Here is a 232,324-nt window from a genome sequence, read left to right as displayed (position 1 = left end):
ATCATTATGTTAACTAATTACATCATTATTTAATACTAAACTTGTGATGAGAGGGCGACCTGGTGCCTGAGAGAGCTTAATATTTCCTCTTCTCAGACTCTGTCCTACAATCCTGCATAACTATGGCTGTGACCCTAAAACACAGCAGTTGCTGCAGGAAAAAAATGGACAGCTAATGAAAGCTGTTGCCTGTCCACATGCGACTTCATTAGCAGAATCACTAAATGAAATCCGGGCCTCAGATCAGCCATTGTCTTTCACCTGTCACATACCAGAGGTCAAACCTTGCTGAAGAATCACAGGAAAGTGTCTCCCTGGCAGCTGGCACGGCTGATGAGTGAGACTTAAGATCTCCTGCCCCTGAGCTGAGCAAAAGCAGTCCATCATATAGCAGCAGCCTAGGTGGACTAAGTGATCACTGTAGGTCCCTTCAAACTGAAGTATTCTATTCTATCGCAATATGCACACACCTGCAACAGTGGTAGTTCATGTCCAAAGCAGGAATAACGTTGAGCAGCTCAAAAGGACTTTTAAAATAAATAGGGGAGACGACTTATTTATCTGGTACAGAAAAATGAAAGAGGAATGAAAACAGTGACCATTTATACAGCCCTTTTTCTTTTTTTAATTCTTAGTGAAAGTTAAATGCAGGACTCTTGTTCTCTTGTTTTTAAGTCACTGACTATGCTTAATCACCAATAAGAAGGGTGGTTTCCCTGTAACTGGGATGGGCAAAAGAAAGCTGAAGTATCTGTGAAAATGAGGGAGAAAAGGAAAATAGAGCAGGATGAGAAGAGAGTCTGTGTTACCTGAGGTGTCAGGGTGAGAGTTACACTGAAGCTTGCTTTGCAAAATAGGATCTGAAAAAGAAATTTTAAAGGATAGGTGAGCCTGAGGTGCTGGCAGAAGGAGATCCCATCTCCCTCATCCTCACTGCTCTGGCTGTGTCTGCAGCCAGGTTTGGGGAAAAAGACCCTCACCTGCAACTGGGGACTAATGGGAAAGTTTCCAGTTTGGGTTTCTTTATTTTACTTCTTCTGAAGGTACTACTTTCAGGCAGGTTATCGTTTCCCTGCAGCCTTGGCAATGCAGTGGTCATAATACTACTATTGCTGTAGGAGAATACGAAATCAGCCATGAATACGATGAGGTCGTTATCAGTGTCCAAGCTGATGGTGTTACAACAATGGCACAGATAGGGAAAACTTACTTGGCTTTTTTCAAAGTGGTTCATTTGGTATAATTTAAATTCTCTTTTTTTTGTAGCCTTAAAAGAAGGGGATGATTTTTATAGATACAATATTTTTGTGTTTAGAAGTGCACAAAATAATCCCTAATACATTTCTCATTCTTTACAAAACCCCTATACTGCTAATTGGGTGATCAGATAAAATTCTTACTCACACTGAAACAATTACAGAAACAATTTATTTACAACTGCAATGGTACTAAAATTAAACTCAAGTGTGAGATCTGCTTCTTGATGAAGGTCTCTGAATGTCCTTCGAGTTTATAATAAGTTCTCATGGGACACATGAATTCATGCCCTTAATCCATTCTGACTTTAAAAGTCCAGCTTCTTTTATGGAATATCTCATTATACAAGCTCTTGCTTCAGCAAATGCACTTCCATCACTTTTCTCTGAAGTCTGTTTAATATAACATCTTCTGAATTATTTAAAGGGCAAATATATGGATTAAATAAAGCAAACACATCTACCACAGCTTCTATATGCCTGACAAACTTTTGACCAAATCTTTCGGACTTTCTACATCTGTCATATAAAATCTCTAAACCTCAGACCTGGTCAGCGTTATGGTCTCTGTGCCACAGCACAGCCATTCCTAAAGCTGTGGCAATAGGTCCTTAAAGATGTCTTCCCACTCTGAAAAAATGACAAATCCCAAAAAGTAGCAAGTGAGGGATCCGACCATGGGAAACCATCCTGAGGCTAGCAATACTATCAATCAGAGCAGCTTTCCCCCTGCCCCAGTGTGTGATAGGCAGACTCAGGGGTCATGTGCCCCCAGTTCCCTGCTCTGTTGCTCCCCAGTCTCTGCTGTGTGATTTTCACCTTCAGCCACAGCTTTTTTCCTATGGCTTACATTTTGTTCAGTGCTCTGAAATTCAATTCTAGATTACATTTCCATGTTTTGGAATGATATATAGACCATGGTGAATGTTTACCCATGTAAGTGTAAGCCAGTCTGGAATCTGCCTCTGATTAATTCGAATTTAAATCTGCATTTCATTTCTCCTGACCTTTGAAATCTCCCTCATGGCAACTCATCAGGAAACCTTGGTATGATAAATTAGAAATTCTTTTAGGTCTTGGATCAGACTGGAATAATAATCACACCACTTCCCCAATACCAATTTCAGGATTTGTTAGTCTATTTCCAGAAACTGTGGATAGTTTAAGTGAAAAGAGATGTAGAAATTAAACTGGAAACATTTCTACATGTGAATTTAAGAGCAGAAAAAAGTTGCCTTCCCCTCCCATGGCTCTTTCAGACTTTAAAATCCAGACACTCTGACCACAGTTTTAGATTATTAGTGACCCTGCTCTGAGCTGTTCTGACCCCGTGGCTTCTTCACGTGCCTTGATTAGTTTTATTCATAGCTAAAACTCTGAAGCAAAAGCAGAAGTCAGATGTATCTGTTAAAGCTGAGAAATTTAACTGCTCTTTTATTATTTAAATAATTATAATAATATATAATATAATAATATATATATAATATATATTATAATATATATATAACTATATAATTTAGGTGCAAATAAAGAAGGTGTAGAAGTCTGAAAAAGATGGATACAGAGCAGCCAGGAGGTTTGGGACCCTGTGGCAGCAGAACACTTGAGACTGAGGGAAGTGGACAGGTACCCAGGAGGCACACGGGTGGTACATGCCTTTTAAACTATCTCTTTTCCTTAGCAAAGGGATACACTGCCTCGGAATAAGTCTTAGAGCCTGTAGCTGACCTCCACCAGCCATAATGCTAGTGGCTAAATGGGCAGAGATGGTGGGAAAAAAACTTACACAAGTTTAATGTCTCACTAATTCCATTCACTGGAGTAATTTGGGTTCCCATCTGTAAGTAGTCCATCAATGATAGAAGCATCTCAGTGCCCCGAAAAAGGAAGCCAAAAATTGCTTTCGGTCCCAAGGAGCACACCATCCAAACAACTGTGCTGTGTTTTAGAGCTCCGGCTTACGAGCTGTCTGTAAACTCCATTTGAGTGATGCACCCTGGCTGCATTATCCATGATCTTTTCTTTTCTTAGTGGGTTATTTTAAAACTTCTCACATGCAAGCTTGGATGACAAAGCATCCCGGCTAAAACCCTGAAGAAAGTGAACTCAGAGCCTGTGCTGCTATTGACTTACATGGCTGAAGATTGTGATCTGCAGAAAACAGGTCTGATTTCTCACAGCTGTATTTATTTTGGACTTTTGTTCCTTGTTCGGTGTCAAAATAATGGAATTATACCTGTGTTAAACAAGATGTTGGCAGTCCTTCAAGTGAGTATACAGGAGACAGAAAATAATTTTCCCTCTAAAAGCCAGGAAACAAATTTTCATAAACATACTCCACAAAGGCACTCAGTTTAGTTTCAGCAAGAGTTCGTGGACCTCTTCCGTAATGAGCCATATGATGCAATTAAATCTTATCACGTAGCAGATGAGGTCAGTTCCAAAATTTAACTTGATAATACCAAGTACATGCAATGAGCTTCTTAGAAATTCAGCATTCTTGGTCTGATCTGCCAGTTAATTTTGCATCTTTACAAAGATATCTCGAGTCCAACATCCTAGAATAATGCAAATAATAAGAATGGTTTAATTTGGGAGTTTTATAAAAGTAGCTTCAATTGATATTCATCTGGGTTTGCAGCAAAGTACTTTCCAACTGCTTTTGCAGTAGAAGGTTGATCCTTCTGACACTTAATGTAATATTTTTCTTTAAGGTTTTAACAGTCAGTTACTTGGCCTGGGCAATTCCAGTCCCACCAAATACAGCAAAAAGGCGGGCTTGAAATCCAGGTTTGCATCTTAGAGCTCAGTAGGAGTTTTGCAATAAATGTCATGGGTTGGCAGTGTTCCTTTAAGTTGGTACTTAAAGGAAAGATAGTGTAAGAATATATTGTGTTTACACTGCAATATTAGCTAGATATAAAAATCATTATTTCAAGCATTTTTATAAATTTTTAATCCATTCTAGTATCTTTATATTTTATTTCTATTTCTATTCTAATATATTTAATTTTCATTCTATTCTATTCTATTCTATTCCATTCCAAGCTTTCTTAATCTTTTCAATGATGTACTGGGTTCCCATGCCTTGCTGATGTCCAGGACATGACATATTTGTGACAAGGTGGCGCTAGATTTGGAGCCTGACTTGTGTTTTATGCCAAAGTCCTGGTTCTGGAGATTTCTGGTCAGCAATTAAAAATGGCATAGAAATATCCCAGAACTGCTGAGTGCATCAAAACTGTATATGTTGCATGGTTTAGATTCAATTCATGGGGCTATGAAGTCTTTGAAATGGCCCCAGGTGATATGAAAGCTTAACCCTGGTGAGGTGGCAGAGCTCGTGTGACCCAGTTTCAAAGGCTTGGTGCTGCCACAGGGTGGGAGGAGACTGGCAGACCCTCCTTTTGCCCAAGCCAAGAAGAATTCCCGTTGCATGGGAGGAGTTTCTCGCATATAAAGGACAGCTCAGATGTATAATCCAGAAGGATGTGAAATCAACAGGGGGAAATAGGATGTCAGGGACGGAGCATGCGTTCATGTGCGAGTGCCCGCGCGCAGGAGGGAGCGCGCTGGCTTCTTCTGCAATTTTGAAGCATTTCTCTAATAGCAACAGACAAACAGCCCAAGCATATATTACTGCTCCTCTGCTTTGGTGCTCATTGCCCAGACAATGTGGTGATAAGCATGGAAAAATGCCCAGGGAGAGAAATGCAGCAAAAACCTCAGTGCTCTTTCCTACATTCACATCTCTTCTGCAATATTAGCCAAAGCAGACAGATGCCCAGACATCATCCTGTGTCAGCCCACGCAGTGATCTCAAAGCAACAAAAACATAGGAGTAATTGTAAGGCACGAGCACGTTTTGTTTTGCATGGAGCGTATCTCCATTTGATAGTAACCGTTTTAAAGTCTGGAAGAATTTTGCACTCACTAAGCTGATTTTACAAGCAAAGAGAAGTGCTTGTCAGCAAAGGTTAATGTAGCTGTCACTGCAGGAGAGCCCTGTGGGTAGAAAGAGTCTCATCTGGCTGTTTTTTAAAGGGCAAGAGTCATCACTGCGAAGGAGGAATTTTTCCATTTCTAGGAACCTTTCACATCGTTGTAGTGAACTGCCGCATAAGTTACCACTTCTCTACAGTTCTTCTATTTTTATGATTATCAATATTTGTTTCTATTACATATTTTTTAAAAGTCTTATAAGATGCTCTTGTCCAAAATGAATAAAATCTTTATTTGAGAAGATGGAAAGAGAACTTCTGTGTGTTTTTATGTCTTGCACTGGTACAATATTAGAGTACTGTGAAGCAGAAAAGAACTGTCTCCCCTTTTTATTGATGGAAACAGGGGCAAGAAGAGACTAAGCAGTGGAATTAGGCTATGTACTCTAACCTCCTGCTTCGGGTATCATGAACACCTTTAGGTCATGGTGGCCTCATCATAAGGGAATTGAATCCCAATCTACAGCATCCAGGCCACCTGCTTACTGCTGGGTGGGGTCAACCCTCCCTAAAGCATCAAACGTGAGATCTGCACGGTTACAGGCTAAATACTCCTGATTCATGTACAGCAGTTGCAACAAAGAGAATGGCCACATCAGGTTCACCTGACCATGGAGGGTCTCACACTGGAGGAATCCAGACCCTGTGGTGAGCTTCCGTTTACACCTCCAGGATGTCTCTGGCACAGCCAGGGGACACACATACTCCATGTAACAGCAAAGAGCCAAGAATGATCCTGGAACTCCCAAACAGCAGATGGCTTTATTTCCCCCTGGTTACCAGGAGATGGAGTCGTGCCACATGAAGCATCAGTGCAGGCAAAGCTGTGCCTCAGAGAGGATCTTTAGTTGAGATATTCAGGAAATCTTCTCTTGGAGCTTACAGATAGGAAAGCTGGGAATGCTGAATGCTTGGATGAAAAGGCATGGGGGGAAGAAGGCTAACTGTGGGCGTTCCCTTGTGAGGACAGTGCTGTGAACAAGCCAGTTTCCCACCTGCAGCAAGCTCATAGAGGCTAATAAAGATGCCATTGGATACAGGTCACATGGCATCTATTTGTATGTATTTGTAAGTGTTACTGAACTAGATCTGAAACAAAGACTCTGAGGTGAAAACCTGGGTTTAGATTCAGCAGAGACCAAACCACCAGACACATGTTGCATAAGGAATAGAAAAAAGCACTAATACTTTCCCCAAATCCGTCCATTATCTCTGCCATGTCAGATACAGGAAATATCCATATGGTAGCAGGCTATGCATTGGACACCACAATTTAACTGAGAATCTGCTGACAGAAAAGGTTGTACCCTGGCAGAACTTCATGCATGAAAGCTCAGAGCAGCTATAAGATTTGCAGTATCCCAACAGCTTCTCCGGTGGAGTCCAGAAGCAATCCATCCTGGGGCACCTCAATGCCTTCCTTGAGCTTGGAGTGATCCTGAAAGGCCACCATCTCTGCTCCTCAATCCACAGCATTTAGGAGCAGTAAAGAACTGAGAGGCCCTGAGAAGCTACTCTCAGTCAAGGGATAAATGGTGGTTATTTCATGGAGCACTGCCTGGGTTGCATAAAACAGAGTCAGTGTTTAGAAATAGCACTGGGTCCTCCTTAGCTGATGAATAGCCAAAGCACCAGGAGCAGAGGTGCATTTCTCACTGCTGATGCTTGCTCACAGGGGATTTCCTTCTGCTCCTGACCCAGATGTTGGTACAGTGAGCAGGACTCTGCTCAGTGTAGCTTGGATGACTGCAGCATGCCCCAAGGGCATCCAGAAATAGCAATGCTGTGTGATCTCCAGTGACCTCCCAGTTATCTCTGTGTGAAAATCAGGCTGTTAATTTTGACATATATTGGATGTAGTTAGTTCAAGACCTCCTTACCTGACCTTCCCCTTGCTCGACTGTTGGGGCTGTGGGAGGTGATCAGACCATCATTTCCCAGATATGACCTGTTCAGTGCTTGTGGCAGGTCACTGCCAGGGAAATCCCCTTTGCTCCTGAGCTTTGCTCCTTCCTGCCTGCAACAGCCAAATCTGACAACTCCTGACACCCATCAGGTCCCCACTGAAAATGTTGCAGCCAATGCTGAGGCCAGGGAAGAGCTGAGAGTAGAAACTCCTTTCAACCCATGTACTCTTACAGCAACAGATACTATTGCTCATAAATTAAACATGAAATAAATATAGCTCTCAATTTGCAGTTATTTCTAGCAGATCTTAGAAAACTCTGCAAAAATAAGAATTCTGCACAATACCTAATGTTTGTGCCTGTTGATGCGGTTGTGCATTTTTGGCTTTCACAGCTATGTTTCTGCAATGCTTTTTAAGTGCCACATCTGCTTTTGAGCATTTTGAACTATGTCAGGTTGACTCATAAATCATAACTGATGTACAGACTATGAGACATTTTGCTTATGGCAAAATAACTCTAAGTGTCTGAAAATGCCATACTTTCAAAACTTAGGATCTAATTCCATGATTTAGGTCAATAAGAGTTTAGAGTTGGATTTGCAAAGTCTAGAGGCACATACAGACTGTGGAAATGCCAAAGATGTTGAAGCATGTCAGATACCGAGCCTGTGTGGACAGCAGTGGCAGGCAGGCACCTAACCCACTTGGACTTGTAAAAGGCCATTATGAACTTCCACCAGAATTAGGCTGTGAGAGAATTTCATAGTTCGCAGTACTGTTGCTCCATCACAGCCTTTTCTGTGGGGTAGAACAGCAACAGAAAGGGAAGCAATCAGAACCTGCTCAGAATTTCCCCCAAGTTTCCAGGTACTGCACCTAGAGCAGGTTTTAGTTGCAATGTTCCCAGACCACTGGGTTGGGAACCGTTTGCTGTTACCAAGAAAGGTGCTTGAAGAGACCCCACAGTGGCAGATACCCCATAGAAGTTCTGGGGTCAAAGCCTCCTCAGCTTTGGGGAGGGAAATGATCACATGTGTTTCTTCTCGACCTTGCCCAGAGAACATGAAAGAAAAGGCACCAAATCAATGATGGAGGAGCATGGTTGCCTTGGCCCTTAAATGCAATACTACTCTAAACAAACTGAAAATTTGCATATTCCCTTATCAGAGGAAGTTGTTCCTTGTGTATTTCATGAAGAGTCTGGATTTGATTGGAAACCAGTGGTGGTGTGGTTACCAGATGCCTGCTGGTACTGGGGCAGATATGCAAGGGGTGTAACTACCACAGGGTTGCCAGATTGGTTCAGGATTCTCCAGGTATCCTGCACTATGCATGCTCTGCACAGCCACAGTCCCTGTTCCCCCAGAAAAGAGCCCACTGCATTATCTTCATAGACTTTTGCAACTTCTTTTTTTCCTTCCTATTTTGTCCTTTCTGAAATTTGTTTGGCCTCTAGGTATGTTTTTTATGAAATACATGTCTGAGAGCTTGGTTGAGCTGTCAATGCTACACACCTAATTTCTCAGAAAGATTTCAGAAATACTGAATTTGTAATATCTCTGGTTTTAGACCAGCATCCATTATTTGCTGCATGACCTGATTACTTTGGGGAAGAATTTTTCAAGTTACAGCTGGCTTTTATTGGCTATGACTTGTATTTTCAACTATTAGAAAATATCTGAACAACCTGTTTATTAGCTTTTTGTCCTTCAACAGGGGTAGTGTAATAGCAGCATAGGCTGCTGCTAGCTTTCTTCCAACAAAGTAACATTTTTGTGGTTCTTAATCAAAAAAACCTTATTCTCTCCAAACTAGAGATGGAACTGAATGATCCTGGGACAAAGGCCTGGATCCAAATGGGATTTTTCCTTTTGAGTATGAGCTCAAGCTATGATTAATCACCTTTTCTTTCAGTGGAATATACTTGCTTCTGTAAGTGAGCTTTTTCACCTCACAGAGGGAAATGAAAAAGCGGGGTATTTCATTATGCCTTGGATCACTGATGAGGAAAGGCTCATTTGTACAATTCACTGAGCAAGCCTTTTGGTCTATTTCTTGTTACAGACAAATTATATGGTTATATGTTAAGTTACAACACAAAGTATTCAGATGTTACATAAAATCAATACAATGCTTTCTGAAAAGAAACATACATTTTAATGTCTTTATTTCTCTTGTGACCAAAAAGGGAAAAAGATCCATGTACTGTAAAAGAGAGAGAACCCATTCAAGGGTTGTTACTTACTGTTCTATTGCTGTTACTGCAGGGAAAATAGTAGTAGTTTTAAAAAATCATTTCTGCATGATCTGCTTTTGTGTGAACTGATAAGAAAATATGTTCTTTCTGCACATGCAACACATAAGGAATGTTTACTGCCCATATGGTTTCTTGAGGGCTCTGACATTAGAATTTCTATGGTAGCAAGTTGAGAAGCAAGAAAGCAATTATCTGAGTGCTGTAAAACGGTGACATTTTCATCCTGCCTGTGTATAAAATGAGCATAAAAAGGACAGGAAAAGCATTTAGCAATGTGTCACCTGTATGGGAATCCTGGATATTATACACTGTGGTTGAGCTCTGCTGATTTACATCCTCTGCAGGGTTGCCCCAGTGCTTTGTACAAAAATCTGCCATGACAGAGAGCCCAGAAATGTGCACCAGAGGCTGCTGCTGAAGGTGCTTCATCACAGCACGATTAAAGGATGTGATGGACTCGCGTGGATCCATTAGAAGGAGAAATTAGGACTTTGATGCTGCAGCAGTTTGTTTCATTCCACATCTGAGTCATCCCAGCATGTCAAGACGCAGCGGGATTTCCGCTTATCGAATCCTCTGACAGTATTCCCGATATAGCACACAATGCTGCCTGCACTGGGCTGGCTCCCCAGGTTCCTCGCGTTAAACACTTCCTCCATATCAAAATGTGTTGGTAGGCCTGTCACAGCCAGTGTGACTTCAGCTACTTGTGTTCCCTGGAAAATGACCTTGAATAGAAGATGCCCATTTGCTTTTGACTGGGCTGTAAAACTGTTCATCTTTCCAAAGGCTTAATATATTTTTTCAATTGTTTGTGTAGAATAGTAAGAGCTGTGTGAGTGAGCAGTCTCCATGCCGGTGGATCACAGACTGCCTAGCACGGGTCCTGTTCTGTTCAAGCATTACCTCATTCGCGTTGTGGGTTTGTGTGTACAGGCACACACACATTTTCCTTTATTTTATTCTCATAATAATAATAATAATAATCTGTCCTCAGTATCTCTACCAGTAAGGAAAATAAAACACCGAGAAGACAAATGAGGAGCAGAAGGGTTTTGTGATCAGAAGAGTGTTGACAAAGCAAAGCCTCATTTCCTTTGTGAAGAGCTGTAACCCTCTATTTAATTCCTGACTGTTAAGTTTTTAGGGACGGTGTTCTCAGCTGACTTGGGTATGAGCAGTGTGTCCTTTGGCTATTAAAGCTCAGAGCCTCAAACTCCCCTTAAGGATGGACTTCCAGACACAGGGTCTAATGCTGGTCTTTTGATCAAATGCAATTTGTTTGCATTTTTAATCAATGTGCCCACATTCACTCTGTCCCATGAACACTAACAAATTCTGATGTATGCAGAAAGAGTGAAAAAATCTGGATGTTGTACATTCAAGGAGCTCATTTGAGGGACGTAAGGAAGTCTTTTTGAGCTGCAGGGTATCTACAACTCTCAGTTGCTTCAATGGTCAGTAAAGATTTCAGGTTTCATACCTCAAAATGATCAATATTTTTCAAATTTAGTGGGTTTGTGCCTTGATGTTGGGTGGTTTGCAAGCAAATACTGCATTTTCACACCGGATTTCTTCAATTCATCCATCAATAAAAATGCTGATTTTGAGATTTAATTGAAGTCAAGAACTTCTATGGGTTTCGGTGGGAAAAGGAGAAATCCAGTATATTAACAAAACAAAATCAATTAAAAAGCCACCAAAATAAACTAAAAAAGACCAAAAAGGACGTGTTTCCAATAGCTGATACACAGCACAAAATATTCAATTGATTGATTCAGGGCATTGGGCACAAGAACGATTGTTCAAATTATCCAAATTAAAAATGAGTCATTTTAACACAAAAATTTTGGAATGCCAAATTCTCAAACTACCATATGCCATGTGATCTTGGAGAATACTGCTTAAATCCAGCTTCATCCCCATTCTGTAACTGCTGCACAGATGCATGGTACTGCCCTCGGGTGGGAACGAGGGCAACATCAAATTTAGCATGTCAGGTCAAGGGTAACAGTTCCCCTCCTGAGTTTAGTCTCTAGAGATGGCTCAGCAGAGAACTCATAAAAAAAGAAAAAAAGGTGGTTAAAAATGTGAATAAAGTAAGCCTTGAGAGATTGCCATGGGGTGGATGAGCATTGACTGCCCTCATTTATGAATGGGAGAATCCAGGCAGAAACAGAGTATCTTGGGAATAGTAAGTTAAGTCTCCAGGCAGAGCTGGAAAGAAAAGCCAGAGCTGTGTGCTCTATCCACTACACCACAGATCCCTCAAATGCAGCCCATGAGCTCCTACCTGTGGCCTAGGAAGTCTCAAAACTCAGCTCACAACAAGCTGTAAAATAAGCCATCTTTAACAGAGTGATCTCGTTATTGAGCCAAGGCAGCTCCAGTCTCTGCTTCAGCAGTGCCTTGCCCATGAATTGCTGTGCAGTCCACAGCCTGAGGGGTAACCAAAAAATTGCCCTGCCTGAGAGAGTAAAACAGTGGTAGCTCTGGCATGGGAGTGTATTGTAAATGAACACAGAGGACTTCCCAAAGGTATTCTATGCTGTTTCACAGTGAAGAGCAGATCAAATCTATAGTTCTTGCTCTACAACTCACTGCTAAATATGCACAGCACTTAATTTTCCTTTCATTTCTGAAACATTTCATGGGTGCCGAACTAATCAAGAGCTGCAATAGCAAATCAAGAGGTTATAGGATAAATCTCATTATCCGGAATATGTTTGGCTATTGCAATCCATTCTTTATATATTAAGCATTGTTTCAGTGTTAATTAACAGTGTCTAATAATCATTATAAACACTGAAATGACAGCCACTGTTAACCACAGGAATAAAATATTAGCTGGGATGAAGAGGGAGATGTCTTTACATCATGTGTTTTATGCAATATGGAGTTGCATAACTGCATAATCATTTTTTGCACGGCACGCAAACTTTTCAGGGGCAGCGACTTGATCATGTGCTTTCCAAAGCGCTTGAGAAGGGTGTCTGTGAAAAAAGTGGTTTTAAGTGACCAATAATAAAAGGGCAGAGAATTCTCAAGTGAAATTACCAGGTGTTCTGGTTGCCTGCACATTTGCAGAATTTTGAGTGACCTTAACAGCAGTTACATAAGCATATGGAGAGAAAATAAACTCGTATTAAATGTGTAACACATATGGTTGCCTGACAGGATGTTCCAAGCCACGCAGTGATTTTATAGTCCGTACGCACTGTACAGTAGTTCTTTGCTCTCAAAGTAGGAGTCAGAAACAGTATATCAGCACGAACTCCATTCTTTGTTTCTGGGGGGCAATCAGTGTATTAATATTAAAATATACACTACACTTTGGCTAGCTGTGTTTAACAGCAAAAAAGTGCCCTCTATGTGGGACTAGATCTTACTAGCTGATAACATCACATGTGATATGGCTATGTGATGTGCATGTGGAGTAACTATTTTCCTGGGGTGTGGGGTAGGGAAAGTGTCATCAGCAGTTTTATTTTATTTGGGCAAGGGAGCACTTCTGAGTGCTTCACAGAGCAGAGTATGTCACCTGAGCTGGCTAGGGCCCCACGGTGTAAAGACTACACCAGACCTATTCTTTCCAGCCTCAAAGCTATATCTAATCAGTCTCAGCTCAGGATGAGGTTGGCAAAGGACACAGAAGCACTAGCTGTACTGAAGTTACTTTTTCTTGTTATTAGATATATCCATCAGCCGTATAAACTCCGAATGCTGTATTCTGTTGTGTTCGGGTCGTACAAAAGCCCCAGCGCAGGAGACGTCACTTGAGGAGTCGGTCTAAGGAATTAGCTCCCAGTACGATCCATTCTGCTGCTGCATGCTCCACTCCGGTGCTGTGTGGCACCCTGTGCCGGCTGTCCAGCCAAGTACCTGCCCGCCTGCGGTCTGGGCGGAATCGATAGAAAATCGCCGGTCCAACGCCACCACCGAAACACGCGCGGCGAGCGCGCGGTGCCGCCGTCCGGGCGCGGACAGCCCTCGGGGCGGCCGCTCCCCGCGCTCCCGGTGCCGCGGGCGGAGCGGGGCGGCGGGGCCGGCCGAGCCCGGGCGCAGCCGGGCGGGGCAGCGCCCACCTCTCCGGCGGTGCCCCAGCAGCGCCATGCGGGGCCCGCGGGCGGCCCTGGCGCTGCTGCTGGCGGCGGCGTTGGCCCCGCGCTCGGCGCGGCCGCACCCGCAGTGCCTGGACTTCAAGCCGCCGTTCCGGCCGCCGCGGGGCCTCGCCTTCTGCCGCCGCTACGCCGAGTTCGGCTGCTGCGACCCGCGCCGCGACCGCGCCCTGCTCCAGCGCTTCTACCGCCTCAGCGCCGGCCTCGACGAGCGCACCTACGCCGCCTGCGCCGGGCACCTGCAGGACCTGCTCTGCCAGGTGAGACCCTCGGGACTCCCGGAGCTCCTACTGCACAGGGGGCATCCCGCCGCGCGGGGTTCAGCCACGTGGGGGCCTGCCAATGCGCAGGGGGCATCAGGGGTATTCAGCCCCTGCACGGAGCTCTGGTGTAGGCATGGATGCTTCTGCCCCATCGAGGTGCTTTTGGCCCATCGTGTGTGTGCGTGTGTACTCATGCGGGGCTACATCAAGCCCAGGTATGGATGGCTCGGCCCAGACATGGGTGCACTGATCCCATGGGTGCATTGACTCTCTGTGCACTTGTCCAGGCACAGGGACTTTGGACACTCAAGGGGAGTGTAAGCCATGACGCTTAATGCTCCCAAGCCCAGACTGGAGTACCCACCCACATCAGGTGGCATCAGCCGTGGCATTAGTGCCTGGGCACATCAGCCCACACATGGGTGCATCAGGAATAGCGCAGCAGCCTAGGCATGTGTTCCCAGGCACTGGAAGGAGTGACTGTCCATCATCAAGTATCCCAGTGGACTTTTGTCCATTTGCAGTTGTCTAAAGAGGAACAAGGATGTTGCTCTTCATTAGTTTAGGAGCAGCAGTCTCTGAGATAGGTATGTGGACAGTTACAGCTTGCAGACTTTCCTCACCCTCCTGGGGTTAGGACACCAGACCTGGTGAAGACATCCACAGGGGACCTGTCTGCACAAATCATGCTGCTTGTTATGACAAATGATGGGGTCAGGTGGGGTTTTTTTGTATTGGATTACAGCACTTTGAGATACTTTTAGCATGTGCCAGGTGCTAACAGTCCTGGTGATGGATGCAGAGTAATGCCTGTGGATGTGGCATAGGAACCTCTGTGGTGGCCATCCTGCACAGGGGGGAATTTCTACTCAGGGTTGATATTCTGTGGCCAGATATGATAACAGGATGATCACAGTCTGCACAGAACAAAGTGTCTGACCCTATCATCAGTGGAGGCCTCGCATGTCTGAGAATGCCCCTGAGACACAGCAGTGGCAGCTCAGCACTGTGCAAGTGTAAACCTTAAATTAATTCAGACAATGGAGTCTTGTCTGCTGTGCTCAGATGGCTTTTCAGAAATGCTACTCCTAACATTTTGCCGGTACCTCTTGGGTTCCCTAAAGTGTGAAGAGAAAGAAAACACTTTACCACACCAGGTTCTAGAGAATTGACTTCTATTTCATCTCACGTTGCACTGGAAGCAAAAACCATTTGAATATATTTCTGAAACAAGCAGTGTCTAAGAGTCCATTTGCTGATAGGAAACCAGTTAGCAGTGTGTGCTAAGCACTCCTGCTTCTGGAAGAGATAAATAAGTCTCCTGTGTTTGTCAGAAAGCCAACCATTGAAAATGTCTTCAGAAACAGAGAAATATTTCAATGTGGGAGTCAATGATTCACTGAAATGTTCTGATGAGCTCAGTGCATCATCAGCCCAGATGTGGCTACAAACCACCACCTCTGGCTGCACAAGCATGTAAGGGATGTTCAGTCATTGCAAACACTCTAGACCTGAATTAATAAGTGTGTTTCTGTGACTTATTCAGCGTGCTTCTGTCTCTTTCTGCTCACAATTCATGGTTTCTCTCAAATGTGATCAAATTATTTTGACAAGTGTCTCAGCTTGTACTTGTGGATTCCTGCATTTTCTTGAGTTCTTAGAATAGTAGAGTAGTTTGATTTGGAAAGGACCTAGTCAGACCTCCCCTGCAATGAGCAGGGACAGCTTCAACCAGATCAGGTTGCTCAGAACCCTGTCCAACCTGTCCTTGAATGTTTCCAGGGATGGGGCATCTATCACCTCTCTTGGCAACCTGTTACTGTATTTCACCACCCTCATTGTAATTATACCTAATCTATATTGACCCTCCTTCAGATTAAAGCCATTACCTCTTGTTCTATTGCTACACTGCCTTGTAAAAAGTCCTTCTCCAGTTCTCTTGTAGCTCCTTTAGATACTGGAAGGTGCCATAAGGTTACCTTGGAGCCTTCTCTTCTCCACCAAACTGCAAGTGAACAGATGCCTCACTCTGCTTCTTGGGAAACAGCTTGCTTAAAGGCTTGAGTTTCCAGATGGAGGTGGACATGGAACGTTAGGGATAATATGGAAGTTAAACACTTTTTGGAGGAGTCCTGTTGCTTCCTCCAGGCTGATAGCAGCAGTAAATAAGACATTGTTTGATATGGGTGTTCCATCAGATTCAGACTGTTGTAATTCCTCAGATAAGGAGCTGCCACTGAATTCCTGGAACAAATAGGATGCATTTGGCTAGCCTGTCTTAATGTAACTTGTTTTGTTTTCTGATGAGTTATTTTCGTAGTACAAACTAGTTCCAGCCCTACTGAAGTAACTGATCGTCTGCCCATTAGTTTCCTCGGTCTTCGGATCACAACATAGTTTAAAATTAATGAACAGACAGCATCATTTGGAAATGAGAATTTAGATCTAATATTGATCCTGGGCTCTGACTAAGGGTAGAGCTTCTTGGTATTTTGAGTTACGTGAACAGGACAGGAAGATGTGAAGGCTAAAGGACCACAACATTTGCTTCAAAAGCAGAGAAATTCAGCATAAGGCATGAGGCTCCATCTCTTATGGAATAAAATTTGGAAAATATTTCACATGTGTCTTGAAAATACCCTAGGACACGCTTGGGTACTTTCAGGCTAGTGACAGATCTCTGAATATCACTGCCAGTGTAATGCTGCTGTAATTAGCAGTATGCCACCAGGAATGTGGCAGGGAGGGAGGAAGTTGCCCACAGCTTCTATTCAGACACACCCGAGGCTGTGGTGAACAGCCTGCAAAGACAAAGAGACAGGGAAACCATATCTCCGGGCTATTTTTAATTCTGATGCTGAAGCCAGGGCATTGCTTTATACTGCATAAGATCACTGCTTGCTTTGAAAGAGGCTTTCAGAGAATGAGATACACCTGAGTACTCAAGTGAGGGGCCTCCTCTCTCTGAATGGGAAACCTCCATAGGCAACAACAGATTCAGCTCCCACTCAGCCTTCCCATCAAATTCCCGTTCTGTCTCATTTCAGTTTGTTTTCTAAGGCAAATTTTTCAATCATTACAAGTGAATTGACAAATGCTCTGTCTCTTTCTGTCCCTGGCACACCTCATGTAAGCAAGCGAGTGTGTTACCCAATCTGCCTGTGTAATTTCAGTGTTTTGTGTCACAAGCAATCTTCTTTTTACCACATTAATTGCTGCTCATTTGAAGGCATAATAACCTTCATTTTGCAATGAATGGCTTGACATTCCAGGAGGAAGGCTTATTGTGCACTAATGATCTGTTATATGGCCTCTCAGTTCATTATGGTATGTAATAGAAAATAAAATAAAAATTAAATATTGTGTGTGCTTATCAGCCAATTTAAACAGTTCGGAATCTCAGATGTTATATCTTTTCAGCTATTGACTAGTGTTGTAATCTGCATTAAGAAATAGCTCCCTATAGATCTAGAAACAGCTCCCTATTTTTTTCTTTTTTTTTTAATTAAGCTGGTTTTGCTTAGTAAAAAAATGAAGAAATGCCAGCTAGGAATTTTAAAATACAGAATTTATTTAAGTAGTGGTTTCTTTTCTGACCTTTCTTGCATTAGTTATTTATCAAAATACAACTTTGAAAATAACTGAGCCTCCACAGAGACATGTTGTGTTATTTGAGGAGTACTTTTGAGGTGCTCATTGAGAAGATGCATTATAACTGGAAAATATTGTGTTTGTTACAAGGAAAAACCCTTGCAAAGCAGAACTGAGTCACTGTGGTCAGTTTGTAACTTAGAGTTTTACTGGATTTCAGCTTTTTCATAAGGAAAATGTGTCTGTAGGCGTTCTCATAGTGAAGAATTCAATGAGATGTGTGAACTTGATCCAGTCCTTAGGCAGATTTCAAGGCTGCACTTTCCATAAACAAGGGTTGAGCTGCAGCTGCTGCCAGTGGGCCTTGCCTGGATTATGGCCATTTTGTGCTTACTGTCTGAAATCCTGCAACCTCAGCATCCCTCAGCATCCCTTGCAGAACTTGGTGACTCCTGTCAGGATTATGAGATGTCTTTCCCCACTCCTGGCTGGGGGTATAAATGTCTGTAGGCAAAGGTCCACCAGCAAAGGCAACTGGACACAAGCAAGGATGGTGTCCTCTCCTCCTCCATTTTCTCATCCCACTCCTTCCAAGCTGTAAATCACACCCATGTTTGAGGTGCATGTTTGGATTATCAAATGATGAGGTATGAATGCCCCAGGCTTTGGCCCTGATGGCCTTCCCCATTCTCTTGTCAGTGTGGAGATGCAGGGCCTGAATCTTCTCAGCTAACTCTTTGATTTCACTTCTGTTCTGTGATGGATCTTACTATTTCATAGATAAAGTCAGAGCATCCAAGGAAGAAAAGTCTCTTTTTTCTCAGTACAGTCTACTAGGGTGATGTAGCAACATAGGCATCATTGCAGGTTTTTTTGAAAAGTTCTGTTGTTAGAATAAATGAGTAACAGCTTGAGGAAGTCAGCTTTCACCAGGAATATTGAAGATAATTTCCATGAGTGCTGAGACAAGCCCCCTTTCTCAGATCTTTCCCTCTGTTAATATAACTTCAGAATAAACCGCAACATATCTTTTAATTAAGATGGAGTATCTCCAATTAGTATCACTGCTCAGCTGTTTCAAATCTGGTCCAAGAAATGACTTGAAGCTTTTTCTCCCTCCCTCTAGGAATGCTCTCCATATGCAGCTCACTTGTATGATGCTGAAGATCCCTCCACCCCCGTGCGGACGATACCAGGACTATGCCAAGACTATTGCATGCAAGTGTGGCAAAACTGCCGCTCCATTTTTCGCTCTCTCTCTGCAGACCCGGAGTTAATTGCACTGGAAAACAACATGGCAAAGTTCTGCCGCTACCTGTCCCTGGAGGACACCGACTACTGCTTCCCACACCTGCTGGCCAACCAGAACCTGAACCAGAACCTGGGGCTGGTCACCGCTGACGCCGAGGGCTGTCTCCAGCTCTGCCTCATGGAGGTCGCCAACGGGCTGCGCAATCCCGTTGCGATGGTGCACGCCAACGATGGCACCCACAGGTTCTTCATCGCAGAGCAGGTTGGCCTGGTGTGGACCTACCTCCCCGATGGAACCAGGCTCGAAAAGCCTTTTCTGAACATCAGCGAGGCCGTGCTTACCTCACCCTGGGAAGGAGATGAGAGAGGGTTTCTGTGTATTGTCTTCCATCCTAAATTCAAATTTAATGGTAAAGTGTACGTCTACTATTCAGTTGAAGTTCGTTATGAAGAGAGAATCCGAATCAGTGAGTTCAGAATTTCTCCTAGTGACATGAATGCCTTGGACCATGGTTCTGAAAGGTATTGTACACGTTTCTCTGACAAACGAATTTAAGATCTTAGAGGGCAACTTGTGCATTTTTAAGGATTATTAATGAATGAGACTTATTTAGCTTAATGTTTTTGCATGCTGGATTGGTAGCATGTTAGTCCAAGTCCACGTCTAGGGCGTTGAGGTACAGAATGTGTGTGTCCTCCATGGATGGAGTGCAAGTGTTCAGGGATAAAACACCTATAGCTCTCAGTTCTGGCATGTCAGAGGATTTAACTAAACATGGATTAAACATTATTTATACTTAGTATTTTGGGGGGTTTTTTGGGTGGGGCTTGAAGGTTTGTTTGTTTGCTTTGTATTTTTACGATTACCCTTTAAAATAGACTTCTGCAAAGCATGAGTGAAAATCATTTCAAAGCCAAAGGTTTCCAAAATTAGTATAAACAAACTAAGTGATACCAGACCAAAGATGGATTTGGTCCCATATTTTCTCATCTGAACAACAACTCAGCCCTGTGATATTACAAATTTAATATCAAATTAAATAAAAAGCAAGTCACTGTGTTATTACTGAGTGCATTTTAATTGGAAGTGTCACTTGTTTGAGTCTGGCCTTGCAGTTGTTCCACACTAATGCACAGATGATGAGGGACTTGTTTGTGGGGTCAGTTTATAGATTTACAGCCTGTTGCAGAACTATGTTATAGAACCATCGTTTTGAGAGACCCTTGAATATTACTAATGCTAAGATTTTTGCTTCCTTATTTGGATTTTATTAGGGGCTTTCCAAATACCCAGCTGTGGATGATTCTAGCTCAAAAATGCATGTAGCCTAATGATAGATAGGGGATACTGGTTTGTAAAGCAATTACAGCAATCCAGTGTAAGCAGCACTGTAGATGACAGGTAAGGGGAGTTACAACCTGGCACTCAGGAAAGTGAATCAGAAACCTGCAGATATCGGCAGCCCATGAGTTGTCTTGTTTAAGAATCCTCAGGCTCTATGTTTGTAACAATTTCTTTGCTTATTTAGCTTATGGTTAGTACAGCAAAAGCTTAAGAAAACAAAATTGTGGTCCTATTGTGCTTGTGTAGGCACAGGTCCCACTGACTTCATCCTGAGCTGCTGCCCAAGAGGGAGCTCAGGCTGACATGTGGTGTGCACTGTCTCAGCACAAAGGCGTGTGTCTGTTTATCCTCAGATGTTTGCTCAGTGCATTTTGGTTTTTTCCATCTTCATTGGGAGGCTGAGGAAGATTCACCTTTGTGTCCACACAGAATCGTCTCTCACTCCTTCTGCCAGATGGAGCCTGTGCACCCTTGCACAGTTACCTTATCACAGAGGTGCTGACATTTAACAGGCGGTGACAATCACTCCATAGTCAGGTTCCTTCCCACAACTCACAATAGCTATCAACATTTCAGAAGGGAAAAAAAACTGTCTAAAAATGAGGTGATGTAAGTAAATATTATAATTTGCTTTCATAGCTATTAAGATGCACTGCCAGCATGAAATCCGGACTTTTTTAGAAGCTGGAGTAAAATGAACAATCTTCAGTTGTTATACCTGGGAACCTCCCCTGCATATATTTGTGGCTTTACCATTCTATAAAATTATACTTTATATATTTCACACTTTCTTGCTATGAAAGGGATTCCAGGTGCATAAAGTAAAAAACTAAAATAGAGATCTTGGGGTTTAAATTAAGGTAAATTTTGTTGGTACTGCTTTGAATAACCTTTGTCAAAATGTCAGTTTGTTGGTGGGGCTGCTTTTAACTGCTCTTTAAACTCATAAGGTCCTGGGTGTGTAATTATATTTTAAGGATTCTTCTCTCTTTAAGAATTTAACTATTCCTTAATGTTTGAAAAGTTTTATGTTCTCCTTGAAAGCTCCTGTCAGGATTGTGCCAAAAGCTGTACAGATGCACAGATGGACTGGAGTCTTTTCTCTTACGGTTTCCAATTGGTTATAAGCTCAGATACCTTTTCTTTAATAAAATATAAATAAAAATAAAAAAGGAGTTTAACAAGGAGGAAGAAAGGATCAGAGGAAAAGTTGAGGTAATTGAAAATATATTTTGTCATGTAATTTCCCAGACTTTCCATATTACACAATTTGGTGTTTCTGTAATCTGGAAAATATGTTGAAACTATTTAAGGTTAGAAAATCAGCAAAGCCCAAGAAAAATTCAGTAACATGGATATGGAGGAATTTGTGTCAAAACCAATCTGTAGCTGCTTCCATCTGTCAAGAACAGCACTGGCATGACATTGCTCTGCCCTTTGCTTAGTGCTTGTGCAGTAGGTAATTGCTTTCCTCCCTGTTTTCTCATAGGATAATCCTTGAAATAGAAGAACCTGCTTCCAACCATAATGGAGGGGAGCTGCTCTTTGGAGAGGATGAGTATCTCTATATCTTTACTGGAGATGGAGGCATGGCTGGGGATCCTTTTGGCACCTTTGGAAATGCTCAGAACAAGTAAGAGCGGATCCATCCCTATGGCAGCTCCAGGCTCCCAGCATGTGTCTGCAGGGCAGCAGGGTGTGGGAAATCAATGCCAGCCACATGAAGGCTGGCATTGTTCGGGGGCAAATGCAATTATCTTGAAATGATTGTTTTTTCAGAGGTATTCAAAGACTTCTCTTTTCTGAAACATAAAGAATGAAACCCTAGACTTTCCAAACCCCCCATCTCTGATTTTTTACCAAGGTCTAGTCTTATTTCGTTCTCTTTTTCTCTTTCATTTCTTCTCCCAATACAGATCAGCCCTGCTGGGCAAAGTGCTGCGGATCAATGTGAACAACAACGACCGCGGGCCCCTGTACCGAATCCCTCCTGACAACCCTTTCATCAGCGACCCTACGGCTCGCCCCGAAGTCTACGCCTATGGAGTGAGGAACATGTGGCGCTGCTCTTTTGATAGGGGGGACCCTCAAACCAAGGAAGGGAAAGGGCGGCTCTTCTGTGGAGATGTGGGGCAGAATAAATACGAAGAAGTCGACATCGTCGAGAAAGGGAAAAATTACGGCTGGAGGGCGAGGGAAGGGTTCAGCTGTTACGATAAAAAACTTTGCACCAATTCTTCATTGGGTAAAGAGATGGGCTCTCATTTTTAATTCCTGCCTTCAAAGCCTAGCTGCTGGGTGGGAAACACACCTTTTTGGGATGTAAACCTCTACTGTCTCGGTCTAGAAGGGAACTGGCTTGGCATAAGTACTGAAAGTACAAATGTTACCGTTTCTGAGTTAGGAGGAAAGTGAAACATGCTAGCTGTTGTTTTTCTAGGTGATCGGTGTTGTTAGTGAAATTATTTGGTGATTCTGGGGTTTAGAGGGACAATTTAATCTCTGCCACATAAAATAAGCTTTCGTGCAGGAGCAAGAAAAATTTGGAGGAATTGTAGTTTTCTCTGTAACTCACAAGTTTTGTCCTTATTTTAAAAAAAGAGAGAAAAACATCAACTGATCAACCCTTCTGCACGCTGCCTGCTTTGAGGCAACTGAATGTCCAGCGTATTTTTGTTTGTTTTAACTATGCCAAAAAGGAAAACCTCATTTTATTTTCATGTCTTTGAACTGTTCAAAATGGGATTGAGAATATTTGCTGGCTGGCTAAATTCCAGTGCACAGGTGAAGTCAGAACATATTGAATTGCAAGGGCTGATGTGGACCATGTCTTGTGCTGGAACCTCTTCCCAGAGATCAAGGGGGGCAGTGGAGTGGGCTGGCACTGATTTGCATTAGCTGAGATTCTGATTCTTTTCTCTGTGCTGTGTGGTGTTGTTTAATTTTCTTCCTATTATTAACTCAGTTTAAATTCCTTCCTTTTATTAACTTAGCTATAAGTACAATGAGAGTGATTAAGTATTTTTTTATAAAAATGTCAAGAGCAGGGAACAGATTTTTTGCACTCCCTTTGCTGAAGCAGTTGTTCAGAGAGCTCATTTAGTGCTCTCCTGTGTGACAGTACCCGCATGAACATTCATGGCAGACACTTTACTGAGGTCTCCAGGGATTCAGAGCAATTTTTGATGACTTTAGAGACCCTTTTGTTAGAACAGTGAAATGTCACAGCCCCTTTATAATGATAAGCACAGCTGAAGTGTAGAAAACACCTGCTTTAGATGAAATTCCCCTGGTGCAAATTCCTCACTGGCAGAGCTGCTGGGTTTGCTACTTGCAGCATCTGCTACATGGGCAGGGAGAAAGGCTGCGAAGATGAGGAGGAGAGGGTACCACGAGGTACCTGTAAGCCAGGAGTTTCAAAAGAAAGGGGAGGAAGCACCTAATGGAGGCCCTCAAAATCAGGACAGCTCTTTCCGATTTACATCTGTCTTACGTTTTAACTTATATTTCATAATGAATATGCCAGTACTACATCATTCATGCCTGTGCCATCCCATAAATATTTGATGGCCCTTTCAAGTTGCTTCTCCATCTCAGAGGAACAGAAGCTATTTGTGCTGACATCTGACATATCTTTTCATCAGTGCCTGTAGTCTGGAGTTACCCATCTCTTTTTTTCCTTTTACTACCTAAACAAAGCTGCATTTCCTGCATGGGTGCAGTGGCTCTGGGGGTAACTGTGAATTCATAGCTAAACCAGATAAGCTCTGTAGAAATGTGCCAGAAGTGGCACTAACAGAGATGGACTATAGTGGGAGGAGAAGGGCTCAGGAGAGTGCTGAGGTGTCTTGGTGGGGGGCAGGGCGATCAAATGTGGTTCAAGGTGAAAATCAAAATAAATACAACTCCATCTGCACTTCATTTAAGTAGAAGATGCTCCAGTGAACCTGGTTGTACTCTGCCAGTCTCAGAACAATCTAGATAAAGAGCTACTCTGCAGCATGTGCAAAACAAGTCACAGATCTTTTCTGCCCTACAGATGATGTGCTTCCAATTTATGCATATCCACACAAAATGGGGAAATCTGTTACAGGAGGCTATGTCTATCGAGGTTGTGAGTCTCCAAACCTGAATGGCCTGTACATATTTGGTGATTTTATGAGTGGGTAAGTAAACACTTAGGACACTCACTAAGTTGTACCCCCAGCCAAAATCCCCCCAAAAATAGCCTGATAGCCCTTCAGCCCTCCCCTCTAGCTTTTTCATGTGCTTGTGTTGCCCTTGAAAGACAAGGGGTTGCAGGGTGTATAGTACATTTGGGTTAATATTAACAATCCTTCACTTTTCAGAGAAGCTGCAGTTCCTATTGCAGCTAGGATGGGTAGGAAGCATTAACTGTCCTTTCAGATGTCCGTGCTAATATTCATAAATCTTCTTGGTGGGGTTGTGGAAGTGCTCTTTTGCCTTGCAGACGGCTGATGTCTTTGAAGGAGGATCATGCTACTGGAGAGTGGCAGTACAGTGAAATCTGCATGGGAACAGGACAAACGTGCATGTTCCCTGGGCTTATCAATAACTATTACCAATACATCATCTCCTTCGCTGAGGATGAAGCAGGTAATCTTCTAACTTTATGTCACACTGAATGACATGTTTGTGGTATCTCTTCAGATGAAAACACCAGAGAAGAGATCAGAGAGGTCTCCTGGGAGGCAGCGGGTAGTGGGGAGGCAGAGCATGAGTCTGTCAGTCTTTAAAATGCCAGTGAGTGAGATTCCCAGCATCTCCCAAATATCAACCCAAAGTTACAATGCTAATTTTGAGGTCTGTGTGCCATGCAGTGCCTGCAGTGGGAATTGGAGTCAGTTCCCTTGGGACTGAGTCTGGTGTGCTGGACGTGCTGCTGCCCTCACACCTCTCTGGAGAACAGGGAGAAGAGGGGGCCAAGTAGAACAAAACAAAGCTTAGAAAAGAAACCTCATTCTTCACAGTGCTGTGCCGTGGAGAATGCAGGCCCTGAGAGCCTGAGAAGCTGATGCCCAAGGGAGAGCAAGTCTATATTCTTGTCTAGTCAAGAAGGCCGCGGGCATTATTAATGGGTACAGGGAAGCAGATGTCATGAACAGCAATTATGTATCTGCTCACCCTGGGCTGGGATATTTGTACCTGTCAAGGTGAAGCAGAACGAAAGCCTATGTTATGTCTTGAGTGAGGCGTCAGCAAAAGGCTGCTTAAGTCCATACTTTATTAGTGCCAGCTGGGATTTTGCCTTGTAGAGGACTGAAGGATACAGTCTCAGTGGGGCTTTGCTGTGTTTTCATGACTGGAGACGTTTTGCTTTCTAGAAGGTAGCTGCTGTGATCTGAAGAGGAGGAAATCAAGAGTCCTGGGGTGAAAGCTGGTGGTATTTCCTGTTATTTGTACATGGGTGTTGCAGAACGTGCAGCCCGTGCAGCCCCTGGCTGGGGGCGGGGAGAGGATGAGCTCCACAATGTTCAGCACCATCACTAAGGAGCTTCATGTGCAACCCAGCAATGCAGGAGTTGTGCTCTGTCCTGTTCCAGGGACTTCCTGGCCCGTGGTCACAAGCACCTGCTTCCAGAATGCCCCAGCTTTTAAACATCTGTTTTTTCCTGCAGATTATGTCAAGTTTGGATGTTGCGCAAATCATATAAATGCAAATTTTATCACATAAATGCAAATCCTCCAAGTTAAGTATTAGCTTGAAAGGTTGACTTTTTTTTTGGAGTTAAATTCCATTTTCTTTAATGGCTAATATTCATGGAATTTAGAGCTATTTCACAGTGCTGTAGTGAGAAGGATATCTTACCCTAAAATCAAATAACTTAGTTCAAATCAGCTTTATACTAAGTGCAATATCAAGCTGTGGATTGCAACCCTTGCTCATGCTCATGAGGATGATCTCCCTCATCCTGTGCTTGTCAACAGTCTGGCGGTGGTGAAAGCAGGGCTGAAACACTGCCACTTTTTTTCCCTGCACTGTGCTTTGCATGAGTATGAGAGCTGAGTGGAGATTTGGGCTGGAGTTTCTTTCCAGAGGTAGTTAATTGCCTTGTGTTTGCTTTTTAGTAATGGAAAGAAATCTTTTGATAACATTGTAGTGAGGTTGCTTTATCTGCAGTGAACAGTCTTCTCTTGCACCTTTTTCTGTGCTGGGAATCTCATTTTTTACAAGTTTGCCATGCAGTTTATTTTAACAAGGTTTTGTTCACAGAAGAATTTAAGTTTTGGCATTGTTTCTCTCATGAATGTTAATCTACCTGGTGCAGTGGATGTGTGTATGTGGTGGGGAGAGCTCTATTTCTGGTTCATTGCACAGCCATTATAAAGCCATCAGCCCCATCCCTGGCCAGCAGAACATGTCAGAGACACCCCAGGCACTGTATCTGTGCGTCACATGTGTGTAGCCTGTGTGCTTCATGGCCTGAGCACCCACACTCCTGCCTGATAACTTCCAGGAGAGAGGGGCAGGTTGTAAAGCACACATCACCACAAAACGCAGTGCCAGGTGTTTCCCATTCCCATTTGGACCAAGGCTGTCTCTGGCCTGTTGTTAATGAAGCTCACCAGAAGAGGGAAGAAACCAACCAGGGGTAGCCAAAGGTTTCTGCCCTGAGATTATCCGGAGGAGCTCAGCCCAGGGCAGCACAGGAGAGCAAGTAGGAGGAGAGAAGGTCAGCCCCAACTGCCATGAGCTGCCCATTCCTTCCGCTCTTCCCCTTGGATTACCCATAGGACACCCAAAAATATCTGCCTTACTAAGCAAGTCCATATTGCCTTTTTTTCTATTTTCTTTTTTTTTTTAATATTGCAAACTTTTTTTTCTCTCTGATCCTTTTTGTTGCACCACACAAGCACTTGAGCTGTCAAAAGAGAAGAGTGCCAGGACTATTTATCCCAGTCTCCCCTGCACAACAGGAGAAGGATAGAAATTCAGTTAAAAGAAAAGAAGTCAAATAAATGGTGATGGACATTGTGTGTCTGAAGGTCAAGCCCTGTACTTGTGACCTCATAGAGCTGTGACGAATCAATGCCTTTTGTGTGAGATATGTCTCATTTTGTAGGTGTGCTAGAGAAAGCAAAAGCAAAATCTTGTTCTCCTGTAATTCACCCCAAAGGAGTGCTTCATCCAAATGAGCAGAAGACAGTGAACTTTCTTAATTTCCTTTCATTTCATTTCATTTCATTTCAGTAATTCAGGGTTTGACTGTCTTACATTAGAGAAGTCAAAGAGCACAGATTATAATGAGATGACAAGTAAAGTCTGGGCAGGTGAACCTGCAGTGGAAGTTTGTCCAAATAGTACTTCATGATGATTTGTAAAAGCTCCCACTCACTAAGAGAATTATATGCCAATGGACTGCCGATGAGCTCTCAGACCTGTGATGCAGAGTTAGCACCTTTGTGCTGCACAGGACAGGAGCTCCATGGACAGTTTTCATGGCTGTGCCTGGTTTTTTTCCCAGGGGAATTGTACTTCCTGTCTACTGGTGTACCAAGTGCCACAGCTTCCCATGGAGTGGTGTACAAAGTGGTGGACACGTCCAGGTATGAGATGTCCTTGCTGCAAATACCTGGTGATGGTGCAGTGAGTCCTGGCATGGATGGTGTGGATGTGATGGTGTGGATGTGATGAGTGATCTTGGCTGACTAATTAACTCTTCTCCCATGCTGGGCCCTTCCGGGGAGGTTGGTTGAGGAACATCTGGAGCATCTAATTGTAGGTCTGCTTTGCTCTTGCAGTCATGGGGACCTACACTGCCTGGTGCCAAATTTTTATGGGGCCTGTTGGTGTTATGTGGGTTGGGAGATTTCCTGATTGCTAAAGGTGTATTTTATGGGTGGAATGTCTTTCTTGGGCAAAGTTTCTCTAGATTCCTGTCCAAAAGGAGGCAGTTTTTCTCAAGCTGTTTATTCTCAGTTCCTCTCCACCCCTTTTTTAATCTCCCAGAAGAGCCCTGTACCCAGCCCACTGCTGCCAAAGCCGGACCAGTGTGACCTGCAATGCTTTCTAGGGCAAACCAGACATGAATATCAAAAAGTACATGCTTTTTAGTGCTTCAAAGAGGCATATGGATTGGACAAGAAAATTGGACCATCGTTACACCTCCTGGATTCCGTGTGCCTGTATTTGAGACTAGGCAAGGCAGGGAATAGCTGAGTTTTATGGGAAGACTTACAGCTGTTTTTTCCATCTTCGTGTTTTTTAAGTGTTACTATTATTGGCTAAACACCAAGCTACTTTCAGCCAGAAATTGAGGGTGAGATTTTTGTAGCTTTTTTTTTTTTTTTTTAATGGATTAAATTTACAGCTTTATCTATCTGGGCATTTTGAACCAAACCACTTGTCTAGTTTTATGTTGAAACCAGCCCCCAAAGTTAAAGAGCCCCCGGATCTATCATGTGTTTCCTCCAACTCTCCTCTGTCAGGAGCATTTTCCATTATCTAATGCAATGGAAGAGTTCCTGTAAACTATGTATTAAGAAGCTGGTATTACATAACGTTTTCAAAAATAAAGAAAGCAGAAGTCAAACACAAGTCGTAAGTTTAAGTTTAAAAAGAAGTTTTGTTCATGTTCAGAGTACAAAAAATTCATTGGAAAATTCATAAAAGTAGGGAACATAATTTTTGTAGATAGTTGACAGAGAAGCTGTCTGCCTTCCACAGAAATGCAAACAATCCCATTACACAGGAGTTATACCCTCCAAATGCAAACATCATGCATTTTGAACCAATTTGAAAACCTCTGAAGAAGTCTGAGTATTAACAGGACAGCCGTCATAGGAAAAAGTGGTGATGAACCAGATGTGGCTTGCCAGAAGTGAGGTACACCTCCATGGCAAACAAATGCGTGTCAAAATAATGCTCCATACCAGGAGAGAGCCTCTGGAGGAGACACTTGGAGTTCTTTTCTGAAACTAATGCTTTTTTGGCATGACATTTGTTTGGGCTTTCTGTATGAATAATAGTGTGTTATTTTGCTTCCGTGAAAACAGTCTGAAATCTTGCATACACATGACCTTTGCGTCAGATGTTCAACGTATACTGTCTAGTTTTGTAATTTTTATTTTCAGTTTGATTAATCTCTTTCTGTAGTGCTTGAACCTGCCAATGTTTTATTTCCTTAATGGCTTCAATAGTGGCAACTGAAAACACAGCCAGAGTACTCCACTGCCTTGCAAATTTTTGGACTTTCATCAATGGCGATCTGTGATTGTTTAGTTATGTTTTCTACTGTAAGAGATTAGTTGCATCGTTTAAACAGACTTTTTTTTTTTTCCCCAATAAGCATTATGTTCTTAGAAAAGCAATGGGAAGCAAAGTGTTGCAATGCCAGAGGAAAGGAATTAATTGTGCAGCATATGTGTCCCTTTTTTTTCAAGGAGAGCACCACCAGGAAAATGCCGAGTTGAGCCATCACCAGTGAAAGTCAAAAGCAAGCGCATCCCATTTGTGCCAAAGGAGAGTGAGTGTAACTCTTGCTGTTGATTATTGGTTCATGTTAGCTGGCAGTAGATACAAACTCCAGACTTGCACTATGTGTCCACATGTGTGGAGACCACCCACAACTTCACTCTTCAGGGTATCTTCAAAATTAAATCTTACCAGCTGTTTCGGATCTGAAGATCCAAATAAGTTCAAATAAGTCATAAAGAATTTCCCCTTTCCTGGCCATGTGAAATTTGCTTTGTAGTTTCTGACCTTGTTCATTTTCCCTTTTTCATGCTACATTTGTACACATTTCATTACCACCAACTTGGCTTCCCTGTACCTGTTCCTGCCCAGAGACCTTGTGCTCAATGGTGCTTTTCAGTGACAAGTGATTTTTTGCAGTAGCTTCAGGTAGTGGGGAGGATATGATGGGTAAAGGGTTGGGAGGTAGCTCATTGAGCAAGATGAGGGCTGAGTCATTGTGAGTTGAAAGTAAGAAAATATGGGAAGAGAAAATGTTCCCAAAAGAATCAGTGATCACGCACTGAGGTGAACTTCTGGCTTACTCAAACCCTCCAGGGCTTTTTGATTGCTTCATGCTGCATGAAGTATTGGACTGCTAAAGCTGGAGTAGTCAGTGGTGGAGCTGAATCTGCAGCAAGCCAAGTACTACTTATGTGAGGTGCAAAAACCTAAACACGATATTAGGATCTCAAAAGTAGACTGGGCACTCTCACCATTCTTTTCTCCGGTGCATTTAATTTACTCATGTAAGTACCTGGGCAGTACTCTAACAAATTCCCTTCCAACTCAGCATAGTCCCTGAACTTTGTCACAAAGCTAATGGTACTGCAGGAACCCTAAAGTCAGGATACTTTTATTTAATTTTTAATTACATTAATCACGTTACACTGCATTTGAGTCACTAACAGTTCCTACAGCCTTGGCTTCAGGGAATAATGAGGGCACTCTGCACCTTGCAACATTGAGTCTTTAAGGTGGAACAAACTCAAAGGCTAATTATTGACTGCTGACATGCCTGAGCACTCAGCATATCTTCAGAGATGTTCTCCTTTTCTAGCTGCACAGGCTGTTTCCAAATATTAGTAACTTGGTTCATGTTCAACCATTTTTGTGTTTCTGCTTATGCATTATTCTCCATGCAAGTCCAAAGTTCAGATTTTTAATCTATACTTATAATTAAATCTTTCGGGCTTGTTTACAGGGTAGTTTTCATCATAAATTAAAACTTAGAAATGGTGAGAGAGATTCTACCAAGTGTCTCAAGAACTACATTCACTTTTTGGTGAAAAATAAACAGGACCATTTTGATTCAGAAGCACACAAACATGGAAGTGTAGCTGTAAATATTTATTGGTTTAGTTAGTATTTAGTCTGAATGGAGCAGAATCACCAGGGCATGTGCCTTGTATTAACTATGAGTACATTTTTTGGAAGTGTATTTAATAAATAATTTAACAAAGAGTATTATATAATGACAACTTGATCCAGTGAGGTGAAAAGCACTCCCAGGTGACCATTAGCTTTCAAACAGTCCTACACAGTATTCTATGAGTTCCGGGGATTTTAAGTACTTTGCCAGATCAGGCTCCATCAAATGAGCTGTGCACAGGTAAGGCCTTCAAATCTGTTTCTTGCCGTGAGAACCTCAGCTTCCAAAGAGAGGAAGTATTTTCATGTCATGAATACAATTCCTATTCAAAGAGTGTTATTTGGAAAAACGTGGAGCGCTGCAAGGGTTTGTCTTTTTGGGGGCAATAGATACTAAGCACAAATAAGACAGTGATATTTTTCCTCCTCTCTGTACTACAAAGCAAATGATGAATGAGAGTAGATAAATCTGGGATATAATTCAAAAAGTCATGATGTCTTTACAAATGTCTGTGACACTGTCCCAGCTCTGTTGAATGTTATTCCATGAAATTCTGAATTGCTTCCTTCTGGCAAACTAAAACTTATTTTTAGGCTAAAAATAAAGCACATGTGAATAAGCAAGTCCAGTAAGGCCTGGAAACTGTGACAGCAAAGAATTTTCATCTCTTCAGAGTTCAAGGCTCTTTTATTTTTTTCTTTTTTTTTCATAAGGAAGAACAAACCCAACCTCAAATCCTGTTTTATGTGTTGTCCTGGCAACTCCGTTCCTCTTGCGCATTCCAGTTGCCAGAGAGAATTGATTTTGAATGTTCCTGATTTCAGCTCCTCTGAATAAAGCATCTGGCCCAGTGGGGAGGCCACGCTCTCCTCTGGTAATGATCCATTTCTTAGTAATGAAGAGAAGAGCAGAAATAGTGCCTGTCTGTAAAACGCTTCCGGCAGCTCTTCACCATATCCTGGTGAAGAGCTCCTCTCCTGACTTTGAAACTCCAGCACCTACCCTTTAAGGGCCAGGCTGATGTTTGCCAGTGAACCACTTGGAGCTTCCTTTTTGGGAGAGGCTCACGAGTTGGCATTCAGCCCTGCAGTCCTCTCTACTGACTAACAGCAGCCCACATTTTTCACTGAGGAAATACTGGGTCACTAAGTGCTGTTGCTTCTCAACAGGGTCAAGTAGGCAAATTCCACGAAGTTAGTTAAATAAGTCAAAAATCAGCACTGGTTTTGTACAGTTGTCTTCAAGCATTGCCCAGAGAGTGACAGACTCATGGTTTTCTGGCTTTTCCCCCAACAGAGTTTATTATGAAAACACCAACACCAAATCCCCGGCTGACGACCACGACCGAGGCCCCGTGGGGAGGCGTCCCAGACCCCAAAACCCCCCGCACGCCGGCAGGGGACCGAGTCAGGACGCCCAGGCCCGGGAAGGGCGGAGAGCAGAGGGGGCAGCGCAGGAGGAAGAAGCCGCCCGTCGATGGCTCCGTGCGGCTGATGCGGCAGGGCCGGCGGGGCCGCGGCCGGGGCAGGGTGGAGATTTTCATCGACGGCGAGTGGGGCACGGTGTGCGACGATGGCTGGAGCTTGCCCGCCGCCGCCGTGGTGTGCCGCCAGCTCGGCTTCCCCTACGCGGTGCGGGCCACCAAGAAGGCAGAATTTGGGGCAGGGACCTCGCTCCGCATTCTCCTGGATGATGTGCAGTGCTCCGGGCAGGAGAGGACGCTGCTGGAGTGCTCCCATGCCGATGTCGGCACGCACAACTGCTCGCACGAGGAGGATGCTGGTGTGGAGTGCAGCCGGGAGGAGGTGACAGACTGGTGACAGAAGAGCTGGGGAAGGCAGCTGAGGGACTCGGAGTACATCCCTTTCTTGTCCAACCCTCTAAACCAGCTGCAGTATTGAGGGGGGTGTGTCCTGCCTTGAGGATGCTGCATCTGTTTAAAGTAATCTTATGTTTTCTTCATGTCGTCCTCATGCATCTGCCTCAGAGGGGAAAAAAAAAAAAAAGTAAAATGAAGCACTGAAATGAGGATGTTGTGGACAGGGACTGCATTTCTAAGTGGTTTTTTGTAGGAACATCAGCCAAACATCAGCCTTTATAGATCAGAAAAGAGATGCATCCTGTTGCCCTTTCCCATTTCAAAATACAGCATTCCTCAGCTGTGTTTCACAATGTTTTGCAAAAAAAAAAAAAAAAAAAAATCCCAAATGACCATGTTTCCCTCTTATGGAAGCATTTGCATTGTTTGCCTTGCTTTGCCACCTGCAGCTGTGAGCTGAGGTTTCTAAGAATGTGCCTTTCTAAATCTGTGCCTTTCTTTGAAAATTACAAAAGTATAAACTTTTTAAACTTTCCACCCGCCAGTTTAAAGGAAAATTATTTTTCTGTAATGTTTTTTATTGGTATAAACCTATTGGTCATCAAGGATAAGCAAAATCAGATAATTTAGAAGAAATCACAGCGTACTGCATGGAAAGTATTTCTGCAATTTACATTAGCCTAAGTGGAAAGAAAATCTGACCCTTTTTACATGAAAAGAATTGAAAATCTGTCCCTTTTTAAGTGAACAGGATCATTATCCAGTTTAACTCTGAACATACTTTGTGCGTCCACTTTCCCAAACTTTATGAAGGCACATGTTTTTTCATTCAGTTTTCACAGGTGTGAATGACTAGATAAGAGGTAATGCACTGGGGCAATAATCCTGTAATATTTACCCCTTTTTAGAGGATATTAAAAAAAAAAAAGCAAACAAAAGCAACCCTATTTTGTCTGAAATGTGTTTTTCACCTGAGTGGTGATTAGAGACGTGTTCTCTTATGGAAGCATTTTGCCTGGTTATTTGTTTTGCCTGGTGTAATCAGGATAGGTTTTGTCTTGCTGCTCACACAAGAGCATGAGAAAGACAAAAAAACTCCCAAAAAACTCAAATGTAAAATGACCAGTGTGTCCAGAAAAGTTCACAAACAAAACCTTGTATCTAAAACTCTTACTGTGGATATTTATTTTAATTCCCCAATTTCCTGTAGACAATATCTTATTAAGCCTAAAACATGTATAGGGTAAATAATTTGTTTTAAATATTTTTCCTGAACTTTCTGATAAATTCTCATTAAATTCTTTTTGATGATGAAGAACACCTTCAATATACAAAAGCAGATGATCCAAAAAAAGTATTTCCCCCTACTTCTTATGAAGTATAAAGGGGGAACAGATGTATAAAGTGCCTTCTGAGAAGTACTACTCTCATTTCATTTGAAAACCTACAAATGCCATCAGGCACCAGACTATTATTAGGCCTTTCCCACTGCAGTGAAATTGCAAACTCCTTTGTTTCAAGTGCAGAGATTCACTTCAGGCACATCAAAACGTTCAGGGAACAGGAGAGTCCTTTGTAAATTCTTCTGTTAAAAGAGTTGGAACCTATTGAGCTGGTGGGACTAGAGGACTGGAAGGAAAAGGAAGGTGGAGACACGAACTTTCTTTCTCCAAATTCCTCTTCCGCTTCTTTTGGCTCCTTAGCCAAATTTCAGCTAACTCTGTCTGGGAGATTTTAAGGGTAATCTTGGTCATAGTTATACTTCAAAACTTCTGAGTAGAAAAAAAGACCTGCACAATAAAAGTTATCCTAAAGGAATTGAGGTGATCCCGGGATGTCTGCCATAGGAATTTCACCATCATTTTCCTAAGTATTAAGTACTCTTTTTCTAATTTAACTATAAGTTACCTGCTTTAGTCCATTTGAACCTCCTGAGAACAAGCAGAGGCCACATACACCTTGGATATTGCTGGTGGCGATTGCCACCATCCCTGGCTGGCAGGCAGGGTGACACACAGGCTCTGGTGGCAGCCGGAGCACAGGGAAACCAGCCCCCAGGGAGCAGCTGCGGGTGAGAGAGCTGTGCCTGGCTGTGCTGGCAGCGAGCACAGAGCCCTGCACCCCCCGGGTTTGCTGGTGAGGAGTTTGCTGATGCTGGTACGTGGGTGCTGCCAGCTCCACAGGGAAATATTTATCAGCAGAGGAAGAGACAAGGCTTGTAAGTAAGGGGTTGTTTTCCTCTTATCCTTTCTCCTAGCCTACACTGAGTGGGGAAGGCATTCAAATAGGATCGAGCCAGCTCAGCACAAGTCGCTGTGTGTGCCTGTCTGTGCCTGCCAGCTCAGTGCTCTGCTATGATGCTGGAAAGGTATTTCTGACCATTGTGGTCCTGCCAAGCTTAAAAAATGTCTGTTCTAAATCCTGGTATCTGTCAGTCTCGTTCACTGGTATTTAAATTATGAGCCTGTACTATTTAAAGCACACAAGTACACATGCATTTAAATACCTTCTATCTCATCTGTTGTTTAATAGGATTCTTATTGATATCATTTTTATATAGCAGGATGTGACACCAATCAAGCATTAGATAAACTAATAAACCTTGCTGCTACACTTGAACAAGACAGTATACTTCCTGGATGCTAATTCAGGATAAATCTTAAAATAGCCCACAGTGCAACCAGTCTTCTGCATGTATTATGTGGCAGTCCCAAATTTTTGTCTAGTAGCAGTATGGTTTATTGCCTTCTCTCCTGATTCAACTCTGTGACTGAGACTGGAGCACCTGCATTTTTCCTTACATATCTTTCCTTTCCTTAAGTTAGCACAGCTGCATCACATAGAGGACCCAGCATATCTCTAAGGGAACAGTGTAAACTCAGCCTTTCCATGTCTTTTTCTCTACCTCCAAGGCAGAGTAGCTCTGCCCAGAGCTCAGGATTTTTTGCTTACGTCCTTGTGGTGCCCAGCAGCCAGACTGAGCACTGCCATACTGTGTTGCAGTCTGTGGTATAGACATTATCTTCATTTGGACTTACCATGCTCTTTCTAAGAAATCTAATAGATAAATCTTCCCAACATTTCTAGGAATAATCTTTAGAGCTTGCTGCCCAAGCAGTGGAGGGATAGTGAAATAGGTGGGGTGTTGTATCAGGGGTTCTCACTCAAATGCTGGCAAAACCCTCCTGGGTGCTGAGCCCTGGATGGAGCACACCATGAGGATGTCCTCCATGTCAGGGCAATTTGGGCTGTGTCAGACTGCAGGGTATGAACAGCATGAAGTTTGTGTTATCACATCAGTAAGCACAGAGGTCTGTAACCAAATTGTACTGAAGGCATGACTCAAGCTCAGAAAGCTCAGCAGTGTCACTGTGGGGGGCACTGGCACTGGGAGCAAAGATGAGCCTGGGGCCCCAGCCTCACATGCCATCATCGTGTTTCTCCGGCCTCTATCTCCTTTATTAGCCTCTCCCCCACCTCTCACCAGATAGATCTTTGTGTTGGGCTTTATGATGGCCAAGGGAGAACAGCAGCTCAGGTACTCCTGCCCTGCCCCAGGGCCCAAAGCCACCAAAACCCTCCCAGGGATGTCCCGAGCTCAGCCTGCCTCTTCTTCCATGTGTTAGCATTGATATGGCTGTGGGGGGGACAGTCCCCAGAACTAATCAGTCCCTCTGTAGGAGAGCTGAACCTGTCGCTGTTTAGGTGTGGTCAACATAGAAATTCAGAAGCTCAGAGGAGAAAAACAGTCACAACATATCAAAATCCAAGTCTGCCTTCCTCTCGGAAACATGCCAATAGTCGTCTCTAAAAGGTCAGCATGGCCCCCTTAGATACTTTCAGACAGAAACACACATTTTTCTATATGAAAAGAGATGTAAGCATCTTCTGATAACTACTAACTGCATTCCAAATTTACGCTTTAAGAAATCATAGTTTTTTCCTCTGTAAACAAACAAGACATGGAACCCATTTGATGTGTTCAGATCATACCTTGCTGCCTCGTATGCGACTTTCCCAAGGTTCTCATGTCTGGGGCACAGGTGTAGCTATAGAACTGCCTCGAGCAATGTTTCAACGTTGTCAGAAAAGCAGCTATGATGGAAATGTCAATCATTCCTGTACAATAATGTGGTAAATAGGGATGCTGTTTTTAACAACAGCAAAAAAAAAAAAAAAAAAAAAGAAAGAAAAAAAGAAAAAAAAAGTCTGTAGTGTTCAGTCAGTTGTACAAGTATTACACCAAGTAGTTTGTTCCTCAGGGGCATTAGCTGTTGGCAATCACTAAACCCTTAGACTGTTTTTGTTATTTTTAACAGGTTGTCAATTGCCTGTCCACTCCACGCTGGAAAATTTTATTGACTGAGAATGATCAGGACCTCAGTATATACGGGCTGGGGGACAACTGACTCAGGGTGAAAATCACTGCAAAGGTCTGTACTTGGCAATGTTGGGTAAGTAACATCTAACCCCCTACAGATTTTGTTTTGCAGAGTTTGACTCCTGTATTCAGTGTAATCTGTGGCAAAACAACTGGGTTTAGATCAGCTCTTTTATTATTATTAACTTTTAATGAGCGTTTTCCTGTGCACATCTGCCGTGGTAAATTCTGGGTGATCAGGACGCCCAGCCCTCTGGCTATTCGTGTGCTGCTGAAGGCATTTCTCAGCACAAGAGCTGCCTATGCTGTTTCTTCTCCTTGCTGTCCTCACTTACAGCTTAAACAATGCTGCACCTTCAGAGAGAAAACAGAGTATGTTTTCAAACCTAAATAGCCACGAAAAGCCAAGCATAAGAGAGCGGGACTTTCAGACCAACCCTGTGTCTCACCAACTTTTCAAATTCACCTTGGGACTTCACTTGTTAACAGTTCCCAGTTCTCTGCTCTTCTGATCGGCTCCCAAATCTCTCTTGCTCCTCGTATTTGCGGGAATGTGCAGGTTGGCAGAGTGTCCACGCGGTGGCAGTTCGGTCCCCGGCAGCACGGCGACACACGGGGAAGCTCAGCCCAGCCTTGCTCCTTCCTCCCGGAGCAGCGCGCAGCTGCCGGGCAGATCATAAACACGAGAGTTCCTTGGGGTCATGTCCTTCACTGAAGGGTATAGAAACACGTTAGAATACAAACAAAGGGCTGTATTAAAGTTTGTTGGATCACAAACAAAAGTTTTTATAAGAGCTCATATTTAAAGCATGAAAAATAAGATAATTTCTGCAGTGTACCCAGGCTGAATACTTGGGGGAGTTATCAGCTGATAATTATAATTGCCTGAGAAGGTTAATTTTGAGAGCTTACCTGATCTACTCGGGGTTCAGAACTGTATCACATAGCCTGTCTTTCCCATCAAAATGTATAAAATACCAAATATTATATCACCTCCCGGTGAGCTGCTCACAAACAAAATACAAGCAGGAATTTTTCACAGGAATTATTCTGAGACTGATTCCAAAAGAAAGAACAACTTACAGATAGTTACAATCTATTCTTGAAGTATGCTGAAAAAACATTGATGAAACTCAGAAAATCAATGTTTCATCAGGAAGGTCATTGAATGTCTTTAAAGACGTGGCTTCATCAGCCAGCTTTAGTTTTTAAACATCAGCTAGCTTTAGTTTTTAAACTTTGTCTGAGTGATGCTATTCTTGCTATCAGCTGTATCTTTCCTAGTGATGGATATTCATACCATGGTAGCATTATATGTACTGCCTGACCAGTGGGAAGGGATGGTGGCTTTTTTCTGAAAACAAGCAATTTTAAAACCACAGCCATAACAGGGAAAAAAAAAAAAAAAAGTAGTTTCAATTAAGATAAACAAAAACAATAGTTAGATAATAATGATGGTCTTCTAGAATATGTACTCAAAACAGAGGGGGAAATAATTAAAGGTTGTTAGGCAATTATTTTAAACCAAAGGAGGAACTACCAGGTCGAGAAAAATCAATGTAACATTGAATGAAAATTCACATTGAATGTAACAGAACAGCAAATAATATTTTAAAAAATACCACCAGCTTTTGCTCCATTGTGTTCCATTGTAACAGCTGGAGACTCTGGTTTCCAGTATTTTGTACCATTTAACTGTTATTAAGAGACACTATTTCTCTGAGGTCGTTGTGTGGTGTCACTACCAAACCCTTCTGCTATGTGATGTGAAGCCAGAAGAGCTATGCTGGCCTCCAGGCGTGTTCCCTGGAGCTCTGCAGCAGCTCTGCCCACCTGCAGGCTGGAGATGAAGTGGTCAGGTGTATTTGTTCCCAAAGGACAATTCAAGTGGTTTTTCCCTCCCCTCTGCTGAGCATGGTGGCCAGCCAAAAGAAAAAGCTCAGGAACTCCTGATGGGTTTTGAGAGCTTCCACGGTTTTCTGATGAGTTTCTGGTCCTTCTGCCTCTCCAGGGCCTCCTGGGCTGTTGTGACCCAGACATGGGCAGGCTTCAGCCATGCCTACCGGGAGAGGTGCTGGTTCCTGGGGACTTCAAGAGAAGATTCCTGTCACCCTCTACGGTCTGTGATACCAAATCTTTCTTCAGCCTAGATCACACTATACAGCCAGTGCAATTCCTTTAATCTGCTCTGGTTTTCCAGCATTTTGTGATCTGTGTTTCCATGACAGGTTTAGTTGAAGGTGACCAGTAGATGTTAGCCACTAAGTTGCTCTGAGGGATACATGGGCACACAACCACACAGGAAAACAGCATAAATAACACATAAAATTTAAGTGCTCCTTAAATTCCCCATCACCATTGACTCCCCTCTTCCTCTGTCACTAACAGTCCATTGAAAATTACTTAAGTTTTGAAACAAAAATTAAATCTCTTACCTTACATCAGCATGTGCTGTGGTTGCTTTGATAGTCTTTCCCTGCTCTCTCTGATCTGCTAGTCTCAAACACCAGCATAAATGACCTAAGAAAACCAAGGAAAACCTGCAGATTGTGGCCTTCTAGCACAGTCAGTTTCCACCTGGAAACTGTAGCAAGCTGACTCTTGGAGGTGCCTGGCAGATGATTGATCCATCAGACGGACAAAAACAGGGGGTTCCACGACTTACATCTACTCCCTCCTTCTGCAGAGAGGCGTGGCCAAATGGGAGCTGCTGTGAGAGAGGTGCAGGGAAAATACACCCCATTGGAAATGGGATGAAAACTCCTGCAGTGTCTTCTATGGTGCTGCCAAACAAGGTAGAGACCCAGAAGTGGAAAATACACATGATAAAATTCCAGGTAGCTTGGTATGCTACCTCCAGATGGTTGAGCAAAGCTTGTGCAGAGAAGGAGTGTGTGATGGGGTTGTCCTGTGAAAGTCTGATTGGCAGTGCTTGCTGTCCCTTGGGCATAGTGGGGCTGCAGAGATCCTGCTTCTGCTTCTCCTGCTGCACTCAGAGCTGTGGGAATGGTGGAGAGGAGCGTCAGCCACCCTGCATGAAAGATAGGCGACCTTCAAAGGGACGGTGTGGGCACAACCTGCTGCAGCATTGGTAGAGGGAGCTAGCAAATCTCTGAGGAGGAAGGAAGAAGGAGAGGGTTTATAGAAGGCCATGGAGGTTGTTGCAGTGATTGAAAGACTGCTGGACTAAGGTGCAGCATCCTTCCTGACCTCCTCATGTACTTGTGCAGAGCATCATCTCCACCCAGGAAAGCATATACCCATACATACACACACACATACCTGTATCATAGAATTATAGAATAGTTTGGATTGAAAGGGACCCGGTTTCTCAAAGCCACATTCAACCTGGTTTTGAACACTTCCAGGGATGGGGCATCCACAACTTCTCTGGGCAACCAGTTCCAGTGCCTCACTAGCCTCACAGTAAAGAATTTATTCCTAATACCTAGTTTTTAAGTTAATCTACATTCTTTAAGTCCAAAGCCATTCTTCCTTGTCCTCTCACTACACATGCCCTTCCTTATAACAAGTCCCTCTCCAGCTCTCTTGCAGCCCCTCCAATAAGGTCTCCCTGGAGCCCTCTATTCTCTGGGCTGAACAGCCCCGACTGTCTCAGCCTGGCTTCACAGGAGCGGTGCTCCAGCCCTCTGAGCATTTTCGTGTCCTCCTCTGGACCTTTTGCATACACGTTCTCATCGGCACACGCCGTGGGGGTGTGTTTGAACGGCGCCGGGCTCTCAGCTCAGGCCGCCGCCGCCGCCGGGCTCTTTAAGCGGGGCCGTCCCCGCCCGCAGCCGGGGATTCTCCGGCCCGCCCCGGCCGCCCTTTGCTCGGTGCGGGAGGAGGCGCTGCGGGCGGCGGGGATGGAGGCGCTGTGGGCGGCGGGAGGGCTCCTGCTGGCCCTCTCCCTCTTGGCCTTCGTCCTGTACTGCTGCTACGTGCAGTACATCCACGCCAAGTACGACTACATCCCCGGCGCCCCGCGGGAGAGGTAAGGGGCTGGCCGGGCAGGCGAGGCGGCGGCGGGCCGGCTCGGTGTCTCCGCAGAGCGCTCGCTGCCCGGCTGGAGCCGAGACAAGGTCAGAGCAGAAAATAAACCCTCCAGCCGGTGTCCATGGGCCGGGCCGGGCCTGGCGGGTGCGGGCAAGGGCAGCGGCGAGGGGTCACGCAGGCTGGGCACAGCGCTCACGTGTGCCCGCTTCCCGGGAAGCGCCGGCACCGCCCGGCATCGCTGAGGATCCTGCTCAGCAGCACGGCCTGGCTGGCCGGGGCTGCGTGTCCTGACCTACATCTCCCGGCTGGCCACAGCGGCGTGAAGGGGCGCTTTGGAGTCGCCCACCCGAGCTGTGCGTTTGCTCATGACCCTGAACAGGGACTTGACAGCAGCACCAGCCATGCAGGAGGGACCAGCAGCACCAGCCGTCCCACACTGCTCCAGGGGGCACATTGACACTAACTCCACCAGGCATCTTCCGTGCTCTCCTTCATAAGCCAGGTGTTTGGTTTCTGCCAAAAATAAATAAAAATGTCATAAGTGATAAAGAGTAGTGAGAAAGCTGCCAGCAAGGCAGTGGCAGCACTGTCACAAAGAGTCGTGGTTCCTGCAGCAGCGTGTGGGCTTCCCATTTAACCTCACCTGTGGGTGCACATGCCCTCCATAACATGCCACAGGAAGAGACAGCAGCACTCATACACAGCCTCACAGGGACACCACACCTGCCCACCTCCAGGCTTCAGCCTACTTGTGTCATCGGGGTTGGATACCAAGACTAGAGAGAGGATGATCCTGTCATACCTGAACCTCATTGTCCTTAGGTTCATTTTGTGGTGTGAAGTAACACTGTAGAGTGACGGCATGCAAGAGGAGCTGTGAGTGGACCTTGTTTCCTGTGCTGCAGATAGAGCAGTTTCCAGAGCTAACAAAGGACTTGTGTTCTGTTTGGGGCTTTCACATCATTTTGGAATCCAGTTACAGTGGAAGAATCAAACAAGTAGAGGATTAAAAGTTTCTGTAGATATTGACTAACTTTGTTGAGTTCTTCTTATTTTAAGCACCTCCCAGTTCCAACAGTAATAAAATAAGAGCCTGTTTTCCCCCTATAGCTTATTTATACTGAAAAGGATGATAGCATGGCTCTCTGTCTCTCAAATGGAAAACAGATCTTGAGTGCAGCTTGATTCATTTAGCAAGGAGCTTGGCCAAATCTTCCCTCAGATTTATGCAAAGCTGGTGGGAATTTGCCACTCACAGCTGAAGGAAGGAATTGATCTACAGGTTTTTAATGCAGCTGTTGCAGAGTTAACATTTTTTATTAATCTCTTCAGTTTTCGTATTAACCAGTGATTATCCTCCTCAGTATTTTAAATGACATGGCTTTGGACAGAAGGAGATGGTTCCTAATTTCCCTTAACAGAAATCCATTGACAGAAATGAAGTTACACTTACCAGGGAGGAGCATGTATTAAAGAGTATTTAATGCAAATGTCAGTTTCATGTACAGCAGCGTAACAGCTGCAGTGGAGATTCGGTCAGCCAGGCAAAGAGCAAAGCAACTTGTGGGGGGCTCCCACCCAGACCCAAACATCTCCTATAATACAGCATAAAAAAAAGACCTCATCCTTCGTCTCTGTACTGGTCTTCCTGGCTTCATGCAAGCACCAGCCTATCTTTGATACCCAGTTTACCAGCTTGGTGAGGGCTGGGCATTGGCACAGCTCAGAGTTATTTGCATCTTCCCTTATGAGGAAAACATGAGCAACACTCACTGAGCAACAAGGATTGCAATCCATACAAAACCCCATGCTGGCATCCTCATGACGCTCTTAACCTTCATAATTCTGCAGCTTTTTATTTGGACACCTGCCAATCATATGGAGAATGCTGAGGAAAAAGGAGTTTACACCAGATCTCTTCCTGCAGTGGTAAGTTGAGGCACATCAATAACATTGAACGGGGTAGTCCTGTAGCACAAATGGAGAAATCAAGGCACAGAGACCCTGAATTACATAATTAGCATCATTCGGAAGGTTGGTAGAGGAGCTAGAGAAAGAGCATTGATCTTTCAGATCAGATTAGATATTAGAAAAAACTTTTTCACTGAAAGAATGGATAGCCACTGGAATAAGCTGCCCAGGATGGTGGTGGAGTAAGTTTGTGGAAATGTACAAGAGGCGTCTGGATGTGACACTTGGTTTATGGGGTGATTATGGTGGTGATGGGTTGACAGTTGGACCAGATGATCTTGAAGGTTTCTTCCAGCCTTGATGATTCTGTCCTTCTGTGGTTCTCTTAATGGCTTTGTTCACTGGGGACTGTGGTAGTTCCCACTGCATGTGCTCTGGTCCTTCGAGGTTATTAGGTCTGAACTGTTACATGTTGGTAGTTTGTACCATAATTCTCTTTCTTTTAATTTTCTCTTCTTACAGGGCAGAGAAATATGGACCTGTTGTACGAATTAATGCCTTTCACAGAATCTCACTATTGATTGTGAGTCCTGAAGGAGTGAAGGTACTGAAAAATAAAGCCAGATCAATAGTGGGGATCAGCCCATTCCTCCATAAGGGGAGAGCTGGTGCCTGACGATCAGAGCAGCACAGAGCAGCCAATCTGTGCTTGGCTCTGGCTGGGTTAGGAGGATGAGGTGCTTTGCTCTCTGGGCTGCCCCGATTTATCTTTTTCTTGGTCAGTTAATTTATTTTGTTACTTTTATTTGAACAGCACATATAGCAAACATTTACCACTTGTGAAAAGCAGGCTCTCTGCAAGAGCTTAATATCTTAAATGAATGAGGTACAAGAGACCAAATTTCTTTCTCTTAATCTTTGCAATTACAACACAGTAAGATTTCAGGTCATTGGGCAAAAAAGCACTAGAGGCATGCAAAGCAAGCTAGCAGCACAGGAACTGGGGAATCAGGGCACACAAAGTAATGTATCTACTCTTCAAACTATTGCTGCAGAAGGAAGAGAGCTAAAATGTGTGTAAGTGACATTTTGTGTTTTGTCCGGGAAAAGGATTGCACTCAGTATTCACTGACCTGAGGTTTGATTTTAGGAGTTCTTGATGTCACCACAGCACCCAAAGGATCCAATCGTGTATGGTAGTCTCTTCAGCCTGTTTGGTGAGAGGTAGGCAAAACCCATCTGAAGCCACTGTGACCTGAAAATAAGTGCAAGATTAATAATATCACAGGCATGACATTTTGACTCAGACCATTTACCTTAGTGTGGGGATTAATTTCTAATTCCAGACATATGTAACCAGCATGTACCTATTAAAATACATGCCAAGTCAAATGTCTTGCCAGTCAGGGAGGAGGATATGTTGGATTTTGTTTTACCTTGATCATGTATCTTTTTTCCCCCTGGGGATATTCAGTTAGTCTCAGAGCAGTCTGCTCAAGACCATCATCAAACTTCTCAGATTTTAGAGCACTGACTTTAGGGCATTCGATAAGTTATGGCAGTTTGCAGCTTCTAAATTCAATTCCAAAAAAAAGGGAATTTTTCTTTGTTTGTCTGAAGCTTTTAAAAATATAATAATCCAATTATTATATTAATTATTTGCATAACAGCTGTAATGAAACAGCATCTTATTGGACTCAGCAGTTCACATCTACCTGGCAAAAATACCTGTGGTTCAGTTGTTGTCCACAGTGATGCAATGGTTTCATACTCAATGGTGCTCCCTACACATGGGAAAAATAAAAGAAAGTAGATGTGAAATACTTGTATTTGTGACTACACAGGGTTCAGCTGGCTCCCTTGCATAAAACTGTTCCTTTCCTTGTTTTCCTATGTGCTAGGTTTCTAGGGAATGGCTTGGTAACTGTTTGCAACCATGAGCATTGGCGCAAGCAGCGGAGGATAATGGATCCAGCTTTCAGCCGAAGGTAAGGTAAATATTTCCAGGATGATCTAGCTGTTATTTTTACTGTATTGTCATGCTTCTCCCTGCCACTATTTGTTACTTAGAGGGGAAAAAAAAAAGTTTCGTGCCAAAATCACATTTAATTTAGAATCCAGCACACTATTCCCATGCCGAGTATAATTTGACCAGAATTCCCATGGAACAGTGACACCCCTATGAACTCAGCAATGGTAGAAAGGTCCCAGGGTTGTGTATCCTGGAGCATGGTTATGGCTGCCTTATCCTGCTGGAAAAGATAAGGCAGAGGGTTGGTCTGGTTTCCTAGTGTGCCTTGATGTATTGTATGTAGGGTTCAAAGATAAAGTCCATGTGCCTTGACAGGCACAGGCCACAGCCCTTTGCAATGACAGATGTTAATTACATGGCAGGGCAGAGCTGGGCTGCTGTAAGAAGAATGTAGCTCATTTTTTCTGTTTGCTTTTTAATGTATTAAGAAAAATAAATTATAAATTTAAAAAAATTTTACAATTTTCTATGGAAGATAACAAAAGTTATTTTGCCTAAGCAAAGATGTCCTCTCCAGAGCCCCCATTACTCATCTTTATTGATTGTTCAGCTACCTGATTGGTCTGATGGAAACTTTTAATGAAAAAGCAGAGGAGCTGATGGAGAAGCTAGAGGAGAAAGCAGATGGAAAAACAGAGTTTAGCATGCTGTCGATGATGAGCCGGGTGACTATGGATATCATTGGCAAGGTACCAGCTGTCCCTCTCATTTCCTCTGCAACTGGCAGGAAGGAATGGAAGTAATGCCTACCAGCAGCAGGATGGGATCAGGAGCTGGAGGCAGGGAGAAAGACCTTTACCCAGCAGTGCCAGAAGACCTGCAGGACTAATTGTGCCACTTCCATTCGGGCTGAGCCTTGGGAAGGGGCAGTTAGGGAAGGGTCTGCATGGTCTAGGTGTGGCTCACAGGATGGGGACCCTTTGCAAAAGTCCTTTCAGCCTCGTACCTCCCACCCCTCCATGCCAAAAGGGACACACCAGGGCTCTTTTCGTGGGTGGAGGTTGTGTTACTGCCATTACACGCCAGCATGAAGTCTGCCTTACGCTGCCTTTTCCCTTTCTATGCAAACCAGTTTGGTATGAATGGAGAGCAGTAGTAAATTATTAATCCACCCAAATAAGGGTGGATTAATAACATAATGTAGATATTGCTGTCCCCTTGCAGCCTTCTGCAAGGTAGGATCTAGCCTGAGATATTTTTAGGGGAAAAGGCAGCGGTGTGAAGCTATCCTGCTCTTTCACCCCCGCCCCAGCAAGTTGCCTTTTTCTCTCCTGCTCCTCAGGTAGCCTTTGGCTTGGAATTAAATGCACTGAGCGATGACCAGACACCTTTACCAAACGCTGTGACTAAGATTATGGAGGGGCTGAACAAGGCACGCATCCCCCTCATACGGGTCTGTACTCTCCTCACTTCAGTCCTCTCTCCTCATATCCAGCTGCTCCTGCTTGAGTTTGTGGGCTGAAGATGGGCAAGGTCATGTTGGGGAAACAGTCGTCTGTAGATTTTTCCCTCCAATGTGCCTCAAGATAAAATTCATTAGTCCTTTAAAACACTTGCAAAATTAACATTAATATTTAATGCTTCTTTTTTGTCTTTTCTTCCCCCCTGCATGTGTCTCCTTCTGATATGGTTTTACACTCTCATACCCATAAAAACCTGAGATTTTTGCCATTTGTACAAGAAGGACAAATTTGTTCACTCAGAGTGGAAGAAATTTGAGCATTCTTGCCATTAAAAAATTACATTTTCAACCCAAATTCATCTACTAGGAAATTATGGATGTAATATGAAATATTTAAGTAAAGAATTATTTCAGTGTCTCATGAAAGCTGTAGTTCAGGCTTTTAGAGCTCCTGTTTTCCTTTTTGAGACTGGGGTGAGATTCGGCATTGCATGCTGCAGTTTCTTTCCATGGAGAGGTGGGGAAATTTGCTCACAGTGCCCAAAAAATCAACAAGACATAACATCAGCATGCACAGATTGAAATATTTCAGCCCAAACCCTTCATCCTGTAGGCATTCAGTTTATTCCATGGAGAGCAAGTGTTTTTGTGACAATTGTCATTTTGCAGAAAACAAGGCGCTCACTTGTAAAGTAACACTGACATTATTTTTTACCGACAAAAGGAATAAAATGACTCAGGAAATTCTGTATCAGTTCATGCCAGGGCAACGGAAACTGGTAAAGGAGGCCAAGGAGAGTGTGAGGCTGTTGAGACGTGTGGGGAAGGAGTGCATTGACCGGAGGAGAGAAGCCATCCAGAATGGGAAAGAAGCCGCACTGGATATTCTTACACAGATTCTGAAAGGAGATGGTAAGGGACACGTTGCTGTTTGGGTGAATTTCTCTGTGGCATGTTTTGCCATGAAGTTCAGGGAGGATTGTTTTGGGGATCTGAACTTGAATCCTCCTTTAAAGTTGTTTTCACACTGAAGATAGTGAGAGTTGCTTTGAAAATTCCCTGTTTCTTTGTGTTGGATCAAATATTGGTCACAAGTTATCCCTGAAATGCGCACTCTCTCAGTGTCCTCTCTCGATGCCACCTCAGCCAATATGTGCCAAACAGGGCAGAGCATTGTGAGTGGTCCAGCTGGGGCACAGGGGCATTTTCTAATCCCATTTGTTTTTCTATCTTGACAGCTCTGGAGGAAAGTAGAGATGATGAAAACATTCTGGATAACTTTATCACTTTCTTTGTTGCAGGTTGGTAGCTATTTTAGTGCTTGTATATGTCATGTGGGAAGCTGTACTCATTCTTGAGCTGTCTACAGGGTCATGATTAACATCCTTGTTAATCATAGTTAACACCGTGATTAACATCATCACTCCACATGATGCTGCTGCAGCTAGGAGTTTCTTGGTTGGAAGACAGCAGTATTACACTGGCACAGTTCCAGCAGGGTGAGGTCTGAAAAGAACTCTTAATTTCTCATACACAAATGATATATTGTCCTCTTTCAGTGATATCAACACAGCAAATCTTGCCAGGCTGGTGTTTTCCAACCACTGGCTTCCCACTCTGTTTTCCAGCCTCTGTCTTTCCCCTGCCCACTGGGGTGCAAGGCTATTCCTTATGGGGTTCTGGCCCTCCCACCCAGATCCCACTAAACCCCACCAAAAGCATCTTTTACTTATTCCATGTGTCTTTGCATTACCTCGCCCACATGATTAAATGCCATTCTTGCTTAAGTAGGAGAAGGCACTGTCAAGCCAATCAGAAAATGTATGGGGCAAGTAATTATGTGAGAGAAACAACATTTTGCAGATCAATAGGATTTAGGTTCATAAGAAGGAGAGGTCAAAATGCTGTTCTTTGGCAAGAAAGATATTATTGCAGCAGACATCTTTGCAGAAGTATTTTTTCTGTAATGCATTAAAATAGTACATATGCCTATCCATGAAAAAAAGGGAAAACTGTCCACATCACAGAGTCAGAAATGGGTAAGGTTGGAAGGGTCTTCTGGTCCAACCTTCCTGCTCAAGCAGGGTCATCCAAACACGTAAAGCAGACTTTTCAAAGGAAGATGGTAAGGAGCTCTGCTTTCCCTCAAAACCAGTAAATCCTTGTGCTTTGGCAGAACTGGGTGTCCCATAATATGACAAAACAAATACTGGACCTCACGAGCCCTCCTGTTAGGGAGCTCATAACTAATGGGTGCTGCATGCAACCACTGCAGCTTTGACGTGGGCAAGATGGGTCATATCTTTACCAGCTATATCCTTTTCTTGTCATTCCTGAAAGCTCTTTATGTAGACTTTACATCCCTTTTATTATTTCTTTTAATTTCTAGCGTACTTGAAATAAAACATTTGGGGTTTGATGTTTAAAGTTTCCTATTCACAGTCACCCTAGTAGACCATCTTTGTGTCATGTTATTATACTAACCTTTAAACTGAGTTTTGTTATCATCAGGTCATGAAACCAGCTCAAATCAGATGACATTTACAGTAATGGCACTGGGCCAGCATCCTGAAATACTGGAAAGGTATGTGTGCTCCAATTTGCAGACCCAGCTTGATGTTAATTTCAAGGTGAACTTAATTGTAAGGATTATTAAAAAGATAGGATCAGTTCCCAATGAATTCTAGTCTCCCTTCCAAAATAAACAGTTTCATAGTACCAATATATCCAAAATTTATAAAAAGAAAAACATTAAGATGGATTATTTCAGTTTCACCTAGGTGACTTTTTTCAAAGCCTTTATACATGCAGGTCCCAAATCCCACCTGATTCAGCTGCCCTGTATGCACATTGCCTCATCCTGATATGAGGTACAAGTTCAGGAAGCCTGGTTGGGAACTGGTAGGCATTTTGCCTGAGGATGGGTGTGCAAGTCCAGTGTCAGTGTCTGGAAAGTAAAAGAATGTAATTTGTCACCTTGCCTAGCAAGAAACAGGCATCTGCAGCTAACGAGCTTTAATTGAACTGCAGGGCTCAGGCTGAAGTGGATGAGGTTCTTGGTGCCAAGAGAGACGTTGACTATGAGGATCTTGGCAAACTCACCTACTTATCACAGGTACTGTGGGAGTGAGGTAAGATACCAGGCAGAGCTCTTTGGTAGCACCTCTGACATGTCGTGGAGGAGCCCCCACACTTTTAAAATTTTAAAAACAATGTTAATATTTTATCCTGATAGTGTTTGTTTCCAGAGAGTCAGCAAGCAGGTAGCCCGAGACGTTTGCAGCAGCCCAGCCTTATTGTGAAGGATGCTCCTCAAATTTACAGGATTCCTTCACTGCTTTCCTTAATTATTACCAATTTGGGAGCTAGAGTAGAGTTGCATAATCCCTACATGTTTAAGGTGAAACAATAGCTGTAATTTTAAGAAGGGTGTGCAAATTTGAGCCCAACCTGTGTGTGAATCCCACACACTTTCGTAATTCACAGGTCTGGTTTTGTTTGATTATTGTTAAAGCATTTCCAGCTAGGATCTCACCATATGCCATAAAGTGGGATTTGAGGATAGACAAAAATTATGGCTGGGTTTTCTAATGTCAATTTTTCATTATTTAGTCTAGAAACCCTCTTCAGTCACTCGGGGGTGGGGGGTGGTAGGGGAAAGAGTTTGGTCCTAAAAGAGGTCTTGTGTATAGAAATGCTGGTTGGTAATGAACTGCAAAGCCAGGGCTGGCTATTAGCCAGTGTTTGTGTTGCATTTCCTTTTTTACAAGATGGGGGACACCAGTAGCCCTCAGGAGAGGCTGAATCACAGTCCTGGCAGCTGTTCTGCATAAATTGCCCAGACTTTAGTAGTCTGCCATGATCCTTTTTCTTTTAAATTGCCCTGCTGAGGTGAGCAACAGTGTTTTACCATTTGGCACATCCCATCCCACAGATTACTGTGCTTTGATAGCAGATAGATTTCATAGGTCTATTTCTCATAAGGAAAAGGCAACTCTAGGTGATTACAGAAATCAGCAGGCTTCCTTAGGCTTCTCCAAACACCATCACAATTATACCACTCCAATTAAGATGAGGTATCTAAGCCTTTCAGTTTTAAGACAGATCACATGAGAGCTTCTCAAAGCAGACCATTTATTTAACACCAGGTTGGATCTGTACAACTGAAATCAGTAACCCTTGGTCAGAGCCAGTCCATCACTGGAGTATCAGAGACTGTGGGACTCCTCTCCTGTTGTTCAGGCAATTCTGAGTCCTTTTGTCCAGGTTTCTTTTTCATTAGTCCACTCGTGCATGCACGCAGTTAATTGCATTTTCAGTGTGATGCTCATGTGCACTGTTAATTAGGTTTCACTTTGATGAAATAAGCCATTCTTACAGCTCACTGACACCAAAAGAAATAGTCTTGTTCCATTTTTTTCCTCAACATTCCCTATTCATTTTCCTTTACCAGGTTGTTTTTTGTCATTTTGGAGCTCTGGCCTGGCTCCTCAAGCAGCAGAACCAGGACAAAGGCAGGAGCTGAGAGTGGGAAGGAGGTGGGAGAAATCACCCACCCTCATGGCAGCCAGTGCCCAGAACAGCTCATTGGGGCAGGAGACTTCACTCTTAGATATTCCCTTTGAGTTTGCCTTTTCACTTAGTTGTTGATCTGACTTGAGGTGTTAGATCTCTTCCAGGATTTCTTCTGGGTTTTGTGTCTTTTTCTCTGTATTTTACCAGCTGTAAGAAAGAACTAGGCCTGGAGGAGCTGACCTAGCCATGTATTTTGCCCACAGGAGTCCAAGGCAGATACACCAGCATCTGTTTCAGAAGTCAAAACCTCCCATTTAGCTAAACTGAAAGGCCACAGGGAGGTAATTAATTATATTTCTGCTTCCTACAGTCTATGAACTAACTGACCTCCTGTGCTTTTTGCTGATGAAGGTTTTGAAGGAGTCACTGCGGCTGTACCCACCCGTCTCGGGGACACTCCGCAGGCTGGAGAAGGAGCACGTTGTCAATGGCATCAGAATTCCTGCAAACACCACAGTCTTTGTGAGTCCCATCCACCACCAGCAGCTTTTAGCTGCCCCAGTTAATCCAGATGTAATGGACCTGTGGTTGAGAGGGCCAAAATCTTCCCTGGGCATATTTGTACTGGCTTCTCTAAAATTTTGACCAAAACTGGGGTATGAATTAAGACTCTCAGTTGGGACTGGAGAGTGGAAAGCATTTATGGTTTTATACCTCTGACAGCAAAGAAGCATTTTCAGTGTGATGCTGCTGACTAACAAAAATAAACTCTTTCTTGCCAGCTCAACACTTATATAATGGGAAGGATGGAAAAGTTTTTCAAGGATCCACTTACTTTTGATCCAGATCGATTCAGCAAAGATGCACCTAAGTGAGCTTCTTTTTACTCCCATGTTATTAAATATGTATTAAGAAACCATTACAGGAAGAGATTTCAAGGGAAAGAAAAGTAGAATAAAACTATTTTTCCATTCCAGTATGAGTAACACTAAATCATCTGAATGTAAATAGAGAGCAATAATGCACAGCTTTTGTTCAAAAATTCTTTAGACCACATTACCTTACAAAAAAAGACGAACATTATTGTTATTAAATGTTTATATTGAGGTCAAAGCTTTGGGCCCAAACCAGGTTGAATATTTACCTTAGAACTGTACAAGCATTTAATGTGTGACAGCCCTGGTCCCAGAGTGCTTGAGATGTCTCCATATTAGAGAGGGGAGGAGGGACTGAGGGAGAGAAGATGCTGTTCAGCCACATGGGCAAGCAGCCTAAGTCTAGTCGGTGGTCAGGAGTGCAATAGAAGGGACCAGTGACTAAACAGATGCAGAGATCAGCACCAACTACTTCACGAGTCAGGAGTTTTCCTTCAGCTTTAACTTCAGAGTTAGTCTGAAGTTAGTCTGGTCTCCTGAACCAAATGCCTTCTCACTCACATGGTTAAGAGCTGCCCAAAAGACCAATAATTGAGTGGATTTTGACATCCTCATGACAGGCTGGAGAGCATTTAGAGTGTGCTTGACATTCAGCTTTGAAATAAGGCTGGCAGCTGAGCCATACAGTAAGGAGAGATGATGAGGAAACGTGCTGCGGAGAGGTATTGCTTCTCTGAAGCAAAAAAAAGAGTTAATTTGGAGACTGCTTTAACAAGTCAGATAGGCAAGGGGATATTTAGACCATTTCCTTGCTGCTGTGATGAAATATTTGCTTGTTTCTTTACAAACAAGTTGTAATTGTAATTTTGAACATTTTTCTTTGCAGGCCATATTACTGCTATTTTCCGTTCTCTCTGGGACCCCGATCCTGCATCGGGCAGGTGTTTGCACAGGTGAGTAGAGGCCTGGAAGAACACTTTGTTAGCAAGCACTGTGCCAGCTCAGGGTGTGCTGACCATGGCTGGTGGTGGGCACCAGATGCCACACTGATGTCCTGTGCACTGACCCTCTTCTCTTTAGAGGGAAGATCTCCCCCCATGCCCATGAGAGGCATGTCTCTCAAATGCAGGAGCAGACATCCATGCAGCCAAGGTCTCTGCAGGGAGGAGCAGCAGGCTGCACTCCCTCCAAACTGTCCTGGGTCAGCCTGCTTGAATCCAAACCCCTTAATGGGAATCACAGTCAACATCCCTTTGCCAGCCAAAGTCGAGCACACAGGGGGATGTGCAGAGGGCCTTGGGGATCATCCCATGGCTGCCACTGACAGAATCAAAGCAGGGAAAACATCAGCTGGAGGAGGACACAAGCCAGAACTGGAACAGAGAAGGTGAGGAGGGGGCTACATGGACAGAAGGAACAATTTAATGTGTATGAGCATGGCAGAGAGTGTTTCAGGACAGCCAGAGGCCAGCGCTTCAGGTCTGTGCTGTGAGCTCATCTAAGCACCAAAGCTCAGAGTGCTTTAGTTTTACAGTGTGACTTCCAAAATGGATTTAACACATAAACACAAGGACTTAGGGCCTGTCAGTTGTCTTCAAATCCGGGAAGTCCCAGGGTTCCTGCCCAAACTCAGCTGGCTGCATTAACATAGTAACATTTAACTTTTAAATCTCTATATTGACAAAGCAGTGTAAGATAGTAGACTGACTTTAAGCAGCTGCAGTCCAAGCTGTATTTGCTGTCACTGACCATGAGTTTTTCTTCTTAACAGATGGAGGTAAAAGTGGTGATGGCAAAGTTGCTGCAGAGGTTTGAAATCCAGCTGGTGCCAGGACAGAGTTTTCAACTAGTGGAGGCTGGAACCTTAAAGCCACTAGATGGAGTAATATGTAAATTAAAGCCAAGGAGCTCTGCAAGAGGCTGCCAGGCGTGACTACTCAGGGAGCAGAGTGTGTCATGATAGTGCTAGTGTTTCTTCTGATTTTGAAGATTGTGACACTAATCAAAGTTTTGATTTTTCAGACCCCTTTAGACGATTACTAGAATGAAGTTATTTCTAACCTTCCTCGTAATTTACTGAAGAAAACCTTAGGAGAGTCACTCTACTGAGCATCTTCAATCTGGAAGCGTACCTGGAATTGCCAAGCTTTTTCTTTTCCTGGGGAACCGTTTCATTCTGACCAGACTTGGAAAAGAACATCCTTTCACTGGAGTGTCCCTGGAGCGCCACAGAATCCCACACTCCAATCCCAGCTCATAGTTTCCACTAAGCTTATATACAACACAACATGGTCTAAGTAAACCCTTGTTTGGGGAGTTTCCTACTTACACAATGAAATCAGAAAAGAGTAGAGCATAGATTTGGGCTGAATTTAGGAAGAGATATTTAGAGATAGTCTCTTGGTCAAAGCAATTTTTCTAGCCCTGCTCCAAATGTGAAGAACAATTGGTAGGAGCAATCTGGAAAAAAAACCCAAAAAATTTAGAGTCTGAGGCCACCTACTTTCTCCTGCTGCTACTGCCTGGTTTTATTCAGTCTCTTCTACTTTTCATCTGATATTATGCAAAGTGTAGATTCCCAGTCCACACTGTATAAAGGGACTCTCCTGCTTCCTCCTACCCCTCCACACAGCCTGTGCTCATTCTTCTGAGACACTTTTTTGTTGGGAAAGTTTTGCTGCCTTTATTTTAACCTGGATCATTTTCCCCATCTTGTTTGCCACAAAGCTACAGTAACACTCAGACCAGATGGTCTAGTAGGTACAGGAGGGCTGGAAATAAGTGGCTGAACTAAATGCTGCTTAAAATAGTGTTGCCACTGAAAAAATGTGTCTGTAACTTGAGACAGAGACAGGAGAGGGAAGGTCCCGCACCCCCTTCTTCTGCAGATGTGCCCAAATTGCCACTGCAGCCAGGCTCTGCCAGGGAGAAAAACTATCATTTGTAAATGCTGCCTTCCAGAAATATGTGGATACTTAATAGGAGTTTGGGCATCCTCTATAATGAAATAGAGAGAATTAAAGACATTTGATGCTGCCACTTTTGTTTCTTATCTTTCTGAATTAAAAGGGCAAGAACACAGTCCATACACTGTCAGGTTCCTGTGGTGGTTTCCATACCAGTAAGATGCCAGAGCTTTCCCTGACTTTGCTCCTGTTGTGCACCATCTCGTTCAGTGCAGCAGTGGGATAGCAGCCTCAGACGGTTTATGCTGCTCTTAATAATACAATCAACACCTTACAGTGTAATAACATGACTTGCACCTGGGGTACCAATACCTGTATTGCAAGGGAAGGTTTAGTCCATCTATCAGTAGACCAGCTCTTCAAGACCTTGTGCTGGAAATCTGATTATATCCTCCTAGACATTAATAAAACCTGATTGGGGAGACTGAGGGCTCTTCAGCTGGACGTGTGTTCCAGGAGCTGACACAATAGGGAGCGGGATGTTCCATGCTGGTCAGGCTGGATGTGCTGGTGGCATAACAAATGGCTGAATCCTGAGAATATGTCAAAGGCAGGGCAGTATCTCGGTGCTGTGGGGAGTGGGGGGGCAGGCTGTGACAGGAGTGGCATATGCTGTGACCAGCACATAGACAGCTTGACAGACATTGGCAAATTGTGCTGTGGAAATGTGAGATGCCACCACACCAGGGCTCTGCTCAGTGCTACCAACGAATGTGTTGAGATTCATTAGTTACACAAACTCCTACTGCCTTCTGCCACATCTGCAGTGGGGTCAGGCACCTCCAAGGAGGGCTCAAGGGGGGTGTTAGCACGTTAAAATTCTGCAGTGGGTTCTGTCAGCCCTCACGTACCCAAGACCAGAGCCTTCTGACTGCTTTGGGCTTACCCTTCGCAGAGAATACTCTTCCTGCTCTCTCTGCAAGCCCAAATGCCATCCAGCTCTTCAAGGACCAGTGGCACATTTTGTCCTTTCCCTACATGCAAGAGAGTCTCCTATCAGGCTGATTGCCTCCCAGCAGATGGCAAGCATTCATTGCTGATGCACCCAACAGCAGCAGCACTCCTCAGCCTTCACAGCTCCTAAGTCAGGCTGCCCTCATACCACTGGAGGAGATGATGGCCTGTGGGGCCATGCAAATGCCCTGCAGTGTTCTTGTGGTTTTATCCTGCACCTCTAGCCAGGAGGTCATCTGATCCATCATCTGACCCCCCCAAAAAAAAATAAATAAAAGGAGCAGGTTCAGGAAAGCTGCTTCCTGGTGCCCTATATGCCAACTGGGTGCTGGCATCAGCTTTGCCAAACCCCGTTGAGAAACCTCAGGCCAGAAGTGCCTAGGGAGACACAGCTGTGCCTGCCATGGGCTATAAAAACACCTGAGAGCTGCAGCTGTCTTGGACACCACAGAAAAAGGCAGTCTTTCTTCATGCTGGGGAAGAGAAACACATTATTCAGTTCCAGGGCAATCATTTTTGCACCAAGCCCTTGGCTAGGGTTCCTAGCTGGTAAGGCAAAAAAGCAGAGCAAGGTCTGTCTCCCTAGTTCACTTGCTTGTCTCCCTAGTTCACTTGCAGGTGCCCTACCTGTAGCTAACTTTCTTCTTATCCTTTTCCTTGCTCTTGGGCAATACAAAGAGAAATCTGGAAATGGCTGGTGGGGTGATTTTTCCCTGGGTGCCACCCAGGCATGGCCACACACGGGCCGGTGTTGCGTGCCTGGAGCTTGGATGCAAGGTTTCTCAGTTGACATGGAAGTGCAAAGCCAGGCTGCTCAGGAGAGCTCCTGCCCCTGCACTCTGCAGGTAAGTGCTTGCCCTCCAGCAGCTGCTCTGGTTTTCACCCTGCCCCAGATGTGTATACTTTCAGATGGACAGGAACTGTCTGGAGACAGCCAGAAGCTCAGCTGGCAGGAGACAAGGTAACTGCTGCCCTCCAAGGCAAGGGCACCAGTGATGACACGTATTCCCAGGAGTCTTTCTTTATTAGAGGTGTCTAGGTCTTCCTCCTGTTCTGAAGTGGCTGCTGCAGGTTTCTTTGATCCCTCTCCCAGACCTATAAACTCCTGTTCTGGACTGATGCCCAGGACTTTCATGTATGTGCTCAGAGTGAAAACTTTCCCCCCAGGATTTTTCCCCAGGTTTTTTTAATGCTAACCCAAGAGCTTGATCTTATCCCTTCTAGATCAGTGTCATAAACAAGAAACAGGGAAATGCTGCTGCCTAGATCTCTTGGGCTAGGAGCGAACCAGCTAGGGAAATTGCGCCCAGAGGTGTCTCTCTTTCAGAAGGCAAACACTTTCAGTGCTGGCATGGGAAAATGGGATGCTTTCTCACCCCAACTAGTCCGGAGCACAGGAGACTCTCAATTTTTCATCTACATTTCATGTACAGACTCATACATTTCAAGGAAGGAGCCCAGCTAGCATTAGTGCCAGGATAATTTTTCATGAGAGGAATCTCATTCTAGCCCTTGCAGGAAGCCAGGAGAAGCTAAGAATCATGGGATTCAATCACACTCATTGAAATTACAGCACACCCTGATACTTTCTGAACAGTGGACAGCCTTCTACTCCATCTATAGCCTATAAAGGAATGAATGTAGATAAGAAAGTGTAAGATACTGGTGGGCCTAGTGCAAGCACACAGGTTAACCATACATGCATTTGCACTTGGTGTAGTTGTGTGATGAGAGCTGCAACAGGAGGCCTTCCCTGGATTTATGCAGCCTCTGCTATCAAGACAAGACAATCACAAAGCAGATACCTACAACACATACCCATCTGCTCCACACTGTGCTCACATGCCATCAAAGGCAATAAAGTCAGGCAGAACCCTCCAAGGAACTAGAAGATGCTCAAGTGACCACATACTCCACTGCTACATCCTTGCTGCAGCACTTTGCTGTGTTTCCCATTTCAGGTGTCAGCTATGTCAGGCAAGGCCACCTCTTGTGCCACAGTCTGCAAAAAGCCTTGCTCAGCAGAGCCATGATCTTGGCAGGAATCCTTAAGTGCTACTGTAAAGCACGTAAATAAGCATTCATTGTTATTTTTATGTATCTGTGGGTCTTCTCTAATAGGTCTTGATACTATTACAGTGCTGAGGACAGGCTGAAATTAGATAAGAGTACACACAGCTGGCATCTATTCCCTTGGAAACACAGGTAAAAATGCATTTAATACCTCTCCAGTGACAATGAATATTCATTAATATGACAGAGATGTATATTTGATTTGAAAATAAGAACAGTAATTAAAGAGCTATTAAGGTTAAAATGCAACAAAGGAAATTCAACTACTGAAAGACCTGTTCTGGGATTAGCTTCTAACCTGTGCATGGGTAAGTACTGACAGCCTGAGATTTTCCACTTGATTATTTTACATATAGGCAGACTGTCAGTTTTGCCTTCCCTCCCCAAACTCTGCCATCTGGAAATTACCTGAATTCAGAGTTCATTTTTCCTGTTCTTTTACCGAGCAACTGTGCTCTGCTGAGGCACTTTACCCTGTCTCATTGGCTGTTCCAGTGGTATTGAACCAACAAGAATTGAAAGAGAAACTTTCTGCAGGCTTTTGGGAAGGAACCTATTTTAAAGTGATAATTTATATTCATTATTTTTATTAAAATAGCCTTGGGGATCACCAGTCATGATAGCTGACCTGCTGTAATCTCTGAAAATCTCCATCCCACTGGCTGTGACAATAAAGTTGAATTTCTTAGGGATGTTTCACAAAAGTTCCTTTCAGGGGTGACTTGTGAGTGTGACCTGAGCAGTGAACACACAGAGTGTGTTATGAGTGAGTCAGAAGAGAGGCACTGGCACTGTGGTGCATGGAGGGGAGAAGATGGGGCAGATGTGTCCAAGGGCAGCGGCAGCACGGCAGGACAGAGCAGTCCCACTGCTTGATCACAGCCAGGACAAACCCTGTGCAATCTCACCCACTGTATGCTGGTGGGTGACCTGCCACCCTCCTCCTGGTGCAGGCAGAAGCTGCAGGCTCTCAGCAGGGCCGTGTCCCTCAGGAGCAGGGCAGCAGCATCCTCCAACCCCAACTACACCATGCATCACCCACTCCCTTTCTGGGGAGGGTCTAGTGGCTAGTTATGCCACCGAAAACATTAGGGCAGAAGATGAAGTAGACCAGGTGGAGAGGCAGATGATTATTTTCATTTCTAATTCCAGTAGCATAAACATAAATAAAAAAGTGAATCAACCCATTTGTCTGGTGTTCCAGGCTGCTCAGTGAGGAGAGTTAACTGCATATTGCCTAAATTAGAAGCAGACGAACTGCATCTGCCTTTGCCCTAAGCTAACCTGACTGACTTCTCTGCACAGCAGAGCCTGGTGCAGACACATGTCTAAAACCAGTGACAGAGCCGCGGCAGGCACCTGTCCTGCTTCTCGCACCCGCGTCGGAAACGCTTTCCTCTCCCGCGCAGGTACACGTGTGTCACAGGAGGCAGCCCTGAGCTGTGTCACCACACCGATCGATCTGATCGCCTCCCAAACAAACGATAAATGTGTGTTTTCTGCCATCATTGGCTGGTTCTGCTGGACGACGGGTTTGGTTTGATTATTTTCCCCCTGGAAAAAAATTCCAATTCCGTGCTTAGGCAGTGTATTGCTGATTCAATCTAATAGGGTTTATCCTTCTAATAAGAGAAACTGGCAGTGCTTCCTCTTCTTAGAAACCTAACCTGAGCGTTTTAAGCGGCAGGGAAACGTGATATCCCAGTTCTCACTGATTTTAACCCGGTATATATCCCTCGGCTATACTCTGCGGCACCCTCTAGCACGGCTGACGAAATCCACGCCCGTGAAATCGGCGTGTTCTGCTATAAACAGCCGCCCTTGGAGGGTGGGCGGGTGTCTGCGGGGATGTGCCGCTCGCACCCGGCAGCTCCGGATCCCACCCCGGGCCACCTCCTCCAGAACCGCTTGCGCCGCGCCGCCACCGCCTCCCCTCCCTGGGCGGTCCGTGCCGCCGCTGCCCCGTGCGCCCGCGGGGCCGGGCCGGGCCAGGTCGGGCCGGGCCGGCGGGGTGGGGGCGACGGGAGCCCGACACGCCCCCTCGACGGCGCTCGGCTTCCCCGGCGCGGCGGAGCGCGGGCGGCAGAGCGGCGGCACCGGGCGGCAGAGCGGCGGCACCGGGCGGCCCCGCTCCCCATGGCGGCGGCGGCGGCGGCGGCGGGGCGGGCGCGGCGCGGAGCTCGGCTGAGCGCGGCCGCGCTGCTGGCGCTGCCGGCCCTGGCGCTGCTGGCGCTGCCGGCGCTGCCGCCCGGCCGTGGCGGTGGCGATGAGGCGCAGCCGGGCTCCTCGCCGCCGCTCCTGCTGCCGCCGGGCTTGCGGGAGGAGCTGCGGCAGAGGCGGCGCGACCTGCGGCGGCTGGAGGCGGCGGCGGGCGGCGGGGAAGCGGCGGCCACGGGCGGGCTGGGCTGCGGCGACCTGAGCCGGGCGACCGCCGTCAGCGTGCTGGGCTGGGGCTTCACCAAGGTGGTGGCGCGGGCGGCGCTGGCGAGCGGAGGCACCGTGGCCCTCAAGTCGGTGCACGGGGCGGGCCGGGAGGTGCGGCGGTGCGTGCAGCGGTACGGGGTGCCGGCCGGCTGCCGCCGCCTGGCCGCCTACAAGCTGCTCAAAGAGGTGACGCTGCTGCAGCGCCTGCAGCACCCCGGCATCGTCAAGGTACGGCGGGCGCGCCGGGGCGAGGGGCTGCGGGAGGTGCTGCCACGGCGGGGCGGGGGTATCAGTGCCGGGGCTGAGCCCGTGGTGCCCACGCTGTCCCCGGGCGGCCGCCATCAGCTGGCACTGGCAGCGACATCGCCCCGACCGTGGCTTCTACTCTGCCGCAGCTGCACGGTCAATGCTATGACAACAGCGGAGATGCTGAGCTACGGGTCACAGCCATGCTGGAGCTAGGATCCCCGCTGGAGATGATTCAGCTCCTGCAGACCCCCTGGGAGGAAAGATTTAAAGTAAGAAAACAAAGCAAAAGGGTTTTATCAGTCGGTTTTAGACCACAAACTGGGTAAACCGGCGAAGAACCGGTGGTGACCGCTGGGGCAAACGGGATTCTCCTGCCGACACTCTGTTTGATCACACAAATTGTTTGTAAATCGTTTCCTTTTCATTCCTTTTAAATCACATTACACAGCCCTAGTTTGGTGTCTCACAGTTAGTTTCTTTCTCTACAGAGCGGTGTTAAAAGAACTTCATCTGGGAGGAAATAGACGCAAAATCGTACTCGATGCTGGGGCAGTGGTTAATGCCTTTCTATTACACTGTAACGTTAGTTTTGCCTCTATATTGCTTATATATATATATTTATGCAGAAGGGCTTTGGTCAGGAGGCCCCTCAGCAACCCGAGTCTGACTTGGAAAAGCCACCTCACCATGCTCCAAGTCTGTGGTACCCTATGTGTTACCTGTTCTAGGCAACAAGCTGAGCAAGCTGTCCCCACCATGTGTTTGTGTGGTGTTTCTGATCTTGGCCCTCTAGGAATTACTGTAGTAAAATCACTACTAAACTACTTTCCTCCTGCTGTAGGTGCTAGGATTCCAGCCCTGCTGGTGAGATCTGCCTCGTCTCCCAGGCATCCTGCGTAGGGACCCATATGCTCCCCAGGAATATAAATGACTTGTGACGTGGTGACTTTGGTTATAGCTTGTTTTACTGTTTCCCTCAAAGGCTCAGTTGGGGGTTCAATCCTACTTGTTTGGGTGCCAGGAGGAAAAAAAGCATCCTGGAGAAGCAAGGGTATCTTAGTGTCAGCAAGAAATGCTTTGGGCAAAATAAAACAAAACTCTTAAAATAAAATCCCTGTCTGCATGTGGTCCTTAATGTTGAAGGGGAACCTTGCCATCTGAGCCAGAGGGGGAGTGTGGCAAGCACGCTCGCTCAGCTGTGGGATGCAAAGCTAGGATTCTTATGATTGCTTCACTAAGCAAGTTAAAATAGCATCAGAGCTTCTAGAGTAATTTCTCTTGGCTTGTGGAGTTTTCCTTTCTTCAATTCCGTGCTGGCTTCTACATAGCTTTCCTAGCACCTCATCTTAAATGTGCCAAAGTCTCCTGTAGAGCTAGAAACCCATGATGCTGGATCAGCTCCTGGTAGAGTTTGGTATTGTGGCATTAGAGATTTTAATAATCCCTTGACTGCAGAAGACACTAATTCAGAATTTACACTGGCACTGTCTGGTCCTGTTTCCTAATTAGGGTGTCTAAACATATGGGATTCCCCTGTGATGAGCCACATCAGATACCAGGGATTGTGTGAGATGTTCCAAGGGAAAAAACCCTCATGCCTGCACAGATCGCTATCGGCAGCAGCGAAGGGTGACGTGGGGCTGCCTGGCACACCTAGCTGAGGATGCAGCTTTTCTGATGCCAGGGCTCCTGATACTGAATGAAAACTGCTGCAAAAAGCTACTTGAGCAAAGTGCTGGTGCAGTATAAATGCAGTCCTCTAGCTCTAGATTGTTAAAAATAATTTACCGAGCTTTCTGCTGGGTCAGGTATTGTCTGGCCTTTCCATGCTGCCAGAAAGTTGTCATAAAAGCAAAAAAGCTCGCAATAAATACATTGCAAGCTTTGACTAATTCTTCAGAATCATGATTGTGTGCCCAAATTCATACTGCTGAGTGATGCAGCAAGGCATGAATCTGGTATTAATGACCGTGGAGCCTCAGTCTGTATTGAGCAGCATGGGGGAAGGGAGGGGAATCTATTAGTTTTATGCCAGACTGGGAAAAACCCTTCTGATTTCAGCTAGCAAATCAATATAGCTCCTGAAACATGAAGGCTGCTATTGTTTTCCTCACAGCTTTCTCCTCTAGTTCTTCTAACTGCAAATGTCTCTTTTTGTGTACACACATTTTTAAAAAATGTTGCTAAACTACTTACCAGTCAAATCCTGTGACAATGTTGATAATAAATTTTGTAGCATACATATAATTACCTTTTAAGTTCTATATGCTTTTTTCCCTTTTAATTTAATTGAATGCCCTCCCCTTTGTTCTACTTCCAATTTAATAGCTGTTTTTCGTTTGGTTTTTTTTCCATGCATATTCATCTTGTCTTCCTCAGATTTGCCTGAGTCTTGTGAAGCTGCTGTTTTACTTGGCACATTCCCCCCTGGGTTCAATAGTCCTCTTGGATTTCCAGCCAAGGCAGTTTGTTATGGTGGATGGAAACCTAAAAGTGACAGACATGGATGATGCCAGCACCGAGGAGCTGTCTTGCAAGGAAGATAATGACTGCACACTCGACTTTCCTACCAAAAGCTTCCCTCTCAAATGCTCTGTGGTTGGGAGATGCGAAGGAATAAATGAAAAGAAGAATCTGTTCAATGCGTATCGGTATGTCCAGCTACCTGGGGGAAGATCTGGAGTGTTTGAGCTCATGCTCTGCCATGCAGCCTCTAGCACCTAGTGCTTCTTCAGTTCGGTGATTCCCCTCACCTCTGTCAAAGGGTAGTTAAGGATCACTTTGAAGCAAGTTATTTTCCTTATAAGGCACGAAAATAGTGTAGTTTTTGTCTGATAAGAATGAAGGCATCTTTCTTCTGTTGCTCCCTTTCCCCAACACCCTCTAAAAACTTGCCCCAGAGCTTGCACCTGTGAATTTGCTGTTTGTCAAACAAGCCCTGGTGCCTGACATCCATGGACTGTGCTTGCTGAAAGCAGTGGCAGTGCAGGCTACCTGCAAAAGCCCACCAGCTTTGAGTCCCCATTGTTGGGAACAGGCTGTCCAATTCTTCCCTTCAATTCCAAATCTCCTTATGGGCTCCTATGGGAGAGCAATGGAGCAGGTAACAGGCAAGGGGCTGAGGCTGCTGCAGCACTTCGTGGCCATCAGCTGAAAACGCCGGGACTTTTGCTCACCACTGATGCTTGGCAGGTCAGGTCCTGGAAGGAAGCCTTGGCAGCTGGATATTTACACAGAAGGACTTAGTAAGGGAGCCTGGATTTCCAGGATTCAGTTCTAAAGGGCACTGAATAGATTACTACATAGATTATTGCAGCCTTGCAGTTGCACTTGTCTCTTGTGCACTTGTCTTCCTAGAACAGGAATTTTGTGGAAGGGTCAGGAAATGAGTCATTCTGACTTTTGAGGGGCAATAAGAAGGGCAAACTTTTCAGGGCAAGAGAAAGGTCTTGTATCAGTCTTCTTTTATACAGGTCCTTTTTTTTTTTTGGTAGGAAATACATTGCTTAGTATACAAAAATGGCCCAGGGGAATGAGGGGAATCTTTATTGCATGAACCTTTGCAAGGTAGATTTCATGCAGCAAGGACCAGGCTTCCAGCCCAACTTACAGGAACCATCTGAGGCACCAAGGTGTGCTCAAACATAACTTTATAACCAAAGCAGACCTACTAATTGCATGTGGATAATCAAGTCACGGGAAAATGTAGACAACTTAATCACCAGGGAAATGAAGGCACTGTATTCTAATCAGCCTGTGGGATTTTTTGCAGGTATTTTTTCACCTATCTTTTGCCACACTCTGCACCACCAACTCTGCGGCCCCTTTTGAGTGATATTCTGAATGCAACAGGTACCAGCTAATATTCATAAACTTCTTTATTAGAAGACTCTAAGTGGTATTTCGAGGAATTGCTTATCTTTGTCATCTTTTTCCTTAAATATAGGTGATTTACGATATGGAATAAATGAAACCTTGAGAGCTTTTGAAAAGGTTTTACATCTGTACAAGTCTGGCCTCTATCTGCAGAAAAGACCTCTTCTTTTAAAAGGTAGTTGATTTTGAATGCTCTAAGTAAAGTAACTGCTGAGGGAGCAAGGCACTTGGTAACTGGTCAAATTCTGATCTCCCATACATTCAGGCAGTCACTAGAAAAAGCACCAGAAGCGCCTTTTTTGGAGCAGGTTTTTGTTGTTTTTTTCCATGGGAGCTATGCATGATTGTATTGCTTTGCAAAGTAAAAGCACTGCAGACAATCTGGCTTACAAATGGACACGTGTTTGCACTGCTTCTAAATACTCAGAATGAGCATCAGTGTTTCAAGTGAATGTATTTGGGATAACAACGTGAGTGGCTCTTGTCTCAGGATATCCTTATCCTTTGGACCAACAGGTCAGTTTTCTGGGCTGATATTCAAACTTCCCATTTCACTGTGTGGTTTCTGTCTGCTGAGCACAGGTTATTATGAAAACATAGAGTGGGGAGATGACAGCATCGAGATGAGTGTGGTGGGATGACTGGGGCCTTGGTGCCCTCTCAGTTCCTTTTCTCTGAAGATCATTTTATTGGACCTGCGGATGGATAAATGTGCCTTTATGAGGTGCATTCCTCTGAAAAGGACCCATTCAGTGGTAGAGATGAGGCTGATCAAAAGGAAGGCTTCAAAAATCCAGTGGTTACTGTGGCTTGAGTTTTCCTGGGTGTTCACATGAGGTGGGGGGTGATGGTGGCTTGCAGGAGGAAATCTCTTTACATGTGAAAGAACTATAATTTGCACCGTTATGAACAAAGATATCTGGTCATTTGCATGGAAGGCCTATCAGCTTTAACAGGAATTACTGGTATTTTCCAACAACACCTGTCTGTTGACTTCACACTGTGCCAAAATGATCACCATCCTAGAGGTGTGGGAAGGTGGGGAGAGACTTAGCAGTCAGTGAACAATAGCCTGAGCAGCACCTGCTCAGGCTTGTCAGGTCTTTTGTCAGGTCTCCTCGTCAGGAGCAGGATCTGGCCTCCCTTTCCCCACTGGAGTTCCTCAGTCTCCTGTTTCTGTGGGTGGCACCATGATGGGTGGGTCAGTCTGTGCCCCATGTAGCTTTGTGCTGGATCTGTGACGAGCTCCTGCTGTTGAGGCTGGGGTGTAGGAGAGGCTATTGTGAGGTTGGCTTCTCCAGGGAAAAGGTGAAGGGCCTGTGGGTTTGCATATCAGCCTTCTCCTCTTATGCACCCCTGTGGTGGCAGCCTTGTCACTTCACCCTTGAGAGCTCTGACCCCTGTCCCCCAATTCCTGGGGGAATTGCTGTCCTGTGCTCCATAGCAGAACCAAAGGCCAAGATTTGGGTTTCTTTTAACTTCGCAGCTGCCCCCACCCCATCTTGGCAGGTCAATTCAGTCTGTCACTGCTGCAATTCTTTTAAGAGTTTCACTCATTAGGTGTGCAGCCTAACTAGTCCCTGAAAGTGCACCTAGAGTGTTTCCCTAGACCCCCTCTTTCTGTCCCCAGACTACATCTCCCTGAAGGGTTTCCGAATGGTGGAAGGAGAAGACTACAAGTGCTGGCCCTCCTACAGCCACCTGGGCTGCCTGCTGTCCATCCACAGTGCCGAGGAAGCTGCTGCCATTTGTAACTCCCAGTCACAGTGTCAAAGCTTTATCGTCACCCAGCAGAGGACGTGGACAGGTGAGCTTGGGCCAATGTGACAGGGTGCTGCCATGTGGTGCTGCTGCCTTCCTCCATAGTACCTTGAGTCTACAGGCACATATAAAAGTTTCCTTCCTTATTCTCAAGATCAGATGGCTGCCACTGTGGGCATCCAGAATTCCCCTGAGTGTTTGTAAGGAGACACAAGAGGAATTATCTCCCTCTGCACCTTTTTTCCTTACAAATTTTGCCCGGGACTGCCAGGTATTGTTAAACACTTACTCATTTCTTGCAGAGATGGCTTCACTTTGGTGTTAGGCTAAACAATCCCTGTGGTATGTATAGATTGCAAAGCTATGGGGTTTTTAGAGATGAAAGAAGCCGTGTAAAAGAAGGTGGTTACTATTGTTGTAATTAAAAGAATCATAGCTTACAAGTTGTTATCCCCTTTATCAAAACTAAAGCCCCAAGCCAAGGGATTTCCAGAATGTCCCTGTAATTAGCTCTGATTATAGCCTCTTACAGTTAGCATGTTTTCAGAATTATTTTAAATTATCTCATTTAGCTGACATTTCAAGTGTGGGCTGAATTGTTTCTTGAAGTGAAACACTAAATGAGGTAAATGAGTGTTTTCACTCACAGTGGTGCTGAAGAATTGTGTTTTGTTGGCTCAATGACATTTAAAAAAACAAACCCAAGCTACCAAAAAAGCAGCTTTTCTGTGGGCATGTGTGCAATTGACGTGTGGTGATCTAATGACATAAGAGCTCTTACACGGATGCAACATAAATCTCTTTGAGGCACCAGGTTTCACACCAGCAGTGGATTGTGTGAGCTGTGCCTAGCACAGCACATCTGGCTTCCTCCCGGGGCAGCTGTTAGTGCTGTGTGCAGTGCCTGCCTGGAGGGAACCCTGCCTGAAACCGCGGTGAGGATGCAGGAGAAGCACTTGGGACAGAGACCCTCTCTGCAGTGCCTTGCTTAGGTGCTGATCCCTGACATCCTGCACCACGCCTGAGGTCTTTATTGTTTCCCCTTCCTGACATTTTTCTTCCTCACAGTTTCGTAGCTCATCTTTGCGGCCAAAGATGACAAAAATGTGTGACTGAAATGCCGAGTGCCTAAATTTGCCAGCTGGATTAATGAGAGCTGTGGGAACGTGCTGGTCTCTCTTAGGGCTGCTTGGTAAAACAAAGCAAGACATAAAAGCCTCTGGGGTTAGTGGGATGATGCATTCCTTGTGCACACTCTGAGCATCTGGAGTTTACTGGGAGTGTAAAACACATCTATGGCAGGGCAGAGTGACCCTCCATTGTGCAAGCAGTGTGTTCCTGTGTCTTTTACAGTAAATAGCATGGGTCAAGGTGAACCTATCTCCTCTATTAAACTTGTGTTTTTATTTCCTTTCCAGGACGCCCACTCGCCTCATTTCAGAGTAGCTGGACTGATTTAATACCGGATACTAATGCTGTAGTCTATATTAAACGTTCAGCTTCCTCAGGGGAAAGACTTTAAAGACAATGAGATCACATAAAATGATCCTGGGAGGAACAAACCACTGGGGAGAATTTCATCTGCTGGAAAGAATGACATATTTTATTTTGCTTTGGGATGGGATCTCCCTGCCAGCTCAGATAGAGTCAAATGCTGCTGTCTCCTTGATCAAAGCTCAAATTTCTCATTGCTGCTCTGCTAGCTTCTTTTCTGTTCCCACACTGCTGTTCCACATAAATGGTCTCAGTTTAGCCAAATGTTGCTAGACTGTGCAATACTTAGCTTTGCTGCTTTGGCCAGCTTGTCAGCCAAGAAATAGAAATAGCTGCAAGGGGTCCAGCTTGGGTAGGCTTAGTTATTTCAGTCACCTCCAAAACCTACAGATAATGCACTTTGGGGAAGGCAATGGTTCTTTCTGCAGCTACAAACTGGGATTTCTTACTACTGCAAACGTAAAGGACTGGATTTCAGTGATGAGGCCAAGGTTGCAGGGTTGGGATCCATAACCAGAGGCTGATGATGGGGGTGGTCCTCCAAGGAGGGTCTTCATTCAGTTCCTTCCAGTGCAGGGGAGTGAAGTGGTGTATAGGTCAACCCTGGATCCAAAGATGTGTGTGTTTGGATGCAGGATTTGGGGTTGATTCTATGTGATTTCTAATACCAGCTCCCATGTATCAACCTTGAAGGTTTTTCTCTGTTACTTTCCGTGAAAGAGCGAAACATTCAAATTATTTATATGTAAGGTGTGACTTCTTATGATAAAGAATGACTGTTTATTCTAAACATGCTGTGAAAAGTTTGTTTTTAATTGCCTAAGTCTTTACTGTAACCAAATGAAGAAATGCCAGTGTTTCCCACCTTCAGCTCCCCCAGCATCACTGTCCACTCCTGAGGCTAATCTGTGAGTGCCCCAAGCAGTGAATGGGTATTCCTGAGCCCCCTCGAACACTTAGGTCTTGAAGGACATTCTGCGGCTGTACTTGCAGGCTCCTAATTGTAGACAGTGTGGTCCCAAGATCTTCCTGCAATCGCCCTTTGCTAAAATTGTAAATGAGGCCTCTGAAAAATAGCCGGGGTTAGCATAATTTCAGACAGTAAGAGACGACAGTGTAATGTGCCGCTCTTGGGAGTCCCTGGAAGCAGTGAGCATACAGTACCTATTCTGTAGCACGGTCGGGAAAGCCCAAATCATCACTGACCTCATGCCTCCTCCTAGGGGAAGTCGCTGGCTTTGTGCAGGAGAGCCGCACTACAGCCTCTGTGTTGATGCCACATTGTTTTCTGCTTAGCCCACACAGGAAATTACAGCTTTTGAGACACAGCCGACACGGTGTGGCCATTTCTATGTGGGACCTTGTAGCAGCTGGGGCACCCCTGGACTGAAGATGCTTGATCTCTTGCCTGGGGTCGTGCTGTGTTTTTGATGGTCTCTCCCCGTGTTTCGTAGTGTAGGACCACGCCTTTCAGCTCGTTAGTACTCAATTAACCCGCAGCAATGCCTTTGCATGGTGTCTTTCTCATGCACTGTAACCCCTGCTGCTTACTCTGGGGCAGGAGGACTCTGATAGTGATATCAATTAGTGAGAGTTCCTAGTTAGCACTACAAGAAGACTTTTAGTGATGGCCACATTGCTGCAGGCTTTGTGACAGCAAGGCTTTTTAAATGGACAGCCACAGACCCTTCTCTCCATTGCAGTGGGTCCTGTGGAAGTTGAAGGGAAGGTCCTGCCAGGGACCTGCTATTGTTTTACATCGACCCCGCTGAACAGGGCTTCAGACATCTGCTGTGCTCTACATTAGCAAGGGGTAATGGAAGTTTATTCCATGTCTCATCCTCCTGAGATACACGTCAGAAGTACTTCGCCCAAAGCAAGGCCTTGCAAGGGCCAACCTGAGGTCATTTCAGACGAAGAAACAGAATGCAAAAGCTGAAGTGGTTCCAGTTTGTGTTAGAAAGATCTTCCCATCTTAAAAATTTCTCCTGGTAAAAGGAACATTGTGTATTTTAGTCGTGTGATGCTTCTTTCATGTGGCAGATTTTTCTGAAGAGTTCTCATTGTAGGGTTTCTGCCAGTTAGGTCCAGCCCCTCAGCAGATGGCGAAGTTGCAGGGAATGCCAGCGTCACTTGTATAAATGCAGCTTCCAGCATCAGACCTGCAGTTAGACCTGGGACCAGAGACCACGTGATCCTGCCTTGAAAGTTTAGAGCACAGAGTGCTTAACAAGTAGTAATAATAATAATAAAGTAAAGAAAAAAGGAAAGCTTTAAAGAATGACAATGCTTGGTCTGCTGTTGCCACAGCCAGTGGCTTTTGTAGGGCATTTAGGCTACCCTGTGTAAAGGAGTAAGCACATACTTAGAGTCTGAACCCTCGAGAGCACATTCATCTGGCTGGCACAGAGAAGTAGCCAGGGCACAAGCATATCTTTATGACCAATGGTGTTCATGTGCTAGAGACTTAGAAGCTGCCACAAATATGCTGGTGCATGCACTGGTTCTCCTCTTACCTCTATGCAGCTCCCCATGCCACTGGTGGGCACGCCAGCTTCAGTCTGATTTGGGGTGACATCCACTGCAGCCCAATGGTGCCCAGTGAATCCTGGGTGATGGAAAATGTTTTCTCACCCTGCCACATGTAGAGCTGTAGTTTGACATGCATTTGAGGAAACACAGTCACTGGGCAAAGCAGTTCCCACCCTGCTTTTTCCCAGCTTCTTGCTGTTATTGTCTGCTAAGAGACTTTTACCAATGGCTGTGCCAGTTTAAAAGCGTGTAGGATTATTTCTCTGATAGACTGCAGTGAGCAGCTTGTGACCCCCAAGTTTCAGGCAGCTCACAAGTGGCTCAGGTGCAGCTTCTGTGCCAGGTCTGTGTGAAGCGCCCAAGCTGTTCCCAGCCCTAAGGGGAGGCTACAGGAGGAAGCATCTTCTCTACCGCTTTTGGGCCCATGTGGCTGTTTTGTAGTGCACTATCTTTATGTCCCATCTCACTCACTTAGCCTTTATCTGTTCTATCCTTTTACTAAGTTATAACTAGCTCAAGCAACTTTAGACTTTCAATGCCACTGAAAATTTCAGTGCATGCCTAAAAACTGTATTTCAGTAATTACGGTACATACAAACTCGGATATAAACATTTGCTGCCCTTAAAACTCCCCGTTGCTGGAGTCAATTTGCCTCTGCTGTCGCTGATCAGTATTTCAGCCACCATTGTGGAGTATGTAACAGAGGAAAGTGCTTGGAAGGAAACAGCAGGGGATCAATTGCAATGGAAACCATGTGTGCTGGAGGAATAATATTTACCTAAATGTGTCTATCACATCTTCCCAAAGGATGCTGCCTTTAGGAGAGACTGGATATGAAAACGTTGCCTCCATAGATAAAAGTTAGGAATATCCTTTTTTTAGACACAAACTTTAATACTCTTAATTAATTCCGTATTGTTGTAATAACAGAGATAAAGCCACATCTATGAAGGATAATACCATGTACTCCAAAGATATAAACCACGGTTTAATAAATAGCAACAGATGCTGCATTACTCATGTTCAGTATGTTTGCAGACGTTTACATGACCAGTGACTGCGTGACAGATTGAAAAGCAGAGTGGGGGAGACAGAGCCCAGTAATGAAAAAGCACATCCTAGTGCATCAGGCAGGGTTTAAGTACCAGTGAGTGTCATACCTCTACTTTGACATGGCATATTCTGCAAACTTTGATGCTCTAAACAACATTCAGAAGAAATTTCAAATTAGTTTGGGGAAAGAAAAGAGGAATTTGTCACAGTCAGCTGGAGGCCCAAACCACACATCTGGATTAACACTGATTTCTGTAAGGGCACCTATAAATTAGTGTACCAAGCACTGAACTTCATGGAACTTTGGTCCTACTGGGTTGAAAGAGCTGGTTTTGAGCTCCAGTTTGAGGAATCAGTGAAGTGTAACTCCAGTATCCAGAATGGCCCCTCATGATGGATTGGTAGGACTTCAGAGTGTCTTTGTGTCAGACTTCATTTCTGCTAACTGTAGTACTTAGAGAAATCTTTCCCCTTGGTTCCATTGCCCCAGTGTACCAATGTGCCACCACTGGCAACACGGAGGCAGGAAAATTCAGAGAAAATAATTTTATGAGAGGTAACCCTGAGCCCCTCTGCCTCCTCTGCAGCATCTACTTACTTCAGGATGGTGGATTTTCCCTGAATTATAGTTCTTGGCTCATGGGAAAGTGTATCAGATTACCTCAAACAGGTCTGGGTGTACCAAGGATGGGTGATGGGAGCAGCTGTCAGACTCCTCTGCTTGGAATTCAGCTCCTGGCTCTTTGTGAGAGCTCCAGGCAAGGGCTTGTGCTTTAGGGCCTTCAGACCCTCAGCCTGCCCAGCTGGCCAACCCAGATGGCAAAAGTGCTGGCTTTACTGGTAGAGAAGATTTCTTGGCATAGTTGTGGAGAAGATGGAGCTGCTGATAGTATTTTAAGAAATATATGTGCTTGGACTTTCTCAGCATGATTTCATGTCCCTTCAGTTCACCTGCTGCCACAACTGCCTTATCCTCACCCACTCCCAAGGACCACAACCACTATTCTCCCCCAAGCTCCAATCTATTCCTGGTGCCTGCGCACTCAGGTCTCTCCCTCCTGTCATTCACTCACACCCCAGCTCCCCATGTACCATCCCAGCACACCCACTTTTTAACCCCTTGTAGACCCACACCTTCCACATCCACACATAGCCCCACTCCCTCCTACCCTTGCAGCGAACACATAGAATCACAGGGAATCACTGAGCTTGGAAAAGACCTCTAAGTCATTGAGTCCAACCATTAACCCAGCACTGCCAGGTCCAACACTAAACCATGTCCCTAAGTGTCACATCTACATGTTTTTTGAACACTTCCAGGGACGGTGATTCCACCGCTTCCCTGGGGAAGTAGAAACACACAGGACTGGGGAGCCCTTTTTTCTATACTGTCAGAGGTGAAATAGCCCCGTGTGTAGCAGGAGGCCACATCTGAAAGGTGTAACCACAGGATCAGCCTGCCTTTGATTTGTAACCTCTCTCTTCATTTACCATCCATGGTTTCTAGATTAGCAAGTGCTAAATATAATGTAGTAATAGCTTCCTGAAAAACAACCAGGTATAAAGCCATGCATTAAAACCACATTGCCTTAACTACATTGTATTAGTCACATGGTGTATCACACCTTCCAAATCCAGGTCTAGACAAGGCTTAGGAAAATGCAAATTCCTACATTATGTTACGTTTATCAGTATTTATCCTCAAACCACATAAAAATCAATAGGAGTCTCAAGTGGACTTTTTGGCTAAAATCTGTTGCCCTAGTTACAGTACTGGAAATGCAAGACATAGCCTCAAAATGAAGTTAAACACCAGTAACACCCAAAATTACAAAATAAACACCCAAATTTTCGAATTCTTGTATCTGTAAGTTATATTTCCCACATAATGTCTTTAGCAAGTGAATTGTTTTTCTTTGCTGGGAAAAACCCAGCTGCAAATTCCCTCACTACTTCAGATGACAGATCAGAGAGTTCAGGTTTAGATCAAAAGCTTGATAATGAAACCTAGGGACAAAAGTTTATCATCACAATGGGAAGCCAGAGAGGTGGTTTATGAATGTCTTGGGAACACTGGAGTGCAAAGGAAGATCTCTTGGACCTCCAATGGATAATGTCAAGAAATATTTTGGCACTGCTGCTGTGTCCTGTCCAGTGCTGTTCCTCATTTGCCTGGGGAGGGAGTCATGTACTCCCACTCCTAATTAATCTTGCCCTTGTTTGTTTGTTCTGATTCTTTAAATACATAAGAAACAAACCATGGTCCCTCCCAGTGGAGTTAATGCCATGGTTTGCATTTTTCTGCTCTTGACTCTTTCACTTTATCTAGCAAAACTATTGTTACTTAACTATATCAATTAACATTACCTCTGAAACAAAGCAGTGGCACCAGCCTAAATTCACTTGTAGCCCAAAGTTGTGTCAAACCCCAAACTTTCACTGGCACAGCTAAAGAGCAGTTCAAAGCGTACTCTGGAAACCACCTACTCATTGAAATGGATTTGTTTGCTTGCTTGCTATATGGAAACAACAATTAAAACCTCTATCAAGACCCTTATAAATCAGCAACATATTGTTGATTCACCCAGAGAAGCTTCAGTAGAAGCTGCTTTCAGCACAGAATAATTAACTTTTCCGTAAAAAAAAAGTAGAGTATTTAAGAACTGCATCTCATTAAATGGTTTTCAATTTTGTTTTAACCGAGGGCTTCATTTTTGAAAGAAATCTGTGAATCGCTGTTATTTTAACAGTGCTTCCTCCATCTTACCAAGACAACACAGCAGCATAAGGATTAGTCTCTCATCCTCACCTCCTGTTTTCCTGCTGATAGTGGCTGTCATTCCATGCTAATGGAAAAGCCCACGTGCACATGCCAGTGATGCCTCCAGGCAGAGGGAGGATGGTCTGCAAAGCCTCACTGTGAAGGACCCTGCAGGATGTCACCAAGGCTGTCAAGGGAGCTGCCACCCTTAGGCAGAAGAGATGGACACAGCATCTCCCTTGTCACAGCACCTCGAAGCATTGCCCTGACACTGCCCCACCAAGAGATAAGGCACTGGCTGCAGACAGTGGTCAGGCACTGCTGGGATGCATCTGTCCATGGGAGGAGGGTGGAGGCACCTCATGTAGGGAGACAGCCCACCCATCACTGTCTCTGGCAGCATGCATGGAAACAGAGCTCCTGCACCCACAGAGCCCGACTGGGACCAGCTCCCTGTGTTTTGACATCTTTTCAGCTCATGGTCTGAAGGATCACTGTCCTAGGGCTGAATCTGGTGGTGATGTGCTAAGAAATGCAACAGCCAACATGCACTGTAGCTGCTGTTTGAGATATAGATATCAGGCATTCTTTGTTCAGGGCCATTGTTTAGCAAAGGAGCTTCATTCCTGCCAGTCTGTAGATGAGCTATCTTGGGAAAGGGGAACTGTTCCCACACCAGGAATCAAATCAAAGTTATACCTTCATCCTTAGAAGTGCAGTTTTACCTTGCCTGACCCTCCCATCCTCCAGAGGACCCCACTGTGGAGAGGATGGGCTTTGCATGTTCATGCACAGGAAAAGAATAGGGAGAACAAACAAAACACCCCACCCTCTTCCACTTATGTAAGATCAGAAGGAGAGTGTAGGCTAAGCCCAGAGGACTGGATTTATGGTTTCAGAAAAACCTAGTTATTAAAATGTTATGAAAATTTTCCTCCCCTTTAAATGCATAAATACGCAGATGAAAGGAGCCATGTGATCTGGCCACTGGCCATGCTGCTGCAGGCTCAGTCTAATTATCAGCTGCCAGCTCTGCTGCATTTTAAGTGGTGAACATGATTAAAGATACACAGACAATTGAAGAAAGTTAGATCAGTTCTTCAGGCCTGCTTCTATTTTATAACCACATGGCAGCTTGGCCTTGAGACTAAATCTGCCCTTAGAGGCTGAGGGAGAAAAGTTCTGCTGATGAGATGGGTTTTTTCAACCGCAAGCTCCATGTGCTCTTGAATTCATCATTTTCACAGCAAGCTATTTGCCAAGTCAGACTGTTTCCCCTCCCCTCTCCGAGAAAAAGGGGGCTCTGAAGGGGAGAAAGATGCAGGTAGGACCAGGTGTGTGGTGGGGTCAGGCACTGCAAAAGCATGACCAAAATATAAGCCGGAGAGGTGCAAACTTGTTTCAAATGAGTTTCAAAACCAGAATTTCCTGGGGCTTCTTCTTTCTCTTGGGACAGGAAATATCATCAAGAAACCCAGATGGTCTCGTGCTTTTGTGGGAGAGCCACAGTCCTGTGGGCAGGACAAGGAACTAGGACTTCTCTTCCAGAGCTGCCAAGTTCTTGAGTCGAGTGTCATTGCAGCGACAGCGAGGCCAAACAGTCTGCCAGCATCTGTCCCTTTGTCATCCGTGTTCGCCGGGGGACTGAGCCTGGCTCTGCAAAGTGACAGACCCGTCAAATCTCACTCACTGGGTGTGAATCTCACGCTGTGGGTTTTTGCCTCAATGCTTCCCACAGCTATGGCTGGGTCTTGTGCTGTCCCCAAGCTTCACCCCCACCCCAGGGCTCAGCATGGTGGATGCATCTGCTTGGCTTCCCAAGCAGCTGCTGTCAAGCTGCACCATGCCTGGGGACTTGAAAAGTGGCAGGCTTCTGAGTAACTTGTTTTAGTGTTGTTTCATGGCTTTCCAGAAAGACGTCTTTTCAAAAGACAAAGATTTGGCTGGTTTTTAGCACCATTGCAAGCGTGGCACAGCTACCCATACAGTCCTGGGAGTGAGCTGGTGTCTGCACAGCTGCCATGGCCCAACCCAAGAGTGGCTGGAGCCGCTGCCTGCCTGCACATCCCTTGGATAGCACAGCAGCTCTGCCTTGCCTCGGTCTGCTGGGTCAGTGCAGAGCAGATTGGTGCCCGTGCACTCAGCATCTCCAGACGAGGCTGTTTCTTAAGTCAGGCAGCAATTTGTGCTGGAAGGGTGCACCTTGCTTCAGCCTAGCCAAGATATCCTATTTCATGCATATTCTACTGTTGCTTCAGCAGAGCCCCAGTTTCAGCTGGGATTTGAAGCTGCCTCAGATATGCATTGACTACCCATGAAGGTTCCCTGAAGGGACACCCTTCTCCAAGGCACCATGTGCATCCCAGCTCCTGAGCAGCCACTGTGGCCTTCCCATGAGCCACCTTGGCCAGGGGCAGTTGCCTGGGTGCCACCAAGCTGTGCCCCAGGGCGCTGCTCTCTCTGTGAGGAAGCTGTGGTTCTCTATAGCCATGTGGCCGTGGCCTCATGTGGCAACACCAAGCTGTGGGTGCTGTGCCCAGACACCTCTGCCACAGCAGGGACACCTCACCAGTGTTTTGGGGGCAGCTACAGCAGAGGCAGCAGGCTTGGCACACCCTGTAATCAATAGAAACGGCTCTTTCTGGGGCAATGTGTTTGACCCCTATTAGGTATCAATTACATCCTCAGAGCACCTATCGATTAGAGAAGCAGTCCAGGGTGACTACTTCAGACACAGACTTGTGAAATGAACCCTACTCGAGCAGCCTGGTGCCAATACTGGTCTGTATAAGCTGAGACATATGGCTGGTGCACTCCCTGTGCTGCTGGAAATGTGACTCTACTCTTCGGCGGAGCCAAGGTCTTCACATGTCAGAGGCTGGGGAGAGGGGAGCCAGACTGTCTCCTTGCTCCCTGATTTACGAGCTAGATGTTAACAAAGTCAATCTATCCTTTGAAAAGGAGCAGCACATGAATGCATGTAGCTCTCTCTTTCCGAGACTCCGGCCTCCTCCAGTTTCTTGCTGATTTAACCATCACACATCCAACCAATAAATCGAAGGGGGACAAAGCTGGAAGATAAAACTGATTATTATGTCTCATACCTGGGCAGCCCCAGTGACCCCCTGCCCTACTGCACAAGTTTTAGCCTCCTTGTGTTATATTTGTCAAGACATAAACCGGTCAACAAAATGCATCTCCTCTGTGCCAAAGTTATGCCTTAGGAAGCCCCACTGTAATTTTGTGTTCCCCTCAAAAGTTTTCTGTTTCACTGGTGGGACTGGAGCACCACTGTTCTCAGACAACCAAGGATCCCCAAAGGCACAGTTTGTGATTACAGATTTGCTAAAGTGGAAATTTGCATTTTCCCTATTCTGCTCACCCTGCCTTAATTCCCAGACCACATTCTCTCTTTTAGGAATAAAGTAGTGTTGTGCTCTAACTGCTCAGTAAAGGCTATTTCAAAACATAATCTCTTTCACTGTTTGACAAAATAAACATGCCTCTTCCTGGAGATTATTCCATTGCAAAAGATAAGCAAAATGGACCAGTTATCAGTGCTAACTCTCCTATAAAGGCCATTCCACACTGATCCAATACATACAGTCAGGCCACAGAAGTCTGTTTTTTCTAACACATTAATAATGCATAAACATGCTACTCTTTCTAGTCTCAGCCAGATGTCTCTGCATTATTAGCCTACTCTCACTAATATATTCACTGGTAGCGGAAAAGAGGATTAATAACATGCAGAGAATGGCAGGAATATATATATATTAATAATCCTCTGTTTTCTGTTCTCAGTACTTGTTTGCATTTAAACATGAGGATGGGGTGGGAAGGGGCTGCCTGTCAGCCTGCTGGCTCTTCCCTCTGCTCCTCCAGGCTGTCCCTGAGGTACAGTGCAGCCAGGACTTCTGAGATCCTCTGCCCTTGAAGTCAAATGTTATCTGTAGATTTGCATCTCAACCGTGCTATCAACTTACTGTTTATCCACACTGCAGTCATATAATAGCATTCATTTTGGGTTAGTGAGCTGTTAAATGGATTGGTTCAGAGACTGGGGGGAAAAAAATAGTGACTACATTTACAAGCCCAATTCACATTTCAAAAACTCCATTTTTATCAGTACAGGGGAGGAAAGAACAGAAATAATTAAATTGGAGAGTGAGATCAAACAGGAGCATCAGACTTTGGTCTGTCAAGCCAAAGTAGCACCTCATCACTGCCAAAAGGGTCCCACAAACTCCTTGTCTGCCCTTGCCTCTGTGCATCTGCCAGGTACCTTGAGCTCCTGCTCCCTGAAAATCAATTTCACCGACTAAAATGGCAGAAAATTTTCTGAGCAAAGAAATTAAAATAAGTATGTGAGGTTAGTGAGAAAAAACTGGCTGGATAAGGGCCAGAGGAAGGGGGAGGTTGCTGAAGAGTTAGAATTTATTGATAAATAAAGGCTAGAGAATGGGCAGGGGGACACGGAAAGAACAGGAGAATGGGCAGAGCTGTGGCCGGTGTGGCTGGAAGCACCATGGCGCAGGAACATTGCCCATGTGGCTTTGTGTTCCACTAAAACCAATACGAATCTGTGTTTCTGGAAAAGCTTCACCACCACTTCCCTTGCCTCATCCCCTGCAGCAGGGCTGCTTCACAGCCAGACAGAATCAACAGACATTAGAGACAGAAATGAACCCGAAGCAGGTGTTAGTGTTAAGTCAGGGAACTCCCTGCTGTGAACTTGTGGTGGCATGAGTGTGGTCTGGAGGCCAGGGAGGCACTGAGAACGTGGGTGCCAGAACCAGAAAGCTGCATGAAACCCACTTTTCCATCCATTGTCAGGGCAGACTGATTCACCTTAATTAAGAAACTGCCCTCTGGCTCTCCTCCCTTGGGCTCGGCCTTCCACCCTGAGGCTCATGTGCATACAGCTGCTTCTGAACTGTATTTAATGGGACACAGAATCATCACAGAGTGGTTGAGGTTGGAAGGGAGCTCTGGAGGTCATCTTGTCCAACCTCCCTGCTGAAGCACGACCACCTACAGCTAATAGCACAGGTTGGTACCTGGGGATTTTTTAAAATTATCTGCCAAGAGTGAGATTCCACAACCTCCCCGGACAGCCTACTTGCAAACACAATGTGAACAACACAAGTGCACATATCAGCTCTCTACTACAAGAGATTTCAGGGAAGATCTCAAATTTGAATATGTGAGATACTGCATTTCATCACCATGCCTGGACTCCTGTGTCTAGTTGTCCCTTTGTGTGATAGGGCAACTGAATAAGCTCCGACACATTGCTTCAAAATTACTTTGGTTAGCACTGGCATGGTCCCTCTCTTGCCAAATGGAAATACCTCCCCAAATGGAGATACACCCTTAGAGGCACTCCCATCTCCCAGACACTGCAATGAGCCAGTGCAGGAGCTTACCTAGCAGAAAGCAATTTTTTTTTTGCCAGGTCAGTTTTCTGCTGGTTTAGTTTCCTGAGCTGAATTACCCCATGGTCAGATAAGCATCATGCCAGCAACCAGGTATACAGGAGGGACTGGGACAGCACCAGATGAAACACCTGGTTAGTGATGCTTAACTATTGTGCAACTACAGCTTGCACAGTTCAAGTGAGTAGTAGTAAAGGTCTTGGCCTCAGAAACCCCAAATCTCTAGATAAAATACTGCACACAAAGGGATTCTGCAGACCCATTAACTTGGATTTTGAAAGCACAGTGAGAAAGGCCAGGATGGCAGAAGTGCTAAGCATTTTTCATGACCCCAGCTGTAAGAGGCTGCATGCATCTCCTTGGTGTTGACTCTTGGCCTGATTACTGATGGCAGCAATCTGCTCTCTCATAACAGCAGCAAAGACAGTCATGCCCTTCCTCAACTTCCCCAGCTGTGGGGGCTCTGCCAGGCTGAGGTGATGCCTGTTGGGGAAGGGGCTGTCATGCACTGTCCTTGGTGAAGCCCCAGAGAAGGTCTCATGTGCCCTTGGGTGCTTCATAGACTGGTTATTGCACTGCTCCGTGTTGCTGAGAGCTTTCTTCTAAGGAGGGCTGTGTTCTCCACGGGCCCTTGTGCTGGGTGTGAGAGCCAGGCATAGAGCTTCCATGATGTCATGGGCTCACCCCAGCCAGCAGCCAAACCCCAGACAGCCACTTGCTTGCTTCCCCACCAGTGGTACATTGGAGAGAATCAGAAAGGTAAAAGGTAGAAACTCGTGAGTTGAAATAAAGACAGTTCAGTTGGGGAAGCAAAAGCCATGTGCACAAGCAAACCACAACAAGGCATTAATTCCCTGCTTCCCATGGGCAGGCAGGTGCTCACCCACCTCCAGGAGAGCAGGGCCCCGTCACACATGACAATGACTTGGGAAGACAAACACCCTCACTCCAAATGTCCCCTCTTCCTCCTTCTTCCCTCTGCTTTATATACTGCACATGATGTCATATGGCCTGGAATTTCCCTTTGGTCACCTGGGGTCACCTGTCCTGGCTGTGTCTCCTCCCAACCTCCCATGCACCTCCAACTTCCCCACATTGCAGTACAGAAAGGAGAAAAGGCCTTGGCTCTGTGTAAGCCCTGCTCAGTAATAACAAAGACATCTCTGTATTACCAACCCTGTGTTCAGCACAAATCCAAAATACAGCCCCACGCCAGTGACTGGGAAGAAAATTAACTCTACCCCAGCCAAAACCAGCACATATTATCATAAGTATGCTTTTGCCTTGTTTCACCCCGTAGTCACCTTTGCTGGTGGCAGCTGGTGGGCAGCTTTGTCACTGTGGTGCATCTTCTGACAGGTGCTCCCAGGACTGAGGGCAGCTGAGGCTCCATGAGAACTGGCAGGCTCAAAATCACTCTTAATGGGTTTCATTTCCTCACAAGACATTTAGAATTTGGGTCTGTGTGATACACGGTAAATTCGAAAGGAATAAAAGCATGATGGGTATAAATCATTTTGATCACTCAGCCTTCTAATGGAGATGAATTCTTCCCCTTGTATGAGTCAGTAGAAGAGAATCTACAGCCATGACTCAAGCCCACAGCTAAAAATTGTGCAGGAAGTATTCAGCAGCTAAAACAGTCAGAACTCCAGGCCCCTCTACTAATTTCTGAAAAACATAAGAGGAAAAAAAAGGGGAGGACTAGATCAGCAGGTGGTGCCAGGACAGCTGTGGATTAACACTGGTGTACCACATAAGGCCTGGCTGGTAAGGGAAAAGCGCCCGAAAAAAGTTGGAGAACTGAAAATAGCGCTCTGCACAAATGAAAGCAATGGATGTTGTGGTGCATAAATAGCAAAAAAGCGCTGGGATTTAGGAGAAACATGCCTTCTGTGCCCTATTTTATAGCCTGCCTTGCAGTGATGGCACCAGGCTTCCTTTTAAGGTTTCCTGCATGTTTACAAAGGACACCTTTCCAGGAAGAGTTGCTGGAATTTCCAAGTTCTCCTTCTGGCAGTGCTGCTGGAGGCAATGACCCCAAGCTGCATTGCTGCAGGCACTCCTCCTTGCCCAGCTGGCTCAGCCCCACCGCAGCAGAGCTGGATGGAGCTACACTGGCTCCGTGCTCTGCTGCTGTCTGCACAAGGAAAACAGTGCCTGCTACGAAATTATTTTGAGATGATTTAATTAAACTGATACCGATCTCTCTAATGTAAACACAAAACAAGAAAAAATGTATCCTTGCTTTAAATCCTGTGTAATGTAGCAAATGGATGGTAAACAGAAGGTCGAGGGGAGGGTGAGCCGGCTTGTGCAGGCTTAAATTTGCAGGCTGCACTTAGTGTTTGATGTAAAGGCAGGTAAGATGCTGGTAGCGTTGACAGAAGGTAGGACAGCAAAAAGGCAAATTTGCAACAGTGAAAGCAGTCTTATTATTCCTGTTGAAACTGCCAAAATTTCAGTTGTCTATGGATTTTAGTGTGAAATTAGAAAGTTTCCCAGAAAAGGCGAGTGGAGAAAAGAAGATGATGCCTGTGTTGGTTTAACTGCATTTACCCTCAATCTGAGGAGTGCAGGTAGGGCAGCAAAGGAGAAAGCCTGTGGAGGAAGAGCTGCTGTGGAGAAAGAGACGGGGTTGAAAGGAGGCAGGATAGGAAAGGGCAGGGCTGCACTGGCGATGCTTTGAGGAGAGGCTGAGCTGCCTGAGCTCAGAGGGTGGCAGATTGCTGCCTGGAAGGATGGTGTGGGAATTGTTGTAGGTCCTACCCTGGGAATGATTACACTCTGGGAAATGCTTCTCACCTTGGTCTCAGGTGCTGGGCTAGGTATTTCAGCTATTCCCTCTCTGCCACTGCCCTGAGACCATGGAGACTCCTGTAAAAAGTACATAATATAGAACTGGAAAGTAGATGCTCACTGTCTTTCTGCTGCACTCTCTGCAATGAGGCATTGTGGGGAGCAACCACAATCTTGTTCCTTAAAGACCATCTGCTGTGCTCTCCAGACAGGCACCTCTTGCCAAATGCACCATATGGAAGTTTGATTTGTCTACCAGACATGCCAGGGAGTGGGAGAAGCCACAGGACAGGCTTCCCTGAGATTGAGGGAAGGACAGATTACATGGGCTGTGCCACTGGTGTGGAGGTCAGAGGAGCACACAGGATGGGCTGAGAATGTTTGGTCAACAGGTTTCCTTGCCGTTCATCCAAAGTGAACTATTTCACAGTGCTCATTACTTCTCCAGGTACTGACACAATGCTGGTGATGGGTTTGGTAGATCCTGTATGCCATCTCTGGTGCAGCTTCAGAGGAGGAAGAGGATGCTCCAAGGGGTCTGCAGTGCAGGCACCAGCACTCAACGTCTCCTTCCTGCTGCTGCTGCGTGTTATGCCAACTTGGTCCATTTCCTGGACATATTATTAAGGCTTGAGGTGGAGCTACAATGTGTTATCCCTCAATTCAGTGGACAATGTGGTGCTTCCTGTCTTCATTTTCAAGCCAGATTTGGCAGATACAGCTGCCACAGTGCTATCAGCCCATGGCATACCCACATGAAAATCCAGAATCAGAAATGAGTTTCTGCATAGTCCAACCAATGAGAAACAGGGGTTGTTCGGGGCAATTTCTTTATTTGCTCTAGTGAGTGAACTGAAAATTTACTAGTTCAGATAATCCTAACTTGTCCATACAGGCAGTCACCTACCATTACCCTACGAGTTTGTAGCAGAGCTAGATATAAAACACCAAATGCCTCAAGGTATCTTTGCTGGTGTTTCCCAGACTGACTATGAAAAGTGTTTATTAACTTCAGCACAGAGCAGTGCTAGTGGTGGCTGCTCAGCTCCTGACTCAGAGCCACCTTGTATCCTTGCACCATGTGGCATGGAGAAAACAGATCTGTCTACAAAAGATTGGGCGGCTATGACAAATTTCTGATCTTAAACCTTATTTGTGAGTTTAGGTTTTATCCCCATTGCAGGTGGGGTATTCAAAAGACCCTGATCTTGTTGGTGAACTTAACACTTGAACATCTACTGTAGTAACTGGTTATGACAGAGAAGAATCATACCTTGTCCTGCGATAAAATGTGGAGAGGCCATCTTTGCTGGGAAAGTCATATGCTTACTTAAAGTCTACAATGCAACACATCAGAGGAGTCATACAATTAAATGATTTCACTCTTTCCACTTTCCATTTAGCAATCAATGAAAGTTCTCCCTTCAGGGAAAAGCTTGATGGGGAGGAGCTCTCGGCTCATTGTTTTGCCTGGGGTGCCAAAAGGAAACACATCATGATTTATATGTTAATGAGGAATTTTTGTTAGGCAGTGCATTCTGCAAGGTGTTGCAATGAGGGACTGGGAGGCTGATCCATTAGAGGAAACTAATTCATCATCAAAGTGAGACAGGGAGCTCCCTGCTGAGAGCTGTAAATAGGGCATTGGGTGAGTGACAGAGCACTGGGTGGCATGTGTCCCCCACCCCGTTAGCACTCCCACTGACAGCCCTGCCACTGCCAGCTTCCAGGCTCCAGCTCATGCACATTATTTATAGGGCATTTCACATTCCTGGTTGGTATCCAGTCGATGTTGGTTTCAATTAGAATAAATGCTTATTGATTGAGGGGAGATGGGCCAGCTGATTAGCTCCTTGGGAAGCAGAGCATGGTTGGCTGAGGTCATGCTGGGCTCTGCGCAGAAGCAGGAGTGCATGGGGCTCTGAAAATCTGTCAAGGAGTAGAAGTCTTCTAGATTAAATCAATTTATTGAAGAGTCCATCTAATAAAGATAAGCGGCTAACTTCATTAGGGAATTAATGATAGGCTTGATTAAAAACTGCTGTGGGAGCCCTGTTGACTTCAACAAGCTTCGGATCCAGCCTAATATTTGCCTTGAAATCACAGCTCCCCACCTCTGATTAAGCTACTGAACGCTGTATTCCTGCAGCCAGGCAGTCATCAGAGCAGGCACACCGCGCCCTGCTTGAGGTACGAAGCATCCAGAAACGTCCACCCAAACCAGACAAACAACTGTATGTACATTAAGGAGGGATTTTTGTTTGTTTGTTTTAGATACTATAGAGAAGAATCTTAGCTGGTGGATAAAAGCTCCAGGAGCATGAAATCACAGCGCATCATCCCTTCCCCCGTCCGGCGTGCGCTGCCGGGAGCGCAGCGAGATCTGGACGCGTGGTTGGCTCTGCCGCGCGTTCGGGGACCCGGCACGTTTGACCGGCCGAGAGCCCCACGCCACGAGTGACGCACCCCGCGAGTGTCATCACACACACGGCTCTCGCTCGGGGTCACGGCGTCGGGCTGCCCGCATTTACCGCAGCCCTTCGCGCACGATGAGCTGAGCACGGCCCCGGTGTGCTGCGGCGAGCCGGGGGCTCCCGGCCGCTCTCTCCTTCCTGCAGCGCCCTGCCCGGGGGCTCCTGCCGGTCCCCCGTCCCGCAGCGAGGGGCTGGGGCGTGCTGGGGCACAGCCCTGCTTCCCATCAGGAGAGAGCGGGAGCGGCCGGGTGCGTGCGGCAGCGCTCCCCTCCTGCGGCCGGGAGCGGCCGGTGCAGCCGGAGCGTGGCATCTCCTGCCCCGGGACAGCGGGCACGGCAGGGCGGCTCTGGGCGGGACAGGGCGGGCCGGCAGGGGAACTGGGGACAGCTACGGAGCACAGATGGATGGGGGGAACAGTTACATTTTTAAACAGTTTTAGACTTTACATTTTAAATATTTTTTCCACTTCCTTCCACGTTTTCTTGTTATTTGTAGAGACCACTTCCCTTTAGGTTCACGGCCGACTCAGACCAGTGTTGCGTTTTGTGAGATTGGGCAGGGATCTCGAAGTGGCTGAGCTATGGGCTGCAAAACCCTCTCCTGGTGTGGCTTTTCCCATGCTAGGGACAGCATGACCTTTCCAAGCACAAAATGCTCAGCGGGATTAAAAGAGAAAGACTTCAACATGAGTCTCTCATGCTGATGAATCCACAGGAACAGCTATTCTGTAAATGATTAATGAGTCTCTCCATTATTCATGCCTGTGTCAGATGCTGCCAGGGAAAGTCCCGTTGCAGTCTGCCATTGCCTGCCTGCTGCTTCACCAGCGCTGCTGCTGCCACAGGTGCAGGTGCTCCAGGGATGCAATTTCTGGGCAGTTTCACTTTGCAAATACCAGATGAAGCATCAGTGGCACAGAAGTGCTGCTCAGATACCCCTGCCTTTTTATGGGTCTCTTTTGCCATTAGTGGATATGTTTCAATGTTTAACAGAGTCAGGATATTCATTAGCAGCTTCTGTGGTACATCATGCAGCACACAGACTGAAGGATGATAATGGTGTTTCCAGTGGTTAAAATCCAACAAAAATCAAATCTAACAAAAACCTCATCTACCATTTTGGTACAACAAACAACATATTTGGTACAACATTAAGGAAGGAAGTTCTTTTGGAGCCCACACATGTAGGAGGAGTCAAATCATTTGAGCAGGACTTCCCCTCAGCTGCAGGGTTTTCTCCTCTAGCCTAAGCATTGGGAGGTGAGGCAAGAATGCTCTGCCCAGGAGGGCCATTCACAGCTCACCACCGTAGCTCTCCTACCCTGAAGCCAGAGCTCTAATTACCCACATCATTATCTCAGCCTGCCCTGCTGGAAATGTTATCACAGAGTATGGGGATTCGCTGGGAACATTCCTTCCAATGCAGGACAGTGTAATTATTATTGCCATCAGAGAAGGGAATGGCTAATAAGGACCTTCAGAAAGCATTTCGTTCATCCTTTGCTTCATGGCTTCAAAGACAACTTTAAAAGGCATAATTAAGCAGCTCAAGTGTTAAAACTGCCTTGGCTCTTTTAGTTAATTTCTTTCCAATATCAAGATATAAAGTGGACAATAATTTCCCAGCAGGCCAACAGCTCCACCCTTAATGAGCTAATGGATCTTACATCTGCCCACTCTCATGTTTTGTTCTTGCTGTGCATTTTTACCTGGTGTTCAATTTTTTCCCCCTGCTGATTCCAGTGATATTGCCCAGAAGAGGCGATTGGCCCATTTTCATCTCACTCCAGCCCCTCTTTGTAGAGTAGCTCTTCACAGCTACAGCAGAATGCTGGGTTTTGATGACTATCTGTTTGACAAGGCAAGAGATTTGAATGAGCTGGCATGTTTATCACTCAGCACAGGTTTATTCAGCTGTTTCATAGAACATGGGATGTTCTTCAAGTCATTCTGGGCCTGCAGGGGGAAAAGCTGCACATAGCATTGGTGACTATGGTGATTTCTCCTGTGTTACCTTGACCAACCATTCCTGATGTGATGCTACAACCTGACACTGTTCCATTACACAGCGTTCTTTGTTTAAAATATTCTACTTGCAACATTTCCACATAGCGTAGACTTGGGGTTTTTGGGTTTTTTTGGTTTGGTTGGTTTCATTGGTTTTTTTTCCTGTAAGGGTGACTAAACCATGGAGAAATCCTATGTAACACATCCATTAGGCTCTCAGAGCATGACCATGGTGTCCTGTCCCTTCCCAGCTCACCAGTGCTCACACCATCAGTTGACACCAAGGAGCTTTCCCAGCACAGCTATGGTATAGGAGGTAGCAGGGAAAGGGCCACATCTGCTCTCCCATCCCATGGGTTGCAGCATCCCTGCCTCTATTAATAGGAAATAATGATTGCAACTCATCCCTGCTTCTTTTAGTGAATTTGTCTTTGTCGTAGTCCCTGTAGTATCAATACCAATTTTTAAAAAACATGCATAAACCTAAGACACAGCCAGACCCCTAATTCTCATTGAATTGTTTCCCAGCATTAATTTTAAAATATGATGCTCTTTTCTGTTAAAGCAAATATATCTGCTTTAGGTTCTTTCTTCAGTAAAATGCCTTAAAATGAGTTATTGTAAATAAAACAAAATGGAAGGTTAAGAAAAAAAAAGTTTAAATAAACCCACGCATGTTTTTCTGACCTTCCTGTATTGAAGTCAGCTTCCAAAAATAGCAAAGCAGGCGTCTGGTATTCCTTTATACCTCTGTGTGTCAAGGGAGGCTGTTAAAATTAATGGAGTAGTAGCAACATAAAGGAGGGACCATGAATTTGATTGGTTTTATTGCTTCACCCCGTGCTACTGAGAGGTGCCAATCTGTTTGCAGAAGAGATTGCAAGACATTTCCAGATGCCTAAAGACCTCAGCCAATGTAATACTGAATATGGGGCAAACCTAATGAGTCTCCTAAATGATTAATTACATATCCTCTTTCCCACACTGGAGACAAATTAAATATTTTAATACAGCAGTCAAAACTAGGCCAGATATTTTGATGTGACATGATGAAACCTGACTTTTCTGCTCCACAGGTGTTTGGATGGGGATTTGAGCAACCTGGTCTAGTGGAAGGTGTCCCTGTCCTTTGTAGGAAGGGTGGAACTAGATTATTTTTAAGATCCCTCTGAACCCAGGCCATTCTATGATTCTAAGATTCTGAGATGCCCAGAAGAAAAGCTCATATCTGCGCAGAACAATGGTGCTGGGTAACAACAATATGAAACTTTGTTGCTCTTGGTGATCTCTTATCGCCTGGTTATAAGGAACTCCTTAAAAGCAGATTTAGACAGAAACTAGCACAATCTTCTCCAAACAATTAACATTTATAAAAACATGAAATTAGTTTTTTGTTAAAACCCCTTGTATTAATTACTTAATTCTTTACAGAGAGTCAGATTCTATGTATGCTTTTTGCTGAAACTGATAAAAAAATAGGTGGCAATCTAAAAAAGCACAATAAATCTATGTGTATCCTTGATTTATACTCGGTCATTGCTATGATTGAGTATATTATTAATGTAATATATAGGTGAGAGAGGGAACGTAGCTTAGCGATGGGTGTACCTGCACCAGTTACTAAAACGTTTTTCAGTAAATCTAGTAGGATGATAATATTGGTAGCTGTGAAAAGAACAGGTATAGTTATGAACTGCTGCATGGAGAAGTAAATCAGTTTTAACCATGCTCTTAGAATTGCAGAAAATTAATGTATTTATGCCTTACACATATAGCATATAGTTTATATTTATATGCTATATACACAGTATATTTATGTATGTGTTATGTATGTGTTGTATATATGATATAACTCTAAAATAGCAAAACAAAAGTAATTTCCATAGGTCTAATGTTTAGCTGGTTGGAGGAATGCAATAGCAACTCCGTCATGTTCCAGGAGAGGGCAGTCAGATATGTCCACAGGGTTTACAAGCCATTTGTAAACCCAGAGCATACGTCTGGTCACCTAACAAACGTGAACATTTATTTCAGCTTTCACGGCCTTACTGATTGCAGTTCAGACTAAAACATGGCCCTGAACTGCCCAAACCATCAGTATGGGATCAAAAATACTCTCCCTAATGTTACAGCCAAAGTTTTCACTGACCTCCTGAACAATGCTTCTTCAAGCAGCTGATACTAAAGCGTTGTATAAAGCCAAATTTGAATACTGTGGAGCAGGTGGTCCATGGACATTTCTCTTTAGCATGGTTTCTTCAGGAAGAAGGACTGTGTTGCACTTTCCCTGCAGCTCAAGCATTCCCACAGCAAGTGGGTAATAGCCCAAAGAGTAGCTAAATCACTGGGAATCATCTGAAAGGTGCTATTAGTCTCTTTTGTTATGCTAATGGAAGGTGCAAGTCAACACAAACATTAATTGCAAACCTGTTCAGTCAAAGTGCTTTGCGTCAAGCAGGCAGGGTAATACAGCTCAGAGTCTTTGTGTTTTATATTAATTAACTCAAGAAGAAAGGCAATTGAAATGAAATGTTTTCACTTGTGTTTTCCAGTGTTAATCAGCAGCTCGTTAACTTTAATCACACCGGTGTTGCTGTTCTTTTCCAGCAGGTGATAGAGGGACTGAGCAGCAGTGTATGGTGGTGTATGACATGGGTGGGGTGAATGCAGCAAGGAGAGGATGAGTGGGGAAAGAAACTCCCTGCCCGCATGGAGAAAGCTGAGCCCTGTAACCAGACACACACGTACCATCACTGGCACCCACCAGACGAGCAGATCCAGCTGTTGCCTGCCATTTCAGCAGCCTGTGCTGCAGCATTTTTGAGTGAATGTGCTCTAGGAGGTCATATGAGGCCGTGCTACCACCAGGCAGGTTGGTCCCAGCCCTCCCTCTCCCTCCTCATCCTCACAAGGCATTGGTGACTCTACGGGTGACACTGCACTCTCAGAGATGCTCAAATCCTCATGCATGGTTGCAAAATGATGCCTCGCCCTCTAAGGGCCAGTCAAGGCAATAGGATCTGGTTTGGAGGGGTACCCTTTCCAGCTCCCTGCAGGCCTGCAGTGCGCAGCTTGCTTCAGGGTATGAGCACCTCTGGTCCCCTCAGAAGCAGACACAGTGCCTGAATCATGCAACGGTGCCAAGTCTGTGAAGGCAATGACAGTGACGGGGCTCTCACAAGGCTCTACCCCGGTCCTAGGGGCCTCTCCCTCTGTGCACCATGCAAGGGACCTCCATGACTGTCCAGCTGTTAGTCCAGCATCCCCAGGGTGACCAGAGCCAGCATCCACTTATCTACAAAAATGTGACACTTTGAACTCTTAAGGAAGTTTTTATAGCTTGTCACTGCCTTCAGTTCATTATTTCCCTGCATCTTCATTTCTCCCCAGTATGAGGGGGTTGACTGGGAGAATGACATCTCTGTTAATTCCTGTAGCTTTTGGATACCAGATCCAAATGGCCTTTTCTATCTCATGTTTCTGTTGACTTACTTCTCTGCCCTCTAAGCCCCCCATGTCCAATATCAATGTGTCTGTCTCCTTTACGTGTTCGTCATTGCTGACTTAATGACCTGTGTCACCTCACCATGGAGCTGTGGTAGTGCCCATGCTTTGAGAGTCATTTTGGAAACATCAAGTATCTATATGAGTCTCCAGATTTCAAAGTTTGATAGTTTCTCTCATTCTTCTGTGGTTTATATCTTGCAACATTTAGTACTGACAAAATCAATGATGCTACTCAAAATAACTGTTTCGAGGGCTATAGATATGAGCTTGAAGCAGTATTTTGCTGTATTAAATCATACAGTAAGAGGTATGTAGGTAGTGGATAACAAGGTGTGGATGAATCACCCAAAATAATGAAATCCTTCTTTGGAAGATCCAAAAAACAAATTAAACCCAGATGCAATCTAGGAAGAGAGGAGATAAAAAGCCAAGGTTTGACCATGGAGTCATAAAATCTCATCCAATAGTTTGAGCTTGCAGAGCCACCCCACATCTGAGATTTTATAGAACCATAGAATGGCTAGAGTTGGAAGAGACCTTAAAAATCATCTAGTTCCAACCCCTCTGCCATGGGCAAGGACACTTTTCACTAAGCCAGATTGCTCAGGGCCCCATCCAACCTGGCAATGTATGTATGTATCTGAATCACTGGTAAGAAGAGATAGCAGTGTCAACTACTGCCAGATTCTAGATTAAACAGCTCAACACAATGCAAATGATCAGCAGGATAAACCCTAGAGCCAGAACACCAAACATGCAATTCTGCTTTTGGGTATTAAAAAAGCTCAGGGGAATGTACTGGGTCTCTAACCAGGCTGTCAGAATTACCCACTATTGGGTATTGGCCCAGTACCCTGAGAGCTGGTGGCAAATCTCCCACTGAGCTCAGCTCTTCCTTGTCCAGATGCTGGGTGCCTGCCCAGGCCCTGGACAGGCAGGAGAAGAGCCTGTGCAAACAGGCTGGGCAGAGCCTGGAAGTGGTCCCTGCCACGATGGCACATATTCCTGCAGAGAGCTGCTGAGTAACACTGCAGCACAACACGGCCCCTCAAACAGAGAAACCAGGCTCAGCAGCCCCAGCTTTTGCATGCCACAAAAACTACGGGAAAAGAAAACCTAAATTCTTTCCTGCTCACAGCCTAAGAACCGTAAATCAGTGTCTGAGAGCCCTTGGGATCCTATGGTTCAGACCACCTCAGTTCTTCCTGGAGTTAATGTCAGTGCATCTCCATCCTGCTGCAGGCTGACTTGCTTTGTGATGGATTCAGTACACATTACATGAGCATGGGTTACACCAGGCAGATCTTCCAGAAAGGTTACCACTTTCGGTTCCCTTTTTTTTTCCCCATTTGAATTGGTTAGAAAAAACACAGCTCGTCCAATATTTGGTAAGCACATAAACCTAACTGCAAATTTGTTCCTCACATTTTTGGACAACCTCTGCAACCTTTTCATAAAGAAAAAGGTAAGACCATCGTTGCTTTGAAAAGCATGAGGTAAATGATCACCAGAAATAGTTGTCAGGGATGACAGTGCTCAAGAACTGAAAACTCAATACATGCACTGGAGCACCAGCCACAGGCAGAACCCCCTCGTTTGGATGCCTGTGATGTATTTCAGGTCTCTTGGCTGTACTGTTGGATGCCACGTAACACTGGGGGTCAAGTTCATTCCTGGCATAAGTTCAGTGAAATCAAATCATCTGCCTTTGGGTTACTGGTGCTGCACCGGGGACTAATTTGGCCCTTGGTGTTTCGTTTCGATCGTATTCAGTTTGAATTAGCATTGATCATTTCACACAGCAGGCAGGCTTTACAAACAGGAGTTTTCTCTTCACCTCCTGCTGCGTCTGTCCCCATGTGTCTTCTTCCATCTTTGAAAAATTATTCTCTTTAGTCCTATTGTATCTGAGGGCAGTATTCATCAATGGAGAGAGAAACGTGGATTAGCCTCACATCTGCTCGCCTCCCCGCTATGGAGTGGGGTGAAGCTGAGGAGTTTTGCCAAGGGAAACAGTACCAGAGAGCACTGTTGATGTAGATAGAAGTAAAAAGTCTGCCCTGAGGACAGCTTGTCGAATGAAGCCTCCTGTGCCATTAATTACAGTTCCAAGGTGCAGATGAAATATGTATGTGATAGAAGAGGTTTGCTTTTTAATGTATTATTTGAGCAATTTTTTAAAGAGACAGCATCAAGCTGAGCCTTCAGCACATACACAGAGGGTTTTCTTTTCTTATTGCTCATAGACTCTTGTAATTTCATTCCTACAACACAGAGAGTAGTTCTGGTTATACCTCCGAAGACTGACTTCTTCCTGGGAAACCTACAGGAAGGCCTCTAACACTGACAGACAGCCTGTGGCCACATCGGCTCTCACATCAATATCCAGAATTGTGAGAGTAATCCCAAAGTAATTTTATTTGTTAGAGAATTACAACTAATTAAAAGAATTGCATACAAAATAAAAGAGCATAATGTGAACTATAATTAGGCTCTATTTAGTATTTTTGTGTTTCATATTAAAAGTGCAACAAGGCCTTTAATGAAAACATACCATGACTGTACTGATTGTAGAAATATCCCGAGATCTCGGCCAGAGCAGGAGCTCCAGAGACAGGAGCAGTGTGAACAAGTTTTATAAGCTAGCTCCCACCCCAGGCAGGTTATAAGAGGGAACTTTGCTGTCTACAGAGGGAAACCGAGGCAGGGAGAAATCTAATCTTTGACTAGTGTTGGAGAGGCGATCCCTGGCAGAGCCAGGAACTAAACTTAGCCTGCTGAGTCCTGGCGGCAGCAGCCCTTTCCCTGGGACAGGCTGCATTCCTCCTGCGAATAGTGCAGAGCAATAAATAGCAGCAAGCAGGGAAAATGGAAAGGAGGACAGGGAGAGCTCAGGGGTCTCCTCTGAGATTGGTGATGACCTGGCAAAGGAGTGAAATTGCCAGGGAGGAGGATTCACAGCTGGGAAAGCTGTGGTCCCTCCTCTGAGAAGTGCAGGAGGGGGACAGCGGAGGCAGGAAGGTCAGGGAGGAAGGTGAAGATGATAAAGGTGGCTTTGAGAATCAAAGAGATGTGTTTCCAGCTTCATCCTGAAAGGGCTGAGCCCTACAGAGCTTGAGGCCAAGCACAGCCCCGTGGGTGCAGGGTGTCTGTGGGCAGTGGGCCCTGGGCAGGCTGGCTGCGGGATGGGAACAGACCCCGAACCCCTGCAGGGCTAATGAACACTGCCTTGCTTCTTCCTGGTTTTTTATAGCTGCAATGACTCCCTTTTTACACCCAGGCTCTCTCTAGCATCCCCAGCACACTACAGCAGTCCCCCATGGCCCCTCCAGAGGCCCCCACTGTAGTACTGCCTGACACTCCATCCTCCCATTTTGGATCCCCACCTTCCTCCTGTGCCCGTGTAACCCTGCCTGTGCCACTGGTAGGGATAAAGGTGGCACATGGAGAGCAGCTCTGGGGCTCTGCTTGTGTTGCATGGCCACCCTGGCCACACACACTGACTATGGGCCACACTGCCCCCTGCCTCTTCTCAGGCACCCTTAACTACTCCAATTTCTTCCATTTAGGGAGTCCCACAGGCTTTCTGGAAGCTGTAGGAACTTTGATGCCCTGTGAACCTCATTTTTACTTGGAACTAGGCTGTGGAGTGAGGATTTACTACCAAAGGGACTATGCAAATCTTGTTTCTTGAGGAAACAGCAATGAAAAGGAATATTTAAATGGCAAGAAAGAACTGGGACAAACTCTGCTTCTAGATGAGTGGATGGGAGTCTCGGTTATTTCAGTGCTGAGCACCGTGTGCCTTTCCAGGGGCTTAACTTTCATCTGGCAAAGGTGTGGCTGGCCTGGCTGTGCCACAGGAGGAGTGGGGAAAGGAGCCATGACCTTTTAAAAATGAGCAGCCAGATTTCTGAATGCACGTGTGCTGAAAGGAAAAGCTCACTTTGCTTTCTCTCCCTCCCCTTCTCCCACTGAAAAACTCAGCTCAAAGAAAAGAACTTCTCTGCAAATGGAAATACGATTGCCACATTGCTCTTTGCAAGAGAAACAACTTGACATTTGACCGTACATGGAATTTCCTTGGATGTGGGCTCTGTTGCAAGACAATTTTCTGTTAGGTTTTTGCTGCTTTCTAAATTAAAGGAAAAGAATATCAACAGCAGTTTAATTTTCAGCTCTGAAGCCTTTGACTTCTCTGGTCTATTCCATGCAAGTTTAACACCTTGTCATTAGCAAGACTTTGTAGCTGTTAAGTACAATATTGCAATAAATTGTAACTAACTATACACTCACACTGTACTTCAAGAAGGCCAGGATCCCTGATTAGGGCACATTGGCTGCTGCAGTGACGGCCTGGGGATGGCCCTTCAGCACATCTGGGTCTGCTCTTCACAACATAATGATGATTTTATGTGCCAGCCCTGTTGGTTGGCTGTAAACCACGTTTGCAGAGACAAGCGTTCACCTGCTACTTCTAATTCCTGTTATTTCTGTGATTAACAAAGTGATTGATGAGGAATGGATCTGGGATAAAGCAGAAGTATTGGCTTGGGTTTGTGCTGAAGGGGAGTAAAGGCACAGTGTGGGTAAGGCATCTCTGAGAACAGCAAGAGGCAGCCCTGGGGAATGTCGAGAGGCAGAAACAACCCTGGCTCCACCCCGAGATGAGAGTTCTTAGGTTTGTTTAACTGCACATGAAAATGCTGGAGTTGGCCTCACTGCTCCACTCCAGTGAGGGTACAGCACCTGTGTGCAGGAAAGGCAGAGGGGGAATCAGTCCCCACATTCTCCCTGGATGAGACTTGGTGAGGAAGAAGGAAAAAGCAGCCCCATGCATCAAATTAGAAAATTGCAAGGAAGCTTTTCCCTACAATTTTAAAGCATAAAATGTTTGATCTGGACTCCCTGAATGCCTCCAGCTTTCTGAGCAGGCTGGAATGTTTGCTCATATATTGAAAGAAGCCCTTGCTGCTGGATTGTTGAGTATCTCAAGAATGGTTGTAAGATATTTCAGTCACAGAAGTGATTGCAGCTTACCAGAGAGCAGCCAGGTGGACACCAGGCAAATCACAAAGCTGCCATAGCTCATAGTGGTGATGCAGCAGCTGCAGCCAGGCTGGCGAGTGTCCAAAGGGCACTCCTGGACCAGCTGCAGCACTTTAGTACACTGAGGCAGAGGTTTTGGGTAAGTGGAAGGATGTCACATACTTAAAGCCTCATTTCCAGCAGTCCTGCAGCAACTGTACCTGTCCAAACCCCAAGACATCAGTGCCAGATCAGCCCATCCCACAAAAATATTTTTCCATACATTCAGACTTTTAGTAAAAAAGAAGACTAGAAGTTCTTACACCTTTCATGAGCATTGAATGGAAACAGATTTTTTTTCCTCTTTTCTTGTTTTATAACAATAAAAAAATTAGACTTTCATGTTCTCAGGCAGCACTCCAAACTGACTGATTTAGTGAGTTCTTTCCTTTGCCCCTTGCCTCCTGTGGAACAGGGGCCAGGCTCCCCTGCCACCATGCCACAGATTCACAGGGTGACCCCAGGCAAGTCACTTAACCCCCTCCCAGGATTTTGCCATCTCCATGCTGGCAGGGGGATTCTGATTCCCTTCAGGAGCCTGAGTGCCTGTCTCCCTGCCCTGCCTGGCTCAGCTCTGAGGCAGTCCCTGCTCTGCATCTTAGCCCAGGCTTCCCACCCCCAAACCCAAGAGTCTGACCGCATCAGGGCAGTCTCAGATTTCTTCATGAGACAGCTGGAGATGCCTGTAGTGAAAAACATCAATATCAGAAAACCTAAACCAGATCCAATCCTGTTTTCAATGAAAACTGTTTGAAAAAACTACTTATGTGCTATTTGAGTAGTCACAAGCAAGCCTTCCTTTTGCCCCAGCAACATGCCTCACCCACAACGAGACTTAGAGGTTACTTAAGTGGTAATAATCTGCTTAATTCACTGTTCCCAAGGAGTCTTGTCCTCTTTTCAGAAATTGCCAACAAGGTCACCACTTCCGTTAATTGTGACTGTGTTTATTATAAGAGGAGGTGGCTCCAAGTGACTAAGGATGGAAACTCCTCCCAGATCATTCCTGCTGTCAAACACCAGTGATGAATGTTGCAGAAAGGCAAATGAAAGTGGGCTGTAAAGTGCACCATGTTACAAACTTCATAGACACCCTAATGAAAGATTTTCCCTGCTGTTCGCCTCTGATTCCATTATCAATTTCTTAATCAATTCTGTCTCCTAGCAGTGCAGACCTTCACTCAGTGTTCTGAGGGCAGTGGTTGCTTTGGTAGAGAAAAACAGCTGGACAGATTATCACCTGGACAATTATCAGATCAGATCTCTCTGGTGCTCTGTTTCTGTTGCTGGTCATTCCCAAAAGCATAGTTTGCTCTTGTTCCAAGTTTGGGATGAAAGCCTGATCTCTTGGTTACCTGTTGTGGCTAACCTTGGCCAGTGGCAATTCTAGCATCTCATTTTCAGCTTGATGAAAGCATCTTTTTATGCTTGACATAGTGCTGAGCAGGGAGAAAGTCTTGGAGATGAGAACGAAACTGAGATGTCATTTGTCTGAAGGTAGGACTGTGCTTGGCTGTTGCAAATATTCTGCCTTGGTTTTGTGCTGTCTGGGGCTGCTTCTAGTAAAGGTAAGTGAAGGTATGGTCTCTCTCTGACCTGCAGTGGACAGAGGATGCTTTCACTCCCTCAAAACAAATTTCAGAGTTCCCAGGATGAGCCAATAGTTCAGCGTGGCTGACACCTCACCTTCCTTTATCACCAAACTGATATCCTTGATCACAGACAGCTGCAATTAGTCCCCAGAGCACTGATAGTACATGACGAACACTGTGGCTTTCGCCTTCCTAAAGGATGACACTCTGCCTCTGTAATTGCTCTCGAGACTTTCCAGCTCTGAAGCCTTTGTCAGCTAACCTTGGATATACAAGCTGTCTAGGAAAGTTATTGATTCCTCTTGTCTCCACCTCCTCCCTGCCCAGTTAGACTGATTTATAGGAATTTTGGTAGGAACCACAAAAATCCTGGCGGAGTTCATTAATCTGTGAATCTTTTAAAGACTTCCCTCCTTGCAGAGACCATCTGTTTGCCTGAGTGCTATTTTTTCAGCTGCCAAATCAGGTTTGCAAGACTCTCACCTTCTCCTCAAACCCACCACATGATACTGTAATATTTACATTCAGGGCTTGACACTTTTTCCTACCAGATCTGTGCAGAGCAAATGCAGCTTTGCTCATCTGTGCAAGACTCAAACCCAGTAAAATAAACAGCAATAATGCCCTTAAAACCGAAAGCAGCAAGATCAGACTGAATTATATAATTTCTCTTGGCTTTTTATATTCACTGGTGTTTCAGTAACACCTGAAACCTCTGCAGAGGGAACTGCCAATAACTGTAGTCACAGCATGAAAATCTACTATGTATTGGTGGGAAAAGAGCTTTGGCCTATGTCCCCTGTGCTGGGTGACTCATGCAGAGCTGGCCAGCAAAGAACCACCCATGTTTGTCAGCAGATGCCAAAAGCTGGGCTCATGCTGTCATGCTCACCTTTTCTTCATCCTTGTGCAAATGCATCTCACTTGAGTGCCATGGCACGCTCATTTTGGCTCAGTGTGTCATAAGACACTGTCAACAACAACTGTGGCAGCTCAGAAACCAGTTTTGTCTTTCAAATGTAGTTTTTTTGTTTCTTCACATCATTGCAGTGGCCTTTCATAGCTCCCCCCCAGAGAATGCAATCTTTTATAAATTAGATGGGATGAAAATGCCACTGAGATTCAGACTATCAGTTAATTTCTTCTTTAAGATAAATCATCTTCTGAATCTTTGATCTTATAATTTTATTTACTGTATATTTGCACTTTTGCATGAAATGTTCTCTCTGTGAGCCAGCAACTATCACCGGTAAGGTTCATATTTCTTGGAGATAGCTTCTTCCCCATTTTCTTCCCTATTTCTTCCCCATTTTCTTTTTGAATGTGCAAAATTATTTTCCCTGCTGCTGGATTGGTGTCACCTGACATAGTTAATCTTCTAATCTTCTCTCTGGGCTGACATCAGAGGAGATGATGGAGACATTTCCTTTCTTGAATACAAAGCTCAGATTCAATTCTTACTAGTGAAAACCTTGCTAATAGCATAAAAAAAAATAGAGATAAATGCAAAATGATGACATACCTAGTTATTTTGTGGGGCTGCTATTACTTTTGTATTTGTTGCTTCCTAGATGGCTGTTCTAGCTGTCAGCTGTGTCTTGCCTATTTTTACTCACTCTTCCTTCTCTGGATGAGCCCACAGGAGATCTTGTCAGAACATCAGCTCCTCTTGAAGTTGCATTATTACGCTCCCCATCCATCAAGTTGAAATGTGAAGAGAATGTGTCAGAAAACACTAATGAAATAAAATTCCAATTATTGGGACTTCCAGGCTCTGCTTCTCACTGAGCCTGGCTGCTTTTCCTTCTGCTGATTGCTGTACAGAGGTTCAGGCCCATCTGACCAGCAGCTCGTTTCTCTGCTGCAGGTGCTCATGGCACAGCATCCCACTGGCCCTGGATTTGGCCCGCTGATCCCGCGGGTACATCTGGGACCTCACCATGGCCCCATCAGCAACTCAGGAGATGTGGGGCTGACAGTGGGACTGGTGGTGGCCAGCCAGCATGCTCCCCTCTTGCTTCTCTGCACTTTAACTGGGTGCAATTCAAAAGCTGTGGTTAATTTTACCCCTTACATTAGAAGAAAGGTGCATTCTATCCCCACAACTACAGGGCTTTTCAAGGGGAAAAAACATGTCTTAGCTAACAAATTCCTAACATTTTGGGCTCTTCAGCACTCTGAGAGAAGGTCATCCACATCCTGATGCCAAGCTGCTTATATCAGCCTGCAGTTTCTCTTCTAGCCCTGTCCTTCCCCTCCCCCTCCCCAGGCTGTGAATCCTCCATACCCAACAGTCAGAAATCTCTTCACACGGCAGGAGAAAACCCAAGGGAATTTGCATAAATTAGAAGGGAGAAGCACATTTCAGCCATTCTCTCTTTAAACTGCGTGGAAATCACACTGATGGGAGATAAAAATGCCTGCCGAAGCGGGCAGTAAGGCGCTTGCTTCAATCTCATGGAAAATTGCAGATTTAATAATCAGATCTGACTTGGTTAGCTAAAGAAATAATTCTCATTTCTCATGATTTCCCTCTGTCAGGAGAGAGAAAGGCAGAGGGAAGCAGAGCAACTCGCCCATGTCCCTACAGTGGTGCTGGGCTTAGCAAAGCCCTCCCACCAGTAATGTCAGCAGGCAGCCAGAGTCTGGCAGGGCCTGAGATCCCACAGTGGGAAGCACAGCTCCCTGCATTTCCTATGAGGTTTGGATGAGGCTGGCTGCATCCGTGGCTGAGCAAGAGGCAAGTCAGCAACAGCAAAAGCCCTGGTCCAGCTGGGAGCTTTCAGGTGGATCAGGCTCTTCTCACAGTCAGATGGCTGAGTCGGTCAGGTGGTGGCGAAAAATTATGATCTCCCCATGGCATTTAAAATCTTAAAGCCCAGATTTTCCAGGATATTTAGGTACTTAGATGAGGCACGGATCAGATGGGATGTGTAGATGAGAAATAAAGTTCCATGACATGTCTTACTTGTGTAGGTGACAGTATTTGGGCAGTAAGGTGACTGCGTACTTGTGCCATGGTAGGTGCCCCGCACCCAGGTTTCCCCAAATACGCCCTCTTTCCCTAGGCATATCAGCTCAGCTCCAGGGGTTTTGCATTGTCAGGACTGGCCTTGAACCTGTCCAGGGATGGGACATCCACAACATTCCTGGGCAGATATTTCTTCCTGGAAATCTCCAGAGAGGGGTATGGACACCATAGCAACTGCTTAAGTATTTCAAGATGCATGAGGAAAATGCAACTGTCTTCCGCAGGAGACTAAATGGTCCAGAATTATCTTTTTTAGGAAATTCTCCAGTGACTTTCTTCCATACGTTGCATTTACTACCCCACTCATGGTACTTGTCATGGATTTATGCAGATGGCTCTCTGTCAGGGAGTAAAATGATGCAGAGGGATTTATAACAGGTTCTCTCTGCTTGTTGAGGGGTAAGCATCCTTCAAGTTCCTTGGAAAGCCCAAGTGAGAGCAGTTATTGGCAAATATTTAGCCAATTTCTCACATTAGTTTAATACCTGCTGAAATAATATGTGCTTTACTTCCCACCTTTTATTGTTTAGTTCAATTTTTGGCTTTTGCATTTTTTGCCATGACAGACACTAGGCTTATTCATAAATTCCCAAAACTTTCTCTATCAGACTTAAATTTTCCAGGCTTGGCCTTTAAACAGGAGCAAACATGGCTCTTCTCTTTTCAGGCTCAGAAACAGGGGAATTTAAAAGAAATATTATGTTTTAAGCAAAGAAAAAAAAAAATCTTATAATTTATCAAAACCCAGCATTGTAACTAAAGTATCCAGGGATCAAAGCTAATTTTTTGATTGAAGTATCCACATCAAAAGGAGGGGTTTGTTTGTGCGTATCATTGTAGGAATTAGGTCTGATCTGTTCAACTTTTGACCTGCTTTAGTATTTCACTGAAGAGCTCTCCCAAGGCCAAATCCTAGTAAGGGCTCTGGCAGATGAGCTCTTGCCAACTTTGCCGTAATAATTTAAGATGTATTTGTCCTTCCCCCTCAGTCTGCTCTGCTGGCTTCTCTGGCCCTCTTCCAGAAGATGCTGACCACCTGCAGCAGATGTGGCCACGGACAATGTAATGGGGGTTACTGAGGCAGAAGTTTCTTAAATCACTCTCAAGGATGAGATAGAGCTGGGACACCAGTCTGTGATTTGGCGTGCCTTCCCTGCAGGCACTTGTCCAGCTCTGCTGGAGGGCTCTAATCTTTGGTGGAGGAGCACCAGTACACAGCTGTGAGAGGTAACTTCAAAACCAGCTGCAGCTGTTTGCTCCGAATACAAGGAGGAATAGGGAGCCCTTAATCCTGCAAATACTTATGCATGTGTTTATAACTGTGAGCAGTTCCAGGAACTTCAGTGGGGCTTGAAGTTAAATTGGCACGTAAATGCTTGCAGAACCAGGAGCCTGCCTTTTCACAGAGTTGAGCTAAGAAAGCTTTGATTCTCACACATTGGAGAAATATGTTTCTGCAGTCAAATGACACTGCAAGAAAAGTCCCCCAGTCCGGTTTAGGCCTTCTTCCTTTCCCCGAGGCATACCAAGATCAAGACCAGACACCTCCCTGACTGCCAGAATAGCTAATGGCCACTCCTTGGGTCTGTGGGCAGCAGCAGGCTGGAGAGGTTAAGCATGATACCCTGCACTTCTCCTCCTCGCACAGCCTCTTTGGCAGAGAGCACAGCCTGAGGCTCTGTTTCCCTCAGAGCTGCCCTCCAGGTGAGCCTTACACCAGTGAATATCTCCATGTGTGTTGCATGAGCAGATCAAGAAGCAGGCACTGACAAGGGCTGCCCAGGCAGAACTGTGCCAACAGATCCTCATGCTGGCCAGCCCCAGTGGCCACCAGACACTTCTGGCTCTGGTTGCCCAACCCTATGTAGGCAACATGAGGAATGGTTTGAGGAACATGTCACAATCTACTTTTGCAGCTATTTTAGCTTCTTAGTCAGTGGCCTGACATCCTGAATTGAATCCATGGTTAGCTGTGCTGCTGAGTAACCAGCAGAGTATTAAAAGGCTTCTCATCAGAGAGAGATCAGGCAGACCCAGCAGTGTCAGCCTTTGGGTGCTTAGACTGAAGCATCTGAGCAAAAGCAGCCCAGGTCGTTCCCCTGAGGGGCTGGCTCTGGCTGCTTGCTCTGGAAGTTCTTCCCAGAGAATCCCCCATGGAGCCCCCCTTGCCTCCTCCCAGCCCTCCCTCCGGCTCTGGGTCCAAAACCCGGATATTTGTGAAGGGCTCAGACACCAAAGATCTGAGTCGGGCAAAGCCCTGACTGTTCCCAGGAGGAAAAGTGGCAGCAAATCACATCCCCCACCGGGTGCTGAGGCTCCCACCAGGTCCTGCACATGTCTCTGCCAAGCCCAGCCTGGCTCTAACACTGCCAGAGCCTTTGCTTGAACTTCATTAAGGTGCCTAATGAGCACACCAGTGTGCAGGGGTATTCTTCACTGACTTTGCAAGTCTGGGAATCTCATACCAAGCAAATATCACATAAACATTTTCAAAGATTAAAAAATAAGTCTTAGGAGCAGCCACTAAACTGGCATTAAAATGGCATGTTTTAAGCAAGAAAAGTCATGAAGTTACAGAGAAATCTGCACTCACAATATTATTATAAACCACGAAACAGCCTTTAGTAACAGTGTCACAAAACAATTTCTCAGATATTACAATATAAACAAAGACCTTTTTTTTTCCTTCCCCCTTAAAGAGATACACCCTGGCTTCTGCCGCCTTTCCAGCAGTGAGTGTTTGTATTCGGACCCTGCAGAACAAGAAGGTGCAGAGCAAGATGTCAGAGCCTATCCCCCAGCCCACCAGCTCCCCCCGCAGCTCCCCGGGAAGCAGGAGAGCCCTGCGGGGTGGCTCCCACTGCCAACCCCACCGCACAGCAATTAGCTCTGTTCTCCCGCGCAGATTTGCGGCTTAGCCCTTAAAAGCCGTTTCATAAATATTCGATGGCCTTTCCGACAGGGTAATGTGCCTCTGTGACATTAAAGAGGAAACTCTGCGAAGGGGAGGGATGACAACAAATTTATCCACCAATAGCACACTCTTTTGGCACAAAAGCACATTCTTATCTTTACATCCCATAATGAGAAGGCAGGGACGGGACTGTTGCTACAGCTCTCTGGGTGGGTAGATGTAGAGTGCAAGAGAAGGGTGGCTGTAAACTGTTAGATATTTTTTCCCCCTCGCCTTTGCAAACAGAAGGACCCGCGCTTGCGGTCCTGCAGTGGTTTTCCTAAGCCCCCGGTGAGGAGGACTTCTCACACGATGTCAGACTGCGAGGGACTGCCTGTGGGTAAGCGCCAGATTTATATTTACCCCAGTGTCCTGCCGACTGGTTCACATTCTCAGATTGCAAAGTCACACGCGAAGCCGCTTGCTTTTGAAGGGAGCCGGAGCCGTAGCAGGGAGAGGAGAAACTCCCTGAAAACACTGCAGATCCTGGTGCGGTGCCTTACGAGTCCGTGGTGGAGGGCTGGTGAGGGTGGTAATGCCTGGATTTTCTTTGAAGGCACAGGGGCTGGGTAGGAGGAAGGGTTGTGGAATTCAGACAGATGGTCTGAAATGTTGGTGTCCAGAGAGATGATGGTATTGATGTGTGCAGTCTTGAGCTCACTAAGGAGAGTTTGTGGGGATGTGTGCTGCAGGACCGGGCGCTGTGTGTGGGTCCTGTTTGCTCCTTGATAAACCTTCCCGGACGGTAACGGACACAGCAAGGGCAGATAAATGGGTTTATTTGCTGAAAGGAAATAGAAATGTACCTTATTTTTAAAATAAGTTTGTGACGCACTTTGCCTGTATCTGGGAAAGGGTACTTTACTAGCACTTAGGGCTGTATCTGTCAAACTTCACTGAGCAGAAGAGCACATCAGCAAGAAGCATGTTCCTCAGCTGTTTCTTTTAAAACTTCTGTAGGAACTGTAAATATTCTCTAGGCCGCCTCTACCAAAGGAAACTCTTGTCAAAATGATAGCCTAATTCTCTGCCAAGGCATTTTACTAATAAAGAGATGGACTACTGGAAACATCTTTTATTTTATTTTTTCTTTTGCCATGGCAAGCATTTATCTTTTCATATATGTATATATACACACACGTACTGTGTAGCGTTCAGGTTCCATTGGCCTGTGAAAGCTGTGCATCAAAGATGAGGTTCTGAGCTAAAAAGTGGGGCTGGAGAAGGTGAAGGCTGCCGCAGTGGGTTTTTTTCCTCCTCTCTCTCCTTCCATTTTGCAAAGCAAATCCCAAGTCCAAAACCGCACACTCATAACCAGAGTGGAAAAATATAAATTATGTATATGGTGCAGAGTGAGCTGCACCATGCACAATTCCCTGTGCTGTTGCTGTCAGCTAAAGACAAGAGAGATGAAAACGAGTATTTCCTGCTTACCTGCTCAAAGGGCTGATCTTTAACCAGCAAAGTTTTGCTTCTCCAGGCTTTGATTTTAAAGGCCTGGCCCCAATTTGCTTATTAAGCGCTCTGAGCTGGGGGTGGGATATTTCAGGGTGACAGTAGCAGTATCAGCTGGCATCTGATATTAATGATGAAACTGATATCGAGTGTGCATGGCATCTTGTGTGCAGAAGTTACTGATATCTCAATTACCTTTGCTGCTGAAAGGACCTAGGAGTTTTCTTCCAGAAAAATATTCATGGATGCATTGAGGGAAGGAATGTTTTCTATGGGCAGGAATAAAAAATAAAGATAAAATGATGTTTAGATGTGGATCAGAAATGTGCCAGCATACACAGAGGGAAAGGTTTATTTCTCTTTGTTCCCCTAAACATGTCCCCCTGCCCTGCTTCCAGACCCTGTCCCAAGGGACATCTGCTTCACAGACCTTGCATAATATTCTGGTACCTGTACTTATAGATGTGTGGATGCATATATGCATATAAAAATAATCACAAAACCATCAGTGGAGAGAGAAATGGTGGTACTGCTTCAGAGTTATTAAGTAATGTTAGCGAGCCTGTTGCTGACAGCTTGCTTTTCATGTCAAGGAATTTTGAAATAATTCTCTTCGTGCTATTGCTCTTTGACCAGTTAGGTCAAAGTTTAAAACTTTAGCAGTTTAAAACTTAACACTCCATAAAAAAAGTTGCAAAAAATCATCATCAAACTTCCTAATACACTAATTAGTGACCACTAGTGCAGAAATGCCCTTTTGCTGAATCCAATGAGCATAGCAAGGCTGGAATTGTACTTCTGAAATCCTTGGTTTTGAATGCAGCCAGATAATACAGCTACAGAAAGTTGGTGCAGTGACAGATATCATTAGCACTGCAATGTGGCTGCAATCCAGAGCCCTGCTTCTAACACAAACCGTACAGCCCCGTGCATGCGCCCGTGTATACACATGCACATGGCTATAAATAAGTTTAGCCAAAGCACAATATCAGTGTCAAGTGTATGTACTGCTTCAGGAACCTCTTTGCAAAGGGTATGCCTCACGAACAACCTGGAGAGCTGCACTTTGTAGTTACAGGAAATTAATGCCAGAGTTTTTAGACTGCTTTCAGCCTCCACAAGAATGTAGCAGGAACAGCTGCGTAATTGTTCCCTCAGAAAAGCAGCTCGGGGGAAATGGCTGAACACAATCTTTTACTTAAAGTTGGCTATAGCTGGATATGAACGGGTTGATACACCAATCATTTTTCAAGAGACTTTATTCAGTAAGAGTATCCTACTTCAGTGCTGGAAATGGTTATGCAATTTTTTCATGATGAAAGCATTGGATGTTTTTAAATTTCTGGTTTCTGTTCAATTCCAGCGTGGCTGCACCCTTTCACTGTTGTGGAATGGAAAATTAAACATGTAATGCAAACAAAGTTTTATTTTGTTGTTTGAATGTAGCACAGAAGACATAAAAAAAGAATCTTAAATGCCAGAATGCAGATTACATGTAAGCAAGTGTACAGTAACTTTGGATTGAATTCATACCAAAAAAAGGCATGTGAAAGCCTTTTGAGATTTGAAAGTGAACAGAATTCTAAAATTTACACTAATAATTTCCTATTGTAACACAGGGAGATAAAGAAGAAAGAAAGATCAGTCACTTCAGGACAAACGCACTCCTATTTCTTCCTCATTAGCAATTATTGACATACTGATGCTATCCATTAGTGCCAGCTACATAGATTTCTTGTCACTCCTACATGCAGATAAAAGAAAAGCACATCAATTATTTAAGTGCTTCCCCTTGTGTGTAATATTTTCCTCTTGTAAGGAGTCGTAGTTCAGTCCCTGAACTACTGAACAGCTTTTCACGCACCCACCATTTTGATTAGGAATATATGAGTCATGATGGTTCTGGTTCTCAACACAAACCTTTGACTTCAGAAAAATCTCTGAAGTCATGCAAAGGTTCTTAAAGTGTCTCTTTTCTTATTTTCCCCTTTCAGTCACAGACTGACTTTGAATAGCATGTGTAATTTCTTGTGGATAACACCACTGCTGAAATAACACAGGGTATTGAGCTATAACAGATGAAGATTATAATGCTGAAGAAGAACCCCAGGAGTCCCATATATGCATACTTTCTCTGTTATTTACTGCAACAGGGCTAAGAAGGGAAGAAACAGAATTGATGCAGCTTGTTCTGGAGCAGGTGGCATGCGAATCTAACTGAATTTCCTTAAAATTCCTCACAAACTTTTATTGGCTTTGTTTCAGTAGAGGACTTTTCATCTGAAGTATGTTCCTGACTCTTTAGCTAAATACTTCCTTTCAAAGCTAAAATTACATATTTCAAACATGTCTTTAAGACAGACTGGAGCCAGTTCATAAAATTGGTGTTTTCAGAATTAGGATATCCCAGAAACCTGTGGGAATTTAGATTTCCTGAAATTCAACACATTCTGCACTGTCATGGGGAGTCCATTTATCTCAGCCAGAGAGGCTGTCAGTGAGCAAGACCTCCAGCTCCCATGCTGGACTGTCTCTAAACAGCTACTGGAAATTAAATATGGCCCACGTACATTTCTGTAAGAAAAAATAATGACCCAGCACAGGCATGAGCACTACTCCTGTCAAATTAAATTCCCCCACTTTCACATACTCATATTAGCATAGGACTACGCTTGAAATTAACATTTCATTAGATTTGGTAAAAAATGTCTATCTTTTTGCAGATAAGTCTATGTCTCCCTTAGGACTAGAGCACCACTTCTGCATTACAGTTTGCAGGGTGAGACCCTGAGCAGAAGGCAACAGCCTGAAATCACCTTGCAGAATGGCTGTGCAGACTGCAGTTAGCACTCTGGGGTAAGCAGAGAAGTGGGAAGGTTTTTCCAGCATATCAAGCCAGTTACTTGCTGCAATTCAGGAATGAAATGGCATGACTTGAGCATCTCAAGAGAGAGGTCTGCAGGATGAACCATAGCTCCTGACTGCACTAAACCCACCAGCACTGACTTGCATGCTCAGAGCTCCCCAGAAGCATCCCCCTGCCAGGGGAGGGTGAGCCCAGGGTGCCGAGGTGATGAGAGCCTGGCAAGCAGCTCTGTTACTTATCAGGGTTTGTAACTGATAAACACTTCACAGAAACTCTGATCTTGGTATATGGACCCCCCGGCAAGCTCATTTCCTTTTGTGTTTGGGAAGTCAGCTTAGGAGATGAATGCTAGCTATTAGAAGCAGTCACACATTTTCCAACAGAGTGTTCTTTCATCACAAAACACAGACGTTTACAAATCAAAATGCAATATTTTGTTGACTGTGTCAATATATTAATACATTTCTAAAGACTGTATTTTTGAAAATTGAAATGGAGTGGGAGCAAGACAGAAAGCCTTTGGATGATCAGGTAAAATCAAATCAAATATAATATCTGGGTGTATTGCCCCAGTTTGACGAAAATGGAATTGAAATACCAGAATTATCTTGGCATCTGGGAGTTCTCCTTCTGACCAGCTCAGTTGCTCCCCCAGAAATTCTGTGCCTTCTCAGTCTGTCCAAGCATTGCCTTGAGCAGCAGAGGCTGTGCATTCAGGGGGCAAACACTGATGATGATGATGAAGCAGTCATCATGGTTTAAAGCTTCAGAGAGGTTTTGGAACATGAAGATCAGGCAACCACGCAAGGAAAAATGAACAACTCTGGTGCCCCAGGAATCCATGTTTTGCAAGAAAAACCCCAGAAGCAGATTTATGGTGACAAGCAAGCCCCATGGAGACACCAGGTTGGGAGCCTGTCAGAGGTATGCCTGGGAAGCCCTCTCTGTTCATACAGCATTTTAAGACAGCCCCATGAGCCAAAATATTCAGCCTACAGTCCACGCAGTGTTAAAATCACCAGGGTGCAGCCTTCACCTGCTTCACAGGTGAGGGCTGAGCCTGGGTTAGAGGGCTCCCTGCTGAGTAAGGGTTCTCACCTTCAGACAGGGCTTTCAAAGCCTTGGGGCTGCATGGCTGAACTGTGGTCTCTTTCCATGCACCTCCTTAGATGTTTTGTTGAGGGGAAAAGGGGCTTTTCCATTTGGGAGAAATCTGAGGCCTCCCCAGACCACAAAACATTGCTTCAGTGCTGAGAAAGGGAGAGAGCCGGGAGAGAGACACAGAGCAAGGAGCAACTCCACATTTGCACTTGGGCAAAATGCCACACATGGCAAAGCTGGTTCCTTGTCAATTCAACAGCAAAGATGAAAGAAGGTGGCCTCTGTTGCAGCCAGGTGTGTTTTCAACTGGAGTTCAGCCTAGCTTAGGCAGACTTAGGGTACCTGTACATAGCTGTGTAGTACAAGCCCCCTCTGTTACTCATAAAGTTATTTCTGACAACTAGCTTAAAAGTTTGCAACCTCTGGAATTAGGAAAATGGTAAACTCTGCTGTCAGCTCTGTTTTTCTCCTCCAGTGTGGTGTCCTGTCCCTTAGGTTTGGTGGTGGTTTGGTGGGAGCTGACTATGTTCCAGGAGTGTCCTGAGCACAGGCACTGGGTTAGTCTTCATCTTCAGCCTCTGCCTTTAAAGTAGCAGGTGAGGTTTCTTTCTGTGCACTACTCTAACTGTTCAGATGGCAGGCAGGGGCTGTGCCAGTTCACTGCTTTTCTGAAGCAGAATGTGAGTATATGTGCTATGTGCTACAGAGGCTTCAAGTGGGGCTATTTGACCTAGAAGAGACATTAACACCCATTTTCAGAAAAGAACTGGTTTTGTTTGTCTGTCTGTTTGCTTTTCTTTCTTTCTTTGAGGAGGGGTGCTGAAGGAGGAGAGCTCTTTGAGGCAGTCAATAGAGGCAGTAGAAGTTAGCACAAATGCTTGCTGCTGGGGTGCTGGTTAAGGATCTAGTAAGGAATAACAGAAGATGCTACATATTTCCCAAGAGCTCCTCCCCTCCTCCCCCATCCCCATCCCCTGATGGGAGGATTTTCCATATCTGCAGAAATACTTGGAAGCTGTAGTTTGACCCAGGGTCTGTGAGCAAGAGTACTTGCACAGTACAGCACATTTCTGAACAGTCTTATTCCATGGTATTTACAGTAACTTAAGGCATGCAAAAAATGACCAGTGTGTTCTTTCTTCTCCTCTCCTCCATCCCTCATAACATCTGCAATATTTCCAACGTATTCTGTGTTAAGCCATCAGCATTTAGAAGCCATAATTGCATTTAACAATGTCTGGAGCCTTCTCTTGCTACGGACTTTTTATACAGGCAGTAATTTAGAGGGTGGGGCCCCTTCCCTTTCTTTGCCATTCAGGCTGCAAACTGAATGCCCAGTGTGCCCTCCCCAAAACCTGGTGAGTGCCCAGTCTCTCATCATCATATCCAGTTGCTCTTCTCTCCCTGTTATTGCTTTCCTTAAAGACTGTGATCAGCTCCCTCACCCCACACTAGTGGTTTCCACAATTAAATGTATAACATTAGAGATTACCTTACATCTCAGACCTCCTCTAAAACTCACATAGAAGACTGGCAAGATCCTCCAAATGCTTTCTTCTTTGTGGGAAAGAAACTCTGGGGCAGAGGAATGGGCCTCCTGACAAATGCCAAGTGCTGGGCATGGAGATGTTGATAGTGCCCAGGATCAGCTCCCCGAAGGAGTCCTGAGTTTCACGGAGCAGCTGAAGTCACCGTTGAGTCAGCAGGGCACACGGGGACTGGTCATAGCTGCTCTTTGGTTCTGCACACGGTCTGTCAATCACACGAGTTGCTTTTGGAAGAAAAGCAAGCCCTGGCTCAGATGACTCCAAACTGGGCTCAGTAAAATATCTGTGGCCCTTGAAGAATCACAACAAGTTCCAAGAAGACTTTGGGAAGCACAATGCTGTCTCCATCACAAAAAACAAAGAGCATTTCAGAGAGGTGCCAATGGCTGATTTATCTCGGGCAGCTTTTCCACACTGCCCAGGAGGGAACCCCCCCAGCACCACATCACTGCTCTCAGCACTGTTTGGATGGCTCAAGTTTCCACCACTTCAGTGCTCCTCGGGAGAACACAGACTCATCCCCACCACGTATTATGAAGGCATGAAATTAAGAGTTTGGAGAGAAGTTTGAAAGGTTACGGCCCAAAATCCCCTCATAAATCCATAGACACTACTTGCAAACTGGCATTTCATGTGGTTCTCACCTATCTTGAAGATAAATATACACTTGCACACTTATCCTTTGTGGTGTGTTCTTTGTGGAGCTGCAGGACATGCTCTGACTTTGCCAGTACCCCTCAATCACACAGTGCACCCAGAACACTTCCCAGTGACTAATATAGTTGCTGTGAAAATGGTAAAATCCTTGCTTCTGAACCAGAAGGTGAAAACTCCTGTAGCCAACTTCTGCCTGAAGAGGTCTGCTGAGGAAATAAAGAAATAAAGCACACACACATGAAAAAAGACATGTGTGTAACATCTGAACACCTAAAGAGACTCTAAAACCTAAAGAGGTGACAGCAAGCTGAGTGTCTCAGGTTGTGCTTGATCATGTGATTATGAAGGACTTGACTTCAGGTTAAACTTATAATTTGCACATCTCCCACTCATGCTTTGGGAGCATGATCCAGACTTTTTGGAGTCAAGAGGAGCCTTTCCAGGCCAATGAATTAGGACTCTCAAAAATCCTAAAATTATCGTTATCGCCCTGACACAAATTGTACAAATTTTGGCTGGGTCAGTTCAGTTCTATTCCTCAGACCAGCAGCCTGAGCCCTGTGCTGTGTGGCTGGTGACATTTGCTGGGTGAGGCCCCTCCACCAAGCATGGGGCATGGGAAGCACCAGGCATTAGTCATACTTTGTCCCAGCACAATTGCTCAGAGAAATGTATTTATATATGCACTAATTAAAGCTTAGTGAATGTTTTGTGTTTCCCCTACTGAAACATTGCTAGATATGACTCAGCAGTAAGTCACACAAATAGCCATGTGTGCAGAATTATTCAGAGTTTATATGTGACAGATTGGGGCACATCAAGATTAAGCCAAAAACAGTTGCCAGTGCTGTGGGTGTGTAATCGGAGATGCCAGGGAGCTCTTCTTTCAGAGCACGCAGCACACCACTGTATTTCACATATTCAAACTTCACTGGCAGCTGTGAGCACTGGGCATGTCCATAAATAAGACCTGTGGTCTCTGGTCCAGTACGAGGAGATGAGGACCATGCCATTAGTGACTATTTGGGAAAACCTGGGTTCCCACAGTTTCTCCATGGACCAACACTTCTCCCTTTAAGAGCTGCTCTGCAGCTGAAGCACAGATGAAATCCAATTCCCAGCAGAACTTTTCAAGTAACTTAACCTGAAATTGTTCTTGATCTTCCTGGAATGGTATACTTTACCATGTTCAATATCTTTGACAGGTGAATTGGGATATTATGATAAACAACATATTGGAAACACATATGTCATAAAATACAAAACACTCCGGGACCTCATAACTAGATCTCTAGCAATAAGAATACTTGCAATAATAATAATAATAATAATATTAACTTGATATTTCACCAATTGCTTGGAGATGCTCTGCAATGTCAATAGCCTCACACACAAACACCTCTGATACAGGCAGCTTGTCTCTGGGACACTAAATCTGTCATCTACACCTCTTTATCCCAAATCAGAGGCTCCCAGGTTCATCTTGTTGCTGTGACAGTCAGCTGGTCTTCTGACATCCATCTGACTTAGGCATGATATCACAATCTCTTTGTGCTGAAGGCATATGGACCACACGTGGAAAGGATTTTGAGAAGGAAACCATTATTTCCTGCATCTGTCATAAATTCCAAATGGTATATTCAGGCATAACTGTTCAAAACCAGACAGTGCATTGATGAAATGGAAGCAATTTCTCTGGGAAATCTCATCTAAACTGTTTAATTATTCTTAGTGCTGCCAACTCTTTGATGTTTATCATGAGCCTCATACAACTTGTTTTAAATTTTTTTCCCTAAAGCCAGGTTTCTTGGGTCATGAGTTTTTGGTGGCTGTCAAAATGTCTATGCACTGTCCCTTTTCACCCAGTCAGCAACACATAGGGCTTGTTATGACACTGGAGAGTTTTGGCCAGGTATTTGAACACAAAAGGCTTAGGGAGAAGCATCGTGTGGGAAAGTGAGAGAGAATATGCAATGTCTGGAACAGATATGGCAGGCTGAGGCATACAGTGCTCACATATGTAGGCTGGAGAATAATATTTCTCTAACAAAAGCTGTCTTTTTAAACACCAACCACATTTTCTGCATGTTTTCATTTTGAGTCATTTAATGAAAAAATTGGAGAACTCCAGGGAAAGCATTCAATCTGCTCACAGGTTTTCACAGGACGAGTGTTTGCTTTCTCAGCAAACTCCTCTCCTACAATTGTTTGGTTTCTCCAGATCTTTGGGGAGTGTAGCGGGTTGAGTTCGAAACCAGGCAGAAACACCAATTAAATGTAGTGGTTTTGATTCAAAATATCCATTATTTACTTATTTTCCTTCTGTGAGATAAGAATTAGGAGAAAAGCAAAGCAGGCACAAACCTTAAACAGTTGCAGTACAATGAAAGAGCTTTATTACTAACAGAATTAAAAGTAAAGAGAAAACAACAAAACAAAATTAAAGTAAATTCCCCCCCCCCCCCCCCCACCCCCCTTTCCAGCACTTCTCTCTTTTTATCCAGCTCACACAAGGGATAACAGAACATGGGATGTTAGTCAGTGTTGCAGTTCTTGAAAAGTCTTTCTCTTATGCTTAAGGAAGAAAAGGTTTTCCTTCAGTTGCACGTGGTTCCCAAACTGCCACCAACAGCACACCCGCCCGGAAACAAACAGTCTGCTGTGTGTAGAACATCTCTCCCATGAAGAATTTCACAGTTCTTTCATACTACAAAACATGGGCCATCACATGGGGTTATTCATCTTTTTAAGGATAAGTTATTTTGGCCTGCACACAGAGGCTTTTCTTCGCTACAAGTCTCTAACAGCCTCTCACTACTTCTATATAGCCTGGCATAGGCATTCTTCACAATCTTCACAGGCACACGAGGATACTCCATCCCCCCATGTTCTTTCATTGGATTAAAGAGACAAACAGTTTGTGGTATTACGGTTTCTTACCACGGCATGCAAGAAGGTTTCTTTTAAGCTGCGCGCCAGAATTGCGGCACCGCCCTCTTCTCTCCTGTCGCCATTTCCAGCTCCGTCCCACGTGACTCACTTCTCTTTCTCTGACTCTGAAACCGCCATGTTGAAGGGTGTTCTTGTTCGGGCTTGACGATGGGGAAAGCCTCGCTCCCTCTGTGCTGCTGGCTGCACGGTGTCCTCTTCAGTTCAGCACAAAGTGTGCTGGCTGCAGACAGGAGGCTCTGCCGGCTCCCGCTGGCTCCGCCGGCTCCGCATGGAGAGGAGAGGGACCCGCCTGTCCCCAGAAGCTGCGCTGGATGGGTTTAGCTGTGAGCAGTCCATGGCTGGTTTTAGCTGCCTGCGGCTCTGGGACAGTCCCCCCCAGCGACCCAGGGTCCGTGCCGTGGTGCTGAGAAAGGGGGAAAGGGGCAGTGGCCCCGGCCCGGCCCAGCGGGGCCGGGAGGCTCGGAGCCCCCCCACCTTCCAGCAGGCGAGCTCCGACCAAAAAGGGGAAGTCCCGCCTTTCTGTGTGGTTTAAATATGTAAATTGTGAGAAGCGTAATTGGTCTTAAAGACTGTCCATCAACTCAGGGTCAACCCAACACAGGGAGCATCCTGGCACACAAAGGAGCTGGAGAGCCTTTTTGCTGTCCTTTACTACTCTCTGCCTACTCTGATGTCCTATAAAGTGGGAGGAGCAACAAGATAACTCTTCACTCTTCTCCCACTACACTGGCAGGAGAAAATCACTGAAAATCGACCAGATGACACATTTTTGTTGAGGCATGGTGAGTCTCATTCCCTACCGTAGGAGTTTCCCTGCTCAGGCCAATCAAAACATCACCAACAGCAGCAAGGACTCTGCACCATTTTGGGCTTTGGTGATGCAGAGAGATCATCAGACCCTGAGCAAGAGCATCTCCCTCCTTCGTTCTGCCATTGGAATTTCAGCAGGACAAAGCCAGTTCCTGAGGCAGCACATGTGCTCCAGGGCCATGTCCCTCATTTCCAAGGTCAGGTGTCCCTGCAGAGGAAAGGAGGCAGAGGAGCACCCCAAGATGCATGAGAAAACTCACTACTCTCTGGCTATGAGACACCCCAAGACAGGTAGCCAGGAGCTGAACATCTCCATTTTGTCCAAGGGGATGATACAGGATTAGAAAATACTTGTTTGTACTAAACTGATTTTACTTTCTCCCACAGAAATGCGCCTCAGAGTTGAGTATGTGCATTTGCTTCCTTTTCCTAATGAAGTTCAGCAGCTGGGTTATCCTAGATAATGGTGCCAAATCTTTAAAGATTTCCTTGTTCTGAGATGATTGCTCAGTTGACAATATGCCTTGTTAATTAAGCTGCCTTGAGGGACAGTGGAGAATTGGAGGCAGCTGGATGTTTTAATAAGGCACACAAAGAGTGAAACAAGGCTGTAGCAGGAGTCCGTCCCAGCACGGCCCCAAGCCCAGCTAAAGAGCTGATCTTTGCCACCTGCAGTGCCTGCGTTCTCAGAACAATCCCAAATGGAGTTGTTCGTAGTGAAGAGCCAGCACAGGGAGAACAAATTTATTTCCCACTACTTGACACAGCGCCTTGCCACAGGCCAACCTGCTCACATGTCGGGGTCCTGGAGAATGCCAAGGAGTGAACGCAGCTGGGCAGGCACCCTCCAGTACAGCTACTCCAGGCTTGGTCTTTTTCTCCTGTGCGAAATCACTTGTTACTTGAAATGAGTCCCAGACCTGCCCTCTCAGCAGTTCATGGCATCTGATGAGCCCATGCATTCGAATTTCTCTGTTGATCCAATATCAAATATCTATAAAAGTTATGAAAAATCAGCAGGAATGCTAATTACTCACTGAGCTCAGACTATGGTCAGAGATAGCTCTAGGCTCCTGCCCAGAGATGGAGGTTAACTTTAGTTCAGTCAGAGGTTATTAGATCCCTGTTTCTCCTTCCATTATTTCCCAAAAGCCACTTAGCAGAACTGAGATATCTTCCTTGTCTAAATTCTCCGGCTACTGATGATGTTCGGCTGCCTTGTCTGTACTTGCAAGGCCTTATGCTAAATTTAGACAAGGAGGAGAGGCTTCTCCTCTGGACCTTAATTTTGTGGGTTACTCATTGAATGCTGTGGGCACAGTGTGAGCTAAAAATCCCATTTGCTGCACAGCCAGGTGGGTTGGGGCTTGAAAAATGGAACTCTTCTTGCTACCTACTAGACCTCCATCTGCCCTTCATGTGAAGGGCACATGCCCTGTGCCTTGAGGGATACTGCTGTGATTTTCCAAAAACTCAGGATCACCTCTTTCTTTTTTATATGTTACCTAAGGCAAGCACTTCTTAAAAATTGTCTCTCTTCAACTGCGTATGGGGCTCTCAAGAGATCCTAAATAAGTGATGTCTCTGCCACAGTGTGGTGTTCCCTGGAGACACTTCCTCTGAGACCTCTTTGGCCTTTCTTTGGTTCTTTGAGTCCTGCCCATGTGCTGCTGCCTTCCTTGTTCTGCCTGCCATCAAGTCTTGTAAAAATACTTTGATTTTATCTAGAGAGGAAATAGGAGGCATCAAAAAACCAATTGTATGAATTTATGAGAGTGAAGTTTTTGCATCTGAATACTTATGAAGTAGAAATGCAAAGTAATTTTCTGTTTGCAGTGAAGATTGTGAGGAAATTCTTTGTATTTATTAAAGGAAAGCATCTCTTACTGCTTTCACATCTTTAATAAGAGTGTGTTTCTTCAATTCTTATGTGATAAGCATGGAATTCTACCAAGTATTTGATGATGACACAAACAACAATAGTGAAATATGATCCAGTTGCTCACGTCACTGAAATCTCAGAAGGGAATTACCGCCTTTAGCAGGGTTCATTTGAGGCATACTACTTAAGGTAATAGGGCTGGACAATCTCATTAAGATTTATTTCCACCCCACTTAAACACGGGTTCAAAAGTACAGCTGGAGCTGTACCGGCTTTATCTTTGGCTTACAGAGGAGATTGGAAAAAGAAGTAAACAGAAAACGCGCTCAGTCGCTCAATCGGCCAGGCCGGGGGACTGCAGTTTAGAGCAGACACAGGCTTATGCCCAGGCCTGGAGGCTGAGGAAAGCAGAACAAACTTTCATCCTTATTACATTTTCTTCTTTTTTCTTCTTTTTTCCGCTCCCGTGGAATTTAGGAGATATTGCATCATTCCATGAGGGAGAGAGAGGCACAAAACAATTGCTTCTGTTCTTCTTTAATGGTAGTTTACCATGTTCACTGGATTTCTTCCAGACCTGAATTTCTCCGTACTCATTTGGGAAATGTATGGGTTAGGAAAAAAACACTTTCAAACATTGCAGCTTGTGTTGCAGATTCCCTAAGTAGTCTGAGATGTTTACAAAGCTCCCAGCACATCAGGCTTGTCCTGCAGACCATGATACGTGATGACAGTAATCCTTCTATAACATTCCAAGTGCTTGTTCTTGCTTCTGTTGAAGCCATCCAGACTGTGAGTTATTTGGAAGCATTTCTTTTCTCTTCTTTTTCGGTGTAAGAGAAGCAGAGGATGTTACCACCTGGGAGAGGAGAATTTGCTAGATAGCAAATGCAGAAGCCCACTATATTTGCTGCAGTGACTTCCTGGTAAGGGTGAATAGATGCACCCAGATGCATCAAATGCTCAAGGCCGGCTGCTCCTACCAAAACAGACTCATGGTGATCATGCCCTGAAGCCCAGGAGCTTTTGGAATCAGACACCCTGTAATCCAGAGGCAAAGCTCAAGCTGCCAGCACAGTCCAGCTCTTCCTACTGCAGGCAGCATCTTCAGGCTCATCCTGGTGAGAGGATGGACTGCAGGACTGCAGAGCCAGCACCAAGGGGAGCCTTCAGCAGGCAGATGATGGAAACAGCAGAGGACATGACCTCAAGCATGTCCTTGGTGTTGCTTCCACATGCAACCTAGCCAAGCCCTTTGGTCTGGGAGTGGATTTTCTCGTTTGGACATTGCACTCTCACCCTTCTCAGATTTGGACCATCCTTTGTGGTTTACCCAAATCCAGAGTAAATGACTAAATCCAGAGGCCCCTGGAGAACAGTAAGGCAGGGAAAGGCATTTGGCCCTCCCCAACACTTTCTGTGACAGAGTCAGCTGAGAAGTAGATCCAACGTTGCTATTCCCTAAGTTTGATTTCCTTGGCACTTGTTAGATGCATAGAAATGTACAGTCAACACTGCCATGTAGACTAGACTAAAATCTGAATGTTTGGAAAAAAATGAGGGATTGAATAGAAAGAAAAATGAAGTCGACAGTTCTAAGGACCCATCACCATAGTATCAAGACACTATTTACAAAACTTCTTTGTTAAGAAGTTTCCACATGCTCTTTCTTTCAATTTCGGTTAAACTCAACATAGTCACTTAAACTGTGCCCTGAAAGGCCTGTAATCCAAACATGGAAACATTTAAGTCATGTGCTAAAAGAAGAAAATGAAGCTGCATCCAGTGCAATGTGAGGACAACTGGGCTGATCCTGGTGGACCCTCAACAGCCCTATTAACACTCAGGGAAAAAACTCTTGCAAGCCCCAGAGCTGCCATGCTGGGAGGAAAACCCAGACATGCCATTCTTCCGTGGGGAAACTCTCCTGCAAGCCCCAAAGCTGTTGTCCCTAGGTAAAAACTCCCCTGCAAGCCCCAGAGTTGGCCTCCTGGGGTGGAAATCCTCATGCAATCCCCAGAGTTGTTGTCTTGGAAGTCCAAGGCTAGGCCAAAGGTAACAAGAGCTGCCCAGGCAGCCTGGTGAGCTTGGACATAACATGGCCCCTCTGGATCACTGCAGCTGCACCTCCAGCACTGCCTGGTACATCCATCCCTGCACTGTCCTCTCCTGTGTGATCAAAGTGTGCTCTGGCCTGAGAGCAGCAGAATAAGCCCTGTCTATTTTCAGTGGCTGATTTGTGTGAAATACAGTTCAGACTCTGGCATGAAGAGGGAAAAATTATTTGGGTAGTCAAACTTCATTTTGTTTAATTTGGAATTATTAAGAACATTTATATTTTTAAACGCAATGTTTAACCTGACAGCATTCCATTAAAATGCTTTATATAACCTCATTAGGAGCTTCTGTGCAGTACTATATTTATTGCAATTAGCAAATATAAGTGGCTCAGACAAACTGCAAGATACTTTTCCTGCCCTGCTCCTATTTTGTTCCTCCATCTCCTTGCCTGCCATAACCTAAGCCTAGCCTAGATTAGATCCTTTCACATCTCAGCCTTTCTGTCTGACAAGTCTTAAAGAAGGAGAAATAAAAAAAAGGAAAATTAATAGAAAATTAACCATTGGGAGCCTCTGGGAAATCAAAAGAGCCTTTTAGATTAAGTCTCTCACTAGTGTCAAGGCTAGTAGCAGTACCAATGGCATTAGTGGCACTAAGTTACTTAGTTCCAGTATGATTCAAAATTATCTGTAGCTATGCTCTTATCCAGAGTAAATCCTCATTCTCCCAGGTCTTTTGTTTGCCATCTCTTGACAAGCTAGGTTGCATATAAATGAGCTCATAAAACCTGTGAAGGAGGAATATATTTTCATTTGTATTGAAGTTTCATGCACGCAAATGCTACTGTACCAATACTAGTAACGAATAGTATTAGCAGTTAATGAAGCCAACCCTTATTTGGGCTTTGTTTTGGGGGTTTTGTGCCCTTACTCAGTTATGAAATATGTGAAATGAAAGGAAGGTTTCCCTGAATAAGGACAGAGGCCAATTTTAAGAGATACTTAGACCTCGCTCCAGTCAGTGGCAAAGGGTGGCCAAAATGGCCTGTGTTCCAACCAGGAAGGATCTCACAGGATGGCTGGAATTTAGCCTCTGAGGTCTTGCATGGTTTGTGAGCAAATCACAGGCTGCTAAGCCACTTTAAGCCCACAGACTGTTCAAGATCCCAAGAAGGAGCAAAGGTTTGGGTACCTGAGTCTCAAATCCTACCACACATGCCAGAACTCTGATATGAGTGCTAGTTCAGACCTTTCAGCCCAACCTGACACTTCTGTGTGTGCACACAAATGCCTGAGTCTTGACATTGATGAGCAGATAAGCACTGGTGCTTGTCCTGCAGCCTCCGGAGAGGTTTCAGTCCTCTGGCAGAGGGCATCCTGGCTGACTGGGCTGGGATGTTGTGCACAGACAGTGTGGAGGAGCACTTAGGAAGCAGTGTAGAAACCACTTCTAGACCCTCCACAACTGACCTTGAGCTTTTCCCTGGCAATGCCGTGTGGCTGTGCTGGGAAGGGCGGCTGCACCCCTGTCAAGCTCCAGCCCTACCTGGCTGGTCTGCAACACAAGATGTTAATGCTCCTTCTGCCCTTTGTGCTGGACTGCACTTTCCGTGAGTGATGATAGCTGGAAAAAAGCCCAACTTTTCTGAGGCTGTTTGAGGTTTTTTACTTTTTCTGGAAAACAATAAAATAAAGGTGTCCATGAAGTTCACTTACTCACTTAACAGTTAGATAAAAATGCATCCAATCATTACCTTCTTGACTTGAATAGAACTTACTTCAAAGGTGCCAGATACGTGGAGCAGCAATCAGTAAAATTATTTTTCAATTACTGCAAACATCAAAACTATTGCACAGGGTTCAGAGATCAGTTTAGAGGGTTCATTTTGTGGGCTTGGGCAATGAAGGCCCGGGTTTAAAGGACCATTCTTCAGCTATTAATACCTGTATTTGAGGACCCAATTCACAGACATTTTCTAATTCTGTTCGTTTCTATTGGAGTTGCTTGGGTCACTGCTTCTACTCCCAGCTGCTGCTGCCCTTTCCTCCTAATGCCCTCCAGTGGGACAGCCTGCTACTTCACCTCTTGGGAATCAATCTCAGAGTGTCTCTTGCAGGAGATATACTCCAAGTGCTCATCACTGGATAAGCACTACCCCCAAAGGCCATTGAACTGTGCTATGTGTCACTGCCACAAGTAGAAACTATCAGTTGCAAGATGTGTGGAGGTAGTTTGCATTCCCATCTGGAAATATTCATGCTGAGTCTCTCTCATTCCTCATATTTTCACTGATTTCAGGGAGCTCTGTTTGGGCTCAACTCATGCTCCTAAATTCTCAAGATCTCATCTATTATTTTTCTTGGAAATCTTTTGATCCAAAAATGCATCAGCTGACAGGTGTATCTTTGTCTTGTGCCTTGTACAAACGTAATCCTTATGGCAGGTACAGGTTGAACTGAAAAATATCACTGATACCTACTTCCATTGCCTTTCCAGGAACTGATTGAGGACACATTCTCAAGATTAATGCCTTGGCTGATGGTGAGGAGCATTAAGAGTGGGACCAAGATAGGGTCAGATTACATAAAAGGAGAAACACTTGCTGCAAAATCCACTACTATGCAGAAGAGAGCATAATAGCTCATGGATTAATTTATCAGCATTTCAAAGCTGCTCTGTTGGAGATGGAGCACTACAGCTAGAGTCTGTATTCCAGTTGTTTACTGTGATTTTGTACTGGTTGGTTTACAGAAAATTTTAAAAGAAGGACAAATATTGCCTATAAACCCTGTTGCCAAAGAAAATGTGAGAGGTATTATTTTCAGCTTCTTATTCATTAAGAGGGAGCTGCAGCACTTGAGTCTTGCTTTGCTTTTTGGCTGCTGGGAGCCAATAGTTTTCCTCTTTGAGTGTGGAACAGTGCATGCCCAGCTCTTGAAGGAAAACAGGGAATAAATCACAAGATTTCCAAAGTTACCTTGTTAAAATAATATGTATAGTCTAAGCATGTGCAATCATAAACATGCTGTTGGAAGGGAAAATGTTTGGGGAAACTTTTACAAATTGGAAGACAAGTATGCTGGTATCTCTAATTGTGCTCCAGTAGGGACATGTAGTATTATGTGCAGACTGCCTGAAGTCATCACTGCCTCTGCCAGTGGTGTTAGGAAACAGTGTTTCCTAACAAAGACAGATTGTGCCTACAGGGAAACATAAGAGGTGACTGCCAAACAATATCAGTGAATGTATAAAGAAAATACTATTTAGTTACAAAAAAAAAAAAAAAAAGAGACACAAAATATGGTTACGTGGCTTATCTAAACTGAAGAGACTAAACTGTTGGTAAATAAGATTCCTTCCAACCCAAAAAATTCTATGGTTCTATGAACTAAGTATAACTGCCCAAAGGATTCATTTATTATTCCCCAGTTTTCCTACTGCAAATTAAATACCTCACAAAATGGTCCTTAGCAGCAAATATTAAACCAGCTGTATTTTATTAGTTACCAGTGAATCTGCACATCACAAGATAAAAAATGTCAAAGAGAGAAAGAGAGAGAGAAAAAGAAAGAAAAGAGGAAGGAAGGAAGGAAGGAAGGAAGGAAGGAAGGAAGGAAGGAAGGAAGGAAGGAAGGAAGGAAGAAGGAAGGAATTCGGAAGGAATTCGGAAGGAAGGAAGGAATTCGGAAGGAATTTGGAAGGAAGGAAGGAATTCAGAAGGAATTTGGAAGGAAGGAATTCGGAAGGAAGGAATTCGGAAGGAAGGAATTCGGAAGGAAGGAAGGACCATTAATCCTAGCATCCCAGATTCATTCCCTCTGAAGATGGTGTTCATGGGCACACTAATTAGTGAGTGGTGGTTTCAGTCCCAGGAAAGGCCTGACTCAGCCATGTGCAGCTGCAGGGGTGCTCTGGAGAAAAAGCAGGCTTTGGCTCCTCTGTGTTTGGGGCTTACATGAGTAACAGCAACATACACTCATTTCCCTGCCCTCTCAGCTAAACACCTCTGATTTACCTGCCCTTCACACTGGAGCAGACATAAAGAAGATCGCTGGGCAACTAAAGAAGCAATCTTGTTCCATTATTCTTCCTAGGGTTGCTAGTCGTGGGTAGAGTTTGCATACAAAAAATAAAGGATAATTCCAGGAATACAGTGATATTGGAACAGACAGTAAAAAATCTAACAGCTCTGAACACAGCCCATTTCAGGTTTAAAATGCCTATCAATAAGCTCAGTTACACATTCATAAATCATCACTTGAACTACAAGGATGTCACCAAAGAGCCCAATTTAATTTCCTCCCAGTCCATGACAATTTACAGGACTCTGATTTAAAACCTCGTCATCACCCTAAGTGCATATGTTTGGGGGCTGGGTAGTCAAATCACATGAAGCCTTCCTCAGCTGTACTTCTAGAAGTCATTCTGTGCAATTATTTATGACTTGCATAAATCAGAGCAATGCAAAGAGGTCTGCCACTGAAGTTTAGCAGCATATTCCTGTTTCTGTTATTATTCTAACATATCTAACCCAAGAAAGGGGAAATTCCTTCCTTGGTTTTGTTTGTTGGGGCTTATTTTATTATTATGTTTACGGGGGGGGGGAGGGGGGGGGCTGGTGTTTTGGTTCTTGTTTTTTTGGGAGGTTTTTTTGACAATGTTATATGCTCCCAGGGAAACAGTAGACAGTGATTTATCGATGAAATTCCTACAGCAGGAGGAAGTCATTCTTGAGTCTTGCTGCCATGGAGGGAGATAAATAAACTAACATATTTAGCTAAAGACTATATAACCCATAGGAAAACAGACTGGAGAGATACACAAGCTGGCACGGAAGATAGTGAGACAGAGAACAGAATGTTTAGATAGAGGCACTTATGGGTACTCCCCACCAACAAATGAATCATCAAGGGCATAACAGGCTATTTTTAGCAGCAGTGTCTATGTTACTTCTGCCTTTTACCTTGAGAAAACTGTGAAGCACTAGATAGGAGATGCTAAAAATCCACACAGAGCAATGCTGGGCTTCCTTGTACAGATGGGCAGGACTTGGAGCGCCTTTGGCTTGGCTGTGCAGTAGACCTACAGAGGTGACAGATTAGATAGATAGATAGATAGATAGATAGATAGCTATTGGGGGAAGTAGTACGCTTTCCCAACACACACCATCACATGGCAGGTATAATGGGAGACCTCAGGCACCCTTTGTGCTGACAGCCTCTACTTCTGTGCTTCCCCTCAGCTCCTCTGAAGGGATCAGGGAGATTGCGTCTTCTGATATCCTAATCATTGCTCTGGGCAAAATCCTTTGGCTTCAGCTGTAAAGATCATGATTTAATCCAACAATTTAGCCCAGTAATGGAAACCAGCTGGTAACACAATATTTGGTTTTGTCACGATATTCACCATTTGGAAGTAACGGGCTGCAAAGCCCCTTTGATTTGTGGCAGGACATTCCATTAACACGTCTATAAAAACAGCCAAGATGATTCCATTGACAGCACTTAACGATTTTCTCTATTACTTTGGTGACTATTCACTTCGAATGGAAAGTGCTTTTCCGCACCAGTGAAGCACAGCTAGTACATAACCTTGGAGCACTCTGAAGTGCTGGGATGCTACAAGAAGTAACGCTTAGGAGAGCACATCCTCTCTTCGGCACGAACTGCCTGGCGCCAGGCCCCTCACAGCTCCCTGCCTGCAGCACAGCTGTGTCACCCACAAACCGGGATGGAATGTGCCCTGTGGCATCGAGGGGGAGCAGAGCTATTTCATCTGCCTTCCCCTTTTGCGTGATTACCAAGTCGATTTTGCATTCAATCCCTTGTATGCAATTGGTGGTAAAATCTATGCAGGTCTAAGCGTGCTTCCCAAGCTTTTATTGGATATCAGAAACAGTGTGTACTTGTCTGGCAGTGGGGGATATAAAGGCTGTAAGTTGAGAGGCTGATGTTCAAATCCAGCGGATCAGCATAAAGCCCTCAGGATATTATTCTTGCTGCAATTACAAGTAACAGCTAAAGAAAGGGTAGGAGACTCTCACATAGTGAATGTTTCTCTTCAGTTGCTTGTAAGAATACTGCAGACAAGGCTAAATAGTTGTAACTATTGTAAAAATTGATCCCCACTTGTGTCTCTAGCTGCCTCCAGCTTTTCCTTATGGGAGGCAGCAGTGGGTCATCAGTGTGGTCACTGTAAGCTTGGTACAAAATAAATCCTGATTCAAGAGTCTCCTTGAGTGACCTTTGCTTATATGCACAAGTGCTTCTCATGCAAAGAGCCCCAGTGATGTCGATGCTTATAGGTAGATGGTAGAGACAATTTCACTGTGACTGTTGGAGACTGGAGATGAGGAACAAAAGCTCCTTTCTAAGAGCTGCTCATCCATCTCGAATGCTCTGACTCACTTCACCTCGTGTGGGACTGACTGCTTAGAAAAACCAACACTGCCATCTTTTTACCGCGTGTACAGGATCACAGCCTTAGCATACACAAAGCATTACTCATTTCAGCTGATCCCATTAACGCTGAAGACACAGGCTTGCACTTACTCTGGATGAACCGTAGAAAAGGCTTCTGTATGAGAGGATTACGGCTACTGTTCAGATGCTCAACATTTCCTAGTTAAAATATATCACAGTGAAGCAATAGCATCATTAAGAGTTTGCAATGCATCAGCATCTGCTTTATTTCTTCTGTTAAAGCCTTCCTAAAGTTTTTGGGGTTTTGTAAAGCTGTGATGAAATAAAACCTAACTGTTGCTGTTCTTGATTTTCACAAAACTACTTACTTAAGAAATAGACGAAAAAATCTCAGGCTCAGTTGTATAATACAATCAGAATATCAATGCAAAATGGCAATGCAGTGCCATGCTAATGGAAGCAATAAGATGGGCAGATTTCTGGTCACCCAACATGTACCTCTCTGAGCCTGCTTGTATGCGAACACAAACTAAGTCTGGCATAAATTAGATGAACTATGTTATCTCACATCAAAATATTTTCCCAGTTCTACATGTTTCCAAATATATCTAATTTATGCATTTCTGAGCGTGTAGTGTGTATTGCTCACAGCTGAAGCAGGTGTAGCAGCTCTTCTCCTATTTAAATCAGAGATGTTGTTACATATTTCAGTGGATAGAAAAGTACTTCTCCAGGTGGTGCCAGATTTGAGAAAGAAAAAGGGGGTTGACAAATTCACGGAAGGCATCCAACACAAGCCCTCCAAACCACAGTCTTTTGCTGCAGGACATGCACTCTCCCTTTCCAGTGACCTTGCTATCCTAAGCATGTTCTTATGACATCACCTTAATGCTGTGGCTTAAATACAGCTTAATTAATTTAGTGTCTATGCATTGCTGTCTGCTGCCATTGTAACATCCACATAAATAAAAAGAAGAGAAGGCGCTCAGCTGCCTCTCATGCAGAGCCCTTTGAGTCCTGGGCATAACCCACCAGCTGCTCCAGGGGCATCGGTGAGGGACATGAAGTCCATCCCTGAGGAACCAGCCCAGGCAGATCACAGTGGAGCACCAGAGTTCTGTGCAGGTCATTTGTTTCTTCCATTACTTAATTCCACATTGCCTTTGAAAAGAGGATTGCCTTATATTTTATAACAGCTGTGATTTTAACTTAATTTACAAAGTAATTAGTTGTCTTCAATTGTGATGGGGGTTTGCTGTTAAGTAGTAAGTAGACAGGGATAGCACAATGATGATTTCTGTGGTCTGGATGCACTACTGTAAGATAGCATCATTTCTGTATAGTCTGTTTAAATACTGTACTACAGAAATAAAAAATGTTCTGATCCTTTGTTTTTATACGTGTTACCTGTTCAGGGTGACTAGTTTAGTCTGAGTTTAGAACAGAAAATATCTTTCCTTTTCTTCCAGTACAGACTGGAAAGTAGACAGGTGGCAGTAAAAAAAAAAAAAAAGCACTACAAATCTAAAGCAAGCTATAATGCCATTAATGGTTTAAGTTACTTTAATAAGAAAGGATTTGTTGCTTACTAGCTTGACATTATATGTAACTACTTTCAGACAGTAAGGAAAAAAAACCAAGATAAGCTATCAATACAATTAATTTTAAATATATTTCATTTTCCTAAGTAGTGGACTTACAGATCTTTTTATTTACCCATTAACAAAAGTAATCTGCATCCTGAGATCTAGGCAAGAAAATCCAATGTTGGAGCTCATGCAGAGACTAATCTGTGAAGATTACATTTGGCAGCATACCCCCCAAACCAGATTTAAAACAGAAGAATGTGTTGCATTTCTACCCCACCCCAGAAATACCAGCTCTCCTGTACCAGGGCACAGTGACCTGTTAGGAAACGGCAGTGGCTTGGTGGTCTGCAGGTGTGACCCTGGGAGGTGCTGTGTACTGCTGGTGCCCTCAGCAGTCCTTCCCTCCACAGCACTGGGTGCCACAAAGCTTCCCGAGCCTGGCAGTGGCCACTCCAGCAGCAAGGGGTGTTACCTGTGTTACAGATCAAACCTGGGCCCTGCACGGCGAGAACAGGTTCAAACCTGTCCTTTGACAGCCCCACTGCTGTATTTCATAGCATGTGACTCGTTAACTGTGAGCACCTGAGACAGCCCAGCTGGAAGGAAAGATGCTTTTGGAGCTGGCTGCTTTGCTCAGAGAGACTTTCACAAAAATGTTATGCCTGATCTTGAGGAATAGGCACACTGAGGATGGGGTAGATCCATTAAGGAGCCAATACATTTTATCCTGGCACAAGCTAAGCATAGTGCTCAGTCAGACACCCAGGAGCTATTGAAAGACAGAAGTACACTGAGATCTCTGCACCTATCTGAAGCTATCCAGCTGGGAGGTTGAATGCCAGGGTTTGTGAAAGAGCAGACTTTTTTCCCTTTCAACAAAAGTAGTTTATAATAGATGGTGTGACGAATTCACCCTCATGGGTTCTTCTGTGCTCAAAATAAAGAGATAAGATAGCTAGAGGCGGATAAATTATACTACTTATGTCACACTGCTAGAGTTCACATTGCCCAGCATGTGTGGGGGGACCCATGGGAGGTGGGGACAGTGGCTTTTGGAGGTACCACAAAGCTGTGCAGGGAATGGTCATGCTGGGTTTTCTCCCGTATATCTTCTGGTGTTGGCACTGAGCCATGCGTGCACCCAGGTACTTATCTGGCTTTTATTGCATACTGATGTTCTCCTCCTGGCCATGTCATCCTCAAGATGTTTTTCCATCTCCTCTAATCAGATTAACCAGCTGCTCATGCTTTAAGGACACTAACTCTGTGGGATGTACTTCAGACCACGGTCTGTCTCATCTTCTGATTTGCTCCTTTGACAGCTGTGTGCCTGAAACAAGGGGAGTGTATCTGTCTTGAGTTGCTGGGGCACCAAAATTCCATCTTCTGTTTTCTGAGCACTGTGCTCCCTCCAAAACAGGGCTCAAGGTGGTACCTTCCCTAGAGACATGGCAGGGACAGACCTGTGCTTTCAGCTTCAGATTGGTATTATCTTCCAAGATATTTTAAGGGATGATTTTTTACATCCTGCAGGGTGACACTGGGCACTCTGGGATGGTAGCAAGTGATCGAGATGGTACCTCTGAAGGGAGCAAACTGCCACCACAGCTGAAGTTCCTTGCTTCTTTGCAAGGACATAGTGAGGAGTTAATTTGTTGTTAATTTACTGTAAAGAGGAAGTAAAATGGGTATGTGAAAATGACATGCCTCTGGTGATGTAAGCCAGATTTTTCATTTGTGTCTCCACAATCCATATACATAGTAGTAAATGTCTATGCAAGCCAAGGAATAAATGTTTCCATTGTTGTGCTTACAATCTGAAACAAAGACCCCAGCAATCCTCTGAATAGTATCAAATATATCCGAAGTAGAACATAAACTACTTTTCCATAAATATATTCCTTTCAGGGTGCCTGTAACTCTGTTCTTAAAACACACTCAGAGTTAATTTGCCAGTGAAATCAGCAGTGGCTGTGCCTATTGGTTGACCAGCAAAGAGCTAACACAATGTTCACAGGACAAAGTCTGGGCTCTGCTCTGCTTCACAGTGCTTAGGAGCAGTGGCCATCACTACTTTTTTTCTGATATTCTCCAAGATCTTTCAGATTTACAACTGGACTTGTGAAGCAGTAGTTACTGTGAATATGCATATATCTTCCCTCATAAATTATTTCTGGAACACATGTTTTAAGTAGGGCAACACATATATATGAACTAGATGGGCTGTAATTGTTTATCTGCAGTTATTTTTTATGAAGTAGCTTGGGTTTGAATCACAGGTATTTTTATTGTGGTGTTCATTACAGCATTAAAGTATTGATTTTGTTCCTCTGATCAATAGATACTGTTTTTAATATAAGGTTTTTTTTGCATAAAGCTAATACCTGTGATGCTGTGTTTGTTGCTATATTGTTCCTACAACAAACATTAGCTGCAGAAGATGAGATAAGGTACCTGTACCCAGCTCCTACCTCTGCCATACCAGAGCTGAAGACATGACCAGGTTTACATTTCCTGCACCTTTTTGCACTGCTTTTGCACAGTTCTACATTTACTGTCTGGCTTTACATGGTCTTCTGTGGGTGTATTTGCACTTTATAAAGCTTGGATAAATGGTCATGTGATCATTACTCATTTGCCCTAATCACTAATAATAGACCTGGCCTAAAATAAAAGGAAAACTAGCATTATGCTAGTTAGTCTACCAAAACACAACGTACATGGTTTTCTTTCTGTCTAGAAATTAAAATGTTAAATATAATGGCTACTTATGAAAAGAATATTTTTAGCATTTCTTCCTCCAATAACCACTGAATACAATTATCAGAAACAAACAGTGAGATGGAAATATTTTCATTTTATAGCCTGAAAAGTCCTCTGAAAACATTGGCTTGTGTTGAAGCATTTCTTAGAATAGTTCTTTAGATCCATCTGTCAAAGGAAGATATTTAAACAGGCATTGTTTATGTATTTATATATTATGGGCCTAAGTTGACAGCTTCCTCTGAAGTACATTTCCTGTGGTTTTCATTGCCCTTCTGAAACATAGATGATACCATGTAGGAACATTGCCTGGTACATTTATTTACTCTTTTTGGTTGATTAAATTCTCCACATCATACTTTCTAGGCTTATGTGCACCAGTATCTAGCAGTACCAACTCCTAAGTGTAATCACATTATCATCACTGGCTCAGAAACCTTGTCATCCCCCTCCATCTTCTGTACTCGCATTTCCCTGCCAAAATTCTGTTTTCCTTCATATTCTCATCAAGTGCTGGTACCGTGTATCTTTCCAGCATTTTTTTGTTCATAGATGGATGCAGCAGCGTGTCGTTACTTTCCTAAAAAGTGCTTGGGCTGGGCAGGATGGGGAGGAAGCTGGAAATTGCTGCCCATCAAAGACCTGCTTCTGTACCGTGGTGCAAGGGAGCATCATGACAGCATCCCTCTGGAGTGGAGCTGCACTATCAGCCCAAGCACATCACCTCACTTGAACTCCTACAGTATATAAAATGGGGAAAGAGGTTTTATTTTATTCAAGAACATCTCCATGAAAGGAGTTTAAAGTCATTTCACTGATTATGAAATCTCTGCCATTAAACACTTACTCAGGCAGAACTGTTAATGGGAAGATCCCCATTACAGCTTGAATATCCTTTCTCATAATAATAATGAAAAACCTGATACATATTATTACATTTTGAATGAAGGCTTCTATGCAGTAGGGTTTTAATGATCTCACTGTTGCCAAGTTTTTCTTTCAACATTCCAGTGGAACATTTTTACCAGACCTATTAGGTAATGCACACAACTTTCAGGCACAAATTCACTATCTCCAATTCAATGCCCTCATGCTGGACCTTGCCAATGTCACAGATGTTATTTTTCCATAAATTCCATCAACCATGGTCTGGAAGCTGTGGGCTTTGTTGTTCTGTTCATCACTGCTTCGTGTGCATTTGTTATAGCTGGTCATTACCCTTTAACAAAAATATTTCTGTTTCTCTTCTTTTTAAATAAAATTTCTGAAACAAATTGTAGAAAGATCCTACTCTGCTGTGGGCCAGTTCTGACCCTTTTGTAAGCATCAGAAACATCTTCAGATTTTAAGATGAGATAATGTGCATTGTCACAACCAGTGAACGAGAAGAATTTTTTTCCCCAAATCTCAGAACAAATCAGTTATACAGACTTTGCATTGCTTACTTCGTGCTGGCTTCTTTCTTACAGGATAGTTCATATTTTGTTAGCTCAAAAGTGGAAGCTTTAAAATTTATGAATCTTTCAAGTGCTACGTTCCATAGGACATTAAGCACTTGATATTTTCCAAAGATTTGAGGCTTCCAGGGCCATAGTAAATATATTTGACTCCAAATCAGTTGCATGGAGGTCTTGCCCTAAGAAAAGACACAAACCTAATCAGTGACTGAAGTCTGGGCTGACACTCCAAACCTCAAATAAATGATTGCCCCAGAGCAATCTCAGTTGGGATGGGAGCCTGAGGGCACATAGAGGCTGCTGTCACTGTTTAAGTCTCCTGCTGCGAATCCTCTGCCAAGGAGCAACCAATTCATCTGTTATAGTGGATCCCTTGGTCATTCCTGTTTTATTGCCTTTCTTTCAGTATTGCTTAAGAAACAGTCCTTTACAAACCAGAAGATTAATGACATCACCTAATTGGTTTTGCTATCCTTAGAGATGATGGGCCAAATTAATCCCTGTTAGAGCTCCATTAATCTTTATGGATTTACACCCAAGATTAATTCATCCCCATGATACTAATCACTTGCTGTGTGGTCTGTGGAAAATCACTTAACTTTGCATGTGGGTTTTCCACCCCAGATGGAAAATGTGGGCAATAATTCTGAGTTCAGTGAAGAGAAATGCTCCAAACACTCCTAGGATTGGTTAAAATGTAAGACAGTTTATAATAAAATGCACATTTTATTTCTGAATGTTAGTTTCAGTTTGCACTTGTATTCTCACTTCTTAGTGAACCTTAGATAGAAACATTTCCCTGTGGGGTTATGAATGTGCCTCATATTTATAACCAAGAAAAGTCTTGGTACTGTAGAGCTTGGTGAGAATTTATGTGCTGATTATCCCAGACCTAGGGTGTCACCGCAGGTTTTACGGAAGTCACACGCTCATACCCAGAGGCAGAATTTGGCCTTTCTCATTTCTGCTCCATTTAGGCCAATTTCTACAGCTGTTCCCCAGTGAGAATCTCACTGAAGATAGCAGGAATTTTGCTTAAGTAAGGATTACAGGATTAATCCCCCTATCTCCAGTCATGTTTACTTTGGCAGTCATTTAGCTTGGAGATTTCCAAAGCTCCCTAGCTTAGGTTCTCTCCATTCTGCTCACAGATACACATCTAACTGCACCTCTCATGGCTTAAAGTAGCAATTGCATTTACCAGGAGGTTTCTATATTTGCAGAACAGTGTTCCGATAATGCCACCAATTAGATAAAATTGGAACTTCTCACATATAATAGAAAAGAAACTACTGATAAGGGTTGCAGCAATTTATTTTAGCTGGGATCCATGCTAGAGGTGAGTAACAAGCAATCCATCAGTCAGATGACAGAAAATACACTTGAGTTTTACAACTCATTCTCTTTGAATAACCCCAGGCAGTATTACTCAACCAGAAAATATCGGTGTTGAAATCTGTTCTTCTCTATTTATGCATATTTAATGTGTTCAATTGTCTGTATTAGCAAACATGGGCATACTATAGCAAAGAATAGTATAATAAAGTAGTTAAAAGGTCAGTTGTTGCTGTCTTTTCTAAAGAGGAAGTATAGAGTAAGATTTAATAATCTTTGTAAAAAAATAAGGTGCAATGTCCAGTAAAGAAATAATTATAGGGTTTGGACATTTATTTGATACAGAAGCTTTGAGCAATATATAAATTGCTTTGTAAGTGCAAGTATTTTTCAGCCATGCATTTTATTTTACAGCCAGTATTAGTCATTTCTTCTTAATTCTATATATATGAAACTGTTTTACCTCCTTACTGGAATTTGAATGGACATGCTAAATATACAGTGAAATCATCGTCAATTATTTATTTGAGTTGGCAAGGAAAAATATTTTTAAAGTTTAATGAAGCCAGCAGTATACACAGTTTCATGTTGCTGAGCAACAATACTGGTGGCCAGCATTTTTAAAGTAAGGGAATACAGTATAATCATGTTGATGCCTCAGGACTCCATTGTACCTCCCACAGTAAAACTCAGGGGAGCAGGATCAAAGGGTGCCTGGGACTGCTTCAGCTCACTGCATTTCTCATGAAGAAGCAGCAGCTTGCAGGTCAGGAGGGGAAGCTTAGGAATAGTCCCCAAATTCCACAGGTCCCAGAAGGAAGGAAGCTCTCACCTCCTTCAGGGCAGAAATGATTGAAGGAGTTGAGTTAAATTGAAAGGGAAGCTTAAGAGGGATGCAGGAAAAAATTGAATGCTCGAGAGTAGTTGATCTGATGATTCTTGGAGTTCAAGGATAAAGAGTCATTAAACTAAGTAAAAGGCAGAACATAAATTTGATTAAAACAAAGGCTTTTGCACAATGCATAACTGACCCATGGGACTATGTCAGAGTGCTACTGAGGCCAAAACCATAAAGGATTCAGAAAATGGCTAGTGCTAATACAAGCCATGAAATCAGCACTAGCTGAAAGATGTAGAAGGTTTTTTTAAAAAGGGAAAAAAATTATTTATATAAATATATCTTCTTGAGTTTGTCTCATATATATATATGTGTGTGTGTATATATATGTGTGAGTACATATATATACACATACATATATATATATGTGTGTGTGTGTAGATATATATATATTTGCTTCCTGGGACTAAATAACTAAAGAGGAAAACTGGGGAGGAAATTCTCCTGAGGACAAGATATTTAATAAATGCCTGTTATGTGGCAAGCTGAAGCCCATCAGGTACTGGGCCAGTCAGAGCAGAGGACTGGGTTAGCCTGGGAATTCTTGCTCATGCAGTGCTCTGTAGGGATGTCTCCCTGCAGGATGGCTCTTGCCTTGGGCTACTGCCTTTTTATTTGGGCCAAATCCCAATTTGGTGGGACGCGGGTCAGTGAGACAGGAGATTTCACACAGGGGCTTCCTGTGGCCTCTGTGGTTTCACAACTGAAAGGAGAAGGCTTTGCACTTGGAAAGGCCATGGAAGTAGCACGCTGACTTGACTGAGTCTGTCCAAACATGACCCTTACTGATAAACGCAGTTCCAGCCACATAGCAGCCCTGTGGAGAACAGAGCAGGATGAAAGGAGCAGAGAAGAGTGCTGCTGTTTCCTTCACCACCAGCTTCTGTTTCCCTCTGATAACAGAGGGGCTGAAAATATGCAGCAACATGGCTCCTTATTTATTAATTGCATTCCCCAATAAAAAAACTGGTGCAAAGCAGCAGCAGATTCTCTTTGATTTGTGTGTATTTTTGAGAAGCGTACTCTGTGCCTACTGGGAATTATGTTTCTGAATGTTTCTTTTTCTGTGCTCTCTGAGTCATATTCCCATCATTCCTATACCTCACAATATTTTCCCATTGCCATAGAGACAGCCTGTGAGGAAAGCACAGCTGAGTAACTTCAGGTTTTTACTGAACCCGAAGTGCCTGCCAGACTGGACCTCTGCTTGAATTTATCTTACATCAAGAAGGTGATATGAAATAAGTAGTGCCTTTTCTTTTTGAGAGCTTCATAGTTCCTTTCAAAACAGAGATGATATTGTCACCTGTCTGATCTAAAACCCCTCTGATCTTAAATCTTCTGAGCAGGCCTGAGTCTGTAAGCAGCAGTGACTCCACACCTGAATTCTCAGAGAGCAGCTAAACAAATTGAATTGCAATAGTAAAGCCTGTACTGCTTGCTTGCATTTGTGCGTGTCCTCCTCTCCCCTTCCATTGAATTCCTTAATCTTAGAAAGAGTTTGGACTAAATCCGTGTTTCTGAACACCTCCCTCTGTTGGACACAGATCCAAATGCCACAGCTTTCTCAAATGTCACACTGTGATACCCAGGCAGAATGGCTAACCTGAGTTTTGTAAGTGAGAAGATATTATTTTAAACGTTGTGGTTTAGATTCAGAAATATATAAAAGATTAATATATTTTATTGTTTTAAAGGTGCGTCTTAGATAATGTAAAAGCCAAATTTCTCTTGTAGAAGCTACTTCTGTTAGCACTGTGAAGGGCAAGTACAGGAAATAGGTTGTCTAGCCTTCGAGGTTAATGATCATTTTGAGTGCCTTCACAGGAGATTGTGCCACTAAGAAATAAATCATATTAGATCTTCACTCTTTATAAGGGAAAGGGAGGACAGAATGACTTTATGTGTAGGTGTGTGTGAATGCAGACAAAAGAGATGCATAAATGCCTTTCATCTCATACAAGGGAATAATATAAACACATCCAACATTCAATTCTGTCCATAGCAGTACTTTGTGATATGAAGACATATATAGGCTGAACTCACTTTAAAATATTTTCAGATCTGCAGATTACAGATGCTCAGGAGCATCAAAAGCCATGACAGCTCTCCTTTCCATAGGTGTACGTTTGTCTGCTGAATAGCAAATAGTGGTTTTCAACTGAAAACAAATACTTCAGTCAGTGTGAATTGCCTTTCGACTTCATCAGCTTGTCCATACAAGCATTATAGGAGTGGATACAAAAAAGTGAACAGAGTAGAAAAATGAAATCCCAGGCATCCCACACACTGTCTAGGAAGCAGACAGTGAGGACACCTCAGTCCTAATGCCTGGTCAGGCTTTTGGCATTTCACTGTTACAACTGTGATAGTGATTTTTTGCCAAGTTTTGACTTTGCTTTGTACCCACAAGAGTGAAAGAGGCATTAGCTCATTTTATAACAAGCACTTAGTGCACTGTGATTGCTTCATGTGGACCTGACCTGACACACACCAGTGGCTGTGAGAAGAAAGGCTGATTCTCCATCACTAGCCCCCAGAATAGTAGCATCATACATGAGTACTCAGTAAAGTGACTTGTTTTTTGGTATATCAACTTTATTTTCTGGTGTGATGTTAACTAAACTGTTTTCTTCATCACCTGCTCTTGGAGGTGGTAGGAATATATTACTAATGACTTAAATGGGGAAAAACTGATCTCCTCAGAACACACACACACACAAAATGGGACAATATTGTAATTTATATTCCAGCTTCCTAGCAACTGAAAGAGAATTTTCAAAGTGAATTGGAGTTATTTGAGGCACATCAGTCAATTACTTGTGAACCCATGTGAGGAGAGCAACAGCAAAGTGCCCACAGAAATTGGCCTGGAGCTACTTTTCCCCAGAAAGCTTAAGGGGTTAGGCAGTAACTCTCAGGAAACCTAGGCTGGAAAAGACCTTGAGAGTTCATGTAGTCAGTCTGACCCAAAGCAGGACCAGCTATGTCACATCAAACAGGACATACAGCTCCCTGGAATGATTTCACAGGAGCTGTTACTTTCCTAGGCAACTTACCCCAGTGCTTTATTGCTCTTACAAATAGGAAAAGTTTTTTATTCTAATATCTAACCTGAATGAGAATCTTTGTTGATATTATTTTAACTGGACCTAATGTTCCAGCTGAAGCATTACTAGTGCTGAGTAGGGTGGGCGGATTTCTTCATACATTTTCAGGATTATTTATCCACTGTATTGTATTGCTTGCCTTTTCCACTCTGCATAGCACAGCTGCATGTTTGGTTTGTGGTCTACCCCCAGTCAAGCTATTTCCTAACTGGTTATTACCCACCTTCCAGCAGATAATTCCTGTCTAAATGTAGCCCCTGGTACTGGTCCTTAGTACATTTTATCTTGCTTTTACAGATAATTCCTTCAAGCTGACAAGGTCTTTTAAAAAATTTGATCTGCCTGTTGATGAGTATACTTGCAGAGCTCTCAAACTGTGACCAGCACATTTATTGAGTATGTCTTCCGCTTCCTTTTTCGGCCACTAATGAAAATGTGGACTGTGGTGGGGTGGAAGATGTGCAGACTCATATTTCATACCTTTTTCCATTTTTTGTCACTGTTTAGGTATGGTTATCTCAACAGTCCTACACCTGTCTGAATGGGTGTAGCAGGGTCAGCAAGGCTGTGTTTCCTCATTTGCTTCTAGGAGTGTCATGAGCGTGCAGAAAGCCTTATGGAAGCTGAGCTACATGACACAAATTCCCTTTCCCCCATCCACAGCACAATACAGGCATGGGAAGAACTAAGCTGGTTTGACAGACTTTGTTCTTACAATGAAAGCTGAATGCTACCCACTTCCCTTTTATTACCTAGGCACTCATGACATGTATGTCTAAAAAATCCTAAGTTTTGGAGCAGAAATTTAATTTAATTTAATCAACTGAACAATAATCTCCTACTCTTTTTTTCTCCAATTTAAAATACAGGTCCCATGCTTTCCTACTTCTGATCCTCTGAAACATTAAACATCCAGTCACTCAGAGACTGAATCAGTCTGCCCTTTAAGCATCATAGGATGGTTAGCTAATTTAAAATAAAACATTGATTGCAGTACAGCTAAGAGATGGATCAAACTGCATAACTAATTGATCTTAGTAACTACCACCTATTTGCTAGATTAATTTTCAGCTGGAGCAGTTCCCCATCCAGATCTCTGCACGCCCTTACAAATCACTGTGACTGAGGGATGAAGGAAGGCAGTGAGGAGGTGGGAATGGAGGTGTAACTACATTTTTCAGCAACAGCATTGTCTTAACACGTTTGTTGAAATACAGCTTTAATGAAGACAGAAACAAAAAAGTCATCAATCACTTGTGCTTTCCTCATGTCATCTGTCTTTAGTTGCCTTGCACCCCTGAGTACTGGACCAGCACTCTCGTGGCCTCCTTCCTATGCACTTGTAGCATGACATCTTGTAACCTCACTGTCCCTGCTCAGATCTTATTTTGTGGATTTTTCTTCCTGATTTTACATGAACATACTTCTGCCATTCATCTATACTTATCCTGGATTGTTCAATCCCTTTCCACACACTTTCCTCTGGTCAGGTCAGAAAGGGGCTTGTGATGAAGCCAGGAGCTTTATTACTACATTTCCTCTCCTTCCCCTGCACTGGCAGAACTTGAGTTTCTGAGTTCCATGGAAAAACATGCAGAGATGGAAAAACTCTGGGTTTCAGTCTTCATATACCATAATTCCTAATTTCACATGGAAGGAAATGGAGAATGAATGACAGAGCACACACTCTTCATCAGACAAAAGAAAAAACTAAAAAATGCTAAATCATATCAAGACTTTCCCTTAATTGTACTGCTTGAATATGAGGTAACTCCAAGCAGGACGTAGCTGACAGAGGACATGAGCAAAGAGAAAATTACGTTTTTTTCTCCGGCCCTTCAGCAGTTCTGATCTGCTCAGCAGAGCTGAATGTAAACAGATATTTTGTGCTGCTTCTGTCCTCTAATTGCATCATTTTCCACAAGTTCACATCTACAACAGCTGAAAATCATGAGTCACATGTATTCTTTTCCAGCATAAAGTATTATTTACTCCTTACTCTTGGATGGTCATCAAAAGATATTTAATGTCATTTATGAAGCTGGAAAAATGTCCCTTACCAGAGTCTCATGTGGGTTTTCCTCTAAAATATCTTACTTATCTGAAATGAATGCCATCAACTTCTTTGAAATGTCTTTATTTTCTTAATTTGTCATAAAATACTAAATTGCATCAGTATTGCAAAACTTTTTCCCCCGCTGAAATGACTGCTGAATACAAAAAATATCCACTGATGTCTTGAAATAAAAGATATTATGCACGTTTAAATCTGACAAATCTGGATCCAGAGTTTTGACTTTGCCAAAGGACTATTTAGTTGAATGGAGTCTCTGATGAACATTAAGCAGCTAGGTTATTTGTAATTATTTCTGTGTGTAGTGCCACAAAGCTATATAACACTTTTTCTAATAAATAAAAAGGAATGAAACCAAGAATTCAGCTGAAGCTGATGGTGCTCTGTGAGGTTACACATGAAGAGTTGGCCCTCGACCTATTCTACCCATCCCTTAATTTAGGGAAACTCATTCACCTTAACATGGGAATCTTTGTCTGAAAGGATAGTTTGGGCAAAAGATGAAAAATTCTTCAGTGCAAGATTTCATGGCCAACACATTCATTAAACAGCTACTGATATGCAAAAGAGCTGTTTAAGAGGAAGAATGCAAAGGAAAAGGAAGCAGACCCCTGCATAACAGGATTGCAGGCTGATGTTTAGAGCAAGATCTTAGTTTGGACTGCATGGTGGTCACAGAGTGTCCCTTGGCAACTCCCAGCCCTTCATCAGCCAGCGCACACTGCAGGGATTTTATGTTCCTAATGGTCTCGTTCATGGCTGCATTTGCTTGTATAATTTTTGGCACAAAATACATTTTTTTCTTTTGAGATTGATTCTATTCTTTATTCCAGCATTTATGCTGTCAGAAAGTGGAGGGACAGTGAGGGGTTATCTGGCATCAAAAAGTTGAAAAGTCTTCTTGCTCTTTTTTTCTTGAATTATGACTGCTAATGACAAAATCCGTTTAGTTTTTCTTCTTTCACTTATCTGAAGCTCTGGTTTTCTCTTGCCTCTTTGAAAGCTTGAGAGAGAAATGTCAGGTGGTGAAATACTTAAGAATTAAAGGGCTGCATCAGGAAACATTTTTCAAATTAGGTAACTTGGTATCTGAAACAAACGTACGATTGTTCTTCATGCTTAGATGGCTGGCAGCCAGGCGGCAGGGCCTCGGCTGTCTCTCAGGGCTTCATTCAGACACTGTCATTATTGCCCCTATTACTTTTTCCTCCATCCAGGACTCTCTTGAATGCCACCACCAAAGAGAAGAATGCCACGCATGGCTTACCCTGAGGAGGATTAGTAATTCTACACCTTGCACTGGCTGGCAGAGGTGTTTTAAGAACAACCAGAATTCTTTCTCCAAAAGCCAAATATTTCATTACTGTATGGACCTGATCCTGCCATGTAAACCCTAATGCCTATTCAATGAAGGCTTCTTTGGTTCAACCACTTCCTTTTTTGCATTTTATTTCCTACATTTTATATGTTCCAAGGAATTCAAAAGTGAAATTTATCTAAATTTCTGGATGTACTTGCTATAAACCTGCAGACAGAAATTACTTCAAAAAAACACATTTAACACAAAATTGCTTTGATCACATTGTGGGCCTTGGGTGATTGCACAGACTAGAACAAAAAAAAAATCCTTCCAAGGCAAATTCTGTTCCAAAGTAAATAAAAAAGTTTAATTCAGAACTATAGTTACCCACAAAAATAAAAGCTACAGCCCATGCTGGAAATCAGTGTAAAGAAATGTCTAAAATTGTAGGAAAGGATTATTTCCTATTGCTTTTTTCTCCAGCCAGCCAAGTTTAGATTAGCTGATGGTTTAACTCTTTCCTTCCATCCCCAGGCTGTGTCTTGAGATCTTGAACTGGGAAAGCAGAAATAAGCTGAGGCAGCAAAAGCAGTGGAGGGATGAAGATCACGATGTAGGTGGTCTTGGGCTCTGTAAGATATCAAAGGAACCTGCAAGTATAGTGGACTGAAATTCCTGCCTAGCCCTTGTAGGTCACACTGCAATCCACTCTCCTGTTCCTCCACCCACTCAAGGAAAGCTCATGGAAATTCAATGAGTTTGAACCAGTCGAGCTGGTATTGACCCCTGCAGAAATAACCCACACCACACAAACGAAATACTGTCTTCTTCCTTCCCCTACTTATTTTGGCATAATTAATATTGTATTTGGTAAAAGATACAGGGGGATGGATAAGCAAAACTTGAAGTTAAGTTAGTTGAAGTGGCAAACAGGCTTATGTGATGACAGGAGTTAAGATTACAGGTAAACTCTTTGCAGCTACTTCCTATGGCTTGTTTAATAGCACAAATTAGTTTTTCCAATAAATCACTCACTAAAAGCAAGCATAACATATGAAATCACTAGAAGAAATACAGTATTTTTTCCAGCTATCTCTCAGAAGATATTTGCCATCCTTAATTTTCTGTATCTGGGCAAATTTCCAGTAACATAACTGCAAATGTAGAAAGGGCCATAAATGAGATTGTCTAGCCCCTTCTAACATTAATATATTGAACCAACATGGTGTTTTGCCTTACTGATACATTTTTATGTGTGCTTTGTAGTTTATGTGGCTGACAGTAAATTCTCCTGGTACGCATCAGTTCCTGTGAGATGCCCTTGATTGTGCTGGATCCCAAAAGCAATGAAACAGTGACATGGGAATGTGGGAAATTTGGGATATCAGGCCTGGTAAAGCACAAGTTTAAACCACCATCCTGCTGATCAGGGAATATAAAAAAGAGTGCTGAGATCCTTCGCTCCATCACAGGCACTGTGGGTACCTGCGGAGGAGAGCAACTTCTTCCTCACAGTGCAGCTGATGTACCCTTTGGACATATATCCTGTTTGGTACTTCCAGGTTTTACATGTTCCTGTGAATTGTTACAGTCCAGTTAAAATTCTCATTCTAAAAAAGTGAACAGAATGGGTACTGCAGAACCACTTTGTTAAAAAATAGCAATTTTTGTGTACACCTTGAATTATCAACTTGCTATGCTGTTATTTAAATATAATTTAAAAGGAATATATCTACATTATAGCTTGCTCTAGTCTCATTCTTCTCTAATATAATTCAGAAGGCATAGATTTATGTAGCTGTGGCTTTGTAGAACCAAGATATTAAATTTTAACAAACTATTATTTGAATATATGCATAAAATAGATCTCTGGAACATATACTGTCACAGTAACATCTTTATAATCATAGCATAGAAATTAAAACAAAACAAATCACTTTTTTATACTGGCTGAAAGTATTTCCAAATACCTCCATTCCTGGGGCTGCCTGAGGTTCCAGTGGATGCAGGAAAGGTCCTTCTGCTGGGAGGGAATTCCCCCTGGGGAATGACACAAACCTGTAGGGATGATCCTGTGCCCTGAACGGTGAACTGGTGAACCTGTGCCAAAGCTATTGCACCTGAAACCAGAGATGCCCCTCTCACAGGAGGGCACATAGATATCAAAGAGCTCTGCTAGTAGAAGCTTTCAGCCTCTATTGAGGGCTGAAATAACCAAAAATAGGGTTGCAGAACTGAGTTAGAATTGAAAACTTCTAAGGAGTAATTTTGAAGAGTGGATGGATCATTTTGTGTCATGCCATCCATCATTGCGCCTCTTCACATCAATCTCACAAGTATTAATATCTCAGAAATGCTGTTCCCATCTGCAGATTGCAATGGAATATGGAACAGGAGTTTCATTCCTGTGTACCTGTAGTATATTTTGCTTCTCATCAGTTTCAAATCACAATGTCACAGCTGTGGATGTAGTAAGTCTGCACTCGGCCATTACATGCATTGATGTGCATTGAACTCAGAGTGTTAGGGGGCCTTGCAAAAATAAGAGTATTTCTACTGCAGTCACTGTGCTTGAAAGCATTTCATAACAAACCATATGAGTAGTATCTTCAGTGTTTACAGGCAGGGTGTTCTCAGTAGACTCATATTGCAGTTAGTGCAATAACTGATAGTTATTCTGGTTTGATTCTGTCACAGACTTCCCAGCATGACTTCGGCTGTGTCATGTTTTTCTTCCCATTTTCCAAATAAGCAAATAAAGCCAACATTTATTTCGAAAAGGTGATGCAAGTCTGAAAGCATCAGTGTTTGCTGAGCAGCCTCCCATCTTTGAATAGGAAGAGTCAGAGATGTGGAAAGCATTATTCTTTTCATCTTCAAAGTCTTCTCTTTGTATTTACAAATTAACCAATCTGCAAAGCAATATTTCTTTTTTCCTGGGCAGTATGATTAAGACTATTGTTATTAATTATAGAGAAACTTCCGTAATTCAAATATATGTAGTTCAAAACAACATGATATATACAGACATATTGCAACATATTTTCATTTGGATTGTTAAACCTGCACAGATTTGATGGTTTCATCCTACATTTGTTATACTGTATTTTTAATGCGCTCAGACTGTGCTGGTATAATGGTGATACTCCTCTTATACCCCATCTTTCCCACATGCATGAAGTCTGCTTTGTAGTGACATTCATGAAGCTCCCTGCTGTGGCTGAAACACTGGAGTCCTGCTACTTAGAATGAATGATTATTCCAGTGGTTGAAGGTTTCTCACAAAAGAGACTGGGCAGCAAGGCACTTCTTCCTTTTCTACACCACACTAGGAAAGGAAATCCTTATTTGAGCCTATGGTGGTATCCTGACAGCCAATACCTGGAGATAGTCTTAGCAATGAGAAAAAGGCACTTCTGAAGAATGAAGACAATTTATTCACTGCATGAAATTCTCTTTAAAAACCCAAACATTCCTGCTGCTTTCTGAATAGAAAGGGTAAACAAATAAACAAATAAAAAAAAAATCAGTATAAATCAGGATTTCATCAGATTTTAGGAAGCCAAATCCAAAATTTAACCCCAGAGCCTCTCTCTGCTAAGTGCTGATCTCATCCTGCTAGTGCCTAAACCAGGCATCGGCTCTTCCTTCCCCAGGGCTCCTGCTGTGTGCAGCTTGCTCCTGCTGCTCCTGCTGCTGCTGCTGCTGCTGCTGCTGCTGCTGGGCATTGTGCTGCTCAGCCCAGGCGCCCAGCTTCTGTCAAAGCACTGTGTCCTCCAACACTGAGGCAGGGCACTGTGCCTGTGCTCTGATGCCAGCTTTCTGACCATCTAACTCTCAGTGCTGGTGATGAACAGCTGGAAAAGATGCCCATTCCTTCTGTTTTGAATGAGATGATTCAGGGAGAAACACACTTGTGTTTTGGATTGCAGTCTGGGCCCAGGCACCAAATGTTGCAGTGCTTCAGCTTTTTAATGGCTGAAACTTCTGATTCACAGAGGAAAAGCAAATCTTGAACAAACAAAAGCTTCCAGGCTCAAGCAGAGACCAACTGCTGCATTAAGTAAGATTGTGTATGGTGAAACGGACTCTTACATGTTAAATGGAAACACAGTGAGCTACAGAAATGAGCTCAGCTCCCTTTGATCATGCTGCAGTAGATGTGACCTATCAAATGATTGCTAAAGAGCTTGAGGGGATCTTCAAAAGTTAGTCATGGTAAAATAGATACTATAATTATATCCACTGATAAATTTTAGCAAAACCAGCACATTTGCTGATGGTGTTAGATGCTTTGCCTGATGAAGATTTTTCCAGTTACAATGTATGTTCAATGTGCCCAGCAGCCATCCAAGCTTCCCTGATCTGTTCAGCAGACAGGCTTTGCACTGACCTGGAAGAAGAGCCCTCCAGCCTCTGTGGTGAACTGAGCCTTCACCTCCTGTAAACTCTGCACAGGAGGGCTCACTGCACCTGATAGCATCAGCAGCTCTGCACAGCGGGCTTTGCCACTGACAGCCAAATCACAGCGTCCTTCCCTTAGCAAGTGCCATCACCTCATCCCCCACACAAGCCCGCTGGAAGCAGTGGCATCCAGCACAGACCCAGGGGGCGGCTATGAAGGGCAGACTGTCCAAGCTACCACACATGGTGAAAGCAGCTTGATCCTATTTTCAGGAAGGGATATGTGAAACATCAAAATTATCAGGAGTTGGACACTGATGATCCTAGTGAACCGCTCCCAACTCAGAATATTCTATGATTCTGTGATATTTGGACTACAGCCTGTAACAGGGAGTGAAAGCAAGTCTTTCTTGTCCTAAAATTGGAGTATATTTATTCCTGAAAATTCAGCACGGGATGGGTGAAAGCTTTTTTGTTCTCACTTAGCTAATAATCATTTGCATTACACTACTCAAGACAAACAAAACTTAAATAATTAGTTATAAAATACAACTTTCAAAAATGTAACATCATACCGTTTCTGACTGCCAGCAGTCAGTGTGCACAAATGTACAGCAACAAATCCTCTCCAGATATACCAGCCCCACTGTACTGCTAAGGATGCCACATTCCCATCTATATGGTTTCACACTTACCAAAGAACTGGCTTTGAACTGTACAAACGATGAAGGTTACAGTATACTGAAAAATGGTCAATTAAAAGTGTTTTTGTTGTTTCACCATACCAGAAGAATTCCCAGAGGCACATCAGTGCATCCTTCTAATCCATTGTCCCATTGTTCCCACAGCCAGACAGAATTTCTTTTTCATTTTGCACCTTGTGGTGCAGTTTAGTGTAATGAGATTGTAACATGTCTCAAAATCATTAAGTTATGAAAGTGTTTCCCTTTTCTAACCCTTGCCCTTAGAGTATAATGGCACCGTAACAGCATCTGGAGACTGGAGCTGAGGACCATTTTCTGTCACTTCTCTGAGGCTGATTTGCAGCACGCTGAGCTGAAAGGCCTCACAGACACCTTCACACTAATTTCAGTGGGTAATCTATAGTAAGGTTTTATATGTTGTATCTCTCTTTAAGGATGGATTAGATTTGAGTTTCTAAGAGACTTTTAATTTCTACTCTCTGAAATGGAGCTGCATTGCCTATTTCTGGCCTTTATCCTACTTTGGCAAATCTCATAAAAGTTACTGGGCATTTACTTCTCTTATCTTTGTAGCACTCTCACTGACAACACAGTTTTTACTACAAACATAATACTTTTAGATAGCATAGGTTTCATATATTTATTTTTCAAAACCTGCACATCTGAAGGAGGTATAGGTTATTGACACCTTATGGCGAGCACACCTTTTGCCTCAAGATGGTGGAAAATGAGCATATTAAAACACTTCTCAACCTCAAAAATAATAACCAAATTATAGCAATAATGTTTTAACATGAAAGAAATTCTTAGTCAAAATTTTTACTGAAAATGAGCTTCATTTTTCTATTGTTGCAACTCATCTGCCAAAAATTCCATACATGTCTTTCTGTGTGTGTACAATGTTTTAGAATAATATAGGACGTCTGAAATGTTCGATGGCTTATGAATGAAAAGGTCATGAGAAAACCTAAGGGCTCTGTGTTAATTTTAAGGATGAGAAAGAATCATGACTCATTTAAAACACTGAGAAAACCTATATGCTTTTGTATTTTTGAAGTAATTTTCTATTATTTTTTGATCTCTGGGTTTGGGGTTTTTTAAATATTTAATTAAAGTACCACAATTTTTCTGTTATTTATAGCCCACAGCTATAAAGTGCAGTCGTTTTTGTCTGATACAAGTTAAGCACATCAGGCTGAGTAAGTACTTGTGCTGGAGATGACTTCAACTCTACCAATATTGGCACTGGCAATTCAGGAGGGAGCACTTTTCACTCCACTTTAACATGGAACTGATATCTCTGCCTAATTTTATAGCATACTTTTGTGTTAGCACTGCCATGTTTTAGTGGTTGGTGAAAAGACTCACATATACCAAACTCACACCCATAAATGGATCCACATGATGGAACTGCCCTGCAAAAAGCTCCTGAAAGGACTGAGGCCTGAAGACATGATGTGTTAAGTGCCTCGGCATTTTTCAAGATGAAAGGTGCTATAGATATGCAATGTGCTATTTCCCTTGTACCCCTCGAGGAGCTTGAAATAAAAATATATTTCAGTCACTGGATACTTCAACATCCCTTAGCACAGAAATTGAAGCCCAAAATGTATCAAATAACTTTTCAATATTACTAGCCACCAGTTTTGGACCATTACCTTTGTCTCACCACGAATGGACATTATGAACATACCTAGATAAAATATGTAAAACAGTTAAAGCTATTTTAGTATCCTATATTGGGAAAGCGTATCACTCTTCAAACTACATAGTTTAAACTATATAAAACAGCATAAGGAATAAAAGTGTGTATAATTCTTTTTGGTTTTGTAAGAGAGTATCAATTACAATGTTATCGTGACAGCTCCACACTGTAGCCAGGAGAATCGCCATTGAAATCAGTGGAGGGCAGAAGGTGCAATTACAGGCATGCTGTTGCTTCAGTGGAAGAAACGAGAGGAGCCTCAGATAAGGCAGCCGAGGGATGCTGAGGCTGTGTGCGCGGGGCTCCCCGGCTGCACAGCTGCCACCGCAAAACCCCTGCCCCGCATTCAGGGACGCTCCGGCCCTAACTGTGTCCGTGGCCGTACTCCGGGTTAACTCCGGGGTCACCGGCGGGCACATCCCGCCGCAGGGCAGGGCGGTGTCTCTGCTCCACCTCGGCCCGATCGGGACACCCGGTGGTGCCGGGACACCCGGTGGTGCCGGGCCCCGCGGTCAGGCGGCCGCAGAGCCCCGGGCGCGGCAGCGGGACCGGGGCTCGCCCTTCTCTCAGCCGCGGCCCGCTGCCGGCGGGGCTGCTGAGGAGAGATGGCCGCGCCGCCGAAAGACGCGGCTCCTCGCTCGCCCTGCCGCCCCGGGGTCCCCCCCGGGCCCCGCCGTGACGGCGGCCGCCCCGCCCCGGCCCGCCCCGGCCCGCCCCGCGGGTCTCCCCCCCGCGCCTCGGCGGCGGAGCGGAGCGGAGCGGCCGCCGCCCCAGCCGCGGCGGAGTGAATGGGTTGCCATGGCAACTGAGTGAGGCAGGCAGCGAGGCCGCCGCGGCCCCAGCCGCCTCCGCTCCGCAGCGTGTGGGCGAGCAGGCAGCGGGCGGCCGCCGGGACAGCCGAGGGGACGCCGGGAGCGCAGCGGCAGGATGGAGGACGGCTTCTCCAGCTACAGCAGCCTCTACGACACCTCCTCGCTGCTCCAGTTCTGCAACGGTAAGGGCGGGGGCGGCCCCCGGCGAGCAGCGGGGTCCCGGCGCTCCGGCGGGGCGGAGGCGGAGGCCGGCGCGGGGAAGGCAGCGCCGGGAGCGGGCCTGGTCCAGGCTGCCGGCGGCGTCTTTGCCGCCCAGGGCCGCCCGGCTCCGCAGCGCAACTCGGGGAGAGCAGGAGGGAGGAAACTTCACCCCCTTCAGCCTCCCCCGTTATACGGCGGGAAACCTGCCAGTCCTCGGGGCGCCTCTGCGAGTAACTTCTGAACCTCCTTCATGGGAATATGCTGAGATACGTGTGCGTATGTGGATGGTGTAGATGTCTGTGTGCATCTTTCCCTAAGGCAGATCTGGTAGCTCAAGCGGTCACCCACCGCTGCTTGTCTCCGTTACGCGTATGCCAACGTACACACACACATACACATATATATATAAAAATATATATATGTATAAGACCTGTATTTATATACATGTGTAGGGCCGAGCTGCCCGTGACCCCGGGGGGCGCAGTGGGACACCGCCGGCGAGGACAGGTGTCCTTCAGCCCCTGCCCGTCCCCCGCTCCCAGAGCCCACCCGGCGCCTCTCTGCACCAGCGAAGGGTGGTGTTGAGGTGTGAGATGCCTGTGTGGAGTTACGGGAGTTGGCCTTCAGTTACCGATTTTTCTTTCTGCTGTGTTTTAAGGTAGGGGTTATTGGGGCGGTGGCGTCATCACCAGGGTGGCAGCATGGCAGGGCAGCTGCCAGGTTGCAGTGATGCGTAGTAAAAAAGGAAGGAAGTGAGGAACTGCAAGTATCCTCACAGGCAGTATTGGAGATTGGCCTGCGTAGTACTTGGGATTATTCAACTAGCTGATGTTTCCCTTGGGGGGAAATAAATCAGCTATTCTAAATGTTACAGAGAGTTCTTCATGGTAAACTATAATCTCAAAATACCTTATTTTGATTGGAGTTACTGCTTTCTAGCAGCAAAATTGTGAGCATTCATAATCCCATATTTCATATTTGTGGATCTCTTCCTCCACATTTTAGTAGTGGTCTTGCTTTCTACTGCTGTCTGAACAGCTGGAGTCAGGTTTATATGAAATTGCTTCATGACAGCAACTGCATCAGACATAGCTGCCTCTCTCTTTGAAAGATACGAAGATGATAAATTTCACATTATTTTCTTTGTGGTGTGGTGCAAGAAATGGACAGGGTTGCAGAAAAGTCTTATGTGTGTGGACCTGGAGACTGAGGGAGCAGTTTTTTCAGGGCAGCAGGAGTTCTGTGTGTGGGCTGTGCATTGTGCGGTGACGCCGTATTTTTGAGCTCTTCAGGAGAGAAAACTATGAGTATGTACGGGGGTTGTACGCTAATAGCAGATGCCTGTTTTGCCTAAACTTAATAAATATTTCATTGTAAGTGTTTTTAATAAGGAAACACACAGCAATGTATTTCAAAGTTTATAGTCTAATCCATTTATAAGCAAGCTGTCTTCCTATCAAAATCCCTGGGCTTTGCTTTTACAGTGATCATGATAGTAGCCTGCGCGTGGGAGCAGAAGGAGTAGCATCATTTTCTGAATAGTTTGAAAAAGCAGAGTAGCTTACTCCAGAGCACTGTCCCTTGTGTTGATTTAGTAATTCTGAGCACCTATTACACTTGATGGAAATAAGCCATATGTACTTATACTGTACAAAGGTTTTAAAATCTTAGTTAATCCTTAAGTATTATGTTCTAGAATGTGTTTCTGATGAAATCACTTGCTTAGCTGTTGTCTCATTGTAAATAGTGAGCTCAAGGGCTGTTGTAAGTTTGTATTATTCTGTGCTTATAAAAGAAAGTGGTTGAATTCAGAAGCCCTTCCTTTTACGAGTTAGCATTTAGTGAGACTATATTAAATGAGATGAGGAATAGATAGTCAGGCCTTTGAGTACAGCCTTGAGGTGATCAGGTATTTCACACATGACCCATGAGGAAGAACATATAAATAGAGGATGCTAGTGAGGGCTTTGAGGTTGAAAAGTGGTAAAGAAAAGTGGAAAGCTCTTGCAAGTATAATGAGCAGTATGAAAAATGATGTGAAGTTGGGAGTGGGGCAGACATATAGAAGAAACCAAACGAAGCAAGCAAGTGGTAGAGATATGAAAGACAATATGATTTTAGTGTATGGTAAAGTGAAGTATAGAAATGGCTGGTAAGCACTCAAAGTGATCATTGCTGAATGCTGTAAAGGTTTCAGTTCTGAACAGGATTAATTTTAGTTGTAGAAGGAAAGACACGATGGAATTTTCTGGTGCTCTCAAAGAGAAGAAATTATAAAGAGACTGCCCGTATGTATCATTTTGAAAGATCAGGATGCAAAGGTTGTGCTCCTGAAACAGTATCTTGGATCACCTGTAGGGTAGCAACTAAGGTCTAGCCTGAGCCAAGAATGGCTGCAGCTTCTCCCACTACTCAGTACATTCTAGTTTTTGGAATATAGTGGGAGCCCAAGAGGGGATTGGGAGGGAGGGAGCAGTAGTGAACAGGAGGCTGTGATGGGAATGAGAGAGCAGGATCTCGGCTGGTGGAGGACCTGGTCAGGGAGAGAAAAGTTAATATGAGAGCAGATTTGCCCCAAACTTGCCCCCGGCAACAAGGGCCCTGGGTTCAGGAGAAGAATTTGGGTCTTCACTCATATGCAGATTTAGTTTGCATGATTATTTAGTAATGTGTTTTTATGGCTTGCGATGTGTAAAAAATAAGGTAAATGGAGAAGGAAGAGAGAGAAGAAAGAGGTGAGGAAAATATGTTAGTTTTGAGCTGCATGTCTAAAATCTAGGGCGGATATTTAGCACAGCTAGTTCAAAGACACCTACTTTCTTCAAACTCTGTTTTACAGAACAGTAAAGGTACAGTTGGCATTTGAGAAACACTGTGTTAATGAACACAAGTGTCAGTCTGAGATAACATCAAAGCAAGAAATACAAACTTCCGATGTGATATTAGGCAAGTTATTTCATTCTTGATGCCTGAGTTTCCTTAGTTGTAAACTCAGCAGAAAGTACATGCCTGCTTTTGAGGAGTTGATCACATTTATTGATTTGTTTGGTATCTCCCTCTTCAGTTTCAGAGGACAGTCCTCAGATGCACAAAGTGTTTTGCTAGTTGCTCTGCCTGTTCTGTTTGTTTGTTTATTTTTAAGAAAGACACTAAAATAACTCCTCTTAATGCCCAAGGACAATTCTTGACTTACATCTCACTTTCTAGGTAATGAAGGACTCTGTTGGTTTATTTTGTAGGTTGTAAAGTAAAGCTTAGATAATATTAACTGTGCCTGGTTATAGATACCTTCCTTGGTATTGAAGTTACTTTTAGGTAGAAAGCCAGTGTGTTTATCCACAGTCAATCAGGTTGTTAGTCATGTGTTATTTAAGCTGAAGGTAAAAGTGGAAGGATACTGATAAGGCAAGATAGTGTTGAGGTTTTTAGCATCTGCTTAAAAACTGATGGAAAGAACCATGCTGGACATGAAACGCTACCAAACCAGACACATACTGGAATTAGAGATAGCACTCATCTTGCCTCCAGCTGATTTGCTAAACTGCAGGTGTGATCAGTACTGATTATAGCCAGGTTGGAAAGACCCGTAGGGTGTGGGCAGAGTTTTGTGGGTCCTCTGACCACAAATCCCTATCTATCTATTCTCTCTTTATTTATGCAGCCTTCACCACAGTAATTGCTGTGTGCAGGATTATTAGGTATGTGGAATGTAAAAGGTGAAATCTGGGTTTCCTGCAAAATGCCTCTTTAGACTTAAAGATGGAAGTGAGACTTTATGATTTCCTTGGAACTTGTAGCATCTTTTAAATGTCCTTCATGTGGCTCCTGGGAAAATCGTAGCTGTCAAGTGGCCATTCCTGCAACCACAGTTCCCTTTTTTTGACAGAAACTTCAGCTTTAGTATATCTGGGTAAAGCAGTAAAAAAAAGTGTGAAACATTATTTCTTAATGAAATTGATATATTTGGCAAGGGATTCCATAATAATAATTATGGTTCTATTTATTAGATTACCTGAAGTGTAATTGTTAGAAAAATTGTAACTGTAAAAAAAATTTAGATAAAAATTCAAATTGATACAAACTATACTATAAGTTATTTTTTAAAAAGAGCAGAATCACAGAATATTCTGAGTTAGAAGGGACCCACAAGGATTATTGATCATCCAACTCTTAGCCCTGCACAGCACCATCCCCAAGAGTCACACCATGTGCCTGTGAGCATTGTTCAGATGCTTCTTGAACTCTGTCAGGCTCGGGGCTGTGACCACTTCCTGGGGAGGCTGTTCCAGTGCCCAACCACCCTCTGGGTGAAGAACTTTTTCCTGATATCCAACCTAAACTTCCCTTGACACAACTTCTGGCTATGCCCTCTGGTTCTGACACTGGTCACTGCAGTGGCTGCCCTTTCTCTTCCCCTCACGAGGAAGTCATAGACTGTGATGAGGTCTCCTCTTAATCTCCGTACCTCTTAAAAAAGTAATGGTTCCTTTTGGCTCCCTCCCCCCAAAATAACTAAATCATAATATTAAGATTTTTGACAGATAATAGCTTTGATAGCTGTCAGTTACTCTTAAGTCACAAAAAATAAATTGTGTGACTCAGTTTTTGACAGTCTACTTACAGTTTGAATCATCTGCTTCTGTCTCCATTCCTGAAAATAAATTGAACATATGTACCTCTTCTCTCCGCCTCCTGTATCCACAAGTGGAGCAATGCCCTGTCGGTGAGGAAGTGAGCACCACAAACAGGAAATCTGTATGGACAGTATTATTCTGGTGGTTGTCTCTTCTTTCCCATTTGACTCTCACGCTTCCCCTCCTTAACCTTCCTAAATGCAGCCTGTTACCCTCTTCCTACAGCTGGACCAAAATCACACAATATGGACTCGGTCAGGGAAGGAACAATGGTAAGTTGAGCTTTGTAGCTTTCAGGGCACTAGTTCAAAGCTGTCAAGGGCTGGAAGAGACTGTAATTTGTTTTACTGTGATCACTTCCTAGCAATAATGCAAAACAAAACTGGATTTAATTTGGTTCTTGCTGGGCAGAGTCATGCACCGTGTGTAGGAAAAGGTGTTGCAAGCATGTTCAAAAAGATGTTGCAAACATGTTAATGACATTACTCATGTTGTTTTTCTCAGAAGTCCATAATGACACAGTCAGAGAGACAAATCAGGCTTTCTCATGTTTCATCTCTAGACCTCTTCTCTCCAAAACAGCAGCATGTTTTGAACTCAGGAATGGAGGAGATACCCCTCCTTGAAGCTTCCACCAGTTTTGTAGGACAGAAGATTTTATTACCTTAGGCAGCATTGCTTAGACAGTGTTTTCTTAATTTTTCTTTCAGAGAGATTTGTTCTGGCTCTTACAGTCAAACTCTTAAATAAAATACTGAATTGGACTCTAAATTAAGTGTCATTTTTATGCATTTGGAGATATATGGAGTATAAGTTGATTCTAGACTATTTTTCTTCTCTACTGGAGTAAAGGGGAGGGGTGGCATACAGAAACATTTTTTTTTACGTTGGTATGTGCAGTAATTGAATGCAGAATAAATCAGTATGCTATGAATTAAAAATAACTTGCTGCAATGGACACTTGCACAATATATATTGTTAGCCTATTAGTGCTCAAGCTATTATTACTAATAAGAACTATATAAGTAAACTGAATTTGTTGCCCTTTAATTAGCTATTTATTTCCAAAACATGAATTATTAACACTTGGTTTAGTTGTGAATAGTGTTAATTATAGTTACTGGAATTTAGTTTTTTTTCCTTTTTTTCTTTTTTTAACTAAGCTTCTAAAAACAAATGAAAATGTAGACCAGTCATGAGAGAATCCTCTAGTGATAGTTAAACCTCAACAGAGAATCTGTGTCAGTTAGCAATATGGAGAGAAACTACAAGTATCAAGTATTTTATCATGAATAAAACAACATACAGAATTGCAAATTAAAGCATTGGGCTCTCAGCAGAAAAACATGCTTTATCTGATCTTCAAGGAGTTTTTAAAAAATTTAATAGTACTTTACAGAGCGGATAAAATATATGTTTTAAGTTCTAATTAAGAATAGCAAATCTGAAATTCTTTTATTGAACCTTAAACCACATGCAAACAATTCAAATAAGGATTGAAATTATATTAAAAGTGCATTATTAAAAAGTGAATATACGTGTGGAGACAGTGAGGGAGTACATCAGTCAGTGACACACATTTTAATAGGTTTTATTCTGACTTCTCTCGTTTCTCCTTTCCTTAGAAATTTAAGATGAAGATTTTAAAGTTGATGCTGCAGTTCTTTTGTTAAGAGAAGTTTTGTGAAGCTGTAATAAAGAACCTGTCTTTTGATCTCTGAAATCTTGGAGATGATGACAGAGAATAAGTAGGAAGGTTTCATGAAACAGTGTAACAACTACATTTCTTGTTGGGTGCTTGATGTTTGCAAATGACACTAATTGGGCAACCATAAGGAATTGTGAAAGCTTAGAGGGAGTGCAAAAGGAGCTGTGGATGATGCTCTTCTTCCATGAAACAATTTAAAATGTTCATCCATTACGTAATTAAAATGTGGAAGTAGGTCCCTGAGGTTTTTTAGGAAGATGGGGTGGGGATAATGATATGTTAACATGATTTCACTAAATTAATTCTTTGGAAAGTAATTAAGTGAGATTGTCCACACTCCATTACTTCCAAAGGGTAAAATCTGACATGGTCCATCATATTCTCGTCTTGCTTTGAAATGACTGATTATCGAATAAATATAATATATTCACTTGAAAATTAGCATTGGAGATCTCTTACACTGTTTCTAGGTATTGTAGAATGTAGAAACTAATCGCCTTTTTGGATTTAAAATCTGAAATAATCACTTCATTGTGATAAAAGCAGTTTGCATTTCTTAACTGCATAGACCCTGAATTTGATTGGAAACTTACGTCAGGTTCCTGCAAACAAGGAGAGAAGAAGTGTTTTCTGGTTTTAAGTATAACTTCTATAATCTGTTTCAGGCCAATGCATGAAGCATTGCTACTGGCTTGTAGTCATTGGAGAATTGAGTGTGGACAGGAGCTTAAGCTAAGGTTTGAAATGTGAGGTTCCTGAGATACAGAATAGATGAACACATTTCAATATGTAAAAAGAGAAACAATCTTTGTTTCCAGCTAGTAAAGGCAAATATTTTCAAATGAAAACTTTTAAAGACCATTGCATTTTATGAAAACTAGATCTTTCTTTTTCTTACAACTGTGTTGAAAAACATAGCAGACTGAAACAGCCTTTGACATTTTCCAGTGCAGCTCCTGTACACCCAAGTGGGGTTGACTGGGCACTGGTGTCTAGAATTTTCTTGAGGCTGTTGAAGTCAGCAGCATTAGGAGCAGCTCTTTTTTTTTTTTTTTTTTTTTCCTCTTTGTTGAAAAAAAAAAATCCCTCTGAAACCTGAGAAAGATCCTGACAGACACTTTCATATTTATGTTATGTTTACTAAAACCAATTATGATTTTGTTGCTTCCTTTTCCCCCTTCCCTATCCAGCATCTCACAAGCTGTTTTACACAGACCTGTTGCTGCCTAGAAAGCACCATTCCATCTCCCACATGGACATGCTGCTTTAAAGAGCTTGCAGGATGTGGCAGGTGGGTCCTTTTGCTGCCCCTGAAGTAGGTGTGTCAGGGCTCATGTGTTACCCGCATTGTCCCACCGCTCAACACCCAATAAACGGCACGGTGCCCGAGGGTGGCTTCTTGGAGCTGACCGAGGTCTGTGGCTACATGGGTGGTCCAGCAGGCTGGCTGGGCCACAGCGGGGAAAGAGGTCTTTATCTAAACTGATAAAAACCTTACAGGCATTAGCATATCCTGAGGCTCAGGCCAGTCTTTATTCAAACCAGTGTCTGCATTGCTGCCTTTGCATCTTCCAAATGTAGGCCAAAATTACAGGGCAGTGACAGCCAGGACTATGCTTAAATGATCTGAAAAATCAGGACATTGTTTTTAGTTTCCTAACTGTGAAGCTAAACATTGAGTCTTGAATTAAATTTAAAAAATTAATTTAAGGAGTTTCTGTCCATGTATTATATGAAGCACTGTTATAAGGCACATGTACAATACCTCAGTGTAACACAGTAAATAATTACTGATGTGATTTGGTGTAAGAAGCAAAATCCAGACAATGTGCAGGTGATAGAAATTTAATTGTGGACTTCAGTAGGACTGCAGTTTGAAATGCTGGAAATGCTCACAGCAAAGTCCAGTTAAATCTGAAAAAGTGAGGATTCTTAGAAATTTTGGCTCTCATAATAAAATACATATACTACTGTAATTTAGTCAACCCTGTATAATGCCACACAGGGAAGGAGGTGTGAGGGTAGGTTCTTTCCTTTTCTCCCTTTTATACTAGACACTGTGAGAAGTCCTTGTGGTAGCTGTATTTTAGTTTGGAAATAAGAGATTTCCTCTGTGTTCAGAAGTTTTAATGAACTAATGAGAGGTCCTTTGGGACCATATATTTTATACATACAATTTTTAAGTTAAGCATTTGTATGTTTTGCAAGGCTTGAGGCCTTTCTCTACTGAGAAGTGAGAAAAGATCCATTTTTAAAATCTGTTGTTTTGGTGTGTGGTCCGGCAGATGTGTAGGCTGGGGTCAGCTACTGGTGGCATACAGATAAGCCTTTTCTTGACCAGTGTACTGCAGGATCTTGCAGCTGAAGGGCTGAATACTTTAAAGAGGTATATATAAGATGCACTAGCTCTGTTATGCTGCCCTTTAACACTGTGTCCACATTAACAGGAACTGTGGGACAAGAGGAAGAAATCTGTAAAGCAAAATAGTTTGCGGTGAGGGCTGGGGTTTCCATGTGTCTCTGCATTTATGGTGGGCTAGCTCTAACCTGATGCCATGTGCCAAACACACTTCAGCACTGGAGCACTCCTGCTGTGCTACTGGAGTGCACTTCCAAGACTTGGCCTCTCTATGAACCAAAAAAGGCTGATGGGTGATGATCACTGCATAGGCATCCTTTGGGTCCAAACTGAAATATGTATAGGGAGCTGTGGCAGTTTTCGTAGTCTTTGAGAGATGTTTTCTCCCACTCTCTAGTCTTTAACTGTCATTCATTCTGACTTGGGAAGTAACATGGCCAGTACAGCAACAGAGAAGTTGCTTACACGATGTTCTGTTCTGGTTTTCTTGAGAAGAGATTCTTAATATAATGAACAAGGGATCAGAGGACTTGTGTTGGGCTTGAGTACTTCTGTAGGCCTGAAGATTTTTGTAACAGTTTCTTTATCAGAAAGATCATTATGAGTGTTGATCATGTTCAGAACAAAAAATTCAAACTCTGGACTTCTTTCTTTTGAGCAAGTTTTAATGGATCAGACAAAACTAAAATCAAGGCTTTACATTTACAACTGTTCTGCTTTACTGAAAGATCTAAGCCTAGTCATTTTTAAGGCAGAGGGAAGGAAGGGAATATGAGTGTAGCAGTCTACCTGTGCTTTTTATTATTTAATAGCTTGGTGTTTCCACCTCTGTTTTTAAAGCTGAAAAACAGGATACAGATAGTAAGGGCTTTGGTTATGGGATTCCCTCTCCCCATTGTTATTGGTTATTGTATGGTGGATTTTGCCTAGATTGTTTTTGCTGCATTGGACAATCTGTTATTTGAAAGACTTAGGATAAGCATATTATCTGTGCAAGCCTGAAAAAAACTGGTTCTGACTATCATACCAGTAGTCTTTCAGAACAAATTTATAGCTGAATTACATCACTAGTTATTTGAATGGTATTTCAGCTTTCTTTTATGGCCTGGATGCTTTGTTTTGGTTTTAGGAAAGAGTTAAATAACTGAGTTGTGGGATTAAATGTTCAACTATGGAATTGAAAAATGGTTGCTGTTGTGTTAAGGGAACGCTTTATAACTAAAATCCATGGAAGCTGGAAAACACATTTGTTGGTATGGTCTCCCGAGAGCAATATATTTGTATCTACTCACTCATTTTTTATGGAGCACAGGGTTTTAGGCATTAAGGTGAAACTTTACAGCAGTGAACAAAGAAGTGTGGTTTATTCCAGCATTGCCTCATGTGTAAGTTATTTGAGAGATTCTGTTCTGCAGCTGTCAGTTCTTGGTAAGATACTCTTGCTGGGATTGTAGCTTCTTTTGTGAAGACGTACCCCTGGGTGATTGATATGCTTATTTCTAAATTTTGTTTAAATTGGGGGAGTCTATACCTGGTCAACCTACCACTTCCCACCCTCCCACAGGGCCAAGATGAATCAAAACCACTCTTTCTCCTTTCATCTGCCCTTTTAAAATAAAATTTACCTTGTTTCTGATTCATACTGATGCAATACATTTTTCTAACTTTGAAGATGAGTAACACTATGTGATAATGTTTCAACTGTTTCCTTGAAATGAAAGGATACAAAGTAACATAGATGGGGAGACAAAGGGATGTTAAAGATGACAGGCTCAGTCCTTCAGATGTTATGTGATAAGAGGGTGTATAGTGTTCCTTAGGAGTAGAGGTTAATAAACCAGAGAGCTGTGGGAGCTGGAAGATAGTAGTGTAAAATTCAGAAGACTGAGGTTAAGTGGATTCTGGTCTTGAGGGCAAACCTGATGTCCCTGCCCCACTATCTGTTTCTGTTTTCAGCTTGGGCTGATAAACCACCCCACACTGTGCGGCTGCCCAGGAGGAAGGTCTTGTTTCCCTTTCCCTCACTTGCTGTCTGTGGTTTTACCTACTTGACAGACTAAATTGTCTGGAGTTAGTTTAACATGCTAACCTAATAGTAAAAAAAATAGGCAGTATCTCTGTGTCATATTTTGGGTTTGCTTTTGCTGGGTTAGTTTTCTGCCGAGCTGGAGAATTAAATCAGCTTCCAGGGGCAGCAGAAGATAAATTGTAGGAGAAGCGGGTGCTATGGGCAGACTGGGGGCTTCTAGAATGGCCATTGTGTCTTGTGGAACTGGACCCTTGCTTTTGTCATTGCAGCTGCTTGTGGCACAATGTGTTGCACAGCATCAATAAATTAATCCAAGTTAGAAGTGTTGCCCATCTGTTATGTATTGTAGCAGGTAGAAGTGATCCCCTCTTTTCTCTCTTGTGCCAGGGGTAGTGGTGGTAGGCAAACTTTTAAAACAATGTATAAGGCAGTACAAGGGAGAGACATGCAGCTGCTGGAAGACTGTGATAAAGAGGGGAAACTACTTTTTGACTGCTACAAATATGATTGAAAATTGAATTAAAGGTTCATAAAGGTGGAAAATTACCTATGCGTAAATTTAATTTCCAGTCCACTTACCCATTCTAAGCAGAGTGAGCTAACAAATTTTTTTACCATTGAGATTCCTGTCTTTCTTTGGTATATGTTTAGTTTTTGTGGTTGCTTTTCATGTGTGTCTCTGTGTGTTTTGGTTTTTTTTTCCCTGCCTGGAAACTGTGAATCTCAATGTTTTTTGTAATTCTTTTAATGTGCTTTTCAGAATATGACATCACATTCAATTAAAAAAAAAATCATAGTTAGCCCCAGGCACACAGGTGTACTCAATATTTTTTTAAACTGAAATCTTAATCAGTAATTGAATATCACCTACCTTTTTTCTTGCAGTTTAGAAATTTGTAACTTTATATTTCTTAGAATTTTCCTTTATACATTTGAGATAGAAGTAAAATTTCTATCAAAAGAACACTGATCTCTTCTTACTTACATTACTTTACTTGGGAAAATACTGGTTTCAGGGGCATGTTCATCAGATTATTCAATAACTTTTCAGGAAAAGGCATACCCTAAAACCAGAATGAATCAGTAACAAAATCGTCGGTGTGGTGCTGTTGCTCTGTTCTCAGAATCAAGTCTGGCTGACTGCAGCTGAAGTATTCTTTTGATTACAGTAGACTCATTGCAGGGAGAAGAGGAAGATCCACAAGATCTCTGTCCATTGAGGAATTTAAACACAAATGCTCTTGCAGGAGCTAGTAATCATCTGCACTTTGCACTTGAGAGAGAGCAGTTGTGTCCTGTTTGTTTGCTCTTCTTTGCTTCCAAAAGATTAAATAAGCCTAAAGCAGCTCCAGTGATTCCTGCAAGGCTCTGTAGGATTTTGTGAAGCCCACAAACCATTTGATTGATGCTGGGTTATTAACCTTGGTAGTTGTAACTCAGAAGGTTATGAGATATTTGTGTGCATATTGTCCCAGGAGGGGGTAACTTCAGGGCTTTTCCTCCCTTCTAGTTTTTATATTCGAGTTTTTAATTTAAAAAAATGTTTAGCCTCAGGGAGCCCTCTAAATCTAAGCCTTTTACTGCTCCTGAATTTGGCAGTTGCTTCTCTTGGTGTAAGTCTCTAGACATGTGTGATGTGAAGCTTTGAAGTAGCTGTTGCCTGGCTGAAGCCTCTCTGGAGGCAAGGAGAAGGATAATAAAGTTTTGACATTTTCTTTCTTTCCATCATGCAGATATTTTAACAGAAGCGAAACAGCTGATTTTTAGTAAAGACCCTAAAATTACAGAATTGCTAAAACTGTCTCTTCTGCAGTTTGGTTTTAATTTAGAACAATTGCTAAAATCAGTGGTGTGGAAAGCCACATGCATTTTGTCAGTGTTTTAATATCTGGCATTAGTAACTGGTTAATCCATTTAAGAAGTAGAAAAAGAGATTCAAAAAGCAGATGTTGCAGCCCAGTTTTCTTAGTTGTTGCCCGATGGACCACTGATAAATACCAGAAAAGGCAAAGACAGATATTTGGGCAGGGGGAAAAACCCCAGTAAAAGTTTTTGGTTCTTTGTAATTCCCGTTCTACATAGTATCTACCAATCCCATGCTCAGTGAGCAAGCAATTGCCAAGTCCATGGCAGTCTGTATCCCAAATAACACCTTACCTTCACCTTTCTGAACAAGGCTCTTCAGATGCTATCTCAGCACTGCTCATGTACTTCTCCCAAGAACAAAATAGATACAGGCCACCTTTTCCTGGCTGTTCCTAACTTTTTCCAGTCTGGCTCCCTTAAAGTAAGTGTCTGTAGTGAATCAGAAGTAGGACAGATAAACCAGGGAGGAAAAAACGCTATTTCAAACATCTTGATTATGACATGGTGGAAGTCTTTCTGTTTGGGTGTTTCCAGCTGTGGCATAGAACACTTCTGACACTACACTGGTTTGTATTAACTAGGTTTACTAGATTTAGTAATGGCTAAAATACATAAAGTGATTTTAAAACAATTGGTGACATGCAGCCATTGCTCAGTTGACCAAGCTCTCTGTGTTCCTCTGTGTTGCAAAGACTGCACTGTGGAAGCTTTATCTTTACTGTAAATATTTTAAGATTTTTTTGTAGAAACTTAATTTATCTTAGTGTAAATTATCTGGTTTTACATGCAGTTTATTGTAGTACCTTTTGTTCTACTGCATAGATAAGTAGACCTATAAAAATTAAAGTCACTTTGTGCTGAAAACAGCAGTTCTGTTACTCTGCTGACAAGTCAGGGACTTGCACAAGTGTGAAATCCTTCCTCTTTTTTTCCACTTATGACTGGGAAAAATAGACACGTTCTTGCTCTTACGAGTCTGTGTTACCTGTCCTTTAGTGAGCTGTGGTTGAGCACTGCATACTAAATGTCAGTTATCATATTGTGCAATCTGTATGAGCAGAATTCCCACTTCCACAGCTGTGGGAATAGAAATGGGAAGCAGTCAAATAAGCTCAGTCCCTCAACGCTCTTCCCAAGGTGACTGGTGCAGAGTGCAGTGAAGTCCAGGGAATTCTTCTGACCTTTTGTAGGCACAAACCTTGGGAAACAAATGAGCGTTGTTAAAGTGATGACATCTTTCAGATGAAAGTAGCAGCTAAAAAAAAAAAGCTTTTGATACTTTTGACAGGCTTGCACATAATAATTAGATAGTAAAAAGAAGTTGTGGGTTGGCAAGGCATTACATATGAATGATATGCAGGTTCGTATCCATTTTTCTTTAAGCAATGTTGCACTGAAGATGAAGCCCTCTGAACAGTTGTGTAAAGCAGATCCATTTGAGATAATTCAATGGAAGCTGGGGAAAGCTACTGGCACTCTCATTTCTTTTTCTGAAGAACTCCTTTGCCTCAGTAAGAAGTTCTTGATATAGCATATTATGGGTATAATCTCTGAACTGTGTGCATTAACTTACCCAGTTATTTATTCACTTTCAAATTAACTTTCAGGAATAATAAGCTTTTTCTTGCATTATACATTCTGAACATTACCTTTCCTGCCTTTACAAGCTGTCGAGGATGCAAGAAAACAGCTAAGGAGAGGATGATTTTTGTAATTTGCATTGAGAAGGAGAAGGAAGAATAGGAAGAGGGAGTGAAGATTAAGCAGGGCCTTAACCTACCTATGGTGTATAAATTTTATAATTAGTCACAGGAAAATAAATTATGGGGAGATGCACATAAGGCAGAAGACAATATATGGCATTTAGTATTCCTGTGGGATTTGGGAATCTTCAGCCTAATTTGGCAGGGTGTCATCAGCAGGCCAAATGTAGTAATGGCAGCAGAATTGGGTTCAGGTAGTGGCAACTGCCCCTCTCCTATTGCCATGTTTCTGGCTGCTTTCATTGGATTTTGTCCATGTTCTGCATGTTGTGCCATCTGGGAGCCTGATTCCATAATTTCCACGTGCACGCTGGATCCCAGCTCTTTCCCACAACAAACAGAGACCCACTCCTACCTGCTGAAGCCCCCTGAGCTTCCAGCCTGGCAGTGCTGCCAGCTCTCTGCAGTACCTACTGGTGGCAGTCACTCACCCTGTGCCCTGGGACCACACCTCCTGAATGCAGCTCAGATGTGAAGGTATCCCTGCGTGTACTGACTTGAGATATGGGCCAATCTCTTCCATGAAGATGGGAGCAGCAACAGCTGCCTGGATTGCAGGGACTTGTCTGTGGGCAGTCAAGAGGCAGTTGTGAAGGCCGGGTCTGTGCTGACAGTTTTTAGATATTATTTTCTTTGCAAATTTTTAGTACCATTCTGATTTCCTGAGAGAAGGTCAGGCTGAGTTTTGGAGGACTCAGCACTGTTGGGGAGACCTTTTTCCCACTACACTATTGCCCTGTCCTGTGTGCCAGGCTCCAAGCCTTTCAGAATTCAGATGGGAGCTGCCAAAATAGCAGATGTTTCTGCTGAGTGTGCTGTAATCTCTCACAGTACTGATGCTGATCAAGCTTTATGTACAGGTCTCAGCAGCACAACTGAATGACCTCCAGCTTTTGCTGTGCCTGACTGGGTAGTCTTTAGCCCCAAAGAACAGCCCTGACCGAGGCTGCAGGGGTCAGGCTGGGTATTTTTCGCTGATGGTGGAGGTAGAGGATACCTTCCACTAGATCAGGTGTCTGAAAGCCCCATCCAACCTGACCTAGAATATTTCTAATAATGGGGCATCTGCAGCTTCTCTGGGCACCCTGTTCTGGTGCCTCACCAGCCGCTGAGCAGGTTGAAGAGCAAAAGAGTCCGGAACTTGCACCATGAGAGGGTAGTCTCTTGTAGATTCTGTGAGGAAATGCTTTGAAAATTTTTGGGACTTACCTTTTCTCTGCTGTAAGCAGTTGTTCATGAAACAAAATGGGTTTTTTTAATCATCTGGTACAGATTCATGGATGCTAATGCACCCTCCTTGTTGTCGGTTGTTTTGTGGATGAAGAGGCAAACAGATAGAAAGTTCTAGCACCTCTGGAAAAATTAGAAAAATTATTAAGCTTTCCTTTTTAAGATATAAGAAGTAGAAAATGTTAGAACTAAGGTTGAATAATGAAGCTGAAAACAAGACTGTTTTAATCCTGTGTTACAAGATTTTTTAATTACTTCATCATTCCCTATAATTTTCGTGGGAATTAGTCCTCATTCATTTCAGAAGAAAGACTTTCCTGGAGTCAGATAAATCCAATAAATGTATTTAATGTAATTTTGAAATGCAGTAAATATAAAACCATTAAATTTGATGTCCAGTTCAAAAGCCTCTTTTTCATGCAAGGGGAGCTAGTAGGAGATAGAACTACTTTGCAATACAGTAGGAAAAAAGATTTTTTTTTTTTTTTAATGACTAGGGAAGCAGGAACTATCACACTCTGTGAATGACTGCTCAAAATGTGGTTTTCAGTTAAATATTTGGATTTAGGTTTATTCTTGTATGGATTTTTGAGGAGCAAGTTGTTTGTTTCTTTGCTTTGGGTTTTGTTGGTTTTTTTTACTTGATAGTGTGCCTATGAAGCTTTCTTGTTTCCATGTAAAAGGAAGAAAAGAGAGATGTGGATAGATTTGCTTGAGTGTGTGACCCCTTTGTCTTAGTGGCACTCACCACTACAGCAGTTGCTTGTTGGTTTAAGTGTAACAGGATTCCTGATCAACTGTATCATTTTTCCTTTCTTTTCAACTTTTGGCTTTGCAAACACTGAATGCTTGCTTTTGGTGAAGAATCAACATTTGGAAACTGTTACAAGTAGGACTATTGAGGCTGAGGAGTTGGGTCACTGGCCTAGGGAAGCTGTAGCTCTGGGGACTTCTCTGCCATGAAAAGAGCTTGACTTCTAGGGGGTTTCCTAAGTGTATCTTACCATGAGCTTGTGTATTAAGTTTGTGGCTTTTGTGTAACTGAGTTTTTTTGTGATGGAGCTTTACTGTACTAGGCTTTAATCTTGACTGTCTTCTGCTAAAATGAAGAATATTTTGAAAAAGACGTTTCCTGCTTGCTGTGGATGACTTGAAAAATTGATGTCCTGCGAGCAGATATTTTTTTCTGAACTACCTCTTCAGTGCAGTTGGGAGAAATGTTTTCCAACCAGTTTCAACTTTTTTTTCCATCTCTTGTAATCCTAGTGATTTTCAAGTTCAATATGGTGCTCACCTTACTGCCCACAGAAATCACTGCTCTGTGCTGTGTTGAGGAAGTTTACTGTACCTGGATATTGTTTTGGGCAAATCTTATCACTGCAGTAATCGTTATGTACTTGTAGACCACTAATCTATGTTCAGGAATGCTTTAAAAAATGTTCCTTTTTGAATTGTAAGTAAAGATTTTACTGTTAAACAGTGCCTTTAAAATAATAAATTAATTTAGTTCAAGTGGCTGTACTTTACCTAACTTGTGTCTGTACACTTGCATACAGAAGTCTGACTTAGGTGAGGTCCACCCACATCCAGAGCTAAGAAAGCATAAGAAAACTTTTCCCTTTAAGCTGAATGGCCATATTAGCCTTAAAGGTTTGTCTTTGCTGATAGGCTCCACCTTATCATGAAGGTTGAAGCTCAGATTCTCATTAATCACAGAGCTACAAGAGCCTTATCAGCCAGATTTTCTGCAGGGTTTGTTCTCACTAGTCCTTCAGCACAGTGCTGTTAGGAGATGGCTTTTGGAAAAGGATTTGCTCTGCACAGCCTTCACCCATCTAATCTCTCGAGTGAAAACCCATACAGTAGAAGTACTGACTGCCACCAGTAAGTGGGAAATCAGTCCCATAAAGTCCTTGAAGGAGAGGAACGGTCATGAGCCAGGCTCTGCTTGGACCTTGGCCTGGGGCTTGTTCCCAGCCAAGGGCAGACGAGACATCTGCTGACTCTGTTGCTTTTACTGAGGGCTCTCTGTAGCCCTGGGGAGATACAATTGCATTCGTTGATCAAAGCGTATTTGTAAACTTCTTTCACCCAACATGAACACTATAAAATAGTTTATCTCTGTCTCCTCCTCCATCTCCTCCTCCATGAAAGCTTGAACTTCTTTTAAAAACAGGCAACGTGCATATTGTAGCATTGCCAAGTCCTGCAGAGGATGGGGCAAGCCTTGGAATACAACTCACTTGCTCTCACAGGGCGGCAGGACCACACTTGCACAGTGTGCTGGGAATGGCATTGCAGCTGGGTGAGATTTGTGACAATGCTCTGCACCCTGTTGTGGGGAAATAAGAATATGATCTCATGCTAGGGAACCCAATTAAAAATAAAAAGAATGCAAATTGTCTTCCATTAGAGGAGTCGCATTTTTAACCAAATAATTTTTCAGATTATGTGTGTTTTTCCGTTTCCTGTAATGAACCTGAATTAATTTTTTATTTAAGCATAGCAAATAAAGGGATTTTTTTCTTCCTTCTCCTAAAAAGCCTCAAGGCCGTCATCTTCCTGGTTAATACCAGGACATCAAACACTGTATCAAATGTGGTTTCTCTGGCTGTGTTTGAGTCCTTGGCAAGGGCAGTTTGTTCTTTCTGCATTTATGTCAGCAAAGGTTTTTTTGCTGGAGAGTGGGAATATGTGATCAGAAGATTTTACAGTAAGAAAGTATATTACTAATAATTATATTACTGTATTATATTCTGTCAGAATTAAATGAAGGGAAGACTTAACCCTAACTGAAGATGAAGATGGACAGTGTGAGTAAAATTCCAGTCTGTTATGGGCATCCTGGATGCTTTTTTACCTCTTCCATTCAAGCAAAGCTATCACTAGTTAATTGAAGTACTTCTCACGAGCACTAGATTAACTGTCCATAGTGGAAAAAATTGCACATTACTGTGAGAGACAGTAGTGAACAAGACAGGTTTTAAAAGAAGACTTAAAATAGTTTTCTAAATTTGAGATAATTTTTCCTTTAAATATTTAGATTGTGATTTGTCTTCATGACAACCTGTAATGAAGTCTAATACTGCATTAATTTCAGAAACTAAAATATTCACGAGGTACAGAGTTCTAAAGAAAAGTCAGACCACTGCTGGAAGTAAAGCCATTAGCTGAGAGCAAGTACCAGAGTTTGCAAAAGTGATAAATCTGCTTTAGACATCAATAGCCCCTTCTGCAGGTGCAGGAGGAATGTTTTATTCTCTTTGTATTGTGTCCCTTAGTTTGAGTCCACAGAAAACGATTAATAAAGCTGATAAGCCTTTAAGAAATGTAAATGCAGAATGTTTGGGAGTGGTATTTATTTTACAAATAAATGCTATTGATTAGAGGCCGAGATTTTCCAATTCTGATTTCTCAGAGGATACACTTATAGAATAAGACAAAACATTAACTATTTCAAATTGATAACTATGGATTGCTTGCTACTGATGTAGTCTCAGTTTAGTAAATTTTTAATTTCTTGAATGGAAAAATGTTTAATTGCTTTTATATTTCTGAAGTTTAATAGTGTTTTCAATTTGTTCTTAAAAGACCGTATACATTATAATTTTCATTAAAATGCAGATTATAAAAAGATATAGGTAAAAAGCTAGCAGTCCAAGTAAATTTGAGTATCAGTTGCTATTTTAATACTGAATACAGAAATTAGGAAAATGACAAAATGTATGCTGACCTAAGTAGTTTCCTAAGTGTTTAAATGGTCCTGTCTCTAATGTAACATAAAGGCTGCATTTAACTGCAGATCAGCTACTGACTGATATGTCTTAGGGTTTCTTGATAGTGTGAATCAACTTTTCTTTTGTAAAATAACTTAAATACACAACAAACAAGAAAAAAATAAAATTGGCTTGTAATGCATTATCACAGGCCAACATCAGTAACTTCTAAAAGTGTTTTAAGTCAGTTTTCTTGCCTTTTGAATCTCTCCCGACTGCAAGTAAAAGTAAATCTTTCTACTTTTATGCATATGGCATAGTTGAAGAATCGAATGGGGATGTCTAGTTTTTTAAGGCAGTGAAAAGATGTTACACTAAACACTATAAAGTTTCTAGGAGAACGTTTTTTGTGAACTGATGTGAGGTGTTTATTTGCATGTGGTTTAAAGTACATTTAGGAGAAGCCAATCTCACATCTAAGTTGGTTCTTTTTGTCTAGTAATGCTAAACAAAAGCTGAAGGTTTTTTACCTTACATCATGTGATGAATTTGCATTCATTCCTTCCTAGCTCTTGTTGGATGACTTGGCCATTGAGCCATAGCTGTGACGTGGAGATGGAGAGTCACTGCAGATGTTTTCCCGTGTTTCACAATCTATTTTTCTTCTCCTGTTTTAAGGGTGTGATACAGGTACAATCTCAGCACATCACTGAGAATATAAGGTGGAAAAACACAGCCCAGCTCTTCTGCCCTGGTACCTTAATTACCCTTTGGTTCCTTTATTAGCAAGTTTGTGTTAGGCTGTATCTTCAGCTTCTTAACTCCAGGCAGGTGCCATGGAGTCACTTCCTTTTCAAACTGCTATTCTTGCATTAATGTTATGCTACGGAAGGTTGTCTTTACCCTCCTGATTTCTGGTTGCAATGCTGGGGTTTGGAGTTTTTCTCGATGGTATCAGCTGATCCCAGGACAATGTGGTGGAATCATAACTGGCTAAAACATTTTCTATTGACTTCTGTGTTCAACAGAGGCAGCACAATAGTTTTGAACCGTAAAGCATTTATGTTGATAGACCTCTTCTGGGTAAAATTCTTCTAATTTATTGATGTGTCAAAAATTTCTTCCATCTTCCTCTTAAGCGCTATTGGGGAAGATAATTTTTAACTGGTTGGTTTCCAAGTAGAAGCTCATCTACCATCTGCTTGGGAAAAAATGGTGAGCTGTTGGCTATAGCTCAACAGCTACAGGCAGGTCAAGGGCACATGCTTGTAATTTTGCTGCAGTGATTCCTAACTAATTAGCGACGAGGAACTTTCTGAGAATGTACTGTTAAGATCATTTTCTTCTCTCCCATTTTGTTAATGAATGCAGTGCTCCCAGCTGTGAGGCTCTGAGTGATGATTGCTATTATGGATTTATCCTTTCAAATTCTGCCTCTAATTTTAGGAAATTATATTCCCTGTCTCTAAGTTTCTAGTGGTAAAACTGTAAAAGGACAAGTTATTCCTCAGTAAGTGTTGGGAAATACAGTAATCAGATTTTATAAATACTGGATTGTATAAATACTGGATTGTAATAGCTAGCTGTATTAGAGGAGGGAAAATACTGTTCACAAAACTAGAGTAGTCTCTAGTCCATATTTGTTCATGAAAAAATACTTGTATTATAATTCTTATGAGAATTGTTTAGGAGTGATCCGTTCTCACAAGATGATGCTTTAGATCACTGTTACTGTGGTTCCCAGTACATCCAGAGTAAGGCATTAGGCACATATGTGGGATAGTTTTCTTCCCATTTCCTCCTACACATACATACCTTGTGAGGACATGGAAAAACTAATCTGGTCTGTTCAGATTACTTAATGTGAGATGTACCTGATTGTACCCAACCAGGGCATCTCCTTGCACTGCTAATCACTCTTATCTTAAGAACGTGCATTAGAATAGAGAATGAACTGAAAAGTTGTCCTACCTGTTCAAAAATGGTACGTGTGTATACATACATAAGCTTATGGATAGGCATGGCATTGTTCCTGTAGCTGTTTGGTTTAAATATTAGATGTGACTTCTTGTTCCTCATAATCCAAATTTTCCGTCTCAAAAAGTGTATATGATGCTTGCACTTTTATCCTATTATATATACATTTATAGCAAAATACAATTAGAGGATTAGACATTCAGCTATTTTGATTTCCAAAACTTCAGGTAAAGCAATGATGTTTACAGTTTTAACTGCAGGTAAGAAATTCTGCCTGATTTTTTCCCCCTAACCACACAAAGTAACAAAATTAAACAGGATAACATTATTTTGGGCTTTAAATCCACTTGCTTCTCACAGTGGAAAGCTCTAATCTGGCAGACCAGTCCAGTATGTGCCAGAGTTTATGATATGCTGTTGCCCATATGTGTTGTCATTGTCCCCAGGAGATGAGCCTGGAGGGCAACTGCTGTGTTTCAGGTATGGTACAGTGTTTTGCATTAGAAAAGTGAGCAGAGGAAAGATATTTAGTCTGTGAAATACTGTCGACACTAATCTTTTAAACAAAGGAGCTTGGCATGGTGTTGTCAAAGGAAACTAAACCTGCTGGTTTATTTTCCCATTGTTTCCTTGCACAGAGACTCTGGTCTGCAAACGACCACTGACATTATGCCACAGAAATTGCTACAAGGAGAATACCTGGTACTCTCCAATCTTGCTTCGAAGCCTGGCAACAGTGTTGTGGCTGCATTCCCCTGTTTCTGTGCTACCGTGAATTGCTTGTGTTCTTTCTGAGAGAAGTCAGATGGTTTTCTCTCTTCCTAAGTTTTTTCTCTCTCTGTTGCTGTCAGCTCAGACAAACTGCATCTATTAAATAGTTTGTCTGTCTGACTTCTGTGCCCCAGACTCAAAGATGCATGAAATTAACCAAAAAGGAAGGGCAAAATTTTGAAGATGTAGGAGATGCCTGCCACAGAGGGATGTTTTTCTGCTCTCTTAGAGTTTCAAGCTAAACATATGGTATCAAGAGAGGTGAAGCAGAGAGGTCATTTGAAAGTTAGTGGTAGTGTTACTCCCAGGATGCTTGAAGGAAATAGTTGAAATATCTCAGTTACTTGCATGAGATCTCAGTGATGATGTGGGCAGGAGGAAGGGAACTTGCCAAATTTGTGTCAAGTGACATGTGCCACATCTGACAGCTTTGCAGTTAGTGGAGTCCAAAAACCATGGGCCTTTATGGGTAGAAAGATGTTTCTGGAAGTATAGGATCTTCAGTGTTCTTAATTGCTTTCTAGTATACTGAATCAAATTCAGTCTGTGAATCTCCCAATTTGCAGGATTGTGCTTTTTTTTGTTTGCTTATTTTTTCATAAATACTATTTTTAGCTTTCTCTCCTTTGAGGGTATGGCTTTCTCAGCAACTGCTGTGTTCTGCCATAGAGTTAGCTGCATGCTGAGGGTGAAGAATTCCTTTCTGTCCATGTGCAGTTTCATAAGGCTCTAGAAGTCACTCTGAAGTTCATAGCTATTTCCAAGGAATGTAAATACTTGTACCAGCTGATTTCAGGAGAAGTGCAGAGCGTGATACACTTAGTAATATCTCTCAGTGACAGAAAGTATTCTTACCAGTTGAGCTCAATTCAGGCTTACTGGCACAATCTATGTCTTTATGCTGGAAGAAGAGCTGCTCTGTGTGTGGGTGATGCTGCCTTTCCACTGCCATCCCTTGCCATGTTTTTCGTCATGTGGGTTATCTTTATTTTTTACCAAAGACCACCACTGGAATTTGCTGTCCTCAGAAGGCTTGCGTTTTCTTTCCTGATGTCCTGCAGAGTGTCTAAACACAAGGACATCACTGCAAAGGCTTTGAGATGCTGCTTTTAAAATGTATTATAAAAGTGTCTAGCAACCACAGTTGCAATCAGTTTTGGAAGTACTTCATGTACAGTTTTATCCTGTTAATTGGTGCTCCAAAGAGGCCATGTAGATTGAATAAACTCAAATTTGTTTGCCAGTCTTTTGAGAATCAGTACCTAATGTTTCCACTGCATGGTCAGCTGCGGTGGTCTGAGCTGGACAAGATAGCCTCAAAATTAATGTCTGCATAATGCAAAGGTGAAATATGTTTATTAAAGTAGTTCTTCTGGGGGGAGAATGCCAAGTCTATTTTAATTATTTCATACTCATTAATGTACAGATAAAATTTAGGTTTTTCAGAAGGTAGTAATCTACAGAAAATAGTATGCATCTAATAGGCTTCCTTCTAACTTACAGTGTAAGTATGTAATTTAGCTTTAGCCTACATACAATGAAATAGTATTGAAATCACTCTTGTAAACAACATACACGTCCTGTTGTTGGCTTTGCTTCAGCTGTTTCTTCACATTTGGCTAAGCTCAAGTAATAAATTGCTGTAAAACTGGAATACGCTCTGGAAGGAGATTAATCATCTGACTCAGTATTGTCTTTAGTTTGCCACGAGAAATCTTTCCAATCTATGAGATCATGGATTAGTTGGTTGGACAATTTAGAGAGGCATGTAGTACATTCCCCTTTTTTGCTGCCTTCCTTTTGAAACTGTAGAATCTCAGCAAAGCAAAAATGACAAATTACTCTTTTTTCCAAGTATTACCACAAATACGTATTGTGATGAAAAATCAGGCATCTGAATTGCTACCTCCTTGTTTTATCTAATTTTGGACATTGTAGGTGACATTTATATCATGAGATGTAGATTAACTCCCTGCCCATTGCAGGTGGGCAGAAATCTTTAAGGTCCCTTCCAACCCAAACCATTCTATGATTTACATGCTTGAGATAATGATTTAGACTTGCCTTAAAATCTGTGAAAAGAAATTAACATTGTAGAAAGTGACTCACTTCAGGTTTCTAAAAACATGTTGCATAAATTTCACTGTAAAGTCCTTTTTCTTCCCATTGGTGAAAAAAGATAATGATTAATTCTGTTGTGCTGTTGATGCTACTACCCATGTAGGTGATACAATGTCTGTTCTGTCCATCCTTGGGCAAGGGGTGGTAGTGACTGTTAAGGAGATCTAACACTTCAAGGCAATTTGCCTGGATTTGCTGTCTCCTTCATATGCCTTTCCAAATTTCATTATGAATGTGTGCTAAAATACTTCTTGCAAATGTCCTTTGCTGTGAGGATGAGTGGTATACTGCAGAGGCAGGTCACAAATTAGGCTAACAATATCAGTCTTGCTTGTGTGGGCAGAGTAGGTCACATCTGTTGCGACATTTTTGTTGTTGTGTTGTTAGTTTATAGCATTAGTTGTTTTTTTCTCTTCTGATACCATACCATTTCTCTTATTTGGCTGTGTTGAAGTTGCAACTTTATTGCTTAACATACTGGGATAGAATGATCTCAATGGCAAGAACATTCCATCCTCAACTTGCATAACAAACAGGTTATGCTTATTTTATAATTGAACTTTGCATTCTTCATAAAATGTAGTTTTATTGTGTTCTGTGCCTCTTTTCTAGCTTACTTGTACATGCATGCAAAGAGGAGGTAAAGTGAAGTGGTGCTGGACTGTAAGCAATCTTGTCTCCAGCTGCAATCTTACTGAAAGCTGTTAACTTTTTTTTTTTCTGCATCCTTGGAAGGGAGCTGCACCCAGTGAGGTAACCACCATAAAAACCAAACAAGCTGTAGGTTACAGCAAGGATGAGGATTATGTTGCCAAGACCGTACAAGAATGATGATAGTGGAAGGTACAAACGTTATGTGTCCCACGAAAGGGTTTGCTGGGGTCTGTTGGTCAGTGAGAGTGTGATGGAAAGAGTCACAGTGGCAGGTGGGGGAAGGGGGAAGAAGGGAGAGAGCTGTACATCTTAACAGTTACTAGTGGGAATGATTTCTTACAGGACTGTAAATAAACCAGTGCCACTGATTTACCACTTGAAGATTAATGTCTGAGCAAAATTACTGTTTCTACGCGCTTAAAAAGTAGTGAAATGGATGAGAGTGTTTTCTTTTTTAGCAATGGCTAGATCATTTCAACACCAACTGATTTTCGCCTGGGTTTCCTTTACTGACCTGGTTTTGCAATTTGGCTATTTCTTGTTGACTGAATTCAGAGGAAAACTATTTGTGATGATATTGAATTTAGCAGAATGGCTGAAGTTTGAATTTGGCTTGTATTGGTTAAATCAAGCTTTTGATTTGGTTGCCTATTGTCCAGTATGCTAATCCATGTTATTTCCAGCTGAGTTAAAGTGTAAAGTCATTAGAGCAGCGTGGGGCTTTTGTTTGTAGAGGAAAGGTTAAGTTCTGCAGGCAGCTCATACTGCTGCCAGCATAGCTGCTAATCTGAGTTTGGGGACTAATTACCAGTAATAGCTACAGGACAGAGTCCTGTGTTGAGCAGAAGTCTGATTAGGACAATGTTTGGAAAGCTTTGTCATGGGAAACGTTTTTTAACATTTTTCAGGAACTTGAGTTCTGATTTAGTTCTTTCAGAACCATTACTTGCCTTACTACTATATTCAGCCTAATAATATCCTAATGCTGTTATTTTAAATAAGGTCTGAAAATCCTATAACAGAATTAACATACATTTTAAACTGTCATAGCCTGTAGCTATTTATGGACTGTCAATATTGTTATATTGTTTCTGAGTTGTTTCTAATTCAGCTGTTGGTAACCACAGATAGCTGCTGGGGGTGTGAGGGATGAGGAAGCCAAAACTGATCTGATGAACAGATTTCAAAACCAATCTGTATTGGAGTGGTTTGGAGATGAATAGATTTAAAAAAAAAAAAAAATTAATGCAATTTTTCCCTAGACCCTTATGATTAAAAGTTTGTGTGCATTAACATTTTTGGATATGCTTTTAGAGGTACTCAGAAACAGTTGTTTTCCTTTTTCAAGCACTTAACTTTGTTTTAAAATTCAACAGGAGTTATTATTATACACAAACCATTTAACTTTCATATTGTGCCCTTGTACAAAAAAAGTGGAAAACTCTGATTTGGAATGGAGGTGAATTAAGAGCACAAGAAATGAAAACAAATAAAATCTTCTTCTAAAGAGAGGTCAGCTTTAACAGAAGAAATACAGGCCGCAGACTTGCATTGGGAATGAGGGAGTAGTCAACTATGATTGCAGATAGTAGCATAAATACCTATTTTTGCTACAGTATGACTTATTAAGTAATGAATTGAAAGCTATGATCCTTGACTAACATTACTTAAGATCATCCAATAAGTTAGTACCCCACTTTTTTTTAGGTTTCAGAGCCTAGTTCAATAAAACTTTGCAATTTTCTTTAAAAACTGTGCATTATTTCCCTAATTGTTACTGACTTAGATGTCTTTGGTGTTGCTTTCTTCTCATTTCTCCTAACTTTGTATTGTAATAAGTTACAGTGTTTCTATGTGATAGAACAAAAGTGCTCATTTAGGAAAAATATTCTTCTTATTAGTTTTGAGTGGAAAGAATGTGTAGTCCTCATCATGGATTTGCAGACTTGAAGCTTCTATGGGTTATTTCCAAATAATGGGCGTATTGTATGCAAAGTAATGACCCTTTTAATAATTTGCAGTCTTAGAGTATAATTACTGAGTAATTCTGAATTTATTTGGGGTTTTATTTCAGTCAGAGGGAATGTTCTCAAAGCTGCTGGTATAAACTAGGAGTTAGCAGATGGGGTCAGTATCTGTTCTTCAGTCTGTGTACAGTAGCTTGAAAAAGTGTAAGCCTATCTGTTACTTATATATGTATAATGTATCTCTATCACCCATATGAGAAAGAAAAATCTAGACGGGTGTGTAGCATATGAGGAAATGTAACTCTCTACCTGAATGCCCAGCAGTGTCCGAATGCTATGTTGAGCAGAACAGTGAAGGGTGATGATTGATCACTGCAGTTCTGACATGCAGATAATTCGTAGTGGAACCCAATTAACAACTGGCTCTGAAGCCAACCTCATCATCACATCTTACTTAAGTATTCATCTTTCATTTATTTATTTTTATTTCCATCTCTTCCTTTTAGTCACTTAAAAACTTTCTTCCTCAAGAAGTCATCAGGTCTGAGAAAAGCCTTGTTTTTACCTGCAGTCAATTGCATAAGGTACTTCATGATGGCTATCCGTTATTGATAATGCTTATTTTTTTTCTGCTGTTTTGTTTAGATGACAGTGCCTCTGCTGCAAGCAGTATGGAGGTAACAGATCGCATTGCCTCTCTGGAGCAGCGTGTCCAGATGCAGGAGGATGACATCCAGCTGCTCAAATCTGCCCTTGCTGATGTGGTCCGACGCTTGAATATTACGGAGGAGCAGCAAGCCATGCAGAACAAGAAAGGACCTACCAAAGGTTTGCATTTCAGATAGATGTAAAATAGATAGTGCACTTCAATGAGTGTTTCATATGTATTAAAATAAGGTATTCATTAGCTCTTGAAATATTCAAAATTAACAAATCAATTTGAAATTCAACCTGTTAAAAAGAGCACATAAAAATCCAGATGGTTAAATCTGTCAGCCTTCTACAGTTTACACGAACCAGCAAAGCATTTGCATTTTCTTAGTGCTTAATCCACAATCTACATTTAACCATTGCTACCACTTCCTTACTTCTGATCAGGATTAGTTTATAAACTCTTTAGGGAAGGCATTGTCTTCTGTGGGAGAAACTCCTAATAGGTTGGGGTTTTTTTATCCAAAAAAATGAATTAAACTTAAGTAAAATGTAATTAAAATTTAATTATACATGTCTTAAGTGTCTATAGATGATACAGACATAAGGCAGATCTCTAAGCTAGCAGAGTTGACATAACTAAGGAAATGGTACAACACCAGCTGCTCAGCTACGAAAGAAAGGTAGAGCTGTGGTGGTTGCCTGACCGTGTTCCAGAGCAGCAGGTCCAGAGCCAGTGAGGTGCCAGGTGTGACAGATGTCACTTCTTGGCAGAATTCTGTGCTGTGCCCACGTGCTACAGCATGCTCTCTCGTGGCTCCTGCTCTGCAGGAACAGGTTTGTCTGTGCACAACTCAGAAAAGCTGGACCTGAACATCCAGCGCTTCACAGTAGTAAAAGTTTGAGAACCCGACTAGTGTGGTTTACTGTAGTGTGTGAGGCTGCAAAGGCCTGGGAGGCTGCCTATGTGCAGCTTAGAGAAACATGCAAGGTATTTTAGAGTGGTTTTAGGAGTAAGAGTGGTAGCAACCTAGATGTTGAAAGAAAGTATGGCTGACTTTACAGGCTGTTGTCTAATTTAACAAGTTGTTTCTCTAATCTCAGTTATATATTTGTGACCTTGCAATAAATATTTAGTTCTAGTCATTGATTTAACACACTAGGTAGGAACTACTTAATTTGCTGAACTGAGATGTCATGTTTGTTACAAAGTTTTGTGTCAAGAGATGAGGAAAGCTGAAAGGGACGGAATTACAGAGCCAAATTATGAGTTGGTTGTGTCTCATGCTTGCTGTCAGATAGAATATGCACTAAATATCTGCAATCTTGTCTTCATGTTCCCTTCCCTTTCTGTTGTAATCTCCTTATTTTGTCTTTGTTTTATTGAAAAAAAAAATTAAAATATCAGATAAATTAAATGTTACTAAAGATAGCCTTCACTGTGATAAAATGTTCCATCAAATCTGGTTGTACAAGGGATTAAGAGCATTCATGTTGCCTGTGAAATAGATACTATCTGATGCAAGGAGGAAATAAAGTCTAGTAATTATTACTGAGTTGTAACCAAATCTGTTCTTGCCTGCTGGCTTTACTTAGCAAAATACAAACCAGATTTTCATGGATTCTGTGAGCAGAGTTGAACTCTAAATCAGGAGGAGTTTTCTTGGTCATGGCAGATCATTAGAGCCATAGTTCAATGTACATTGAAGAAAAGCTGCTGTAAGCCTATCCACCTGTCTTCTATGGCTGTTTTTGGGGGGATTCATTTGTTTGTGGGATTTTTGTGTGCATGTGGTTTGGAGGTTTTTTTTAATGTAGATATGGCATACCTGGTTCTTTACATGTATGTGAAATTACAGTGTAAGAAGTTTTACTGTAATAATGCAAATAGGGGGCTACAAATATCAACTGCTCTTCCATTGCAAATTACTAGAATGAGTCCTGGTATTTGCCAAAAAAACCCACCTAATTTCTGGAGAAGATCAGCACTGTGACAGTTTATGTAAAGAACTTTCAGTTTGCTGTACATCAGCTGTAACATTTAGTGTATGCTCAACCTTATTAAACATGAATTATAAACACGAAAGAGAATCTGAAGTATTCTGATCACTTGTTTTTTCCACCTGTTTGTCAAATATGATACATTTCACATGATGGCCTATAACTCCTATAGTAGGCACAACTACTTTATAACGAATTGTATACAATTACTTAGCATAAGAATAATTTCAGTATTTTAGTTTGGAATGGCATTGTGGAGGCTCCTGATGGAGACTCTTGGGAGACGGGCTTTTTTAGACATGGGAGGAGCTGGAGTGGCAGCTTCTCATGCTTTACCCCTTGGGCTGCATGGACCGAGTCTGTTTATTTTCCCTATATTGTTTAATCACTAATTCCACATTTGAAATTTTAAAAAGTGGAATTTGATCCCACAGAATGTCACAGAAATTGTGTCCATGCAAACTGGAGCTTGAAGCATACTGTATGCTGCTGTTACCATTTGATCTATAGATGAAGTAGATCAGGATTAAGTGTGTGTTGGGGGAGGTCTGTGCTTTTGGAAAAACAGGATCCCCACTGTACTGTATAAAGTCTGGAACAAGAGTCTTCATGGGACAAACAACTTAATTTTTCTGAGTACTTCAGATTTAAAATTAATTTAAAGATTTCAAGTTCCAGACTTTCAAATCTAGAATGGAAAAATCTTGAGCTTGTTTTCAGTCTTTCTGTTCTTGTTCTAAACTTGAGCTAAGCAGTTTAAAAGCAGCATACATCATGGAAAGGGAGCAGCTTATCTCGTCCGTTTGTGGAGCTCCTTCCCTAATGGTGTTTTGAGTTTTTGTTTGGGTTTTTTTTCCCCTTTCCTTATTTAATTCTACTACTTGGTGGAGTTTCAGTATGGCTTCCTGCCTTTGTTTTACTTGTGTTTGTTGTTCTTTCCTTTTGCAATTACTGGTTTGTTTGTAAACTTAACAGCCCTATTAATCCATAGATCAGAGTATGATTAAAAAAGCTGCTGCTGAGGCTGATAAACTTGTCAGTCCTGCTACCACAGGTAAGACCTTGAAGCACCAGAACTTCCAAAATAAACATTACTGACAAAGCAGTAATAGCACTGTGTTACTGACTTCTAACAGCAATGACATGTTTGGGATTGTGTGACTGTGATGTCACTTACCACTAGTGTGAGCTAGCTGTTGTAAATAAAACTAAATAGCTCCAGTATAAACAGTGGATTAATTGAATTATGCAGTTTTTCTGTGTGCTGTGTAAGAGTTTCATGGTGTTGCTTTCTACACTAGCTGACCATTTAAATCTCTATTTCCAGAAATGTGGGTTGTGGGTTTGTGCTGGATTTGAAGCAAAACTTCTGTTAAAGGTTGCAGGGTTTATTCCTGGCTGCTGCTAGTTTCAATTTCATAAGGTTAGGAGAGTAAACAGACTCCAGCTAGTTCACTCCAGCTACTTTTTAATGGATGTTCTTTTTAAATAACTATAAATAAGGAAAATATTTTAGTAATTAATTTTTTTAACTTTAATTGCTGTTCTAATTTGTCTTCTCAAAGCTCAATAAAGTTTTGTGAGCTACAGAAAGCTTGCCAGGAGACAAGTCCACAACTTCTCAACTGTAGCTACCTGTGATTCTGCAGTATGCTACAGAATCAGTTTTATACATATGGATTAATTACAGCAGTGCAGCAATTAGGAAACAAGCAGCAGTGCTTCCAGCACAGAACAGTAAAAAGAATTTAATATACAAAAAATGAATAAAGTAGAAGTAAATAGAGTGATGATATCTGAAATTATTTTTAAAAAAAGAAATAGATGCATGGGAAGCCAAGTAAACTTCAAATGTTTTGTATAAGCTCTAAAGACAGCATTAGTCAGTTAAAATATATCATGGAAGGCAGGGCTGGAAGGCACCTTCAGTGAGCATTGAGAAAATTTTCTTCTTTTGTCTCCTTTGTTGACTTTCTTTCGTGTCATCCTTCACTCTTCTAAGCCAAATAAGCCTCATTCCTTCAGTATTTCCCTTATAGGTTGTTTTCTAAATTTCCCTCCTCTGAACAAATAAATGATGAACGAATAACAAGTAAGTTGTGTATTCAAACAAAGTTTCAAGACAAAGTTTGTCTTGCAAGTTGCATTCTCTAGTAGACGGTATTTACTGGCAGTCTTCTGAAGACACAGTCTTTCACATCTTTTTGTTCAATATATGAAAATTTAGGGTGAACAAGTCAGTAAATGCTTGTTGTCAGTGCTACAATAAGATGTTGTTACAATACGACCAATACAATTGGTACTGTTTCAGTTTAGCCTTTTAGATCTTTTATCCTTGGCAGTCTTTTTTGAGGAACATTTCATAGGTATTCTCCCTGCCATCCTCTCCAAGTTTAATGAAATGTTATGTTCGTAAGGTGACTTGTGACTGCTGCCTTCTCTCAGGTGGTGTTTCTCTGAACCCAGAGGTATTTGGCATCTTTACAATGGCTTGTAATACAAAGTCCTGTCAAATTTCAAGTGATTCAAGCTTTCTTCCCTGCTGTAGAGAGAGCACTAGTCATGTTTATGTCTGTTTCAAGGCTATGATCCACAGTAGTTTTCATGTTGGTACTCATTGCTTGCAGTTTTAAACACCGTTTTTGCAACTAACTTCTAACTACTCAAATGGGACTTTTCTGTTATTCTAATCTTAATTGTGGCCATGACACTTAGATCCCTTTTTGAACCAATGTTTGATCAGAAGAATGTAGGTAGATAATGTCAGCTTATTACCTCCACTCTTCTGCTGATTTCAGTTGCTTTTTCTGAATCAAAGGTACAATTCCTTTCTGTCAAACATAAACCCACATTGTTTGAAAATAAAGCTTTTGGGGGGAGTAATAATAATTTCCTTGTGGAAAACCTCCAAGAAGACTGAGGGGTGAAGAGCAGAGTTTCTGGGATGACAGCCTGCCTTCATTTCTAGCACTTCTCTGGATGCTGTCCAGGTGGGCAAGAGACTGATGCTCTTTTGAGAGAGCAGGATTGTTTTTGAGGACAACAACTACTTTTATGCTTATCACTAAGCTCCTTGATCTAGGGCAGAGTTTTACACATGAGGGAGGTTATAGAGTGGTGTGCTCAAGCCATATGCTGTGATTAACTTGATAGGGTGATGATGATGATGATGATGATGATTATTAATAATAATAATAATAATTCCTCAATGTTAAAACCCTCATCTGTGCTGAATTTGGCAATAGTGACACAAAAATGGCACACTACATGGATAATTTAAAATATTCTAGTGTTGTTTGCTGAGGAAAAAACCAGGGAAAAGTAAACGGAGACAATGATTTCATCTTATGCTTGTTTTATAGCAAGACCACTGGTACAAACCCTGCCTTTAAGGACGACAGTTAACAATGGAACTGTGTTACCAAAGAAACCAAGTGGCTCTTTACCTTCTCCATCAGGAACCAGAAAGGAGACTGTATCACCAGCAGCAAAAAGGTAGGCGTCTATGAGAAACCTTATAACCATGGAATTGAAAACATGGTATAGCTCCTCTTTTAACCTTCTAGATATGTAGTTTTTCTTACTTGCAAAGCAGCAGTGTAAATATTTAGCTTGGAAAGAAAGGGAGATGGATTTTGTTCTAGGAGGCTTTAAATTTATTCATTCTAATTACAATTAAGGTTATTCCCATGAGTACTGAAAGAATGCACAATGCTTGGTCTTACTGGTTTGTGTTCTTTTCTTGCTTTTGAGAGTTTAGCATAGAGAGAATAAAGCACTTCTACTTTGCTGTTGCCCAACATGATGTGAAAAGTGGTGCAAGAATTCTTTGAGTAGCTAGTAGAAAATACATAGTCTCAGAGAAACAGTGTTGTCATTGCAAATCAGTATGTTATCTTTGGTGGTTTTCTCTCACTAACAAAATTATCATATAAACTGCATGCACAGTGTTAGCAGCATCTCAGGGAGGAGGAAAATTCTATGCCTAGCACATATTTATGCAAATGAAAGCATCCATCTTTAGATATCTTACCATTAGCATGTATTTAAGCCCTTTTAAAATTACTGCTCTGTCCCAATCTGCTTTGTGTGTAGCTGTTTTTAAATAGGCTAAATGTTTTATACATCTGGGTTATAAGGAACCGAATGGATTGGGTGAAGCAAGTTCAAGTTATACACGGCAGTTACTGTGGTGCTAATCTGCTGTGTGGTTTGTCTGTAAAAGATATTAGTGTGGGGTTTTGGGTTGGGGTTTTTTTGTACATTTCTTTTGTGTGTCTCCTCATCTTTTTGTAGTGATGATGCTGTCAGGTCTGAGGGAGGGAAAGTTGTAGAGATGAGAGCATTAACTTGCTAAGATCTGAGGTCTCTCTCGTAAAGAGATTTTTTCTTCGAAGGTGAGATGGAGGCTAAGGGTATGCCAGTTTTTACTAGTGTGTTGAAGGGGACTGATTTTCAAGAAACTCCAGGTTCTGTTATTGCAGAGAGAAGTTATGCTGTGCACAATTAAAATTGGAAAATGCCATATTTGTTTATGTCACAAAAATGAACTCCTGTGAGCTCTTACGAACTGGAGCTCACTGCAGCCATAGGCTTTGGCAGGCTGGTCTGAATCAGCCCTTAAGATAAGAGAAGGAAACCAAATACTGTCTAAACTGTTCCGTTATTAAATTGTATCACCAGAAGTTTGAAAATGGGTGAAAGAACTTTCCTTTTAGAAAAGGAAATGTATTAGTGTTTGAAAAAGAGTACTATTTAGTACATGCTGAATTTTAAAACACATTTGTTCTTCACAAATTATTTTTTCTTAATAATTCTCAGAATTTCATTCTTTCTAAGTAAGTTTCAACTAGTAGTTATAAAACATCTGAGAGCACAGCCATTGGCAGACTTCACCTGTGTACAGAGGGTGTGATTCCTGAGTCTCTATGCTCTGTCTCTAAGGTTCAGCATAGGACTTTCTGTCTCAGAGTCGGGTGGGTGAAGTGCAGGTCAGGATTGTACTCATGCTTTCTCTATTCTTGGAGGCCTTTATGTAATTCAGGTGTTCCATCTGGTATTGCCTGCAGCCTGTAGGCATTATCCTAGCTTAGGATCCCTGTAGGTAAGTGGCACTCTGTATCCCTTCCACCTGACCATCGTGCAGCCTGGATACCCAGAATGCCAGTGGGAAAGTCCTTAGCATCATTAGGGAGTATTTTTAGACTGTCTTGATTCCTGTAAGAGAAATTCTTCCACAGGGCAAGTATTTAATGTCCTTTTATTATGCTGTGTCCCTTCTCATTGCTGAAGAAGGTAGGGTGAAGGTGCTTTAAATATGCACCATGAAAATGTATATTCAGTTTTGGAAAAGAAAAAATATACATGGAGAGTTTTGCCGAAATAGGTGAACACTTAAGAGTGCTTAGGAGAGCAGGGTTGCTCCATGTCCTGAAAAAGGCAGTTGTAAATTCAGGTGCTGTAGAATTATTGTTCTCTTCAAATGCTCTAAAATTCTGTATTGGTATCTTTAACATGCAAATTTTCATTCTCTACTCTTACCTTTATTAAACTATATTAAAGCATATTTTATGCCTTGCCTATAAATATACTTCAAGGTGAATAAAGTGGAATGGTAAGGACCTCACCAATTAATTACTGTACAAAACATTTTTTGGTAAATTATTCTGTAATCATTTAATAGTGAACCTTGAAATAACTGGTTGAATTTCAGGGTTTTATAGTAAATGGTGTTTCATATATTTGGTATTCAAACATGATACAGTGAGTGCTCCAAATATATTTCTTGTATACAGTCAAGTAGAATAATTCATTAGGCATCCTTAAGGTGAATTCAATCACACTTTGTATTTATACTGGGCCCTTTTACCTTCAGGAACTGCACGTGTTTATGCATGAAACAGTAATGGAAATACCTCAGCAAGATCAAATAGCTTCCTTTTCAAAGGATAGGACTTGTTTATTTGTGTTAGAAGCTTCTTTCAGTGTTGCACAGTTTACAGATGGTGGGAAATTTTGAGCTATTTTTTCAATCTGATTTTTGCTAAGAAGTGCTCTTCTCTTATGAACTGGTTCCAGAACTGTAGCTAATTCGTAGTGTAGCTATTCTTTAGTCCAAAATATGGTCATGTGACACAGCAGCTGCAAACAGTATTAAGTGTTTATAGATGTTTTAAAACTTAATTTCTGCTTGAATGCTTTCAATAGTTTTTCTATACAACATGTGCACAATTGAAAAGATAGAATTTGAAAAATCAAAGTAAAGTTAAAAACAACAGTAGAAAGGGAAAAAATAGTTTTTGCTGGGTCATCTTCTAAGCTTTTGATCTGCTGTTGAGACTGACATATCTCATAGGATTGCAATAGTAAAAAATAGCATCTTCCATTTTTTTATTACCTATGACCATATATTCAAGAGAAAGTGCAGGTGAATGGAGTCCTTCCCAAATGTTTTCTGAATTGCCTTATGAAAAGAGGGCTTACAATCAAATAATTTGATTCCTCTCTTCTCCTATACTTAGAACCATTAGGTTAGGACTGTATGATGTCCAGTTGAAATGACATCAATCTATCCCTTGAAACAGTTTGTTGTGCATTATTTATGTAAATATATTCAAACAGTCTGTGTGGGGACTATGTGTGCATCCATACATTCTCCTGCTTAGACATAGATGTATTTACTGGTATGTCTGCAGACACAATCTCATTTCATACAATAGCTGTGTTAAATGGGTTGGTTAACTCCTATGAACCCACAGGTTGGTATACAGCTTATCTGCCTTGCTGGATTGCCAAGGAGATGTGGTTCAGAGTTCACTACATTTTCTGATTTCCCATTTAATATTTGAAATGGAAATTACTTCTTCTGGCAGGAATATAAAATTGGAGGTAATAAAAAAGGCTTGAGGCTGAAAGGGTGGAACTAACAGGCTTTTATTTGAGTTCCATATATTCTCTCAGTGACCTTATGCAAATCATTTAACCTCTATGCATATTGCTTTTCCATATGTAAAACGTGTATCTCTGGATATCAGTAGGTTCTTATAGGTAGGTTCTAATGTGATAATTAGATCCAGATCTTGCAAAGCATTGGGTAACCTCAACTGACTCTGACTTCAATTAGAATTGAGGGCACCAAACCCCGCTTCAGCATTCAGATCTCATATAGTCAATACCCAATTATCCAAGTTAAGGAAGGACTGAAATAACTTGAATAGAGCAAAACCACTATCCAAAACATGGATCAATTGGATTATAAAAGTATCTGGTGGTAATACAGTGCAAGATAGAAAGCCTGGTGATGCTGGTGGTACCAAGAACTGTGGTCAAGCACCAAGTGGAGCTGCTGCACTCAGGCTTTGGGGGCCACGTGAACACAGCTGGGAGTCTCTGGGTGCCAGCCAGCTAACAGAGAGCTGGAGTGGTTCTGAGATGGGCTGAACAATCACCTGACACAGACAGACAATCAAGAATTACCTGGCTTTGTAAAGTGTTCCCATGTCGTCTTCACAAGAAACCTTTGATCAGAGGATTTGATTTTAATTTTAATATATTTACTAGTTCTATGATATAGAAGTGTATAAGTTATTTTGAGTACCAGCTTTTTGTATGCTGCTGTAGTTTTATTCTGAACTTTGTGCTTAGAATAATTATTTGAAATTTTCATTCTGAATAAGATAAGTTTAGTGTATCATGAGCAGAACTTTCCCTTCCCCCTTCACTCTTTCTTTGGCATGTAATGTGGCTTGAAGTTTGCTGCTTAACACTAAATTTGTCTTTGGAATCTGGCCAGTGCGTAGTAATGATGTTTTGTGTCCCCTATTAAAATCTAAGGTTTTGTGACTCATCTAGGATAGCTTTGTTTCCAAGAGTTGAGGGGGAAAAAGAGAAAAAAAAAAAGTAAGGGAGGAGAATGCAGACAGTACCTTTCCCAGTAGGGATGCTGCTGCAGGCTGCAGGCTAGCACATACTTTGCCTTTCAAAAGGAGACAATCAGTCATTCTTTCTCCCCTGGCAGATTGAAAAGTATTACAATGGTGCAAAACTCTGACAATGGAGATCAAAAGAAAGAAGCAGGAACAAAGAAAACATAAAGAGCTTTGTTTGCAGGGAGAATAAAATACTTTAATATGATAAATTCCTGTTCTTCTAAACTCTAAACACATGGCCCCTAGGAAATTGTTCAGTCGCCTGGAATTAATGTTGTGTGTTCTGTTGGGGGGCAGCGATGGTTTGTAACTGGCGCACACACAAACTCTGCATCAAATCTTCAATTAAGTGCTCTGTGTAACACTCAACTCTCAAAGAAAATGGTTTAAAATATTTAGAATATAAGTTAAAAAAGAAATCCCTCTCCATTGAACTTCGGGTGGCAAAACTATTACACCACTTCACAATATCTCTAACAATTAAAGTTATTAGTGCATTTTGCTCAAAGGCATAATGAAATTAAAGTCATATGTTATTCCTGAATTCATTCTAATTGATTTAAATAAGGGTCAAAATGAGTGCTAGACAAAATATTAATGCCATCAGTTACTGTCTTAAGAGCGTTGTGTGCTAGTTTTTAATTTCTTTTATTAAAAAGCTTTTATATTTTTCCAAATAATTTTAGTAATAAAATATATATCTTTTTAATTTTGGCCAGATTTGTTCACCACAATTCAGTAATGCAACTACCTGAAACATTCATGCTATGCAGTGGTATATGTATGTATATATGAGGATTTATTTTCTTGTCTTTGTTGTTGCTTTTTTAATAGTCTTTGTCTTTTAGCTGGATCATCTGTTGTGTTCCTTCAGATAGCCTCTTTGATTTCTTTTTTTTTTAAGTTTTATTTTTTAGTTGCTTTACAAATGGTCAGTCTATTGGGGCACTGCTGAGATTTTGTCATTCAAAGATACATTGGTGTTCTTAAATGTATGGTTTGAAATGATCAAACATCTAACTGAGTCAATAAACACTTTGTTGTTTACTCCTGCACGTGACTTCATATCTTGAAAGCATGCAATTTTGTCTTTTAATGTAAGTCTTGTAAATGTCTTGTTTCCACATTTTATTGTTGCATTCACTTTTTATTCTGCTTTGTTTACGCACCTCTCAATCTGGATTAAGCAGGTCTGTGAATCTTCTCAATGCATGCAAACTGAAAAAGCCTGCTCTAAGGTGAGGGATCCTTAATAGCTTTGTAGTGTTGAAGTTCAGTTGTTTCTCCTTTCCATTTCAATTCAACACATAGAAAGTGGCTGTTTTAGTAAAAGCGTTAACATGATAGAACTGTAATTATTATTGCCATTTTTAACATTTTCAGAAGTACATGTCTAAAACTTTCTCATCATTGATAAATGCATCACACAATTTAGATAATAATAATTTCAGTGATGGTATCTGCATTATTTCATACTAACATCATTTTTATTATAGGAGTGTTAGACCACATTGCTGTCTTAGACAAGTTAAAAATTGTGTTACTAAATGTTATCTTCCTAAATAATTGCAAATGCTCTCCTTTCATATCACTAATGAGGAAGTCATATTCTGGGATCCAGTTATACTCTTACAAACCTGTAAGTTAAATGAGTATTTTCTGTTGTTTTAAATTCCTCCTCAGGTGACAGTGTATCTACTGTAGCCATGGATATAATCACTGGTGTTTAACAGTCTAGCTAACAAAATGTGTATAGTGCCAAAATTGAGTTAATATAATGGAGTTACAATCCGTGTTTCCAACCACCAACTAATACTTCTCACTGGGCTTTTGTTGTTGTTGGAAGTTTAAAATAAAATTTTACACAAGATAGCATTACTAATTAGTTTAAGCAGTGATGGATATAAATCAAAAGGGTTTAAAAGAATTTTATACCAATGGTAAAAGTAGTTTTAATACTGATATAAGACTTCATTATTCAGAAAGAAGATAGAATTAAACTTCTAAATTTTAGTTCCACTCTTTCCTTTCTTATCCTCTAGTTCATCTTTTGAACGTTGACATCTATAAAAATGAAACCCCAAGCAACATTAGTTTCAAACTGTTTCTGTAACTTAAATTTTTTTCTGAGATTGGTATAATTTGATAATGTCCTTAATTTAATTTCAGTGTAGGCTGATGTTGACGCCTCTTATCCTTAAAGAAGAAAATATGCGTCAACATCAGCCTACACTGAAATTTTCTTAACCAGGAAAGGATGCCAAAATAAAGATTTGATCCTGACAAATCACACAGGATGTTTCTGTAATTAATGTATATAATAGTGGGAGGCACATGCTAAAAGCTATTTTATGTGGAATAAACATTTTCAGTATCAAAGTTTTATTTTCTAACTGGAGTAGTATTAAATTGGATGATGTTATGGAATGCAAGGAGGGTAGTTAAATATTAACAGTACAGTCTTTAATTTACTAGAGAAGGTTTTTTTCATGCATTTGACATTGAGATGACTTGGATAATGTTAGTCTAGTGTAGGAAGTACACTTCTGAAATTAAGACAGAATTAAATTCTTGTTGCTGCCTTTTCTCTTCCCCTATGAATGTGTTTTGTTCTGTTGCTGTGTGTAATTTTGCATTCTGCTTGCTCTCTTACATTGCTTTCTCCACAGAAACACTACTTTTTAAGATTCAGCTTAATCATTTGAAACTTGTTTTTATTACAAGAATGCAGCACTGAACATCTGTCCTGCCATTGCATGTTCCAGAAGGTTTTTTTGTCAAGCTGCCTGAGATACACCTTAACATGCATCACCTCTGCAGATCCGCCCCTGGCTGGGCTCTGCCTTCTTTTCAGAAGGGCAATTGCTTTGCAGAAAGACTCTGGTTCAGGTGTTCCCATCGTTTCTGTAACTGAGTCTCAGTTGAGGTGTTCAAACATTCCCCTCCTTGCTGGTAAAAAGACATGGGGGAGCAGGAATAAGTTTGGGGTTTTTTTAAAGCAGGAAGTGTATCAATGGTGGTGTACAGTTGCTAAGCTGAGCATTTTTTGACCAGATGGAAAAGTCTGTCTTGTTTCTTCTAGTTATGGAGAGCCAGCTTGTACCACACATAAAGTGGGACAGAGCCAGAGGAGCTGACTGAGATAACACGGTAGGGATAGCTGTTAGGGACTGATGGGGAGGTTTGGAGTAGTCCTCAAGAATGCATGGGATGAGTATTCTGGTAAGCAGAGCATCTCTGGGAGCGTATGGAGGCCAAGGCAGAGGTGGCTGGGGATGATAAAAGGTGTGACTAGGATGAAACTGTCCTTAAAGGAGCAAGTACTGAAGTTTTCACAGTGGGATGGAGCTTGTGGTTGGGATTTGGGTAGAGATGTGAGCTTGAAAGCAATCATTGATGTCCATGGTTTCTGGGATGAGAGAGCTGCTGAAGGTGGTTATTTAGTATGGGGATTTTATGGGTAAAGAGGATATTTTCATTCTGCTTTCTGCAGGGCAGAAAACAGTACAGGACTGAAGTGGGAGGAAATGAGATCTGGACACTGAGTCCTGTCATTCAGCTGCTGCCATGGGGAGATCCCTGCCTCAGTCTGGGTACTGCTGCCTGAGCCTCTCTGCTGCAAAGGGCTTGCAGCAATGTGTAAAGCATTTTTGGCCCCAACAGCTTTGGGGCCTCACCCTTAGCTGCTCCCTCTCTTGCTAGGAAGCACTGCTTTAGGGAGAAGTGCTTTGGTCAATAATTTGTCTCCTGTAAGATATAAGTTCTGACTGAGCTTCTCTTAATTTACTAAGTAACACTGCTTGTGTTTTGGCTCACATTTTTCTATCAGAGAGAGCTGGATGTCTAAGGAGTACCATAAAGCCACATGAGAGCTCCCTTGATAACTATCTTGGCAGGAAGGATGGCTGAAGAGTGAGAGAGTAGGGTGAGCTTTAAGCCTTTGAGAAACCTCCTGTTAGGACATGTGGGGAATCTAATCTATTCATACATGTAACTAGGAAGCATACATTTTTGACAACAATCAAAAAAATGCAGGCTAGCTCACCATTAATTGCAGTTTGGAGTATATTAATACTAGCTTTGAACCACAGAGTAATTGATATTGAATGAAGACCCAAAGTTAGCTTGCTTGTGTTCAAATTTTGACCTACTTTTGGCATTCTCTTTAGTCTGGCTGGAAGTGTCAGGTAATATGCTTTCTCTTTAAATCTTTCACTTCTTTGTAAGAGAATCCAAAAGTTCAGAAGTATGGAGTGGTAGTCAGAGATTTGAAATGTGACCCAGAAAAAAGATTGCAACTACTCTATGTAATTGGTTTAGCCCTTCTTCTATTTTATGGTTAAGGAAAAAGCAATATGTTTGTTTCTGTTGCACCAGGTACTCAGCAAAACTCTTACATAGGCTCTTTAATAAATCAAGTTAAGAATTAAAAAAAAAATGTAGTTGATTTTTAAGGGTCAGTGTTCTACTTGATACATTTCTCAAACATATTTATTGTAGAATATATACTTTTACAAGTGCCACTGTGAAACTTGCTCCTTGTTTTATTAGCACCATTAAGAGAACCAGTTCAGCTGAGCGTGTGTCCCCAGGAGGTCGGAGGGAAAGCTATGGAGATTCCAAAGGGAGTCGCAACCGCACTGGTTCCACCAGCAGTTCATCTAGTGGTAAAAAGAACAGTGAAAGGTAATGTTATCTAAGTATCTATCTCCTGTCTCTGCCTCCTGCTCTAATAATGAAATTAGTTTCTTTAGTGAACTTAGTTTTTCTTGTTTAACAAATATTGGAAGCTTTCTTTTTTTACAAAGCTCCAATTCTTGGACCAAAGTATATATTAAAATATTTGAAATAAAACAGGTTTTCATATTTAGATTAAATTTATTTGCCTTATTTCCAAGCTATAAACAGTGTGAGAACCTAGAGTTTCCCAGGAGAGTTCATAATTATTAAACATGCCTTTTCTAGTATCTTAGTGGTTTCCCTTAGTCTTCATATTCCTGACAAATACTTCTTTGAGTTTCTGGTTGTGGTGCATTGACCCCAGCTGGCATCTAAGTTACTGCACAGCCATTCACTTCCTCTCCTCCAGTGGGATGAGAGGAAGAAAATAGGAAGAGCAAAAATGAAAAAACTCATAAATCAAGATAAAGGTAGTTTAAGAAGTGAAGAAAAGAGGAAGAAAAACCAAAACAAATGCTGAGAAGCATTCACTCACCACATCCCACATGTAGACTGATATCCAGCCAGTCTCTGAACCATGAATGCTTCGGTCTGAGGGCCAAATTAAAGATAAATGAGGGGAGAGATTTACATGCAAGTGCTGTTCAATGAAGCAGAGTGAGGTGATGCCTATCTCTGTGTATCTCTGATCATGCTTCTCTGTATTGCTGACAGCACAGAGAAAAGAGAGTATCTTGTCCAAGAGTTTCAGACTTAGGATGGCCTTGAACAAATAACTACTTCATTGAGGTTCATCAGTATTGTCAGTATAGGTCAAGCAGTTCTTTCCTGTATTTCCTACTCAGATTTTAGTTTTGACCATTTCACTTGACCCGTTCTATTGCAGTTTCCTATGCAAGAAATGGTGTTGATGGTACTGTTTTACTGTCTCACAGATGATGTGACCATAAAAACACATGGTTAATGAAGATCACATAATAACCTAATTTACCTGCTCTGTCTGGGAATCAATGCCATTATACAAGTCATTGTCAGTGGTGTGGCACAAAATGTTCCTTCCTTTTTATCCCTTCAGCATATTTGCTTGAATAAGGAGTGACTGAGCTGGTTGTGTACTATTTCACAGCCCAAATATGGGTGATTACATTATTAATAGCTCGTTTTCTGGCTTATGTTTTCAGCTATGAAGCAAGACAGCAAGTGTGCAAACTACAGAACTTATTCAAATTTATGGGTTGGGATAAAAGGGCAGATTACTAAGGGTGGCACTTTGTGGCTGTTTGCTACAAGCTGCCTGAACAGGACGAAGTGCATGGGGTCTTTTACAGGCAGCTTGAAGCAGCCTCAAAGTCACAGGCCCTGGTTCTTGTTGGGGACTTTAACTACCCTGACATCTGCTGGAGGAGCAACACAGTGAAGCACAAAGAGTCCAGGAGGTTCCTGGAAAGCATTGATGACAACTTCCTGTCACAGGTAGTGGAAGATCCCACAAGGAATGGTGTGCTGCTTATGCAAACAAATAGGGAAGGCCTTGTTGGAGATGTGAAGGTTGGAGGCAGCTTTGGCTGTCGTGACCATGTGGTGGAGTTCCATACCAGGAAGGGATGAAGCAGGGTAGCAAGTAAGATTGTAACCATGGACTTCAAAAGAGTTAACTTTACCCTGTTCAGGGATCTTCTTGGAAGAATCGCATGGGAACAGGCCCTGGAGGGAAGAGGGATCCAAGAGGGTTGGTTGATATTCAAGGATCACTTCCTCCAGGCTCAAGAACAGTGCAGCCAGATGAGCAAGAAATCAGGAAAAGTGGGCAAGATACCTGCATGCATGGATAAAGGACAAGGACGTGGGTGTTCTGGTGGACAGCAAGCTGTCCATGGGCCCTTGTGGCCCGTGCGTGTGCCCTTGTGGAAGGCCAGTGGAATCATGGGGTGCATTAGGAAGAGTACTGCCTGCAGTTTGAGGGAGGTGATCCTATACAGAATCATAGAATTGTCAAGGTTGGAGGAGACCTTTTAGATCATCAAGTCCAACCATCCAATTCTGCCCCTCTACTCAACCCTGGTGAGGCCACATCTGGAGTGCTGTGTCCAGTTCTGAGTTCCTCAGTACAAGAGGGACATGGAGCTCCTGGAGTGAGTCCAGTGGAGGGCTACAAAGTTGATCAAGGAACTGGAGCATGTCTCTTATGAGGAAAAGTTGGGGGAAATGGGCCTGTTCAGCCTCAAGAAGAGACAACTGAAAGGGGATTCATCAGTGTCTATAAGTATCTGAAGGGAGGGTGTCAAGAAGATGGAGCCAGGCTCTTCTTGGTGGTGCCAAGCAAAATGACAAGAGGCAATGAGCAGAAACACATGCACAGGAATATGAGGAAAAATTTCTTTACCGTGTGGGTGACCGAACACTGGAACAGATTGTCCAGAGAGATTGTGAAGTCTCCCTCAGTGGAGATATCTGAGAATTGTCTCTGGACACAATTCTGTGCCGTGTGCTCTGGTATAACCTTGCTTAAGCAGGGAGGTTGGACCAGATGAATGACTGTGGTCCCTTCCAATCTGACCTGTTCTGTGACTCTGTGAAAGACTTAGCAAATTAAAGGAATAATGAAAAAAATTAAATACTATCAGAGAAAATGTTATAAAATTGTAACCAAGGAAGATGTAATATTTACACAAATTAAAATCTTGTTTGCATTCTGCATCTGTGCATGTGAATGAAGTTTTGATAAGCCAACAGAATTCCACAGGACTGGACCTTCTGGTACTTATGGAAATTTGATTTTATCCTAGAATCTGAATTTTCTTCCCTTAAAATTTTTTTGTAAGATAATTATAGCAACAAATAACTAATAGATGTGGGTTTCATTTTGTTTCTAAGATTTTTATACTTCAAGATTTCTAAAAGACAAATGTAACTGAAAAAAATTTACTGTAGCGATACATAATACCCATAAATAAATACTACTTTTGTGAGGAAAAGCAATCTATTATTAGTTTATTTAGGAGCCAAGTGTCTTTTTGCATGTGCAGATTTGAACAAAGTCTTTTCTCAGACCCTTATAGCAAAGAGAATGTATACCTGCACACATCTGAATCAGCAAACCAAGCATCAACAATCTTAGGGACAAGTGAGCCTGAAAGGTTTGAAAGGCAAAACCAAGCAAAACCCATAATGATCAGTGAAGGGACAGCTAAAAAAACAAGCTCACTCTTAATTTAAGCTGCAAATTCTGTGAAGTGTTGCAACGGTGCATAACTTCATGCAGCTGCTTTGCCTTGGTGAAGTCATTAGCATGGAGCTGCTGTTTTCTGTATTGATCTCTTGAAGTGCTTGGATTTTTTTTTAAAGGCTTTGCTTTTTATTTTGCATCTATGTATAACTTCTACTCTGTCACACATATCACATTATATCAACAGCCATTATGTGGTGACCTCATTGATTGAAATAACCTTATCTTCTATAAACAAAACAACATCTTATGGATAGTTTTTGTTAAAAAACAAACTTTCTATACTTAGATGGGTAGACATGTTTCTGGAATATGAACAGGAATTACTTCACCTACCAATGGTGAATCTCACTGCTTTTCCACTTTGCTGTAGTAATTTACTGTAGTTTTTGAAAAAGTTTAAACAAGCATGATCCTACAGTGCCCTTGCTCTGTGTATCTTCTGTTTATCTTCTAAAAAACAAATTCATTAGATCAAGTGCCCAAAAGATGAATTCAGTGTGTGGAAGATCTACATGTCAAAATCTAAATACAATACAGTGCTTTGCAAAGTCCATTTTATGGATATATCACTGATCCTGCTACCTGCTAAAGGTGACAGTTATCTGAAATTAGTTATATGTTAAAGCTACTAAACAGATAAGGTGAGACTATTAGTTAGATTATTCACTTAAATTAAGGAAAGCTATGACTTCTACTAGCTATATAGATGTACTGTACATTTGAAAAGTGATTCCAAAATAGCTGAGAAATAAAAATGTTACAACAAAATAATTGTTATCTGCAAAATGTTTTGGTTTTGTTCTAAGGTTGACCACAGTACTTGAGATGCTTTTTTAATTTTTACATACTATTTTAACAAAAACTCAGTGGTTATGTCATTTTGCAACTGTTAGGCCACAAAGGGTTGAGCAACAGCTCTGATCAGAAATCACTCACTTATAACTTGGGGAGGAGGTCCAGCACACAAGAGATGCAATGCTTAAGTAAAGTGCAAGTATTCCAAGGAACTAATTGAGAGCATGTGTTAGATTGCCTTAACTGGAGCTAGTGATGTTGCTACCACTGTGAAAAACAGTCATTGTATGGTTAGAGATTTCCCCTCATTTCTGTCCCATGCAGCCTGTTCATCACCCCAGCTTTCACCTCCTTGAAGAGAGAGTGTTCTTATCCTATGGAAGAGGCTGGCTAAAGACTTGCCACATGCTTCCTTTTGAAACTGGGCCACCATGCAAAATACAAAGCAAGAGTTACGGGAAGAAAAATTATGATTCTGTACACTGGGACTAAGACTGTCCCCTGAAAGCTGACTGTATGAGTGAAAGAGTGAGGAAGAGTGTGTTAACCTAACCATCTATTCCCAGTCTGTTTGTATCCTTGACCACTTTGCATCCCTTCCAGCCTGAGATACTCTATGACGCTTTGTTTTTCAAAGCATACAGAGTTGTAGGCTGTTATGCAAAGCCAGAATGCTATAGAAAGCTCTTTTAAGAAGCTTTAAGCATAAGGAGATGACCATAATCTCCCATGCTACTATGAAGTGTCCCAACTCCCGTAGCTATCAGCCAGGAGTAAGCCTTCCTGAGGTTTAGTTAAGTAGGATGTGACTCAAGTTCAGGAAAAAGGGTAGCCAGAGCTCTGAGCTGTTTGTGGTTAGGGTTTGTATAATTAGAAAGCACAGATGATTTGCTTTATTACTGTCATGAATCAGCCTTAAATATTAGCTTGATTAGCTTGAATAAGTCTGCATGGTCTGTTCAGAGCTAGGGACTGTTTTGTCTCTAATATGGCAGCATTTCTGACTAGTGCTCCATCCCATAAAGTTTTTTTGTTTTCTAAAAATATCTTCATTCATAAGAGAAAATGTTAATCTTGGTGTTAACAATGGCAACACATCATGCTATTTATATAGATGACATTGGCTGTGTATGCCAGCTTGAAGCATGTATTTTGATGCATGATTAACACAAAGGCTGATATTATAAAAAGTTGCTAAATCGGGAGTAGAATCAGAATTAATTTGGTTTGGTTTGGATTTATCAGTAAGTAAAGTCTTATTCTCAATATAAGTGTCAAACCAAAGAAAAGGTAAAAATATAATAGAATTATTTGTTACAACTTTCATTGTAGTGAGAGACAATCTTTTATGCTTAGAAAAAAACCTTTGTGCAAAAATCCAACACTGTTTTGTTTCTTTTTTTGATTTCTCCTCATCTGCCCACTGCAGTCTAGGAGAGGGTCTTGAGATGGCATCAAGCTCTAGTAATACTTCATGCTTCAGCATTTCTCCATCAGAATGATAGGGAGTTCAGCCCTTTTGGGGTGAACCACCCTAAGAAACATACAGCAGTTATCTGATACTTCAAAAGTTTTACTGGGTTAAAAAGAGGGAACTGGGAGGAAAAATAACTGCATAGTATAACTTAGTGTCCCTTCCATTCTTCATCAGAAACATGACCCTTGAGCTTGATTTACAGGGGCAAAGGACAAAGAAAACAAATGACTAGCATTTCTTAACAAAGATTCCTTCCTTTTGGCCAGGGTAGTACTATCCAGAGAGCTTCTCCACGTGCTTTATGTATTTTCCCCTCAAGTTTTCCCAAATATTTTCTCAAGACAAAAAGAAAAACCCATTTCCAGTTGTCTTCCAGGCAGCAGTGCAGTGACAAAGAGAAGACGTTTTAGTCATGGTTTTGTGCTTTCTGTGTTTTACCAAGTGCTGTCATTCACCAAGAAACAACTGGGCAGTTCCGTGTTTTACGTGAACTCTTTGGAAAAAACAGGATTCAAACTTTAGTTTGCTCCTTAAATACAGACCAGAAACAAAAAAAAAATACAGCTGCTTGTGGCCAGTTCCTGTGTTATCCTGTAACTGGACTAATTTTGCAGAAGAAGAGAATTTGGTAGTTAGTGGAGGAAAATCTATAGTTTTGAGAATGTAATGAGAATTGAATGTAAAAGTGCCATCAAGGATGTTTACTGGTTTTAAGTGTGTTTGCCTGGGGATTTACTTTGTAAATAATTTAATCAAAAAAGTATTTTTATTCATACCTACAGTCAAAAAAAATTATAGTATTATGTTTTCAGTTTTATATTATATTGATACATATACATGTGCAGACTGTATGTGTATGCTTTTAAAATAGTAATTTCTTCATTATTTTCACAGCAAACCCAAGGAACCAATGTTCAGTGCAGGTAGGAACTCTCAAATTTTTTAAGCAGATTATAACTGTGATAACATATTTGGGTTCCCCCACCAGCCCCCTTTCTTCTATGGCTGCTAGAAACTGGTATTGGGAATCTAAACATGATACTTACGTGCTGCTGCTGACATATTTTTAAAAAGTTGATCAGTTCACTCTAGATTTTATTGATCCAATAGATTTATTTTACAGTTGGGATTCTTTGTAAGAAGACAAGGACAAAAAGGGCCATGTCTTCTTACTTCACATATGTCTTCTCTTTCAAAGCATTATTAAGGTTTTTGTAATTAAAGCAATGCCAAGTTACAGCTATGATGCTGTCATGTTAATGTAATCATCAAATGGTGCCCTCTACAACTGTTGAAGATTTCCACATCTGTCCCAAAGCCTTGTAATGTAATTAATCAAATTACAAATGAAAAGGTGGTTTGTTACTAAATTTGTGGTAATCTAGCTTTAATTTGAAAAGCACTTTAATATTTTCCAACTTAGGTATTATCCCTGCTGAAAGATTTTGAAAGTGAGACAGTAGGTGTAAGTGAAAGTAATGTTTGTCCTTGTCATTAGACAGTTAAAAATTTTGAAGAGTCTCAATAAAAATATGAAGCTGAGTAGTGTATATAACAGTTATTTTTGTTCTGAAAAGTCAAGGACAATTAAAATAAAGATTTATTTTAACAAATTAGGAAGGGGAAAAACCCCTGTTGATTTATCAGATGTATTGTATTATTTTTATGCATAGTTCTGTGACAGTAATCATACATTAAGCTGAAAAAGTTGGAGTTCTTTTGTTTACTGCATGGATTGATCAACATCCAACAAAGCTCTTAAGCCATATTTCAAGGTTTAGTGTAACTGATTTTGAAGTCAATAACACATTAAACTAAATAAACACTTTAGTCTCTTGTGACAGTATAATCATGGTTCATGTCCCTTCCCTGAAAACTGATGGTTTAGAAAAAGAAAACTTCCAATTTGCACAGAATATGCTTTCCTTGCCTAATTTTTCTCCTTCCATTATACTGTGTACTCAGAGGTATATGTAAATTTTTTTCTTCTGCCACTTTTCCCATAGATAAATGTCAGTAATTAAATAGGTGTGACACTACACTGGTGTCCTTCTTACCTAGAAAAAAATCCTACTGAAATGAATGTTTTTTTCTAAGGTTATACTTGTTATTTTACTTAAGTATATGGTTGCATAATGGAGCTTAAGCCAGTGTTTTAATGGTAGAACTAAACAGAGCCCCCTAACTGAGGAAAGCAGTTTAGAAGGTAATTACCCAGAGTATGGTTCAGTGTTTTGTCAAGCCCCAGGTTAGCCTGCAGCAGAATAAGACTGAGCAGCCTGTAGAGCAGGTATTTAGAGAGTTTATTGTATTCAAACACATCTTTATCTAGCCCTTCTGTCTCTGTCTCTGTAATCACAAGGGAAGCGCCGTGTGACACACTGCAAAGGTAGGCTTCACGTCCAAAACCTCATAGCTCTCGAAGCAAAATGGCTCTGGTGGGATAAAAGCTCAATGTATATACAGCTGTTTTCTAACTTGTGTGCATTTTGCAATGTTAAAACTTTTCTAGTTCTTTTGAGTGAAACAAAAGTGTTATATACCATTTATTATATGATCTACTGAATTATAACCCTCAGGTGCACTTATGCACTTAAGGTGGACTTATTCCTAAGAATTTGAATTAGAAAAAAAATGTTGAGAGAGCTATATGGCAACACATGGATGTTCACTGTGTTTGAAATGGCATTCTGCACTTTTGCTGAAATTCGTATAGAATTTGCCCCTTTGTTGGCTGTTTTGCTGTTAGCCTAATATGGTCATAGAAGCCTTTGTTTTTCCCTTGCTTTTTCTTACTGAGTAGATTGTAGATTTTTCTGAATGTTAAATAAACAGACCTAGGCCTTCAACTAATTTCTCATTGCTTTTTGCTCAGTGTCATAAAGCAGAGTTACTTTTGGTAAACATACCATATTGGTGTCTAAAGCTTTAGTTAAGTTGTAGTGTTAATATGCACATTTTTGATGCATGTTTATATCTGTGATCTAATCACAGATTTATCTGCTTTTTAGAGGTATCTATATCCTAACAGTTTTTCTACTAATCAGCATCTTTCAGCTTTGCAATAAATGTGAATTCCACAAAGCAAATTGTTTGTTCTCAAGGCAAAGTCTTTTAGAGAGTCTCTACCTCTGTGTATTCTTTGCACAAATTTATACCTGCAGTCAGTGGTGGTCTCCTTTGAAGATCCCACTGGCATTGATGCGTCTTCTTATTTCAGTTCATTAACCGTTAATTTATGCAACACCAATATCAAATTTACAAAACTGCAGATGTAAAAGATACATTTGTCTAAAAGTTTCACTGTTGGTCTGTCTTTTTAGCTTGATGATTGTCTGTCTTTACATCTATATCTTTACATTTAGAACTCTGCTGTCTTATAAACTTACTTAAGAAAAGTATGAAGAAAAGGATGGAGATTGGTTGTGTAGATAATTTATTTGGATTAGGAATTAGTAGAGATGGAATTAATATTACCAAAAGTTAGAAATAAATACACAATATGACTTCTATGCCTGACCTAATCAGCCTAAGTTCCTCTTTATAGTTAGGAGAGAGACACACACATTCTGAAGGCATAATTCATATACTTGTTGTAATATACATGGTATGGCTTACTGTACAGGTTAGTATGTATGTGCTGTTTCCTAGTCTTGTGTGACTAGGTCAAATGCTCCAATTCTACATGACTAAATGCAAGTTTTATGAGTCCTGTAAGCCTCAGGTGAGAAAAGCAGCTCAGTGAATTTAACTTTGGTTCATTCACAGCCTTTGACAAGTACAGCCAGTAGTTGTCATTGCTGAAAATCTGTTGATTTCCAGTGCGCCAGCATCAGCAGTATTGGCACGTGTTTGAAGCTCATTAAATAGATGCTGCATGCGCATACAAATAGTGCTGTAATGCTTTGCTATTTAATGCTCTGCCCTCTATTTTATTTTCCAATACAGATCTATTGGCGTAAATTTTTAAAAACAATTCCAATATTCTGTCATTTTAACGGTCATCTTGAAGTTCCAACCTTCTGTCACCATTATTTCATCATTATCCCTTCTTTTTAGCATTAAGCTTTCTGTTGTTTTCATTTTATGTATGCATTCTGTAAATGAAGCTAGAGAGACATAGCTGTAACTTTACTGTGACAGATCAGATAGATCTCCTTCCCATATGACTTCGTAAAAAGGCAAAATACACATCTAGTTAGGTAATACAGCATAGCTATGATAATTGTTTGTTCAATCAATAATTTTTATTAATTTAGTCAAGATTTGTAGCATATGCATATTTCCAATTTAAAAAAAACCTTAGCTTTCAAATTAAAAAGAACGGTAGTATATTTGTAATGATTCTTAACAATTCATAGCATAATTTTAACACTCCTAAATTGTATAATTTTTTTTTTCATTTACATGATTTTTGTTACTTTTGCCCTTCCATTTCCTCTGTGCCCACGATTATTCTGTCTAGTAACTCTACAGATGTCACTGACTCCAAAACTGCTTGATTCGCATGCGAACAAGGCTGAACCCCTTGATCTGCCGATGGAGCAGCAAGAGCCAGCACGTTCTGAATCTGGACAAACTTCATCAGAAGTTCACAGGACACCCACTTTGGCCTTGCCACTTCCCAAAAGTCCTAGTCAGACCTTCATGGCATTTCCCAGATCTCCTAGTTTTATAAGCCCCATGAAGTCCCCAAGTCAGTACTTCCAGATCTGTTATTAATCTCTGCTTCTCTCCCCCAAAAATATTTCTTACCAGTTCAACACATTACTTTTAGTGTTTCCTTCTAGAAATGTTTACTTCTGTCAGCCAATTGAGTTTTTGTAGCTTCTTTCCTGTATGTCATTTTCCTTTCTTTTAATGTCCTGTTAATGTTGTCATTCCTTTTTCAATGTTTAGTAATTCTTAAAGCACATATCTTTTCTGCATGTACATCAGCATGATTCCTCTTACTAATTGTTTGTGTTCCTTATTTCTAATGTATCTCTAACACTGTATCAAGTGTAAAGCATATCTTTACACTGGGATGCAAAGAATGCGACTGAGTGTTGGAAAATAATTTAGATGCTGATGCTCAACTGTAAACATTGATTAAAAAATAAAATTAATTTTAAGTGGCATTTCTGCGTTAATTGTAATCTTTGATGTATTCCCCTCCATTTTTAATATTTAAAAAATGTAATATTGTAGCATTTACCAAAAAAAGTTTCAATTTCAGACCTGTTTTGTAGTTCTTCATGACATTGTTTAGTTCTAATTCTGCTACTCAGAATATTTAGAGGAAGAAGGGACTTCGTATGTTTTTTAAAAATTCTGCTTAGTGATTATGATTTAGGAAAAAAAAGAACCTGCTAAATTTCTAAGTTTGATTTTGCATGTCATTCTGTAATTGTAATACACCAAACCGTTATGTGGGAAGGGATGGAGGAGCACTGGAATTCTCCCCTGATGGCTTTTTTGTGTAACAGTAAACATTTCTGACCTTTTGTAGAGGAAGGATACGTAAAAATGTTTCTTCGTGGACGTCCTGTTACCATGTACATGCCCAAAGAGCAAGTGGAATCTTACAATTTGGAAGCAAAAGTAGAACTACCAGCCAAGAGGCTTAAACTGGAATGGGTGTATCCTTTCTGTGCTGGAGGACTACTAGAAATCAATCATTCCTTAATGATTTGGGTTAAATAACTTTTTGAGCTAAAGTATAGCAGGATTAAGGGTTTATTTAATTGGTGAAGTGACATTCCGTTGAAAATAGGTGTTAATTTCTTGAGGCTGCTGTTCTTTACCTTGTAAAGTACAGGGTGGCAGCTTAAGAGAGATTTAGCTCAAATGTTGCCTGGAGGTTAAGTATGAAGCATGCTAATTAGCCAAAGATTAAACTAGGCATATCATAAGAATGTAGTGAGCTGGGATTATTAATTATGGTATGCATAAGACAAGCTCAGGTTTTTTTCTGGTTCTTAGCAGTAATTTATCATTTTAAACTGTTTTATAAAATGTACACCATTGTCCTTAAGAGGATGGTACATTCAACTTCAGCACGTGAATAAGCCCTGAACTGAGTAGTGCTGTGCAACTGATACATGCTTAGCCATAAAGTTTATAAAATATCATATATGAAATAATATTTGAATTTATATCTTAAGGGGGCTTACACACCAAAAATACCGAACAAGCAGATTTTTTCCACTGACTTCTATGAGTGGACATAATTGCAAAAATCTAACTTAAAAGAAATCAGTGTTTCATTACATACAAAAGTTTTCATATTTCACTTTTAAGTATAATGATAAAATATATTCTTTATTGAAAAAAAGGACGTTTCACTTTTGTATAATCTTATTACATATAATAGATGATTCAAGATTAAATATAAACACAACAAGATCTGAGTCTATTTGTAATATATTATCTTTATTATCTATATTATCATTATCTTTAGAGAGATGATGTCTTCACAAGGTTTTCTGTTTTAGGAAAAAGACTTTTTTGGTCACAAACAATGAAAATAGGAAATTACTTTGTCTTCATAAAAAAAAGACAGACTGCATATAGTCTTTTTCAAAGTTGTATAAATAGAACTGCATGTGGTTTCAGAATGTTCAGAGAGTTTCCAAAAGTCCCTTTGTATTCACAAGAGATTAATGACAGATTTAGTAACCATTCTTATTATTCCTATTGCAGCTGAGCCTGTAGGTTCTATGCCATTCTGCTGGAACTGCATAGATAATGCATGCACAAATAAGTGAAGATGAGTTAAAAAGACAAAAAATCCATAAAATTAATAAAACAGGTGAGATTAGAGTAGTAAATGCTGCTTACAGCATTTTGCCATCTAACTGTTGTACAAGTTCTCACCATTTCTCACAACAGAATTGAATGATGTCTTTTGTAGCTGTAAGGAGCTCCTCGCTCTGGGGGCCTAAGGATGATACAGGAGAAAGTGTTAGAAAACTTGCTGAAATAACAGAACACCCAATGATGAAACAAAGCAGAATGTCATTTGGCAGCATGTAGGTGGAGCTTGACGTCAATATTTCAGACTATTATAAGAAATTATAATTAGGGTAGGTCATGATTTCAGTCTCATTAGTTTCTCACTTAAGCTTATTTAAATGACTGAGCATTTGCCAGATGGACTATTATTTTTAGTTTGAATATTCATATGTCCTTCCAGGTGTGTGTCCGTATACCCAGCAGAATCCTCTCTATTAAGGTTGTCTATGAATAGAAAAGGTGTGAATTAATAAAACGATCTAACTAACCCTAAATGGTTATTCTAAATGGTTATTGAGGAGGAGGTGTTTTTTTTCCAAAAATACTGTGCTAGCTTCTTCAGTTTCTAATTTATTTGCAGTTAAATCCAATAATGATAGCCATACTTAATATTTAGAGCAATGACTAGGTATATGGAAGGTTTAGAAAAATAATTTAAAATAATTTTTAAAAAAGAGGGAGAAGGTAATGCCCACTTTACAGGCTAACAAGGAGAAGAAAAGCTGTGAGCAGGAGCATAAGATAATTTAAGAAGAAAGACTAAGATAGCAGAAAACCAAGCAATATTGTAGACATTCTTTACAGCTGAGTTGGAGAAGCTGCACTGTTTGATTGGAGGGTAATGGAACTGGAATAGGAAAAAACATCTTTGTAGCAGACGCATGTCTAGCTGTGGGAGTACAGCCAGAAATGCTCTATAATGTAAGAATGGGGATAGGGAAACAAGATATTGGAGGTGGCATGGACAAATGGAAAGGAAAGCAGACTATGATGAGAAACAGAAGGAAGAAAATCTAATGGGTATAGATTTCAGGGCATACCAGAACCCTAAAGGGGTGTTACAGTCACATTAGCAGCTGCCCAGGGAAGCTGAAAAAGGTTCACACCTTTGATATATTATCATATATATTAGGACTTGAAGAAAGAAAAATGCTGAGTGATGAAGTGTGAGGGGGGCTGGAGCAGAGGTGGAAAATCCAAGTGAGAAATCAGCACTAGGGACATCAGGGCGGGAGCAGTGGCCTGCCCAAATCCATTTGAGAGCAATTCTCTTGGCAAGAAGGAGGATTGAAACAAAAACTGCAGGCCAAATGAAAAGAAAAGGTCAAGGTAACAGTCCCTGAAGTGCCAGCTCAGCAAATCCAAGTCGAAGCCACCAAATCCGAGTGTGGGAAACAGTGAGGAGAAGGAGGGATCAACCCCAGGAGTTTGCATCTGAGAAAGAAGGCTGATAGAAAGAAATTGAGTGTTTGACAACAGCAGTCATGTGAAGGGTTGAATGCAGCATTGTTCCCCACAGGAAGAATAGTAAAGAAAGGAGATTTTCCCTAAAGAATGTAATCTTTCCCATATAATGGCTATTTTTTGCACTGAGATTTGTTCCTTGTGAACGTCTGTGTAATGTTAAGTTCAATTCCTTACTCTAACTTCAGCTGCTGGTTCACTATAAATGTGATTATGCATTGTTGAACTAGGGAAATATTACATTGGCTTCCGTAATGGTATCTGGCCTGAGGAAGAAAAATAAATTTAGACAAATAAAGCATTGTCCAGCAATCTAGAGTAGTAACACCAAGCATCACAGACAGATTCAGATTGATAGTAAATTCTTTGTAATTGAAGATATTGATTGTTTCAGTGTCATCACATTTTAATATCTCAAACTTGAAGAAACTTTGGCTGAGATGTTTCATTTTATGAGGCTAAAAGCTCTGTTTCTGAATTCACACTTTGATAATTGGGTATGCAGCACTATTTCTATTGCATTTATAAGCAAAATCAGCAAGATGTTTCTTCTAAAATAATTTAAATACATTAACTATTGATCTTATTATTTCAACATTAACATTACTATTTGAGTGGCTTATCATTGACCATACAGGATAGTGCACAAGTATCTTGTTTAGATCATGTAATTGGGGTTTCATTATCTCTCCATATATTTTTCACAGCCAGTTTCTCCATATTGACTGCATTAGAATGCACTTCTGTTTTGCCAAGATTCTGCTAATGCTGTTTCTTTCTGTTCCCATAAAAAAAAAGAAAGCTAAAATAGTTGTAGTCCCTAATGACACTTCAGAAGAATAAAACTACAAAATTTGGCTGAATTAACATTCAGTCTAAATGAGATTATTATTCCTGTCATTTCACTGAATTAATTTTAGATTCATGTTGATATGACTAGCATCAGAATCTGGGCCACTGCCTTTTAAATACTACAAAAATAAATGGAAATGGATGATGTAACCCTTTTATGGTTTTTATCCATCTGGCTGGTCATGTCCACATTAATGAAATCAATCAACCTGCGCACAGGGTAATGCAATCAATCCTCGTGTAATGCAGGGAGATGTGCTGAACGACTTATTAGTGTTTCTATCAAGTCTAATTTTTTATTTTAATTAGTTAAGCAGTGTAAATAGTAAATACACCTGGGACAAAATTAGTATTGCCTTAGTCTGGAGTTTATCAAATTCTAGAGGATGCTAAAGGAATAGTACGTCTGCAAATTCCCACATTCTTTGCTATGGATTTTTTATAGGATATGTAGGTTTTAAAGTCTGCAAAGTGCTTCAGCTCTTGATTGTAATAAGGCAAAGAGTTCTGAAGGTTGTCAAGTAATAAAGCCATGCTCAATCCAAGAGATGCAGACTACAAGGACAGAGAATCCATCTTTTTTTTTTTTTTTTTTCTTGTTTTTAACATTCTTCATTGATAGACAATGTTATTGCAGCTTGACCAACATGCTAGCTATGGATATAGGGGTCGGGACTGTCGCAGCAATCTCTATCTCCTGCCGACGGGAGAGACGGTGTACTTCATCGCGTCTGTAGTTGTGTTATTCAATGTCGAAGAGCAACTTCAGAGACATTACACTGGTCATAATGATGATGTGAAGTGGTAAGTCATCTAATAACCGTTCTTTTTTTCTTCATTAAACAGTATTTGAGATAGATCCACTCATTTTCATTACTCTTCTTTTAGGATGATTGAACATTATCTTCTTCTTCAGAATCTTCTCCTTCCCATTTTTAAGTAAGGTTGAATTATTGCCCTTCACCAGGGCTTGGGTGCCCAGTACAGTTCCTTTAGGTTCAACCTAACCAGCAAAATAGTTTTAATCTCACCTGTGGTCTTCCTGGTAGTCTTTAGGCTGCTGACATCATGGCAGATAAACTAGACTATAAGCTAGATTTGGTTTGTCTGCTGCCATGCACACATGCCAGATTGGGCTTCAAAGTGATTTAAGTGTGTTGAAGCTCAGAGGTTACTAGATACCGGCAAATATCAGAAATATTAAACTGAAATCTAAATAAACATATGGTTTATCTTGATGGTATCAGTCTGCTTGCACAGTGTAGCTGAAAAAGAGCACCTGGATTATCTGATGGGCCCTAATGTATGAAATGAGTTCAATACCCCTTCTTTAGATTAGGCATTATGAAACACCCATTGTCCCTTAAAGCCAAAAATAGGCCTGATAACCAAATCTGCTTGAACTGTGAGCATGTTTCATAAATTGAATTATTTGTATAATCTGGTTGTTTTACAAGGAGATTTTTACCTTGGACCTGTTCCATCTCATTTCCTTCTTTCAAATTTTCTGTCTCTAGATATTTCAAAGCTTTCAGGTTTATTGGAAAGAGGATACCTTTCTGGTTTGTAAAGCTAAATGAATTATAGCCACAGTTCATTTTGTGTGGTACTTGGCCTCTAGAACTGCATGCAAAGCAGATGCAGTGAAAAAAGAATTCACAGGATTTTAGGACAAAAATAGACTGTACTCCAGACTTTATTATAAATTTTAGGTTGCTTTTCTTAGAGGCATCAGTTAACATTGATCACAGTTTTTAAAACCTCAGTGTTAATTTTAAAATTAAAATTCCTGATTTCTGTATCCTTTCTTAATAAGGGACTTCTTTTACTTTTTGAAAAGCATTAGAGAAAGTTGGTGTCTCCCTATAAAATCACTGAATATCTGGTCATACATTCTGAAGAACACTGTTAGAGTGGCTACATCTATTTGCTCTGGGGGCTGTCACTAGACAGCTCTGATGGGACTGACCAGATCTCTGCAGCCTCTGACTAGAGATACTGAAGTTCGGTGGCTTGCTCAAACCAAAACCTTGTACGCTGCACTCCTTTAAACCTAGGTGAGGTGAATCCCACACAAGTGAGCCTGGGGCTTGTTTGATACATGCATTGAGGTATTAGGACAAGTAAATTACTGCCTTCTTCAAAGGGAAGAAAAGTTTTTTGAATAGAAGAGCATGGCAATTGTTTTGTCAGTTCTGTTTTTATGTAGTTAAGGTTACACGTATGCTGTGTGCTTCATATGACTAAAATAGGGCTATTTATTAGAAGTTCAGGTAATAGCTTGTTTAAATAGATAGTCAATAGCTTCGTTTGGCCTCTTCTCTTTTTTAGCCTGGCTGTTCATCCTGACAGGATCACTATAGCAACAGGTCAAGTTGCAGGGACATCCAAGGATGGGAAAGTAAGTGGCTGCTTTGCTGATGTATAGTTGTTTATATTTTGTAAGAATATGTTATTAGGAAGATACATGCTATATTCTTTTCCTGTTGTAGTTAAATTGCTCTTACATTTTTGGACTGAACCAAGCAAAACTTAATTTGAGGGTTTCTATTGCACACTATCACAGTTACCCAGTTCTATTGTCAAGACTGGTCAATAGTTTCTGGTTCCATGACTCAGACAGACTGAAGATAAGTTTGGAGCTGGTCTCTGAGAGGCATGGAGGGATAAGGCTGCAAAGAAGACCTGAGAGGGCAGAGGGGTGTTGGGAAAAGGAAGACATTAAATTGTGCAGTATACAACTTCATTTCTGATCACAGCTGCCAAAATCAATCTACAAAGAATGGGTTTGGGTTGTTTGCTGAAAAAAACTGAACTTTCACTCTTGCCATCAACTAGGCAAGAATATTTTTCTCTCTATTGCCACCTGTATTATTGTAAGCTTAGCTGTAAGCTAGGACTTTATTTGAACAGAGTAAGATGAACCTTGCTCCAAAGAGCTAACAAAAGGGAAAAAGAATGGGAGCAAGCAGGGGCAGTAAAAACCATGAGGAAAAAGTTACTCAGCAGAGTATGCAGCTGTTGTCACAACCAAACTATTGCAAACTTTTTGGCAGATGCCAAAGAAGAATTTTGGGATAAAAACTGGGTTATCAATATGCTGACTACTTTGAGTGTTGTGATTTAACCCGTCAGCAATTAAGTACCACACAGCCACTCATCCACCCCCCACACCACTCAGTGGGATGGGGAGGAGATTGGAAAAAGGATAAACCCTGTGGTTTGAAATAAGAACAGTTGTTATTGTTATTAAATTTTAATTAGATAACAAGAACAAAAAAAAAGACAACAAAAAGAGAGAAATAAGACCCAAGAAAGAGAAATTATGTACAATACAATTGCTCACCACCCACTGACTGATGGCCAACTCGTCCCCCAGCAGCAATTGGCCTCTCCTGGCCGGCTCCCTAATTTCTGTGCTGGGCATGATATTCTGTGGTATGGAATATCCCTTTGGCTGGTTCAGATCAGCTGTCTGAACCATGCTCTCTTCTGGCTTCATGTGCTGCTCCTCACTGTCAGAGCATGGGAAACTGAAAAGTCCTTGACTTAGGGTAAGCACTGCTCAGCAACAGCCAAAACATCTGTGTTATCCACATTATTCTCATCCAAAGCACAGCACTGCACCAGCTATGCAAAAGAAAATTAACTCTATCCCAGCCAAAACGAGAACAGTGAAAAAAAAAAAGAAATACCGGTTATGCAATGTAAGTTTTATATAAAGATAACTTAGCTGAGCAACATAAACCATTAATTTTTATTGTGTGTTGGAGCTTTTTTAACTTACCATTGGATTTATGAAATAAAACCCAAAAGCTTGATGCCTGTGCTTGAGAGGAATTTGGTGTATAGGTATATAAAAACCACTTATATAACCTAGGTACTGTTGTGGCCTTGGGGCTTTTTTATATATTTTTATTTATGTTGAAGGACAGTTTCGCTGCTTGTGAGCAGCAAAGACTCCACCAGCTTTCCCGGGCTGCCCCCTGGTGTCTGTGGGAGGCATCGCGGGGCTCCCGGAGCCAAAGGCTGAGCGAGGGGAGGGATGGAGGGAGGGGGGACCACGGAGCTTTCACAGGGAGTTGGTCTGGAGCCAGGATGTATAGCTGGAATCTTATTTACAAAAATCAATCTTGTTCTGATTACTGTTTTAAAGAAGAGTTTAAACATAAAGTTATTTTCCCCAGCCATTTTCATGATGTTAAAATGAATTACATTTTAAAAATTCCTAAGCTTCTTTTCACACTTTTACCTTTTACATTTACCGGAGTTATCTCAGTAGGTACAGTTTAAACTGTTCCTGGGCCTACCAGCAAATCCCATGTCACAAAGTCATCAACTATGTTCACTTCATGATGACTATCTCAGTGGCCATGAACTTCAGTGAACTAACTGAGGTCAGTGGGACCTGAAGTGCTGTACACTCTGGATAGTCAGTCCCAGATATTGGTCCTAGGCACAGTAATCAGCAGACTATTTGTAGTTTGCTTACAGGGGTGACTCTAGAGAAGTTCTGATAATTTTCATACCTTCAATTGTGATAATTTCTTTTTTCAGATGTATTCTCTTTTTAAAAATCCTGATGGGTTTTTGCCATCATTGTTTCAGCTGATTCTTTTTCCGTGTGTGTTTTATAGCAATTGCCACCACACGTGCGTGTCTGGGATTCTGTAACTCTGAATACGCTGCATGTCATCGGAATGGGGTTTTTTGACCGAGCTGTCACTTGCATTGCTTTTTCTAAATCTGTAAGTAAAGTAAATGAATAGTCACATTAAGGCTGTTTGCTGGAAAGATCTTCGAAATCTTTCAAATTTAGGTGACCAAAACAAACTTCCAAGCTGTCTCTTCTCTCAGGTTCCTCTTTAGAGGAGGAAAGCTTGCAGCCCACTTGTTTCCAACAGTTTAGGTTGCTATTAAAGTTAACAATATCTCAGCAGTCTCGGAGATTTACCATATGCTTAAAATAAACTGCAATTAATTTCTTCAGCAGCTGCAAAAATACTTGTGTACTTGAAATTTCAGCATCCCTACTTTTCTTGAATCATCCTATTCTGTTTCTTCCTACATAAGAAATTTACTCTCTCTGCACCTTTTAACCCTCTCACTGTGCCTAAAGTGATTGATAAAAGACTTTTAAAAAATGGAGGCTCCCATAGGAGAATCAAAATCTTTTGCTTAAAAGCAGCGAAAGCATATGGAGAAAGGATTGTAGAAAGTAAAATCCTGTTGTTTGCTTGCTGGCATTATCATTTGAACTCTAATCTATCAGAGAGATAAACAAAATATTTATATGCTGATATAGGCAGCATTTGAGTCCTATATAAAAACTTGAGTCTGTGATCTGGCACGTGCAAGCATCAAAGCGTGCCATGTACAGCAGAATCTGTAAGCAGTGTATGTGGTGGTGTCTGGTTATCTTGACAGCATTTTTAAATAGGAGAAGACTACCTGGTGTACTCCCTAGGCAAAATTTACTTCAGTGAAAGTTTCTACAAAGAATTGAAATCCATTGATGACTATGTTTATAGAAAGTAGAAAAGAGAGGGGTGTATTGGGAGAGCTAGTTAAGAATACAAAGGTGAAAGCTAACACAGCTCGACATCACCTTTGAAGGATAAAAAGGAATAGCAAGCAAATGCTCTGTAAATATCCCCCTGGAGGGAAATAGGTGCGTAATAACAGAGGAGCACTATTGGCATTTGCCAGAAGAAAGCAAGTGTTTAATATGTTTGCTTTGTGATTTTGTCTTGGCCTGTTCTGAGCATCACTTCCCATTCTGTAGCAGTACTTCTCTCATTTTAGGCAGCCCTCTCTTCAGGTTTCTTAATCCTGTCTCTCATGGGTTGCCTTGGCACAGTTGTTTTTGTAGTTGTGTCTGATGTGTATTGTGGGCCTGAATCATCAGGATAACAACCAAGCAACCTCATATGTAAAAAGACACATCAGAAAAATGAGTACCAACAGGAGAAGGTCTAGGAAACATGATGCATGAAGAAAAAATGAAGGAATTAGGGTAATTAAGATTAGAAAGAGGGATAAATGTCGTAACTATAAAAAAGACACTTGTCAGGAATAAGTTGTTTTCTAATTCGTTACTATGTTCTCTGATTTTGATCTATTATACCAATATGAAGAGTAAAATTGTTTCATGTGTTAACAAACATCTGGGAAGAAATAATTGGTTTAAATTGCAAAGAAAGAAATCCAGTATAATTATCAGGAAAAGCCTTCTTAATAAAATAGATAATAATGTAGTTTTCCTTTGGAATTTCCACTACTGAATATGATAAGAGATCATATTGTAAAGAGATACCTAGCACATTCCTGACATTTGACTGCAGTTTGCAAGAGTTCCATTTCTAGGTCCCTTTTAAGCCTTGTTTTTCAATGACCCTATAAATTATTATAACTACATGTATAACAGTTAAAGTGTAAATATGTGTAAATATCTCCACTTACACATACGTATTTGATTATTTTGAATGTGTATTTACATGTTCCTCATGTCGTTTGGGTGATGCATTAATATTTCCCATGTTTTGCCTCAGAATGGAGGAAGTAGCCTGTGCTCTGTGGATGACTCCAACGACCATGTGCTTTCAGTGTGGGACTGGCAGAAAGAAGAAAAGCTGGCAGATGTCAAGGTGTTGCAATAAGATATTTTGTACTACTTGCTTGTATGTAGATCTGGTTTCTTGTAATAAAATATCTTTCTGTATTTAACTTTCTGTGCCTTTTTAACGTTTTCACTGTATAAAAGGCAAGGAACATGAAGAATGGGAATACTTTCCTTCTGTTGAGATTATCCCAATAGTTTTGGATTTTTTTAAATTTTGCTATTGTTGTCATTCTAGAATTGATCAGAAAATTCTGGGCAGCAATGATAGGAGCATGTGCAGGAAAAATATCCTGAACTAATCTTTTGTGTAGCAGGTGTCATTACCTGACATGGTTTTGAAGAATACATTTTGATATTAACTCATAAAGACATGAAATCTTTTGACTACAAAGTATTCCAGACCATGTTAGTAAATTAATAGCTCCGAATTTTTCTTACATCAGAAGTATCAGTTTATCTAACTAGAGAACCATGTAATATTGTTTCTTTCCTGTGCATTTTAGATTTTGATACAATGTTTTTCTTTTTCCTTCCAAGTGCTCTAATGAGGCTGTATTTGCTGCAGATTTTCATCCTACTGATACAAATATAATAGTCACTTGTGGAAAATCACATCTTTATTTTTGGACACTAGAAGGGAATTCCCTTATTAAAAAGCAAGGATTATTTGAGGTAAAATATTTCTCTTAATTTTATGTTTATAGTAATGATACAGTCATACAGAACTAAGTTTTAATAAGGTTTGAGTAAATCAAAACAAGTGATTGTTATTAAACTTGAAATGTTGCAGAAACTCAGGTGGCATTCATGGTATGGCACAGAGAGTGTTTCCATGGGTAAAACTTCCACATTGAAATTTTGAAGTGCAATTACCATATTGTTCCTTGTATTCCTTTTCCTATATTCTCTTTGCCATATACCTCCACCTTCCCACCCCACACCCTGGGCAAAATAAAATTACCTTAAAACTCTCTATGATTATCTCAGGTTAAAAAAATAAAAGAAAAAACAAAAGCAAAAACAGAGAGAGTGATAGAAGAGATTTTTATTTTGTCAGAGGAAAGACCCCCAAAAAAATACATCTGTATGAATTTTCTTCCCTTTGCCTCTGTTCTGCTCAGACACATGCACATATGTCGTTTAAACACACATTGAGATGACCACTATTTGGTAAATATAATTTTCATTTCAAGGTTTTGATTTGGTTTTGTTCTTGAATATAGACTAAGCTATACAGCAGTTGCATGCACAACTGAGGGATGTTTGCAGTGACTGCAGATAACTCCAGTGGCTGCTAGTTAACTGCTTGTGGAGTTGTGGCTCCCAAGGATAGTGACAACAACTAAATGCAATGTCAATTAATGTACTTTGTGTGAAATCAGGAGGAGATGCTGAGAAAATGCATTTACATTTTGTTAACATTTTATTTCTCATGCATTTTTAATAGATTTTTCTCTCTTTGGCATTCTGCAGTAGTTGGGGGACTTGGTTTATCTCAGAGCGTTCCTGGTCAAGTGTTACATGTTGGCAGGCTTTCTCACTCACTCTGTCCCCAGCTTGCAATTAAAGGGTGCAGAACTGGGCCACAAACCTCAGCTGATGCATCTTCTGCCCTTGCACAGACTATTCTGTTTAGACTGTAGGAATGTGTTTAACTCTTGTAGATATTTAAGTAATAATAGAGCTGTATAAGACTAAACTAAATTGTCCAAATGCATAAAGTTAAAATCCATGGGTTGTGTGTTGCTGTGAGTGTGTATTTTTCATAACCATGCAGAAACAAGAGAAGCCAAAATTTGTCCTGTGTGTGACTTTTTCTGAAAATGGTGATACTATTACAGGAGACTCAAGTGGAAACATTTTGGTTTGGGGGAAAGGTAAGATAAAATTTCACTATTAACTTCAATCTTAGTATTACAGACTGTGAGTGTAGGCTTGAGTGTAAAGCATCATTTTAAGAAGAATAAGTTTTGTTTTATCTTGAGCTCTTTCCCAAGACCAGTCCAGCAGATTATTTCTGGATTCTTTTCTACAAAAAGCTAGAGTATCTATACCTAACTGCTAGAGCACAAAATTCTATTGAACGCATTCCCTATGGTCAAATACTGAATCACAGAGCTATGCCAGCATGGAGGGCTTTTACTGATGTAAGAGATGCCAAGAAAAGTTCTTTCCTTAATCATTGGGATAGAAAGAAATATTGTTAATGTAATTGATGATCTCCAGTCTCCTATACTGGCCCTCTCTACTGTTTGCAGAAATTATGCCTATTGACACACGCCTTTAAAAAGACAACAAACAGCAGTATTTGTTTTCCTAGGAAGTCAAGCTAAAATGTATTCGTATCTAATTGAATTCCTCAGCTTTATTTCAGAAGAACAGATGGATAGGAAGAACTTCTTAAAAAGCATTTTCTAGTAAGAGGAGACCTTTTTTTAGGCAGCAAAAGTCAATGCCTGCTGGAGGGCAAACAGCAGCAACATCCTAAACGTTTACTTAGTGTCTGAGATGCCATGCATGGGAATAAGGAGAATCCCTTAAAGGAGGCTTTATTAGTAAAGGAAGAAGGGATATGCATGACAGCTTTCTCTCATTTACTCAGTGCTTTCTCCCAAGATACTACTCAAAGGGATAAGACCCTGAAAACAACACAGTGAATCAGTTACCCATTTGGGCCTTACCGAGCTGTTTTTGTAGATTTCTTTTTCAATCAAGGACTGTCAGCTAATTATCTCCTTGGCCACTACACTGCTGTTGAAGATAGGGGTGGATATGGTGTTTGTAACTTGGCTTCTCATTTATTTCCCTTTCCTTTTACTTATAATAATTTAAAGCAAGGCACTTCAACACTTTTCCTTCTAAGCTGACTTTAGAAATTGCATAGTCTCATGTCCCTGTTCTTCATTGTTGTTTTGGACTCTCGACAGACAAGGGAAACAGGGGCAGTGCGCTGCTCAGGGGCCAGTTTGCCATCATGCTGGTAGACTAATTTCTGCCTTGACTGCAAGCCCTTCTCCCTTTCTCCCTCTTCTGCCCTTTCTCCCAGAAATAAAAGGCAATTCTCAGTGTGCTCAAGATCTCCTCAACTTCTGCCAGCTCTTTAGAGTTGGACAAAAATGTTTTTCTTGTTTTTCTTTCTCAGTACAGTGTACTTTCTATGTTTTCACTACTTTTGACTCAGAGCTCTATGTGCAAGAGAGGGCTGCTTCCACCAGGTCAAAGTATCCTTAGCAAAAACTTCTCTTAATAGAAATCAGTTGTACCTGACACATTATATGCATAGATGTGGATGAAGGAAAAGGCAATTGTTTTTTCCTAACTTGCATCAGCCCCTCTTTTGTGCTAAACATCATGTTATCCAAGATTTGATGCAAGGTGCACATTTCAGTAATAGAATCACTAGTAATCATTTATTTGCACTTCACAATAGTAATGATTCACCAAATTAGAGATACTTAATCTAATGTAGTTGGTTTTGAAGGTGTTGAGTCTAAGAAGCTACATGAACAAGCCAAGTTTACCAATAGAGAAGTACAGGCTCCTCTGGAGACTGATCAGTACATTCTGCCAGATATACAAGGACCTCTAACTTAGTCAAATTTTGGTACAAGTTCAGGATCAGGAGGCTGTGCATTATCTTTGGAGGATAAAAGTGACTGGGTTATGGTTTCTTTGCTGATAAGGCGTGTAGTGCTACTGCAGGTCAAGTGTGATGGGAAATTACTTTGCTAAACCCCCATGGAAGGTTTAAATGAACCTATTTTACTTTGTCCTTGGCCTGGACTGAGTATGTATACTTTTCATTTTTGAGATGGGGGGAATATATCATAAGACATATTAATTCAGCCTCTTCTGTGGGTCTGTGTGTTTTGGTCCAGCATTTCATGCCCACTGTTATCACTGTTTAGATGCAATCCTTGACAGAGAAATGGAGAGAAAAGGAGCTATTAAGCTGAGTATTTCAGTAGTAATGTCTTTTTTCTTCTATTCAGGTACCAACAGAATAAGCCACGCAGTTCAAGGAGCACACGAGGGTGGAATATTTGCACTGTGTATGCTGCGAGATGGCACACTGGTATCAGGAGGTGGAAAAGACAGAAAGCTGATATCTTGGAATGGAAATTACCAAAAAATTCACAAAACTGAGGTGATACGGCCTATCTTGAAATTACTTTGCTACTTAAAATGAAATCCTCTTGTCCTCTGAGCAGCTTTCTTAATCATTTTTTTTGTTATGGATGTGTATTCTGTGGGAAAGCAAATCAATGGTAAAATACAATGTTATCATATGCTGAGTTGGAAGGGATCCATCAGGATCATCGAGTCTGGCTCCTGGCCCTGCACAGGACTTCACAAGTTTTGAGTCCTCAGGTCGTTCCGGTGATTCCCTATTCATTAACATAGTATTTTCTTTCTAAGTTCTATGGTAACTGGAAAACAAATCTTGTGTTCATATCTTTCTGTATAATTTCTTCCTTTCTTTGCATTTAATAATGTGAGGTAATGTTTAACTTCAGCATATTACAGTATTGAAATGGTTTTGTACTTTCTTCTTTCCCAAAATGATGTGAGGATTTTTTGAGGGTTTTAATACTTAAAGTTGATGTTGCTGTTTTTTGAATATGATTTAAACAAAATTTGAAAAGTAATCTAGTTGCTATGTAGAAACTTAAAAGATTAAAGCAGAATTTGTTTGGACAGAACTACAGTGACTGTTTACATGCTGAAAGTAAGAGAAGAATCAGCGTAAAACTCTGAGGAAGGGCTTCAACTCTACTATATAATAAATAATAATATTAAGTGTTGCAAATATATATGCAACTGGAATGGCATGTCTGTTTTTGTAATTCAGTTTTTAACACAGCACAAGGTACATGCTTGTTGTGCTGTTTCTAACTGTGGTGTCCTTCTTTTTCTCTTATTTGTTGGTATTCCTTGTTATTTTATATCTTCCCTTGAACTTTATTTTGGAGATTTGCACTGACTCTTTCAGAACCTAGGCTGCAATTAAAGAAACATTCATTGCAAGAAAATACTCTGAGTAGAAATTTTTAGTCTGATATCACAGCTGCAATTAAATTCTATTGAATTAACGTAGCATGAAGGAACCTTCTGTGTTTCTTGAAATACTTGGTTTATCTGAGTATTCTGTAGGTAAGGATGTCTTGTCTTGCAGTGTTACAGAAGTTACTGAGTTGATGCAAATTGTTATAAAGTTTTGCAAGACAGGTACACGTATTAATGTGTTTCATTTTTTCTCTCTGCAATAGCTATTAAAAACACATTTGCTAGGCCATGTGTCTTTAAAAATGGCAATACTTGACAAATTGCCTGACTTATTTACCCTTTGGCTGTTATGACCACAGATTCCTGAGCAGTTTGGTCCAATAAGAACAGTAGCAGAGGGAAAAGGGGACGTTGTATTAATAGGAACAACCAGAAACTTCGTCCTACAGGGCACACTATCAGGAAATTTTTTCCCAATTACCCAGGTAAGCTGTGTTTCCTTATGAGAACACTTCTACGTGTGTAAGAGCAGTAAAGATACTGCTTAAAGTTAAGTTGCATAAATATGCATCTATTTGATTTATTATTACAGTACTTTCATCAATAATCATTATAAATATGTATCTACCTAGAGCTAACGTATCTTTGAAATGTCTTAATATGTAGTTTGGTCATTTTAATACTGTTTAAACACGTTTAGTTTTGATGGCCTGTCCTTGTCAAAAAACATCTCTGCTTGTGTAGGGTCACACCGATGAGCTTTGGGGACTTGCAGTCCATTCCTCTAAGCCTCAGTTCTTCACATGTGGACATGACAAACACATTACACTCTGGGATGCAACCACTCACCATCCTATCTGGAACAAGATTATAGAGGTATAAATTTATTAAATACAGCTCTCCTGTTATAGAAATTCTCTAGTAATTTTGGTTTTTTCTTAAGATTATTGATTTTAAATATCTTAAAATACTAACATTGAGGGGAAAAATCATTTCATGTTAACCTATTTTTGTCATAGAGATCAGTGTAAAAGCTTTTTAATGTAGCTATTCTGAGTACAAGTTACATTAAATGCACTGTTTGAACCTCTGGTTTATTCAATGAAATATCTTAGCATTTGCTATGAAATCATACTTTTAAAAAATTAGGGCATTTTCCTTTCTGGAATGCTGTAGTGTTTTAGAAACTGTGCATAGAAATCCTGGATCTCAAAAATTCTCTGAAATTTTCTTTAGAGTTAGTAATTCTTTTAAATTAGTCACTTGCTTATAATTAATGAGAATGTCCTTTCCACCTAGCCTCTAGGGCTAGTAATCACCAGTTACTAAAAATATCAACAGGTTTACTAAAACAGCTACAATGTGATACTGTTTTAAAATACAGAAAATTAAGGACACAAGCATTTCCATGAGATAGATAACTAAACTGGGGTTTTTGCTTACATTTTCAAATTATGTTTTAATGGTATCAGAAAAAAAAAAGTTATTTCTATTGGTTTTGTCTGCTATAACTTGAAGAGTTCTGGACCTCATTCTTCATAACTGGACAAGTGTTAGAAAGAAAATGCTTGCCTTGTTTTTTAGGCATATGTTTAAATTGCAAGAAAAACACTAGAATTTTACAAAGTAAAATGTTTTAAGCTTGCATACAAAATAAGAAACCCAGTTTATACCCTTAATCCCCCACTGAGCTGCAGCTTGGCAGGTGCTGGAAAAAGGTGTTGCTGTGTGTAGGAGTTAGGCTTTATCCCTCCTGCAAAGTGCCACATACCTTTGTTGGATAAGGGGATTGTTTGTTCTTTAGTCTCTAGGTAAACTGCAGCTTTGATGCTTAATTCTCTAGTTTAAGAAGTTATTTTTATCTCTTACTTCTTTGTGATTTGTTGTTATTGTTATGAAATCACTTGCCAAGTTATTTTTAGACAGTAAAGAAGAGATAACAGCGGCCTTGTATAGAGGGAAAATAAGTTAATTGGATAATATTTCAATTAGTTAATTTTTTTTGCCTCTCAAGTTTATATTGAAAGAGGGGAAAAAAAAAATCAACAAGAGAGTTTTACTATGTTCCAGAGGCAGATAATTGAATTGTGTTTTTGTTATAACTTGATAACTTGGACTGGTAAAAAAGTGTGCTTCTTTCTGAAACATTTTAGGATCCAGCACAGTCTTCAGGTTTTCATCCTTCAGCATCTGTCGTTGCAGTAGGGACGCTGACTGGAAGGTAAGATGTGCAGAGCTACACTTTGGGCACCAACAAACACTGATTTTTCCAGCTCATGTCCAAGTTCATGTTCTGGCTTTGCAGATGTATGCATGACATATCTTTATTTCCTATTGATTTCTATTGAATGTCACAGTGAAATTTATTTGTATTGCCTTAGTGCCTAGAAACCCTAGGCTTGGGCTAGCACCCTGTGTTTGCTGAGTGTTGCATGAACAAAGAGATGGTTTCTGCCCTGGGAGAGTGACAGCGTAAGATCAATGGGAGCAGGACATTTAGAGAGGGCAGGAAGTCTAGGTTAGCTGTGAGACCAAGCATGGAGGCAGGGAGATATTGTCACCGTACCAGTGACCTCAGTGTTAAATCTTTGTGTCCACTGGGACAAATGAGAGGCTTGAGGAGTCTGAGATAGTGGGTTAACTTTGCAGATGTGGAGAGATTTCCTCCGAGGCCTTTAGGGCTGCATGGAGGAAATCACGTAGAAGAATTTTGTGTGTTGGAAAATGTAGCAAGTGGTTCATGATCCCTAATGCAGTGACAATCAGAGGCTTTAAAAAAATTTGGTGAATGTTCCACTGTGCTAGACATAGTGTAAAAATGCATATTAAGAAACTTGTTCTGCATGAAGAGTGAGGGGTAAACAAGGCAGAGGAAACTGAGGCGCAGGAGAGTATTTTTCACAGGAGGTTGAGCCCTTGGTCACAACAGTGGCAGCTGGTGGGTTTATGTGTGGCTGTCTCTCAGAGGAGGGACTGCCTTTGCCTAACTTCATCCTCTCCTTTAATGTCACTTGAGGGCAGACTTGGCTGTTAGTAATGAAAACAGTTCCAGTTCACTGAGAGCATATAGGAAGCTTGTAGGTTATGAGGCAAGCTTGTTTCAGATTGTATGATGTCAGTCCTAAATAAAGGACTGACTTTTGTTACTGAATGTACTTTATTTACTAAATAAAGGAAAACAAAAGGAGAAGCTTTGAGAGGAATCTTTTCTTTGTCTTTATTAATCTGATTCAAGTATTGAAATGCAAATTTTATCTTTGTCCTTTCTACATGTTTCCACAAACTAATTTTTGGTTCAGTAAAATTAATTAATTAAATTAAACTACTGAAAAAATAATAAATTAATTCACTTTAAAATAAATTACCTCATCTCTTTCTTCTATCAGTAGATAATGGTCCTGATGCTTGCTTGTGTTTTCCCTTGCTCTGGGATTTAATACAGGCATCAATTTAAACATCAGCATAGCATAGAGGAAGGTCATTAAAGGAGAAGGGAGATCAAAAGCAAAGCTTACTTTATTCTTATGCGTGACATATTAAAACAAACTAAAATCTGAAGATTGCTGTTGGGGTCAATGCCTGATCATTTTTATGCTTAAAAAAGATGTGAAAGAAACTATCCTTGTGTTAAAGTAAAAATAGACCAAACTGAGTAGCAGTTGCTGTTTTTCTCTTCTTGGTATAAAACTTATGCTATTTTGACAGAAGAAAAGTTGGTCAAGATTACAGTAGATTTAAATTCCTTATGGAATGATTTATTGGCCTCTTTCTGTGTTTACAACAGGTGGTTTGTGTTTGACACAGAAACAAAAGACTTGGTCACTGTACACACAGATGGAAATGAACAGCTGTCTGTAATGCGTTACTCACCAGGTTTGAGAGCATTTATTTACTGGGGAAAAAAAAAGGTGTTGAATTTTTTTATTAAGCTAGGGGTTGGTTTGTTTTAAAATAATTCCCTGCTTGCCATACTGAAGTTGAAAATAAGTGTGCCATGAAACATTGGCAGGACTTTTTGGGTGGTATCTAAAGTTCTGGTTCTCTTTTCCCTCCCTCCCCAATGCATTCAATATGGTTTCACTGTGAATAAGGGAAAAGAAAAAGAAAAGACTTAACTCTGCAGGTCGTTGCAATCAGGACAGATGGACTATAGCTGCTTCCAGAAATGTTATGTGTTTTTAACAGTAATATTTATTGTATAAAATTGCTGTTTTGTAGTCTTGAAAGATACATCAATATGCAACTGGAAAATTAAAAATAGAATTTCATGTTTTCATTTTTACAAACAGTTCCTCTTGTCTGTGGCATACAAACTTTTCAAAATTAGCCTAAGTTCTTTCTTACAGGAATAAATGCGGTACACTTTTGTGTTTATAGATGGAAACTTCTTGGCCATAGGTTCCCATGACAACTGTATTTATATATATGGTGTAAGTGAGAATGGAAGAAAATACACTAGAATTGGCAAATGTTCAGTAAGTAACCTTTTTTCTCCTGGTTCAGTATTACCACCCAAAGTGTATTTTGTAGCACTGTATTAATACTGTCACATTGAGACACACTGTTAGTGCAGTTAATACAATATTTTTCCTCTTTGTAGGGTCATTCCAGCTTCATTACTCATCTGGATTGGTCTGTTAATTCACAGTATCTCGTGTCTAATTCAGGAGACTATGAAATCTTATACTGTGAGTAAGAATTATATTTAGTCCTTTCGTGCAAAGTTCAGGCAGTCTAACACAGATTTAAAATTTAAATGAGACCATACAACTGCCAAGATCAACCATATGTTTTAATTCATCTGGTGTAATCAGAAATCTATATAATTTGAGAATGAAAAATGTTGTTATGTGGGGTTTCTTTCTTTTGTAGGGATCCCCTCTGCTTGTAAACAAGTTGTGAGTGTTGAAACAACTAGAGACATAGAATGGGCCACTTACACCTGTACTTTAGGATTCCATGTTTTTGGTAAGTATACTTCCTCTTACAAGCTCTTAACCATTCTTCTTATTAACAAACACTTGGAATGCCAACTTTTGCTTATGAAACATGACTATTCATAATTCAGGGAAAAATACAGAACTTCTGTTATGCCATTTTTATTACAATCTGTCTTCTTATTTCAATCCAGAAAGACTCTGATTTAATAGTCTTGCAAGCTTCAAGTACAAATATCAAATTACAACATAAGTGGGAGATAAGGAAAAAATCACACACTGCCCTTTCTGTCACAGTAGAGCAGCTTCTCATCATTTTTAATTTAGAGTACCAGTCCTGTGAAATTTTCATGTATTTAGGCAGCTACTGAGTTGAACCCCCTTACCAGAACTGGTTTCATTTGCTCTAGTTACTGTGCAAACACAAAATGGATTATAGTCTCCCTCATTAAGAGCTTATCCTGTATTGTGATACAATCTGTAGCAATTAAATTGAGTGAAAGGAATTCAAAAAGAAAAACAACAAAATCAAATGGTTTGTTTCCATGGGACTTCTCTTTTGCCAGTTTTGAAGGATCCACTTTCCCCAGTGTAGTCTGAAGCTTTGTACTCATTCTACAACGTGTGCAGAACTAGACAGATGGTTACAAACATTGAGTACAAGAAGCTTCAAATTCTTGAGTCCTCAAGAGAAAGTAGGAAGCCATGGTAGAAGTTCAGAGAAGAGTCTGGTTTAGTGTAGGTGGTAAACAAGGAAGATTTGCACCCATGTCTCAAGTAGAATAGATGCAGTGATGTGTTTGAAGGCAGCCAGAAAGGACATGTTTTCAGTGCCTGAAGATGCTATGGCAGTAGCAGTATGCTGGGAAAACACATTCAAATTTTCTGTCATTTAACTGACAAGCAGTGCTTGGATATCACTTGGATATCACAGCATACAGATTTAGTAAAAGCAGGCAATCCTGGATGATTGGCTGCATGTTGACATAATATATGTTTCATTTAAGGGATGGGGGCCCTTATGGAACTATTAACATGTTTCTGGGGTTTGAGTACACCTGACACATAGTTACAGAGCTACAATGTCTTTGCATTTAGCATCACAGGTTCAGATACTCTGAGATGCTAAATACTTTATGTGAGGATTCCTTACTTGTTAATTCAGATTCATGCAAAATACAGTGCTGTTGGAGTCTGGGGCTGCTCTTGGTGCATAGAAAGTCAGAGGAGAGAGGCATGTCACACCTGAGAGAGATTTTCCCCATGCCTTACAACAGATCAGCTTTTGGAGACAGACCATGGGAAAAATAATCTACTGAGCTGAGAGGAGAGATGACACTGCTAAAGCTGAAGTGTTACAGAACCCAATGCTTTTTAAAGTATTTCTTTAATAAAAGACGTACTACAATTTGATTACAAACCCAGTTAGTGCCTACTGCTCTCAGTAGGGAAGGAGTAGTTTGGGAAGTTGAAATAAGTCAGATATTTTCAAAGTATCTGAGTTTGATGAACTCTGTTATATCCGTAAAAAAAACTGATTAGTGTCAACTTGAGACCATTAGTACTTATTTTCAGCACCTCACAGAGAATAAGCAAAGTACTGAAAAACTGGAGAATGAATGCAATATCTGCAGGATCATATATCTACCTTCAGAGCCCATATGGAGAGGCTAAAGTGCAAAGTGAGTGACTAGAATAATAAATTGAAGAAGCACATAGATTATGAGTTGGAAACCAGTCCATTTTTATTGGAAGTCAATCAGTACTTCGGGGCCTCAGAGCAGTCAGTTAGAACAGTCTTCACATGCTTGCTGGGATCGCTCTGCTGGACACAGAAGCAGCAATCACAGCATCCAGGATGTGAGCCTTCTAGTATATTGATTTTTCAGTAGCTACTGGCTGACTGAAACTAGGGATATTTTCTGCCTCTGGTAGAACCACATAAAAATCACAAAATATGCATAGCACCCACAGATCAGCATAAACCAACGCAGGGGGAAAAAGGAACACTGGTCTGTTGAACACCTGTCTTTGAGCATGGGAACAGATTAGTCAGTCTGGAAGTGTTTAGAGATGATTCAACTGAAAGTCAATAGCATGTAAAGAAGTGAGCTTGAGGGAAGATATTTTAGTGATACAAACACCTAAATGTGAAGGGGCAAAGACTTTAAAAGCACTTACTGATCTATAAACTCTTTCAAGAGCCAAGTGCTGCTGGATACACAAGCAAGGTATCAGTTCATAGCACATGCCCAGATTTGAAAAGAACAGTGTTTGAGGTGAAGGACAGGAACAGAAGAAATCTAAGATACTGTACAAAGCCTGACAACACTGGAAACAAAGCAGAGCTCAGACTGGTTCTGTTCAAAACCAACTAGAACACTGTAAATTGAATAATATGTTTGTTTTAATATATTTATTAATAGCATGCACGATAAATCAGCATGTAAAGCTTGTAGGTGGTGTAAAGCTCAAGGATTAGCAAGTTGTCTTGAGAAGTAGAGGAGTGGTATGAAAAAAGGAAGCAATTCAATAGAGCCAAAGAGGAGGCTCCACACTAGAATGGCAGAACCCAGTTGTACAAATGCAGAACAGATGAGAGTAGATCTGCACAGAAACATCAGATTACTCTTGCATACAAACTGAACATCAGTCAACCACATTATGCTGTTGTAGGAAAGGCAGATGCATTAGTGGGATGTGTAATGAAAAGGATGCTGTGTGAAATGTGAAGCAATCATCCATCTATCAGTATCTGCTTCAGTCACAGCTGGAATGGCTGCTTCTGGTTTTTGCACATTGGACCAACAGATAATGTTCTGACTAGCAAGAATAATTAATTATCCCTCAAAATATTGTTCTGGGAGAAGAGATGTAATGAATGAATTTTAGAGAAGAGGAGGAAAAAATAGCATGGCATCAGTCTTCAAATGAGAGAAAGAAAATGGTCTCTTTTACGTGTCTGCAGAAGATGGGAAAAAATAAGGACTACTTTTTCAGCAAGGGGGATTCAATTTGCATATTCATAAAAACTGATAGTGAGGCACTGGGATAAATTTTGAAAGAAACAAAAGATTCAAAGAAAAACCCTGCTATTATTCTTTCCCCATTTCAACATGGCAGTCTTGTTTCTTTAACCATTTCCTTCAGGATTTATTTCCAGCTTGTCATAGTGACCTCTTGGGAAGACTCCTGCATCTTTTCAGCTAGCATTTGATATTCATACAGCCTCCTTTTTGCCAAAGCAGATATTTAAAAGAGCTTTTCTGTCTGTTCTGCATGTCCATAATTCCATGAGTAGCAATTACTGTTTCTCTTTGCAGCTTCCATTTCTTTGGGCCTCTTTTACTATCGCTGATCTAGCAATGAGGTGTTTCCACACACATCAGGAAAGTTAAGAGCAGTCTACAAATCAGACTTTGTATTTTATTTACAGAAATTTGTAATTCCTTAAAAAGACATGGAATCACCTGCTTGTAGTGAATTGCTGTGCAACAATACAAAGGCTGTATTTGGGAAGAATCACAGTGATTGAAGGATAGCTGTTCCCATGGTGCATGGCAAATGCCTGCTGTGGGGTTAAAAGTATCCCAAAGAAGGAGGAACTGAGTGTGCCTGTCCTGCCTGCAGGAGTTCTTAGGGGAGTAGCAACTCTCTCACCCTCACCTGCAGCAGCACCAGAGGAGGAAGGTGCACTCGAGTGGGCAGGGCTGCAGGGGCACACTGCAGAGGATGGGTGTCTAGGACAGGCACTGAAAATCACAGCACCAAGACAAGGCAGGGGGTTTGCCAAGTCATAATGGCAGAACACATGCTGTGACTGAAGATGACAGTGGTCTCTGAAAGCTTGGTGCCCTTTATGTTGAGTAGGGATTAGATAAAATCTAAATTAGAAAATCATAACAAAAAGAAAAAAGCCCACAGTACTCCATACAAAATCCTGAAATTTCAATAACTGTGTGGATTTTAGTAAAATTGCAGTTTATTACAGGCAAGTATTCAGAGGCTTTAAAGATGTGGTGCACAGATTTGGTCTTTGCACTGTTGACCTTAAAGTTTAATTTTAAGACACCACTTTGTGCAAGAACAGCAAAGAGAACAGTATCAGGGGAAGGAAGAGAAGTACTTACAGTATAACAAAAGCATTTAAAAACTATATAGTAGGTTCTTCAGTTTCTTTTCAAAGGATCTTTTAATTAATAAATAGTAATTTGAACTATATAATGTCTTGTTTAATAGGTTTTAGACTTTAGTAATACAAAGAAAGTGCTTTTGGATCATGCTCTAGTCTAAAAAACATAACCCATGTAATGTGAAAAAAGTGTGTTAACGCATACATAAGCAGAAAGGAAAATAAAAGCAGTAACTCTTACTTTTCCACATAACCATATAAAAATTCTTTCAGGCTCAGACACATGACTGTCGTTCACCAGAATGCTTTTTCTCAGAGTAAAAAGCACTTTGCTGACTAGAGGGAATAAAGCATTTTTTTATGTGCTTGATTACCTATTAAGATCTGGACTTTAGCTGGTACAGAAGTAAACATTCTGACTCAGGTGCAGTTCTTTTTTTTTTTGTTTTTCTTTTCCTTAAACAAGTCATCCTTTATTAATATTTTAACAGAAGCTTAGGCTGTCACTTTTATTTCCATTATAAAACCCTTTCATTAGTCCCTCTGTGTTTCAGGTGTATGGCCTGAAGGTTCAGATGGTACAGATATCAATGCTGTCTGTCGATCACATGGAAGAAAACTGCTATCAACAGGAGATGACTTTGGCAAAGTACATCTCTTCTCATATCCATGCTCACAGTTTAGGGTAAGGTATTTCCCAAAACTTTACTCTTGTAGTTTGCACAAATGCATTGAATGTTGTTTTCCTAAGAACAAAAAAAAAAACCCCCAACACATTAAAACAGGAAGAATGGGAGCATTTATACATCTAAGGCATTTATTTAAGGTTGATTGGGACAGTAATTAAATTTAAAAGTTAATATTAAAATACTTTAGGAGAATGATGTGATGCCTTGGTTTCATTGTCACATGAATGTTCTAACGAGATGCTTTAATGACAGCTGCTATTCTCACTAATATGGTGTTTTCTAGGCTCCAAGCCACGTGTACGGTGGACATAGTAGTCATGTAACTAATGTAGATTTTCTCTGTGAAGACACCCATCTCATCTCCACAGGAGGAAAGGACACAAGTATTATGCAGTGGCGAGTCATTTAAAGGAAACATCTGCATGAACATACACAGTTGAGTCGACCATGCACAGAACTTATGTATAAATTGTATATTTAAAACTTAACAGTATGTTTGCAGTTTAGCCTGGTCACTGTGATTTTTGTTTAAAAAATTCTTACAAACCTCAGGAAAATTAAGCCCTGTGCTGGTTACCTTACTCAGTCTAGTATTTTTTTTCATTGTGTCACACCTTAAGAATGATCGTTCTCTGTTGTACAATATACAATGCAGTACAAGATTAATATAAGAAATGTGGCTTGACAGTTTGCAATACAGTGGTATCAGCAGAATGTGACTATCTTAAATGTTTTCTATAAACACTGCTAAACTGGTCACAAAAATGCCTTTCAAAGACTGTATATATGTGCTTATTTGTTTCACTATCTACACTTTGTACTGTATATCTCCTTATTTAGAAAAATCTATGACAATGTCAAGGTATTGAACTGTTTCTGCTGGAGACTGATGAATAGCTACAAAAAGTATAAACTGCAATGTACGATGCAAAAATTAGTGTTCTAGACCTGAAAATGTGAATGCTGGTGAATTTGCATTCTCTTGGGAACAGCACACCGTGGGTGTCACCCATGAGGAGTTGTGTTCCTTTTCCAATGAATCAGCAGGCTTTGTCCCAGTTTGACCTGAATTTCTCAGCAGGGCTTACAGATGTCTGTGTGGTTCAGGTAGTCCGTATAGTTTAAATTAAAAATCTTTTTACTTGTATATGAACAATTTCTTTTTGAAAACAAAACAATAAAGCTTGGCCACATCCCCATTATTGGTTCATATATTTAACTAATATGTATATTAATCAGCATGATGCTATATTGTACATGCATAAGATTTTAGCAGTTCATAACAAATGGTAAGGCCATCTAGCTTTACTTTTTTATGCTTATGGATATTGTATATTTGTATTTTAAGACCAAGTAGACCAAGTCTAAAGATATCTTTTTAAGTGTACCATAAACCTGCAGAGGGTAAAGGAAGACTTGGAAGCCTACATGAAATATTAATGTGTAACTTCTGGCCCCTGTGTTTTGTGCATGGATGGGTATTTATAGTATGAAATAAGATTGTGTTTTGCAATGAAGTAACAGTGGAGGTGGTATAAAATGGTTAAGAAGGCCTTATCAATGTTGATTGTGACACAGATTGAAATGTATCGTTTACTATGAGGAATGTATCCGAAGAATTTTAAAAGAGGAGTTCTAAGTGGACTCAAAAAAGGTAATATTAAAATTTTGCTTGTAATGGACAGTAAATGTTAATTCTCTGAACTCTAAAGCACTGGTTGTTTAGAGTGATTGAAATGAAATTGAATCAATAAATTTTGAAACTTTTTTATTACATCTCCAACCTCCTACACTGAAAGTGCAGGACACCAATAAACATGTATTAAAGTGAATTCTCAATGCATTCTTCCTGTTCAGTAAGGTATCTTTATTTAAACATGATATAGAAGAGACAGCCTTTTACTTAATAAGACACATTTGTGATTTCTGAATTAGAGATGCATTTGAAAACATTCAGCAATAAAATCTAGATTTTGGGGTACATAATTTCATGTGTGACCATGACCCTGGGGACATAATGACAGTGCATACCTAGAGAGTGGAACTCCAGCTTTGCAGCAGGGAAGGATACACCACATGCTCTCACCTACAAGCTGCCTTTGTCCTGCCTCCCAGTACACATCTCCTGTTTCTGGGTACTCAGCTGGTGCAATGTTGTTCACTGCTCAGAGTTATGCTCATGGCAAGAGCTCCTGACAATTTCTGTGTTAGTAACTTGTCCTCAGGCAAGACCTTTGAAGGCCATGGTTTCAGGGTCATTTTAATCAGGTGTTACCTGTCACTGTCACTGAAGGCAGAGGTCTTGATCCCAGCTGGTTACTTTGATCCCATGCAGTAGCAAAAGAGTTATTGTGGCCATAAGCAGAACCCAGCTGGGACACAACAACTAATGCAGACAAAAACCTTGTTTCCTCAGTTTCCTCATCTGATCTAGCTGTGGAGCTGCATGAGTGCTTGTACTGAGTTTATACAGAGAAAGGAGCTATGTAGAAAAATAAATGGCCAGAGAAGCACCAGAACAACTTCTTTTAATAGTGATGTTAATCTCCCTCTTCTTGAAGTGTGTGAAGCTAAAGCATAATACCCTTACCCTTTCTAAGGTTAATCTAGTCATAAGAGTCCATAACATACAAGTGACAGGTTTTCATTGTGTCTGGGTGCTTGGTTATCCACAATGCCTTCTGTTTGTTGATTTTTTTTAATTGCTTTTGCAAATGGGGTGCTTTCAAGTTTTCTGCTTTTGGAACTGTAAGTGATTTGTCATTGCTTGCAGCAGAGAAAACAGGAGTTGCAAATTGGCTTGGCTCATTCTGTTTTCATCCTTCTCTCGTGGTGCTACTCTTGGGATATAGTAAAGCATTTGTGATCCCTTTCTTCATTTTAAACTGTTATCCTTTAGAAGAAATAGATGAGGAATACTGCAAGTTCATCCCTAGGGTTACTGATCAAAGGGGATTTTCAACAATCCCATCCCATCTGTGCCTCTGCTGCTCCTCTGTTTCTGACTTTTGCTGTTAAATGTGTCTTTGTTCCTCTTTGAAAACCTGAGAAACGTATTTAGCTGAATTGGCAAACGGTGGGTAATGTCTTAAGCTAAACATCCGTTTGATGACTGTTAAAGTGATTCTCCTTTCTTTATCCAGGAAGCTACACAATTTTGCCATTGTTATAGTTAATCTTCAGCTCTCCTCTCTTCCATCCTTGTTCCTTTGTTCTTGCATTTATTTGTTTTCTCAGGAGTGTCTTCTTTTTCACATTAAAAGAAAAAGAGAACAAAATAAAATAAAGAGTTATGCCCTAACTTTGCATATTTTATTCTCTCCAAAACACCTGAATTCTGTACCTGATACTCTGTCTGCAGCAGCTCTCTTTTCCTGCCCTACCAAGGAGCGTCAGGCTGCTCTAAAGTCCATGGCTGAAGACACACCTGGGCTTCTGCTTCTGTCCCTTCCCTCCCCTCGTCCTGGCTGCAGCAAGTGCAGTGTTGCTCACTGAAGTGACTCATCTCTTCATGTCTTTTGTGTATCACTGTTGTCTACCAAGCATTCAGATACTCCCCTTCAACTTCCTTTGGTTTCAGTTCCCATTTCTTAACTTTTCTTCCCTTCATTTCTAGCATTACTTTTCAGCTTCCAGGACTGCATCCATTACTGGCGCATGTTGCTGCTGTTACCTGCTCATAAAGCCAGTGGCCCTGACTACCTCTCTGATAGCTTTGGGGCTGTGTTCCTGGTTTCTTATTGTATCTCTGTTCACACTTCTGTGACTTGCACTTAGGGATATCAGTGAGTGCATCTGCTTTTAGCCCTTTGTCCCTGCCCTCCCACCTCCTTGTGTGGGGACACTGAGGGGACCAGCACCGTCTCATTGCTTTTCAATTGTCTCTGTTTGTCTGTGGGCAGCCTGTAATTTGTATCATGTACTTAGATTTTGAAATATTTTTAGGGAAGGGATTTTTTTCTCTGTTTTGTGGTATTTAGCAATGGGATTTTAGGATCCTGTACTCACTCCAACAGTATGACTGTCATATTTGTCCAAAATTATGAGCATGTGTTCAGGTAATGCTTCTCTGTTAGGGTATTCAAAGTGATTAGCTACTAAAATTGATAATATCTATTCTCTTAAGTCTTAAATTATTCAGAAAACAATACAAATGCTTTCAAAATACTTCTTTCTCCCTCTTTTATACACTTATAAAATAAACATAGACTCAATCTGGTTTTTAGGATCATTGCCCATTTCCAAGTAGAGACTTTAATTATTTTGTTTGCCTCTCCTGCATGTCTTCATATATTTATTTTACTCAGAAAGGATGTATATTTGTATGATATCAAAACTATAGCCTTTTTCAACTTAATCCTATATGTACTATTTTAATTATTTCCTGAAAGATGATTATTACATAAATATTTCTGATAGTGCTCAGTTTTGACAGGTCATTGAAACCTGAGAAGTATTAACAATTTCCAACAGACGAGCTCTACAAAGACCAGTCACAATATAAAAAAAAAGTTAAAAAAAAAAGGCCAAGAAAGGAGATAAATGTAAAAGAAAATAGCTTTTGCAATGCTGGTGAATTAAAAAACCCTACCATTTCAAATTATTTTTAAAAATTCCATGTGGAGCAAATCAATTTTGTTAAAATGGATTTTTTTACTATTGTAATTAATATGGGATTAGTTAATTCAAGGTCATATTTCCTACGTGAAATGTTTGGATGACTTTTATTCTTCAGAAGATTTAATATTAGAGGATATTATTTTCCTTCAGAAGTATTCATGTGACAAGAGCTTGCAAGGGCAAACAGCCCTATTTTTGCAAGGGTTTGCATTTTTAATTTCTTCTGGTTCTGTTCAGGGAAGCAGGCAGTCTTTTTGCTCTGTTTTCTACTGGAAATAGGGCTGTTGACAGATCACTCAATTGCATCCTCAAAAAAATCCTGCAGATGGCAGGGAAAATGTCACTTTAATTACTAAGAAAGAACAGTCTTATGCGAAGGCTAAACTGAAATCTTTTTCTCCCATTGCTGGCCGGGATTCACAGCTGTGCCGGGGCGGTCTGATCAGTGCCATGCAGCTCCAACTGCAGCAGCCTGCCCTGCAGAAGAGATGCCCCAAGCCAGGGCACCTCCTCATCCAGAAGGTGGGAGATGAGGAGCGGGCTCCTGGGGGAAGGACAGAATCGCTCCCAGATGTCTGATCCCAAATGGAGGCTGCTGGATGAGTGAGGATATGAGCGGTTTACGCTCTTGCTGGGAGAGGTTTATGTTTCTCCTTAGTCGTGAACTTCTGCAGCAATTTCATTTTTCTTAATGGAACTACTTTGCCCCCTGAATTCATTAAATAATTGCAGAAGACTAAGTGCTAATTTGCATGGAGGTATCAATGGCAGTGCAGCCAAAGCTGCCATCTAGCTCTGAGTCCGACAGACCTTATTTGAGTCAGCAGTGATAATGATGAGCTAAGCTTCAAAAGCCACTTCAGAGACCTTTGTCAATCAGGATGGTTCACAGCACTGTGGATCCCCCCATTTTCTGCCAAATGTGAAAGTATAAGAAGGGGCCTCCTTTCAGCAGAGCCTATCAGTGTCACCTGGCGCTCTAGGTGTTTCTTTGGACCTTACATTTTGTCTGCGTTGTTAGGAAAGCTCGATATCTTGGACTCAAGTGGTTCCTCCCCATCAGCTTCACAGTCCCAATTTAGCACAGGTTTGGTTTTACCATCTTTTTGCTGACTACAGACTACACTAAACGAGTTTAGACATTTCCATTTGTTTGTAGTGGACATACTTGTTCTTAAAGGCTGCCTCTTTGGGTCTAGTCTGAGGTGCTGAGCTCAGAACCGTAGGAATGGTGACCTGCTTTCTGGGTCTCCATGCAACTGAGTGGGTTTTTAGCATGAGCTTCTAAGAGATGAACATTTTTTAAATCTGCCCTTTGGAATTACCTAGAATAAGCATGTAGCCAGAGGGAAGCAGATTCATCTGCTCTGTGGATTCTGTCAGTGCTACACGAGCTGCAGTTGCTCCAAATTCCAGGTTGTAGGATAAAGAAATCTCCTTCAGGCTGTTCAGTCATTATGGTTAGAAAGAAAGAATTAAAAAGCCTGGGTGAGTTCTGTAGCCATGTTAGATTATTGTAATTTGCTGTTGCTTTGCTTCGCCCTTGCACTGCAGAGATGTGCTGAAGGGGGAACAGTCTGCATGAGCCTGAAGAGAACTCCTCTCTACAAAATCAATTGCCTGGCTGTTCTTTCTGGATTCAGTTTCTCATTAAGATAAATGTCAACATTTCAGGGTTCCCTCCTGCCTGCCCCGCTTCTCCTTTTCATCAGCTTTCATTGACATTATAATATCAAATTTATGACATCAGTGTATAACCGCAGGGAAAGTTATTACGCCAGAGGTTCAAGTGTTTTGGCCTCTTTACAGCACCTAAAAAGAGCAGAAGCTGAGCTCTGTCTGAAAGTCTCTGTGTACAGCTTGAACAGTTGGAGAGCGAGCTGACAGGAGGCTCAGCCCAAGTGAAAAGCCCTGTGGCACTTCCCATACTGCCGTATGTAGAGCTCCTGCTCAGCAGGAAATCTGGCCACGCGCGGTGCAGCAGCCTGGAGAGCCCCGGCTGCCTCTGACTTCGGGAGCACAGCATCACCTTTGTGCCAACATCCTTCCGACTAGTTTTGGGTGAGAGGGAAAACCACCTTTGGCCTTGAAGAGGTCTCCAGGGTCTGCCTGCAAGGCAGAGCTCCTCCCTGCTGCCTGGAAATCTGCAGCTTCCTTTCAGCCTTCTTAGTGATTGTAAACCCTGCTCTCAGAAGGCATAACAGGAAAAATAAAAGTGCCAGTGAGCTCCACCCTTTCCAAGAGGAGGCACTGACTATCTCCCTGAGAGCAAAGTTGGACTCCCATTTTCACTGGAGGAAGTGTAATAGAATAGAATTAAGGTACATCAACAGTCTATTTTTCCTACTTATTCTCTGTCCTTTCCTGTATTACTTCTTTCCCTTCTTCATGATTTCATCATTTTTTTTTCCTTTTCATGTAATTTCCTTTCCTCTCCTTTTCTTGTTAAAATAAAAATCCCAAACTTACGTAATTCCTTCATTTTTCTGTAGTCTCCGTTTTCCTGTCCCCTTTAGCTCCTGCCATACACTTCTGCTATTTGATTCTTTGTTCCACTCTCTTCTCATCCTTTCTTCCTCACCTGAGAACTGGGTGAAGTGTTGCTAAGGGAATCCAGGTGCAGGCAGTGGGTAATGTGCAGTCCCTCACCTCCAGTGCCTCACCACCGCTCCTTCGGGCTGTCACAACAAACCTGAGATGGAGCCTTTGCCAAATGGTACCAAAGATCACAGGGATGTGGTGGTGGGTGAAAACCAAACATC

The 232,324-nt window shown here is 41.9% G+C and overlaps 4 protein-coding genes and 2 long non-coding RNA genes across 16 annotated transcripts; 4 read left to right on the top strand and 2 right to left on the bottom strand.

Moving 5' to 3' along the window:
* Positions 1-13,534: 13,534 nt before the first annotated feature.
* Positions 13,535-33,051, top strand: HHIPL1 (HHIP like 1). Its single transcript, XM_032112386.1, has 9 exons — positions 13,535-13,801; positions 18,522-19,168; positions 21,481-21,624; positions 21,908-22,236; positions 24,031-24,157; positions 24,463-24,608; positions 27,479-27,560; positions 29,397-29,479; positions 32,135-33,051. Exons 1-9 carry the CDS (start codon positions 13,535-13,537, stop codon positions 32,656-32,658), a joined length of 2,349 nt encoding a protein of 782 aa, XP_031968277.1. The 3' UTR covers positions 32,659-33,051.
* On the bottom strand, positions 32,738-40,862 carry LOC116445598. Its single transcript, XR_004240820.1, has 3 exons — positions 37,505-40,862; positions 36,651-36,804; positions 32,738-32,816 (listed from the first exon to the last, which is right to left on the bottom strand). It is a non-coding gene; the product is annotated as an uncharacterized LOC116445598 (long non-coding RNA).
* Positions 40,861-54,808, top strand: LOC116445597 (cholesterol 24-hydroxylase). Its single transcript, XM_032112387.1, has 15 exons — positions 40,861-41,032; positions 42,886-42,963; positions 43,468-43,549; positions 44,096-44,169; positions 44,847-44,933; positions 45,528-45,666; positions 46,260-46,370; positions 47,135-47,291; positions 47,618-47,680; positions 48,891-48,963; positions 49,410-49,494; positions 51,306-51,416; positions 51,677-51,765; positions 52,656-52,722; positions 53,541-54,808. Exons 1-15 carry the CDS (start codon positions 40,905-40,907, stop codon positions 53,700-53,702), a joined length of 1,506 nt encoding a protein of 501 aa, XP_031968278.1. The 5' UTR covers positions 40,861-40,904; the 3' UTR covers positions 53,703-54,808.
* Positions 54,809-59,610: 4,802 nt separating this feature from the next.
* On the top strand, positions 59,611-71,112 carry LOC116445252 (extracellular tyrosine-protein kinase PKDCC-like). Its single transcript, XM_032111672.1, has 8 exons — positions 59,611-59,726; positions 59,916-60,414; positions 60,582-60,704; positions 62,815-63,086; positions 64,208-64,287; positions 64,382-64,486; positions 65,942-66,118; positions 67,491-71,112. Exons 1-8 carry the CDS (start codon positions 59,611-59,613, stop codon positions 67,592-67,594), a joined length of 1,476 nt encoding a protein of 491 aa, XP_031967563.1. The 3' UTR covers positions 67,595-71,112.
* Positions 71,113-102,938: 31,826 nt separating this feature from the next.
* On the top strand, positions 102,939-226,785 carry EML1 (EMAP like 1). Of its 11 annotated transcripts, none has more exons than XM_032112380.1 (24): positions 102,939-103,141; positions 174,347-174,529; positions 179,716-179,848; positions 185,469-185,519; positions 188,833-188,967; positions 195,357-195,385; positions 196,825-196,851; positions 199,954-200,083; positions 204,210-204,359; positions 205,887-205,956; positions 208,193-208,303; positions 210,107-210,202; positions 210,715-210,849; positions 211,955-212,054; positions 214,170-214,324; positions 215,544-215,669; positions 215,929-216,060; positions 217,338-217,405; positions 218,969-219,057; positions 219,562-219,659; positions 219,785-219,872; positions 220,057-220,152; positions 224,808-224,938; positions 225,226-226,785. In XM_032112380.1, the coding sequence occupies exons 1-24, from the start codon at positions 103,114-103,116 to the stop codon at positions 225,349-225,351; spliced, it is 2,487 nt and encodes an 828-aa protein (XP_031968271.1). In that variant the 5' UTR covers positions 102,939-103,113; the 3' UTR covers positions 225,352-226,785. The 11 variants fall into 11 exon arrangements, with proteins under 11 accessions (XP_031968271.1, XP_031968266.1, XP_031968264.1 ...); XM_032112375.1 differs by lacking the exon at positions 102,939-103,141 and adding an exon at positions 125,492-125,679 and having other exon boundaries at positions 185,472-185,519; XM_032112373.1 differs by lacking the exon at positions 102,939-103,141 and adding an exon at positions 125,492-125,679.
* LOC116445599 lies at positions 103,017-104,313 on the bottom strand. The gene is made up of 2 exons (XR_004240821.1): positions 104,236-104,313; positions 103,017-103,585 (listed from the first exon to the last, which is right to left on the bottom strand). It is a non-coding gene; the product is annotated as an uncharacterized LOC116445599 (long non-coding RNA).
* Positions 226,786-232,324: the final 5,539 nt, after the last annotated feature.

This window comes from Corvus moneduloides, chromosome 6 (assembly GCF_009650955.1).
Source record: "Corvus moneduloides isolate bCorMon1 chromosome 6, bCorMon1.pri, whole genome shotgun sequence".
Lineage (NCBI taxonomy): Eukaryota > Metazoa > Chordata > Aves > Passeriformes > Corvidae > Corvus > Corvus moneduloides.
This window is presented reverse-complemented; position numbering and strand designations above follow the sequence as displayed.

What these genes read in the sequence shown, in the direction of transcription:
- HHIPL1 (XM_032112386.1), top strand. Translation starts at nt 13,535, where the DNA reads ATGCGGGGCCCGCGGGCGGCCCTGGCGCTGCTGCTGGCGGCGGCGTTG. An exon ending in TGCAGGACCTGCTCTGCCAG is followed by an intron (nt 13,802 to 18,521) that starts GTGAGACCCTCG and finishes CCCTCCCTCTAG; the next exon opens with GAATGCTCTCCATATGCAGC. An exon ending in TTTGGTGATTTTATGAGTGG is followed by an intron (nt 24,158 to 24,462) that starts GTAAGTAAACAC and finishes TTTGCCTTGCAG; the next exon opens with ACGGCTGATGTCTTTGAAGG.
- LOC116445597 (XM_032112387.1), top strand. Translation starts at nt 40,905, where the DNA reads ATGGAGGCGCTGTGGGCGGCGGGAGGGCTCCTGCTGGCCCTCTCCCTC. An exon ending in CACGCATCCCCCTCATACGG is followed by an intron (nt 46,371 to 47,134) that starts GTCTGTACTCTC and finishes ATTCTGTATCAG; the next exon opens with TTCATGCCAGGGCAACGGAA. An exon ending in AACTCACCTACTTATCACAG is followed by an intron (nt 49,495 to 51,305) that starts GTACTGTGGGAG and finishes TTGCTGATGAAG; the next exon opens with GTTTTGAAGGAGTCACTGCG.
- LOC116445252 (XM_032111672.1), top strand. Translation starts at nt 59,611, where the DNA reads ATGTGCCGCTCGCACCCGGCAGCTCCGGATCCCACCCCGGGCCACCTC. An exon ending in AGCACCCCGGCATCGTCAAG is followed by an intron (nt 60,415 to 60,581) that starts GTACGGCGGGCG and finishes ACTCTGCCGCAG; the next exon opens with CTGCACGGTCAATGCTATGA. An exon ending in CCAGCAGAGGACGTGGACAG is followed by an intron (nt 66,119 to 67,490) that starts GTGAGCTTGGGC and finishes TTTCCTTTCCAG; the next exon opens with GACGCCCACTCGCCTCATTT.
- EML1 (XM_032112373.1), top strand. Translation starts at nt 125,553, where the DNA reads ATGCAGAGCCCTTTGAGTCCTGGGCATAACCCACCAGCTGCTCCAGGG. An exon ending in CAAGAAAGGACCTACCAAAG is followed by an intron (nt 174,530 to 179,715) that starts GTTTGCATTTCA and finishes CTTGTTTTATAG; the next exon opens with CAAGACCACTGGTACAAACC. An exon ending in AGGCTTAAACTGGAATGGGT is followed by an intron (nt 200,084 to 204,209) that starts GTATCCTTTCTG and finishes CCAACATGCTAG; the next exon opens with CTATGGATATAGGGGTCGGG.